At 40.3% G+C, this 288,358-nt stretch overlaps 10 protein-coding genes across 15 annotated transcripts; 4 read left to right on the forward strand and 6 right to left on the reverse strand.

Moving 5' to 3' along the window:
• Positions 1–10,193: 10,193 nt before the first annotated feature.
• On the reverse strand, positions 10,194–24,382 carry gata6 (GATA binding protein 6). Its single transcript, XM_088430500.1, has 9 exons — positions 24,287–24,382; positions 24,063–24,168; positions 16,654–16,748; positions 15,223–16,187; positions 13,817–13,989; positions 12,160–12,285; positions 11,985–12,072; positions 11,372–11,469; positions 10,194–10,730 (listed from the first exon to the last, which is right to left on the reverse strand). The coding sequence occupies exons 2-9, from the start codon at positions 24,120–24,122 to the stop codon at positions 10,581–10,583; spliced, it is 1,755 nt and encodes a 584-aa protein (XP_088286626.1). The 5' UTR covers positions 24,123–24,168; positions 24,287–24,382; the 3' UTR covers positions 10,194–10,580.
• A 12,504-nt stretch (positions 24,383–36,886) lies between these two features.
• On the reverse strand, positions 36,887–96,130 carry mib1 (MIB E3 ubiquitin protein ligase 1). Of its 5 annotated transcripts, none has more exons than XM_088430496.1 (28): positions 95,955–96,130; positions 89,284–89,493; positions 88,283–88,480; positions 88,041–88,205; positions 86,045–86,138; positions 82,357–82,439; positions 81,701–81,915; positions 79,864–80,035; positions 78,264–78,393; positions 76,724–76,828; positions 75,160–75,226; positions 74,512–74,716; positions 74,249–74,432; positions 72,854–72,998; positions 72,641–72,774; positions 70,737–70,844; positions 70,454–70,651; positions 70,195–70,346; positions 45,721–45,853; positions 44,399–44,485; positions 43,925–44,083; positions 42,215–42,396; positions 41,864–42,053; positions 41,333–41,411; positions 41,159–41,245; positions 40,154–40,222; positions 38,914–39,014; positions 36,887–38,654 (listed from the first exon to the last, which is right to left on the reverse strand). In XM_088430496.1, the coding sequence occupies exons 5-28, from the start codon at positions 86,066–86,068 to the stop codon at positions 38,514–38,516; spliced, it is 3,150 nt and encodes a 1,049-aa protein (XP_088286622.1). In that variant the 5' UTR covers positions 86,069–86,138; positions 88,041–88,205; positions 88,283–88,480; positions 89,284–89,493; positions 95,955–96,130; the 3' UTR covers positions 36,887–38,513. The 5 variants fall into 5 exon arrangements, with proteins under 5 accessions (XP_088286622.1, XP_088286621.1, XP_088286625.1 ...); XM_088430495.1 differs by having other exon boundaries at positions 40,154–40,225; positions 95,955–96,129; XM_088430499.1 differs by lacking the exons at positions 86,045–86,138; positions 88,041–88,205; positions 88,283–88,480; positions 89,284–89,493; positions 95,955–96,130 and having other exon boundaries at positions 40,154–40,225; positions 41,096–41,245; positions 82,357–82,601.
• abhd3 (abhydrolase domain containing 3, phospholipase) lies at positions 84,489–98,406 on the forward strand. Its single transcript, XM_088430501.1, has 9 exons — positions 84,489–84,779; positions 85,959–86,122; positions 89,296–89,478; positions 91,762–91,807; positions 94,028–94,140; positions 94,866–95,039; positions 95,724–95,772; positions 95,971–96,136; positions 96,386–98,406. The coding sequence occupies exons 1-9, from the start codon at positions 84,618–84,620 to the stop codon at positions 96,565–96,567; spliced, it is 1,239 nt and encodes a 412-aa protein (XP_088286627.1). The 5' UTR covers positions 84,489–84,617; the 3' UTR covers positions 96,568–98,406.
• A 2,562-nt stretch (positions 98,407–100,968) lies between these two features.
• Positions 100,969–151,923, reverse strand: greb1l (GREB1 like retinoic acid receptor coactivator). Its single transcript, XM_088428897.1, has 35 exons — positions 151,817–151,923; positions 149,918–150,045; positions 147,346–147,418; positions 125,863–125,967; positions 124,454–124,613; positions 124,200–124,379; positions 123,868–124,044; positions 122,220–122,396; positions 122,026–122,148; positions 121,083–121,205; positions 119,358–119,495; positions 119,167–119,292; positions 118,700–118,831; positions 117,615–117,800; positions 117,194–117,493; positions 116,037–116,165; positions 115,680–115,814; positions 114,633–114,830; positions 114,375–114,552; positions 113,814–114,003; positions 112,917–113,050; positions 112,198–112,540; positions 111,616–111,731; positions 109,989–110,754; positions 108,843–108,960; positions 108,627–108,773; positions 107,524–107,663; positions 106,541–106,702; positions 105,796–106,000; positions 105,505–105,667; positions 104,936–105,163; positions 104,708–104,849; positions 104,132–104,332; positions 103,651–103,789; positions 100,969–103,388 (listed from the first exon to the last, which is right to left on the reverse strand). Exons 5-35 carry the CDS (start codon positions 124,608–124,610, stop codon positions 103,225–103,227), a joined length of 5,817 nt encoding a protein of 1,938 aa, XP_088285023.1. The 5' UTR covers positions 124,611–124,613; positions 125,863–125,967; positions 147,346–147,418; positions 149,918–150,045; positions 151,817–151,923; the 3' UTR covers positions 100,969–103,224.
• Positions 151,896–182,935, forward strand: rock1 (Rho-associated, coiled-coil containing protein kinase 1). 2 transcript variants are annotated; one of them, XM_088428898.1, is made up of 34 exons: positions 151,896–151,912; positions 151,974–152,816; positions 166,217–166,298; positions 167,843–167,943; positions 168,171–168,308; positions 168,401–168,576; positions 168,757–168,841; positions 168,925–169,069; positions 169,165–169,303; positions 169,735–169,826; positions 170,572–170,731; positions 170,825–170,900; positions 170,980–171,068; positions 171,356–171,404; positions 171,515–171,650; positions 171,727–171,818; positions 171,997–172,243; positions 172,342–172,448; positions 172,978–173,128; positions 173,265–173,425; positions 173,512–173,696; positions 174,461–174,530; positions 174,628–174,731; positions 174,816–174,981; positions 175,057–175,150; positions 175,370–175,458; positions 175,624–175,815; positions 175,897–176,062; positions 178,246–178,316; positions 178,395–178,483; positions 178,559–178,637; positions 178,732–178,990; positions 179,066–179,273; positions 180,507–182,935. In XM_088428898.1, exons 2-34 carry the CDS (start codon positions 152,724–152,726, stop codon positions 180,556–180,558), a joined length of 4,143 nt encoding a protein of 1,380 aa, XP_088285024.1. In that variant the 5' UTR covers positions 151,896–151,912; positions 151,974–152,723; the 3' UTR covers positions 180,559–182,935. The 2 variants fall into 2 exon arrangements, with proteins under 2 accessions (XP_088285024.1, XP_088285025.1); XM_088428899.1 differs by lacking the exon at positions 151,896–151,912 and having other exon boundaries at positions 181,364–182,935.
• Positions 182,936–183,728: 793 nt separating this feature from the next.
• Positions 183,729–190,331, forward strand: usp14 (ubiquitin specific peptidase 14 (tRNA-guanine transglycosylase)). Its single transcript, XM_088430014.1, has 16 exons — positions 183,729–183,858; positions 184,632–184,777; positions 184,952–184,984; positions 185,071–185,175; positions 185,980–186,083; positions 186,165–186,223; positions 186,404–186,534; positions 186,614–186,694; positions 186,762–186,844; positions 186,938–187,052; positions 187,476–187,541; positions 187,722–187,814; positions 187,897–188,025; positions 188,093–188,162; positions 188,401–188,508; positions 188,931–190,331. The coding sequence occupies exons 1-16, from the start codon at positions 183,843–183,845 to the stop codon at positions 189,083–189,085; spliced, it is 1,494 nt and encodes a 497-aa protein (XP_088286140.1). The 5' UTR covers positions 183,729–183,842; the 3' UTR covers positions 189,086–190,331.
• A 1-nt stretch (position 190,332) lies between these two features.
• On the reverse strand, positions 190,333–195,660 carry thoc1 (THO complex 1). Its single transcript, XM_088430013.1, has 21 exons — positions 195,596–195,660; positions 195,316–195,389; positions 195,170–195,230; positions 195,037–195,106; positions 194,814–194,932; positions 194,698–194,746; positions 194,535–194,630; positions 193,780–193,862; positions 193,582–193,655; positions 193,398–193,506; positions 193,192–193,326; positions 192,525–192,625; positions 192,374–192,440; positions 192,194–192,244; positions 192,041–192,111; positions 191,877–191,972; positions 191,728–191,793; positions 191,345–191,428; positions 191,123–191,270; positions 190,955–191,042; positions 190,333–190,675 (listed from the first exon to the last, which is right to left on the reverse strand). Exons 1-21 carry the CDS (start codon positions 195,641–195,643, stop codon positions 190,398–190,400), a joined length of 1,968 nt encoding a protein of 655 aa, XP_088286139.1. The 5' UTR covers positions 195,644–195,660; the 3' UTR covers positions 190,333–190,397.
• Positions 195,661–203,309: 7,649 nt separating this feature from the next.
• On the reverse strand, positions 203,310–206,938 carry LOC148414434 (aquaporin-1-like). Its single transcript, XM_088429341.1, has 4 exons — positions 206,516–206,938; positions 205,131–205,292; positions 204,954–205,034; positions 203,310–203,845 (listed from the first exon to the last, which is right to left on the reverse strand). Exons 1-4 carry the CDS (start codon positions 206,870–206,872, stop codon positions 203,666–203,668), a joined length of 780 nt encoding a protein of 259 aa, XP_088285467.1. The 5' UTR covers positions 206,873–206,938; the 3' UTR covers positions 203,310–203,665.
• A 36,164-nt stretch (positions 206,939–243,102) lies between these two features.
• On the forward strand, positions 243,103–280,897 carry crhr2 (corticotropin releasing hormone receptor 2). Its single transcript, XM_088429771.1, has 12 exons — positions 243,103–243,342; positions 243,441–243,560; positions 268,662–268,747; positions 269,787–269,893; positions 270,806–270,923; positions 271,009–271,162; positions 273,327–273,387; positions 273,926–273,998; positions 275,238–275,323; positions 276,532–276,667; positions 278,730–278,771; positions 280,378–280,897. Exons 1-12 carry the CDS (start codon positions 243,222–243,224, stop codon positions 280,516–280,518), a joined length of 1,245 nt encoding a protein of 414 aa, XP_088285897.1. The 5' UTR covers positions 243,103–243,221; the 3' UTR covers positions 280,519–280,897.
• A 3,344-nt stretch (positions 280,898–284,241) lies between these two features.
• myl13 (myosin, light chain 13) lies at positions 284,242–288,278 on the reverse strand. Its single transcript, XM_088428891.1, has 5 exons — positions 288,117–288,278; positions 285,876–285,903; positions 285,382–285,531; positions 284,896–285,069; positions 284,242–284,521 (listed from the first exon to the last, which is right to left on the reverse strand). The coding sequence occupies exons 1-5, from the start codon at positions 288,219–288,221 to the stop codon at positions 284,415–284,417; spliced, it is 564 nt and encodes a 187-aa protein (XP_088285017.1). The 5' UTR covers positions 288,222–288,278; the 3' UTR covers positions 284,242–284,414.
• Positions 288,279–288,358: the final 80 nt, after the last annotated feature.

Consider the following 288,358-nt stretch of genomic DNA (forward strand, 5'->3'; position numbering starts at 1 on the left):
AAAAAATACTAGGAGGCTAAAATATCACATAGATTTTCAAAATATGAGGACTCTAAATATGCCACGATGCCGTCCTTACTATAAGCTTGCATGCGGGAGGTCAAGAGGTACAACCTCTAGGTGTTCAATTTAGCCCATGTCAGGCTCATTTACTGCCATTCGAAATTGGAAATATTGTCAAAACGTTTTATTATGCACTTCCCCCAGATTTTCGCATTAAAACTTTCAACGACACAATAGAAATCTTTGGGTTGACACCCCAAAACCACCGGGTGGCGCTAGAGGCCAAATTATGACATTTGCAAGGCTTTCAATGACTTCCATGATTGGCTTAGCCTGGACTCCTATAATGCAAAAGTCTTCAAATGTCATAATAATCTATCACATAAGAAATATCCCCACAATTTCATAGATATACCGCATAGTTACTTTTGCTATGATCGCATTTTCCAATTTCGTACGTTATTATATTTGTCGATGTTACGACCATTTCAAAATCAGTTAGGTGATAAGGCTAGTGAACAGAAAATTGGAAAAAAACGAAAGCGCTGCTGTTTTGGTTAGCAATAGCATACTAATCCAGAATCTACACGCGAGCGTAAATCACACAAGTGTGCGCGATGCAGACGGGGGTGACAGACGCTCAGCAGGGCCCAAAAGCGCTCCATCCTCCTCCAGGCTAAAAACAACAACAATCTTTTTTTTTTTTTTCCACCCTCCTCTGAGGAGCTATCGCACGCACTATGACACATTGTCTGATCCGAGAGAGAGAGCGCGGCGTATTTATTTTGGTCCGTGCTCCATTTTCTTTCCTTAAAGTCATGAAGAAAGAAAACACACACACGTACACACACAGGGGCCTGGCCCGGGGATGCGGAGATGTGTGGGAGAGAGCTGCGCGAACGGGAAAGGAATGGCGTCCTCCCTCTTACACTCGTCCCTTCTACTTTTCCATCCCTTCCTTTTTTTTTCCGAGAAACTAATTTATTGGGCTTCTTATTGGTCGGTCACGTGGGATTTTCAAACACGCTTGGTCACGTGGGGCGTTTGCACACCCCAATACGAATGCTAAAGTTGAAGGAAGTGCTTAGGGTTGAAAGAAACAAGCAGGCTGTGACGCAAATCTGTTGAAATGTGATATTTATTCTACACGTTTTTAAAACATCGGAAGAATGTTTGGGTCATGTTTGTAAAACATCTTAAAACAAAAAAAATACATATTTCCCGGCCTATCTTTGTCAATTTTCATACTTTTTGGAAAAAAGCTCCCGGGTGCCACTAGGGCGGCGCTAAAGAGCCAAATGTGGCTCCCAATAGCCAATTTTTTTTGGTTGGATTGCCAGTTAATATCATCTGTTCTTGAATATTTTCACTCCATTTTTTAAAATAATTTCAGTATCTTAGTGGTGTATTCAAAAAATAGAGTAAAGCAGATAACCCAATAAAGAGGTGCAATTGATTATTTACTTGTATTCTTGAAAAAAAATCCTATTCCACATTGCGTGTGTGTGTGTGTGTGCGCGCGTGTGTGTGAGCGGGACAGCAGCGGGTCGGCTGAATAGATTTGGCTCCCTCCCCTCCAACAGAACACCTTCAGCAGAGGGGTTAAATAAATGTTAGTGATGCGATAACCAGTCTGTTTATTGAGGGGCCGCTATGGCGGGCCCACTCGGGTTTCCTCTTTGATGATGGCGATGACGACGGTGATGTCATCGTGCCAGCCCGACCGATCTGTGGCATCTGAGGGCTCCCCTCATTTAAAAGTGCTTTCCACTTCGATTTGAGAGCGCTTCTAGGCATTTATTGCTTTGGGTGGCGGCCAAGAAGATGCTACATGAGCTAATGCTAGCAAGTCTGCGACTGAAAAAAAAAATACCGTATTCCACTCGCTATAAGACGCACCTTCAATGAATGGCCCATTTCAAAATGTTTTTCACATATAAGGCGCACCGCATTATAAGGCGCACAGAATAGAAGCTGCAGTAGTGGCTGGGGATGCTTTAAGCATCCGCTAGATGGAGCTACGCTAAAGGGAATGTCAACAAAACAATCAGGAAAGTCAAAGAAACTACGATCAAGACAATCAGCAATTAAGAATAAAGAAGATTTGTGGAAAGTTCTATCTGAAAAATGAGGAAAAATACCTTGATTACATTAAAGGACTGTTTAGATCAATGCCAAGATAAAAACGTTAAATATATTAATATGAAAATTATGATTCAATTAAATGTGAAACTGAAAATATTTCAGTCAAATTTCAACCATAAATGGTAAAATTTTGTTGGTTTCAAAACAGTTTCTGGATTTTTGGGTTGATAAAATCATGCTTTCTTTTCTTTTTTGCGCCTCGTCCCCATATGAATTGCTTCTAAATTGGAGCATATATAACATATCAAAATTTTTAACAGAGTGTTATAAAAATTTAAACTGCACAAATTACATTTATAACTGAAATACATGGAAGAAATTGAAGAAATTACATGTTTATTTATTTGTTTTTCATCCCCCAAAAATGAAAACTTGAGGTTTTTGCGCTACATAAGGCGCACTGGAATATAAGGCGCGCTGTCAGCTTGTGAAGGCTTTTAAGTGCAGAAAATGCAGCATATTAAAAATGTTAAATTACCGTCGTATATTACATTGAACCGTGAAAACGTTTATGTTTGCATTTAATTCAAACTGTCAATTACATCAAGCTTAAAAAGCCATTTTAAAACTGGAAAACTCCCCCCAAAAAATAACATTCCTTTACCGCTCGTTTCTAACAAAATACCCATTCAAAACACACACAAAAAAAATCAAAATCAGAGTGATGCTCATTTTAACTGCACACAGATAGCCTAGTGTTAAAAAAAAAAAGTTCTGTGGAAAAGTAAAATGTTGTAAAATATTGTTCTACCAGGAATTTCATAGAGATCATAAAGTATCTGACCCACATAATGAATGATTGACTGATGGGAACAATAAGAGATTTCTTACCTGGAAGGCTCCCCCTTTATGAAAGAAAAGAAAAAATACAACTTTTCAAATACTATTACACTTTGTAATGATTATGTATTTTTATGGCGTGCAATAAAGATGATCACCTTTTTTGAAAGTTTTTGCGTGCGTGGGTCCTCCCTCTTCCTGTTTCCTGATGAAAAACACAGTGGAGGGTGAGGCTTGGAGGTGAGTTTCAGTTCAAAGTTGAAAAGGGCACACCGGCAAGTGAGCGGGTACTCAAGTTTTTTTTTTTTCTTTTAAACACAAAAAACATTACAGTATGCTTCACTGTAGCGCATTCCCATCATTCAAAAAAAACCAAAACTCATTCAATGCCGGGGACGTATTTTCACGTTTAAGAGTCCGTATGTTCAACCCCAGACACTTAAGTATTAAATCGAAATTTACATTTCTGCTTATTTCTCACGAGTGTTTTGCCTCCCTCTTCAGGCGTTTGTGAGTAATTGCTTTTATTCTCTGCTCGCGTCAAACTGCCTGCACTGGAACGCGTCACCAAGATGCTGGTCTACAATTGGTCGGCGTCACGGTGGCACTAAGATGCCGACATGCTAAAGACTTGATCTCGTGTGAGAGCATGCAATATCATATTTATTGTGCGTTTTAGTGCTAAATTCCGACTTTAACTGGTGAGCCATGGATGCCAAGATTGCTTGTGATGTCAAAGGGAGAAGTAAGAAGATGATTAGTATGGAAATGAAGCTGGAGACAATCAAGAAATACCGTACAAAGAAGGTTAGTCTAGGCTAGGCTAGGCTAAGCTAGGCTAGGCTACACTCGCAAGGCATTATGGCCATAAGTAGCTCAAATATTTTTTTTATGACGTTATTTAGTTGTATACATGGATATTTTATAAAAGTAGTACTTACTATACTATTTTAATACCAATTTTTAATATTATTTACAATTTTGATGTTTTTAAATGCATTAGCTCATTAGCATAGGTTTCTTTTGCCCGCCATATGACGATTTCTTCTTACGATCCCGACCCCGGAACGGATCAATTTCCTATGACGAGGGTCCGCTGTAGCTTGATTGAACTGAAAAGCTGGATCAAAGACAAATGTCCTCTACCATGGACACAAATGAATAGACTGCGTCTTAGGAGCATATTCAAAGCAAAACAACACGCAGTTAAACTAAATGTACATACTTGGGATACTGACTGGAAACGAGCAAATATTTCGCAGTCCCTCTCGAATGTTTTGAATCGCGCAGTGCGAATGAAAGTTTGACCTCATAAGTGCTCAGCGCTAATAGTGCTGCAGGAATTCCACGGAATCTTGTTTTCATAAATGAGGACAGGAAAGGCCAACAGTGGACGCATAAATCAACTGTTTTCTTTTCCTTTTTTTTTTGTATAAAGAGACTACGAGAGTGTAATAATAATAAACACATGAGGCAGAGATGGATGTCAGATGGGCCTGACTGAGGGCACGTAGCTGCGACGTGCCCACCATTCCGCGACCTCTCCATTCCCACATTATTGGGAGCGAAGCAGGAAGAAATGACAGACATAATTTCCCCCCGCGATCAAACGTTGTTACATTAACGCGGGCGATGCAATCTACGCGGCGGAATAATTGAGCCGGCCTCAAATTGGGCTCTATTTGGAGGTATTTCCTCTCTTTAGCGCAGCGGCGCAGATTGGCTTAATTAAAGCGGGGAAAAACAGGAAGTTTTAAAGTCAAGTCCATAATGAATCGGTTGGCTCGGCCAAAGGGTCTGCTCGGCCGGGGGGGGGCGAGGAAGCGCCGCTCTCGCTCGCCGGGTTCAGCTTGTGTGCAGAAATAACACGTTTGGGACTTACTGGATGGACAGGTCTGGAAATTCTATATTGTGTATAGACCATGTTTACGGTGGACCGGGTGAGGGTAAAAAAAATGTCCGAGAATGTACGCAAATTAAAGCAATCGTATACCTGAATTACCGATGTTATGGTAATTATATGCAAATGAGTACTTATCAATGCAAAACCTTTGCATATGCTAATATAAACTAAAAGGAAAAACAAACAATAACACTAAATAACATGCCAAAGATAAGAACTAGCATTAGCTAGCGTGTTTTCCACAATCACAAGTTATTGGATCAAGCAAACTAATTTTGGGCATGTTATCATAAATGACAACATACTTATAAAGAAAATACAACTTACAGACATTCCTGGGCCAGATTTCACGCAGACAGAACAACGTGCGCGTCAAAGACAGCGACGCCGTCCTTCCTCACAGCAAAATGTAGTACGAAGAGCGGCCAGAGGCGGCGCCAAAAAACAAAGCTTAAGCTAAACAAAGCACAAATAAATGAACTGTCAAAGATGAATTAAATCATTATTTCGGGGGCGGCCCGGTACCAGTTGATCCACGGACCGGTCCCGGTCAGATTCACGTCGTGGTTCGGTCCTAACTACATGGCGATACAAAAAAAATTCTTCGTGCCATTACAATTCGGCTCTAATATTAGCAATAATTTCCAAACCAATGATTTTTGTTTGAGAGGTCAACCAACACGATGGCACCGTGATTAGATTTATTTGGTTAGCGCCGTACTACGACGCGTCATCGGAACAAATTGCGTCCCAAGAGCTGAAAGTCCAAAGTTAGATCCCTGATCCGTCTCGGTTAGTCTTCCCCAGAACCTGCCATAGCTACAAAGGGAGGAATGACTTCACCGTTAATGTCTGCGGGTCACGCCGACCCGGCGAAAAAAATACATGCAAAAAGGGGCTTTGTACAACACGAGGCCATTGGAAGCGTCGGCAGCATTAGCGCTTGACGGCGAAGCGTCTTGCCTTTCAAACGGCGCCGCTAAATCATGTGACTGATGCAAGTATTCCCCGCCGTCACCGTCCAAGAAGCCCGCTCGGAATGTCGGGGGTTCAGAGTGAGGTTAGCGCCGTCTCTCCTCTCCCCGTCCTGGTGTGTCCAAAGCCTTTTCAATGAACTTCATGTATGGGAACCCGAGCTGGCCGCCAAGTGCAATACATCCTGCTGTAATTCTGTCACTAGAGCGGCTTTTAACAACAAAGCTGGGGCCTGTTTTAATCAATGAAACGTATCGCAACAAGCACTGTGCTTTTCATGAATAATATATATATATATATATATATATATATATATATATATATATATATATATATATATATATATATATATTATACTGGATTTTCTGCACTGTAAGGCGCACCTAAAAGCCTTATTTTTTTTTTTTTAAAAGCTGATGGTGCGCCTTATAATCAGGTGCGCCTTATATAAGGATCAATATTGAGATTGGGATTAGTAGATGGGGAACGAAGTGATAAAGTAAGCTTTACCTGTTTCTTTTGTGTGTTTACAGTTGAACAAGGTCGCTCATATTGACATTGAGTTATTATGATATTGAGAGTTTACAGTTATTATTTGAAATATTATTGTTATTAATTTGAGTATTACTATGTTGTGATTGAAAAAGTTTGAAAATATGTCATTAATTGAGGGTGCGCCTTATAATCCGGGTGCGCCTTATATGTGGAAAAGGTTTGAAAATGTCATTAATTGAGGGTGCGCCTTATAATCCGGTGCACCTTATAGTGCGGAAAATACGATATAATATATATATTTTTTTTCTTTTTTTTTTTTTTTAAATGAAAACACGTTACATAAACGTTCACACACACTAAATGGATTTTCTGTTTTTGACCATATGCTCTTCTCTGATCAGCAATGGCAGTTTTGCAGTTGGAAAGTTGTCTACCATCTAGTGGGGAACATTGTTATTGCAACTCAATATTCCTCAGCTATTGTAACCCCCCCCTCCCCCATCAAAACAAATTGAGAAAGCCAGCCTCTCTGCCCTTATCTTTTCTCTCGACTTTCAGCCGTGTCACACCCACCGCGGCGCCCTCTTAAACGCTCACGTACAAGCGGCGTATACACACTCCTACACAAACTTCCACACTTCTCCACTCATTCTCTGTCAACCTTTTCCTTGAAAACACTCCCATTGTTTCAAAGCAGTGATGATGTCATCACCATACAGCGCGTCGGTCCGGCGAACACTCCGCGCTAGCGATACGGCTCAAAGGTTTCCCTTACTGCATCAGCCGGAGGCGGTTGTTATTTTCAACGATATGTCAAGGAAAGTTGCGTGGATCGAACTTCCTGTGACGAAGACGCCTGCGCGACGGCGTTGGGAGAGGCGCCGTCGTCCTGTTACTCATTTGCCAAAGCGCCGCTCGGCTTTAAAAGTGGCCTCAAATTACCCTGGAGAGGATTTTGTGCAATCAAAGCCATCAAGAGGCCAGAAGCAGAAAGAGCTAACAAATGAATCAAGTCAATTGGCTAATTAGCGCAATAAACTGGCAGATCAGGCTCCAAAATCACTCAATCCCACACACATTTTTAAAAGAGCCCTGACGCTCAACCCCAGGTAATTTAATTTTTACTTATTTTTGTGTACTTTTATATGAAATGGCTGATGGGAAAAAATAAAAATCCCAGGACCTAATCAATGGAAGTGGCAATATTTTTTAACGATTTTTTTTTCAAGTATGCTAGATTTATGAACAAGTAATATATGACATCGGGTTTATTTTATTCCAGAAAAAAATCAGTGGTGAATGGGTTAATTGGCATCTTAATTCACCATTGAATGTCTGTTCCTAAAAAAAACAAAAAAAAAATCGTAAAATTACGTCTTTGGGATTGAATGAGTTGAGTAACAAAATTGCATTAATGGATACATTGTTTATCAGGGGGATTTCGTTCGGAAAAATACCCTTTTTTTTTCAATGAAAAAAAAAGCTCACTCTTGATTTATAAGGAAGAAAAATTGCAATGTAAATAATGCATAATGCATTCCAAATATTACAAAAGCTCACATATACAGATCACGGCAACGGGATGGTATAATGATTTGACACTTGCAAAATATGCATTATTGGCATTTTTTTTTTTTTTACAAGGGTGTCATGTCTGCAGTGAACGAGTGGGCGACTGCAATGTTATTGCACTAAAGTGGCCATGAGGCTGTTTTGAAGCGCTGATTTTTTTCTTTTTCCCATGTCTGTTGAGGAAGCCCAAAAGGGCTGAGTCAGAGATGGCATCTCTTCCGGGAGGCGGGGGGGTGGGGGTGGGGGTGGGGGGGTTCTTTGAAAGTCGTCAACGTAGGGAAAGATCAGCGTTCACCTCCGGAGGGACCCGCCGGGCCTTACTGCTTCCCTCATGGCCGTGTTTACTTTTGGGAGGACTTTCAACCCCCTTTCTAAGCGTATGTTTACACCACCAGCACCAAATAAAACTGTTGCTTCACAAAATTGCTACTACAATCATCCCTGTGGAAAAAAAACGGCTTGCTAGCTATATATATATATATATATATATATATATATATATATATATGTGTGATGGTATCTGTTGTTTTTTAGCTTTTTAGCTTGTTGGTTAAACAAGACTTTCCATTCTAATTAAAAAAGCCATTCGGATTTCGTCAAGCTGCCGCACGACGTGAGGAAGCCAGACACTGCTTCAAATTAAAACGCGGGATGTCAAGAAATATATGACAGGAACGGCATTGGGACGCTTTTATTTCGGAGCAAAGTTGTGACAACGATCATGTTTACCTCGCGGTATTCAATGTTTTTATTTTATTAACGTTCTTTTTTTCGGTTCGGGTTAGGGATGCTAACAAAGGATGCAGACGATGGACGTGCGTTGATTTGAAAGTCAGTGTTTCTTTAAAAAATTACGTGTGTAGGACGCAGGGACACGGGCAAACAAGAACACTGCATATACATGTTTTGATAAAACCAGGGGCTATTAGTTTTGTTACAGAGAAAAAAGCAAATGGACAGAAATGTCCATTTTTTTAATTTCCACAATTATGTTCTTCAAGGTTTCCACTTTCATTTCTCAGCAGGCAAAAAGTTAAAACCGTAATTGAAGTGTATGAAAATAGTCAATTATTACCACTCTTGTGCGGTATTTTCACCACTTTACATCAAACACATTTCACATCAAAAGGAGGACAAAAAAAACACTAGGGAGCTGAAATTCCACCTAGACGATGACATCTTCTTCTTGCTCGGCTTTTATCTTCATAGGTTGCTAAAGGACCCAAAAATAGTCCAAATACTGCACAAGAGTTAACACCTGCCAGCTAGCGCATCCCTGCGCTTGCCTCAAATGAATGGAAGTTTCTCGCCATTTTACGTCATTTCATTTCGGAACGAATCAAACGCGCTGTTCCTCACCTCACGGCAGTGCAGATCATCATGTCATCAGAACATCTGCCAATAATCCAAATGTGAATCATCATGTAATCCGGGGTGTCTTTAAGAAAGTTTTGTTTACAATAGTGAGCGCGCCCCTCCCACCACAAAGAAAAGTTGCAAAAAAAAAAAGTAACGTGATATATCGTAATAATGAAATGTAACATTTTGACCCCTCCTCAATGTTGTTATTTGCACGTTTTATTACTGCCGAAAAATCACGTACGTGACGACTCACGTCTGCAACGTGTGAAAGCTACCATTTACACAGTTCCACTTTTTTTTGCATGTTTATTCGGGATGAAATATAAATCAAATATGCGGAATTATAAATATAAGTGGGGACCACTTGGTGAAAAACGCTGAAAATCAAGGCGTAAAGACAATTCATTTTTACGCATTTTTTCGACGTAATTCTTTGTTTTGAAGCATAAAGTAAAGAAACAGACAGAATATTACGCAGCAAAAGTTTGTTTTCTGTGTTTTACTTAAAACAGGGGTGCCTGGAGCAGTGTCGTTGAAAAATTTGTGGAAAAAAACTAAACGACATTTCGGATTCTTGTCACATTGTTTCCATACGTATGACAAACAAAAAAAGTACGATTTTTTTTTTTCCTTTTTCAATAATTTAATATATATATATATATATATATATATATATATATATATATATATATATATATATATATATATATATGTATTTTTTTTTTTAGCCTCACTAGATTTGTGCACGGAAAGGTAAGGTCAAAATAAGCCGGCTGAGCTTGTGTGCGTTTGTTTTTAATGATGTCAAGAGTACCTTGGCGGCATTATTCGCATTGCTTTTTGGACATCAATTACATCGTTTCGGATATTTTTTTATACACGTAAAGGATACCCTGTTTGAACCAAAGACGGTAAGAGCTCTCAGGTGGGAAAAAGACGACATGGGAAAGGCTGGAGCGTCTATTCTACATCCATAACTTTATTACAATCATCTTCTCAACAATGGGAGATTTATAAATATTCTTTTCTTTTGATTCTTTAGGCGCGGTGATTCCAGTTGTGAAAAAGAAGAAAAAGAACACAGGTCTTTGAGTATCCAAACGCTCAGGGAGGAAATCCGTCCTGCGCGCCCAGCGGGTAACCACCGCACCGGTGAGGATTGTCGGAAGGACGGCGCGTAGGTCCGTAAAAGCGTCCCGCGCCGCGCCGTCCCGAAAGCCTCGATGGGAACCCCAAAATCCATCCGTCGGCCGTTTGCCGGGAAACCTCTGGAAGTGGCCCTCAAAAAAAAAAATCTAAAGCGGCACGGTACTTCCACGGGAGGATCCGGGCGGGGGCTCGTCTCTCAAGCCAAAGCCATGGGACACCAGGGCTCCCCCCTCACCGAGCCCACGTCGGTGGTCTGCGCCAGACCCACCGCGCCGTACAGACCGTCCGGGCCGGGGTACTTGAGAACCGAGCCCTCCCCTGACGAAGGCAGCAAGGACGAGCTCACCTGTCGCGGCAAATTTACCGTCAAACAACAACTCAGGGAGAGTGATGTAATGCCTGAGTTTTAGACACACAAATATATATGTGTGTGTGTGTGTGTGTGTATAGAAACACAGTCTTGTATGTACATACATATATGTATGAATATTATATATATGTATTTTAAGTATTTTCAGATATAATGTGTGTGTGTGTGTATATATATATATGTGTGTGTGTGTGTGTGTGTGTGTGTGTGTGTGTATAAACACAGTCTTGTATGTACATACATATATGTATGAATATTATATATATATGTACTTTAAGTATTTTCAGATATAAGGTGTGTGTGTGTGTATATATATATATATATATATATATATATATATATATATATATATATATATATATATATATACACATATTTATCTACACATATATATATATACACACATATATATATACACACATATATATATATATACATATATATACACATATATATATATATATATATATATATACATATATATATATATATATATATATGTGTGTGTGTGTGTACAAACAGTCTTGTATGTACATACACATATGTATGAATATTATATATATGTATTTTCAGATATATTATACATATTGAATGTATATATGAATAAAAATACGTACCCCAGAAACTTGAGTGGAAGGAGAACTGTTTTTTGAGCAGTCTTCAGAATTTGACGAAGATGTGGACGTGGGCGTCATGGCGACCGAGTTGCTACTTCCTACAAATCCAAAGATGACAACAAAGGTGACTTTTGGGTGTGTTTTTCAAAATTGAAATTTAATGGAAAAAATAATACCCCCCCCCCCCTTTTTTTTGGTACAATAGCATTTTTTGATCATAGCATCATGTCGATTTTATATATATTTTTTTTTAAATATCATTCGCCCATATTTTAAGAATAAAGTGAGCTTTATGAAGGGCAAAAATAAAACTTTTTTGAAAAGCCATATTGGAATATTACGAAAAAAAAATGTTTTTCATCTTTTGGTACAACTGATTGTTTTGTTCACTTTGATCACACATATTTCTTTTTTTTTAATATTATCACTCATTCAAGCCATTTGAGAGGAATAAAGTCATTTTTTGCCATTTTTATGAAGGGGAAAAGATGATCATTTTTACGAAGACTTTTTGAGTTTTTTTTTTTTGTGTTTTTTTTTTAACTTTTTGGTGCAATATGGCGTTTGGACACTTGTCCGGTATCAACACCAAAAAATCCCGAGTATCACTCACCCGAAGCCCCTTTGGTTTTATTCAGTGTTTTGGGTTTTCTTTTTCTGGTCTGGATCCCTTCTTTCTTCATGGCCAGCGGCCGAGGTACCTGCACACATAAACAAAGCGCATTGATTTTCCCCAATACGACAGCCATCATAATCGCAACGCTCATGCAATTTTAAAGGTCACTGACCCCGTGTAATTTAGTGTAGAGGCCACAGGCGTTGCACACGGGCTCCCCTTCGGCGTTCCTGCGCCACAACGTGGTGGTGCTGGTCTGACAGTTGGCGCACGACAGGCCCATCCTGCGGGACGTCGACTGCAACCAGGAAGGGGGAAGGGGGGGGCTTTTATTCCTTTTTTAACACCCTGATTGATCTACTGTTTGTCACGTGACCCTAAAGTGCACGACCCCCGCACCCCTCTAATTTAATCAAGCGTCTGACACGCACACACCGGGTTCCTGGCAATAATGAATGTGGCACTTAATCAAAATGGGACTTTCTTTTTGGGGGGGTAAAAGTTGTGCGTAATGGCGGCGGGAAGTCGAAAGAAGGCTAATTCAATCAGTCGTTTTTTGTAGTTTGAGTCATTCCCCGCTTGGAATTTGGAAAATGTTGTGATATAGCTTGGTGTGCGTGTGATCAGTTTAAACGGAAAAAAAGTTAACGTCGTTAAAAAAAAATAGGGCTGTCAAAGGTAATGTTGACTTTGGAGATGAATTGAAATGGATTAAAATGGTAAAAAAAATAACTCCGTTAACGCATTTCGACTTTCTGTGGCAGCTGAACTAGTTTGCGATAATACTAAAAGTTAGCGGAAGAGTATTGCGCACTTTGCAAAGCTAAATCGAGACAGCAAATAATTCTCCATGGCGCACTCCGCTCAATTAGGTTACAATTTCTATCAGAAGATTAAAAGCCTGTGAGGAGTTGTGAGATTTTGCTCGAATAAAAATCCTCAATTTGACATACACCAAAGACGTTTTTTTACGTGTTTTTAAGAGTCCAAACATTCAATCCCCGTCCTTGTTTTATTTTTCAAGTTTTTCAAGCTTTTGGCATTTTTACTAAAGTATTAAATTAATTAGTCATTTTAGTAATCAAGACTTTATTACTAATAATTACTTCATTTAAGTGATTACTTGGGTACCAAAGAAAAGACATTAAATTCATTAAATACGTAAGTACTTCATTCGTTTAGTTTCCGCCATTTTAGACCTACTAAATAATGAATGAAAAATAGTAGAAAAAAAGAAAACAGAACAATTAATAAGGACTAAATGTCTAAATGATGATTTGACGTTGAGTCGATATTGTATTCAAGTAAAGATCTATTAAAAGCTCCGTCCGAAATTGCGTTTTAATCGCGATTAATTGTGGGAAATTTCGCGATCAACTTGCTAAAAGTCGTAATCATTTGGCAGCACAATTTTTTTTCTAGCGCAAACACAATTTCAAAATGTGTCTCCTCAAACACACAAAAGATAGAAACACGTGAAGGCCACTTCCATCAAACTCCCATGAGATTACACACGCGCACGCGCGTACGTCATGTTCCCTTTGAATCCAAATGTGTCATTTCTTGGTGCGTAATCAATCCATTTTTAAATCCAATACAATAAACGACATTGTAATGTCAAATCGTGATATCAATAAGCACGATTTTCTTTTTAATGCGTTCGTTTGCCTTGTTTTAAGTATACCGTAACTTATTTAGCAACAGCGGACCGGCTGCTGTTTCCATGATTTCCAATTGCAGTTTTAACGAATACGAAGGGGTCAAAAAATTAGGAACAGCCCCCAGTCATGAAAGCTGGGCAAAATGTGTTCAGTTTTGGCCTCACCCACCGTTCGCTTTTGCGGCTTGATGAGCGGCCTGCTGAGGCCGTTCATTTTGCTGTAGAGGCCGCAGGCGTTGCACAGGAAGTGGCCGGTGCCGTCTCGCCTCCACAGCGGCGTGGAGATGGAACCGCAGTTGACGCACTCCCTGCTTTCCGACATGTCGTCCAGCAGATCCGAAACTGCGTCAGAAGCACGCGCATGCGCGTTAATACACAATGAGCTCTTATTTTAGTTCACGAAAAAAGATCAAAATTACGAGATAAATGTCAGTTTGGTATTTTTCGGCGTTTCGTGGTTGAGGCTTGGTAGGCCTGCTTTGTTTTTACGCAGAAAAGAAATCAATTAAAAATTGAATCATCGATTAATCGTCACAACTCATGCCAAGAATTTTGGATTACATTTTACGTTAATGTTGACAGATGCGTCATATTTAAGTGATAACCAATGATCATTTATTTAAGATTAAAGATGTCATAGAGCATTTTTTACATTTTATTTTTGAATAAGATTCAACAGCATTTGTAATGAGCGAAGCTTGTTTTTTATGCCAATTAAGAACGTAAACAGGCAAAAATCATTGCCTTGTTATGCATTTGGGTTCAATTATAGTATAATTTTATTATTTACAGTAAAATCAGTTACGAAACTCTACTGTTAATTTTCACACAAAAATATTAGAAATTGATTAACTTAATGAAAGGTGATGTGAATGTCACTGTGTTTCAATTAGTTGTATTTGGATTTTATTTGAATTTTACTATATAATTCTTTATTATCTCTGTGTTTTAACGCAAAAATGGCAGAATTAAGATCATATTTCATGTCTGAAAAATTTCGTTTTCGGTAAACATGAATGTCAGTTGAGTTCGTGTTTTTGGCAAAAAACAAAAAAACAAAACGTACAATTAGTCATACTTTTGGATGCAAAGTTCAACTTTTTAGGTCAGTCGTAACTCTTAACTCGATCACGAAGGATTAATATTGTTAAGAAGTTTTTACCACAGGAAAATGTGTGGCTTTTGAAATCATATGTAGTATTTTTTTAAACTTGCCATTTAACGTCAAGCTTGACAGGTGCATGTTAAGTTGTGACCAGCAAGGTTTTTTTGGGGGATGTTAGGATGTTTTTAGGCACACAATGACAAGTTAGCGCGCTATTATAGTTTTTTTCCCCCTCAATGGTACATTGTGAAATTAACTTGAGCAAATGTTGGCTGAAGAGGATTTTGAAGCGCGTTACAAAAAAGGCCAACGTTTTGTTTTTCATTCAACTTAACGTGAGAGCTAAATTAACGATGTGCAAGTAATGCTTGCGGTTTTACGAACACAACATACCAAAGCAGGTGCAGTAAAAGGCATAAAGGCGTTTTTTGCTTGTTTTTAAATCATCGAGCCGCACGTCGGGCGTTTACCTCCGTTGGGTCCCCGAATCAAGGGCGCGGCCCTGCTCTGCAAAGTGTGCAGCATGCCGTTGTCGAAGGGCCCGCCGGTCCACGGCGACGGCAGCTGCGAGAGCTGCGGGGCCACGTAGGGCGAGTAGGCCGCCGGGTAGGCGCCGCCGAGCGGCCGCGAGAGCCCGTACTGCTCGGCCCGGTTGGCCGCGTTCTGCAGCGCGCTCCCGTAGCCCAGGTCGCGGCCGGCGCCGTTGCTGACCGGCGGGCTGGGCGGGTAGTGGAAGCGGGCCGAGGCGGCGTGCGGGCTCCCGGCGCCGTAGGACGGGCTCTCCGGCGCCGGCTGCGTCCACACCGAGTGGCCCGAGACGGCGTGGGCGGGCTGGGCCGAGCCGCCGGCCTGCAGGTAGGACAGGCTGGGGATCATGGGGCCCACCCGGGAGCTGGGCACGTACACCGGCGAGTTGGGGTTGGAGTGCATGTAAGCGCCCGAGGAGGACTCGTATCCGCTCTGGCTCTGACTCTGGCTCTGGGCCGCGGCGAGGGCCAGGCTCTGGTACATGTCCGACGGGTCCACCAGCAGGCCCGCCGCGGCGACGGCGGCGGCGGCGGCGGCCTTGTGCGCCCCGCTGGACAGGACCAGCTTGCCGCCCTGGTCTAGATCCGTAAAGAGCGGGGCGTCCTCGCCGCCGGAGCTGTTCAGCGGGTTGCCGTGGTGTCCGAAGTGGGCGTACGGGTGGAGTGTTCTGGCGTCCAGGTCGCCCGGGGGAGTCCTCAGCTCGTCCGGGCTGTGGCCGCCGCCGCCGCCGCCGCTCCGCCGGCTGTCGCCGGGCTGCAGGTAGCTCGGCTCGGCCGGTGACCCTGGGCTGCTGGAGGCTTCTCGCTTGACCATGGACCAGCCGCTTTCGCCCAGGTCCATCCAGGAGCACTTGCCATACACCCTCGGGGGGTCGAAAGGAGGAAACGTCGCCAGGGAGTCGTCGGCCCTGCGGAAGGATGACGCGTTGGAATCACACGCATCGCCTTGCGCGCACTTTGCGCATCGATTCGATCGGATTCGTTCCTTCGAATTTTACGTGGTGCGTCATTCAAATTAACAGGCATCGAAAGTAAGGAAAAGAATCTTTCGGGCCAAACCCGCATTGAAATTCAACCATTTCTTTCTCCACCCGCCTTTTACGTCGGCATCTAAAATCGCGCATGCTTCATATTACCACCTCAAATTGACGCTTATTTGCTCAGTAAACCGGCTGTCATTTCATCTAAAAAAAAAAGCAAGACTAGAGCTCAGCTCGCACGCGCAAATGACGAAATACAGTACGTCTTCCTCACGGTAAACGCCCACATAAAAAGTTAGATAAAAGTCTGATAAGAAGCAGATAAGAGAACGAGGATCTTATTTAAAGGGAGTGGGGTGGAGAACGGGGTGGGGGGGGGGGGGGTTTCACGTACCTGCTCAGTGGTGTGCCATAGGTGTCACGCGCACGCACACTCACGCGCAGAGTTTCTCGGTGAGGAGCGAGCGTTGCGCTGCTTGCTTTCCTGGTCTGTGAGCAGCACAAATGGAGCGCAAAGTCAGCGAGCAAGGACCTGGTTCAGAAGGGGGCGTGGTTTGAAGCCACAGAGGGCGCAGTCTTGGGAGAAGAGGCGTGGCCGACTCCTCGGCAGCATCCAATCGCGCTGAACGCACGAAACCACTTTACATTTTTAACTGGATTTATTGCTTCGAAAATGAAAATTGCTTTGACATGGCAGTGAGAATAATGAACGTTTATGTATGTATGTATGTATGTGTATATATATATATATATATATATATATATATATATATATATATATATATATATATACACTACAACAGTATTATAATATAAATTAACAAACACTAATAACAACATTTGTATTATTTAAGTATTGATAATAAACGTATGTATTGTGTGTGCATATAATGTATATAAAGGTTATTATTAATAATTATAATAATAATAAAAAACTATACCGGAGCCTTTAATGGCCAAATGATCATTTTCTTATTTTTATCAGACGTATATTATTTTTAGTTATATTTCTTACGTTAAATTTGTGGTAACAAAATATATAGCCTGCTTTGTAACAGCGCTAATTATTTCAAATTAAATATAGGTCTAAATTTGATGATTTATTTATGATTTTACATTGACAATGGTAAAAACAATATAGCCACATTTGAAAAAGGATCGAAGACTAAGATCTCCCATTGTTAAATGCACGAATAATTTGCTTTATTATCAATGTTATGAAGCTGACATTTTAAAGCACATTCACGGCAAAAAAAAACGAGTAAAAAAGGGGAAATTAAAATAGTTTGTGACCTGATCAAGACGGCCCGATTTCTTAAAGAAAGCCTGCCCTAAACATTGTTTTTATCATTTCAATTAAACTTAAGAAATCGCATCATTCGTTGAATAGTTCTGCAATAAAACACGTTTTTAAGCATCTCCCTTTGCAAAAACAAAAAAAACAAAAGCATAAATAATTAGGTCATAGAAACGAGTGTACATTTCCGCCGTTCAAGATGCTGACTCGTGTCCCTTTTGTATTGCTGACTGCACGCAGGCTGATCAATAAATTCCAGTCCGCGCTAATTCGTTTATTTAACAAGGCGAACGAGAGGCTGCTTCACACATGCGCACAAGCACCAATCAACATCGAGATGATCAAACGACCCGCGCACGCATACAAGGTGTCAAAATGAACCAATCCACTCATTTAGCGGTGTGTGTGTGTGTGTGTATTTGATTCTACCTTGTAATCGCGTTAACGCTTTCCCACGTGACCGCTTCCATTATATTTTTCAATCCTAAAACGGAAGGGGCTTTCCATATTTTCAGTTTAAAGGTCCCTAATAAAATGGCCAAGGGATTTTGCGATCAAGGGATCAATGTGAGAGAAAATATCCGCGTTAACAGTAAAAATATGTATTTTTTTTTTATTTAATTCAAGTTACTTTGCTGAAAATAATTATGAGTATTACGTTCAGTGCAAACGTTATGAATTGCCTAACCTCTAATTCTTTCAAGTGTTTGTTCTATGACGTCACGTTTGACCTGGTATCATGTTGACCCAACATGCAACCGAGCTGTATTTATACATTTTCGTGTGTGTGTGTGTGTGTGTGTTAAATCAGCAGCAGACTTGATAAATGAGGTGTTGCCGTTGTTGTTTTTTTTTTTCTTCCAAGCTGCCGTGTGACACGTGGTGCTCGAGACGAGGGGCGCCGTGGGGTCTCCCTACGTCACTAAATCGATCAAACACACGCGCGCACACACACACACACACACACACACACACACACATATAGATATGTATATACATAAACACACACACTGTTACAGTGAGTATTGTCAATTTCAAATATATAATTCTTCTTACTTCTGTACCCTCCGTTTTTTATTATTTTTTTACTTTTTTATCGGAACTTTGTGTTTATTTATAATTCTGGTCTTTTTTTTTTCCCCTCTTGCCAATGGTCGAACCACTTCATGTAAGTGTATGGACACGATAATAATTATCTCCTCCGAGTGTGTGTGTGTGTTTGTGAGATCCTTAAAAAGGATGATTATGATTATCACACCTTTATCTTATTGTTATGGAGTTGACGAGTGTTTTGTCTCCTTCAATGAGAGATTGCATATTCGTAATCTGCTAAATATAAAGATTAATGAGTTAACACACACACACACACACACACACACACACACACACACACACACACACACACACACACACACACACACACACGTCTACTCCGTTGGATCTTCCATTTGTGTGTGCGTTGAGTTATTATCCGTTTTATTATTTATAATAAGTATTAATAAATACAATTTAAACTGCATTACACAAATATTTAATATATATATATATATATATATATATTATATATATATATATATATATGAAATATACATACATTTGTAAATCTAATCAAAATTACAATTAATATTAAAAGTACAATAAACGACGATTGGTGAATTATTTTTTATTAATATTTAATTAATAATTCGTAGTAAATGTTCATCACAGCATTTTTAGTCAACATATTGTCTGCTTTGCACTTATTACTTTGAGAATTCCTAATGTAATTACCCCCTAAAAAGGTTGTGGTGAAACTAGATGCAACTGAAATGTTGAATGTTTTCTAAAATATGTTCTTTTAATTTTAAACAAAGAACCGTTATTATAGAATACATTAATTTATATTACATACAGTATATTATATGCACATAAAATATGATCTTTAAGAGTAGAATATAAATATTATATATTATTGATATAATTTTTACTGTATTATGTTTATATGTATCATAAATTGACATCACAAAAGGATTATTTGAATTGACGTATGTTTGCATTATTTTCAACTAATATCCAAATTGCTTATTATGATTACATTTCCTTCTTTGAACATATTTTCTATATTATAAATACAATAAAAAATCCCAAAGAAATGGGACATCTCAAATGTACAGTATACACACATATATATGTATATGTACATAGAATATACAGTAGAGTTAAGTAATGTAAACCTTAGTGTATGCATAGTAATGAATCATATATCAAAGTGCAGCATAAGCTCAAATTTAGCAGTTGGCGGTTACAATTGTCCACCTGCGTCTTTCATTTCCTGTTTGTGTCCCCCTCTACCACCCTGTCTCTTCATGGCCCAGAGGACTATTTGTTTTGGATTTTTATGGAGAGCAGCAATGTTGAAAACCCTGACGGCGTACGTGTAGGTGCGGCGCAGGGCCGGCCGTCTCGGCCTTCGCGCAGCTAAGGATTGTGGGAGGCCCGCGGGCCGGCGTTCCCACTCTGGTAGATGATTAAAGGACAGGTGTAAACGCAACCTTTGGCATGTTGTTGACGGCCTTGCTCACCGGCGTCCAGCTCACCTGCTCGCTCAGAACGCGTGTACATACGGACGGTGAGCGTAAAGCGTGTGTTTTTTATCACATGGTGTCATGATGTCATATCGGCTTGACACCGACCGGTTTTGACCCTTTTGCTTAACTCTAAAGCGCCGTTGTTGTGTTAACGACGAGTCGGCATTATCGCATTTTTCATATCAGCCATGCGAAAGGAGGCCCAAACAAGATCCTTGGAAGCATCGCGTGAAGATTGGTGCCTCTCGACAACGGGCGGTCAAAACCCTGGAGAGTGTCTGACTAAGGCCACCATGCTCTGTATGCATCTTCACCCCTAGATGAAATTTTGACCCAACTCGGGCTTTTGGATGTTTTTGATGTGGGATATCAAAGGAAAAGCGTCTCAAAAAAAAACACCAGGAGGCTAAAAGATTGCAAAGATTGTCAAAACATGGCGACTTTCAATATGCCGTCCTGCTGTCCCTTCTAAATGCTTGCAAACAGGAGGTCGAAAAGTACGTCAAATTTAGCCCATGTTGGTCTCATTTACTGCTATTAAAAATTGGAAATAGTGTCAGTTTTGGACATATTAAAAACTGATGTTTTATCGTGCATTTCCCTCGATTTTTGCATTGATCCTTTCAACGGCAATTCGCGCAACGGGTGCAATAGAAATTTTTATGTTGGGACCCCAAAACCAGTGGGGGGGCGCTAGCAGATAACTTGACATTTTCAAGCCTTTCAATGACTTCATTGAGTGGCTTAGGATGACTCCCATTATACAAAGTTCTTGCTATGCATTGTGGGACTTGTAGTTGACAAAAGGCTTCGATCCAAGAACTAAATGTTGCAGGAAAGCTTTTATTTTTCTGCCCACAGCCGTTTTATTTCATGTAACGCAAAACATTGTATCTGCATATTACCGTCTGCAAATCCACATCCAATAGCAGTTAACGTAAATAAATGAAAATTCTTCAAAACGAAATAGGCTTGGAAAATATATACGTAAATATACATGTGTATGGATAGGGCTGATGCCACTGAACATTTTAAGGGATTGAAAGCAAAAATATATTAATATTTAATGATGTTATGAGACTGAGTTGGGTGGTAATAAGGGCAGGCTAGTGAAAAATCCCCGGACACTCAAGGGTTAAAGGTTACCAAAATAGTTAGTAGCAATTTCTGCTCAAACAGCACAATTTATTCAACAGTGATCAGTAGAGACTGTTACCATATCAGTTGAGTCATTAACATGTATCAAACTGCTCTCCCCAGCCTATATGGAGCAGTTGAGCGCTAATAGCCGCTAACAACGGACCCGCAGCTAATCTCTGCCAATAGGCGTCATATACAGTAGCAATGTCAGCATAATGAAGTCTTTTTTTTAAGCATTCATATTTAGCAGTTGGAGTAACGTGAGTAAAATTGTGGGTGAAGGCGTCATTAGAGCCGCAAAGTCATTTGAGAGCGTTTGTGTGTGTGTGAGTTATTGTTTCCAGTCCAGCGTCTCCATCCTGCATGGAGAGTGTCATGTTTTGTCTGAGAATAGAAGGTCACCGACGCCGTGTGACTTTCCCCTCAGTCGGCTGCCGGCACGCTGACACAAAGCAGCCTTGGACGCCACCGACGCATACACTCACACAAATAGCACAACACGCACATGCATTGGCCGGGGCGACAGAATGTGTGTGGGAGAGGTGTGCATTGAGGTACGTTTGGCTGTTGGAGTGTGTGCACTGGTGTGTGTGTGTGTGTGCAGCTGGTAGACCTTGCAGGACCTGCCAAGGTCAACGTGAGATGTGAGAGGAGGATGTGCAATCATGAAATAATTGCGCTAGCGCGATGTGAGGATGAAGTGCGGCGTCACGGCTCACTTTGTCAGACGTAGATAAGATTTAATTTTATCGGTAATACATCATAGCAGGCCTGGCAATAAATCTAATTATTCTATTTGTCTAATTATTTATTACTAATTTTTTGTCCAATATTTTGAGTTTTACACATTTCACTTCTGAGGAAAAGCATGAGTTTAATACATCAAATGTTTAAGTTTTGGGTTTTTGTTCAATGAAAATCGTAATCATTCAGGAAGATCTGAAAAAAAAGGGAAAGAAAAATCCAGATTTTAGTAAAACACGAAACAAAGGTCAACTTTGGTTTTCATCGCCATTGGTGGCCCTTATGCCAATCGTCTTTCTTTTCAGGTGTTCAAATGCAGGTGGAGGAACAAATAACATGTGTGATGTGATAAGATTTGCATGATGATGGTGGTCTAGGTACACACACACACACACACACACACACACACACACACACACACACATATACATACATACATATATATATATATATATATATATACATACATACATACATACATATATATATATATATATATATATATATACATATATATATATATATATATACATATACATATATATATATACATATATATATATATATATATACATATATATATATATATATATATACATATACATATATATATATATATATATACATATACATATATATATATATATATATATATATATATATATATATATATATATATATATATATATATATATATATATATATATATATATGCACACTCACTTGATACCATGTTTGCCCATGCTGGAATTATAATAGACTAGGGCAGGACTCAAAAATGTCCCAGTAGCAGCATGTCGTGTGTGTGTGCATGTGTGTGTGTACGTGTGTGTGTGCGTGTGTGTGTGTGTGTGCATGTGTGTGTGTGTGTGCGTGTTGACTTTGTTAACGCTATGAAACACACTTCAGGGAGACTGAAGCAGGCCTATCAGCAGCACGTAACACGACATTGACCTTTTTTTTTTTTTTCTTTTCTTTTTTTTTTTTTTGGGGTAGTACAAAAGATGCCATTTTTGTCCACTTCCGTCAGTTAGGCAAAGTCACGTCCACTGATTATCCGACAAGAAAGAAAATGTTGTGTAAGGGGATTAATGTGAGAATGCTGCGTTCAAAGGGATCGGGAAATGGCGGTTTTGACTTTTGGCCCATGTGTTTTTCATGTTATTTTTTTTATAAACAATATATGACATTCTTATCAGCATTTTATCTTATTCGAATTGATTGTAGATTATTTTCAAATTTTCCATCAGTTTCTTTAATTAAAAAATGTAATAATTAATGTCAATTATATTTGAAAGTTGGACCACCCAACTTTCAGTTGGCTACACCCCCTTTATGTACAAAATAGCTGTATATTTATACATTTATGAAATTGAAATAGGAATGTTGATTATGTCATAATTACAGTATTATGACTTTTGGATTATGGGAGTCCAGGCTAAGCCAATCATGGAAGTCATTGAAATCCTTGCAAATGTCATAGGTTTGCCGCTATGGCCACCCGGTGGTTTTGGGGTGTCAACACAAAAATTTCTATTGCGCCTATTGCGAGAAATGTATGATAAAACATCAGGTTTTCAATATGTCCAAAATGGACGATATTTCCAATTTTGAATGGCAGTAAATGAACCCGACATGGGCTAAATTTGACAAACTCTTTGATATCACACATCAATAACATCAAAAAGCCCAAATTGGGTCAAAATTTCCCCCAAGGGGTTAAATGATGTTTTCAAATGATGTTAGCAAAAAATGACACCAGTAACTCCAGTATTGATCAATCAAAATCAATTTGGGATACTTGAAATTGAACAGGAAGTCAGCCATTTGGTGCGTGGAGGGCACTTTAACCTGATTGGTTGGCACTTGTAGAGTCAACTATTTGCGGATTGTGTGTGCGAGTTGGGGAAGGGGGGGGGGGGGGGGGGCGCTCATTTTACCCCAGTTCAAGAATATCCTGGGTTTAAAAAAAAACAAAAACAACAACAAAACCCTCCCCGGGACTTTCGAGTTGGGCGAGCCTCCCCGCGAATAACATCGCATGCGTCTCCTCACCTTTGAGCTCGGCCGGACTGTAAGCAAATACGAGTGCGTGTGCGCCAGCATCCTCAGCATTTTACGGCCCGGAGGATGAAGGTCATCGCGAAGGATGTTGAACGGTCTGCATGGGAGAGAAGGAGGAGGGGGAGGAAGTTGTGATCTATGGAAGGCCGCGTTCCAACTCGCCTCATTAAAGGAGTGCCACACACACATATGCACACACCTGGCGGGATTCCTACCTGTGACTAAGGTCAGAGGGAGTCTCAAGAGCAGCAGGCGGTAATGAGTAACAGCGTTATATGGCGCCGTTAATGGTTAACGCGGCCCCGAGACGCTCCGCTCCCCCCCCGAGCACCTGCAAGCGCCCCCGCCACCACCCCCTTTTTTTCTGCACCGCAAACACTGGCGGTACTCGCCGGGCACGCCGCGATCACATGACCGAACCTCAGCTCGGCGTGCCAGCGGAGCGGAATGTCCGGAAATATGTACGACGTTTTTTATGAAAGGAAATTCGAAGGGAACAATGAAGTTAATGTTGATTTAGCGCAGTTCCGCTTATGACCTGCAGGGGTGGGATGGAGTGAAGGACAGTGATAAGTTGAATATTTTAAAGCAATATAAAGCAATATAGTACTTTTAGAAGGTGTGAGTATATACTAAAAGATTGCTTCGGAAATTGTGAAAAGTTACATTTTTGAAAAGTAAATTCTGTAAATTACTCCCACAAAGTGAGAGAACTTTTTGGATTTGATTACTTTTGTATTTATCTTTGAATAAACGCTCAGCTGCTAACTACAATTTCACATAAAAATTACAATTCAAACTTTTTTTCTAGCAATACATCAGAGGGAAAGCATTGAAAAAAGACGCAAAGGAGCTGAAATTTCACCCAGATGGTGACAACATGTCAAAACTCAATATGGCACACTACCAGGTGAGCGGATTTTCTTGGCGAAAATACAGAGAGAAAAATGTGGAAGAAAATGACGCAAAAATGGTCAAAATACTGCACAAGGGTTTAGACTTAACTGACATAGTAAAGTACTACACAATAATTGAACTTGAGTAACATTTTTTTTACCTTTCAGATAAGCAAATATATCAATCAAAAGAATCATCGGTTATAAAAAAAGATATTCGATAGTAATAGCCCTAATTCAGTATTCAACAATACACTGGCGAGGCGTTCACTGACCGCTCACAGTGTGGGAAATCAAGAACACTTAACAAATGCATAACTTACAGGTATGAAAATAAGAAGAGTTTAGGAAGATCAAATTTATTTTTGTTTTGATATAATTTTTACATTGTTTATGAAGTCTTGGCGATTCTTATACTCGGTAACATAGAAAAAATCAGAATTTGACGCTAAATTCAGATACAAATGTGCGTCCTATATTTGGGGATGAATAGCAACAAATAATTTTAACTTTTGTATTCAAGTACACTTCAGGTGGCTAAAACACACTCAATTGTCATGGCGTTTTGCACCAAAAGCAATTGTGACTGTCCAACCACATTTTTAATAATTATCTAAGCGCGGCATAGCGGTTGGATCTCGAATATTTCCAAAAAAAAAAGTCCAAAATCCTACAACAGCAGGTCAGGACAACCTTAATAACCCGGCCAGTAAAATGGGGGTTACCATGTTAGCTCAAAATCCTCCTTTGTGCTTTTTTTTTTTTTTGTTTTGCGGGAAGTACAAAAGTCCAACGGCACTTGAATGACACCAGGAAAGACATTTCCAGATGTGCGCCCGTGAATGATTTTGTGTGTCGAGCGCAAATAAATCCGCGCGGGTTGAGGGACGACAGCAATTGAAGGAGGTGAGCGGGAAAAAAAAAAAAGTGTGCTAATGTGTCTTTCTACACTTTAATAGTTTTTTGATAAGAGAATATGAGGAGATAAGTGTTGTCACTATCCTATCTGCTGAAACGGATGCCAGCTTGATAAATCCCCCGTCGGAGTAGGATGTGCGGTAGCCGGCGTGGAGGGGGGGGAAACACTCCAGCCGCACCGAGGCCAGTCATCTTGTAAAAATTGATAAGGTGCTTACATTAAACAAGCGGCTATCCTCTGCCGATTTGTTGACACATCCGAGTAATACTGATAGGCCGGCTCGCTCGGGCGCTCGGCGCGGCGCGGGCAAACGTATAACCCGCGGAAATTGGGAAGGCCGAAGAACACCCAAAAGTAAGCCGGATTTGTTTTTACCCCTTGTGCGGTATTTTGACCGTTTTTGGGACGTTTTCTTCGACTTATCACTTTTTTAGCAAGGGGATGGCACGTTCCTGGGTAGTGTGATAACTAAGTGGTCAGGCCATGTTGAACTTTGATATGTTGTCACCATCTGGGTGAAATTTCAGCTCCCTAGTCGCTTCGTTCGCTTCGTTTTTACCCCTTGTGCGGTATTTTGACCGTTTTTCGGACGTTTTCTTCGACTTATCACTTTTTTAGCAAGGGGATGGCACGTTCCTGGGTAGTGTGATAACTAAGTGGTCAGGTCATGTTGAACTTTGATATGTTGTCACCATATGGGTGAAATTTCAGCTCCCTAGTCGCTTCGTTCGCTTCGTTTTTACCCCTTGTGCGGTATTTTGACCGTTTTTGGGTCGTTTTCTTCTACTTAATTATCACTTTTTTAGCAAGGGGATGGCACGTTCCTGGGTAGTGTGATAACTAAGTGGTCAGGCCATGTTGAACTTTGATATGTTGTCATCATCTGGGTGGAATTTCAGCTCCCTAGTCGCTTCGTTCAATGCTTTGCTTTTGGTGTGGAAGGCGTTTGATGGAAAGAGCAAAGGATTGGACAAAAATAATGCACAAATGTTAACAGATTTTGAGTATTTTGCCCTAAATTAAACATTTAAAAAGACATTGGGGCAAATATTTGCAACGGGCAATTAACGACCTTTGATCCAAAATCGGGTCATTTTTAATGCTATTTTTTTTTTAATGCAGTTCACATTCTGTAGTTCATGAATTGGACATTGACATTAACATTTTGAGAATTTTCTTTAAAATAATTCAACAGAAGATACCATTTATAAAACAACATCAATATATTTTATAGGGGAAAAAAATCGTGAATAATTTCAATGTGTCAATTATTAAATGTTTGTCAAATTTGAGATTGAATACAAATGATTTTTGCTTTAAATGACAATGGAATTTTTTTTTTAATTTTTTGTTGTTCTCAAATATATTTCTACTTTAGATGTAATGCAAATATAATACACACAGTGATGATTATTAAATTTTGAAAATGTTTAAAAAGTAAAACATACAGTAACAGATTAAATATTCATATATATTAAAATTTAGAAACCAAGATTTATAAACTATGAAACATTTACCCAACTTTAAAAACCAGCTTTTAAATAAAAAAAAAAGCTTTCAGATACAAATACAAGAATATATAACAATAAACAAATTAATCAAATAAATTAAATAATAATTGTGTGAATTCTTACTGACATCATCCATCTTTTTTTGCAGAAATTTGAACGATGAGAAAAGCTGTGTTTTTGCAATGGAGACTTATTCAAGTCAAATAAAAGGGCGCAACGCTAATGAATCATTTACAATGCGAGGGGAAGCAAATAAATGAAAAGGTGAGTCGGAGTGAAAATAAAGTTCAAGCCGACAACAAAATCTATCGACGTATTCACGCACAATGGCGCTAACACAATACGTCTTGACCCTGGAGTCGATATTATATTTACAGGAAATGATACTTCATTTATATACCAATTTAAAAGCGGATAAATCGCCGTTGTCAAAAGAAATACTAATAGTCGAGCGTTGCCACCCCCGCGCGAGGGGCTCCCACGAGGTCGGCGTTAAGCAAACGTCGTCGGCCGTGCAATAATCTCCAGCGGAGAGGTGTCTCCATGCTCATCGGGAGACCTTTCCCACCTCCCTGACCTAACCCCCCCCTCGTGCCTCCCCGATTCCTGCTCCCTATCCCGACTCCGGAGTCAGCCTATCGCGAGCCTCACGTCATCCGTCTCCGGAACCCGACGGATGGGTCGACCTTGGGAGATTAGCGGCGACTATCTGATGACGGGGGCGAGGGTTGGGAGTGCGGGGTTGTCCTGCGCCTAAATGGATGCTCTTCTCTCCAAAAGTCAGCTGCGGCTTCTTTATCTTCGGAACAGTGGCTGTGTTGCTTGGCTGCAAGGTCTTGCGCTATCAGACAGATATCGAGCCAGTGTCTTGGATGCGCAGAGGAGGAATGAAAGCAAACGTCGGCCGATTTTTTTTTTTTTTTCCGCCGTCCGTTGCAAAGGGAGCAACAACACGCTACGCCCAAATGCTTCTTTCCCAGGATGAGGCCTTCAACTTGTGTGCCAAGATACACACTTTGACGGATAAGGGGAAAATATCGCAATTTGTATTTCGCGTTTGCCTCGACCTACTACTGTTTGCCTCTTTATTACTTTTTTTTATTTAATGATGGAGATAACACATAATTGCAGATATTTTTTATAAAATATTTTTTTAATTTATGTATAATTTTTATAATTTTTAAATACTATATTCTTAAAACTCTTTTTGAGCAAAACCATTGATTCACATCTCCCGTTCTACCAGCAGACTGTCTCCTAGCGGTTGGCAAAAAAGAAAACAAACAAACAAAAAAAAAAACCCTGCAGATAAACCTCACCATAAGCTCCATAAGCTGCAGGGCTCAAATCATGGGAAAAAAATTCAATTTACAGTCCGAAAAATATGATTAACACAAACACACACCATACACACAGTACATACAATGTGTATACAGTATGTCTATAACTTTTAAATAACTTTTAACCCAACAATATTCCCACTAACGATCCCAACTAAAAATTCCAATATTAAAATGTTAAATAATTTATTATTCAGACAGTTCCATTGCACAAACAAGCAATTTGAGTGGAAACCAAGAAATTTTAGACTGTGTTTAGTTAAGGAAATTCCCCTACCTGTATGCTAAAAGTAACAAGTGATTGGTGTACTCCCTTATTAGCATAAACACTGATAAGAGAGAAAAAAGTGATAAGGCGAATCTTCTGTAAATAACAAAACACGGCTTGCATAGTGTTTCTTTGTGGCGGCATTAAGTTAGTTGAGATACAAAGAATCATAAAAAAAAAGTCTTCACACCCCTGTTGAAATGAAGTTTTTGTGATCCAAAAAATTGAGCCCAATATAAATAATTTCTGGACTTTTTCCACCAGCTTGAATCACTACAGTTCAATTAAAAAAAAAAAAACGTTTTTCCCTGTCTAATAAAAAACAAATAATTCAATTGAAAATTATGGTATTTAGTTTGGGAGCGATATGACTTTTACAGGAATGCGCAATCACACTGAAACCTAATTAGCTAGCTTTGGTAGCTACTCGCTAGTGTAAACGTTTACATTTAGCGTCCTGTACTCATGTAACACCTCAACCTACGAGTACAATCGTAAAAGTATCCATTTTAAACTTTAAAATGTCAATTTCATTTTAGTTTTATGCCAAATCGGGGGTTAGCTATGCTAACAGAGAGCTAGCGGTAATGTTAATGTTTGCTATGGTGTAGTACAAAATTTATTTGGATAAAAATGGTGTTCAAATGTCCTAACCTGGAAGGCGAGAGTCTTGATGAAAAAAAAAGAAAAAAAAGAGACTTGACTTAGCCACACTAGCTTTTTTTTTTTTCCAGGTTGCGGCCTTGAAAATTGGGAGCAGGTGTTCTGAAAGAGGCTCGCTCTCAGGATCAGGAGAAAGAACGCTCGTGGGAGATTTGTGTATCGTGTATTGATTTGGAGGCACGGCATTTGGCTGTTAAAAAAAAAAAAAGAAAAAAGATAAAGTTAGTTATTAACTCCTTTTTTTTTTCAAGGGTCACTCCGAGCCTGTTGAGTTGCAAATAGAACGAAAAAAAAAAAAGCAAAGCACAAAATGCCTGAGCGTGTGATGGACTCTGGAGTATTGATCTGTCTCTCTCTCTCTCGGAACATAAAAAAAAAAAAAAAAAAGTAAACTCTCTAGTATTTCCCTGTGGGCCCAGATAGGGCGGCTAACATTCCCGTCTACTCCCTCCAAGGTTACTGCCAGCTCAGCGGTGGAGGCCAACACCTGCCAAATGAACGCTTGTTTTCGGATACACTGTGTCTATTACTTTCACTGGTGAGGTTTTGGGAGGAAAAAAAACAAACAAAAAAAAAAAAAACACCTAACACAATGTTGGGGGCCGCCTATGAAATTCTTCAAGGTGCGGCCTTCATGGCACACATTACGTTTGTACGGGAACTGACCTTGTGGAGCTGCGTCATTAGACTTCCCCGACACGCGATGACGAAAACGCAAATGTTCTCGTGTCGCCCATCTGTCTAGGAAATACAGCTTGAAATAGACCTGCGACCGGTTGAACTTATCCTAAAATGTTCGATTCAAGGGGTCGTCAACCTGTGGCTCCGGAGCCACATGTGGTTCTTTTATCGTTATGGTGTGGCTCGACGTGGTTTGGGAAAATAAATAATACTCGTGGACCGTGCGACGCATTTGAATTGCGGTCAATGGTGTTTGCACGATTGGGTGATAGGGCGACATCTACAGGGCGCGTTTGGTACGACGGGAGACGAAACGCGACGCAAGACAGACAGTCGGTTTCGGGAAGGTAAAAACAGGAAACGGAAATATGGCGCGGCCTTCCAGATTACAAGCACAAAAGTTAGCTGTACATGAAAATCGAGAGGGAGTGACATCTATTGTTATAATTTATCAAATACAGTGGACCCCATCAATACGAAATTAATCCGTTCCGAGTATGGATCGTGAGGCCAAATCGTCGTATGGCGGGCAATAGAAACCTATGCTAATTAGCTAATGCGTATAAAACCCCAGGTAAAAACATCAAAATTGTATATACACATTAAAAATCGGAAAAAAAATAGTGAGTGCTACTTATATATACTGTAATATACATATATACAATGAAACAATATCATAAATAAAAAATATTGATTTACCTTTGAGTGGCTTGACGAGCTTCTTATGGCCATATTCCATAGTGAGCGTAGCCTAGCCTAGCTTAGCCTCCTTCATATTTGATTATCTCCATCTTTGTTTCCATATAAAACATCTTTTTTATGTCTCTAACGTCACTAGCAATCTTGGGACCCATGGCTAACCAATTCAAGTTTGAATTAAGCACTAAAACGCACAATAAATATGAGTATTTACTACTGCATTGTTGTCCATTCTTTTTGTTTGGTACGCTTATTTTGAAGTTGGCTTTTGGAGCACGCATAATGTTGCTGCGCGTGTCCGACGTAGTTACACAGAGGTTCACAGGAAGCGTATTTAATTATTTTATTTTTTTTATTCATAAAATCAATTTTGCGACATTTCTCGTTGATTCTGAAGCGCATTCAAATGAGAATCTTGATCCTTTTGTGAGTCGATTTTTTTTTTTTGGGCACGAATAAACTGCATAAAAAATGAGTTGAGTTCTTGACAATGGGAAAACAACTCGGCGCCTTACTGTCCCTAAAAATGTCGACGATTTGAAATCGCTTCCACGTTGTCTTAAGAGTTCTACAAAGCCCCCGAAAACATTGGAAGCGGCAAATGCTCCGAGGCAGAAGGACGGCGTGTCATCGACTTGTTTGCTTAGCCGAGGCTTCAAACGTGACAAGAGTTTGCGCTTGTTGATTAAGTACGTCTACACCATTGTTCTGCTTGCTGGCGGCGCTGTGAAAATCATCACATCGGAACAGAGAAGAGACCCCCCCCAAGTTTGAGGCGCCAGTAGAATTGTTTATCGAGATATTTGGTGCGATGTACTGGAGGTTGTTAAGAAGATTGAAATCCAAAAGTCGCATAGCAAGGAAAATCATAACGGGATGGAAATAAGCTTATGAAACAGCATTTGGTCATGTTAAATGTAAATAAGCATTTAAAGCAGCGTAAAAAGCAATCTTTCCAAATCTCGGCATCAAACACACTTGACACTTTACTGCCCAGGCAAAGGTTGCACCTCGGCCTTTTCATAGAATTATTAAGTAAGCAATTATGATAACCCGCTGTTTTAAAGATAATAGCATGATAAGGTTCTGCCAAGCTCTCACTGAAGCGGGACCATTCTGTCGGGGAAAAATCAATATTTTTGTACTTAGGACACGGTTATTGAGAACTTTATACATTGTGAAAAATTGTATAAAAAATATACCAGAAATGAAAAAAAATGTGTTATAGACACATGTTATGACCCCTTGTGGCATTTTTTTTCTTTTATTTATCAAAGCTCATAAACCTTGAATGACTATATATTGATAAAGGTTGTTTAAAGTGTCATCGGAACGATAACATTTGCACTGTAAATGTGGCTTGCAAAGCGCCAGCCTTCCAATCGCACGCTGACGATAAGGACGGCACCCACTCGACGGGTCAAAAGCCACTCCAACATAAATATACCATGCGCTCGATTGATAAATAATATCATCCGGAACGCTCCGATCCCGGTGGCAGTTCTAGTGAATGAAATGGTGAAAAGGGTTTTATTATAATTTTGCAAAACAAATGGATCTAAAAGGTGGTGTCATATCTTTATAGTTTCTTCTGGTTTCACGTTCTTTGGGTGTCCCAATACTTTTGCGGGAGTGGGAAGGCAACCGAGGTAATTGTCTACGGCAGTGGTTCACCACCTTTTCCCATTGATGCAACTCCTTTGAAATACTTTTTTTTTTTTTTTTAATGCAAAATACTCCCTAGCCAAGTGCAAAAGATTTTTGGATCGAAAAAAACAAAAACAAACTATAAACAGAGTGCTGTGCCATCTGTATCTCTAAGTGTATTTTATTTCTCAACACCAGGAGATGTTCCAGGGTCAACATGCATCTGCATAAAACTTAAAGCAAACAAAGGTATAGTATATTTTGCAAGGGAGTCAGTCACTGAAACCATCATGTTCCAATTAATTTGCTCTTAATTTGGAAACGGTACTATCACATAATTGCATTAGCTTATATAACCCCAGGTTGACTCATACCCCCCATTTGAGAAATCTTTGTCAACTGTCCAATGAGAAGGGGTCCACGGAAACAAATGGAGTGGGCTTTTTGCTACTTGTCAACTAAAAATGACATCATAGCTGCTCAGGTAGCAACCAATCACGGTTATTGCACACTATTTGTTTCTTGTTTTAACCCATTTAAAAAAAAAAAAAAAAACCATAAGTGTGGTACTAACCTGGCACTTTCTAGTCATATAGTGGCTCGAGGTAAACCCTGTGAGGGAGCCCTCCTTTGATTTAATGCTTATCAGAGACTAAAAGTGTGCATTTCAGAAAATTCTTCATCAGGAAATATTTCCTTCACACACTGTTGATTTTCCACCCCTGCGATAGAGGAAGACACAAAAACAGTATGTGAGGCGACAAAAAAAAAAATGACTGTGAAAGTAGTTGCAGGGTTGCTGATAATAACGGCACTAATAGGAGGAGAACGGTTTTTAACACTTTGCCCTGATCAATACAATAAAGCAATCAGCAACGTCAGGGGGCCAGCATGTTTTGCGGTCTTTTTTTTTTTTTTTTTATTGCTTAACAGCCATAGGTGGGGTTTTGCTGCTTTCACAGCTCCAACTACCCACCATCCATCCACCCATAAATAACCTTTTCACACTAGGTGTCCTTTTTTAATGCAGTAAAAAAAAAAAAAAAAAAAAAAGACCAGAGGCTTGTTTTTCAGCAACTTAGACAAACAACTGGCAACAAAGTCCATAAAGTCCCCGTTTGGGGAGGCGCATATGAATCCAGAAGGCTCCTTAGAGAGAGCTTGAACTTTGCTCAGATCGACCATAAAAAAAAGAAAAGAAAAGCAGACAATAAATGTGAGCAGTTGCGAAGTGCATGACATGAGAGAGAAAGCAAAAGGGACCTTCAGACAGTCAACAATCAATTCTTCCAACATGGCACCCGGTGGACAAGAGGCGGGGGTGTAGAAAAACAACATATGAATGAAGAGAAGCATTGATTCATGGCTGAAGCATAACTTGATGATCCATTTTGCAGGGAAATTAAAAAATGAACTAATCCTTGAGCATAATTTCACCAGAATTGTAAAAAAAATCAGTGTTCAGAGCAAGTCAGATACATTTACTGCTTTTGAGCGGTAATACTGCCACCTTGTGAAGGAATCTCAAAGTGCAGGTAACTCAGTCAAACGTACCTTTCGTGTCTTTACAAGTGACAGCAAAGATTCTTTAGTCTCAGTGATCCTGCAAGATAATTAATAATACTAGTACAACAGCACCATTTTGAATTGCCAATGAATCAAACTGAGAAAAAAAAACCAACAAAAAAACAAAACATATGGAGGTCACATGTCTAAAGCCTTAACAGATATTATCTGAGACCTTACTGTGATATCATTTTTAGTGGCAAAACGGATGCCCCTCGAGGTAGATGGAAACCAGTGGATCAAATTCCATCAAAACATTCATATCTGAAAGCAGCGTTGTATTTGTAATTGTAAAGAAATTTACATGCTTTGTGAAAAATGGGAGATCAGTAAACATGGATACCAAGTAGCGCTATTGGACCAATAACGATACCTGATTTCAAGATATTAGCACTTGCAATGGCAGCTGATAAAGGTATCAACATAATCACAAACTAGAAATGACAAAATTGAAGAGTAGAAAATTGTCATTGTCATGAAACGTTAAGGAAAGTATTACATTAGAATAGATAAGTCTTTCTTTAAAACAATGTCATTTTCATGCATGTATCTAGTGTAATCGGTACTTGGTATGTTATTGGTGAAATCGCATATTAAAATACAATCATGCAATTTTATTATTTTTCATGAGCAGGTTGTTACTTAAAGGAATAATGTGTAAGATTTAGACTGTTTTCCATTAAAAATGAATCAAATGATTATAAATGTAAAAAACTTGCAAATTAATGTGTTCTTAATGACTAACAGTACGTTTTAAATATAATTGTAGGTCTATTTCTCATTAAATTATATTACATAGGGGTGGCACTCCTCTGTATGTCAGAGGTTGTGAAATTTAATTCATGTTCTTTTGCGTTGAATGCTATAACATTGCCACAAAAAACTGGCATTGACATCATTTAATTATGTGATTTTTGCTGTTTGAGATCTTGTACATGTAAATAGGTTCTGTGAAAATTGCAAAAAAAAAAAAAAAATGCAATGTTTGTTCACCGCCCCAAATCATACATTCCTGATGTAGCCACGCATGGAATTACCTGTTGGTTGCAATATTATTGTTTCTTCTGTTACGGCTCCAATGGGACAATCTTGCAGGGATCTCTGCGTGTGTGAGAAACTGATGTGACATTTCAAACTTGTCAGATGGAGCCAATGTTGCGTGTGAAAGCTTCACACTTCCTGCCTGTCTACATTACTGCCAAAAGAAGAGAATTTGCCAGGCTCATTTCCAGCTGGTCATACAACGGTATGACCCGGAGAAATGGCCAGTTATTTTCAAATAATTAAATAAATAAGAACCTTTTTGTTTCTTTTTCCGACGGCCTCCCACTCCTCAGGGGTTCAATTTGTCACATGCTCAGTGGGGCCATTCAATTGTCACTCACTCAGCCGCTTCAGGGTACACCACGCATTTGTTGACCCCCCCCCCCCCCCGCATGGGAGTAGCAACCCCTGTGGCCCGGTCAGTGAACACGCAGTGTCCGAGCAGTCTGGAGATCCTCCCCAGGATCAGACTACGTCCTGGGGAGGAGATAGCGGCGTCTCCGACACCCCGACAGCGTGAGGCGTCCCTGGCGGGTTGCCCCCCCCACACACAAACACGTCCCATCAGTCAGTGTGAGTGAGGGACTGTCAAAGCTTCCTGATGTTATTTTTGCTGTCAATAAAAGTCAAATTTTGATCATTTCAGTTTAAAATGAGCTTTGCAAATTTATTTGAGCTTTGGTGGCTGTAAAAAGACTAGCAGCGATTATTTCTATTTGCAAATGATTCACTGATACACTATGATTTTTACTCATTTAATATGGCTGCATTATATAGAGGTGCTTTTATGTTTGAATGTTTTTCTTTTATGAACGTTTATTTATGTGGCTATGGGGAACTGATTGTTTTATGTGGCTTAAATGTAGCGTCGTCATTATCATAACTGAAATTAAATCAATAATTCTCCATTTCAAAAAGAAAATGAAGTCACGTTTAGTTTTCGTCTTGAGGCATTGGCTACCTTTCTAAACTAAAACAAATTCTTAAAGAAATCCTGCAATTCTACACTTGAAATGAAAGAAAAAAGAAATAACAGAAAAAAAGAGAAGAATGAAGAATGAGAGACAGAATGAGAAAAAAGAATGTAAGAAAGAAAAAACACCTCATTTTGCACAGGAATTCAACATTCAAAAGACAATGCTTGTTCAAGTGCTTCCTCAACTCTGCGTATTAATGGAAAAGAACCAAAAATTATGCTGTGGCATAAATCTTACAATTGAGCTGATCTAATTAAATTACTAAGCAGTGCGCACTACTGTATGAGGCCTGGCGCATGTAATAAAAGTGATTTATTTACGAGAGGCGAGGCTTCTCACATCTCCCCTTCATTAGCATAGCTAAACCATGGCACTCTGGTGTGGAGTCATTATTGAAATGTTAGCATTTTCAATTAGCACACACCTCGTCATCTACGCCCCGCCGGCTCCTCTGTGAGGCAGACGCCGCACAGCGGGGGAAAAGCAACAACAGGCTCATTTGCCCCCGCTCCCCTCAACGCATCGGCGCTCACTTGGAAAAACAAAACAAAAACGGTGTTAAGAAACCCATGGAGGAAGGTGGGGGAAAAACCAAAAGTGTATCCACAGATCATTGGCGACTTTTATTTCATTTATGTGGTTTGATTTAAAAGCACTTGTTTGCGATAGGAGAACGATGATTTTTTTTTTTTTTTCATGGTGCACGCCATACTGCGTATGTCAAACATTCATGCCAAAGGAGATGCGATGAATACATTTCCGACATGGAATTGACTCAAAACAAAACATCGGCTTTTTAAACAACCAGACAAAACAGCGCCAGCTTGGCATCTTCAGTGAAAAACCATAAAACTGTAATAAAAAGTTTCAGTCTTGGAAAATAAACAACGTTTGTGGCCTTGTCGTTGAAGTAAGGCAAATTCCGTCCCAAAAATCTTTAGTTTATGACTAAAAATAAAACACTGATGTGAAGATACTTGAAACCGTTGAACAATGAAGAACGCAAGATGTCTGTATGCATAACAAAAAATATATACTGTATAAATGAAAGCAGATTTTTTTTAGGCTACATATTAAGAGAGGCAGTGACATCTAGAAATCCTATTTTCTGTTTTGGGCAGCAATACAAAATAATTTATCTACAGTCCCACTATGAGTTCTAATATTGTATTTTTTGGACGATAAGGCGCATTTTTTTTTGTCATAGATGGGCTGGTCCTGCAAATTATAATCATGTGACTTGTTTACATTAAAATAAGGGTTGCAAGCGCGCCCAGGAATAGGAAACATATATTTTAATTGCAAATGCAAGCTATACAGTTCTTTGTCTTGGATTTTGTAAAGGGATAAAAAAAAAAAAAAGTCCAGAGCTCTAAAAAAAGACAACCTGATATGATTTTTGATATTCGGGGTGTGAAATGACTCAAAGACTGGTTCATTTGAAAGTGCAACGATTCAATTTTGGTTTGATTCACTTGCATCTTTTGAATCAAAAACTGAATCTATAGGTCAAATTATCTTTTTTAATACCCTATTATATATTGTTTTTTCCTTCATGGCACTTTTTTGACTGGTGCGAAAAACTCCAGAGTGACTTATAGTCCGAAAAATACAGTATTGTACTCTATTTCAATAAATGCTGACTTGTGGAGCTGAAATACACTTAAATAAAAGTAAAACATTACAAAGAGCACCTTATCCCTCCCCGGACGAGTGGATTTTTGGAAGCAAATTGCAGCGAAGCTGAATTGCAAGTGTAAATGATTGAATGTTTGAATTAACAAGATGGTATTCTACCTGTCTGCTCACAGAACCGACGGCTGACCCGCTCGCTCATGTTGCCCTTTCGGAACCTGCCTCCTCTCTTCCTCTGCCTCCTAAAAAATACTCAGAAAACCATGAAATTTGCCATACTTTTACGAAGCCCAAAAAAAAAAAAAAACCTAAAATCCACACAGGACGCTTCCCACATGACAGCGGGGATCAAACTCAGCAGTTTGCAACACCAAACACGAGCGACCTTCCGCACTTGTATTTCATCACACACAGTCATTCCCATGGTGAAATTCAAGAGGTGTGCCCTTCAAGTTCCAGAGAGCTTCGTGAGGCAGGGTGTCCGCGCAATATTTTCTCCATGTTGTGGAAGAGAGTGAGACAGGCAGGGGGATGCGCTTTGGTGGCTGGTGGTGCGTTTGTTGGCGTGGGGGGAAAAAAGTCTGACATTAGAGAGTCTAATAGAGCAGGATGCGACGTTCAATGGCCTTGCGGCAGATCGGGCACTCGCTCATGCGGTCCCCGCACAGCTGGCAGGTACCGTGGCCGCACATGAAGATCATGTTCTTGAGTCGGTCCAGACATACGGGGCACATTGTCTGGAGGTGGAACAGAGAGCACACTTTTAACCACTTTTTACATCTGCACGGTTTACTGATGAACGTTTTGAGAAATAAATTAAAACTACGCCAAGCAATGGGCGCGAGTGACTTGCGGTCCCCGAAAAGCACGAACCGAAGCTTGTAAATAATAATCCAGCAAATGAAAAATAATTTGGGTCATTAACGCTACCCATTAGGAGAGAAAAAAAAAAAAAACCTCTACACGATTTTATCTCTAGTCAGAACATTGGTTTACCTGCTCCTTGATGTCCTGCAGCTGTTGCTGGAGCTTCTGAACATCAGCATTGACATTGGTGTTGTCCTTGTCCCGCTGCAGGGCGGGGATATTGCCGCTAGCTGTTTGGACACATCAAAAACCACACACGGAGGCGATGAGACCAGACGAAACCTCGAAGGCTGCCCTCCGCCTTTATTTTACGACTTGCTCTGTGAGCACCAGAATATTACAAGCATAAGGAGGAAGCATCGTGAGCACATTTGGCAGAGGAACCCTTTTGCCTCGTGTTGCTGCTTAAGAGGTATCACCTCGCATATCAAATACGTTTGATATGTTTAAGTCCGCGGCAACAGTAAAAAGACGAGTGGAACGCTGCCATAATGGCTCATCTGTGCTCTCATTGAAGAGATAATTAAGAGTTATACCTATATCCTCACCGGCGAGGTCATGAAATCGAATGCATGAGTTGCATTAAAAGTAATAACCGTCAGTGTTATAGGTATTCATTAAACAAGTTTATTAATGTGGTTGTAGTTTGCAATGCTGTACCTTAGTAGTAAAATGATATCCGATGCAATTAGGATCCAAATGGCTACTATCACTGTTCCAAATTTTAATTATTGGTAATACTAGGGATGGGCGAGTACCAATATCAAGTGGCTGGTCAATACCTGGCCTTATTTCAAGACATTTGTACTGGCAATTGCAGGCGATATTAGAGTTATTCTGTTGTTATTGGAATCCAGATGCAGTTCAGTCCTCCTTGTCCAGACAGCAAGTTGAGCCAGATTTTTTTTTTTAATTATTATTTTTTAAATGAAATAATCAACTAGTTTGCAATGTGAAGCGTTCATGCTTTTTTATTATTTTTTGAGGGGGTCTGTGTGTTACTGTTTATGGTACTTCTTTGAGTAATATCGTGATATATTGATAACCATAATATGACACTTATACTTTCATCTCAAGTGTATCACAGTCTGTCACACTGTGCTCTCTTAAAAAAGGTGTCAAGTGTATAAACCACAAAATAAATAGACATCACACACAAACAAACACTTTTTCAAAATATGATTATTGCAGCAGCAGCTCTCAGTATGAAAAACAAATCTAACAGCTCTTGCATTGGATTTGATTGTGCATGTGTCTAGTGTGGCGCGCGTTGCAAAGAAAAAAAAGTGGGGGGGCATAAGGGGGGCCAGGGCAGCAGTATGGTCAGACAACTGATAAGGGAGAGGGGGGATCGTGGAGGCATACTTACACCAACTTAGGGCCAGATTGTTGGGCTGGAGAAGATCCTGCGATCCCCCTGCCATAGAGTTTGAGCTCCCTGCTGGGAATAACCAGTCACATTGTTACAGCAGCTATATCTTAGAAGCTGGCCTGTAGGGCCAGCCGAACTACTCACTACAAGCCTCTAAAATGAGGTTGGAAAGAGAGATTTGAAGAAAAAGCCAGCAGGAAATAAGAGGGGGAAACAGAACCTTTTTCAAGTCGTTGTACGATTTGACTCGGTAGCATTTCATGCAGCTGATATTTAAGAGCTAGTATTGGTGGGATTAGAGAGGGGGGGGGGGGGGGGTCAAATTTTAATGCTGCCCCTTGCATGGGAGTGCCTCTGAACCCCCAAGCCAACCCCCCCATGCGGAGACATAATGAAATTATAAGACATAAAATACATAGTTTAAAAAATAAAAGAAGAATTCGGTGAACTTGCAACAGTTTCCCTTTTAACTCAACACAAAATAGAATATGTGAGATGTACAACCGAACCAGGGATGTGGAGCATAAAAATAATAAAAGGCTTTGTGGCTCAGAAACAAGATGGGAGTGTGATAGCAGCCCAATAAAAATATTTACACGGTTTGTTAAAACAAACCTCATATTCATATTCACTGTCGGGGAGATTTTATACGGAGCAGTAATCACATTCACGTTCGCTCGTATTATGGAAAATGCAGGCTTATTTCTGTAAAACCAAAATGACTTTTCCGATTAAGTAAAAGTGCATTCATTAATAATAAACACAGCAAATCATAATCATCGATTATTTAAAAGTAATGGAGATAGACGCAACAAAACTGATGCAAACAGAAAAGAGGGAGCATGCTTGAAATGGGGTGGCAGGCAGAAGGAGGGAAGAAAAAAAAGAAGAAGAAATGTTAAAGGGAATTAAAAGGGAACGTGTGGAAGATTCACTCACTAATGTCATCATCATCATCATCCACATCATCATCATCTGCGGCATCATCATCATCCTCCATACCTTTCCCCCCGCAACAAAGCACGAAGGGGGTGCGGCGCTCCACCACAGCCCGACACTGTACGCACTTCTTCATGAGGCTGGCACAGTCTGGAGGCAACAACGCTTCATCAATAACTCAGTTCTTAGCCTGCATTCTTGTCCGTCGTGGCAACGCTTTTGACATGCGCAACTTACTCTCACAAGCGCACATGTGGCCGCAGGGCTGGAACAGCACAGCCGCCTTTTTGTCCGAGCACACCACGCACTCCTCGATCTGTAAATGATGCGCAAAAAGGGAATCGCCAAAAAAAGGCCGATGACTAAATCAGGGGTGTCAAGCTCATTTTTAACATGGGCCACATTGTAGTTAGAGTGTATAATTTGTCGGAGGGCCGTTATGGCTTTGAAGTCAAATACATTTCGAGTATGATCCTCGCGCATGGACACAGAGGCTGCTAAAAACTGTTAAAATGGGCTGCTACATTTTTCTTAAAATAGTTGAAGATAACATGCATTGTTTGTGGCTACCTTTTAGGGAGTATTTGATCACAAGTTTAAAACATTTGTAAAAACTGCAAGATTGAATGTGCTTATGGATGATGTTCGATGGTTCCCTATTAAAAGCGGTCACTTAAATCTATACGGCTAAAAGTGAAGTGACACAAGGTATTTGTCCAGACAGGAAGTGAAAGAGCTCCATAAAACATGGAGATGTGCTTGAGGTACCTTGGTGCGTGACTGGACCTGATCTTTGCAGATGAGACATTTCTTTACACGGGGCGAACAGAGGGAGCATGTGGCGATGTGTCCACAAGGCCCGAAGAGTGTGTCTCTCTTCATGTCCGAGCACACCATGCACTCCTCTAAGGACTCCATGTTGCTGTTCAGAGATGGGCTGCGCGTGCCCACCTGACCGCTGTGAAAGTGAACGGGGATAATTAAAATGAAGAAATCACGAGCTGTAATAAAAATATTCCACTATAAATGTGGTAGTATGCTTGTCATTTCTTTTTGACACCTTTTGGTCTAGTAGTTAAGCACTTTTGATAAAGTGAGAGTCAAACTGTGGGCGTTTACCTGCTCTTTTCTTTATGGCATTTGGCCAGCGCCTTACAGAGGCTGGGGTCAGGACACAGGTCCAGAGGTGACTGGCCCTTCTTGTTACGAATGGTCAGGTCGGCTCCATTGGCGGCCAGGAAGCAGGCGATGGACGCCGCGCTCTTCTTCTCCGCCCCTTGGGTGCCTAAGCCCATGATTAACTGCGCAGAGCCAGACAAACAAACAAACGGACAGTGAGCCATTGTAGACAAAATCAGATCACGCCATCATCCAATCAGAAGCATGTTTTTATATGCCTCACCGCTCATTATCTCAGCACCTCCTCCTCAGTCAAAGTGTGACAGCCATCAGCATGTCACTAATGTAGCCCTTCTTCTCCGCCCCTTGGGTGCTAATTCAATTCTCATCTCGAGCAAGGGAGCGCCATGTGAGAGCGACGCGGGTGCGCATCTTCGGTTCGGAACCGAGATGCATGACGGAAGAGGAAAAGTAACAAGTAACAAAGAGATGACCAGAAGATGACTGTGCAGCCTGCTTGAAGACAGGCCGGACATAACTACTATGTTATGTCCCCATAGGTAAGACTTCAAGATGTCCGTGAAGGGAGAAATACAAACAATCAGGCGCAACACGGACACAGTGACCTGCCTGACTGGAAAAAAGTTGTTCAAGCAAATGTGCGAGGCGCTTGGCTGCCTCCCTACAAGTGTCAGGCTACAGTCTTGAGTGATGGGCTAAGTAGTGTGCAAGCAGTGGTGCAAGGCAAGGGGAGCACTCAGCTCTTGCTCTGAGCTTGCAGGGCAAACGGGAGCGTTTGCCATTTTTCACACGGCGGCTGATGCGTCTCCAACCGATCTTCATAAAAGCGGGAAAAGGCTCTCGGAAGATTGTTGACAAAACAAGTCTGAATATAGGCATTAAGAATCCTAACTCTAAGAGTCAACAGTGTCTATTCACGTCAATTGACGCCATTTATAAAGACCAGAACATAGCAGTTGACTTGCTACATGTGATTGAAAATTCTGAAAACTGTCCAGTTAGCAGCGCCCGAAAAACATTATGTACAACCGTGTTAAAACTTCAATTAACTCCATGCAATGTTTTCAGTAAAAATTTTAACATTCCCAAATATCAGTAGTACACAATTACAAGTTAATGGATTACACCTACCCCTAAATACAGTTAAAATAAAGTCAACTAATCATTCCATTATATCAAGGTATTGGTTTTGCAATACTGTCACCTAGTGGTACTTGCTGGAAATAAATGCTGGGTAGTCAAGTAATGAAATATGTGTAATAATGTGTTACTCTTTGCCTTTTAAGTTAGCATTAGCATGGCATTAGTTCTGTAGGGAACAGATACTCATGTAAGTCATTGTACTAATTATTCATAATTGATCACGTCAGAGCATCTCCTAGGTTCAAGTCTCCACTGGCATTTACAAACACCACAGACACATTAGTACAAAAGTGTAATTTATGTAAAAAATTCTAATACTGTACATTATTTTGTTTATTAATGGTTTTAAAAGATGATTGAAGAAATATTGTGAATTGTGTATTGTGAAAAGCCTTAATGCTAATAAAAGAAAACCAAAAAAATAACTGTATTTTGAATGAGTTTCTTTTTTCGTGTCAAAACTACTTGGAACAAAGGTGACATTGTTCACAAGCTTCTAATTTATTGAGGCGTGGCTGTCATGGGGAAAAAAATGTGACTGTATACCGTGTTCTTGGAGGGCTCCCAGGGCTCCACTTTGCTGACGTCCTGCATATCCTGAAGTTGCCGCAACTGGGACAGCGTGTGGTGTCGCAGTGCCTCGTGGAGCGGCGTGTCCCCGTCCTTGTCCTGAACATCCAGCTTGGCCTCAGCTCGCACAAGCAGCTGCATCGCAAACGCGGCGAAGAAGAAGAAGAAGAAGAAAAAAAAAAACTCTTTCAGCGGCTTTTCATTTTTCTTGTTTTTATGGTACATCGTAAATGCCATAAAGCGGGTTTACATGTCGCTCCAGGCACCGTTGAGTTTCACTATCGTGAGGACTGTACTTCAAAATGTTCCTTTTTATTGAGTCCACAAGATGGCAGCGTTGTAAACTCAATGTAAAGAAACAGATTTGTCCTGACACAGCATTACCGAGTGTGGCTGTCTGTATTAGACACAATAACTTTTAATGAAGGGAGAACAAGTGCGGAGTCTTACTCGGACAATCTGAGTGTGCTGACGCTCTACGGCCAGGTGTAGGGCTGTCTGCTGGTTGACGTTCTGGATGTCCAAACTGGCGTTACCCTGAGAACCACACAGGGAAAGACATATAAAATTAAGCACATGGATCGTGTAACAAAATCTGTTTGATTTCTGACTCGTCTGCTGAAAAACTGCATCATTAATGATAATGTGTATGCACATTCAACCAAAAATGAGGACAGACGTTTTGCAAAGGAGGCGCGCAGTAAAACAATTTAGCAATTGGTTCCAATTCATTTGCTTTTGATTTAAAAAGAAACAAGAAATGTTCCTGTCACAGCATTAAAATTATTTATATAAGGTTTGCTTATACCTGCAGAAACCTGCAAAAATCTCCCATTCTCCTTGAAGTGCCTTTATGTACCGCCAGTGGTATTCCTTATTCCATTTGTTATATATTTCTACCAGATAGCACTGGGAAGTCAAGACCTGAGTTCACTTTCATTACACTTATTGGGGGTAGTCTTATGTGTCTGAAGTCGTATGATTGGTGTGATGGTGTGATTATTGATTCATATCTTCCCGAATATGTTTGAAGGTTACACTATAAGATGCAAAAATAATTTGCTGAACAATGAAAAATGATCAGAACGCTCAAGCTTTATGTACCATAGCAGAACCTTCTGTTTCTTTAACCTTGTCTGTCAAAAGAAGGGCAAGATGGCTGGTTTAAAAAAAAAAAAAAGTATCCAACAACAACACAACGTGTGCTTATTACTCCCAAAATTGCAAACTCCTCAGCTGAGAAGATGTGCAGGGAAGCTAATGATTGTGATCAGTTTGCTAATTAATTCTGCAAGAAATAAGCCTGGCTGGGTGGCTGGCTGGGGGAATCTGCAGTGTGCTCCGCATGAGCGCTAAACAGAAGGCTGAAGCGTCGCTGCGAAACAGCCCGTTGCGGAGAATTATGGGGAGGGGGTGAGCTTTTCCAAGCGCATGTGTGGGGAACATTGCAGCTATATTTCTGCCGCGTACCTTATCCTAAATAACCTAGTTGGTGCTTAGTCAGGTGACTTGTGCGGCAAACTCATGTAAGTCTTGAGGGAATAAAAACAAGAGGGGGGGAAGGAGCCCGTGAAGCTATGATTGCACAAGAAGGAGGGTACGCGGCCTTAAAGAAGACCCCTGGAGGCCCCGCCAACCGTATGGATTCAATAAAGAAATTGCGGCACCTTTGAAAGGCCTAGTACAGCTTGGCTGGCTGCAGGGAGCGCAGTTGCCGCATCTGTCGCCAGGCATTTAAATGAGCAAGGGGCTCCTTGCTTGCTGGCTTGTACCTGATGAACTAACAGCTCCGCCACCTCCACGTGGTTGTTGAGGGCCGCCAGGTGCAGTGCGGTGTAGCCGTCGTCCTTCTTCTCGTCCACGATCCAGGGCCTGGGCAGTTTGGACAGCAACACGCGCATCGCACTGCAGAAGAGGGGGTAAAAAAAAAAATTTTTAAAAGCTGTGAGGGGATGAGGGAAACGAATAAAATCAATCAGGCAAAAGGTCTAAATTAGTGATATGAAATGTCAAATTTAATCCAGCTGTGTCTAAATATCACATGGAGGGGATCAAGTGAGGTGCTGTGAGCAAACAAAGTTTACAAGGTTAGCGCATCGGATTCACAGCATGATCCATTTACAGCAGAGCCCATTTTCATACATGGCTAAAAACGTATTTAATCAACTTAAAGGACGAGTGGCTCTCACGAAAGCGCCGTTATTTACAACTCGCGCGGCAATTAATCACGGCAGTGTCGCGACAAGTGTCACATTTCCATAATAAAAAACTGTTTTCCGGGCGAAGTATTTCATAAAAACGTGCCGCAAAATGTCAGATTTAACACGGGAAACATAAATCTACGTTTTCCCAGCCATCATAGAATGCTGTACGTGTATGTTTAATGTTTGAAAATGTTTCAGCAGATCTGTGTTCCGTGCTTCCAATGACGAACGCTTTTACGAGCCGCTTATGCTCCCCTCAGTTGGAAACGACAGCTCGCAATGTCATCAAAGCACCGCATTGATAGTTGACAATGGTATCACCATGAAGCACAATTTAATGGTTAGATTTTCATCGCGGAGCAGCGATGAAGTTACAGATGTGTTAAAAATATGTATAATCTGTCACCGGTGATGGTGATTTGGTTTATTGTTCAAACAAAAAGTGGAGGATGTGGTCTGAGTCCTGGTATCCATTGCGTACAAGTGTTTTACATATTAATATTGTAAAAATTATATTTTGAATTTAGAAGTGGGTCAAAAAACAAAAGCAAAAAAACAATATTTTTGCCATACTGACCAAAATTTTTATGTTTTTCAGTTGTCAATTTGGAAATAATGTCCAGTTTTTGAACAAGACGGCAATTAAAATTTGCTTATTTAATCCGTCATTGATTAACAACAAAATAATCAGATCAATTATTAACTTAATCATTAGTTGCAGCTCTAACAAAAATGTTTACTTTAATTATGGCTACTACTACTGCAGCACAACTACAATACATTCAATATTTACGTCCAACTTCAGGATAGTTTAACCTATAAATGGAACTTAACTGTGAAAAAGACACCCTGCACTTTTTAAAAAGATGACATCATAAAACTTGCATTTTTTTTAAAAAAAAAGAACATCCTGACAACATCCCCCTTTCGCTCCAGGATAAAATGGGAAAAGCCATTTGTCACTTTGTGACCCACCAAAGTGTTTCTCATCGGGAGGCAAAAACAATATTGTTTACATGCCGTTGTTTAACTTAAGTGCCCTGATGTGGTATAAAAGGAAGCCGGTTGTTTCTGCTCGACTGAAGGTCACTTAGAGGGTGCGTGCGCACTGCAAAACTGAGCAAAACCGGGGAAGAGTCTGAGGACGCTTCAATGTCGGACAGTGTTTTAAAGAAAAGCAATGACAGTGAAAATATAATCAGAAAAAATTCGTTGACGATTACTTCCCATTTGAAGTCATACCACCAGACTTTTTTTTTGCGTTTAAATGGGCAAACTAATCAATGACCACTCAGTTAAATGAAACATCCAAACGAGTGGAGGGCGTGTGTGTTTTTCTCGACCGCCGTATGAAATTTGAAATACTAAAAAATCCGTAAAAGATTGTTCTGACCGATCTCTTGTGGTTTGGGAGTGGGGACATGCTGTACCTTCAATAAACGTTAAAGCGGCCAAGGCAGGAGGAACGCTTGCGACCTTGATTATTACTCAAGATTCCTGCAAGGTTTATCTTTGAACTGTGACAAAAGCAAGCGTCTCTTTATTCTTTTCCTCGTCAATATGGCCAAGCAGCCCTTATGTGGAGCGTTCGTAATCGGGGATCCGTACGGAAGGGACGCGCGGGCGACAAGGGGGTGGCAGGCTCGGGATAATCAATAAAAAATGGAAGAAAGTCAAGGATGACATGTTTGCCGAGGTAATCGGGACGGTGGGCTTTTGCCTCATCAGCACGACCACTCGAGGGGGCCGGCACAAGGTATCTCCGTGCGGACATGGAGCTGCTGTACTGCTGCAGTGATGAAGAGTGCAGCATAGCTCTCTCTCTCTCTCTCTCTCTCTCTCTCTCACACTCTTATTGCACCTGCATTGCTTGCAGCCATCTTCTACTACTTAATGCAGAGGCGCGACGCTTAAAGGCGATGGCAACCGCGCCCCTCCCCACCTCATCACGCATTCACAACGCATCGCCTTTGTTACGGTGAACTATTTGCTCGCCTACTGTAGATTTAACCTCTCATGGGGGGGACGCGCGGAGGAGGGACACTTTCCACTAATTCAATCCGTCATGCTCCCGCCGGGAAGGAGCTTCTTACTCTGGGACTTAGACGAGCAAATTATGCAAGAAAAGACCATGTCACGTGAGAGTCTCCCCTGAAGCTCCGACATGAAAGGCATTCCTAGTGCTTGTACGTTACACTTCTTTAGTCAGCTTAGACTAAAAGACATCACGCCGTAAATCCAGTACGCTCAAGTTGTACAATAGCGAAAGTGAAGTTCGTGGCACTTAACCTGTATCAAACGGTGGACTTCTATCCTGAATTAATTTACCGGTAATTTTGAAAGACATGGAGACTGAGGCCTGCAACACACCACATGACAAAAGATATCGTACATCTTCCCATGAGTGGGTGTGTGTGTGTTACAATGAATAATTATTTTCATAATCTACTCATCTGTCGACTATGAATGATTAATGTGATTTATAAAAAGAAACAGTTCATTTTTACCCTTTTTTTCTTAAAAAAAAAAAGGATATTTCAAATATATAATGCAGGAAACTAATCATGACTGAGTGTAATGCGTTTGAAAATAGACAAGGGAAAAACAAATTATATTATTTTAACACAAAGATGAGCAGTTTGCTTTGGTAAAAGTTGACAGAGATTGAAGAATATTTACAGCTGACAAAATACAATTCTGAGGATTTGGAAGGTTTTAAACTACAAAAAGGTATCAAAACGATTAATTGATTGTACAAAATTGATTGGTTATTGCTTAACTGTTGCACCGCAATATGCATGCAGTGGACCGCCACTATTCATGGCTGATGGGATGTATAATGTATTTATAATCGTAATAAAAGCCATTATGAATTACATTTACGTTGCCCTGGAAAAAAATTCGACTCAAGTCTTTTTTGCAAAAAAAAAAGTGCTAGCTCACCTCAACTTGCTCCCAAATACTACGAATCTGCAAATAGATGAGACTGAATGCTGTTGTACAACAGAGGTTCCTTCATTTAAGATAGTTCACATCGTTTCAAGTTCACAATAAGCGTTTACCGTTTTTACGTGTACGTGTAAATGTTTACAAGGTTAATATAAAAATCAAATGTCATCAAATGTTTGGCCCAAAATGTTTTTAATGGAGTTGAGGTCAAGTTCTCGGACACCCAATTTACACAAACATGTCCAAGACACCTAAACGTCTTTCCTTTCGTGCTGATAAAGACAATGTAGCCAGACGACTCTCCATCCATTCAATCCTTTTCATACCCTCATTAGAGGTAGAAGGAAATATATCAAAAAATACAACTCAAACATGGATTAATGAAATGCATATTAATCCAAGAGTTCTCCATGCAGACCGAGATTACTGTGTGAAGGCGAAACCAAGACAATGCGAAAGTAAGTCTCTAAAAGTCCCTCAGTTGAGTGCCACGGAGGACCGCGTACTCAGGTCTGCAATTTGTCATTGAGCGCCCGCCCGACGAGTGAGGCGCCTTTGCTTGGCGGGGCCCTGTCCGCTGCCCAGGGCTGGGTCGACAGCCCATCTGTGTTCTGGTCAGTGCGCAGTATTAGAAGGGGAAGTGAAGACAGACAATGTGGCCAGGACGTCACAGTCAACATCCACGGCGGAGATGAATGGCAACGCGAAAACATATGGCTACACTAATGTAGGAGACGCATACTTTCGGTCATTAACTATGTCCTCATGCACGGGCGCAGCGTCGGAAAATGACTTGAGGAGCGCAGCCACGTGCTTCGGTAATGCAAAACGGGTGGGTGATAAAGTGTATAATTACATTTAAATAAATGCAATCTCGCGATTACTGGGGATCAGGTCTATCAAAATCTTAATCAAACGAAAATAAATGTAATGCCGGGCTTATAGATGACCTTGCGGGTAGTAAATAAACAATATCCGAGACTAATTTGCGATCCTTCACTGAGCTGTGAAGTGGACTTTGGGAGATTGTTATGTCAAAAATATTTACATTTGCTGAGCTTAATTGGGCTGGCCTTACTGTGCCAAGCTGGACTGTCAATATAATTCTTCCAGAGATCCTTTGAATGGAAATTGGCCAGGTTGTCTTTGTAAATGAGAAATGGAAAATAACATTTCAGAACAATGGCCATTCACACCAATCTTGTAATATGCATGCCAGGCCAATAGAGGGGGAAGGCAAAACTTTCTATTCCTTCAAAGTAACGACACTCCACTGAATTTTACGTAGAATAATCAGCTATTACTATTTTAACTGTGAGAATGTTATCTTTTTAGTCATTCAGCAGAAACTGTTACGTGATCGTTGGCTCAAAAAAAAGCTTTTATGATGAAAACATAGTCAGGAGTTTGCAGCCACTGTCAGTTAAAAAAACAAAAAAAATCAGTGGCACCTAACTGTCCAAAATGTTTGGTTAATACATGCATTTCTGAAAACAAATACATGTGCCGATATGGTTCTGTTACAACATAAACAAAATGCAGCCTGACCGTGATCCACATCCCATGAAGTCAATTAGCTATAGCGCCTCACTTCATCAGGGCCATCCCATATAGCAATTGTCTGCGCCGCTGTGTCCCGCGTAAATCAAGGCGGCTTGCATTTGAGTCACCGGTGCAGCACGGGAGCTGGAAGACAAGAACTTGACGAGCTCTGCTCTGTAAAAGACTTTTCATTACCATACTGTGAAGAGAATAATTTCCCCCTACAATGTGACCTTCCCCTGCCGCCTGTACCTCGGGCTCCCGGGTTGGTGTGCTTTTATTAAGGACTATTTGCATATAACGAAGAAAAGGGGGGGGGGGGGGGGGGGGGGGGGGGGGGGTGCGACGGGTGTGTTCCTGTGACGTCTTGGTTATCAGTCTATTGTCCGTACCTTGAAGGTTGTTTGCGAGCGGCCGAATAAAATGGCCTGACATACAAGTGGGTGGGGGTATGAAAAGGCTAAGCTTTAATTAGCCTTAAATCACTTGGTGCTATGGGACGTCCTGATTCATTTATGAAGGCGGAGGTGGGATGTCAGGGAGGCCCAATGGCGTGTTAATATCCCATTGGTTCAGGATGGCCCAATTACTTTGTCATGCTATGGTCTTAGCGCTCTTACCACTCCACAGCTTCAGTTTCATTACTGCACCAGCATTAATATATACGTGTGTGATTTACGATTGACGAATACGACTAAAATAAATAGGGCGTGATTGTGCAACCTCAGTTTTGGAGAGCAATCGTAGCAGAAAATTTCTAATTGTGGCATATCGGGGTTCCCTAAGTAAGTTTTAAATTATTTGATGTGAATTCCGAGATTTGTTTCTAAATATGAAAAAGAAAGGAAGATATTGCTGAAAATGTGCAAAGACTGATTCGCGGATTTGTAGCGATGAACTATTTTCCAGATTACGAATTTTGTTCAGGCCCGGTAACTTTCCAAGGTGTTAAATCTCCAAAATTTAGATAATGAGGACCTTTTAAGATAAGTCAAGGACGCTAACAATGTATTTTAAAACGGCGATGCCAGGAAGATGTATTTTGAAGGTGAGAAAGTCAGTCATATAGTAGAGATTGAATGTTTATCATTGGACAGCGATGCTCAATTCGATCAATCCAACACTCACAAAAAATATGTATTTGTTCCATATTTTATTCATATTCGTATTCATATTTTATATGGGGGTAAGAGCTAGCAAAATATATTTGAAAAGAGCTCAAACAATACCCTGATTTTATGATAGGAGCCCTCCATTACATACTACAACTAACAGCATGCTAACGCAAGCTGCTTTCAAGTACTCCTGCTGCAATGAAGAATTTGCATTCATGAAACTGAGTCTGGTCAATATGCACACATTGTACTCTCTGTTATGTTAGAGTATCTCTGATGCCCCTCAGATGGAGAGTGTGTCGAGAGAATAATATGCTATTGGTAGGTATTTTGCGTTGCTGGATTTTGCGGAGAAACCCGAGCTCATTACTGTACGGGAAAGAAATTGAAGAGTCGGATGTTAGGGCCTTGGCGAATATGAGCTTAAACATGCAAGCTTCTTGGGCAGCAGTGACAAATGCCGTGCATTTGCATTCCTTTGTCTTAATAATTAAGAGGTGAAAAACACCCTTTTGGTGAAAGCTGTACTTCCTTAGCCTTGGGAGGACTGATGGAAAATTTGGAAATTTCAACACTAATCCCCATTTTGGACAGCTAGCATCCAGCACTGGGGCTCGTCAGCATTCTTTGTGGTGTGCCAGCACGTAATTAGGTCCTGAGCATGTGGCGTGAAAGAAATCTCATTTTGAGGGCTTTTCCATACTCAAAAACTGGTCATCCCGGTGAAAATGTAATCATCTTTCCAAAACCAGACAGATATTGTTTTACGCTTAAAAATGTTCATGGGCGATTATCATGTGGTGTGTTACCGTGACTTCTTATCCTCATCCGCACAAATGTAAATGGACAGAAATCTAGATAAATTCACTGTTAGCTTAGCTTTCCTCCTCTTTTTTTTTCAGCATTAGCTGCGAACAAAAATAAAATGTCCATTTTCACCAGTCATTCTGGTGGATTAACATTAATAAACGCAAAAAAAACATTTGTTTGAGTTAAAGAATTACTTACAGATACAAAACATGGAAAATATTTTGACAACGATAATGTATACTGGTTTTAAATCAGTTTTAACGTAAACTTTACATTCATAGCTTGTGCATAACTTACTTAAATGTCACAATTAACTCATTCAATCCCAAAGACGCATATTTACGTTTCTGTGATGAGTGCAGGCATTCAATCGTATCTAAGCATTTATTTATTATTATGGTAACTCATTCATTCATTTTAACACACCAGATTCAAATGACTTTGCATAGTGTTGTATTCAGTCACCTCCAAGGTCCTTCCAGACAGCCAATCACGTCGTCATCGCATGGGCAGTTACTACCCTCAAAAGAACTACGTTTTCTTTAAAACGATACTTTGGCGCACGCTGCTTCATTCTCTTTGAGAGCGAAAAAGCCAGCTCAAAATTGTTGGTGGGAGGTAGCGTATTGCAAATGGATATGCAAAGTGACATGACAAGTTGCTGTATTTAAGTTAATGGGAAAATAAGGCTGTTTCTGTATATGCAGAGAAGGATGCTGTGTCAGAAGCAGCTCGGTAATTAAATTCTATTGTTCACAGTGGGAAATAATAGGGATCAAAGGGTCTTGTATCCGCAGCCCCCCCCCCACCCCCCCAAAAAAAAAAAACACTCAGGCAGCAGGCCTCACACAGAAAATGTCAAGCAGCTAACTTGTTAACTGCGAGAGGGAAATGGAAGCAGAATTAATGCACTGTGTAGATAAGCCGCCAAAGAAATTTAAACGCATTGCACAAAAATGCGTGACCTACAGAGGGCATGATGAAAGTTTTTCTCTACCAAATTCTACATTAATACCTGTCTGACTGGGACAAATCATGCAAATATTCTCTGCCTGTCTGACCTGTCAGACAGCATTTAGATGGGAGCCGCTTTGACTTTGGCGTCCATATGAGTTACCGAGCTAACATGGTCTGCATTATTCATCATCATAGCTTTTGTTTGGGATAGGAACACCAGAGTGTACGCGGCCCTCTGTGTACGTTCGGATTACTAAAACCCACATGGCTGACAAACACTGAAAATATCACCACATGTGATGTCCATTGAAAAACTGTTGCCTTCACGTCATACTACAATCCATCCATCTATCTTCTACAGACGCTTCTACTCCACCCTGAACTGGTTGCCAGCCAATTGCAGGGCACACCGGGATGAACAGTCATTCACGCAACCAATCACACCTAAGGAAAATTTAGTGTGTCCAAAACAACTGTTACGCATGTTTTGGGAGTGTGGGAGGAAGGCGGAGTGCCCGGAACGAACCCACATGGGGAGAACATGCAAACTCCACACAGGAAGGCCGGAGCCAGCTGGAATTGAACTTGGATCCCTTAACTGTGAGGGGAACGTGCTAACCTCTCACTCACCTAGCCGCCCTAACAAGACAATGTGCATTTTTAAGGCATTATTACAGTGTTCCTGCAATTCAAACACACAAATATTATAAGCTCTACTCATAATTTAAACATAAAAATATAGTCTGAGCAAAACCCTAACTACATTTTTCAGGTGCGAGAAAAAAAAATGTTATTTTAACATTGTACACTGAAGAAATTCGCTTGATGATTTAAAAAAAAAAAAATCAAAAAAGGATGTCAAATTATGACAGAAACATATGACATCTCCAAGCCAATCAGGAGAGAAGGATGATGAAAGTTCCCGTTTGAAAATTTTTAATTTCCAAGTATGTTCTTGCCATTATTGTTCTGTCAAAACTGCAATATAATGCACACTATCAAAGTAATACCCTTAAAGGTATACAAATAGAACAATTTATGCTTGCTTGTTGCACTCACCATATAACAGACATCCTGCTATGATTTTATGGATGTTTATCACCTCCTGATGGACTGCGGAACACATGGTTAAAAGGCAAAGCATATGCGCGAATAAATCCAATTACTTATTCCAGTGCATAAAATGAATATATGAAGTGCATTTGTTTTTTAACTAGGCAAAGAAGTATTAAAGATGTCTGACAGCTTTGCAGTCAGGAATATATCACATTGCTCTATAGTACGGTATTTATTAGCTGCATTGGCTAAGGCCCTTTAAATGGCATGAATAACTACCAACGCGCAATGGCAGCGCCTTTCCATACGCGTTCCCAATGGCCATCTTGAATATTCTGTGATGTTCAACAGGGACCACGCCCCCTTTGCCCACATATGCGACAGCAACGTCTGTGTCTTAATGCTTGAACAAGTCACAGGACCGACAGCACTAAAGCACTGCTGAGCTAATCTATTGGCACAGGGCCACTGTGGGCCCAGTCTTGGCCAGAAGTGTGGGTGTTCCAATTGGTCACACGAGGAATGGAGCGTGTAGCAGCCTGTCCTGCGGCCCGATATCTCTCCAGACGCTCTCGTGGTTAGATGGACACCGGCAGTACATTTAGCAATAGGGTGGGCGAAGGTTTGTAATTAAGTCATAATGCGTGCGTGCGGGGGGTAACCAGACTGAATGAGTCACCGCACTGTACTCTTTTTCTTTTTTTTTTTAATGAGATTTACCTGCATTAAGCGCAAAAAGGGTTTCTGAAACTGGTGGATGGATGGAGTTTGGTATAGGGAATAAAGCTTTTGCAGAATTTTACTGTAATCATGAAACGTCTGTTGTGTTCTTCACAAACAGCAGTATAGAAAAAAAGTTAATTGAAATACTAGACATCTTCAAAAACTTGTCATTTTTGTGGTCATTTCATAAAATACCAGAATAAATCAAAACCGACACAGGAAGCCATCGCTAACTACTGCCGTTCTTGCATTTTTTTGTATTTGATTGTCCAACAATTATGGTTTTTGATAGAATAATTGTATAAAGGTTATCCCATATTTGTTATATGCAATAAGTATCTTGGTATGGTAAATTAGTATGGATGAATGTAACCGTTGTTTGTGAAAAAAGAGAAATTGACACATCTCAAGCAGTTGCAAGAAAGAGAGTGCTTCGTGACCCGACGAAAGGGCAAAAGCAGAACAAAAAATTTCTTGCAAAAGATAAGTTTTCCTTTGCGGCAAACCGCTCTAAATGGTGGGATCGCGACTACACATTAATCCAAGAAATCATAAAACACACCCACAATAGTCTACTGCATTTAAATGAACAGACAGGATGCAGCTTTGCAAACATCAGCAGCCCGACACGGCGCACTGTGGGCATCGGTGCAGTCGCTTAAAGGCAACGTGACGGCCGTAAAGCACGATAAAAAGATCAGACGCAGGAGCGGAAGCGGAGGAGCTTCTCCTGCAGTGTGGCTGCGGGGAACAATGGCATGCTGGATCAGAGAGAGAGCGAGAGAGCGCTCTGCCGCCACTGGCGTTCCCAGGTAAAGAGTGGCCCATTCATAAATCACTTTTATTCCTCCCCGACGCTGAGCAGCCTTGCCTCTTCAAATGATGCACGGCAGAAAGGGATGAGGAGGGACGAGCGACAGAGTGGGGAGGAGGGGCGTGGGGGAGCTCGTAAGAAGAGGAAAGCCGATGAGGAGTGAATGAAGATGCACACATGAAGCGCAAACCAGACTCCGTAGAAGCACTTGGGTGTGATGTTGACAGGCGGGCAGGGGAAAAGAAGCAAAAAGACTTACAGTGACTAGGAAGAAGGCTACGCCCAAAAATGGCAATTTAACATTGAACAATGGGGGGGGGGGGGGGGGGGGGGGGGTCAGTATATTACAAAATGGGGATCTAAAATCTTGGGAATGACTCCAATTTAATTAACAACTGTTTTAAAGACCGAAAGCCTTTTTAAGCAATGTGTTGTGTTCTCACCTAATTTAAAATACTAATTACATCCATCCACGATGCTTTGTTGCACGGAGAAAATGAATCAGCTAATTAAACGTTGCTCCACAGAACCACTATTGCTATTTGTTTTCCATTTCAATGAGACGGGGCAGAACAACCTGGCCTAGCCCTTTATTCTGCCAAACAAAGCCCATCCATTAGATGACCCTTGTCTTATTCTTATTGATTTATTAACTGCTCAGTGCAACATTCGCGGAGCAAATTGATTAGAAAGGCATGACGTAAGGCGTGCAAAGAGAATGAACGTAAAATAGGCAGAACTGGTTAGAAGTCAAGTGCGTGCAAATATGGCTTTTTTTGCCGTCATAATTGGTGGCGCTACCTTTTAGGTAGACCATGTGGGTCACATAAGAGTACGTGACGTGTTCAAAAAAAAAAAGAAAATCACAAACTGTCCTCCCTGAAAATACACAACAAGCCTCCCACTGTTTAATCTCCCATATGATGATTCTTCACAGATAAACTTGCTCCATTAGGTAGACCAGTAAATTTGGTTTTGACTTGTCGGTTCAATCCCTACTGAGTGTCGACTAGACAACAAGTCAGTATGTGACGTGTGTCAAAATGGACCGACTAAAAAGAATTAGCCAAGAAATGAAAAGGAAAACCATATAAGTTGTTACCCTGACTGTCGTGCATTGCTCACGGCTGGCCTGCATTGAACTTCACTCTAAGGTCCATCATCCCAACACTCCTTCATTCTAAATATAGGGATGAGCGAAAGACAACCATAAGGAGAGCGTGGACTATTTTAAAAGGAGAATGGCGGCGACCGTGCAAGGGGGTCAAGAGAAGACAGAGAGAGAGGGGGGCGCTTATATCAGCGGAGGTGGTGGTGAAAGATATAAAACAGGGGAGGGGGTACAGATTCAAGAACACACAAGTGGAAGCATGAGAGACCACTTTATTTGGCGGCCGCTAAAAATAGAGCAGCAAATGGTAGCAGAGGCTAAACCGGTCCGACGCTCCTCTCTGCTTCCAGGCCGCTGGAATCGATAGGCAGGCAGCCGGGGCGACGCTTCCCCAAGTCTGCGGCCAACAGTTGCAGAAGAGGGGGAGGAAAGGATATGGAAAAGAGAGGGGTATGGGGGAGAAGGTGTGCGACGCGGAGCAAAGCGGGAACTATTTTTTGCACGCCGTGACTAAATATGGTCAGGGAGGTTGGCGGGACAAGACACAGGAGCAGCCCGGCAACACGCACTGAGGCATGCTTCCAATGCTTGGCTTCACACAATGTGCTAAACACTCAAGCTGCTATGCCGTGTCAGCCCCGTGGCCCTTATTAGCTGCCACTGTCTTCTACGTGTCCTCTCTGGGCCACTGCAGAGACTCTTCAGCTAAAGCAGCTTTCGTAAATCTCGGGTCGGGGGACCGAAACCGGCCTCGCCAATTGTCACAGTAAAACGCTCAAAGCTATTTTATCGTTCATCAAGCAGGTGCGTATTTTCTTGGCAGATTTACGTTGGTTGTAATTAGTTCATTAGTTTTTCTCGTGGGGATAAAATGGTCCAATTCTTAACTGTGACAAACACTACAGATTGTTTAAAATTTTAATTACAGACTTCGACATTAACGGTGGCCTGCGGCCAAAATGACAGAGTTTGGCCGCTCGCTACCTAGCTTGGGAAGCTGATTTGACCGAGCCCAAAGTGAAAGATGGCCCAAAGTGCATACTTTTTTTTTAAAATTACTTTTAGCGCAGAAAATATGGGCGAAAAAAATGCTCTCCCAACATGCACTGCCACACTGTACATTCAGAAACTCAGAGCACTGTTTGAATGTGCTAATTCACAAAAACTTAACAAAAGACATGGACTGTACATTTGTATTGTAGGAACAAGATTTATGATTTAGGTCTTGAACTTTGAAACGTTTGGTCAATTTAAAGTGGAAATGTGCAGGTAATTAAAATGTGGTATTTTTAGGGCTTGTGTTATGAATGAGCATCTCTAAAAGAAAGAACAAGTCAGAATATTTTTCGATTTGAAAGTGGATTGATTCAATTCACTTCAACAGTGAGATTACAATTCGATTTCATATGGTACGCATTGGTTAGAGGGGTAAAAACTTGATTAGGTTTTACACAAATTTGAATGAATTGTGTCAACATTGTAAATATGGCATTTCCTTTAATCTCTCTTCAAAAAAAAGACAGTTCAATATGTATCTTGATATATTTCAAAGTGTAACAATTCAATTAGCGTTACTTGGGTCTCTCGAATGTCAAACAGTCAAGAGAGAAATTAACCAAGTAAAGGTTTTATCTGTGCACTTCTGAAATGTCTGTGAGCAAGCTGCTCTAAATTTGACGCAATTCTACTGCTGCGCCCTCTGCATGCGCCACATGCAGGGATCAGCACAGTAATTTCACAGCTGGGTGATGAAGTGCCGACTCCACGAATGCGGTCCTGAACTCCACTCCCAGTCATCACAGCGACAAAAGCTGTACTGCGTGTTGGCAATACGGGGATGGTGTGAGAAGTGGCTAATTTGCATGAGACCAACGATTCAAAACAGGCTAATCTCAATGTTGAACAATACTGTATAAAAAGTGCAGGATATTATGATCATAAACGTGGAAAGTACGGGGACTGCAAAAAAACAATCTCAACAAATCTCCACCATGTCTGAACGACACTGAATTTGCAACAGCACTCAAGGATTTGATTCCTAAATCCACTGCAGATCAAATTCTAAGTAGTAATGATCTATTCTTCACAGTTACAAGAAAATAAAGAATGGTGATTAAAAGTATCTTTGAATGCAATCAAAAGGCAATCTCAAATCAAGCAAAGCATTGCAATAATCTTTTTCTAGTTTCCAATACTTATGATAACCAAACTGTCTCCATTGGCACCCTTTTTAAATATCGCTCTAAAAATTTGTTTGTCAAATATTCAGCAAACTCCTTCACATGAGTTGCCAAGTACGCGTGCCGTGAATGTATGAGTGTAGAATATGAAAAAGATAGCGCTAGGACGCTCTGTACACTTTTAAGCCCGTTCAATCGTCGAGGGCATCCTCCCCACTTTCTTTTTTTTAAGCGTGCATGTGATGGAGAGGAGAGTGCGGCAGATTTTTTTTTTCCCCCAACAACCCCTCAGTGAGTCTCAGAAAAAGGTGTACCACTTTTTTTTTGTGGGCGTGTGTGTGTGTGTGTGTGTGTGGGAATGTCCGCCACCCAACGCCCACCCCTCCCTTCACCGACTGGCACTCATCCGCCTCCCTCCCTGCCCGTCCTCCCCCCCAATCATAGAAGCTGATTCAGCGAGTCAGATACACAGACACGCGCGCGTACGCACACACGCAAACACACACACACACGCACACAAACCGTGGCTGCAGCAGCTGGAGCGCTCTCGAGGTCATTTCGGCTCTTTTCGTGAGAGGGATGAGAAACTGATCTGACAGGTCATATTGGATGGAGTTTAACACCGACGGGTTCGAAGCCACGGAGTCGAAAAAGAAGGTGCGTGCAGGGGCGGTGAGGGTGATTCTGCAGCAACTTGAACAGCACACATTTTCTACCTTGTTTCTCCCTTTCTTAGAAGCCACAGAGAGCAGAGAATGCAAGATGCGCTGGAACAGGGAGTTGCTCCAGTCCACATGGATTTAAGCCCTTTTCTGCACTGTCCACACTATCTCTCTCATCTTTCTCCTTCACTCCCTCCCTCCCTTACTCTCCTGCCTTGCTCGCCCCCCCCTCGTTCTGTCTGTTTCTGGCACTGACCGGACATGCTGCTGCTGCCGCCGCCGCAGCACGGCTCCTCTGGCTCATTAAGTATTGTTCTCAACCGCTATCTTAATGACGGACTTGTTAACTTGCACCTGTTTCAATTCGTCTGGGGTCCCATCTATGGATACTTCAAATCACCGGGACTTTGAATCTGCTTTTTTTCACCTTTTTTTTTTTCTCTCTTTTTAAATCAAAGCGAGAGGCGGGGGAGGTCACGGTAAGTTGGAGGACACGAGACGGAAGGTGGCGTGATGAGGCATCGGAATAATGACAAGCGCACTGGTCAGGAGTTATAAACGGGGCGGGGGGTAGGGAGAGAGGATTGACGGCGCACACAGCTGTGAGAAGTGTATTAACACACATGTGGTGGGGTGAGGAAGAATGACGGGATGGATGCGTGTCACCGGCTGAACCCGCCTCATGGCTAAAGACTGCTAACCCCGTTTATTCGCCATCCAAGTGAACAGGCTGCTGTTTTAAGGGCAAAGGCAGGGCAAGGCACCGTGCTGCAGTGCAACGGCCCGAACCGGAACAGACAGAGGTGAATGCAACGCTCCCCGCAACCATTGTCCGAGGACATGTCACGCCTTCTGGACCCGCCTTTGTCACCACGACCTCGCCGCTATTTCACTTGCTAACCGTGTTGCACTACTACCTACTGTTTATTTAAGGGTGGTAAAAAAAAAAAAAAAAACAATAGTTTCATTTTTGCTCGCCTGAGCGTTCAGGCCTGCCGGCGAGATTAGTGTCAACTTGTGGAATGTGTTGGTCAGGGGCAAATATTCATTAGAGGCCTACTGAACATTTCTCACTGTGGCGCAAATGGTTATTGATCTGCTGATCTGCACTACCCCCACCCATAGACAAACAGCTGCTTTGCCCATAAATCCACAAGTCCTTTTAACAATGCCTTTAAATAGATATTATTTGGTCCATTTCTGATTGCCTCGAGCTGGGATGACACCTATGCACCAGGACAGGAGTGTAAAGTTTACACTCCTGTTGCATTGAAAGAAACTGTCGAAAACTATTTCATACATCACAGACGACGCCGGCTGGCGCTAGTGTCATATTATGACCGAGCCCCTTTCACACAGAGTTTCTGCAGAATTGAAAGAGCATTGAACAGATGTCCATTCATGCGGCTGCCACATTCTACCACTTTCATTCAACCCTCAAAGTTTGTTTTGAAGCACAGGACAATAGCACTTCGGGCCGGGCCGTGTGTAAGGCTAAGGAAGAGCCATCCATACTTGACTGCGATGGCTCTGCTGCAGTATTTTTGCAGGATCTCTGTGTGAAGGAGATGTAAAGGTACCCAGTCATAGTTTCTAAGGAGAATTTCTATTGGTGAATTGACAAAATTCATCATCAATCTGTTTGGCGGCATCTGAGTCAAAGGGGCAGAACAGGTAGAGGTGGCTAAAGAACAACAGCGGAAAAAGGGGAGAGGAGGCCACCATCCACAAGTGCTGAGTGGGCATTAGCGCCTTCATGTGACCTATGGCCTGCCCCGGTGCGCCTAAAGCCCAAATCCGTCTCACAATAGCTTCCTGTTCCACTTGGATCACTCTTGTTTTCAAACATCAGCAAACGCGGCAAGCCACTGGGGGCGTCGCTGACACAAGAGAAGCGGGGGTACGAGAAAAGTGGGAGGGCAGAAGTGAAAACGTTAAGTATGGTCAATGAAACCCAGCACCGTGGATACAGCGGAGGCCGTCATATAAGACAAGGTGCGCACGGAGGACCCTTCCAGCAGAACAGAAGGAAACCTCCTTGCACCAATTCATCAAGAGGACTTTTTTTTTTTTTTTGGCGCACAAATGGGACGTACTCTTCTGGAGGACACTGAGGGGGTCGCCGGGATGGTCGACTATGGTATGGACTGCCAGTTACATTCAGGGGCGGCGGAGCGGAGGGAGGGGGCATCCCGTTCAGCCTTACATGGCAACCAGAGGAAAGCCTCAAGCATTGAAGTGAATTTACACTCAAAGTCACCTTACGGTGCAGACTACCATACTTGGGAGGGAAAGCGGCGGAGGAAATTGTTCCGCTCGTAACTTCTCCGTCTTGGCCCGAAAGGTGAGAGAAAGAGACAGAGAGAGTATGAATGTCATATCTCAACCTAACCTCCTCGGTGCACATACTTCTTTATGTACCCATATGAACATATGAAAGCTATGGAATGTAAAGAAGTATGTATTCTGGGTGAGGTGCGAGTCTTCGTTCTAGGAAGAAATGTGTTCTGTGTTTATGTGCCTGTGATAATTGTGTGAGCGCAGAGTACAGAAAGAGAGTGAGTGGGATGTAAGGCTCATGCATTAGCTATACTGTCTCTGGGCAGTCTCACTGCAGCACTCAGCGCTGTCGGGGAGCTCGCAGCTTCAGCAAACTGGCTGACTTAGCCAATAAAAATCTCCCATCCAAGATATGACGACAGTTCATTGGGCAATTACGGAGAATACTATTAAAAATATAGCCACAATGTTTTTTTCGCAATCTGCAACAATTCGCGGAGGATCCAATGAGGCTATGTGACAGCGCTAAGAGACGTTTTCGCTATAGTACAGCAGCGCATTAATACAGTAATTAAATGACTCAAGAGGAAAAAAGTGGGAAAGTGAACCAAAACGCCGCCATTGTGGAATAATAGTTGCTGAGGAGGCAGAACGCAACGCTTGTCATACAGCTTTCGTGTTCTTGTGTGCTTAACCGCGACCGGCCTCTCTTTATTCATAGGCCCCCAAACACACGCCGACCTGGCTAACCCCCCCAACTCTCTTCCACTCTCATTGTTCACGTTTGCAACGCTTGCCAAATGCATTCGCCAGGACGCGTGGCAGTCAGATTAGCGCATCAAAAAAAAAAAGTGACAATGCAGGATCAACTTTGGCCTGTCAGCTGTTTCAAACTGTGGACGGACATGGCCAAAACAATATAGATGCAGTGTTTGTTTAGCAAGCCATTCGCTAACACACTATCAGAACTTTGAAGGGAAAATCTGGAGTTCTGATTCATTTAAACAACAAATTGCCGCACTAACATCAGAACCTTTAAGAGAAAATGTGATTAAAAAAAAAAAAAAATCGCAAAATTGGCAAACTCATTAAACTTTCAAACGAAATGTAATGTTTTCAGAAGGTCGTTTCAAAATGTAATGTCACATTTCAGAGGCTTCGAAAGTGATTGCAAAGTAAACAATTGCTGTTATCCAGAACGTAACACATCATTTGAAAATGAACACGTAAATAACAGGCAATGGACAAGCTCTGCCTTTGACGTAATTCTAAAAAGCGGTACGACAAAAGTCCCTAAACAAACTAGTCCTCTATCTTCTCTATCGTAATAATACATTTTTCGATATCTCCATTCATTTTATATGGATACCGGAGTACCAAAAAAAAGCCGGATAGGAAAAACGTCGAATGATTTCATTATTTTTTTCCAAGCGCTGCGCTTTTGTCTGAGGCCTTCGACACTAATAGCCCGCTCTCTGAGTGACACGCGCACACACAGCAGATGCTGACATTATCAAATACCCTGTATGCCTGGAGGCCACCACCCGGCTTTTTTGCCCTGTTATGGGCCCTTCGCCGAGGTGGGCGGCCCGGCCATCCTACTCTTTGCCACACCGTCGGTGCGCATGTGTACGTTACAAATAGAATGGCGTGCGGTGTCAAGCCGACCTGACGCTGACCTCCATCTTGTCTCCGCGCAGGGTGCTGCGCACGCCTCAGCTGTCGCGCGTCCACTTTGAGACATTAGCTGGTGGCTTTGGCAGAGGGACCAAACGTCAATAATTATAAACAGCCAAATGTGTTCCTGACATTTACAGCCGACAAAATAATGACAAGGAAATATTTATTATGTTTAACACGGAGGAAGGAGACCTTAAAAACGACCGCTAAAGAGCACCTGCCAATATATGAATGCTTGACTCTGCGATAACTTTTTAGAGGTTAAACGCATTTTGATCATTCTTTTTGTTGGTACCAATTAAGATAAAGGATTTTTCCCCAAGGTAAAATAACATCAGGAAATGATAAATAATTAAAACTACTTACCAAAATATACAAATAGTAGATTAAAGCCCTGAAAGGACCTTTAAAAAGCGTCTGAAAAAGTGCCGGAAACAAAATAAAACTTAATTAGATTTAATGAAATAATAGATTGAAGTATGCATAACTTTTAAAAGTGAAGTTTACCGTCACATAAGTAACCAATTAAATATTAAAAAAATACACAAATAAAACACAAGTCAGCCCTACAGAATGTCAAAAAGAGATGATTGAACACAAAAAGGAATAAAACAAACTAATAGGTTGAAGTGTGGACACGACCCAAAAAGTTTTTTTCCTCCTTATAAAATTATGAATACACGATTGTGGTGCACCCCCTAAATTCAGTGTCTCATTTTCAAGACGTCCAAACATTAAGACAAAAAAAAAAAATCTCTCCTTTTGCTCGAGTGTGATTACTTTAAGCCGTTGCGGGATAATTAACTGGCAGGGGCACACAGAAAAATCAAGACGATGTTTTTGCGGGAGGCGTGACGTGAACATAATGTACAAGTGTAAAGCTTGAAAAACTGCAGCGTTCAAACCGTATATTCTGCACTACAAAACAGTCTGCGGGACATAGACGACCGACCGTCTTAATTTAATGCTGTGGCTTGACACCCAGAGGGTGGCTGGAAGAGTACAAGTGATTATATATGAATGTGTGTTTGTGCATGGATATGGACGTGTCCGTCTGAGTGACCAGAGCGAACGCACACTTTCAGCAGGGTCCATCTGTCACGGGTTGTAATTGCTTCATGACTGCAGGACATTTAACCGGAGTGCTACAGATTATTATTATCCTTTTTTTCACCCCCAGAAAGCCGCAACAATCTGTGCGTCAGGACAAGTATAGAAAGACATAGCGGTTGAATGACAAAGTCGCAGTTGCGCCGATGAACTATGTGTGTGTTACGAGTGTTTTAGGGGAGAAGGCTGATTTGAATAGGATATCACTTTGAAGGTCTGAAGAGAGAGGTATCCCACAATGCTTTGCTAAAGCTGGTAAAATGGAACCAAATCACCTCTTGAATGGATTTGGTCCCCTTCAACCAGCTGTAGCTATGCTTTGATGACTGCAGGAACGACTGAGGTGTTTCTCTTCTAACGACCCCCTCCCCTTGCAACTGCCATGTTCAATACAAATGTCTCATTTTAAAAGCGCAATAAAGTCACTGCATCAAACTTTCTGCCCTGGTCCCCCTTTTTGGTATTCCGAGCATGCCGTTGGTGGTCACTTTTCAAAAATAGCAGGGCCAGACGTGCGGCCTGAGCTATTTCAGGAGCCCTGCGCGGATGGACGCCTGAGACGCCTCCTTAAATGACTGTCGCTGGACGCTAACAGCCGATTACGCGCTGGGCGGGGAGCTGGCGGTTAATACGACTCAGCAGGGGTGTGACGGTAATGTAAAACAAGCTAAACGGCAATGCAAATGTGCCTGAAATGTAGAGATGCTCGAACCCGTGGTGAGCCAGAAAGCAAATTTACGTCATCTTCATTCTAAGTTTATTTTCAAAGACGAAAACACAAGCAGTACGGTTGCAAATTTGACCAAAATGTTAGTTCAAAGCATGTCCTGAGACTTCAACTTAGTGAGCATCTACAGCACAGGGTTCAAACTTTAGACCCACTGGGCATATTCAGCCCACCATTTAATTTTACATAGGCTGCAAAACCGGCCATTATAAAAACACACACACACGCAAATGCAGTGGCAATTACACAATGTGTTGGAGCAATTATCAGGGGTCCCCTACAAAGAACTCTAATAGAAAAAAAATTGTACCAAAGCACGATCTAGGTAAAAATCTTTATTTACTTAAATAAGATGTGTAAACCATGACTTTTTCATTTTCTTTTTTACTTCTATACATCCATGGCGCTTCAACTCTTAAGTGTGGATGGATCCTTAGCAGACAGAAAGAAACATCAGGACACCCGTGGCACCAAAAATGGAAAATATTACAGCACAGGATGTGACTAACCTTTTCTGATATTTGTTCACTTCTCTTTCTACTTGCACCGTGGTTTAAAAAATGACGAAATGATTCTTATAGAAATGTTTGATAACACCTATTTTCAGACTAACACCAGCATGAGGACTCAATGAGCAGTCACCGATACCATGTACAGATACCACTAAAGATTTTGTTGCACAAAATTTCCCCCCAAAAGAATGACAGTAAATTTCAAGAGAAAGAAAGACCTATCTATTCCAATATAAAATTTTATTTAAAATTTGATAAAACTACTTGTTAACATTCTTTTAACCCTAATCCTAAAACTGCTAATATTAGCTTCCATAGCATACCGACGCCTTCAAAAGGCTGACCTCGAGCACAGTTTGGTGAGCAACAACGCATGACTTCCCTTGTGATTTATTGTGGGTGCTTTTTTTTTGTAATTCTGGCCCACGTTTTAGATAATAATTTGCAGCAATAATTTGAGCATGAACAAGTTCATTACCTTAATATTATCTCCTATTCCCCCACAACCACCCTTGAATAAGCCTCGGTTACGTCTGACTGTGGAAGTTTTAGTGATTCTTCCACTGTGCATCACCATCATGGCCTATTGTAAAATGCCCAAGAGGGAATTTGACAAATCCAAACACCATCTATGAATAGTGTCACACCTGTTTCAGTTTGTGATCCTTGTTATTACACGACCATCATGGCGCTAACTTGACAGCCATTAGCTCCCACAAAGGGAGCGGAGTAATTACCATATGTGGTCGAGCTGACTGTATATGCGACACCGTATTAAAAGAAATGGCGAACATAACAGTTGAGAGCGCAAACATTACGGGGAGGTTCGGTGCTCGAATGCTACAGCGCGACCACTGCAGGGCTTGTTTGGAACCCCCCCCTCCCGTTACAACCTTTATGAGTCATGGGCTATTAATCTGTAAACTGTTTACAGTTTTCAAGCAGGTAGTGGCTTCCAGCAGCCCGAGGGAGAAGACACAAGAGATGAGCCAGACAGAGATGGCAGTAAACACACTAGGTGGAGCGAAAGCTCCGGTCCGAAAACACGTTGCTGCGACGTGTACAGTATATATTTCCCTTATGGTTACTGGCTACTGTAAAACATGTCAGCAATATGCATTAAAACAGAAAGAGGCGATGTGTCAGAACGGAACGGGGCAAAACTACATGTTCACTGTGTATTTCCTAAATCGAATAAAAGTAGGTGACCTGTGTGACTAGACAGGCAGAATATTCGGTCCAACAATTTGTAATTGAGCCAAAAAGCGCCTCACTTTCACACACACAAGAAAAAAAAAGCACAGCACACTTGACATCAATGAGCATCAAAGGATTGACCCAAAGATTGCGGCTTGCTTTTACCTCATTAAAGACTCTATTTGTTGTGGCGTTCATACTACATTTTGCCCAGTGACATCTATAAGTTGTTTTTTTTCCATCCAAATATAAACAATACAATTCATATTTTTTTTCCCCAAATCCGAGCCAGGCCTCTTTCATATACAGTTGTAAATTGGATATGTACCTGATCCAACAGAACTTAGTCGACTGTCACTTATGAATGTTAAAATATGAACTGGAATGCTGTCTGCACAGGAAAGAAAGGTTTTATGATTAACAGTGACTCTGGAACTAATTAACTTTCATTAACTCAATTTTCAAAGGAAAAAAATGGTGGGAATTCAATGAGGTATTAGCAAGTTGCTGTTCTGCATAAACAACACTCATGATGCCAGGGGCTGAATCAAATACAAATGTCAGTTTTCAACCAGCCACTAAATGTGTGCTCCCTGGTGATTCACTGGGCACTGTATAAAAAGGTCCTGGTGCAAATATTTTTATGTATTTCTGCAGAGGGTATAGATCACACTTGTGTAATCTGCACGCGCCGGGGCTCTCTTTCATATCCCTAATCTAAAGGGCCGCATATCACCGCCGAATCTCCAAGCACTTTTCCCACTCAAAACACATCAAGGGTACTTTTTAAAAAAAAAAAAAAATAAGCATTCAATTGAAACAACCGCTTTTACCACTAAAAAGCACACCAGGTGGGTAGTTTAGCCTCAGCCTGGGGGGAGAGATTTTAGAGGACTTTAGGACTTCTGGCCGGCCAGGCTCACTTGATATTGGAAGAGCTGAAGCGTGAAATAAAAGTAAATGGGCAAACTATAGAAGGGGACGTATATCTTCTTGTCTGTGAGGTGAGCGGGGTACAGAAAGTGTATTAAAGCAAGCGGACAACGCGCACGCACGCACGCACACATGCGCACATGCACTCACACAAACAAGGACCCTGACACAGTCATGATGCACTCTAGCATTTTTCATTTCCAAGTCCAGAGAGTACTCCACTGGACCCCCCCCCCCCCCCACACACACACACACCATCCCACCTCTCTCTCCCCCTTTACAATCAGAATCTTGCTGTACAAACATAAACCACAACAAACTGTTTACGCTTTATGCAAGCAAGCAATTTCAAGTGCACCTCTGCCAGCCTTAGACCTTCTTTAAATAAATACACTTTTTTAATGCTGCAAGGTATGTGCAATGAATTGCTTTCTAGTGAAGCAAGGGGGCAGAGTGAACAATTCATCAGCACCTCATCACTACACTTCGGGACAGGCTAGTTGAAAAGTACACAGAAGTTCAAAGTCGTAGGAATATAAATGCAGCCCGAAACCCTTCTAGTTCTGACAAACATCTCCCATCCAACTTATGCACCTATTCTTTTATTACAGTCATTTTCTTTTTAGGACGGAAAAACTTAAACTATCTATACTTTTCACTTTAATTTGCACTGTCTTTGCACTGCACTCAGTCGGCTGGAAGCACATGTTCTGCGGTTCCTCACGCCAATTCAAATGATTCCAATGAAGGAAGAGGGGAATGCTGTTCAGCATGGGACTACAAAACACATTCATACATGCGTACACAACTTTAACCTTCAACCTATACTGGCCATCGAGATTTATGTACTCATAGCGTTGAAAACAACAACAATAAGATAAAATGGCAATGAACAGGAAGCAGAAATAGACATGGCCAAGGACAACTGCAAATGCCTGGGATAGATGTATTAGGCCTGAAGCACCACTGAGTAAATAACAATAGAACAAATGCTCTTCACAGTCTGTTGGGAACATAGAACCAGCAAAAACAATATATTGCAACCTCCAAAGTCCTAGTAGCATAATTTGGAGTTCAACCAAACATTTTTGAGGAACTATGCTTTAAAAAGTCTTGTCTGCAAGGGTCTCTTGCAGTTGAGGGATATTTCACAGTGATTTACTTGTAAGACAGGTTGGAATTCAACATTTGACTTAAAACACAGCCTATGAAATAGGGATAGGCCAATTTGAGTTTGTACTTATTTTACTGGAAACTAAAATTGGGTCCAAATATCAGTTAGCGGCCTTGTTGACTGTAAATAATCGGAATTGGCACAAACAAAAATAAACATACTGCAAAAAAATTATTGGTCCATCTCTAGCCTTAATGTTATGGGTTATAGTTCCACTGTCAGACTGTGTTCCGAAATCCAACACACTCCAAAGCGAAATGCACACCTAGCGGTCGGCATTCAATTCCAATTAAAGGCTTTGTCAGCAATAGTGAATCAAATCAAAAAGGATCCCAGAGGTAATTACTTCTACCACTTCTGTTATTTATCCAAGCGTTTGCTTTGTGAACACAATAAATGTACAAGGCTTCACACTTTGTGGAATGCTTGTTTAAAAAAAAAATGAATCTGAGAATGTGACTTGAGAAGAGGTGCTCACAAACATACGGCAAGCAGACATGGATCTTGTACCTGGGGTTTCCTCGCAGAGCGGCATGGTGCAAGGCATTGAAGCCGTTGTTGTTAGTGATGGTGACGTCAGCGCCCGCTTCTAGCAGCACGGACAGCATGTCGTCACGTTTCTTGCTGATGGCATCGTGCAGGGGAGTGTCGCCCTCAGAATCCTGAACAAGAACCATTGTGTTAAAGAGGATGTGCCGAAAATTGCCTTTTTCATAGTCTGGATGCAAACAGTTGGCACTGTAGAGCTATTGATGGTGCCGACGGATACCTGGAGGCTAGGGTGGCATCCAAAGTCCAAAAGCGTTTTGACCACTTGCAGGTGTCCTTTGTTGACAGCTATGTGCAAAGGCGTCTGCCTACGCTTGTTCCTGGCATTTAAGTCAGCGCCGCCCCGCTGCAACACCTCAATGACCGAACCCTCGTCACCAAAAGCTGCGTGGTGCACCGCCCGATCCCCATCTTTGTCCTGAGAGGTCAAAAGCCAGTAGTATGAGAGCCGTCATGCTTGATGTAAGGAAGAATACATTATATATATGTAGAGTGATGCCAACCTCTGCTTCAAGATCGACATTATGTTTGAGCAGAAGCTTGAGAACGTCGACGTGACCGTTCTGACTGGCAGCCTGCATCGCAGTGTGTCCAGCACACTGCCCGTTCACCTGAAACAAACAACAACATCATTAGGACTGAACCAAACCCTCCAGTAGGTGTGGAAACTGTACTGTCACTACATGAGCGAAATGGCCGCCACGAGACAGATAAAAGCGGGTGGATTTTGCTGCTTTTTCATATTCAAATACAACATCAGTCAGAGCATCGTTTTTAGATGAATAAGTCTGCATCGAACTTGTTATTGCAGAGAAAATGTTGGACTTGACTTCACCTTTAAACAAGGATCCCCTCTAACTAGATATTAAACTTCACATCCGTTTACAAAATTCTCTTACACACATGTGTTGTCCCACCTGGCAGATAAGACTTAGCATGGCTTGAATTTTTATTCCGTGTAATTAACTTTAATACAAAAATGAAACATGCAGTATTTTACAAGCTGTGTGAGAGGGAGAGAGAGTACGCTCTTATGGCCATGCTTCATGAGCAGACAGTTAAAAACTGAACGAGTATAAATAAATATTCATGTGAACTAATTTAGGAGTCTCGGGGCACTCCTTGGTTGTCCTGGCAGGCAGATCACGGTCAGTCTTTGTGTGCTCATCTTTAAACAAATCATTTCAGTGAAAGTTAATAGGGCATATGACCAGCTTTTAACTAACACACACAGTTATGTCTTCCGCAGTTAAGTCAACAGTGAAAACTAAATGGAATCGGGAAGAATGTACGTAGGCTGCTTCTATGTGTCAAGCAGACGTTTCCTCTGGCTTGTGGGCTGAGTCGGGCTTGAAACAATACGCAGCCTTGCATGTGTCAATGAAAGCTGGTTTGTGCTGCAGTGCACACCAGTGTGCTTCATGCCTCCTAGGAGCCCTGCAGTAATGCTCCTCAAATTGAGGAGGACGCAGAAGTGGGAGTATCTCAGGCCTCTCTTAGGAGATGCTTGGCCGCAATATGCTGCGATAACGTGACGCAGTCGAGAGGATTGGCATGCCCATCGCAAGAATCTTCCGCAAAGCATCAGTGCAGTAACGGAAGAAAGGGCATTTGAACGCATTTGACTTTTATACAACAAGCTAACCGAGACATTGACTTGCTTAAACTAACGATAATAAGAATCTAAAAAATACACTGGTACTGTAATCGAATGTGAAAAACGTCCATGTTTAATTAAAAAACGCTTTATTGTTGACATGCATCGTGTGCACTAAAAACATAGATACTCTGAGAGCCTAGATTATAAAAGCACTTAGTATGACCAAGTTAGTGAGTTTTTGACCTCTAGATTTGTTTTTTTGTCAACATTTTAAATCTTAGCAAGACATGAGACATGAGCAGACTTAATTTAATATGACAATAGAAAAGGCAACCTCCAAAATCCAGCCGGCACCCTATCTTATTTGTTCCTTAACCTCCTGAATGCAAATAAAACAGAGTTCAGCCTTGAATTTGGAGATCATATAGTTTAGCTCTTTAACAGCCAATTGTGCCTCTAGCACACTGGCCAACCTCAGCCCAAAGGTCAAGGAGCAGAATGACTAATATTTCCAAAATACTGAAAGAATGGTATTTTTCCACAATGAAATCGTTATTTCAAGAGGAAATTATGGCGAAAGCCTGAGGCTGCGACTCAAATCTAGACACATTAAAATGCACAAGCCAGCTGTAGCAAAATGAAATGCCTCGTGGTTATTATTGAGAAATATAATATGAGCATGTACAGCTGGAGATGAGTTAAAAAAAAAAATCTCCCCAAGTGCTAAAGTTCAATTTCTCTATAGCAGCCCATTAAGGCTGGACCGATATGATATGCACCCTCAGGTGGTAGCAAAACGACACTTACGTCAACGTCGGGTCGCTTCAAAATGTCTTCCACCTTAGCCAGATCTCCATTGGCTGCTGCCTTAACCAGCTCCTCATTGATGTCGCCGGACTCTTGCGTCTCAAACAGTTTCTTCAGCAACTGGGAGAGACGTTCTGAACGAGCAGAAAAACGGGGACGTCACAAAGGGCGGTGGTGTTAAAGTCACGGTGCACAGGCAGCGTCGGTACGAACCTCCGGAGGCGTTACTAACGGCAGAGCCGGAGGGAGCGATTTTGGTGACAGCGGCGGGATTGTACGTCCACGATGTCCCACACACTTCCACCTTCAGGTCGCTGTCGGAGTAGATCTGCTGCACGCGGCCTACCTTCCCCAGGGTCTGTTGATGAATGTTGCGGCAAAACTCATTAAAATAGTTGTCTTAGGGCTATGTGATATATACATAGATATAGAGAGCACGAGGACAACAGAATGGTAAAATAATGTAAAAGTCGGAGGCCTGAAAATGAAACAAAGCTCAGAGCAAAAATAAAACCTGACAAATAACACAATAAAACTTCACTATATGTTATTAAGATGACAATATATATTAGGCAAGCATATAAACAAAAGAACGCATCTCAACCTTGGAAGCAATTCATCATTTGTATGGAAAAGCCTCGGCAGGGTAAAAACTATGTCTCAATCCAGATTAGATGAGACACTTAGAGTTTGGCAAGGTTTGTGTGTGCTAGGCATCAATAACGACTGCGCTGGGTCATTAGGTAAAGACAGGTGGCATCTTGGAGTAGATAAATAGCTATTAAGTCACACAGATTGTGAATAGCAATGTCACTTTGTGACAAAGAATGCTATTGATCATTAAAGAAAAAATACATCAGTCTAAAAAAATAAAACTGTAGGTTTTGAGGGCCGGCCGTTTAGTGGGGACTAGACTCCATTAGCAAAAGGCAAATGGTAAATTTACTCAAAAATTGTGACAAAAACAAAATAAATGAAAAATAAATTGCATATTAAACACAAATGAGTAATTTAAACAATGACAAACAAATACAAACGAATATATAGCACTTTATCTACACCATACATGTAAAATCTAATGTCAGACACTTTATTAATACATCAGTAAACTGCTTTCAATCATGGAGAACAAAAACGGCACTTCCTTAAATTTTCAGAAAAACCATAACAGTAATAAATGTTTTTTTACCCGAAAAACTTGATTATTCAGAACTGAAAGTGCACAATTACTTTTGTGAGCGTTTAAATCAGCCGTCAAATGAAAAATGTTGTCCAGAAAAATATGTTCTATGTGCCCACACTTGCCTAAAAATGGCAATTTGATTGAAATTGCATTGGTGGTACGCGAAACACGAAACAAAATCCATCCATTATTAATATTATTATCCCTCATGAGGAGTGGTCATTTTGCCACTTGAAGTAGACTTAAAACTGCATCAGAGGTTGCTCAGGTCTTCAATGATAAGTCCCAATGCACCTGTTTTCTGTGATTGCTCCAAAACACACCACACATGATTCTTTTAGCAGTCTATTTTTGGTGAAAATATTTTTTGAAAATGGTTTAAGATGCTACAAACTGGTATGTACTCCCCCCAACATAATACTTACAGGCAGCATGGCCTCGGCCCACTCCCCGTGGCCTTTTTGTAGGACTTTGATGCGGTCGATGTCGTAGCAAATCTGAACCAGGTCGCCCACCAAAAACTGGGAAGTACCTCCTTCCGCCCCAGCGGCCACTTCACCGCTGCGCACCACATTGGCTTTCGTTAGCACGGCTGGATTGAACGTCCACCTGTGGACAGGGAAACGTACTTGATTCAATGACACATATTGTTTGATTTCAATTGAACTAACAGAACCTGAACACTTACCTGTTCCCGCTGGGATATTGCACCACGATGTCATGATCTTCATCGATGCCGCACACCGTGCCGGTGGTAGTGAGCGTCTCGAACATGCCGTCGGTCCAGCCGCCGTGGCCGTGCTGCAATGACTGCACAATTTCTAGGTCCAAGTCGATGTTGACCAGGTCTCCGATCTGAAGACCGCCAGGGTTCCTGTTGCCATTCTGCTCGCCTAAGACACAAAATATACGAGTCATTTCTCAGAAAAATATATTTTCAAACATATTTTCAATAGCTATAATCACATCAGAATGACAATATAAACACAACTTGGGCGTGATATATTTATACACTATGGACTACATGGTGCCACCAACAATAAATGTCATTTTAAATTCATATGCAGAAACATTACACACATTAATGGAAACATTTAACTTTAAGGTCATATAATTTAGGCCAGTATGGCATGCGGGAGGGAGTGGAAAAGAGAAAGAGAGAAAAAAAAATCAATGCTTGGCAAACAACTGAAACCAAGCTGCAAAGTTATGCTACCACCTAGTGGTCATAAAGGCTGAACTACAACTCACTGTTACTCTTGGATTTGCTGCAGCACAGCAATAGATGAGAAGTGGGCCGATAATGCCAAAGAACAAGGCCAGCTGGCTTACTTACCCAATACAGGACAGTGGTCTCTGTAAAAGGAGCCTCCTTTGGCATCCTGAACACATTTCAGGTCCGACTGTAAGAGACAAGAGACAACAGCTCTGTAAGTCAGTGACCCTTGGAAGTTCTATCACCAGAAGGGAACAAGCATGAATAATAAAAAAAACACAGAATGCATACACTTAAGCTGCTGCTGTGAGAGTGCGTTTGCTCAGAGCAACAATATCGGCAACATGGCAAAGAGGTGAGACGGCATAGCACTACGTTGCGGCACAATGTGGATGTGTGGCAAAGTTCAAGGGAAGACTCCGCATTCCTGTCATGAGACATTCTGACTGTGTCAAGCCAGTGGGACACATTTTATCTTGCGATTGTGTGGAGAGAATTTATTTCAGATATGTTGTCACAAGCATCTTCAATTCAGAAGTTTACAAGCAAGGATTCATTGTGTTTTGCTTTTTCTTTGGATTTTTTTGGTCATTTACGTCATTCGGTTTCAAAAAAACGACATATAATTTGAGCATTTTGTGTCTTCCTGTAGACCAAGGATGGGCGAGTACCGATACAAAGTATCGGTGACGCCGGCCGATACCGGTCATTTTACAATCAAGAAACTACAACAATAGACAATTAACAATTTCTTTCAGTTTAAAAAAAATATTGCAATATTGGGATATATAGACCAGTTTTTAATAATGTGCATTTTTTTTCCTCTGGGAAATTTTATGTATCAAAATTCGTTCATCGCCGACCTCTCAAGAATTGACTGCCATACAGCTATCAATCTGAAAAAATTAAATAAAAATAGTGTTTTCAAACGTCACTAACATAGACAACACTTGTATTTTTACACATTATTAACAGTTGTAGAATTACACTTAATTTGTGTAGCCTGGAAGGTTGCGATCACATCAGGAGTTTTTTGCCGCTTCCTTAGGTGTTTTTGGAGACAGTGCCTTCAAATAAAATTCATCAGTGTTTTAAAGGGATAAGATGTAAGAATACACATAGGAAGTGCATATGAGATGCAACTGTGAGAAAAATTGTCATTGTTACATCAGAGAGAGGTTAAGGTTTTGTTCTTGATTTAATATTCATGTTGGCAATGTGAAATGTTAACTTCAACATAGTTGGGCCCTGGAGCAGATTACTTCTAACAGGAACGGATTGTGTTCAGCCTTAGAGATCCCGCTCATTAAAATCCCGAAAAGCCAAATCGGTTACGCAACCCCACTAAACAAAAGTCAAATTCCACCAATGGGAAGACACGTGCTTTTAATCAGAGACGCGTGTGTAGAAGCAGCCGCAATGCTGCACCCCACCCCTCAAGGTTGACCTCCATGTTCACTCTTCCCCCTCCTTAAAAAGCAGATTGCCTTTATCATGCAGATGGCTTCCATCTCCAGCTGCTTGTACATACAATGGCGGCCGAGCCTAGCGTGGCTCACACAAAGGCCTAAACGAGGGGGAAAAAAAAAAAAAGAGCCTCCTCCCTGTGGCCAAACACAAAAGCCACCTGACAGCTGATGTTATGAAGGACTCTGTGTGTGTCAGTGCATGTGTGTGTGCTTACCATTCCTTCAAAACCGACGCGGTACAGGTTCTTGGCCCCATTGTCCCATAAAACATAGGCGGCACTGTGAGGGCTGGCTGCGCTCCAGTCTTGAATCTCGGTCACCTGTTAAGGAAGAAGAGAAACTGTAACGGTTAAGACATACCTTTGTGTACATTTTTAATGTGCGCCACAATAGAATTTTCTGAAGCCAGCGGCAAATAATTGATTCTGAGTTTTTAACATTTTGCACGATGATGCTCAGTTTTGTTTTGTTTTTTTGGATGATGTTAAAAAAAATGATATACCTACTTATTATGTTGCGAGTACATTTTAAACGATACAAATCCAGAAAAACAGCTTTGAATGAGGCCAAAACTAATTTTGCCAGTTAGGTCATTTAGTGTTTTGTCGCTAACCTATTGGCCATTTGACAGAAATGTTCTATTTTTACAAATTATTCACCAATCTAATGTGTTCAAAATGGCTTGATCTCTTTGATGACATAACATTAAAGGCTGAACAATCGCGCATTTTTTTGTTTTTGTTTTAAAACTTCTGAAAATCAATCATTTTGGCAGTATGGCAATTCTACTTTACAGCTGTGAAAGGAAAAAAAAAGCAGAAATCTTTGGCCATATTTCTGTGATTTTGTTTTTTTTTGTATATTTGCATGAACGTTTTGGGGTAAAATCATTATATATTACGTTTTAACTTTATGCCTTACATTGGTTATTGATTTGGGTAGTAGTAGTTACTTTTACAACTAATATACTTAATAAGCCTCTGTCCTTATTCTTATATTTTCATCAATGTTATCATATTTGTAATGAATGCATTATAGTGTCTTGGTGAAGGTTTTCAAGTTCTGAAAGCTGTTATTCAAAACCTTGTTGATGCCTATGGAAAGTTGCGATTCTTGAAAGTTGACCAAAAACAAGGTCATGGATCAATTTGATGGATTGCGATACTAGACTAATAAGAAGGTAAAGAAAGTGCCACGAGACGAAGCGCACCACAGTAAATTAATATATTCATTAAAACATGTGCCCTAAGTAAATGCTGAAGCCTATTTATTTTCAGCCCCTCGCAGAGGTGATTGATGAATGGGCCGCGTTAATATTAGGGCTACACTAGAAGTACATCTAAGCATCAGTACATGCGATAATGATTTTCGCGTGGGGCGCGATAACGGCTGCCAGCATCATAAAATAGTGATGAGATATGCCATTAAATAACACGGCAAAATGAAGTCTTAAATTGCCAAGAGGGGCTCTTAAAATATGCTGGGGACCGAAGCCGAGTCAATGTCAGTGTGTTGTGCGGATACTGGACAACAAGTGCAAGCTCATCCGTCAACGGAATGACTTCATAATGACTTTTATGCGTAGCATTAGTCAGGATTAAGATCAATCAGCAAGATCAAAGACGTCGTTATCTAAGACCAATGCGTAACATAAAAAGATGGCTTCCATTCAGTGTGCTTTCGGGGGCCTTCCACATTTGAAAAATGCAAATATAAAATTGCACTGTAGGTCGAGTTTTATATCGAGCCCGTTACCTTCCCTCGCCGTCCGTTGCCTCCATCCTGGTCTTCCCACTGCCAGTCCACGCCTCGCACTACCCGGCCTCCGGTAAAGATGCCTCTGGCTGTGATTTTCTTTGATTTCCGCCTCGACTCCAGGAGCACTCTGTCCACACAGAAAAAAAAAAGACATATTTCCAAACTTTTTCTTAGAGATTTCACAAGGTATATGGATCTGGCCAGCTAGCGAAAAATGAATATTTGCTTATCATGGCTGCTGATTGAAATCCATTGTGGTTTGTTATCAAACCCCCCAAAACCTATTCAACAATGCGGATAAACATCTGTGTATTTCGCAAAAAAGGACTGGAAATAGCGAGGGATGAGAAAAAAAAAGCACAAAACATTGAAATGGAGAAAAAAAATGTGAGTATATGGTCAACGGTTACTTTTGTTTTCGTTTTGTAATTATTACAAAATAATAATTATTACAAAGTAATGATTGTTGACTGAATATATTACATATATTATGTTATTTCATACATTATCGATCAATCACATCCAGACAGACAAAAACAAACAAACAAACATATAGCAGTGCAACTGCAAACATCCTATGACAGCTGGTCAGTGTCCACCACCATGAACCACTACCTCCTCAGAATGGACTGAAAGAATCCAATATGGCGTAACAACCCCCAAGCCCCGCCACCCCCATCTCGTTGGCAGACTAGTGAGATCTGAGTGGGGCGGCCTCCACGGCCATTGTGCTGTTTGCGCCGTTTGTCTCGAGGGGGAAATGAAGTTGTACTCGCTTGAAAAGGCCACCGTCTGTTGGGCCATGTGTTCCTCTGTGTTGGGATGCTGGCTTAATATAAAAGAAGCATGGTGTGCAGAGAACATCGTTTTGGGCAAAAAAATAAATAAAATAATAATAAATATGAGAAACTCAAGCACGGAAAGTCGCGTATTGAGCGTGGAGAGAGCAAGCCATTTTGAACATTTTAAAGTTCTAACTAATAACATAATATTCGAGATTATTGAAAAATAGTACATTCACCAAAATGACTTATGAGGTTTCGGCCTAGTGCAAACGATATATGCATTTAGGCTCAGACATGATGGATGGAATTCAAAAGAAAAAATGTACCATCAGCCATGCATGTCATTTACTTCCTGGCAGTAGAACAACCAAATAAGAGCAAGAGTGACTGGTATCGGTGACTGGCTTTGGCAGACTATGCCAGCCCTCAGTACCTTGAAATAATGCAGATATCGGTTACTCATCTATTACAAAAAAAAAAAAAAAATCCATGAGACTCAATGAGCAACTTGGAAGTCAACCAGTGCCACAGTTTCCGCTATGGTGATTGCATATGAAAATCACTGCCTTCATAATACGTCCAAAAAGATTTAAGCGAGGAGAGTTTGTTGCCTGGCAACTAGGGGGGCTGGAAACACCTAGATAGATTGTGTCAGCCTGTGAGGAAGGGCGCACTTATGAGTGATTCTCAAGTAGCATTTAAACACACAAACATAAACCAAAGAGTAAAATGTGGGAATACGCTTAACACGAAATTGTAGCCCAATCCTGAGTGTGTGTGTGTGTGTGAGATGTTCAGTCATCTGAACTAACCTCTCACTGCCCGGGGTGGTAATCCTGTAGAAGCGGTGTCTCAGGTGATGTTTGTCGCCATGGTAACAGGTTGTGCAGAGGTCGTAATTGGTGCACTCAGCACATTTCCAGCGAATGCCAATGATGGGCTGCTGACGGCAGGTGTCACACATTGTTCCGTCATGCTTGATGCCTGCGGGCCAAGGAGGAGCGCTGGTGAGTAAAGTGGGTGCGAGTTGCTGCACATGAATACCACTTAGTGCAAATACCTTTCACACACGCAAAAAAAAAAAAGATGAGGGCAAAAATGCCAGGATGTCGACTTGTCAGGAGGTTATCTCGCTAGTCTGATGTTCAATCATCATTCAAAGATTAATTCATCCACTGCCATTGACGTCAAAGATCAATTTTTACTGGGCAGCTATTGTCAGCTATCAGTCAGAAATCCATTTGAACTGGGCTGGCAGTGAATGAGTTTAAAAAAAAAAAAAATGAAACATTGGCCTTTTTGTTTGATCGTGTGTAGTCCTTTAATGCTGACTTTGTGCATTTGCTTGCACTTGTTATTGTTGCCAGTCAGTTTGAATAGTTTTGTACTTATTGAAAAAAAAAAAGGAAAAATGACGTGTCTTTGATTGACAGGTTTTGCGACCGGTGTCTCTTTGTGGTAAAAAAAACAAAACAAAACACAAGATATAGACTGCTGTATTAGCCTGTTGTACTGGTTATCAGCTAGCTAGCTGCCATAAGCTTGTCCTTTGGTTGAACCTAAAATGCACTATAACATTTGCAGGTTAATTCAGATGAACTTTTTCATGCCAGTCTTCCCCATTCAAAAAGCTCAATTTATCCAGAATGTGTCATCCTAGTTTCCAAATTCTTTGTGTTGTACCTGGGGTAAAGCGGCACCTCCACACACACTATAAATTTTGTAAGATTTTTATTAAAATAAAAATCGTCACATTGCGAGTTTGAAACCGATGCACATTGTCATGAATGACAATTTTTCCTAGATGAGCCAGAAGACAAATGATGCTCAACGATCCATCTTCTAGAGTTGCTAAAAAAAAAAAAAAAAGGTGAGAAATACCACTACAACAGTTGTATGAATAAGACACAGATGGATGGAACAGCACTCTGTCTTAAGTCTTTTTGTTTTCATATTAAAAAATAGCTTCCGTGGTTAGGGAGAACTTACATACTTGAAAAAAGTTTGATCAATGAATCCACCAATCAACTTCCTATTTTAATTAGAATTGAGGATCATGATTTATGCCTACCAATCTCAGTATACACCTGGCCATCACCTAATCACTCCCATCATGCTGTTTAGATCATGAGACCATGATGCCACTAATAAAATGATCAACAGGACCCCAAAGCTTCAAAAATGATGTTCTCCAAGGGAAGCGGTGACTTTCAGTTTGCAACCAAGAAACTATAAGAATCACAGAAAGAAATCGGAGTGGACATTCTTGTAAATTGAGTTGGTCGACTGATTTTTACCGTTCAGCTCCTTATTTGTGAGTTATGCCTAATGAATCTCAGTAAGAAATTCGAAATAGTGACGCATCTCAGGGATTTTAATTGTAATCTACCAGGGATTGTCTTGTTTTATGAGTTATATTCATGATCTTAAAGAGGAAAGGAAATAGCATCTGAGTTTCATTACTGCGTGTTGAAAACAAAACAAAGTGTTCGACTACAAAACAATAGTGTAGACATTCCTTTTAAGTTGCGTGGCAGTCTGCATACATCTAGGCCAAGTAAACAAAACAACCGCTAGCATCATTCGTTATTATTACATCCAACTTCACGGAGGAGGTTGCAGTTTACTGCACTTCAAAGAATATCTTACCTGTGGGAGCACTGTCTAATATCCTCACGTCGTATGCTCCCGAGCAACGGTAGTTTGCAGCGGTGCCGTTATCCCAGACGACCACCACCTCCTCGGGACTTTCAAAACTCCTGACTGTGCCGACATGCCCCTCTCCGCCGTCCTGCTTGCCCCACTTCCAGTCGGGTCCCCGAACCACTCTCGCTCCGACTCCTTCCATCATGGCTCGATTGTTTCTGCCGGTGGTCATTTAAAAAAACGAAGTCGGGGAACCCCGACGAAGATTTATTTTTCTGAGTTAGCGAGCTAGCTATGCGAGCTGGCAGCAAGGCGGCGGGCAGTTGTTGAATGCAAGTCCGCAACAGAAGCTGCACAGCCCCGCCAAGCTAGCCGCCCTAGCTGCTTGTGGTCGGGTCTTCTTTGGCGAGCAAACGCTGCATTCGTCGAGCGCCTGGAAACTGGGGAAGTAATTACGCGGAAAGCTGGCGAAGCGGCGACATTGTTTGCTTAGCTGACCCTCGTCGCTTCAAGAATGCTAACCTGTTTAAACTTAGCGAGCTAAGCGAGCTTCGATGCTAAGCTAGCTAGCAGGACAAACCCCTCCTCGCTCAAGCGAAGACTTTGCGGTTGTTATCGCTCCTTTGAGGGATCCTAATTTGCGGGCGCAAATCATTCACCTATAGGTGTTCTCTTTGTCGGCCCGGAGATGATGGCTCTCTCTCCGTCTTCTCCTCTCCTCTCCTCTCCCTGCCCCCCCCTGCTGGAGTCAAGTCAGAATAAACCCGCCGCCATTATTGTCAATCATCATCGCTCCCTCCGAGTGGCCAGACAAGCAACAACAACCAGTTTGACGGAGATGCACGGAAAAGCACGAAGGAGACACGAGCGTTTGATGGCAGACCACAAGCCACGTACGGCCTTGCTCGCGCAGCCGCATTGTGGACATGCTCTCCGTCCAGTCGTTGCATCGTGACGTCACACGCACAGCGTGACGGTCTTTGTTATATTTTCAGTATTTTTTTTTTAAATTTATTTTACAAAACAATGAAATTAATTCATTGTAATAAATATAGTAATATTAAATTAAATGTACTTATTTAGTTTTAGCAATGGTCAAACACCCCCAAAAGTGGTTCCATATCGCACCTTAATTTTATGAATGATCCTCAAATACAAAAGAACCCCTCCGATGCCAAATGATTTATTAATCTGTTTTAACACTTACATTAAAGAGAAAAAACAGCTTATAATTTGTGTGATGTCGCTGACTCCACACTACTTTGTTTTGTATTTGAATCTTTATTTCATTAGATTGTTGACTGACAAAAATAATGAGTGGTGCAAAAAACTATATGTTCCCTAAAACAGTTATTCTCGTTCCTCCCAGGGTGTAAAACAGATCAAACAGATTTCTTAATTAGCACATCTGAGCCTTTCAATCATACATTTTATTCATAAACAGTACACTAGGTTTTAAAATACAAACAAGTGTACATTTCTATTCATCATGTGTACAATTTAATTAGTAATGTGTACCTGTTATTTTACCTTTTAAATATATCCATTTTATATTATTTTAAAGCATCTACAATACATGTGAATTATTCATTCATAACTGTGAGAAAAAATAGTTCTCAGATTTAAAACTTGAATTTATCATTTTAAAATGTATAACCTTTATATCGTGTTTTGTTATGCATTTTTTTAAGTCTTGGTTTTATGATACAAACATTTACTGAACAATATTTACCTTATACTTTTGTAAATTCTACTCACAGCATATATTCTATACAAAATGATCTGCAGTGCTGCAGGAGGATATCATATCACTGTTGTCACCCTGGTGCATGCATTATACGTGTTAATTTAATTAACAAAAACTAATTGCTACATGCATCGTTAAAGCCCTGAGGCAATGTGTTGTTGCAAAGCTCACCCCCCTTGAGGGTGTTTACACCTGACACACACGACTAATTCAGTTTTGGTATACACATACAGTGCATTTGTATGCAAGCATATCTTTAAGTAACATTTTAAAACTGTACAAGTATAAAGAGAATTCATGCTATGAAACGAAAATAAAACTACTCACTTTTGAATATGCCCCATTGGCAGATAATGCCCATTGTTAGCCATGTTTTCAAATATTTACTGAATTGTATTGCTCGTATTGTACTCAACTCAGTGAGACTTCGAAAGCTAATATTGTGACTTTATTGTTTATGGGGATTACTTGATATTACTGTTTTGTCAATGCAATTCAATGGGGCAATATAAATAAACATCTTAACATACATGATGTATTGGTCCATCTTCTGATTGAATCAGTGACTGCTTTCTTTACATCCGATCAATGATCGGTTCCAAAATCCTGATCATGGAAATGATTTACTCCTAAAAAGTTGAAACAGATATATTATTTCAAAAGTGTATCAATTTTGCAGTAAATAGGTGCCCCTGGAAAATGGCATTACAGTATTAATGGTTACTTGAGTACAACGTTTGGCCGCTATACTAATTTCTGCCAACTTCCTCTGAGAAACTTGTGATTGAAGTCTCTAAATTGTGCATGGGTGTGACTACGAGTTTCTGTTTTGAGAATGGTGACAGTCTCACGTGAAGCTATAGGACAAACGCTTAAAAAAAATGACCGGAAAACTGCAGTCCGCAGTTCCCTTTTACTGTGGCGAGGGGCATCAAGGGGTCAACGTTATCCAGCGAAACAGCGCCCTCGCCTGGTCATCTTTGCACTCGCACCCGGCACTCCATGCCCTCCCCTCCACCCACATCAGGTCCCCTTGACTGTCTCCTTCAGTGCATGCAGCACACACACAAACACACACTCCCGCACACACCTACACACACATAGAAGGTGTCTGACAGGCGAGCCGGCCGCTGTCCTCGCAGCCCAGCGTGACTTGAATCGAGGCACCTTGCAATGATCTCGCCGCACCTCAATTTGGACGTTTTGTCGCGGGACCTGTCTCATTATCTAGAAAACCAAGTGAAAGTTGGTCTGCTGGGCTCGGGCGTGGGATTGTCTCTTGTGCTCGGTTTCAGCGCGGCGTATACCTGCTACTACCTCATCTCGGTGGCCAAGGTAAAACAGCGCCGGCGTCATTATTCTTGCGAATTATTATGGATTATTTTTTTCCACACGTGAATGTGGTGTTAGTTGCACCGGCGTGCGGCAGCACTAGCAGCATCACCACCTCCGTGTGGTCGGAATGACGCTCGACGAGCTGGCCGCCGGTAAAACGAGCCTCTGCATTTTTACGCTATCGTTGCATACATTAATTTGATAATCCCATTCCTAAAATACATGACATATGCACTCACGTGTGCAACACGTATACACGCGCCTATATATACACACACGTTCATGTAATCAATGTGAAGGCAGTTACAGTTCACCGGATGTCTCAATACTGTAAGGCTAGAAGGGCTCGAGCGCGCCCCCTAGGCATTTTTAAATGGTATCTTTTATTACGCTAGCTATATATTTATTTATTTTTTTTTATAATATTTTAACTGTGGCGTCGGCGGGCTCAAAGTGCAAAACACAAACAAAAGCAAAGGAAAACGACGACAACAACATAAACTTTACCATCACTTTTGCATTGAAAAAAATCCCCCAAAATTTAACAAAAGCAAATGAATAAACGCAAACACAAAAATGAAATGAAACAGCAAATAATAATCCCGAAAAAATAGTCACAACAGCAAATAAAAAATACAAGACAATCACAACTGAATTAGAATATGCAAATACATATCAAACAAAACAACAAACACTGAATTTGAGGTTGAAAGGTTTTGTATTTTTGTGTTTTTTTTTTGTTTGCTGTTATGATTAGACCTTTGGTTTTCTGTCTTTTAATATGATTTTTGTGTTTCGATAGTTTTGTTTTCCCATATTTTTATTTTTGTTGTTTATTTCAAAACTAGTCTTTGTATTTTTCATGTACCATTGTTTACTTTTTGGTTTTTGATCTGCTGTTTTGTTTTTGTTGTTGTTGTGTTTTTCACTTTAGAGCCACTGTAACAAGTAAATACATGAAACCACTTAATGTTTTCTTTTAAAAGACCCCACATGAAATTTGGTTTAGGAATTAACACTACCTAATGTATAATGTTTGTGTTTATAGTGTACTTCACTTTTGGCTATAGTTTAATTACATCAATAGTTGTTTAGTTGTTGAACGTAGCAAAAAAAAAAAAGCGCTGCTGTATATTTAACATAACCTGCACGGTGACATTTGCTTGTGTCTTTTTGCAGAAGCCGCAGCTCATTTCTGGAGGCAAAAAGTTCTACCAGTTCCTGCGCGAGCAATGCCCCATTGTGTCAGAGACCTACTACCCCACCTTTTGGTGCTGGGAGAGCCGCATACAGACGCTGCTCAGACCTTTTGTCACGGCCAAGCCCGGAGTAGTTTACAGGAAGTAAGTGTTGACTTTGCTGTAACAGAAGAAATGGGAGTGCAATTGTGTTATACAGTCAGGCATTCTGCCTTCATTCTCTTTCACAACTACAGTATTGTAATCTGGGTGTTAAGTAACACTGCAAAGATCAGAAGACAAGGGAGGGTGATTATGCCTCTACTCTGGCATTGTGCAAAAAAGCTTATGCTTGTGGGAAGAAAACAAATGCCACCCTTCCTGCCTCAAACAGTAAAAACAAATGGCAATAAATGTGTGTGTATATATATATATATATATATATATATATATATATATATATATATATATATATATATATATATATATATATATATATATATATATATATATATATATATATATACATATTTAAGACTAACAGATTAATTGTGATCAATTAATTACATAGTTAATGCATCATTTTTGGTAATTGCATTAATCTAATTTTTAATCTCTAATTTTATGCTTTCTATATGCTGATTACATCCATTTTTATGCATCACATTTATGCTTGAGTTGTTGGCAGTTGGAAAACAAAGGTCACTAAACACCCTGAAGTGGATACTTATTGGCTGTAAAAAACACTCAGACGGTCGCTTTGATAAAGGTAGAGTGATATGCATTCTGTGTAAGCAGCTTGCTTAGCACAAACGCAACTTGAAGCTTAGCTTCCCACATCAATGTAAAGCAGTTAGCTGTGACTGCAGCCACAGCTAACCAAAGCAACAAAGATGCTAATGTAGGAAGCCATAACAAAGCCAAATTGAACTTAGGACGCTCAGCATTTCATTAAGTCTGAAGAGCACTTGAAATAAGTCCAAATACAGTAGAAGGCATATGGTTACAATTGTTTAAGTGTTAAAAAAATAAATGACTGAAGAAACTGTTTTTTGTTTTTCTTTGATCTGCCACAATGCATCAGATTTTTTTTTAGAATTATTAATTAGGTCAATTAACTACAGAACATGTTTTTTTTATTCTGATTGTGCTGTCAAGCCATCCATTTATTTTCTAGGGCCGCTTATCCTCACAACGGTCACAGGCTTGCTGGTGCCTATCCCTTCTGACTTTGGGCACTTAACTGGTTGCCAGCCAATTGCAGGGCATTCCCGCACCCAATCACACCTAAGGACAATTTAGTGTGTCTAATACACCTGCTACGCATGTGGGAGGAAGCCGGATGGGTTCGGGCCGGGGCTGGCACTGAAAGTCATAAATTCCCCATGTTTGAAATAAACGAACCCTGTCAAAAGACAACATAGGGAGAATATAGTGCTTGACTGAAAGGTTTAAATAATGATTCATGTACAGATTGTCCTCTTAATATCATCATTGGTAATCTCACAAGGACATTTCCAGTGCTAACGCACATTGTTTCCATCCTAGTGCTGTTATTAAAAGTGACAGCTACATTTGCTTGGAGTAATGTCTCAAACGGGATAGGACAGCTGCACCTTCAACTCCCCCTCCCCATAATGAAAACGTTAAGGGTTAACCCGAGGACAAAGAGGGCGACCAAAGTGTTTTGTCTTTGACAGCGCAGGTGAAACAACGCCGGGGATGAGCTCTCTGTTCGGCCCGGTGCGTATTTCACGGAGCTTCTGTAATTTCATGCTCCCTGTGCTAAAGGTGTAATGTACTCAGGCCAAGGTGGAGCAATTGATGGCGTATATAAGGATCGGCTAGCGCAGTGCTTTCCGTCCCGCTTTTATACTTTACAAAGCACACTAGTGACTGTATGATCGCTGGGGAAATGAGGCAGCTGTCAGCGAAGGTTCTGCTCCCTCATCCAATTCCTCCATTTGGCTGCGGCGCGATCAATACGCCCAAGTAATCACTTCCCCTACACCAGAAGTGCTTTTAAAGACCAAACCGAAAGACAGAAAACGTATTATGGGTTCGAAACACTTATCGAGTTTACCACTGACGTGTCTGCGGCATGACTTCGAAACCGGCAGGACACCGGGCTACTTTAGAACGCCTCGTTGTCGGCCGTGAGTGTGCGCACAGCATGCTGACAAAGGTGGAAGCGCATGGCCACTTCAGAGTGCCTCATTGTTGCATTGTGCAAAGCCATTACGTCGACCTGGTGGGAAAAATTGCAGTCACTCTTGATGGATAATCGAAAATAAGTATTCCTATAGCATTTTGTTGGTCACTTACCAAGTGGTTTTGTTTGAAGAAAAACTCTTTCACATACATGAGAACTTTGTGTAGATAGAACGAGATGCCCTTGACAGATAAGTGAGTTTATCATTTTGTATTTGACTTCCTTCTTGTAGTTCCGCCCTTCCATAGTCTTAAGGATTTTCTCTTTCAGTCGTCCCTGCACATTCTAACAGCCCACCACCGGACTTCTCCCTTCAAATAAAAGAAAATCCAAAAAAAGACAATTGGTTTTCCAGACTGTTTCAATGATCTCACCTGTTGTTTTCCCGAAGGTCACTGTGGTTTCTTAAATCAAAATAAAAGATGGGGAGATCATCATCCTTTTCCTTCTATCAAGTTATGACAGTTTTACCAAAAATGACGAAAGTTGTTTTTTTTTCCTGAATTTGCAAACTCCCGCTTTAAATGGGAAGCAAAATTGAAAAAAAAAAATCCTCACAATAGTCTCTTATCTGTGGCACCAATTGTCTAAGCCTCATAGTGTAATTAAATAAATGTAAACATCCATACGTTTTCCACGAACTCATTCAATGCCAGGGACACGTTTTCACGTTTTTTAAGCATCCACACATTCAATCCCAGATACTTAAGTATTGATTTAACACTTAGGTATCTGGAAATTAATGTCCTTAATGAACTTTAATATCAATTTAATACTTAAGTATCTGGAATTTCATGTCTGGACTCTTAAAAAAATATGAAAATACGTACCTGGCATTGAATGTTAAAAAAAAATGGCGGAGGCATACAGTGCTACTATGAAGGCTTTTCCATCCTGTACCATTATAAGACATGACCAAAAGAGCACAAAACTAGTCCTAGAGCTGTGGACATGTGTTTGCAATCATGGTTAAGAGAAAATAATGGAAATTTGTGAATAGAAAATTTCAAATAGGTGAGTGGTGACTATATTTCAATGTGTGTCCTACAATAGGCTAGCACAGGCCGCCGAAGGTAAAGGTCATAAAGATGCACAAGGATGACTGTATTCCCACCTTTCTCCGCAGTGAGCTTATTAAAGCGGCAGATGGAGGACAGATCTCCTTGGATTGGTTCGATAACGACGACAGCCTGGCTCATCCCGACTCCGCCTCCAGACCCACGGTGCTCCTCCTACCCGGGCTGACCGGCACCAGCCGAGAGTCATACATCCTTCACATGGTCGAGCAGAGCCGAGATCTGGGTTACAGGTGGGAGATCTGGGCCTAATTCGTAAGAGGGAAGTGCACTTAATGGCAAAAGCTTGGCATGCGAGGCCTCGTTTTATTTATTTAGGATGCAGATGTTCAGTCCAGAGTACACCCTAATTAATCTTTCAGTAGCACATTTCATATACCTGCTAAATTAGCGCATCGGCGCCATAACAGTTGCATACTGTGAAATGTCACAAAGTGACACAAAAAGTCCCAGTCAACTAAATTGATGTATTAGAGCTGTAAAAAAATGGAATAATCTGCCTTTAACTTTCATACAAACCCTACAATAGATATCCCCCAAAAATACAGACAGAGGACATGCCATTTAGCTACTTTTTCATTTTACACAAAATCCAGCAAAGCAGAATATTGGTGATTTTCACACAGCCTGCAAAACTGACTTGCATAATAGAATGTATTGCTGCAAATGAGCAACATGTTACATGGAAAACATAGACAAAACATTGAAAAAACCCTTCGTCCCTAATCTATATTATCCAGAACACCTGCAAAATCACCACGTTGAATTCTTAACAGAAGATCACCTTAGACCCAGCCTATTCGTTTGTTTTTACTGCCGTGTCTATTTTGTCTCATCGAGACAGCAACTCCATCAACCCAAACGTGTTAGACATCTTTAGAAATGACGTCCCCTACTGAGTACATTAGGACTAAGTAGGGTAGCTCAAATGAGTCAAAAGATACAGACCATGTCCACTAAATTGGACACATTTGAAGAGGCTTGTGTCTCTAGAGCATATTGCTCTGAAAGTAGAGTATGGGCAGCTTATTGAAATAGATTGTTTTCACACAGAGACCCTGCAAAATTTCTATCAGAAGACCCGCCATTCAACCAGCTTTGCCTTTTACACAGAATCCAGCATAGTGGGATAGTTGTTAGAAAAATAGATGTTATCTGATGAGTTGAGCGAGGTAAAAAAATGTCGTGCCTAGCTGTGAAAAAATACTGTGTCATACCTTGCTATGTTCTGCGTAAAAGACAAGGACAGCATATTGCAGAATCCTCGTTAAAGCTATTTTGCAGGTTCTCTGTATGAGAGCGAATCAGGATTCATGGTATTTTCAAAGAGGATTTGTTTCTAACTTTTTTGAGGCACAATCACAATAGCCTGCCTCTGTAGGCTCTACACACACACAAAAAAAAACTAGACTGTTACAGCTATTTTGCAGAGTCTCCATGTGAAACGGCTTGGGGGGTTATTTTTGGTGACGGGCACAAATCGCGCAGCGCTGTTAAAAGCTGATTTTGCCACATTTGGGAAGCTTGGTGAACTCAGCATCTTGCGCCCCTCACCCCCGTGTGTTCGCATTTGTGTGTGTTTCGCTTAATGACTTGCAGCTTATCCTTGCCACAAGCTTTGCAGCTAAGCCCAGAGCAGCTTCAGAGTGCATGCTGCAGTATGTTTTTTTAAAGCGACCCCCCCTCCCCCCACCTCTTTGCTCTTGCCTAAAAGCCCCACCCCTGCTGCTGAGTTACTTTTACGCAGGCCCTTCACATAATAGATGACTAGCCAAAGACGATGCTGATGCTGCATGTGCACCATACAAGCGGAGAAAAATCATTTCTATTTGAGCGTATATTTGTCATTGTTTATGCAAGCGACGCATTGGGAGAAAATTTTCATCAAATGTATTCAAGAGACACTTATGAAATTAAAAAAAAGTATAAAAAAAGGGATATATTATGCAAAATTAACGTTAGAATCATTTTATTTCCAATAGTTAGCTTAATGCGCTAACGCTAGTCTGAAGACATGAGTCTCATTAATTTTGCATCACTGAAATTTGAATTAAACAGAAAAATACACCTTTTTAGCCAGCTCAGCAAGCGGCCATTTTGTCATTGACTATTAATGCCCTGAGCAACTGTGATGTCATTTTCAGTTGAAAAGGATGAATTTTGCTGCTTATTTCATATTCCGCAATATTAATCAGTATTTTTACCTGTGAGGCTGCAAAGAATTTATTGTTTTAAAGACATTTTGGGGTTTTACGTCCCCTTTAATGAATGAATGAATGCAAAGTGTTGCCATGTTTGGCAATAAGGGTCGATGGGTACAAATGGAGTAATTACAGTAGTACAGTATGTGGCGTGTGGTGAGCGTTGGCTCATTTGCATGAGACAGGACTACATTAATCCAAACTATTAATGATAGGATGCAGATACTCATTACAGAGGGTACTGATCAGAAATGATTGCTTCTGGTAAAAACGGTGAATGAAAAATCGCCCGCGCGTGTGCTTTGTATGTTTCAGAGCCGTGGTTTTCAACAACAGGGGTGTGTCAGGTGAAACTCTGCTGGTAAGATTCCAACAAATCAATCAACCAAACAAATCTCAAATTTCAAACCGTCATCATCTGTGCAACAGTTACGAGACTTCCTCTTGGCAAGCATTTGAACTATCATTAGCATTAGCGCTAGTCACAGATTTTATAGTAACGTGGCAAACGGAGGTTTTTTGGAATATAGGCTCACATTTTATTTATTTAAATATTGCTAATATCAAGTTGAGTTTGGTAGCACTGTAACTCATATCTGGATTGGGGGTTTAATACCTTCATTTTACTGTTGTTAACCTCTGTCAGGAAATAACGTTGCTGCTAATGGAAAGGATAATGACAATTTTTTTTTTTTTTTTAACATATTCCACTAAGGATATGTCAGCCTAAAAAAGCTAGCCGTCCTGACACCATGTTTAATCTCCTCACGCTGTATATTTAGCCAACATAAGGGACTGGCAGGGGTGGTACGTTGCTGCGTCGGAACACTCTCACGAGCAATTACCGGAAATTACTGCTTGAAAAGTCAGGGTTCATGAAGTTGAGTCCATTTTATTGTGTGTAACCTTGGCACAGTGTCACCCGGCCAGAGTAGGGGTCTTTGTCCCTCATTTGAATTGGGAATTGTGCCACGTTCTGCGCACATGATTTAGCATTTATACGCTTTTGTGCTCGTTTTCTGTGCTAGTGTGAACGCCATTGTGCATTTTTTTTTAAATAGGCCAGGCTTTTAGAATGACCCCACTGTGTACCAACGGAGCTCATTTCAAGGCCTTGTAAGCCTCTGCATTACAATGAACTAGAGGCAAAAAAAACAAAAAAAAAACAATAACAGTTTCACTGCGCAACATGAAACTGGGGGTTCATGACAGGACGCACAAAAAAAGTCTCAAAGTTTCTCGGGTATTTGAGGAAAGGCAACAAATCCAAATATATTCCTGCAGGCTTGTGGAGGAAGCACACAAGGGGAGAAGTAAACAAGAATGTAATGGTTAGCCTGAGTTTCTGCTTGAATTTTAATGACGGGCCCTGAGAACCTGGCGAGTCAGCAGCATCAGGAGAAATAGGACGGACGGACGGGCGTCCTGCCCGCGGAAGGGAACGAATGAATGTTTTAAATTGTAACGTAACCTGCGCTGTCCGACAAAGCAAAAAACAAAGAACCCCTACATCCAGCGTGTCGACATTGCAATTGAACCAACTCTACATTAAAGATAAGATACTCGAGAAGCGCAGCGATTAATCGGCTGCTGATCAATAATCAAGTTAATCGACGATTCTTTTCAGTGCTGCCCCAATGAAGCTTTTTATATTCAGTTCAGAATTACTTAGAATATGCACCGTGAAGCCATTTAAAAGGAAAAAAAAAAAACACTCACCATAAGGAGGAGTAAAATCCACTGCATTATTCGCCACTTAAGCGAGCCTAACTTGAATACATTGATTTCTCCATGCGGTAAAAAAAACAGAAAGAAATTTAGATCCATCAAAGAGCCACACTTTTGGAACAAGGAGGAAAGCAATTACCATATTTTCCGAACTATAAGGCGCACCTACAAGCCTTAATTTTTTTGAAAAAGCTGATGGTGCGCCTTATAATTAGGTGTGCCTTATATACGGATAAATATTGAGATTGGGATTGGTAGATGGGGAATGAAGTGATGAAGTAAGCTTTACCTGTTTCTTTTGTGTGTTTACAGTTGAACAAGCTCGATCATATTGACATTGAGTTATTATGCTATTGAATGTTTAGAGTCATTATTTGAGTTATTATTTTTATTGAGTATTACAATATTGTGATTGAAAAAGTTTTAAAATATGTCATTAATTGAGGGTGCGCCTTATAATCCGGTGCGCCTTATATATGGAAAAAGTTTTAGAATGTCATTAATTGACGGTGCGCCTTATAGTGCGAAAAATACGGTACTTGGCTTCTGTAGCGTGTGACATAAATGTTTTATTGGCAGCAGAATGTAAGAAGCGGAATTGATGTCTATCATGACAATAACACAATTATAACACCCGCCCGGCAGAACTTCGGGTGAGACGATCCACTAGTTTTACTCCGTTCTCCTTGCAGTTCCATTCTACTTGCAAGTAAAACTATTTTGGCTTCTTCATCGAGTAGTGTTTTTCTACGGATGAACCTGACAGTCAAGTTTCCATAGATTGGCGCAGAAAAATGGATGCAAAATCTTTATTTTTCCGAATTAACGAAGATGTTGTACCGTCCTGTCGCAGACGCCTCGGACCTACTGTGCAGCAAACACGGAGGACTTGGAGACCGTCATCGAGCACATCCACACAAGCTACCATACGGCGCCTATCATGGCAGCGGGAGTGTCCATGGGCGGGTAATGAAGCCACTTGCTCCGTTCGCTGAAAAATGTTGACAAACGCGACTGACAGCGGTGAGCTCATTGGGCGGGGATTAGACGGAGATTAACATTAATACCTCCACACGACAAAAATCCAGCGTACACGGATCACTCACGTTTATTAATTTTGTCCAGCTCATCATCCGCTTTTGGCTGAGTCTGAGACATGAGGGAAATCAAGCTAGGCAAAAAAGCGTGTTACGTCAAATAGTGGCCTCAACTCCAGCGATTCCCAACCACTTGTGATTTTAGATATCAGATGTGCTGTGAGAAATGATTAGTAGTCACGGAAGAAGTATTATTTATTTCAAATAATCTACTGCATGTTTGTTCACCTATTTATGCCAGTGACATATACTTGTAGTAATAGGCATAACAATTTATAACAATTAAAGGGGAGAAACAGAATTCTGATTAATGCTGCGCTAGTGGATTATGAATTAAGAAGCAAAATCCACTTGCTATCTTCTAATTATGCGATTACAATGTTTTTCGATGTGTTTAAAACGTGTTTCTTTGATGTGAGTATATTTATACGCGCACAGTAAACGTGTTTTCTCCATATTGCAAAATGTCACCTATTGCTGCTGTGACTGGATGTAGATCCTTCAATTTACTATCAAGTCAATTCTCTTAATTCACTATGAATCAGTTACATCATTTTTTAATTGACCCCGCCCCCGTTTTTTTTGGCCCTCCAGAATGATGCTGGCTAATTACTTGGGGCGTAAGGGCCAGGAGACGTGCCTGAAAGGGGTGGTGGTGTTCTCGGCAGGCTGGGACGTGTTTGAGTGCACGGCTTCGCTGGAAAAGCCGCTGGACCGCTTCCTCTTCAACTCCTACCTCACCAGCTGCCTGCAAGCCTCGGTGCACAGGTCAGCCGCCGGGCCACAGCGGGATTAGCGCGCCCGCTAGCTCCCTGCTAATGCTATAACAAGAGCTTGTAGGGGCTTTAGCTGTCTGGAGATTAAATCGGAAATGCGCATCTTTTTTTTTTGCTTGGTTTTTGACATTTCTTTAAATTAGGGACTGCACATCCACAAAAGATTTCATATGTACATAATTTCTTATTTACTATTAGTGATGTAATAATGTGATTGTATTGTTTTATAATTTTATTAATAATGTAGGGCAAAATATTAATGTCTTACACTATTAATGACATATAATAATTTAATATATATATATATAATTTTTTAAACTATAAACATGATTACTATCTATAATTTAGCATTAAATTTATATATAATTTAAACATTCTTATACATGATTAGTATTATAATAAGTATGATCATAATATTGCCATGTTTAATTCTATAAATAATGTATGAATAATATACTACACTATATTACTATTGCCACGTTTTAATAATGCTTTTTTATATTAATGATTATTCCAGGACCGAACCAATATTTGGGTCAATTTGATTTATACTTATACAATCAATTTATATTCATACAAAGATTTATAATGGAAAGTCACACTAAAAATGTTATTCATTTAAAAATCAAGTTCTGCTTAAATGTGCATGTTTTTTTTTTCTCTATTTGCCCAACAGACACAGACCAGTGCTTGAAAAGTGTTATGACATCGACCACGTTATGAAGGTAGGTGATTTTAATCACCCCTCATTTTAATCACACCGCCTTCATAAAAACCTGGTTGTCTCTATGTCGGTGTTTTCAGATAAATGGGCGGGGTCTCCAGGATAGTTCAATAACCGGGTTTTGTTTTACCATTTCCCTTTCTGCAGGACGGCGATATTTTAGGGCAAAAGAAGCGCACTGACCCCATTTCTGTTACAGGCCAAGACCATCCGAGAGTTTGACGAGAGGTTCACGTCCATCATGTTCGGTTACGCCACCAACGACGACTACTACCACGACGCCAGTCCCGTCCACAGGCTGAAGTCCGTGCAGGTGCCCATGCTGTGCCTCAACGCTGCCGACGACGTCTTTTCCCCATCTCACGGTAAGAGACTTTAAAAGGAGTTCACGCGTCATCTTGTTTGTGTATGTATGCCTTTGAAAAACTACAACTGATCATTTGACATACAAGTTTTGAAATGTCCACCGGGTTTTCCCACTGTGTATTTTTATGTGATTACATTTTCAAATCCGTGCAAAAATGTAAACATTTGATTGAAATGATAGTTATTTGTGACACCAAAATGTGCAAACGTCAGCATATAAACGAATGCTTGCCTGTTGTGTTTGTCAGCCATCCCCGTGGAGGCGGTGAAGCAGAACCCTAACCTGGCCATGCTCATTACCTGCCACGGCGGCCATATTGGCTTCCTGGAGGGCCTGTGGCCGAGGCGGAGCACCTACATGGACCGCGTCTTCCGCCAGTTCGCCCGCGCCGTCATCGAGCAGGGCGGCCGACTCAAAGACCTCTCCTGAGAGCCCCCCCTCCCTCGCTGCATTCCGTCCGTCCTTCCATTCCATTTCCATTGACCTGCTTTTATCTTCTTCATTCATCCATCCATCCCTTTCTCCTGCCACAAGCAAAAACAAAACAAAAGTTCTGGTGTGAAGGGCACATCCTATTAGCTGCAGACGTTTTGATTTATTTATTCCTTCATACAATCATTGATTGTAATATTAAAAACAAGCCTAAGTGCTTAGAACAATGTTAAACATGACAGCACTTCCTTTTCACATTCATCAGTAGGATGTTAGCCCTCAGGGATTTTTTTTTCTTTGGACTGGATTATTTTCAAGTCACCACTTCCACTTCCTTTCTAGAGATTTTTTTTTCCCCAAAGTTAAAGCTAAAAACACATGATTGTTTTGTTTATTAATGACTACAAAACGCGTAATATCATTTCTGTGCACGTCAGCAACTTTGCACAAATTCAATGAATGTGTGCTTTGGTATACTTATGCAGATTTTTGTGCATTTTCTTATTGTACCACTGTCAAAAAAACTGTAGGCACTTTAAAAGAAATACTAAAATGACTATATATGTACATATATATAACATTTGTTTTGACGAAACCAGGCATATATCGGGAACACTAGTTATGAGTTCTTGACAAAGTATGAATTTTCCTCGAAATTGATTTCTAAAAAAACAACCTCTTTAAGGTTCAATTTTCATTTCCCAGCAGCCCAAAAAATTCAAAATGTAATTGAAGTGTGTGAAAATAAGAGATTAGTCAACGATGCACACCGTTGCTAGGGAATGTTTTAATCCAACAAACTAGCTAGCGCGTCATTCTGAAGTTGCTTCAGAATGACCTAAAACCACTCGTCCCCAATGTCATTTCACGAAGGAGTTACATAAATTTACAAAGCGACCTCTGAAAATCGAAATCATCATTATATGGCTCTCCAGCAAGACATCGAACAGAAACCAGGCGGATTTGCAGAAATGTCAACACCTTTCCAACACGTGGACAAGTCTACTTAACGAAACTGCTGTTCCTCACCTCGTTGCAGCTCATCTTGTCAATCGAATATCGGCAATTAATCCAAATCCCCAGTTCCACGATGTCTTTCTCTAACGAGACTATTTTTACCTTTAATTGAATGCGTTTCATTCGTGCATTCAAGCACCTTGCGTCAGGACGCCGGCCATGTTTTGTTTACAATGGTGCGCGCGCCCCTCCCACCTGCGGAGAAAAAAAACCAAACAAACAAAAAGAAAACGATATTAGTATTAAAATGCGTTTTGAATAATCATGTACGCCAATAATGTAATGTAATAATAATGTATTGATGAAACTTTTGACGTTTGCACACTATTGCGATGACACGTCACTGACGTGACGAATCAGTCTGGGATGTGCAAATTTCCATTTTTATGCTTGGTTATTTGGTGAGCGCTAACCCTTCCAACAGCGGAGAATAAAAGTTAAAAAGAAATCGGTGAAACTTTTAAAATGTCTTTTGAGCAATCGTGTATTCTAATGATGTAATGTAATAGTAAAATTAGTAATAATGTAATGTTAAAACTCTTGAGGTTTACACCGATCCAATGATGTGACGTGACGAATCTGTCTGGGACGTACAAATTTTCACTTTTATGCTTTGTTTATTTGGGAAGAAATGTAAAGAATATGATGAATGAAATGTGAACATTTAAGATGAAAAGATATTCACCTGTTTCGGTCTCCTTGTGCATTAATGCAAGCAGCATATTTTGGAGATGTGTAAATCCTGTAATACTGATGTCACTTATTGAGAAAAAGAACATGAACAAATCTTTGTTTGACCATTAAAATATCATGCAGTTATATTTTCTTTATCAAATACTCGCAGACGATATCTCAGAAATTAATTGAGGGTTGGGGCCAAAGAACAATTTTTGCCCAATTTCATGAGTTGAGATGATAAACCTCAGATTTTAAAGTGTTCAAATCTGATGATGTCAATACCTGCTATTGGAATTCACTCTCTAGTGGTCATTTAACATTTCCTAAAAGCATCAGGTCAAATATCTCTTAAGGTACTGGTTGCTATGAACATTTGAAAGATGAATGTGCCAAAACTTGTATCACTTTTTTTTTCTCTCCAAAACTAGGGATTTCAACTTGGCAACATTCAAAGTGATGTAATTTAACCATATTTTTTAGCTACTGCCATGTATTATATATTCTTTTTAAATGGATTTAAGTGTAAAATAATAATATGTAAATGTCTTAATTTTCATTTTCTGAGATATAAGCCTGGTTTCATGAAAACACACACACACACACACACACATATATATATATATATATATATATATATATATATATATATATATATATATATATATATATATATATATATATATATATATATATATATATATATATATATATATATATATATATATATATATATATATATATATATATATAATGTACATTGTATTATAACTTAATTAAGAATTTCATCTACATGTGTCTTGATGTTTTATTTGTTCAGCACCAAGTAAGCCGTAACATGCATAAAAGGAATGTGTGACAAAACTCCTCAAGTTGCCACCCGTGATATGTCGTGGTCTATATCCATGTGCTCTCCATTTTTAATCAGTTATATTCCCAGTTTTACCCTCTTCGTAGAGCAGGTATACTCAGTTCCATCTGTACTTCCGTAGAAGCACGTGTGACAAAACTCCTTAAGATGCCAGGCGCGGTATGTTGTTGTCATATGCAGTCATTCATCCTTTATTTTTTCTCAGTGAACCTGTAATTCACAGAATCACCCACTACATTTCTGCTTTCATCCACTTCCACAAAGGAATGCATGATAAAACTCCGTAACATGCCAGATGCGTTTGTAATTTCATTTTCCCTCCCATAAAAATGTGCAGCAATAAGAATCGAAAGCAAAAGTGTTTGAGTAGTATATGCACATAATCGACAATGAGTGTAACATGCGCTGTTTAATAAATGGTTTAGGAGTGTCGATCCATTTGTCTGTTCTATCTTCAGAAGAAGCTTTTTTTCTACAAGGGTTTAATAATCAGGCGCAAAAGTTGTAATCATGGTTATGTGGAGTAAAATTAAGTACCACATTGCCCGAGGGCCAAAAAAAATGTCAAGTTATTTCACTTAACCCTTTAGAGGGCGCTGTTTCCCAGTCTATGCTAACCTTTAGAAAATACAGCATCTCGTACTATTTGAATTCTCATATTCAAGCTTCAGAATTCTCCAGTGATTAAAAAGAGATGCAAAGCTTTGCCAGAAAGCCGAGGAGTTATTTTCACCAAGAGCAATAATGAGGAGTGAGCATGCCCTCTCCTCCTCCTCATGTGGACTGCAGCAGGAGTCTGAAAATAGCCCAGTGTTACATCACACAAGGGCTTTAGGTTGATGTGAGCTCAAATCATACTTTGTCATTGAAACGACGCAAATACCCTGGTCCAAATTAACACAATGCCTGCGGAGGGGCCCATCCATTTACCGCGTGCTCTCTAAGTGTATGTGTATGCCTCATATAATGTAATATTCATCATACTGTTGTGGGCCTGCATTAAGATTTCAGTAGCAGTATTATTATTAGTGGTTGTATTAGCAGTACGTCCTTTGACGGTACAATTACCATAACTGCGGTTAAAAAATATTCTCAACAGTTACAAGTCATCCTCAGGCAGTATTGTATAATAATCTGAGTAAATCATAATGTAAATTAGACTGAATTGGATTGTTACTGTAAGGTTATGACCAGGGACAATTGCAGTCATTTGGGGGCCCTCTAAAGTTGCCGGACAATTGCAGGGCAAACAGAGACTAACAATCATTCACGCACTCAATCATACCTGAGGGCAATTAAGCATGTTCAGGTTAGTCTAAAACTGAAAAAAAAGTACATCAAAGTGTTTGGAAAAAAAAAATGCTAATCCTTATTTTATTGCAATGACACTTTGAAAAAACAAAGCCTTTTCCCTTTCAATTGCATACTTTATCTTTAAATCAATCATGATGACAGTCAGTGCTTAGTTTTTGTGAAGCTCCACTAGGAAAGAAAAAAAAAAGTTCACTCATCATGCAAACTATAAATAAGATTATTGTCCATAACACACAAAACTGTATCCTTTTAACATTAGCAAAAAAGGCAATATAAATCAACTGTTGTCTATTTTTTACAGCGTTTATACAGGTTACAGGTTAGTCTAAAACTGAAAAAAATTGCATCCAAGTGGCTGAAATAAAAAGAAATGCCAATCCCTATTTTATTGCAATTACACTTGGCAAATTTAAGCCCCCTTAAGAAAGAGAAAATATTTTGCACCCAGGATTCCACCCTGTATATTTTTTCTGTTTCCTTTCAGCTTGGTAAACGTCAACATTAATGACAATGGAAGAAAGTAACATTTTCAAAGTCATTTTATTATTATTATTATTACATTCATCAATTTAGAAGAACAACAACAATAAACAAGGACGACATAGCGCGGCTCTGCTGTGACAACGTGAGGTAGATCCCGAGGCTACCGCCGTGCTGCTTCTCTCTGTGAAGATTGTGTGAGCAAGTTGCATATTATTCGACGTATATTCACGTGGACCTCTATTGGGGTAATAGATTTCTGATCGCCACAATCATATTTTTTTTTGGGGGGGGCTAATTTGATTGGTTTCCATTATTCGGTTTGGCAACTTGTTTAGTGCAAGTACACTCCATTTCCCTACGCGTCAATGACATACAGAACGTTTCTCTAGCGTGCATGCAATCAAAGGTTTTTTTTCCACATGATTATCAGTCCAACTAATGCTTGAAATAAATAACAACTCCCTGGCGAGCGCATACAGACAAGCGGCTAAGGACACATCTTAGGTAGATTCTTCTTGGTGACAGAAAAAGACATCAAAACTGGGTCAAAGTTACACGCACACAAACAAAAAACAACATCGGTAACCCTTAATGGGCGAAAGGGAAGGGCATGATCGAATATATTAATAATAATAACAATAATAATGTAAACTTTAAACAGTACAGTAGTCTATTCCTCTGGCTTGTTTCTTTTCTGGCTCAAGCGACAGTTCCTTTTTCGTCGAGTTCTCATTGGACCACGTAAAAGCTAGCATCGCTTCTCTTTAAGGCATATTCTTTGGAAAACTGTGCACAAACCCGAAGGAAAGACGTTCTCGCTTTCCCATGCGCAAGGCGGTCTTTAAAGGGGACATATTACATCAAATTGACTTGTTAATTACTTGTTTGCAAAGAGTTCCCATCTCTTCATGTGAAATTAAAACAGCCCAGTAAATCTTTTATTTGCCTATTTCTTCACCCATAGCAGCTAGGCTGGGTGAAGATCCAGAGCCACTTTTAAGTGAATTCATTTCCACAGGCCCTGCTATCATATCAGAGCCACATGGTAAGAAAAGCAGCACTGATTAGCATTAGCTAACTGCATTTGTTTCTGATTAGCGGCAGATATTTTATTGCTCCGTGAAATGAATCTATATTGTATAATATGTCTCCTTCAAATGGGATTTAGAACAAAAAAAAGCCTTTGTTACATGGAATGGTGCAGATACAGGCCTCGTCGTGTCTTATACCATGTGTGTACCACAGTGGTGTGCAAATAAAAGGGGGTCCCTGTGGCCCCCGGCATCCTGCTGAGATGGGGTGTCCACAAATTTACAGTAGGGCATTTCTGATGAAAAAGAGATCATCAAACTTAAAGGGACAGTGTGTAAGATTTCGACCTTTTTCATTAAAAAGGAATACAATAAATGATGGTAAATTTCAAAAAGTTGCAAATGAACCGGTATGTTTTAAATATAATCATAGGTCTTGTTATCATTAAATTATATTACATGGGGAGTGGCACTCCTCCGGAGGCGGCCATGTTTGTTATAGCTACGGACGATGGTAAATGCAGCACCTGCAGCACCTCCTGCTGGCCGTAATGAAAAACTGTCCAAATCTTATACACTATCCCTTTAAGTAAGCAAACTGAACATTTTGCACTGGAATTCATTTGGCAGCTGTCAGGCCAAAACCTCCTAAGACACATCCTATTTATTCCAAATGAAGGTGTTTTTTAATGATAAATTATCGACCAAACTATTATATCTATTTTTTACGATGTAACGCTAACACTTGAAACAAACTTGCCATTTTGGATGTGTGAGGATACTGCCTGACAAATTCTATTTGGCGCTATTCACGACTCGAACAACTGTTAAAATGTTCTTTCGGGCTGAAATATGGCCAACATACTGCAGATTTCCCCACCCAGCTTTTTTTTTTTTTTAAATAAGATGCCGAATAATGCACTTTGTATACAATATGTCCACTAGGCAGTGTTTGGTATGGAGTTGTTTGGCAGTGAAATGCCCGACGGGACAAGAAAAAGGTGCGGCTCGAGGATGTCTTTGGTGCCGAGAAGAAAGTAAACAGGGAGAAAACATCTTCCGCTCTTATTCCCGAAAGTCTGATTTTTCCCTTGTGAAAACCCTGAGATAAACTCCATGAATGGACGCACCGTGGTTAAAAAAAACAAAGAAGTCTGCGTACATACATAGAATAGTTTAGCGTCCATGGGGCGAGCGCATGGGCGTGTCCCTACGTACCGCGTTTGGATGGCAAGAACGGCTGGCGTTTGACTTTTTGGGGGTTCAAACATGGCGTCCGGTGAGAAAGTAGAGGGGTCGGTCCTCGCTGCAGTTGGCCGTCTGGAACTCGTCGCGCAGGCGGAACTGCCACTCGTCTTCCAGCTCCAGACGCACGATGGTCTGACGCAGGGAGCTGCGGTCCTGGCAGATGACGCACAGGGTGGCGCCTGTGGGACGCCATCCCAAAACACAGCGTTAGCGTTCCTAATATTTGGACTCTTTAGGCTAGCAAGCAAAAGGTGTGAAAGTGATTGGCTCGCCCAAAGTCAAGATTCAAGAGTTTTGTTATCATTTGCGTTGTAATACTACACAACGAAATTCTTATTCTGTTCCCTCCCCCCAGCGGACTACGTTCCATAATCGAGCGAATAATAAAGTAGGCAAGAAAACCAAAACGGTCCCTCGTTGGAGTATCGTGTGACGACTCGCCTTTGAGGAAGCGGAACTTCTTGAGGAGTCCGGAGACCACGAAGGAGTCGCAGAGGTATAGCAGGAGGCCGCTGAACACCAGGCCTTGGTGGTTGAGGTTGGTGGAGTGTGGACGGGAGTTGATGTAGCACACGGATATCTGATACACACAAGACCGCGCTTGTTAGGCCCGTCTAAGTGACACAGTGGTGGCTTTTTCATTCTTCCCCTGACCGTGCTCGTAACTCCAGTGAAAATGGATGGAGATACCATGAACCTATGTGGAATATTTTGACCATTCTGGGGCATTTTTCCACATAATTCTCTCTGTATTTTATCCAAGGGACAGCACACTGCGGATAGTCCCGGTAGTTGTCGCGACAACATAGCGGCTACTTAAACTGATCCAGATGTTGTGAACTTGACTGCTGCTATCTAGTGGCAGAGTGTTTGAAGTTCATATGCAACGACGATAATTGTTTTCACGAATTTGGCAAAGTACCTCCGGGCTGATGTTGAGGTAGCTGTCGATGGACAGGACTGGGTTGTTTGGGTTCTGGATGGCTTTGGGGAACAGTCGGTGGCTGCAGCTCTGCAGGAACCTTTCCAGCAAGAATTGGGCCGGCGCATCCAGCAGGGTTTGTTCGCTGTCCGGGGCGCACACGTATTGCGAGGGGCTGATGGGGGCGGGGTTTTCGATTTCCTGGCGCAAAACAAGAGAAAACACAATTATGGAAACAATCAGACGATGCTGGCTCGTAAAACGGACTTCAAGGGCTGCATTTCCCCCAAAATTATCCGTGAGACACATTTTTTGGGGCTCCACGTAACCCTAGTGGTACGTGAAGTAATTTCATAGAGTAAGTGAGATTGTAACAAGGTCTCTAGAGGTATTAAATCTTGATTAATGCTGTTACAGACACAGTACACTTTTCTTTTCAGATTAAGAGCAAATTAATTGGAACATGAAGTAACTCATTGAAAGAATATTTGATTTGTTCCTATGACTTTTTTTAGGGTCTAAACAGGGGCTGAACTTTTTGAATTTACCGCTGTGTGGACAAGTCAAGGTACACACCATGAGTTTGGGTTTAACCATGTAGTCTTGGTTGCCCCCAACTGGAATGTGCTTCTTCATCAAACTGAAGATGTTAAAGCGACACAGCAGGAGTCCGCTGCTGTTGACCCGAAGATTGAAGTCCACCTCCTCGCAACTGTACCTGCCGAGAAAAAAAAAAAAAAAAAAAAATCAGTAAATAAGTGTCAAAACAAACTAATCATCTGACTCCGCCCTTCCCGCACTCACCGGTTGAGGTCATACTGGACGTTCTGGGTCAGATCCACGTTGAGCAGGACAAAATCGTGCAGGTGGCCCCTGCTGAAGGGCCGGCCGGGGGCCTTGCGGGCCAGGCTGCTGCTCCATTTGCGGGCTCCGCACATGGCGTAGAGCGGGATCTTGGGCGTGGTCTCCATATGGTGCAGCACCGTTTTCAGGGACACGTTGGTAAGCGCCGAGCTGCCGTCGGACGTCTCGCTGCGAGAGGAGTTGACGCAAAAACTGATTATCAACAAAAACAAAAGATCTGAATTACTATCTGCTCCATAAAAATTAAAAAAAAAAACGGACGGTGCTATGTTAAATCTGGGGTCGATGAACAATTAGGTTATTTATAATATCAAACTAGATGGATTCACTTTCTTTTTTTAAACCTATCCTACTTTTGCCACGGCTTTGGCGCCATCTAGTGGAGAATTGTTGGCAACTGTTGAAACGAGGCAGGATGAAAAAAAGCAATTTGCCTCTATCTTGTGGCATTTAGAGGAAGTACGTTACTGTTAAAAAAATAAAAAATAAAATAAAAACAGTAGTAGCACCTGCTGTCAACATGCTGCTGGGCGTTCCACAGCACACACGAGTCATCCATCATGACGATGAAGGGCCACACTTCCTGCCGCTTGACGCCTTGCTCCTCCCAGCGGTTCCTCTCCAGCTCCAGGTTGTGATAGGACAGTTCCTTGATCATGAAGCGAGCGGCGCCTAGAATGGACACCATATCAATATAACATTGAAGCGTGTCAAGAAAAAAACAAAACAAAAAAAACAAACAAACAAACGACATCCTCATCGATATGATCAGAAGTTTTACAAACGATGACATCACTTGCCAACTCCGGAGTTGTTGAACATGGCAGGCAGGACGAGCAGGATGTGGTTGGGCCAGTACTTCCTGTAGTGGGGCATCTCAAAGTGCTTGACCACCAGGATGTGCAGGTGAGCGGCGCCCTCCATGGCGTGATAGATGTTTAGCAGGCCGTGCTCTTGGCGCCCCGTTGTTGGCGTGAAGATAGGGCTCTTCAACAAGTCTGGGTCCTGGGGACCAAGATGACAAAAAAAAAGGATGGATTTTTTTCACTTTTGAAAGACAAAAAAAGTAACTTAACCGCACTTAAATTCTTCCATTTTTATCTCTGCATTTCAGTCATAATTGTATTTTGTACACTTAAAATTTTTTTAACATCCAATCTGAAATTTTAAAATACTATATATGCTCATTTTTTTCGTAAAAGAAAGCGCAATTTTATAAAATAAATCCATGAACTGTTTTGAAATCAACAAAACAATATATTTTAAGGGTATTAAGGGTATTAAAAATTTAAGTTTAATTTTGACTCATAATAATATTCTTTTTAACAATCGATTTGTCTTGCAATTGATCTTAAACAGTCTTTTAATGCAACCGAGATCTATTTTTTCCCATTCTTCAGATAGTACTTTCCGCAAATCCTCTTTATTCTTCATTTCTGATTTATCTGATCGTTTCGTGGCCGTTCCCTTGAGTGCAGCACCATCTAGTGGACGCATAACATAACGCTTGAGCCTAAGCCAAGCATGATCTTTCGAAAAACCAACCTTGGTGGAGACCAGAGGCAGGCGCATGCTCTCCAGATGGCTCCCCTGTTGACTGAAGACAAAGTGCTGCTCCTTGTCCTTGGGAATGACAAACTGGAGCTGGACCTCCTCACCGAGCATGGACGAGCAGAAGGTGAAGGCGTGGAAGGTGCACTCAGACAGCTGTCACCCACACGCGCCGAAGAAGTCAGGCATACGAAGACGAGAAGTTGTTGCACAAGAATACCTAATCAGGCATGTTTTATGACTTATTTTTTGTATTTGATTATTTTATAGCTGTGACTGACCTTAAAGTGTTTTCGTTTAATATTTACTGAAATTATCACATCTGTGGTCACATGTCACAAAAAGGATCACTGAGCAGTACTTGGCTTTTTTTACAGGATTACTTCATATTTATGGACTCAAAGTACTTTTTATATAAATATTTTCTGCAATTATGATGGCACATTCTGACGTACCGTGCTTAGTGATTTTCCATGTAAAATGGGGTTTTTAGCCTTGGGAATTTCTAGTTGTTGAAATCAGAGATTCGTAACCCTAGGGCACAGGTGTCAAATTCCAGTCCTCGAGGGCCGGTATCCTGCAAGTTATCGAACCTTCTTTCTCAAACACACCTTATTCAAATGCTTAAGATCATCTTCAAGGTCCTCCAGAGTTTGTTGATAAGATAATCAGTTGTGTTACAGAGAGGAAAAACCGAAAAACATGCAGGATACCGGTCCTCGAGGACTGGAGTTTGACACCTGTGCCCGAGGCCCAGTCCATTGTCAAGGCACTTCAGGGGGTATGTAAGGTTTCTAAAAGTACCATTAGATCTACTATCCAGCTTTTTAATAACAGGAAGTGTACATTTTTCTTTTTAAATTAAGAGCAAATCAACTGGACCATGGAGCAACTTATTGCAAAACTGTGTTACGGTGTTTCCTTTGCTATGCTTTATTTTGTTGTCGTATGGAAGCGCATTGTCAGGGTGGACTCACCTGCGTTGCAGGGCTGGCTTCACAGTAATGGTGACACTGCTCACAGTGATGAAAAGCGTTGTGAGCGGCGAAACGAGTGAGCCGGATGGACTTGGTTTCCCGCTTGGCTTCTCTTGGGCTTCCATCTTTCTCCTTCAAAACTGACGGTGAAAAATCATATTTGTTGAACGAATCGCACCGAACATAAGCATCGAGCTATGTGAGGGATTAATACTAGGAAATACGCTTGAGCATGAATTTCAAACATACGGCCCGTGGGCTAAATCCGGTCCGCATGGAGGCTTACTTTGGCCTGCAAAATGGTTTTGTGAAGCATTAAAAAAAACAATAGGACCAAAATCTAGGTTTTTGCCAAATAGTGACAGAAAGCAGAACACAACATTAAAACTATAGTTAGCATTAGCATTTAATTTCATCGTGCTACTGCTCAGCGCAGGTGAAATCCTTCGATTGCTCCGAAGAGATTCAAAGTGGGCGGAGTCTGCCATCTGGGCCTTTACCATACATTCAGCTTTGGTCCATGTTGTCTTACAAACAATCAGTCTTGAATTTCTTTTTAAATGTACTTAAATTTTAAATTTACTTTATTAGCAGCTGAGCACACAGCACACCCATAAAGGTGACATCATGGCTTCTTTGTGAGTTTTCAACTTCTTCTGTGGATGTCATTACATGGGTGCCACCCAGTGTCCAAAATGAAACACTATAGCACCATTTTATTCTGTTTCATTTTTATGTTTTGTTTTGCACTTCAGTGTACTCCTTGAAAAGAAATTATACAACCACATATTTTGATGGAGGCATTTACATTCCACTGGATATTTGTGTTTCGTTACATTGATGTATTTATTTACATATTTATTCTGCTTTTTTCTCTTTATGTGTTCTATAGAGTTTCTGTATTTTATGTACAATTGATGTACTTTTATGAAGAAATAATCAAAAATTTCCATTCATTTGATGCAATTTAAAGATACATGTTATAATGGAATATATACAGGAACAAAATGAAAGTTTTTTTATAGTATTAATCTATTTTTTTGTACATAAGTATGTCTATTTTTTTTTTGTGAAAAAGTCAATTCAGTTAGTATTGTTCTCACCTCTAGAGCGCTTTGGTCTCCTGTCACAGTGGACAGGACTGGCCTTCCTGAACTTGGAGTCTCGAGGGTTGGGGTCAAAGGGAAGTTTGCGAACGTCCTCGATGTCGGGCCACTGGGCGTTTGCGGGCGGCGTGGCCTCTGAGGTCTCTGTAGCGTTCGACTCCCGATTAGCCGCCGCGACGCCCAAAGGTCAACCATCCGCGATCGTCCCTTTACCTTCCGTCGCCTCTTCCTCGTCGGACTCCTCCTCATCGAACACGTCCACTTCCAATAGTCGGATGAGCATCCGGAACAGGATACGAAGGAACTGGATGTAGGCACCTGTTTTCCCCACCTGGCAAAAAGCAAAACTCCGTAAATTTACCGTACACGATTTTTAATGCGCCTAAGAAATGTATGAAAAAAGTGGGTCTGGCTGCCGAGCGTTAATGTGAGCAATAATAATTTATTTAAGATGAATTTAGTATCCAAGGTAATTAATTTAGTATATTAGCATCTAAAGTAGCCGGTTACTTTATTACCTTATCTAATCAGTTTCTTTAATACCTTAAATAATAAATTACTTTAGTGCTTTCTTGTCATAAGTAATCAATTACTTTATGCCTTCTGTCTTTTATTATCTAAAAAATCAATTACTTTTGTACTGTAAGTCATCGATTACTTTAGTATCTAAAGTTATCGAGAACTTAAAAACATTAATACCTAATGCAATCAGTTATTTTGTTATTTAATTAACTAAAGTTATTAGTGTAGTACTTAATTACCTTAAGTTATGGATTATATTTGGTACTTTACTACCTAAGGTAATTGATTACTTTTGTAATTAATTCCCATTTCATTTAGTAGCAGCCAAATATTTTTCGAACAACAAAATATTTTGTGCAATGTCTATGTAAATATGTAAATTCTTCTGTTACACTTGCATGTAGGTAACAAGTGTGTAGTAAGTGTGGAAACACTGCCATCCAATGGTCACAGTTATCACTACAGTACTCATTTGGCTTATATTAGGCAAGCATTAGTCAAGGGTGTCAGTTCCTCTTCATAAAAAAACATATATGACCAGAATTTTATGATTTATTATTGTTATAAAGACAGAAATTCTCATCCATGGCACCGATTGAGTTAATTTTATGTTCATTTTGATTTAAAAATTGTTATTATATATTTGTTATTACCCTTGATTTAAGGATTTTTTTTAACTAAAAATAAAAAATTCTAATCCTGGAGAATACAGTAATTTTACGAGAATCAGAAAAGGTAAAGCAATATCCTTTCTCGGGCCAGGAAAAATTGTGTGACAGGTGCGTCTAATAGTGTCAGAATTCAAAGAATAAAAAATGTCTGCACGCAGCGGCCTACCTGCGGCGGTCCGCTCAGCAGGAGGCGCCGAGGGTGCGGCGCGGACGGCGCCTCGTAATCGGCGTGGTGCTGCTTGGCGACGGTCCACTGGCGGTAATAGGCGCTCAGCTCCTCGCCGCGCAGGCCTGAGGTGACGGGGGGTCTCAACGGGCTGCTCCAGGCCACGTCGGCGTGGGGCAGCAACGAGAAAGAGCTCAGCTGGTTGCCCGAGTCGGCCGACAGCAGGTTGTACGCCGGCCGCGACATGATGACGGTGCGCGGCGACACGCGGGACGGCCTGTGGTGACGGCCGCACTGCGTGGACTGACTGGGACGCTGCGTGGACGAGGACGAGGGGGACGGCGAGGACGAGGAGGAGCTGGAGTACAGCGACGGAGGGGCCTTGGCGCTTTTGGGAGGGTTAGCGCTGAGCTGGCTGCCCATAGAGTCGCATTCTTGCTTCAGGCCCGACGTGTCGGCGCCCTCGCAGGCGGCGGGCTTCTGGAGGGCGTCCGCGTTGTCGGATGAACTGACCCCGTTCTCCGCCAAGGATCCGGAGGTTCTGGTGGCCGCGCTGCCGTTACTTTGAGGTCGTTCCAGCTCCTCGCCGTCGTTGATGACGGCGACGACCTTCTCCCCGTCCGACTCCCGAGGGCCGGCCGCCTTCTTTGGTTCCTGGACCACGCCCACCGAGACGTAGGTGCAGGCCAGGCCCACCTCCTGCTCCAGGGCCGTACGTGTCAGGTAGCTGGAGTCTATCAAACGCAGGTCGCTGTATTTCAGAGACCTAAAGATGAAGAAGGAGAAGGGCTGCTACTTTTGTTGATTTGGTTCATACGACCTACGGGTGGGCTCCTCCCACCTGCGCTCCCTTCTGAAGGTTTCTTATTTTCCCCTGATGGGGTTTTTGAATTTTTCTTTCTACTTTTGTGAGCTTAGTATGCTGTGTATTTATGACGTTCTGTATGACTTCTTTTTCACCCGTGAAGCCCTTTGAGACTGCAATTATTCAGTCTCATTATTCAGTCCATTCTCTGCTAAAATGGATCCTTGACGTCTGTAGTCATCAGTGGGAGTGAATGAGTTTAAATCTTCTCAGGTATTTTGTCCAATCCTTTGATTTTTACAGGCATTTCAAAGAAAAGGGAATACATTAAAAGAAAACACTTTGGACAATTTCAGGTTTCTGAAAGATTCATTGATTATCAAAAAGGTGATGACGATCGGTTAGTTGTTGATTGTTGCGCCTCTACTTGTAACTCTACTTGTAAACTCCGATCCTCGTTGCCGATCGACAACGACCGGACCAGTCGGAATCCGTCGTATTCTGGAAGCCCTCCTGTCCACGAGGTCAGAAGATAGACACCACTCACCGGAGGAACGCAAACATCATCCAACGAAGCGAAGTAACTCGACCAGCGGAGCGATTGCAGGAACAAAAGGTCAGTCTGACAAATCTGACGGGATCGTAGGAATTGTGTATTGTGCGATAAACAATTTCGACAAACGGTCCATCAGACCTTAAAAAAATGGTTCATCGGACCTTAAACGCACGATCCATCGGTCCGTAAACGAACGATCCATCAGACCGTAAACAAACGGTTCATCGGACCATAAACGTATAATAACAAAAAAAAAGTATAATAACCTGGGGAAAGTCTCTCCAAGGGGGTCTTTCCCTGTAAGGATGACGATGCAGGGCAGACCCTCCAAATCCTCGTAGGTGAGTGGCACCCAGTCTTCATTTTCACATCCCCGCCAGGCCTGAAACCAACCACAATTAATAGCTATGATTTTGACTTTGCTTCTGTCATTAGAAGTGTAATAGCAATAAAATAAGAGTATTCATAATTTTTTTAGTTGGTTTTAGTTTCAGGCACTTTGATACACTTTTTTTTTCAGTTTTAGACTAAGCTGTAACCCATATAAATGCTGTATAAAATAGTTAATGGTTGTTAAAAGTTGGTTTATTTTGCTTTTTCCTTTTGTTAAAGTTAAAAAGGATAGAGCTTTAGGTATAATTGTACAATTTTTATAGATAATAATCTTATGGGAGGGGGGGGAATTTTCTCTCTTTGAGGGGTGGCTTTGCAAAATATATTTAAGAAGTCTAATAAAATCAAAACCAATGCCAGTTCTTATTTTATTGCATTTACACTTCACAACGGTCAACACAATTATTGGAAAACGCTGCGATATGGCGGCGAAAAAGATGCGAAGCGTATCTCACCCGCAGGCGACAAGTGAAGTTCCTGGGAAGGCTGATTTCAGAGGCGGGGCTCCCGAGCAGCACGGCGAAACACAGTTGGAGGCCCAGCTTGTCGCGCACGTCTTCCAGCCGCTCGCGGGCTAACATGGCAAGCTGCAGCGAAGGCACGCGCACCAGCAGCATGTGGCCGCGGCCGTGCGAGCCCTCCCGGCCCGGCGCGTTGATCAGGTCCTCCACCATGGCCAGGGTCTCAGGCGTGATGTGGTCTCTCAGCGACGGCGAGGAGGTGAGCGCCATCATGGCCTCTGTGTACTGCTGGATGAGCAGGTAGCTGCGGATAACCATGCTGTGCAGGTGGGGGTGCCTGTTGCCGCCAATCAAATTCATTGTAGTTGTGTGTTAGGGTTACCAGAGAGTCGTACGGGGAAGAAATTGAGACAAAAAAAATATAGAGCACCCTTGACACAAGGGAAACAACAATGGAGCTGAAATTTCACCCAGATGATGACAACAAGTCAAAGTTTAACATGGCATGACCACTTGCCGTAAATATCGGATCATATGCCGCAACTTTTTTCTCATGATTTGAAACCCTTCATTTTATATAGTCCAATGCAATTTATCTGCAGTTTATTACTTGCCACTAGGGGGCAAATGTGTACTACTAGGAGTGTGCTTCTAAAATACTCCAAAAAATGATCAAAACACTGCACAAAAGTTCAATTAGAAATGTATCAAACCTGTGCAGGAGTGTGTGGACCATTTTCTCAAACGCGTCGTCACAGCGAAGAATCGGGCTGGCCACGCCCCACTGCAGGGATCTGCTGTAGTCACTTAGGCCGAAGTAGGCCAACTCGCCTGGAGAGAGTGCCCCCTGTTGGAGAACGAGCATGCATCGTGACTCTTTTACACACCTGGCCTTTTAAAGAGGGAACACAAAATGCTAAGAATTTTGTGTAATTTAAGCCCCCCCCCCATCTACGATGAAATTCAGAAATAAATCCACGAGCTGTTTGCAATACGTCATTATGTCGTTTTAGAAAGTGTGTTGTAACTGATTAAGTTTATTTTTTAACAGTTACAGATTTGTGCCATGTTTGGCTTAGTCTTCGTGTTTTGGCGCCGCCTCTGGCCGCTTTAGATAGTGCATTGATATTGCACCGTCCGTCTATTGAAATAACTTCTACAACAAATAAACTTGCCGTCAAATTGAATATGTTGCTGAGTAAAAAGGGCTCTTGTGTTATTATTAAAGAACTATCATCATATTTAATCCAAAAATGAAAGGCATTTCCTCTTTTTTGTGTGGTATTACAGTCTGAAAAGTATTTTTGAAATTTACTTGTTAAAATGTAACTTTCTTGGTTAAACTTATGACATTATAGTCATGGCTAGCTTGTGTTTTTTTTAAATACTAATGATTATCTTGAAAAACTAAACTTTATTCTCATAACCGCAACATCTGGTCCATAGAAAAATACATTTCTTATTGTAACATTCCAACTTTTCTTGTAGTATTTAGTGTTAGGATTATGAGGGCATCCAGGGCTGGAGAAAAAGGACTTTCCTGTAACCCAAAAAGTTTACAGAACCCCGCAGAGGTTTTAATTTTTTTTTTTTTTAATGCAGATGCTCACCAGGCTTTCATTGGAGGGCCAGTGCACCTCATTGTGCATGCTGATGCGGGACTGGTGGGTCTGCAGCGTGTACGGGAAGCAGCTGACCTGCAGCACCAGCAGGTTGACCGCGTCCAGGACCTCCTGGCAGTTGACCACCCGGTCAGCTAGACCCTGCAGCTCTCCGTGACACACGGAGCCTGACAGAGCACTTGTTAGGTGGGAAGGAGAAAGTCAGATATATATATATATATATATATATATATATATATAAAAATGTGTGTTAGCATTAAGCTAGCAGACTTATCATCAAAGATTGTTTTTTTTGTCATTTGCTAACAAATACATAAATACAATATTACATTTTAACGAGCCAATTTTAGAAAAATAAATGGCAATAGATAACACAAAGCTGTTGATAATAAAAGGCTTGAACTGATTGCAGACGAGGCTCAAACTGAAATGACCCGCATGTACGCAAACGTCAAGGTTCTCCTTCCTCCTCGCTTTGTTTTGATCATAAAAGGCGCCCAAGGCCAGACAGGCAGTCAAAATATGAAAAAAACAAAATGTGTCTGGTACCTGGTGAGGTCGACATGAGAGTTGTCATGGATAAGGACGAACAGCGTGTACGGGTTCTGTTTGACTTTCCTCATAAAGGCCTCCATCTTGCCGTGTACGTCGGCATCCAGTCGCACCACGTATTTGTCGCACTTCTGCGGCGGGCACGAGTCTTCCATGCCCAAGTCTAGTAACACGCCTGTGGAGGGGAAAAAAAAAACATCTAAATATATATTTCTTCATTATGGTCGCTTTTTTTTTTTTTTTTTTTTAGCATACCTGATTGTCTGATGCGCTGTGCCGTCTGGTTGACTAGGATGTGAGAAGGCGGCACCAGAACCAGGAAGTCCACTTTGCAGAAGCGGCCCAGGTCCAAGTTCTGGCTGCCCGAGTCGGCGATGGAGCAGACCTGCGAGAGGAGGCGGCGCGCCACGCTCAACTGCGTCGGGAAAATCTGGAAGATTCTGCTGAGCAGTTCTGTCACAAATGAATAAGGAAAATATTCTTATTATGTGAAGATATTGGCTTTCGTCCATTTTAATTAAAAAAAAAAAGCTAGCGGAGAGTTAACTATAAATGCACTTGCCATGGACACTCGTCAGATGTCGAACTATAGTGCACATATTTACTTCAAGCTTAAATTATTAAACAGTAACTGTACTGTTATCCCTTCCCTTTCCTTAGGCTGTAGTGTCAAGGAGAGCCGCGGTTATGTTAGCTGCTGCCAGAGGTCTAATTAACAGTGACGCTACTTCGCAGGTTTTAACTAATGGGGGGTGGGGGGGGGGGGGTTCTCATTAACCGTGAAAAATGAAGGTAAACTGTATTATATTTCTTGCACCTTCACATGTTACCACATTACATTGACACAGGTGCAGCAATATTTTAACCATTTTAACCCAAAGAAAAAGGTATAAAACATTGTACTGATTTTAAGCAATTTAAAACATTTAGAATTTTGGCACTGACTTTGACAACAAGAGCGCCACTGCACCATCTGGTGCCCAGGATGCGCAATTACACTTCACAAGGCGAACGCAAAGATTGTTCCCCGGGGTTACAAACTGTCCGTTATTTGAGAAGGACCGCTCTAACAAGGGCTTAGCCACTCGGCAATATTGTGTGTTTATGTTATGTTTCTATTTCTGGGGATATTTTGCATTTATTTGTTCGTCTTAAAAAAAAAATCCATTCCACCGGTTTAAAAAAAGAAAAAAAAAACCCCACAACATTATTTGTAAAGCTTTTAGCCAGCTGAATTCCGCTCAACTCAAACAGGAACGCAAACACCGTTGTGTTTGTTGTGGTGCGCGGTTCGAGTCTCACCTCTGTCCGAAGGTGGTGACATGCTGGCGGCCTCCTGCGAGTGGATGTGGTCAGTGACATCGCCCTGGAAGGGCTGGATGACCTGGCCCTTCCGTCGGCGCTGATACCGCACCAGCTGCTTATCCAGATTGTCCCCTGCGAGCCCAAGCCGTCGCCATGGTAACACACAGACACAAACAAGCACGAGAACATGAACGCGGCATAGATTTGCGCCGCATCCATGCGTAGTGATGCCGAAGAAACCTTTTATTTTATTACTATTGCGTCCGCTGGTTACCTACTATAAACCGATACGCTTCTGAAAAACGTTAGCTAACGAGAAGCGTTAGCTTGTACTCTCCATGCATAGTCGCTTACCAAGAGAGGTGGTTTTGAAGTGAGACGCCAGCACGCTCACTTTGCCGGTGATGAGCTCGTAACTGATCTCCTTCAGAAACTCGTTGGTGGTCAGCATGCCCTCCGCCAAAGCCCGCGCTTGGTACTTCCCTGCGGCGGACGCATTTTGCTTTTAATATCATTTAATATGAGTTTGGTGCCACCGAGGACAGCGAGGTTTTCTCTGCCCTCCAAAATATCATCAGAAGCACTGACACACTTTAAATTCCAATATTTGTTCCAAAGAATTGTATCAATGTATTCCAAATAATGTGTGGTGTATTATTTTGTAACGTTTGACAGTACTTCTCCCATGTAGTCTTTTTTTTGTGCAATATATGAGTTACCATGTCAATCTTATCTGCCCACACTGCAAAAGGTCAATTTAACCCTTATGTAGTATTTTGACCATTTTTGGGTTATTTTCTTCCACATTTTCTGACAGGATTTTAGCCAAAGGAAACTAAGTGGTTGCGCAATGTTGAAATTTGACCTGTTGTCACCATGTGGGTGAAATTTCAGCTCCCTAGTGTCTTCTTGCAATGCTTTCCCTTTGATGTGAAATGCATTTGATGTAAAGATCAAAGGATTGTACAAAATATGCTTTAATTTTGAAGCAATCTAAAAAAAAAAAGCTGATATGGAAATATCTTCAGTTTAAGACGAGGCAATTTTTCTGAATTTCTAAAATAGTAGCAAAAATACAATCTTAAAAGAAGAGATTTTCTTTAATCTGACTATATTGATAATTATTTGCTTAAATCGAATTTGCAACTTGCTTAAATTAAGAACTTTTCATTTGTTTTGCATTGAGGTTTTTTTTGAAACCATGAAAATTGTTTTTCATGAGGTTTTCTAGACAAAAAAAAATTCTTACCCTATTGGTATTTTTTTTTGCCTAAAACAAGAAAATCTACCATTTTTTAATGTTTTTTTGCTGTTTGCATGCTGATAATGTCTTGCCCTACTATTTGCGGGAGATAGGAACCTTCCATGAAAAGCAAAAATAAGCAATTCACATCCAGCCGAAAAAGGCGCAAAACGGCAGCAAAGCATTTCCTGACTAAACGAAGCTCCACACGTCCCCAGGAATCTGAATAGGCCAACTGGGTTGCACTATTCCGTATACTAGATAGTACCTAGGACCATGACGCAGAACTCGTTGCCGCTCATCTTGGAGGAGTAAATGATGACCACGTAGGTGGGAAGCGACTGCTGCAAGTGGGGACCATCGCCGAGGGAGCGCAGTGACTCGCAGATGCCCTCGCCCAATGAATTGTGGGTCACCACCACTTGGACCGAGCCGCCGGAAACGCTGGCCTCCAACCGAGCCAGCCAAGGAAGCTGGGACGGAGAGATGACCGGACCGCCGGGACAGCAGAGCATGGCTTTCAGGACGATCTGTTCCAGTTCCTCCCGAAGGGGGATCTGCTCTGGACCTGCACCGCCGGCATGGACAAAAGACATTCAACTGGGGTCATGTTTCAGTTCAATTTCTTCTATATGAAATCAAAATCAGCATAATAAGCAAAGGTTACAAAAATACTTTGCTGCACTCACCTAGGCGTGCCAAGTACTGCAATGTGAGCAGGATCATGGTCTCCGCGCTGAGCTGCTGGCTGCCGCTCAGGCCCAGGGTCTCCAAAGTCTTCTCGCTCAGTGGGCTGTTCTTATAGCAGCCCACCAGCAGGGGGCTCACCACTACTTCCCCCACATTGCCGTAGAAATAAGGTAAGGTGCCATGCCCTGAATGGATAGCAATCGTGTTAACGATTGAAATGACACCGCACGGGTCTGTGAAATCATTTGGGTTATTAACGCTTTTAGTGCTAACTGGAAAAGAAACCTCTAGGGGGCCAGTATAGTCAGCATTTCCACGCATCTTTCAAGGCCGACAATATTGTGTAAAAATGGGTGGTATCATATGAAAGATTGATTTCCATTCCTTACTTTGAATTGCATGTAGTTAATAGCTGTGTTCTAAGTGTGGAAACACTGCCATCCAATGGTCACAGTTAGCACTACAGTAGTCAATTGGCTTACATGAGGTAAGCATTAGTCAAGGGTGTCAGCTACCCTCCCCAAAAATCGTATTTCACGAGAATTTTATGATTTATTATTGTTATTACAATTTTAAAAGATGAGAATTCTGGTCCACGGCAATGAAAGTCAATAAAAAAATATAAATTTGTGTTCATTTGATTTGATTTTATATTAAATTGTGAAGGTATTCATGTCTCTTCAAGAAAGCAATCAATTCAACCAGTTAAATATTTTTTAAATGTAGTATTTTTGATGTTTGTCACATAGACTCATGAAATCCACCTCATCATCACTTCATTTAGTCACGAAATATTCGCAGCAACCTGTTTGTAAAATTCAGTAAGTCTGAAAAGTAACATATATTTGTTTAAATATTTGTTGAAATTGACCTGGTTTATTATGAGTAGGCATGCAATTTGTAATTATTCCCCCAGTTTTGTTTATATTACCAGATACATTTACCTCTAAATAAATACGGACTATTTTTTGTCGGGGATGAGCCCCCCCCATCCCTCCTTCCTGTTTTGGATATCTGTTTGGTTTCCATTCATTTTGGAAGCCGTTTGTCGGCCTATAACGGAGGAATAAGAATAACGGGGTACCGATGAGGATGACGGGGCGAACCCCTGCACAGTTGAGCAGGTTATCCGGAATGATGACGGTGGCCCCTGCGTTGACAGGTTGGGGTTGGATGACGCCCGGGGTCTGAGGTGAAGCGCCCCCTAAAACAGATCCTGAACAGTAAACACAGAAATGACAACACTGAGGATTATCTAATATTCAATTTACATTTTATAACGGTAGATTTTTTTTTTTTCTTCTCCCGTTATTAATTCTCCGGTAGCTTCTATCTCCATGGTGATGAGTGCATGACTCATCCTTAAACCATCGCAGAATGTCAGCGATGTTGTTTTGTCGTCCGCGAAGCAGACTCGGAGAGATTATTAGAAAAAAAAAAAAAAAAAAAGCAGACGTAAACATGTCTGCGAATAAAGCAGACAGCATGCGGCTCAATGTTATGAGTCACGCTGAAGGACCCAGATCTCGTTGGGGGGGGGGGGGGGGTCACCTGGTGGGCAGACGACGGGTCGGATGGCTGGCACGGGGACGGCGGTGGGCGGGACCGGGACGATTGAAGCGGGATGCCAGCTCCGGTGACGCTTCTTGGGAGGGCCGGAATTCATGGCCGACGACGCTGAGCGAGAAAAAAAAAATCGTAGCGCATCGGACACAAGAAGCTGCGGGAGATGGTGGTCTTACCTGGACTGTCTCCTATGTCGGCGGCTCGATACGCTTGGCCCTGAGGTCCCAAGGTGACCTGGGAGGGGCTAAGTAAAGGGGGTCGCCCGTCCACACCCAAACCGTTCGTCGGCCCGTTTACCCTCAATGCCGTGGGAACTGGAAAATCACAATAAATATGTCCTTAATAACATCATCTGATAGCTTTAACGTCTTAGGACAAACCATAAGTGAGATCCAAAACACGGCAACACCAAAAAGTCTGCCCCATTGTATGCGTTGCAAAAAAGCAAAGTTTTTAATATGAATAGAACGTGTTTCAATGAATTGCAAATTCATTTAAAAGAATTTTGCCCAAAAGGCATTTCACATGAAAGGATAAGCATCAAAAGAAGACACGAGGGAGCTGAAATTTCACCCAGATGGTGACAAGATGTCAAAGTTCAACATGGCACGAACACTTAGTTATCGCACTATCAGGAGTGTGCCATCATTTGGCTGAAATATTGTGAGAATGATGTGGAAAAAAATGACCCAAAAATGAACAAAATACTGCATAAGGTTCAACATTTAGACAAGATTTGCCTTATGTTCATTTCATTGGAAAAATTGAGGTTTTTGTCCAGAAAGCATCTTTCATATTTTCTATATCATTAATTATATATCATACTATTCATAAAAGTATTCATATTATTACAAATAAATTTTTCTTTGTATTTTTTAATTTATTATTATTGACATTATTTTTTTTTCATTATTTAATTTATTTGTATTTGTTTTATTTACTGTGCAGACAGTCACACCCAGGTACTCAATGTAAATAAATAAATAGACAAATAAATAAATAAAGTACCCGGGATTTCCTTGAAAGATGTGTAAAAATATATCTTAAAAAATATGAGTTAAATATATGAGTATAATAATAATGAGTTAAATGTTCTATTTCTTTATCTCCAGAATTTTTTCCATTTAAATTCTAGGTTTCGTTTTTACAAAAGACATGCAATCCCAGATAGTTTATTTGTTTACGTGGAAACTGTTATGATGGTTAACTTGGTTCTGTAAATCTGTGAATTCTGTAAGAAAGTACCTGGGATCGATTATATGATCCGTAAAGACGTATAAACACGTCTTTGGGATTGAATGAGTTAAGTAGATTCACTATACATAGTTTTTTTTTAATATTTTGTCCTTGGCAGACGTCTTCTCTTTACCTAATGCTACTGTGGTGAAAAAAAAAAAAAAAAATTTGAAACAACGTATTAAACTTGCAGCTCAGTTTGCAAATAATGAGACACACGCAACAAGTTCAGTAATATGAAAACATTTCAGTTGAGTTCCAATTCTTGCCCATTGATTGCCAATAACCCAAGAGGACATTTTCCAATCTCATATTCACTGCACGCACAATACGCCAAAACATTGATGGCGTGCATTGCGTTTTGCCTGTCAATAACGCGCAACCTTGCAAGAGAGGATAATGGATAGCCAAACCTAACAAGTCATTACGGCAATTCTTCCTTTGCTATTGATTGTCGTGTGTGTGTGGTGTGTGTGTGTGTGTCCAACCAGAAGTTAATCTCCATGGTCAGCGCTGGCTCCATCTGCCTTATGCTTCAACCCCAAAAAAAAAAAAAAAAAACCTGTAGCTAGGCAACCTTTGACAATGCATACATCAGCAAAGAAATCCCCCACCGAGCCTCCTCGGAATGACGTGAGAGCCAAAGCACGATTGTCATTCTTCACCTATCGGGAGCGTCTTGTTTCCAGGCGTGGAGACCAGAGGCTTGATGAAAGCGCACTCTCTGCTCAGGTCCGGACTGTTGAAAAAGAGAGAGGAAGCCGCTGCCGTTCTGGTGGGTGGAGAATCTGGTGGAGAGGGGGGGGAAAAAAACAGAAAGAAGGGTGAAATAAGACATCAGATGGATCAGGGAAAAAAAACAAGTTTTACTTTCAAATGAGCTTTGTATAATCTTGAAATGAAGCCTCACGAAACGCTTAGAAAATGTTTCATTCCATCACAGGTGTCAAAGTTAAGGTCCGGGGGTCAGATCCGGCCCGCCACCTCACTTTTTGTGGCCCGTGAAATGCTGATTTGACTTCAAGTTTCTGACTAAAATACCAAAATTGCAAGTTGTCTTTAACTTTTTAAAAATTTGGCGGGAAGAAAAACAAAAATGTTCTTATTCCCCAAATCTCTTGAACAGTTTTTGTTGGCTTCTGATTTCAAATCTTGGTAAATGTGTGACCAACACACTTAATATTTTTTGGAATTCGCAGTCATTACGGCCCTCCTGCAGAAGCTATAACTACAATGCGGCCCAAAATAAACATGTTTGACACCACTGCTCTAGATCACAGGCATTGAACTCCAGTCCTAGAGGGCCGGTATCCCTCATGTTTTCAACCCTTCTCTCTCAAACACAGCTGATTCAAATTATTAGGATCATTTTCAAGCTCTTGTATATGTAATCATTCGAATCAGATATGTTGGGGACGGAAACCTGGAAAACATGCAGGATACCGGCCCTCCAGGACTGCAATGGAAACTGATGACTTTTTTGTTATTTTTAGTCAACGTTGCGGGCCGCTGAAAATTAGCAATGGGCCGCAAACGGCCCGCAAGCCGCAGTTTTTTTCTAGGTACGTTTGCGGTATGTCCGGTGTAGGCAATATTTTTTTGTCTCACCTGAAAGGGAGAATGGAGATGATCCGTTCCCGCTGGTTCCTCCATTTTCTTTGCTGCTGACCGAGGACGACGAGCCGGGTTTGGATGTGGACGCGCCACTGGACAGCTGACGGGTTTTACAATCTGAAGAGAAGACAAGAGACGAGCTTGAGATGTGGACGAAAGACGGCATGTCAAACGGGAGCGTTTGCTACCTTTCCAACAGATGAGAGGGCCTTTGCACAAAGCACCCTGAGAGTTCTTCACCAGGTAATACTTTAAGTGCTTCTGCTTTTTGGGCTGTGTGGACAGCTTCAAATTGATGTGGTTGGAGAACTCGGTGAAGTAGCGGAAGCCCTTTTCGCCGCAGCCCACGCAGTTTCCCGAAAAACCTGCGGGCGATCCACAGGAAATTGTTTTCACAAAGCAACGGCGAGCAACGATGCCAAGGCTTATTTTTTAAAATATTTTCAAGATGGCACCCTGATGGCAGCCGTCTTGAGGAGCTCTCCTGTTTTTTTATTTTTATTTTTTTTCGTATTTTGTTTCAGTCATATGGTTTTCGTCGTCGTTGGTGTGGATGGTTCTCTGCAATCCGGACACGACTCATCTGAGGAGAACGATCTGTGCTTGATGGTTCCGACTTCTCGCCGGCATGTGTGGACCAGTGCAGATTTTGATGGGAGGACTACTGGTACTGTTCGACTGTCCCGGCTTGCCGGCTATGGACCGCTTGTGTTTTTTTGCCCCTGTAATGGGCCCGGTTTTGTTTTGCGGAGATGTTGGCGCTGTGGGACAGGACGAAGAGGGGACGTGTATTTGAATCCCAAAGTCGGTACTTTGATTTAAATGGGACTGGTGAATCAAACTTATTTTTTGGTAACTAATACAGTGGGCCCCCGGTTTACGAACTCCCTGTTTTACGTGTTTTTCATCTTACGACGTGGATCGCGGCGTTTTTTTGTCCCCCTCTTACGCACAAACCTTTCGTCTTACGAACCATCCAACATGCCGGTCAGTGTGTCCGCACTATTTTTTTCGCTTTGCTGGATCACCAAACCAACTGTTCTCGCATGTCACGGAAATGCCGATATGCTATTGGTCGATTCAGGTCACAGTCACGGTCTCAGTCACGGAGATGCCGATAAACTACTGGCCGGCGTCACGTCAATCACAGAAATGCCGATATGCTATTGGCCGAACGCTTGATGGCAAGAGCAGGTCGGTGTGTTGTGAAGACTTTGCAAACTTTCTCTGTTAGACATGGCTTCTAAAATTGCGAGTGGCGGTAAAGAGGATGATGACGATAGAAACGAAAGATAATAATTTTTCTTACGTATGTCCCTCTTCAACAGACGCAACAGATGCTTGTGTGCGTGACGGCATACATACTGCGGCATTTTTACATCTCTGATCTCCTTATGAACGAAGACTTTGAATCTTAAAAGTTTTGAGGACCTAAAAATGCTCAGAAAAATAACATTTTGCACACTCATCTTGCACACTGGTGAAAAATGGTACGTTTTATAGTTGTTTTAAACGATGAACACAAAATGGCCCTGTAGCATCACCTCATGTGGAGAAATAGAGGAAATTCAATAAATACTAGAGATGCCGATTGGTATCTGTGAGTAATCGGGATTTGACTACTCATACTGGTATCGGTCTAAAAAAAATACGTATTTTTTTTTTTTCAAATTAAACAAGTTGAGAGGTGCGGCTTCAGTCAACGAGACGCTTCACTTCCTGATTATAAATGTCAGTACCTAAAAAGCCCTCATATTTCATGATCAAAATGAGACGGCAGGAAAAAGACACCAGTAAGACATGCAAAATGGCTGTCCAATCAGGGAACACGCTGACCTAAAAGTGCATTTTTGCCATTGTCGTCAGGCAAAAAGCGGCGGTCCACGGCGCACACCAGGATGTGATCGGCCACGCTGGGGGACTTGGCGCCGACCAGCTCGAAGCCCGTCGGGACCTCGATGGGCTCGGTCGCCATGGAAACCAAGCGCAGGTCCTTGCCGGCCTGGCAGAATCCTGAAAATTAAACGTTATTTTTGTAATTATTTCTATTGCAGTCAAGGGGAGAACTATGATGTCTTGACTTGAAGTTTTTCTTTTTAAATTTGCTACTTTGGGGAAAGATTTCATATGGAACCGCATCACGTTCCATGCGCCTTCCGAGGTATTACCTTCCATGGTGCAGCAGCCCTCCGGCACAGGGGTCTGCAAGTAAGGCAGCGGGGGGCTGTTGCTGTCCGAGTCGTCTTCCTCCTCCAGCTCCTCGGGATCGTTGGACGAGTGACTGGTGGTCAGGATCTCCTGGCCGGGCAGCTCTCCGCCCTGAAGCTCCGTTTTGGGTTTCACGTCCGCTAGAGGATTACCATCACCGTCATCATCAGCGCATCAGATCATGACTCTTCACGTGTTCGCGCCACCGACTGACCGTCTATGTTGGCGGGATAGGGTTCGGGCTTCAGGTAGAGCTGCGTGAAGATGGGCTGCGGATCTCCGCTGCTGGAGCGCAGCGACGCCTCGATGGAGTTGTGCAGGGCCTCTTCGAAGCGAGCGGACTTCAGCTGCCCGGCATAGGAATTCCCCATGATCTGGACAAAGGACCAAAGAAGGTGAGCTTCAGGGTAGATTTTTGGGGGAGATTGAGGTTCAACACTGACTCTGCTGAGAAGCTTTCTACTTTCCTCTCGAGAAATGATAAAACGTAGACAAAAATCTCCCGATAATTGTTCCGTCTACGACCGATTTGGTGGCTGAAACAGCACGTTTGAGTCAGCGTGGCTTGTTAAAATGTGATCAGTAGGAACAGGAACTGAGTAAGACATCGATCACGCCAGCCTATATGGAGCAAAGAAACGTGTGTCGTTTTTTTGCCCCCCTGAATTGGCGATTGAACGAGAATGTGAATACATCTGCTCTTCATTGTACAAGTTCAATTCTGGATAAACCAACCAAATACCACTGCGAAGTGAACGAAATGAAGTTCCAGATGCTGGACAATTTAGCAAGTCAAGACATATGCTTTGTTCATTTTATCTTATGAAATGTGGCCAAAAATTAAAAAAAAAAAAAAAAAAAATATATATATATATATATATATATATATATATACAGTATATATATATATATATATATATATATATATATATATATATATATATATATATATATATATATATATATATATATATATATATATATATATATATATATATATATATATTATATCACTGAACCATTTGAGTGGTTGAAGGAAAACAAATGTCATAAATTCATAAATAAATGTAATTATTACACCTTTAAAAGCAATGTAACGTGTATAGTTTGCAAAGTGTGTCCACAAGGGTTAAACTCCCTCTGCAAATGGCCACCGTGCTAACCAAGTCCCTTCTCTATAGGTGGTCCACGCCGGGACATCTGTCGACTGTCTTGTGTGGCATCCTCAACATGTGTTCCGGGAAAAAAATGATGGAAAAAAAGAGCCCACATGGGTGAAATTTCAAGCCATGTCACGCTTACAACAAATTAATGGAAAATGAATGGAGTGAGCTTCCATATGTTTGCAAAATTTGCATTTCATTAGTCGGGTTCTGCTCGGCTTGTGAAGTTAGCACATCCTCTCAACTTTGCAAAGTTCAGTGTGTTTTGAGACTTTTGACCTGATTTTAGGTACAGTTGCCTTTGTATTTGTATGCAAATATCTTTAACTGAGCCTCAGGCCCGGTTGCCGTTTTTTTGCTTTTGTTGCCCTTTTGTTTGAGCAAGGCGTGATTCTTCGGGCAGGCTTGCATTCATGGACAATGTAGAAAGAAGGAGAAGTAGTAGAAGAAGGCCACTCACGTAATCAGTTTCGGCAGGCGTGAAGGGACTTGTTCACCTCGGCTACATGCTGGGTCGCCGCCACTCAGCGCTTTAGTAAAGACATTTCACATAGAGCTCCGACACCTGAGGGAGGATGCACGCACGCACGCACAACGTTATCCAATGAACAGTTAACATCAGCGTGAGACGGATCAAAAACTAATAATATGTACTATTTGGAAATCAATATTTTCAATCAATATTTACAAACACTTTATGACCAATTTTAAACGTTTTTGGGCGTAGTGTCCTCATTTTAATGTAAAATGTTTTCAGGCGAGTACCCCTTAACCATTGCAAAGTATTCTTGGGTTACAAAAAAAACAAACAAAAAACAAACAACACCAAAAAAAAAAAAAGAAAAAAGAAAAGAAAAAAAAAACAGATCTCTTCAGAAAAATATTAAACATGAATCGTCCTTGTTTGGGGTTACTGAAGAGATCTGTTCACGAAAACAGATCATTAACCAAATTATTGATAAATATTTGTCCACAAAAAAAATAATCAATATAAAGTGCCAGACCTGTTCTCCCAAAGAAATAATTATAAATAAATATTTGTCCACAGAAAAATATTCAACTTTTGGAATCATAGTAGGAGACGTTTTCACACAAATAAATTGTTAACTCGACAGGTGACGAGAGGTGGAACGAGACAAATTGGGTCGAACCGTGCTAGTGTGTGGGGGAGGAGTCAGGTTTTTACACTAATGAAATTAAATAGCATACTGAACATAAAATCTGTTGTATGAACTGAAATTTTTAAATTTTAAAATATTTATTTTAAAGGAGAATATTTGCATTTTTGTCTTATTTAAAATGTCAAGTACCCTCTGAATTTCCTTCAAGTACCTCCAGGAGTACTAGTATCCCCGTTTGAGAACCACTGACCTAAACAGTCAACAGAGCTCAAAACGCCGCAGCAAATTGCTATGATCCAAGGAAATTGAAGAAAATATGAAAAATGACATGATGAAAAACTATCAGTCGTGGAGTCATTGCTACAGCTTTAGAACTCCAGGAATCACAGTGAGAGCCATTATCCACAAAAAAAGAGAAATCATGAACTGGCCTGGCAATGGCCAACCCACATAAATTACCTCAAGAGCACAACGACAATTCCTGAAGGAGGTCGTAAAGGAACCCGAAACGTTTCAAGAACTTCTGGCTTCACTTGCTTCAGCTGAGATCAGTGTCCATGTCTCAAAAATAAAGAATAAACTCTCATCTATTGTTGGAGTTCCAAGCTGAAAACCACAGCTGACCGAAAAGAACATTAAAACTCCTCTAACTTTTGGGGTAAAAACAAAACAAACGAATGATTCCCTAGACTGTGTGCCAAGACCAAGACCAAGAGTATATTCTAAGGTCAAGAAAAAAAAAAAAAAGTTGAACTTCTTTGAAGGAATGTGCCTTGTCACATCTAATGTAAATATAAAACGGATTTTCAGGAAAAAAAAGAAAACAATATAATCCTCAGAGTCATACATGTTGGTAGCAGTGTGATTGTTTGGGGATGCTTTGCTTCTTCAGGACCTGGGTTCAACAATTGATTATACAAAATAATTATTAGTTGGAGCCAACTAAAAACATATTTACTCTAATTTTGACCACTTCTGATAAAATATGGCCCGTAGAGGTTTACGTACAGATTCTGGCTACATTGACACATGAATGCAACACTTCAACAGATGACACTCATTATTTTTTAAAAACATGACATCGTGTTATATCACGTGCTTAGTGTTATGATTTACATTTTAAAAAACTCAGATTCGTCAACAAAATAATCAATTATTAAAGTTTTTAATACAACACCGACAGAATACTTCAATTAAATAGCAGATCAAATTCAAAATCAGTACTCCAATATTGTCCATTTTTGTATCCCTTTGTTAAATTGATTATTAGTAAACATATTAACACATTGCATGCACACACACACACACACACACACACACACACATATATATATATATATATATATATATATATATATATGTCAAATTTACATGTCGCAAACCTTTATACAAGATCTTATTCAATTTATACATAATTTTTAACATTATGTTTTTAAAAGTCCTTTTGAGCAAAGCCATTTTCAAATTTTTTTCAGTTATATTTCATAGTGGTTCCAAAAATAAAATAAAATAAAAAAAACTCCTGCACACAAGCCACATATAGTACCAACTTTTTTCTCATGATTTGAGCCCTGTAGCCTATAGTAGCTGGACTCCAAATCATAAGAAAAAAGTTGGTGCTCTTATAATCTGGCAAAATACGATTTATATATATATATATATATATATATATATATATATATATATATATATATATATATATATATATATATATATATATATATATATATATATATATATATATATATATATATATATATATGTGTGTGTATGTGTGTGTTTTTTTAATTGCAATTGCAAAAAAAAGATCCCAATTAAGATATTTTTCAGAATCGCTCAGCCCTGCCGCGAAGCCTTTGGGCATCATTTTCTATGCACGTTTTAATCATCGTTTTTTCTTTTCACGGCGGTCCGACGAGAACAACCAAGGAGCCGGAGAGCACCCCGACCGTGACTGGAGAATCTGGAGGAGCTGCTATGCGATACTTCGCCTTTGCCTCAGGGCTATTTCCACAGTACGGGGATGTTTTGGTTTGCATTGGCCCTCGCGCAATTGAGCCATACTGCTACTTTGACCCCTTAACGCGGTATTGTTTAACCACTCAGCCCGTGACATAACATAAAGCAAAGTCCCCCCCCCCCCGCTACCCCGACACTGTCCCGATTGACCCCGTCATCACCAAAGTGGGGTCCAAGTCCTGCAAGTGTACACACTTTATGCACGGGAGCTCGTCTTTGTCAATGATTAGCCGGCTTGGTTTCAGCCAATCAAGTCAATGTGTCAGCCAGGAAGCTCCTCCGTGGTCAATGGGCGACACACGGAGAGCGCGTTTTTCTCTTTCTTCTTCTTGTGTCCTCACTTGATCCCGTAGCCAATAAAGAGGTGCAAGTTCAAGCTGCGCCTACGCGACGTACGTACGGACGGAACAGTTCAGATCGTTATCTAACGAGCCAGTCGGAGATGGCTCCACGAGATGAGAGGGCCATAAAATCCAAACGAAAAAAAAAAACCCACTAAAATCTCGCCGGGGGCTCTTGAAGACGTCCAGTTTTTCCAGTCATGACACCAGGACGAACCGTATTAAGGACCACAGCAGGAATGCTGAGTAAATGGGCCCACTAACCAAATTGTGTTCATTCCAGTTCAAGTCAGGACCACACTCCATCATGGACTTTTTCCATGTTCTTATACTGAGCATTTTTTTTTCACTATGAAACTTTTCAGGATCAAAACTGCTCACTTTAATATCAAATTATTGCTTCATCAAGAAAAACAAAAAACCCTTGACATTTTGCACCCCTATATTGAATGCAATGCGAGGAGTATGTTCGAGCTCCATTTAAAAATATTTATAAAATACATACTTGCAGTATATAATTCATTTGCATTCGGCCAAATATTTGATTGCATGCTTCTTATGCAATTTATTTACATATTAATAAAAGTTAGCATGTATTTTACCAATACCTTGTAAAGATACATTTGCGCTGTCTCTAAAACCAATACATAAATATTTTAAAATATATACATAATAAATTGTAAAGCATATAACATTATTAGAAGTCATTTTTGTTGCTTTGTATAATCATAAGAATTCTGATTTCAAAACATATTTAGATGATAAGCCTGGTTTTGAATTGTCAGTCATTACTATAATAATAATAATAATAATAATAATAATAATAACAATAATAATAATAATAATAATTATAGCAATAATAAAGAAAATCAAAAGATGAGTGACTGGAAATCAAAATCGTTACAATACGTAAAAAGATATATAATTATGTTAAACCTGGTTTTAAAGTCATTTAAATATTCATATTAAACAAATACATAGATGGGAAATGATGATAAATGTTACTAATTGTTAATTAAAAAAAATAAGAATCTTTACTGATTTGGGCCCAGTTTCAAACTAATGCATGTAATAATAGGATATAATATGTTTCACAGCCTGGTTTAAAAAAAAAAAAAAATATACAGACAAAAAAAATATTGTGATAACACTTCTCATAGGAGAATAAATTATAATAAAACACATCGTCTTCAACATATTTGCACAAATCGTTTTTAAAATAGTTATTTCTCAAAAGAAAATAACCAAATGTTGAGAAGGGTTGGACTAAATGCTGTTGATATTTCAATACAAAACTTTTAATCCTCAATATCGAGCTTTTCTTTTTGGATTTGGCCCTCTTTTGTTAGACCTTTCTAATTCCATTAGAAGATGAGCAGGGAGGCTGCCTAATTCAATGAAATTGCAGCCTGCTTTCCCATTCAAACGGCACACTTCTATATTAAATGAACAAGACAGTGAGAAATTAAAAAAAAAAAAAGTGGGGGGGGGGGTCTTCACAACACCGTTAGACTTGCGCTCACCCCGTCGCAACACCAACCCTGGATAAGACGTCACACACATATTAAATAAAGCCAGATAAGCTACAGGAGAACTCATTGTCATGCAGGAAAGAGGCTGCTGTTAACATCAGAAAAGCAAAAAAGGGGGGATGGGGGGGGGGAGAAAAAGGACTAACATCTCACCACACGTCCTCTAGATGAGGCGCTAAAAGCCTCTCTCATTAGAGCTGTTAATGATACTTTTCTGTACCTTGCATGACTTTTGGAGGCTTTCGAAATTCCAAATTGTGTGGGAAGAGTCCTCCCAAAAACTGCTCCTTGGAGGTGTTAGTCCATTGGGAGTAAATCCTTGTGGAAAGTCCAGGCAGGCATGTGGAGCTGTGTGTCCTCTCATGACACACAGTCAGTCAGTCAGTCGGGCTGCAATGGGAATCTTCCTCCCTAGCTCTCTCCCTCCCTCTCGCTCTCTCTCTCTCTCTCTCTCTCTCTCTCTCTCTTGCATGCAAACAAACACACAGAGACCCCTCCCCCGCACCCCCCCTACTCCCCCGAGGTGCCCTCCTCTGTCCTGCCTGTGCCATTTGCCAAGGAGGAGGAGGAGAATGCATTCATCTGAGCCCCTGTGGTGACAGATGCTAAGGGGGGGATTTTTTTTTTTTTTGGGGGGGGGGTCTTCACGGAAAGAAAGATGGTTAAACGAAGGGAGGGATGAGGAAGGGGTCTTGATCTTCCCGGGGTGTGCCACGCGTGACCCCCCAGCACGCTAGCATAGGCCACTGTGTCAAGTTTGGTGAATTAAGAAGGGCAGGGGGGTTTGACTTTGGATCGATCCGCCCGAAGGTTTTATTTAGAGGGGGGTGCAATTGAATCTGTCAGCAGCCGGAATGTCAGGCGGCATTTTGTCACCGCGGCCGGGATTGACCCCCCACCTCAAGCATATTGGAGAGGGGGGCTTTCACTCTGCTGCTATAAATACCAGTGAGTCATCCCCTGCAAAATAAATAAACGGAAATGAGCGACAGGCGGATGTTGATGGCCGACTGAGGGATTTGGTGGCGTTATCTCGCCGTGTCCGGGAAATAGACTGCACAATGCCAGTTCCACTTGCGAATGCAGCTCAATTACAAGATTATGCAATTCGGTGAGAGTCAGTAGCCAAAAAGTAATCATCTTCTTATTTCGCCCTTTAACATCACTAGCAATCTTGGCTAAACAATTCAAGTTTGATTTAAGCACTAAAATGCACTATAAATATGTTTTTGTAAGTACTCAGAGGCGAACAAAGTTCCGCCCTTTTGCAAACCGTGACGCTGACCAATAGCAGACCAGCATCTTAGTGATTCTATGATGCCGACCAATTGCAGACCAGCATTCTAGTGACGTAAGCGGTGATGAGTCTATAGACGTATGGGCGGATCGACTCGCCAGGGACGTCGTAGACCGGGGTTCCACTATATGCATTGCTATCCATCTATGCAGTCCTTGTTCATCTTGCCCCAGTCCTTGAAGCTCTTGACGTAGGAACGTGTGAACTGAAACTTTGGCCCAGCTGTTGGCGGTGCTGACTCTTTTTTTTGTGATCTCTTGTATTGTCTAATTCTTTGCTGAATGAATAAAAAGCACGGCTGGGCTCCGATGGCGCTGAGGCGAACACGAGAAGTTGAAGCCGAGTCCTCCCTTACCGGCAAGAAAAATCAATCTTGGTTGCTCTGAGTTACTATTTTTCAGCCTGCACTGGGCTTGTCTTAGTCTTCTTTCATAGATTTCTCTGACGTTCTAAACTTTGTCCTTCAAGCCGTATGGCCAGACGGCGACTGAACCAATCGGTGCACCGTCGGAATCCGTTGTATTCTGGAAGCCCTCCTTTCCACGAGGCCAGAAGTGGGACACCGCTCACCCGAGAAACGCAAACACCATCCAACGAACCGAAGTAACTCGACCAGCGGAGAGATTGCAGAAACTAAAGGTCAATCTGATGAGTCTGACGGGACAGTAGGAATTGTACATTGTGTGATAGACAATTTTAACAAACGGTCCATCGGACCTTAAGCGTACTGTCCATCGGAGCTTGAACGTGCGGTTCATTGGACCTCAAACGAACGGTCCATTGGACTTTAAACGCACGGTCCATTGGACCGTAAACAAATGGTCCATTGGACCTTAAACGTACGTCACGTACGGTCCGACGGACCTTAAACGAACGGTCCAACGTACCTAAAAAGATAGTGGGAAATAAATATAAATATAATAAATTGGGCTAATAAAAGGCATTGTTAGATCATGCTTTATCTAATCTGCATGGTTAAAAGTCAAATTTTTTTTTAGATGGTGTCAAACCTGAGGTTTGTGTGCAGAAACTGGTCCATTCTTAGGGGTAATTCTCAGCAAACAGGTGAAATAATGAAAGTAAAAACGGAAACATGTATTTTGGGATTAGGTGAGACTAAACTATGAATAAGGAGATTGCAAATGCTAGACTGACTGGCAATAATTAAATAGTGGTGGAAACATAAATAAAATACACTAAGTTTTTGTGTTATATACTTCCACCCCCTGTTGATGGGCCAAGCGACGCCGGACCCCCGAAGTCAGGATCATTCCCCAAGTGCACGGACAAAAACAACTCCCAAATTTTTCTTCAGCTACATATTTGTGATGACCTAGTTATCGAGATCACCAATTGCACTTCATAGTAATAATGACCCTGTGGATAAATCCTTTTGCCAAGTTCCCATTGTGCAGAATTTTCGGGCACTTTTGAACACCGAGGCCTCTTTGTGTGCGCTTTTCCTGTCCGCTAATGAGCCGAGCCAAGAATTTGTCGGGTAAACAGAAATTCCGAATGGCCGGGAAGCACAGTTTATAGCTCCATGCCAATATTTACCCGCGCACATCAGTCAATGACAAGAATGCTATCTGGATTTGAACGCATCCCTGATTGTGTACAGTAAATGCCATTAGCCCCGTGTTCCAGTTCATTACCACAGACGCGCTCAAACAGTTGTTTTAATCAAGTCGTGCGCGGCTCTTCGCACCTCCCCTCCAATGGTTATACGAGGGGCAAAGTCAGTGCGAGGAGGAACAGCTGTAAATGCCATACCGGCCAATGGCTGCCTTCATTAAGGAGAGGCTTTCACACGTTTTTTTTTGTTTTTTTTTACCCACCACAGTTGTCCCAACGGCGAGCTTGAGTTTGACTGTGAAAGAGTATCTGACTGTGGCGTTTTTGTGCTAATAATAATTGGACATGTCACGGAGGAAAAGCGAGCGCAAGTTCAAACGATGGGAAAAGAGCTGTCAGCGTGATTTACGCCCGAGCCGGACTTTGACAAGCCCCCCTACCACCGCCCCGTCCTCCTGGCGCAGCATCCTAAAGAGACCATTTAAAACGCAGATAATGAGTAAGCCTTAAAAAACAACAACAAAAGAGTGCGGATTGAATGGCTTCCCGCCCCCAAAGCCGTCCCTCAGCACCGGTCACATTGAGCCCCCCCCCCTTCCCGGCTTAAGGCCCGTACAAAGAGGGAAGGATCTCCACTGCCACCTGAGGAATGATGAGTCACATGACGCCACCGAGGAGGAGGGGCATGGGGAGAAAGATTTCTTCCTCTACGGGATTCCCAGGGGAGTGTTTTTGTTTTTTAGCTGACTCAGCAGCCGCCTGATGAATGATAGAGTAATTTAGTCTCCCATTAGCTACCAAAAAAAAAGAAAAAACATTCACCTATTCCCTTTATTTATAAAGTATTAGGGCACCAAAAAAAAATCAGTCAAATTGCAAAGCGTCTTTGGAAAGGACACTTTAACTTGAGTACAACCCAGACAGAATTTGGAAAATTAGATAAACCTGGAGAAATTGAGCTTGCTGTTCATCCATTTTCTAGGGCCGCTTATTCCCGCAGTCTTGCTGGCGCCTATCTCAGCTGGCTTCGGGGAGTAGGCGGGGGACACCCTGAACTAGTTGCAAGCCAATCGCAGGCCACACAGAGACGAACAACCACTCACGCACCCAATCACACCAAGGACAATTTAGTATGTCCAATTCACCTGCCATGCATGTTTTTACAGTTTAGGAGAAAGCCAGAGTGCCTGGAGAGAACCCACACAGGCTCGGGGAGAACATGCAAACTCCACACAGGAAGACCGGAGCAAAGTGGATTTGAACCACGACCTTTGAACTGTGAGGCAGACGTGCACCACGAGCCCCCTTGAGCTTGTTATGAGGGGACAAATTGGCAATATTGGAGAATGTTTTTGCTTTATATTTCCCACTGAAAATACAGTCCAAAAATACCCTTCACATTAGAGTAAAGCGAGTGACTGTAGCCCTACTTATAAGCTGTGCAGCGGTGGCGCTGGTGGGGGAAATCTGGGTCCAACAGCTGTGGCAACACACGGCGGCTCTGACACTGCAACATGAGGAGCACGAGGTTCAACTGACAAATCCACAGATGAGCAATGAGCATCAGGTGGAGAGAGGAAGCGCCGCGAGCGAGCAAGGTGCCAAGTAACACGTCTCCCCTCACGTAACCGTCACCAAAAACCAAACGGCAATAACAGCAAGCAAAACAAAAACGGACAAAATTCCCGCGATGGTACGTGTGAGGAATGGCGCCGCGATCGGCAGATCTCATTTCCTTATAAAAAGGCTGGCGGATGGCCCCCTCTTACATCCCTGACCCGACACCGCCTGCTGGGTTCTGAAGTGCAAATGTGCGCTAGTGAGGATGGCGGATGAGCGAAGGGAATGCCAAACAAAGGCAAACATTCCCGGTGAATGCCATTGCTGAAGTCGACAGCGACACAGAGTGGAGATAATAGCCCCGGGACTTCTTTCTCTCTCTCTGTATCTAGTGGGGTGAAGCGGGGTTTAGGGCCTGCTGTGGTCAGAAGCAGCGGGGGCAGGGATGGTGGGCAGCGGCGGGGGTTGGTACGGGTTTTAAGCCCGGACAAAAGGAGCATTTGGACACATGAAGAAGTCATCATCATTAAGCCACTGGAAGTTTACTGTCCAGTTATAAAGCTCATTTCAGAACCAGGGGGTGTGCTAAGGGGAGGCTGGGAGGGGTCCGTGGGAGCAAAGGGGGGCTAATTCAGCGCCTTTGTGGTCGGATTGGAAGAGGTGACCTTGCCACGCATTCTGGCCCCCGAATCCTAATTATTATACCAAAGCCGATTTTTGTTTTGCTTGCATTTTTTGATCAGAAAATATCTTATTTTTGTATACATTTATTGGTAGATTTCAGTCTAAGTTTGAAGTCTGATCTGCTGTGATTTTCATCTTTGCATAGCCTGGACCTAAATCTTGTCTGATGTGGAAGACCATAATTAGTGCATCCATGCTTTCTTCCAGCCAGTTCTTGTCTGTAGTGCATGCCATCCACAGGGACTTGACATTCCACGGCGGTCCATCTGGCTCCTTCTCCTCACTCGGCTTCTGTTGCCTGAGGAAGCCAATGAGCTAATCTTTTCATTTTTCATCAACAAAATTCATTTTCATTTGAATGTTTTCATATACACAGAATTTTGAGTGAATTTGGAGTCAATTTATTGCAGATTTATTTGATTTTTTTTATTTCAATCATGCCTAAATACCTGGAAGTTTAGCGTCTAGTTGTAAAGCTTCTTTCGAAACGAGGACATGAGCTGAGCTGAGGTGAGTCTCCTGGGTGCGTGGGAGTGAGGAGGGGCAAATTCACTGCCTTTGATTGGAAGAGGTGACCTTGCCACACACTCTGGCCCTCACATGAGTTGAAGGGCACAGCTTTTAACCTTAAACTGAATGTGAACCACACAAAGCATGCGGCGCCACATAATGGGGGATGACCACTAATGTAACCTCAAGAAAATACCATGCACATACATTTGATACACATTCAAATCCTAATAGGTTTGTTTTCTGTGCTAATATTAATATTTTACTCCTAAGTATACAAAACATGTCTATTTTAATACAGTAACAAAACGAGGCCGACAGTATATTTTAATTCATAATTAATACAGGCCTCGGTAGAAAATCAATGAAATTACATGTATGTGTCGCTATATTTTATGTACAGTAACATTTAACAGACAAATATTTTCCGAACGTGTATGCGCTACGTTTATTCGCGCATGGCAGTGATGCTGCTTTACAACGGTCTTCATGACTGTGCAATAAAAATCAAGAAGGCCTGTCAGTGAACCCAATCTGCATTTTACAACACTGATGGGTTGAACGCCAGTTCAGGCAAGGCCAGGACAACAGACACATACACACACACGCACACACACAGAGGACGCTAATGCCTTTATGGACTTATTCAGGGCTGCCATATTGAATTGTGTTCTATTTCATACAGTAAACCTGTCAGTCCCCGTGGTCAAAGAGCGGTCAATGGTAAAGGGCAAATTGGGTTGAGCAGAAAATCTCATTCGGGGGAAGGGAGAGCAAAAATATTTTCGCTTTGCTTTTTTTTCTTTCGAAACAATGTGTTTTTAGGAGATATTTTACTCTAACGGCGCATCTTTGTTGACACTTGACCAGACCTTGTCCTCCCCGGGGCCGTAAAGTGTCGCTGGTATTTGTTAGAGGGTGTAAAAGGAGAGCCGTGCATCACATTGAGCATGCCGAGACTATCAAAACATCGTCTCTTATCAGATGACAGAAGGGCTCACGCAGGGGTCAGGTTCCAGTTTGCCGCTGCCATTACGAGATGAACTCGCTTGCGAACTATTCATACGTCAGTCGGGCGTTGAACCGCAACTCCGAATTTGAATCATTCGGCGGGAGATTTTGAAACGCTGAACTGACGTTAGGGGTGGGGGATCAGTAGTCGCGGCTGGCTTCTTTTCCTCACAGTCAGTCACAGTCAGGAGGTTCTGGGTTTGAATCTTGACAATGGACCTTCCTGTTTGGAGTTTGTATGTTTTCCCTGTGGTTGCGCGGGGTTTCTAAATGCACTCTAGCTTCCTCCATGATCCGAAAACTTGCTGATTGGGTCCAAAATCGCCTAATTTGCATATCATTCAAGGGTTCCTTAACATTGCATTTACCGGTAGATTAAAAAAAAACATTTTTTTTACCTCTTTACAGACCCTAGTAAAATTTTTACAGTTCGTCTGCATTTTCTTGTTCATTTTCTTAACACATATTTGAGAGCCACTAAATAATATTCTTATTTAACAGCAAATTATGATTTTTCCTTCCATTTTACATTAAAAAAGCTCCATATTGTACATATTTTAACTACACATTTTGAAATAAAATTGCGAAACTGGAAAGTTGTATCTTCCCAATGTCTTTCTCTTCTAATTTGGGTAGGAATGTTCGATACCACTTTTTTTTCAGACTGATACTAGTACGAGTACTCAACTCTTGAGTAGTCACCGATACTAATACAAAACACTGGTAAAACTAGTAGTTTAGACACACATAATTGCCCTCTAAAAAATGACAGAATTGAAAGAAATACAGATTGTAATGTAGCATATTCCTTCAACCTTCCAATCCTTTGATCTTTACATCCAAAGCATTTCACATGAAAAAGAAAGTGTTGAAAGAAACCACCAGGGAGCTGAAATTTCACCCAGATAGTGAATACATATCAAAGTTCAACATGGTATGTCCACTTAGTTATCACACTCCCAGGAGTGTGCCATCCCTTTGCTAAAATACTGTGAGAATTACGTGGAAGAAAATGAGCCAAAAATGGTCAAAATACTGCACAAGCGTTAAAGTGTCATGAAATTAATGGGGATTTTCTTCTAATTTGTAATTTCTATTTTATAATAAAAAAACTGCCACTAGAACGGCCCGGTATTGGCCCGGTACTGCTTCCTCGGTGTCGGTAGTCGCCTACCCCTGATTCTAAGTAACTAACTTTACCAAAATATGTCAATTAATCGGCGTGAAGGGTCTAAAAAAACCTCAGCGGTGATTAGTTGGTCCAAAATTGGGATTGCAAAAGGTGGTTTCTTCTCAGTGAAGTGACTTCAATGCAATTGTATGGTTTGGCTTATTAAGCCTTCCATCTGTCTGCCGGATGAAGAAGTCTACAGGCCCTTCATTCAGGTTTACTGTCACTTCGTTTTAAGTTGGGGGGGGGGGTCAAGCCCACCAACAAAAGCCTCGGATCCACACTCTCATTGTCCTATTAAGACAAAAAGATTCCTGCTGCTGCATGACGGGAATTAAGCACATCACCGGGGGCAACCTGCTCCTTATTAATCAGGCCGGTGTGTATGTGTGAGTTGGGTGAGTTGGGTGGGCGGGGGGGATAATGAAAGGGATGTAACGGGGGTGGGTCGTCGCCGACGCGGCACTGCCGCACGCCCGGGGTCAGGAAGAGGGACGGGATTGATCCGACTGACCACACCGCTGAAGGAAGTCGACGGGGAAGGGGGAGGTGGGCCCGCGCGTCGAGACGCTGAGAGGCCTCTTTGTCCACGCGTCACTCGCAAGCGATTCAAGGTGGCCCGGGGAGGGACAAGAAAGGAGAGGCACCATTGTGGAAATCGCCCGAGACACACAACAGACTTCTTTCTTCCCTCCATCACAAACACTTTGAGTGTGGACCGCAACAAATGGAGCTACTTCAGATATAAACTATTTCGACACCTACTAAGTGTGAAAATGGAGGAAAAGAGGGAGGTTGATGGGCTTCTTTAAAATCATATCACACATGGGGCAAAAAAGCTACAGAGGTCTGTAAAATTTTCAATGCTGGGGGCAATGCCATATGAAGTGTCATTGCAATAAATTAAGAATTGGCATTTTTTTTCAGGCACTTTGATGCACATGGTTATTTTTTTCAGATTTAGACTAACCTGTAAACACTGTAAAAAGTAGTTACAATTTTTAGTTATAAGTTGATTTAGGTTTATAGTCGGCACAGTGAGTGGGTAGGGCGCAAAATGTTTTTACTTTTCGATAGAAGGGCTTGCAAAATATAATTGAGACGCGCTGGACTTTATTAACACATTCCTTCTTTGATTTTCAAAAATGAAAATAAATACAAAACGTGTATTTATACTTTTAAAAAATCCACATTTTGTAGAAAACTAAAGGTAACAAACAAAACATCCACTTGAGTCTGTAGTATTAAAAATAATCAAAATCAATACACATTTTGGAGAAAAAATCTGTTGGGTTGCAAAATTAAAATGAGCAAATAAATTTTCCTTTAGTCCAAAAAATATAAACATGTAAACATTAAAAAATGTAACATGACTTCAAAGCGTTGTATCTGTTTCCTACCCTGGTAAATCATTCACATGATCTGTGTCTTCACATTGATGGATAACTTACTTATAACCTATTAATATTAACATAAATAAAGGCAATTTGAGCAAATTTCCTTTAGAAGTATGAACGAAACTGGTTGTCCTTCACATTTATCATCACCCACGAAGTACTTCTTATTTTCAAATTCGGTAACCCCTGCGATAGAAAATCCACTTTTGACCACAACAAAATATGCCGACCAAATAAAACAAAAATACAATCTGGTGACAATTGCTTTTCATCGGACGGCATCGATTCTCTTTGGCCCTGCTACTGTATTTCCTTCCCTGCGCGCTTCCTCGCTTATTTCCGTGCGTGACAGCCGTCGCTTCGGTTCCATTGGATTAGTCTTCTGAAAAAGCTTGCGCGTGGGTTCGAAGCGTACTGACCCTATCCATCCAGTCGATGTACCGATCCGCACCTAGATCAATACGGAATTATTTTCCATGTTTTCCTTTGGCTGTGCTTGACCTGCAAGCGTTCACCCGGGAGGAGAATGCAAGCAAAAGAGAGAGCCAAAAAGAGATAATGACCCCCCCCCCCCCCCACCCCGGCTCAGCGGAACGTTGAGTCCTTGCAGCGCGGGCTTGGGTCTTGGTCACCGTAGCCTTGGACGATATGTGAGTGCTGGCGGGGAGGAAAAAAAAATAAAGCGCGCAGGCGGACAAACCTCTCCCACGCAAACGCTGGCAGCATCAACACGCGCTGACCTTGTATTCCATTAAGAGGGAAAGTAACTGTCCTGTTTGAGGACGCCGTTCTGGATGCATGATTCTGTGCGATAGCGTGTGAGAACAATGGGCTGTGGTGACAATGCTGCTGAAGCGAGAGCGTATGCAGCTGCGGTTAGCTCGAATCATTTCCAGAACTTCAGCCTACACAAGGTCTGATCAAGATTTTACCTTGTGGAACTGAGTCATTTGAGCGTAGGAGCCAAAATGAATGGGGTGAGACATTAGATGCCAAAAAAAACAAACAAATAAAAAAACCTCCACAGAATTATATGTTAATTGATTGATCAACTTTCATCACATACTTCAAAGCCAAAAAATTACAAAGTCATCTTCCAGCTTTTCAACTGGTAAAATGAAGCCTCATGAAGCACTATTAATATTTTTTTGCTCCTCTAAATGGCATTCTGGAAATATATACGGTTCTATTGCACTAAACAAGAAGTAAACTACAAAAAAATATTGGAAGAGCCATATTAAAACAAAAACAAAAAACATCTGGCTGGATCCAACCCCTGCACTAGCATTGATCTTTAACCCTTTGACAAACTAAGCACCCCCCCCTTTCTGTTTTTTGAAGTCTTTTTTTTTTTTTTTGAGGCACTCCAGTGGATGAATATTCGAATTTTCCCAGTTTGTCTCAGCAAGTTTTCTGAGGAACCCTGCACACTAAATTCACTTTAACGTATAAGCACATAATACTGTATGTCCATGAACATTTTTACAACTCCTTTCACTTAAAATTTCCTGCAACTTACATAACTCTCAATCTACCAAGCTTGTTTAGGAAAACTGTCAAAAAAATGCGTAATTTCCGTCAAATCGTAATTTCAAATTGATCGTGTTTTCTCCCAGTCTAGTGGTTTTGACACCAAAATTGCTCTTTTTAGACAGCAAGTGCCAATCCATCTAACGGAGAGGTAGCGATTCAAAGATTGTTTATCTTCGAGGAGGAAATCTCGCCGCGGTAGCCAAAACAATGAGCATCCACCTGACAGACTTTCCGACACAGCTGGTGGCACAGCACACAGTGTGCTCGCTGCCTGGCCGTCGCTCGTGGGGTTGGCATCTGTGCAAAGAGCGAGGAAGAAGGAGGAGGAGGAGGAGTGGGGGGAAGTCGCGGATAAACGGCGGATGGAACAGTCTGTGAGAACACACTGTTCTATAACAGAACATTGCGAGAGGCCGATCCGCCGCCGGATGCTTTCCGGGTCTGGACGGCAAAAAGTGAGGATAACATTACTAAGTGCTCTTCATGAGCTCACATCAGAAGCCTGGAGAAATGCAAGGGCATCTGCTGCAATCCTCCACAGCGATTCCATCTCAGTGGTGGACTAGTTTCACATAGGGAAAGACAACTTCAAATGTGTACGCAGGCACGATGCAGTGATTTTCAAAATAAAACTTCCAGACTTCAATCAGTCCAATATTTTTTTTGTCTCCTTCCCCGGTGCCAAATGGCTCACGGCCCGGCGCAGTGATTCCGTAAACTGTTTGGGTAATTAGCCCGCCGGGCCCTCCTTTGTGTGTGTTACGTGTGCGAGGCCTGGCTATGCCATCACACGCTCGACCCATTGACTTTTGTTGCGGAGACGCTCCCTGAAAAACGAGGCAGGGGGTCGCTGTGGTAAAAGCTCGGCTCGGTTTTTTTTGTTTTTTTTTCACTTATGTCACCTTTGAACCCTGCGGTGGTGGGGGGGTGTACTGAACAGCTGGACAATGTACAGTTGAACCTATAAAACGGACATTTTTGAGATTGAATTACTGTCATTTAGGCACACTTATCCTTGTGTTTTCTCTAATTCTTTATCGTATAGTCGGGTGCACCTTAGTCAGGAAATGTTTTTCAGGTTTACATAACGTGCACATAATGCATACGATGTATAGCAATACGCACAAAAAAAAAAAAAAAAAAAAAATATATATATATATATATATATATATATATATATATATATATATATATATATATACTGTATATATATATATACTGTATATATATATATATATATATACATACACACATACACACACACACACACACACACACACACTGTGGGGACTCCTAAAAAACTGAGTTATTGTAAAATGGGCCTGCATTGCCGGTAAAGATGCACAAAGACCCCCCCCCCCCCCCCCCCCCCCCCCCACTCCCACTCCACCCTCCCTTTGACATCATAAAAGTCTCATTGACCACATTTCCCAAATGACAAACTGCTGCTTGAAATGGATGAATTGGCTAATAATCGTGGCGCTAAACAATGGGCGGCTGATGGAATCAAATAAAGCCGCTTCCTGCAGGTGAAACTAAGATATAACAGCTGATGGTGGTGGTGGGCTTTGGGGAGGATAGCCCCCGCCACCCCTCAAGGGATCAATGCACATAAATGGAAAGGGTCACAGACCTTTGACATCTCCTTTCAGCCGGGGGAGGGGCTCGGGCCTTTGTGGGTCTGCCCTTAAATGATCCAATTGTCGCCTGTGTCATGCGTCCTCTACTGTATGAGGACGCTTTTTGGCTCAAAAAGCGCCGGCTAAAGCTGGATGCTAGCCCGCATCCAGCTGCCCGCCTTCATCACTCCCGCACGCGTTTTAACCTCCAGCCCATTGTAGTCACTCCTCATCCTCCCCTTCCGAGCTTATCGGCGCCTCGCCTCCGCTTTCACGCTTCAAGGGACGACCTTGGACACTCGGCGTGGCGTATTGGCCAGTATTACTGGAAACCAACCCTTGCAGGAGCCGTCATGAGCATCCCGTTAAATTCCTGGCCCGGCGTGAGGGAAAACGTTAACGTCGAATGCTTCTATCAACAAGGTCTGTCTGTCGTATTACCGCGGCGGCGGGACACGGGGAACGCGGTGTTCCTTGCATTCTTGACCTCTGGTTAAAAGTTTACAAGCGTGTTGATCCAGGTGGAAAACATCTCACACATCAGCAGTGACATGCTCTACTAAACCATAAAGCAAACGTCAGTGCTCGACAACACTACATGGCAAGACTGATCGCCTCGCTTCGTACCTTGATAACAATACCCACCGAATATGCTTTCCCGCCCAAAAAAATATCTGCATGTTGATGAATGTATATGAAAGGGGGTTCGTTTCATTTTAAAATATATTTATTTAAAAAAAAAATTATATATATATATATATATATATATATATATAAATATAAATATATATATATGTATATATATAAATATATATATATATTTTTTTTTAATAAAAATATTTTAAATATATATTTTATTGATAAATATATTTTAAAATGAAACGAACCCCCTTTCATATACATTCATCAACATGCAGATATTTTTTGGGCGGGTAAGTATATATATATATATATATATATATATATATATATATATATATATATATATATATATATATATATATATATATATATATATACTTACCCGCCCAAAAAAATATCTGCATGTTGATGAATGTATATGAAAGGGGGTTCGTTTCATTTTAAAATATATTTATTAAAAAAAAACAATAATATATATATATATATATATATATATATATATATATATATATATATATATATATATATATATATATATATATATATATATATATATATATATATATATATATATTTTTTTTTTTTTTTTTTTTCATTTTTTTTTTTTTTACAAATATACTTGAAAAATTGAATATGTTACAATATAAAAACACTTATTAATGTTTGGCTTATTTTTTTGTTTGTTTGTTCCATGCCCGCAAACATTTGCAATGGGGTACTTGGAAAATTTGCTTTCTAAAAGGGGTCCCTGACTCCAAAATGTTTGAGAACCTCTGGCCTAGCCAATAGAACCATCATTCATTTGTACTTTATTAATGAGAAGCAATACTAGGACCAATGTCCAAAGCTCAATTTGACTGAGGAATGAGGACATGAAGGACTACCTGTATTGTTCATTCTGTCAAAAAAAAAAAAAAAACACGTGAAACAATAGCGCTAATCCCTCCGGCTGGCCCTTGTACCATCTGCAGTGAGGGTCGGTGCTGCACTAAGTGCTTCTGAAAGGATCAAGAGGAGCATCTGCCCGCCTCCCTCGTGCTTGTTTTGCCATCTAATGATCAGCGAGGGTGTTGGGAGTAATAGATTTGCCCTATATGGATCAATATGCAAAAATGTCTCCAGCGAAGAAACCAAATCCCTTAGCGATGCAGTCGCCAGGTTCCCTTGCTGCTGACGGCAGTGGTAATCCATCCTTACTCCTGGCTTTTGTTATGATACCAAATACACGTCCTAGTGATCCCTTGCATGCAGACGTGTCACAACAGACAATATATCGTGGAGGACGCCGACGTCTTCTCCTAAATGCGAGTCCGAAAATAATGTGGGGAAAATAAACAAAGCCGTTCCCTTGGAGACAATTAATGAGGGCATGAGCGGATGTCACATAATCATTTGGAGCTTTTCGTAGAATCGTCAAAGCGGTGTGAATGAGGCGCGCTGAGACTAACGACGAGACTCATAAGTCATAGAAAAAAAAAGCACCACCACTTGGGCTGAAATTAGTATTTTGGCAATTTGAGTATCTCGGGTAAAAAAAAAAAAAAAAAATGCTTAGTGTGTAAGCTTTAGACCATTTTTCATTATTGACAGCCGGAGGGGCTTCAGGCGCTGCATTTTCCATTGTCCGTAGCTATAACAAACATGGCCGCCTCCGGGGAAGTGCCACCCCCACGTAATATAATTTAAAGATAACTAGACCTATGATTATATTTGAAACATACCGGTTCATTTGCAAGTCATTGAAATGTAAAATCATTTAATTTATTCCTTTTTACTTAAAAAATTGTCTAAATCTTACACACTGTCCCTTTAAGGTGAAGTTTTCTTGCATGCTAGTGAAACTATGAATGGCTAACTTCAAAATAAACTTGACTTCACCAAATACATGAAAACAAATGCCTTGGTGCGCTTTTAATATAATTTGACTAGTCTTTCTACTGCAACTGTTGCTCCCAACTCCAGAAAAAAAGAACATAAAAGTCTTCTGCAAATCACTTTCAATAACCAATTCAAGGCACTAACAAACGACTTAATTACACTGAATTGAAAATGACGAACAGCACCTGTTGCCAATATTCACTCAGGCTACCTAGCATAAATTAGCCGCTTAGCTAGCAACGCTCGAGTGCTCCATATAGGCTGGCGTGACGGATGTAAATGACTCTGCACACTTTGATGATGACACAATTTTCTTTCCTACTGGTCACATTTGACCTAATCTCGTAGACTCAAATGTGTGTTTTCAGCCGGCTTGTCCGACCTGATCAAATTTTATGGGGAGCACAGTTTAAATATACGTTAAAAAACAATGTTGATCATCAAACATTTATAAAAATTGGTCATTCATAATTAAGTGAAAATATATACAGTACATACATTTACAGTATATCTACACATATGTAGTATATACAGTGTATATGTTTATCCAAATACTTGATAATTTATTAGAATTTTTCATAGAATATCCGAATAGCAAAACTGCTTGATAGCTGCAGCCCTAATTTCCAACATTTTAAGCAATACAGCAAAAGTGTATGCTACTCACAGTTGAAAACAACGACAACAAAAAAAAGCACTTTCCTATGGAAGGTCAAGTGCTAACCTTGTGTTCTTAGTGGTGACCTTATCAACAATGTCTCGTGTCATTTTATGACATGAGGAAATGTCCAGAATGTGATTTGTGCTCTTTCTGTGGAAGACTACGGTTAAAAAAAAAAAAAAAAAAAAACAACCTTGAAAAGAAGGACATTGAGAGAAAAAAAACAGTCTTTAACCAGTAATTATTATGGTTAAAGCTTTACAAATGTGTCATCAATATTTTTTTTGCCTAATTCCAAGACACGGCCGTTTTTCAACCGTTGGTGATTAAATGGCAAATCAATTGTACAGAAATAAGAAACAAGCCTTCTTTCATTGCAGCCTTGCAACTGAAGCATATGACAGTTCATCTTGCGACTCATGTTTTAAAAATGAACACTTAAGACGGTGGGTCGAGATACACCTGAAGACCCCGCCTTCCCCAGCGACGCAGCTAAAAGAGATGTCTCCTTCAAGGCTAAAGAGACAAAAGCTGCCACGGTGAGCGATTTCGCGGGGACCCTTACTTATCTCTGCCCAGATTAAGTCCCGATTGTTTGCCGGGAACAAAGACGACCAGTGAGGCAGTGAGGAAACTCCCCCACCAACGGGCCAGATGGTCAGCGTTCAGAGCCCCTGACCCCTCCGGCCCTTGTCCTTTACGACAGCATGCTCTTGGTGTAGATAGGCCACCCTACAAGCGCGTGCTCGCATGATGAATCGCTTAACCCCATATCTCCCCCTGGTTTTGCTTTTACAGTCATTTGGTGACCTTCAAGGAAAATTCCAAAGTGTAATCAATTGAGTTCAGGTCAATTTAGGGGTTGAAGGATCCAACCTTTTCATCCTCCTGCCGTGAAAACTAGGGAATTCCACTCAATTTCCTGGCTCATTTATTGTGACATCTCCCAATTGATTGTTTTGTATTATTTATGTCATTGATCAAACGACGCTGCCAGGAGGTAATCAGAGATTTAGCACAATGGAAAAATGTGTCTTCTTCTCGGCTGAAAAACCCGTTGTGACTCGACAGCGCCTCTGCTGGTTAATTTCACACCGTCAATGAATTCTTAACTAATAATCTGGAAATGATTTGGACCAATGCAGATCCAGTAGGGAGGCGCTGAATTTTTAGCCACAATCTTCAGGCGAAAAACAATTCAAACCCAAATAACACGCTCCAAAAAGGACGTTATAACGCAAAAAAACAATAACTCAAAATAAAGAATAAATGCTTTGTTGCAAACAAATATTATAAATGTTACCACAAAATCTGTAATACATTAGTCCGAACAAGGAAAATATTCAGAGCCATTGAATGCCATTTTTGTTTTTTCACCAATCGTTTACAGACCTGTGCAGGACGCAGATTCCAGTCCGAGTGACGTTCCAGTCCGTTGCCGAAGTCGATTGGCTGCTCCCAGGCGCTGTGCGAAAAAGGTTTAGAGGTACAGTGATTACGTAACCAACAACTAATCGATTACCAATATCGTCAATTGGCATATTTGATTACTAGTTCATTATTTTGAGGCCAAAAATTGTTCAAATGCTCAGAATTTTCACATTTCTGAGGTAACTAAACTACATTAAATGATCTTTCATTATGTAAACAATCTTCCCACATGGAAGATTTGGGGTAAGAGAGAGGAAATATAACGCCTAGTTCATAAACAAATCATCGTAAACAAATGCAGTGCAGCTCAAACTCTGCCGTGATTTTGCAATAGGCAATTACTCAAATGTTTTGCATTTTATTCTTTGAGAATTCCCGATGCGAACCAAACGGTGACCTTAACACCAAAGTATGAACCGACCCGTGATTTTTGGCATATCGTTACCACTGCCATAAGGCCAGTACCATACCATTGAGGGATGCGTAAAAGTGGTAAGGATCCGTCATTTTTTTTTTTTTTTTGGCTTAACAACTTCAGCAATTGAAATGCAAAAGATTGCATATCAGTGGGCCACACTGCAGTACAGATTAAGACCAAAATAATGACCGTTCTGAATGGTATACATTATCTGCAGTGATTTACCACAATCTCGCTACACTTTCAAGCTCCAGAGGTATTTACAAAGTACAGAAAAGGGGGAGGAGGACAAGTGGGGGAGGCCGGGGAGAAACGAGGAATGCAACCTTTAGGACACCAGCCACGAGGAAAGGCAGATTAGACTCGGTGAAGACGGACTGGTTTGCCTGTAATTGCAGTGACAGACCATCTCCCTTGCTCGCTCTTATCTGATATGATTTTATCAGAGTTGGCAAAGCCTGTTTCAACACCAAAGCCTGCGGGGCGGCCGCAGGAACGCTCGCCGTGTTGATCGAGACATTTCAGAGCGTGGTGTCAAACTCAAGGCCTTCGGGCCACGTACTGCCCCTCTAAGTCAAGTTTTATACTTGAAGATGTGCTCCTCTATAAGATTGGTGACGATTTCTTAAAACAGGCAGGTCAAACTCATTTTTACCAGGGGCCACAATGTAGTCATGTGAGGGATGATGTGACAGTGACGTCAAACATTTTTTAAGTGTGGTCGTCACACGCTTACCTCGTTTTGAAATCAGAGGCCAGCAAAAACTGTTCAAAAGACAAATTGGCAATCAAAAAGGTTTTTTTCTTTCGACAAAATTTTAAAAAGCTGAAGACTACTAGCAAGTTTGATATTTTAGCCAAAAAGATGAAGTCAAATCAATATTTTGCGGGCAACATTAAATGATGAGCCGGGCCAGATTTGGACCCTTGGCCTTGAGTTTGACACCGGTGGGAAGGACTTAAAAAGAGCTTGGTATAAGCCAGTATTTCTCTATCCCTACTTTAAATACATATTAAAACACACTTTTTCAACATTGTTAAACACACAAAATTTTTTTTACCACAAATTGCTACAATTGTTGATATCTTTGCAGCATTGTATTTTTTTTTACATCTTTTTAAAAGTAGTAAGTTGTTCACTTTTTACTGAAACACACATTTGCTTTATGTTTGGTTTTGTGTGTGTGTTAAATATATATAAATATATATGTATATATAACACCTTCGCCTCCTAGCGCATAACAACTCTGTCTAATTTTGAACTACTTTTGGACACCATGGCAAGAATGATTGTTGTATACTACAGACATAATCGGTAATTGAGCTTTTTTATGTCAAAGGTGTAAAAAAGAAAGGGGGGGGGGGGGGGTAGTGAATTCTGTGGCAATGATGTATTACAGACAATTTTCCGGAGTAATTTTAGGTGGTTTTCCTTTATCAAGGAGAGATTCGTCTTGCACTCTGCTCAAAATATTTTGTGCAACACACAGCATATACCCAACAAAATCACTCAGTAAGAAGAGCTATCACCTCAACTGTGACCTCCTAAAGGGCATCCTGACAGTCACCAAGAATCAAACTAGCATTTCTTCAATTTGACCCTCCGGTTCCAAAGCTCATCTCCAACCAGATGACAGCTGAGCAATGAATCTATAAACTCAACACAGGAAGGTTGAGATTCGAACCTCAAACCTCAGGTCTGTGAGGAAGCCCACTGTCGACACCAATGCATTGTATTTGTATGACAAATTTGGCAGTGCTCCGCCATGACACTGGTGTGACACCAGTAATAACGTCTTGCTTAATAGGGGGAAGGGAAGGGTGGGAGCCGCTTCACCTTTTGCACAGAAAACGAGGCAAATACATCAACCTGCGTTTAAAAAACAACACAAAAAAACGTTTAACTCAGGCTTCAAAGCATGCCGGTTTAAAGTATGCATATGCAAGTTTGGAGTCAAACTTTGCAAGCATATGTTCTGAGTTGTGGTCAGCGCGCACGACAGGCATTCGCGCGACCACCCGGAAGCGCTTAAACAAGACGAGTTGTTAAGGGAACGGTGTAATCATTACACATTGTGCGTGTGCAGGTGTGCGTGTCTTTGCACGCCTACCTACCTTGCTCCACGCGGCGACGACGTGCGGTCCAATTTCGGTGTCGTTTCGGCGGTGGGCGAGTTGAGTTCGTGCCGCCAGTTGTCCCAGCTGATCAGGAGAGTACGTGACGTCATCAAGACTCTTTACGACTTTAACAGTGCGGAGATCGAACAATGAGTTCTACTCGGGGAACATTGTGTGTGTGCAGCGCAAAAGAACAGACTTTAAGTGCAGGAAAGCGCGTTTAATAATCGCGCACGCTCACGTAATTGCATATGCAGAGAAAGTAATTATAATGCACGAGCCTCTATATTAGCATTCTACGTTGCACACGTGACGCACAACGTGACGTCTTGCAAGTGTGCGGGTTCATTCATTTCAACCATCGCAAGCGCATGGGTGCAAATGGCTTGAAAGAAATAGCACGACATCGTCCTCTGGTGGTTAAAATATTCAATTTACAGGCGAACCAATGATTCAAGAAAAAGAGAATAGCCTCACCTTTTCACGACAATAATGTCATAATGTTACCGGAGAAAACTCTTAATAAGATGCGTAATACTGTAGTTATAGAACATCGTGATTTTGATGAGGATAAAGCTATAATCTTTAAAGAAAAATGTCATGGCCATTGTTGGCTATAATGTTAAGAGGTGACGTTTTAGAATAATGTGATAATGTTATTATATTTTGAAATGTTTTTTTAAGTGCAGCAGAAAGCTAGAACTGGATAATGAGCCGGAATGAGATTTGCTACGTGTGTTTTTTTTTTAATAGTAATGTAATTATAATTATTAGCAACATCACCATCATCATTGTATTATTATTGTAATTGTTGGCATTGTCATGAAAAAAGTACTTATTTATAAAAGTATGTGTAAAGTATAAGTATACTAAGTATAAGTACATTCCTTTATACTCATACTCGTACATTCCTTATTACTCGTAATCATACTAATTTTTTAAATGATTAGGAATGATATCAGTGTAGATAAGTATATTAGCTGTTTTGGAATTAAATCATATAGTATTATTGTCTATTGGTATAATACACAACTACATGTCTATATGTATGGTAATTAAATTGGTAAATGTATATATAGCATTTGATTTTATACTAAATATTTTTTGCACTGCAAATATTCTAGAGTATAGAAATGGTGTGTGAAAATGACAAATATGTGATATAATGATCATGTAAGGGAGATTAAAAGGTTAGGAACCAAAAAGTTAAAGCTTCGTTCAACTCCTTTTTGAAAATGTATATGCATGTTTGTATTTCTTTCCGATTACTGTTGACTACTGTGTAACTTTCTCTTGTGTTACTTATCGATGATTGTTTTTGTCGTATGTTTATTTTGTTTTGTTTTTTGTCCTCATAAATTTAAATACTCCTATTGACTGTATGTTAACTTTCTTTTTATATTTTACATGTTCGAAATACGGTATGAAAGGTCATCGTTTATCATTGATTAATTTGATAACTTATTGTTTTATAATGTACAGTTAATACCTTCTTATAAAACTAATTTTCACGCATGAACTTGACTGCAAATCTCAGTTGCTTCGTGCTTAGGCAACGACCAATCACAGCTCAGTTTGCGAATGTCACATGACCAAACCTAGAAAATAGGTGAGCGGTTATTGGTCGTCACCTCGGGCATTGGCGCATGCGATGCGATTTTCAGTTGGCAAAATGCGTTTTGAAAGTAATTGTACGTTAAAAAATATTCAAGTTATCAAATGGAATCCAGCCAAAATGTTTATTGCTGAAAATATAGACATAATTAACTAGTTGCAATCCGTTCAATGTATTGAGAACAAATGATATGTGTGATTGAGAATATTCAAAAGCAGTATTGACAGTTATTGTAAATGTCACATAATTAAAACGAAAAAAAACGTATTTGATGAACGTACCTGCATGCTGTTCTCCAACAAACAACAGCAGGGAGGCAGCAACACGTCGCCTATTGACGGCAGCAACCGCATGGGGACTCCATTGCGCCTGCTTGGGTAAGGCGCATGCGCACTGCTTGACATTTTGAAGTGGCTCCTCTCCGGGGTGTTTGAACAGGAAGGCGGACATGTTGGCCAGCCTGTGGGACAAAATCGGGGCATCGTCTGCTGTTTCCCCCCCATCGGCGACTAAAAACACATCGGAATCCAGCGCGTGCACAAACCCGATCGGAGGGATCCACTTTCTGGGACCGGGACACGGTTAACAGTCGGTGACAGCGGCGGCGGAAGGATATTTTTTTAATCGTTAAGACTTGTTCGAAATTTGGAAAGAAGAAGTTTTTTTTTCCTCCTCTTCCCCACTACTTCTTCTTTTGAGCTGTCACGTTAGTTTTTGTCGCCCTCTCTTGCGAGGACCTGGCACGGACATGGGAACGGGCCCGTTTTTAACTCCGCTGATGTTTTAAATGCAACTTTTGGTATTGTTGTTCGGATGCAGCGACTTTTGAAGCCATTCTCCGCTGCGGGCATCCTGCGGAGGCTGTCTAATCTTCGACCGTTGCGTTGCCCCTGAAAGTTGTTTGTCAGACACATTTGGAGGGGGACTATACTTTGCTGTATTTTTTAAAATGTGGCTTTTGTACATCCAGCGGAACCTTAAACGTTTTATCTCGTGTACGAGCTCGAGGAGAACGATGTATTGTCTTTAAAAGTTCCGACGAAGAACGGAAAAAAACAACAAACGAACATTCGGCTAGCTAGCTAGCGAGCTACCGCTGGCGGCTAACGCTAGCTAGCCATTCAGTTTGCCTCCTTTTTTGTTGGCTTTGAAAACAAGACACGGGGGGAGACGTAATTCCAAGATAAAATGTCTTCCGGGGAAAGTATGGAGGCTCGGTTTGGAAAAATCGACGCCATGTTGAAGGACCCCAAGTCGGAGATCAACACAGATTGTCTTCTGGTAAGTTTGTAGCCTCTGCTAGCTGGCTCGGTAGCAACGCGAGGCAGCCATTCGGGCTTCAGCACAAAATTCTTTTCTAACAAATCACGTCGGCTCGCCTTGACAGAAAGCCGTGAAATTGTTATTTAATTGCGCACTTTCTCACCAAATTCTGTCTTTGCGAATACTTTTTATTCAATTCAGTTGATATCAGACGTCGGTTTGACGAATTTGGTTGGGGTTAACAAGCAAACAAGTTACAATTTGAGGGAAAACAAATTGCAATTTAACCTTTGTAGACATTGTATTTCAAAATAATATGGGAAATACAATCAAGACTCTTGCAGACGTGTGTTACTTTTCGAGATGTTTAGGATGTAGACGGCTTTGAACTGCAAATCACTAACTCGTGTGATGTCATGATTCGCACGCCTAAGTACCTTTGACATGTGGGTAGCAAGGCTTGTTTGCAACAAAGTCTCTAGAAAACTTGACGACATACGTTTGCAGCCGTTTTATTATTAAGTTCATGTGCAAAATCAAAAGAGATCCACTGCAAATGCAAAATAAGTCCACCTTTTATTCATACATAGTTGTAGATTGTTGTGTATGTTGGGGATTTTATGTATCATACATAATTGCCCCTATGTGTGGTTGTTGTATTTTAGACAGTTATATGACATTAATCAAATCAAAATTTCTATTAGACTGTTGAACACACTGTTCACATTTTCGTGATTCTTCTTGTGTTTGAGTCTGCAGTTGGGAGTTTTTTTCTTTATGATGTTTGAGCCACATTTCCATTTCGAGGTTGAGACTCAGCCTATTAATTTGTGTCAACTGTAGTGGACATTTTTTTTTAAAAACAACATTTTTTTTCCCCTTTGGGCTATCCTATCAAGTATGTTCCAAATGTGCTCATTAGAGGACATCTTGGCCTTTCCAATGATATCACGTGTTCGTGGGATACAGTTAACTTTTCTGTCTTGTTGAAAAAAAAAATGTAGAATGCAACAAAACACATGTGCCAAGGCTAATTCACAGTAGAATATATTTGGCTTTGATAGATGATCCACATTCTGGAGTTCAAAATTGTGTCCTTGAAACAGCCTACTGCAGCACAAAGGTGGTTTTGCTCCAGGTGGGGCTTTGGTATTCGGGAATGACTGTGAGCTGATTTGATTTTACACTTTCTTCCCGTCTGCTGCCCCAGGCTTCAAAGAGATGGAAGAGCCATGAGGGATTTAATTGTGGCCTTTTGGATCAAATTAGTTGAAAAATCAATGTGCACATACAGTAGGATCCCAGCACAAATTCAGTGTTGTTGCTGTTGTAAATATTGCATAATTTTTTTTCGTAAAAGTAACATATGGACTGCAGTTTATGCATTGTTAAAATATATGTGTTATGATAAATAAGGAGCTTCCTAGGTTTACAACCTTGTTTACGCTTCAAGGTTACAAATGGCGCCTAATGAAGTAGTTTGCACTACAGCGTTAGAAACTTGATCACACAGCACAAGAAGACTCCTTTTATTGCCACTTTTGCTTGATCTTTGTTTTTTTTTCTCCCCCCCCACATTGATAGATTCAGTTATTTTGACTGTACTAGTACATTAGCGTATGTAAAAGTTGTATTAGATGGTTTAATCAAACTGAAATTGGTTTGTGTTCACACTTGAGCTTAATGCTGCTTGATCGGTGCGCTTCGAAGTCCACGACATCACAGCTTTGCATTTTATCAAATGGGGCAAAAAGTCTGAACGCAGCCTTTAACTTGTAGCTGACCACAAAAATGCCTTGTGGTTATGTAACTTCCTAAGTATTATAGTGCCAATGACTCATTCAGCCACATAAGCTATTTGATTAATGGGCTTATTTAGGTCAGTAGTGCTTGGTAGGTAGGTTGTCCGGCAATTTCAAGGAACATCAAGAGGCACTTTAACACACGACTAACCACTTTCAACTGCATTCCCGGTAAATTGAAATGGCAGTTGAGCTGTGATTTTTACTCCTGTTCCTTTCAGGCAGGACTTGCCAAAGCAGGGCACTGGCACTTTTACACCGCAGACCTTTCTTTATCCCACCATTTGAAAGAGCACACATGTCTCCAGGCTTTAATGTTTGTATTGTTAAAAAACAACAACATATATTTGGCTCTGGCAGTGAGTAATGCATGGAAATGGTTATCCAATCAATAGGTGGAATACTGAACTAAATAAGCGAGTCCAAAAGAACTCAATACCTCCAGTCCTAATCCCAAGATCTAAATGTGTTGTCGAAGTACAGGAAACAAAAGTAACTGACACTAACCTCTGTAAAGGGCTTTGTTAAAGCTGCAGATTTGTGAAAGTGTGAAATCAAGAAAGATGCATGGTATTGGATGCTAAAGAAGTCATAATAATCACACGTACCTGCACGTTAATGTATGAAAACACGTCAGATCACAATTCAGATCACATAGCTATCATAATAATGGACCCCCTGCATGGCTTACTGTATATTGCAGCCTCTTGCAAATAAAAGCTACTTGGTCTGTGTGACCTCCCATCCTGTTGCAGACATAGCCAATTAAAGTTACCTAAAAGTGCGCACGCTCTGCATTTTTAATGGGCCAAAGCTGCAGGGACTGCTCACGCTTGCAGCTTTGCACACAAGCTTGTTGTTGCCCCCCCCCCCCCCCCCCTTTTTTTTTTCACTCCCTCGCCGCAATCTGCCTTGATCAATGAATGGAGGCCTTTTGCCAGCCGTGGCCCGACTCCACCCACCGTTTAATAAAATTCCATCCTAATCAAATAAGCTCTTGTCTTCGGATCGGCCCCCCGAGTTTCCCCAGTATGTCCCAAAGCCATTCTGCTGCACGCCTGGCGATGGTTGAGACAAGGCAGGCTGCTCTGAGGTAGCAGGGTGTGGGCTCCAGCGCTCTTTGCCATAAACCAAAATTATGTGCGCCGAAGACTCATGTTTCTGAAGGCAGCAGCGAAACAGGACATTAAGCTCATAAAGCGGCCAATCGTGTTTGGTTATGAGTAATAGTTTCCATCAGAATGCTCAATGGCAGACTGTGAGCACGCACTTTCTGTACCTTGACTGTCTTTTTTTGGTAGCATAGCTCTGTTGTGGTTTTTCTTCTCACAAAGGCCCCAGACTGTCATTTGTCTTATGCCTTAGAGCACGCCTCTGCTTCTATCGAGGCCTGTGTTCCAACATTGTCAGCCTTTATCTTCTAACCCCCTAAATAAATCCCGCGTGGATGGAAGAGGGCCTTATCTGGTTCAGCGGCCCCCACCCTCCTCAATCATGTTCCAGGCAGGCTCCAAAAAGAGGGATCGCAATAGACAGAATTCCTGACATTGTGATGTGAAAGCTCCCTGACATTGGGGGGGGTCTGATCATTGTCCACTTGTTGCTTTTGTGAACAGCTGATAGCTCTCAAACTGAACATCAGGCCAGTGCATAGGTTTTTTAAGTGTGTGTTTGTTTTTTTTTTTTTACATAGATATTTAGAGGTGCAACTAATCCATTACAGTTGTAATCATTTTCGTATTTTCGATAATTAATCGTTTTGAGACGAAATTGTCCAAATGCTCAGAATTACAGCCGCTTGACTGGAAAGATTCAGAGATTTCTTTTGATCTGTATAAACGCGTACTGATTATCATTAGGAATCAAAATAAGATGTGTGCATGAATGTGCTTTTACTTTGGAAAACAAACCGTATTTTGGTGATTTTTCCTTTTTAAAAATCGGATTAAATGACACCGCTGGGATAGCCTCCAGCACGCTCACGGTTATCGTGTTAGATGGATGCATGAGTAATCGATAATAATATTAAACAGACTAGTCGGTTATTAAAATAATTCTTTGTAGCGGCCCTCAAGATATTTACTATAATTCTGATGTTTGTTAGTGATATGCAATGGCCCATTTTTGCTTATAGAAATGCTGTTTGCATTGGTCACCGGTTAATGCGCTTGTCCTCCATAAACAAAAGTGTCTTCTGATTACACATTTGAAAGGTGGATTTGTGAATGAGCATGTCCACCATTTTTACAGACTGCTGTTTTCAGCCTTTCGACATAAATCGTAATACAAGCCTCTATTAGCGGGAGCAGTTTTCTTTAAAAATGACAGGTTCAAGGGGGATAGTGTTACTGTTTACGTAGATTTTTATGCCTATGGCGATCGTACAGGAGCCGTAATGGAAGCAGACGACGCCTTTATGAATGGAGATTCTGCAATGTTAGTTGGTGTCATGGCTTATTGGGAATATGTTGAAAGCAATTGTCCACCAAACACTGCCGCAGATGTCAGTAAAAAGTTTGGTGACTTTGAACTAATGCTCATGAAAATATTGGCGCATCAGAAGTTGTAAGAGAAGAGCTAGCGTCTTTTTTTTTTTTTTTTCCCGCCCCTTATCAAACGGGACTCACGGGAATGGGATACAGCACAGCTGTTGCAACTTTGTGCATTTGGATAAGTACATGTGTGGTGTCAGTGTGTTCCTTCCAACACAAAGGGGTGTGAGCAGTGGGTTTCAGGTTTTCCTCTTTACGCTGTCATCACAAACGGGCAGTGTTGCACCTGTGATACTAAGGCAGCTAATCGTCTCACCCAGCAGTCTGCGCAATAATTATTTTAACCCATTTTAATCAAAGTAGTGAACACAAGCATCATTTATCAAAATGTTTAGTCTATTAAAAAATAGTTTTTGAATTGTGTGCAAAGGGTTCAGGCGACAATACTGCATACTGTTTTAAAACCAGTTTTCATGTAATCTTATAGCGTGTGCAAGAAATGGCTATTCAAAGGCTAGTGAGTAATGTGCTTAAATGCAGCAATTAAGTAGTTAAGTATTGTAAAGTATTTTAATTTGTGATACTACACTTGAAGATACACTATTTAAAAATGGTGGCAATTGTCAGAATACAAAAATTAAGATGACAAATCCATGTTAAAACAATGTAGTGGGTTTGTCTTCTTAAACATTAGAAAATCATTTCTGTTTTCATTGCACTTTTGATCATTGAGCAGATTATGTAACTAAAAAAAAAAAAAACATGGGGAAATTTTGCTCTACATTAACAAATTGCTATCAATTCAGGCTTATGCCCATGTCTTTGGTATTCAGGTGGCCCATATTCTATTAGAACTGGTTCTGTGTGTACTTAATTTGAGAAACTTGGCTCTTTGACTCCACAAAGATCACATTTACATGTCAAGGCTCGGCATTCTTGTTTTTCAAGCCAGGCATAAAAATGGAGTTAAACTCCACATCTGACAGACGGCACTTCAACGTGGCGTGTCACTGCAATAGAAAGCATCGCATAAGTAACCTCTACCACATCCTTTGTAGGTTTATGTTTAAAAAAAATGAAAAAAAAGGAACCTCCGAACTGCAAAGCTGTGCAGTCCGCTAACACATCCACCTTCTAATAGGTGTCAATTTGGTTGAGTTCACAGAGTGCACATCTCCCTGTAGTTTTCATATGGAATGTAACAGTGCTGTGAGCCACTGAACAAATGACGTTCCACTCGCTTTTTTGAATGACTGGCATGACTTGTGTGTGTGCATTACCTTCAGTTGGCCTAATAAAGTCGGTGCCTATTACTTTTGCATGCAGTCATAATTAACATGACGGTGTAAAAAGGTATGACATGTTAAATTGACAGTATCAAAATATGACTCCTCATACTCAAATTTTTCTAAACCTGTCCAATGGCACGCATACACAAAGGCCATGCAACTCCCTTTCAAACGCTAGCGTCGCTAATCTTTTCGCAAACTACTATTTTCAGCGTGTCCGGTGAAATGTTTGAATAAATGTAGTTGTTTTTTTTCGATAACCTGAAAAAAACAAAGTTTGAAGTTAAACACTGTTCTTTTTAAATGCCCTCCCCTCCCAAATCCTATTTAGATGCCGAAACGGTCCGACTACTGTTTTCTGCATGTATATGGAAAAGGCTCCCACTTACTGTGAATATCATTTCAATTTCGATCGTTTCTGCACAATTTTTAACTCATTTTCAGCTAAAATAAAAATTAAAGGTTCACTGCACATGGTTCCTAATTCTGGCTAGATGCTAAAATTGTATTTTTCAGCCTTGTGGTTTTTCCTAAGCAACCTTTTTCATTCATGAATGACTTTACGTGAATAACTCTACTGATAATATAGCTAAGAACTAACCAGCTTGACACAAGGATATATATTATGTCACAGATTTCAGATTATGGAAATGTTTGATTACATTATTTTATTTTTTTAACAAGTGAAACATGATTACTATGTTAATGTTGATTTCTTGCTTTCAACCTGTTGTTTTCCGAGTGTACTTCATGTCACTGTGTTCATACAAGCAGCAGTCTGACCCAATTGCAGTCTAAATTTAGCGAGTATAGAATTTGTTGGATAACAATTCATCTAATTTCCTCTCCCAAGTGGAAAGACCTGCTAAATGTATAGTCGATCCGCCCCATTTTCACTTAGGGTTCAGCTCTTTCTGTTGTAAACCGCACCCCTCAGCTGTTCGGGCCTGGGAAAAAACAATCGGCTGAGCTATTTGTAGCTTTGCATTCCCTTAACTGACTGATGATGTGCAGGAATGCATACTGAAATGACTGAGGCTCTTAATAAAGGAGCAATTCTTCCCAATTTACCCACCGAACCCAGATGGGGCAAAATCCTCAGTGACCTCCACTTTATCACTTATTAGTTTGCAGGAATATGCAAACATTACCTTGCTGCTTTTTTCACCACTAAACATTTTTTTGTCCCATTGCTGTTAGCCACAGACGATCTGAAATTATTTTCATAGGGCTTGTTCTGTGAGGGATCTAGATTACATTAAAACAAGTTGACGTTGTAGTTTTTAAAAATACTATCCCTCTAAATTTGTTTTCATTACTAATTTTGTCAACAGGATTCATCAGCCCTTGACTTTTATGACAAAGAAAAAAAAGAGGACACATTTTCCGCAAGTTTATTTCATCGTTGTCTTAAATCGTCCATCCATTGTCTATAGCTGCTTATCCTCACTAGGTTCGCTGGCTTGCTGGTGCCTATCCCAGCTGTCAATGGGAAGTAGGCGGGGGACACCCTGGTGCCAGCCAATTGCAGGGCACACAGAGACAAACAAGCATTCACACTCACAACCACACTTGAAGGCAATTTGGAGTGTCCATCATGCATGTTTTTGGAATGTGGGAAGAAGCGATTTTTGTTCTTTTTTTTTTTTTTTTTTAATGAACATTTTTTGATCTTTGAGCAAGTTTACATAAAACTGTATTTCCAAACATGTTTTGTTGTTTAGTTACTATGATTATGTAACTTAAAGCTGTTAATACCACTTTTTTCAGACCGATACCATTAGGAGCACTAAACTCTTGTTAGTCAGTGATACCGATACCAAGTACCGATACCACTGGTACATTCGATAAACAAAGTTTCCCTAAACAAACAATGACTGATAATTTTATAGAAAGACCTACGTTCCGAATATAAGTTTCCTTAAAATGAATTGGGGGTATAATAAAAAAAACAACAACCTTAAAGTATGTCTATCTGAGGTCAAGAACAGTTCGAGACGGCTACTTTTTGCTCGAATGCTGAGCTCAGTCAGTGAAAACACGTGAGCGCTCTTCACTGTTGGAGTAGCACAATTATATTTTGACGTGCAAACGTTTGTGACAGTGATTCTCTTTGCCTGGGAACTCGTAAGGAAGCGGAGTGCCCCCTTTTTTGCCACCTCTAGGTTGGACTGTCACTACCGTTTATCCGCTGGACTTTTAATCTGCAGTCTTTCTAGGCAAGTAGGATTTCCTGTCACTTGTTGTTATGTACAATATGAGCGTGTTAACCAACTTTGGTAATTTTACCATTTTTTTTTTTTTTAACCTGAAGCATTGTTTGATTTCTTACATGTTGGACTGGCTTCACTTGTTTACTTGATCACGTGTTTCCACGAGACAGACAGACAGTCTGTGCAATGGCCCACATGTGGAAAGCATATTGTGTTGAAGAGGTGGCAGAAAAGGAAGTGACAAGCCGGGTCCGCATGCCTCGTGCTGGCATGCACAACGGGGATGATGTGGCTCAATCTCCATGGAAAACTTACGCTCGCACTTAAATGTCTGGAAAAGAGATTGCGTTGCGTGCAAATTCCTCTCTCCAAAAGCTTAAAAGAAATAATTACCATATGTAATGTCAGCCGCTTAATGCTGCGTTGTGCACTGATACTCACATTTTTTCGAGTTCGCTTTATTGCCGCATCTCATTTATGGCATATCTCTTAACATCTTCACACACTCAACCACCCTAAAGGTGTCGCAAGGACAGAACACGCTTCTGTTGCTCGGTCTTGGTATGTTTCCCAGTGACTTTTTGTTCCCCCCGCCCCTAAAAATCTATGGCCCACTGCTCAATGTCCGTAGTGCCAAAATAAGCTTTTGGCGATCGATGAGTTGAATTCACACTAATGTGCCACAGTTGCTCAGTCTTCTAAATCAACATACGAGGGTCCCAAAAGATGACGTTTCGTGGAATGGAATGGAATGGAATTCGGTAAACTATTGTGTTAAGCAGCTTGGGAAAGTGTTTGACTGTCGGGTTCGCAAACTAATCGTTTATTCCATTGATTACTCGAGCAATCGCCTGTGATAAATTGAGTAGGATGCATCAGCAAGGGCCTTCCTGTAAAACTATACCAAACATTACTAAGGCAACCACATAATGAGACGTGCCCCTAATTTGGACAATTTTACTGACAACAGTGTCATTTTTCCACCAAGAGAGGTGTTAACAGACTGAAAAGGTAATACGATTGTTTAATGCCCTGGAAATGACAGCAGTGGATACTGTACAAAGGTCCTGATAACGTAAAATATTTTGCCTCAACAATTTTTTTCTGCTTGCTTTGCTTGACTTTTTCCCCCTAGCTTTAATTGACCGTTTTTCATTTGATTGTTTCTTATCAAATAGAACTTTTTATATGCAAATGTTGGTGTCCTTTAAATTTTACTACTGCGTGAGCTAAGGCTCAGCAATAAATTCAATAAACCGGATTGGTTGGATCTCGCCATTTTTAAAAACGAAGATGTGCAAATTATCTAAATTGTGGAATTGATGTTTTGCAAGTCCTGGAAGTCTGGTTTACAATATTACAATACTAACAACTTAATTCATTCAGTGCCAGCTATTTTGTGATCAACCTCTACCCTAACACTTCAACGCCTAGACACAAAAATATATTTTTGGAAATGAATGAAAAAATTGTCACATTTAAGCAAGTTAGGCACCAGCTATGAATATAAAATTTGTGTTAAAACTGATAAAATCAGTATACATTATCAGCGTGAAAATATTTTCCACAGGATTAACATTTAAAATAAATGTTAGTTATTACATCAATCAAAATGGATTAAAAACGTCGTTCAGAATGACTGGTGAAAATCAAGATTTTATTTTTTGGCCGTACTCGCATAGTACGCCGGTGTACAAATTCGGTTTGCTTTTCAGATCGGACTCGGGCACAAAACTAGGACACCCTCTATGTAGTCCTCTTAACATTATTCAGCTACAGAACATTTTGAACCTTAGAATGCTTTTAGCGTTTATTTTGTCCCACCCGTTTCATGCCCTGCCAATAAATAACTCCTTATCAGGTTCCTATAGACCTTAATGACCGCCCATTATTCATTGTGAAGGTGTGCATGTTGACGTACAGTACAATACAGAGTCACAGTCAATATTTGCACAGAGCTTTCACGCAGGGATTGTGCAAAATTGGCTCATCAGGTAAGCATTAGAGGAGAACTCTGTTCTAAGATTACGATCACTACAACAGTCTGTAAGTAATGCCTGTCAGGCCTTGACCTTTATACTTCTGCTCAGTGATTTCTGATTATCGCTTTCACGCAGCCAGTGTCCCACCACACGTACTCTGGGGGCAGTATAACAAGTAATTTGTTTTTGGTAGACATTTGGTAACAATTTGTACTGTGTCTTCTCTGATAAAGCTACCAAAAATTGCTTAAATGGCCGGTGCAAAATCTATTTAGCAGATACCTGAAACAAATCTTAAGATTGTTTTTGATTGAGTGACATCGGAGTTTGAAAGAAGGGCCCTGCTGTAGTTTGCATAGTAGTTTACATAGCTATTAACATCATTTCAGATTATTATTATTTTTTTAATACAGACCTGAGTTTTCCCCTCATTGTAATCCCTTGAATCCTTGGCAGCGGTGCAGATTGCACCATGGTGGGTTACTTGTTTACTGACTGTAGATTGGTGCGTAGCCCGGAGCTAAATGAACTGACAGGATTGTACTGCAAGCCACTAAAGTTTTTTTTTCCCCCAACCACCACCAGAACTCTTTATTTAGCCACTATTGTCATACATGCTACCTTTTTGAGAATCTTTTCCGGGATTTATTTAAGACACAAGATACACAATACCATGCAGAAAATCACCTTTTAAGTGTTCAATTTAGTTTAGCTTCTTGGTGAGTTTTCTCAGGATACTCTTCATAGAAAGCGGGTCCAGGACCCTGACCAAGCGTGATTAAATTTCTGCAACATGTTTGCTTTAGGCAAGACTGCGGTAGGTCAAATGGAGCTAGTGGATATGTTCGAGCCGACATAATAAATCTTGTCCTTAAATGACTTTCAATCTTTAACTCAAATGCTGAGTTCACTAAAACACAAGGCTTTCTAGATAATAATTCATTCTTGTTACACAGGCTTCACTTGCAGACTCAGAATTGAAACTTTGAACCATCACTGCTAGCTAACCCACTCTCAATTGAGGCTGCTTTAGATTTTATGTTTTTTTTTTTTTTATTTTTGAAAAGGTCCCAAATTCGCCGTTCACTGCCCTGCAATACCTGCTTCTTTAGTCACGCTGGGGTTTCAGTGGCCTGCTTGTGATTTTCTTTTGTTTTTTCCTTCATTTGTTCTCCCACTGGACCACATGCACAGCCCTCTGCTCCCTCCTCTTTTCCGTCACAGCATTTAAGTGCTGGCGCGGAGAGAAAACAAACGTCGCTATATGCAACTCCACTCAACAGGGATGGACCCCCCTCCTTTTTTTCTTCTTCTTCTTCTTCTTTTCCTCCTTCTCCCCTTCCTTCACTTATTTTGCCGAGAACTTGTTTGGCCACATACCTAAAATAGCTTCTCTGACGTGTACGGTCCTGTTATGGAATGTTACTGTGGCTGTCCAGCGTTCTCTGCGGCAGGAAGTTATGCAAACATAACTCTGCTGAGCACAGAGCCTTGTGATTAGGGTCCTGAAGGACTTGGTACTCCACTTTTCTTTTGGCCCCTTCTGTGTAGACTGGCGGGATACTGTACGGCCCATAACAAGGGACTCTTTTATCCTTTGGTTCGCAGAGTGTATGTCATGGTCTTCCAGCACAACCTATACACGGTTAGGACAATGACAGTTATGTTTTTGCTGTTGTACAGTAACCACAGTGTATTTTCAACATCACTCAAATCATGCAGAATGAAAGGAACAACACATGATCCAATGCATAACATGTCATGTGACGACTTTAGTGGAAGTCATCTTAATGAATGAATAGTATATGAAATGCCTTCATAGTTCCTAAAAGTGGCAGTCAAGACCTTCTGAAGATTTGGTCGTTTAAGACAAAACTAATAATGCAGGTACTGTACTTTTTCACTCAAAATGGTAAATGACATTTCTTGAGTTTCTTGAATTAAATGTTAATATCTACAGTACAACTTCATCGTTTAACTCAACAAATATTGTCGGTTGTATGGATCACCGAAACCATTGTCAGAATTAACTGCACGTTCCTTGGTTTCCTTCCGATGACAAAAAGCTTTGCCTCACATTTTCCACCTTTTCCCTACATCCCTCCAAACCTGACTGCCCTCCCACCCCCTTAGCTTTCAGCCATCCCGGAGAGGCTTTGCTTGTTTTGTCTCCTGGTGTGGGGGGTATGGCCCTGATCTCCTGTGTGGAGCTTCAAGTAGCAGCAGCACTATATAAGTGGCTTCCTTGTTTTGTCTGAGCCCCTGACGTGCCATCGCTAAAGCTACTTCAGTTGAATAAAAATACAGAAATGACTAGATGGCAAAATGCTTTCAGAAATATGCGCATTATTTTATGGAAACATTAGTTCTCACGTTGATGGGAATACTGAGCAGTGTTTCAGGCATCTTGTTTCAGGCATTCTGGATTATGACAGATTAGACTAAATCCCACCGCTGACATTTATGGTCGTGCCTCGTCTGGGACAGGATAATGCGGCTGTCATAGAATAAAAAAAAAAAATAGAAGAAAATTTCCTTCGTGACACAATCAACCCAATTTTTGCAACCTAATGACGGTCAGGAAACTGTTAGGCGGGAGTAGCCGCTGTACTTTTGGTCCACGTCACAGCCCTTGCATTGTATAGTTGGAGCTGCAATGAGAGGCACCACCCTTCTCCCTCAGTCATCAAAAGGTACTTAGTTGCTTCACATGCTTGAATTAGAAACTCGGTGACTATGGTGGGAAGTGAAACCCTCTTTTTGATGCAAATCTTTGAATGCCTTTGCAACTGCAAAACACTTTTTTTTTTCGTTTTTTCAGGAATCCTCACACTCTGGCAGCCGAACATAAAGTACTTGAGGCACAGTACTGTTTAAATAGTAATGTTTGAAAAGTAAATCGGTGATTCTCAGGATCCGAAATTGGGATGCTGAGACGTTTTGTCTCAACATCGCAGGCAGGCTGCAAATATTTGCAGGGTTTTCTCGGGTTACAACACAACAAATATGTGACATTTCATTGTTACAGATGTCAATATTATGAATACATTTTGTATAAGCAGTTGACATTTCGTCATTGCCTTTTATTAACTTATTCATTGCTTTCCCAATTAAAATTGAAATTTTGTTTTTACATACCTGTCATTGACAGTGAACTGGCCGCTTAGTTTAAATTAATTTTTGACATCTATTGCTGTCATATAGTCGTGAAAGGGTTCAGATGCCACGCCCTTTGAACATAGTGTATTAGTACAGTAGTTGTGCAATTTTAAAGGTTTTTTGTTGTCTTAATATTTTACATCTTTTAAAACGTGTCACAAATTGTAGGAAAATGTGGGTCCTGGTGTGACAACAGCTCAGGACCAATTTTGTAAATGCTATCAAAATAATTTAAATACAGACATTGAGAATGCGGAGACTGAGCAGAATGAAAGTCGTGCTGCATAAGTACAGTTTTGTGAGTTGCACTAATTGTTGGTAGCATTGTATAGTGCAAAAAAAAAAAAAAAAGACCATTACATATAACCAACCAGTGCTGTCTAGTATCTTTTATCACATTTAAGCCATCTTATTTTTTTGCCTTTGACCTGTTGTCCATGATGTCACTCTGCATGCTAACCCCCTGCCTTCTCCCTTGCAGGACGGCCTGGATGCGCTGGTGTACGACCTGGACTTTCCTGCCCTTAGGAAAAACAAGAGCATTGACAACTTCTTGAATAGATGTGAGTGGTCTTCCATCGCAAGTCCATTGCTTGCTTTGCAGGCCCCGCCTTTACATGTATGGCACGTTTTAGTACTAGATAAAGAAGGTTGTTTTGGGGTCACCGCCTCTTTGCAAGCTCGGACACAATAGGTGTCTGCTGCTTAGTGTCCCTAACAAAGGCGCATTCATAAATGGCTGGTGACCCACATGATGCATATCTGTTTTGTTTTTTTTCACCCCCATCATACAGCAAACCCCAGTAACGACTAGTTGCATATCATATTACCAATCACAATATCTGGCTTAGTCGTGGAATGGTAATTGTTCCTGATAATAGCAATTGAAACTTGATAATGCCAATTGTCTAGCATATGTGAAGAAAATTGTGTAAAAATTGTTTTAAAAAAAACACACAAAAAAAACCCCACTGTTACTGACCTTTATTGAACCTTTTCTGAACATGGAATAAATTTCACTGAAATAAAACAAATCAGCCACACGCCTGTGGCCCTACGGTTAGGACTGTAAAATCTAATTATAGTAAACACATAAGTAGTAATCTATCATAAAATCCGGTTTTGCCATGTACTGTAGGCTTAAAAAGTACAGAAAATATTCACGGTTGCCTTGTGCAAGCCATTTGAGGCCCTTAAACATTTGATCAGGCTGTGAGCAATTGGATGTTTCCTATTTGAATTTCAAACCAAGTTTCTCTGAACCCTTAGGCGAGAACTGTCATTAGTCATCACTTCAAATCTTTTTTGCACCAGCTCTGTTGTATGCATCCAAGTGTAATGTAGTATAGCCACATCCCTGACAGATATGGAGTAATGGACTGGTGCGTCTTGTGTTGCCCAAGGGGCTGCCTTCTATTAATCCTCTTCCCGTTCTTTACGCACTGACCACATTAGCTTGATTGCTCCGTTCTGTACAGTTAAATGTATTTCCTGTAACACATTCCGGAACATAGTTCCTGCAACACCTGCTGGGATTTCACCAATAATGGGAAATGAGTCACTCAAAAATATTTTTGCGTAATAGCCTAGACATTAATATGTGTTTAATTTGGATGCCTTGCCATGCCGGCTCCCGTCATTACCAGACCTCAAACTGCGATTCTTCAGCCAACTTGGCAATATTTCCTTTTAAGGGGGTGCATACCGCCAACAATTTGGCCAAATTCGAGCATTTCCTCCTCTTACGATCAAAGTCAACAAAGGCCGTCTCTTTGGGGGAGGAAAAAAATAAATAAAAGATGTGTGTACACACACGTATGTATGTATGTGATGTTGCTTCGGCTCGGGGTCGATATTCAATAAATACAATGCCAAATTCTTTAGTGTGGTCCATGCGGAGTTGGGCCAAGCCACATATTTCCTAATTTTGACCCAAAACGGAATCAAAGTCAGTTGCTAAGCTCACACTGTCGTTGGACACAAATCTCCCCAAGTCATTCACCACAATTAATTGACAGTAAGATATTACAACCGCAATGTAGTTTTCCAGATAAGCAAACATTTGGCTGAGCATCTTTTTTTATTTGATTTTTTTTTACCCCCACAGATAAGGATACCATTAGTAAAATCCGGGACCTGCGGATGAAAGCAGAAGACTATGAGGTGGTTAAAGTCATTGGGAGAGGTGCCTTCGGGGAAGTGCAGCTGGTAAATTTATGCTTTTGTTAATCCCTGGCTATACAGTGGAACCTCAAAAGTTGGCAAGATACAGTTTGGCCTTCCATTGTTATGAAACCAAAAATTTGACTCGAAAGGCAAGAGAAATGAAAGTTTCATTTCTGACAAGTTCAACTTTGGAGTTTCCAAAGAAACATGATTTTCTATGGTTCTGCTATTTTAGTGATTCTAAACTTTGCCCCCGCTATTTAATCCAGGTGAGGCACAAAGCCACATGCAAAGTATATGCCATGAAGTTGCTGAGTAAATTTGAGATGATCAAAAGGTCAGACTCCGCTTTTTTTTGGGAGGAGAGAGACATCATGGCTTTTGCCAACAGCTCCTGGGTGGTGCAGGTAGGTCCCCGCCCACTGCCATAGGTTTATACCCATTTTCTGGCAAAAATATGTATTCTCCCGTGTAAACTCACCTGTCTTCCATCTGGCAGCTTTTTTTTGCATTCCAAGACGACCGCTACCTCTACATGGTGATGGAATACATGCCCGGTGGGGATTTGGTTAACCTAATGAGCAATTACGACGTCCCAGAGAAGTGGGCTCGCTTTTATACAGCCGAGGTGGTGCTGGCGCTGGATGGTATCCACGCTATGGGCTTCATTCATAGGTATAAACAGCTCTTCGACTTCATTTTCCGTCAACATTTTCAGAGTTAGAAACATCAGTACTCACATCAGTCTTGGAAAATGCAAGCAATCCAGAGACCCAACATATATGTGCATGAAGCAAATATTTCATATCATGTCCCTTTATATATATCATTTCAAATTTAACGTTTGCTTTGCAGAGATGTTAAGCCTGACAACATGTTGCTGGACAAAGCAGGCCACTTAAAACTGGCAGATTTTGGCACCTGTATGAAAATGAACAAGGTATTAAATTTATGTCCCTTTGAACAAATAACTGGGTCGTATTTGCAAAGAAACCTGTTAATATGTGCCACTTGCTCTTTTAGGATGGTATGGTACGATGCGACACGGCGGTGGGAACACCGGACTACATTTCTCCGGAGGTACTGAAATCCCAAGGAGGAGATGGCTACTATGGCAGGGAGTGCGACTGGTGGTCGGTGGGAGTGTTTCTTTATGAAATGCTAGTAGGTGAGTCGCTGTGATTGCTACAACGCAGCCATGGTGCTTCTTAGCACGGTGTACATTCCATTTGTTTATTGCAATTTACCTATGTGCTCTTCTAGGCGACACCCCGTTTTACGCAGACTCCCTGGTCGGCACCTACAGCAAAATAATGAACCACAAAAATGCTCTGACCTTCCCTGATGATAGCAACATTTCCAATGATGCCAAGAACCTCATCTGTGCCTTCCTGACGGACAGGTAACATCAATGAATTCCCAGGACAGGCACGCCCGCTCGTGAGTGCTACAGTCTGGACTTACTTTGCACGTCCAAGTGACTAGCTTTGAGGCAATTATATATCAAATGACACACATCCCTCCGTGTTTACTTTCATGGAATACACAAAACAATACACAGATAGATTGCTGACTTCAAGCATAAACAACATGAAGAACGCAATAATATACACTAAAAATATGGTGTGGATGGCCTGCGATGTCTCTTTCCCGCATTGATTTTCAGTGTTGGACACGCTTCAAATATTAAGGCGCTTGCACAAGGCCCGATATCCGATGACATGCATTACTTTGTTATTCATGCTTCCATCACTCATATCCATCACCCGTCATCATATCACTTGATCCAGAATGTGTAAATTTACCCTCTGGTCTAATTGGGACTGCCAACAGGGAGGTCCGCCTGGGCCGGAATGGTGTGGATGAGATCAAGAGGCACCCTTTCTTCAAGAATGATCAGTGGACATGGGACAACATCAGAGACAGTAAGCAGCACGATGATTGCCATCTAGCATAGGTCATGAGACTGATCATTGAGTACAAAGAGGCAAATAAAGGGCAGACATGACTTTAACGCTCGGGGCAATGACACCAGAGCAGGCAGAGATTAGAACCGTGGCAAATCCTGCAGCTATATTCTACTCTTAACCGGGTTTATATTTAATTCTTGACTCCGCTCAAGTCAGCATTTTGGTGTGGCATTTCCAAAAGGCTATCCGGCTCCCCTTGCTGCCAGCTTAGACTCGTTTCAAAGAGGATTTTTTTTTTTAGATTTAAATATTGTTTCTGACCTCTTGAGGTGAACCCAAAAATAGTTACATTCCTCAGATTCTATTACATAGAAGTGTTGTAAAACAAAGATATTTTCAAAGAATTTAAACAAAAAAAAACGTAAAAATATATAACTTTGAATCTTTCCGTTTTGTAAACGGCCCAAAAATATTTGGCTTTTGCAGACAAGTTGCAACAATAATAGTTGAAGTTATTATGCTGTAACAATTGTAATGACATTCTTTTTTACTGCTTTGGCTAAATCACAAGTTCTTAGAAGAGGCTGTTTAATTTCTGATGGAAGATGCCAAGATTACCTCTTAGCCAGAGGCTAACCCACACTGTAATTGAATTAGGCATACATTCTTTGTATGCCGCTGTACCATACCAAATGTACTTTGTAACGGTAGTCATCGTACTTTAGAGAAAAAGCTAGAAAAAAATCTTCTTTCTCTTTAGCGGCTGCCCCGGTGGTGCCCGAGCTGAGCAGTGATGTCGACACCAGTAACTTTGATGACATAGAAGAGGACCGTGGCGAAGAAGAGACTTTTCCGATACCAAAGGCCTTTGTGGGCAACCAGCTACCCTTTGTGGGCTTCACTTACTACAGCAATCAGCAGTAAGTCTCCCACAGGCTTTCTTCTTTACATAAAATCAAAAACTAGCATCACCTTGTATTGATGAATTATTTACTTTTTTTTTTGCTTTCCAGTCCTTTGCGCAGCTCCACTTCTTCCTCAAAGACAAGTGAAAAACGTAGCAGCTCCACAAAGGAGGATAAAAGTCATGTGAGTTGCAGATCTACATTTGTGACTTCATATGTACTCCAAATAAAAACATAAGTAAAACATTTATTCATCTGTTTAGTTGGAGAACATGCAGAAAAGAGTTTACCAGTTGGAGGAGCAGCTCCACAGTGAGATGCAGCTAAAGGATGAGTTGGAGCAGAAATGCAGGTATAAATGGTTTTCACCTAGATTACACAACCACAGTGGTAACTTGATACAAAACAATGCTATTTCTATTAAAATGTTCCAAGGGTTGCTAATGTCATATTTTTCATATTCAAAATAAAGTTTTTGTAATGTTTTTGTATAGATTTTTCTTGATTACATTTCTGTAATGCTGTGCTAACCAATAACCATGATCATTTTGATCATGGTAAATGTAATATGACATTTTCGTTCATCAATGTTTTTTTTTTTTTGTTTTTTTTTATAAAATACCATCTTTTTTACTTCAGGACCTCAAACACGAAGATTGAAAAGATCATGAAAGAACTGGATGAGGAGGTAAAATTCAGCTTTTTTTTGTTCATATTTCATTAGCATACATAAGTAAATAAATACATCAATAAAAGTTTTGCCGTTCCCACCATAATTGTGCTTTTTGTTTTCGGCAGGCTAACTTGAGGAAAAGCGTAGAGGCAAGCATGTCCCTGCTGGAGAAGGATAAGATCATGCTGCAGCACAAGTTTACAGAATACCAAAGAAAAGCCGACCAGGAGGCTGAGAAGCGACGCAATTTGGAAAACGAGGGTGAGGACCACAAAAATAAGTTCGATTGTGAAGTTGAGATGTCCTCATTTCACATGATGTATCATATTCCTTGTAGTGTCGACTCTTAAGGAGCAACTTGAAGACATGAGGAAGATCAGCCAGAACTCGCAGGCCTCCAATGACAAGATCGCCCAGCTTCAAAGTCAGGTAATGACGATTACTTTTTTGGTAGACTTCAAACATTTTATGTGTATCATAGCCTCCTCCCATTTGCAGTTGTGTGATTAAATGCAATTCCTGTTCTTTGCGGATATAAATTAGCGTGCGCTCCAAGGAAAAAAAAACAAAAAACACCATTACATTTTGTTGTTCCCTCTGTCCCTAGCTGGAGGAGGCCAATGACCTCCTGCGCGCCGAGTCGGACACGGCTGCGAGGCTGCGGAAGAATCACACAGAGGTGGCCAAGTCCATGAGCCAGCTGGAAAGCTTGAACCGTGAGCTGCAGGAGCGGAGTCGCGCCGCCGACAGCGAGAAGGCCCAGCTGGAGAAGGAACTCCTGCTACTCCAGAGCACCTTGGACTCGGAGAGGAGGAACTACAGCCAAGACTCGGAGGAGATCCGTGAGCTGCAGGGTAACCCAATCAAGCGGCCAATTCTGATTGCAAACACGCTTCCTCAATGTTACTTTTCTAAATATATGTATTCATGTCTTATTTTGTTACCCTTTTAGCAAGAATTTTGGGGCTGCAGGAGGACAACAAAAACTTGAAGCTCAGCGTCTCCAAAGTGGAGGCAGAACGGAAACATGCCCAGGAGAGAAGCAATAACTTGGAGAAGGTACACTCGCACAATATACTGCGGTCTTTTTTTAAGCAAATTAAAACCGGCTATTAAGGATTCATTTGGGCCCACAACATTGTAGAGCGACCACATGTGGAAGTCACTGGAAAGCTAATTGCGGTCAAAGACGGTGTCTTCACATAACGTTTTTAACACTACATAAAGAACCTGTTTTACCATATCCTTAGATTCCACACTTTAATTAATTCAAGAGATTGTTTACGTAACTTGGGAGGTGGTGCTCCTTTGGTTAGCAATAAGTGAAATGGACTCAGCTGTTGAATCTTTATCTAAACGTGTTCTTGGCAAATAGTAGTGCCTTGAACAGAGATGACTTAGTACTCTTTGTTTTTGTTTTTCTTTCTCTTTACATTTGTTTAATGGAGGGTTTTTTTGTCTGAAATGAGCAGAATATCACGTCTTAGTCATGACTGCAGTTGTTAAAACTGGGGTGAAATTATGGCATTTTCTCATTCTGTCCTGAAATTCTTTTGAGTTGATTTTCATGTCTCCGCAACACTCGCAGGATAAAAACAACCTGGAAATAGACCTGAATTACAAACTGAAGACCCTGCAGCAACGCTTGGAGCAAGAGCAGACTGAACACAGAGTGACACGAGCGCAACTGACCGACAAATACGAGTCAATTGAGGAGGCCAAATCAGCCGCTATGAACGGTATGTCGCAGCACCTTGTTGTCGCAATTGTGTACCACGCATGCTGATATTTAATGCGTGTGCATTATGTGCTTACCGTGGTGTACTGCTATCATTTTATTTGTAATCGAGTAAATGCTGTTCCATTCCATTCCAGCCGTTCAGGTGAAGATGTCGGAGGAGAATGGGGCAAGGATGCGAGCAGAGAGCCGGGTTGTGGAGGTAGAAAAGCAGTGCTCCATGCTGGAGTTTGATCTCAAGCAGTCGGTGCAGAAGATGGAGCAGCTGATGAAGCAGAAGGAAAGGCTGGAAGATGATGTGAGTTAATGCTTTCCAGACTGACAACAATTTATTTGAGTTATTATACCTTTTTTTAAAATGCACCCACTTCCTTGGTGGTTCAGGTGAAGAATCTAAGGATACAGGTGGAACAGGAGTCCAGTAAGCGTGTGCTGGCTCAGAATGAGCTGAAGAGCAGGTTGCAGGAGGTGGATCGGCTCCGGTGTTCTGAAAAGCAACTCAAGCAGGAGATCAACACGGCGCTGGAGAGTAAACGCTCTCTAGAGTTTCAACTTGCGCAATTGACAAAGTAAGTCCTTCTGAAAACACACACAGGAGAATAAAATTAATGGTGGCAATTGAATCGTTGTCATTAGAATTAGCTGGAGCCTGATTTATCTAATTTAGTGCAAGAGGCGGGGCACACACACTAGCCAATCGCCTGGCTCGTGTAGACAAGCGTTCACACTCACATTCACTTTTATGGGCAATTTAGAACAATGGTTCTTAAACTGGATTTGATTGAACCCTAAGTGTTCCCTGAGTCTGTCTTGTGTTCGATGGAGCCTCCGCTGTGGATGTCAAGATGCACCCAACTGATCTTTTGAATTCATTGAACCACTAATTTAGAATAATTAATGGACCCGACGTGCGTATCTTTGGAATGTAGGAGCAAGCTGAAAAAAAAAATCATGGCAAGCACAGGGAGAACTGAACACATAGGGGCCACAGATGAGATTCGAACCCCAGGACTGAAAGGCAGATGTGCTATCCACCATCCTGCCAGAATAGTGTTGTATTTTATTCGCTATTTTCTCTGCCCTTGCCGTAATGCTCTTTGCAAGTCAAGCTGCTATTTCCAAATAAGTGCTATTATTTCAGCTTATAGTGCAACTGCGCCAAAGCTGATCTGCGACAGTGTGCACGGGGATTAGACTTTAATCTGTGTGCCGTTACTTCATTGCTAATCCCTGAGCTGCTTGTGATGACAGCCATATTTCACTAATGGAGCTCACAAAGTGGCCTCCATGCAGGACAAGTGGTTAAAATTGCTTTGGTTTCTTTGTTTATCAGGCAATACCGAGGCAATGAAGGACAGATGAGGGAACTTCAGGACCAGCTCGAGGCTGAACAGTATTTTTCTGTGAGTTTGATCCCTCTCTGACCTCCCGGTACATAAATTGGGTGCGGGTGAAAAAAAACAAACAAAAAAAAAACACTCGCCTGCCTTTTCCTTCCAGACGCTTTACAAAACTCAGGTCAAAGAGCTCAAAGAGGAAATAGAAGAAAGGAACCGGCAGGTACAAGAAGCTCATAAAAAGGTGCAGGAGCTGTGCAGTGAAAGGTAGGCGTGCGTCATGTGTCGTCACGGCTCATTATCATGTGAAAACCTTTTGATAATCTTTAATTGATTCTTTCCCACACAAAGGGAGTCCCTGTCCGCTCAGCTGGATCTGACGGTGACAAAGGCGGAGTCGGAGCAGCTGGCGCGGGCGCTGCAGGAGGAGCAATACTTTGAGCTCAGCCAAGAAAGCAAAAAGACTGTCAGCAGGCACAAGCAGGAGCTCATCGATAAGGAGGCCACTATTGCACGAGTAAGAAAAAGCCAACTTTTTTTTTTTTTTTTACGTTTTAGAAAATATGTTAGGTAAAATTTTGTTTCTCTTCAGCTCGAGGAGTCCTATAAAACTCTGACCAAAGATGTGGAGAGTCTCACCAAAGAGAAAGCAGAGTTGAACGAGAAGCTTAGCTCTCAGGAGGAAGGTACTTGGATTTCATTTTCATATCGCATACAGGGTGCTGTTTAATCTTTAAAATGTCTTAAAGAGACATGATATGCATTTCTTTCCAAATTTAAATCCTATGTGTATTGTTGTGGAATTTTTTAGAACTTAGTCGCAATTGATAAAAAGTCGAAATAAACCTCTGGCATTCCTCGGTCAGAATACACAACACTTAGCCTCTGGCTTCTTTTAATGTCAGAGTATGCTGCTCAGAAGGAGGAGATCACAAATTCAATCAAGGCCAACTATGAGAAGGTCCTCAACACAGAGCGTACTCTCAAGACCCAGGTAAGCATCTACTGTGTTGTTTGTTTTAGGCGAGGTACACTACGCCTATAGCAATTTTTAACATTAACAGTGTATTTTTATTCCCAGGTCTTTGAGCGTGCACACATGACGCTTCATTTAGACGCGTCATACAAACACTTCATAACCCTAACCCTTATCAATCAGGCGGTGAACAAGCTGGCAGAGATCATGAACCGCAAAGACATGAAACTGGACCAGAAGAAGAAGGGCAGCACAGCCGACCTGCGTAAGAAGGAGAAAGAGAACCGCAAGCTGCAACTGGAGCTCAACCAGGAGAAGGAGAAGTTTAACCACATGGCCATCAAGTATCAGAAGGAGCTGAGTGAGATGCAGGCAGTGAGTTCATCATTTTTCTGTATTATTTTCCTGAAGAGAGGAAATGATATTATTAAAGCGCACCATTCCTCTGGCCCGCAGCAACTGGCTGAGGAGTGCACGTACCGCAATGAGCTCCAGATGCAACTGGACAGCAAGGAGAGCGACATCGAGCAGCTACGCGAGAAGCTTAACGACCTGCAGCAGCGCATGGACAACTCCAGTATTACCAGTTTGCTGACAGACGAGACAGACAGCAACATAGCGGGTAACTACGCACGCGGATAAACCGGCTTGAGGGCAAGTCCAAAATCGAATTGAGAATCCTCAAAAACAACAATGCAAGAAGGGCCTCAATGAGTATTTTGCTTTTTCCTTGGATTTTGGATTACATCAGACATAGTATTGGTGTATCCATCATGGTGAATCAGAAAAGCGGAAAGAACTTGATTTGAACAAACAAAAACTTCAATGCAGAAAGCAGTTCTCTTCAAAGGTTAAGCTCACTTTATTGGTTTTTCTATTGCATTCATATTTTCTTGTCTCTTAAATAAGATCAAACAATACTTCTTAAAGATTAGTTCAGTAGTTCCAATTTTACGATGAACAAAATCATTTCAAAATCGGTATTTAAAAAAAAACAAAAACTGCAGTAGGACGTGAAACATTATTCACCCTCTTTTCGCTCAGTGCGATCAAACGACTCCAGAGGTTTCCTAGTGACTTCCGAATCATTCCACGTTGACTTTATTGAATGATGATGATAAAATCTACTTGTGTGATATCTAGTACAAAGGCATCCACTCAAAAGCCAAAGAAAAAGCAAAAGTTATTATATAATGCTGAAGATGCTCACTGAGTTCAAGTGTTAACATTTTGCGAAATCACGTGTGAAGTTCCTAATTATCAGACGGCGTATTAGTCATTTTGTTTATAAAGATATCTCTGTATTGAGCAGTGGGCTTATATTGGATAATAAGGAATGACAGTTTATGTGCTACTTTTCCAGTCTGGTGTTCTTTCCACCAGCCTTACGAGCGACGACAGATTCCATATCAGTTTTCCTTGAAATGATGCCTGTGGTTAAATCCCTCTCTCTCCATTTCCCCTTCACGTCTAGTCCTCGCTCTTCCTCTCTTTGTAACTTCTATTCCTTTCCCCCTGTGAGTAACCGAGCGGACGAGCTCCCCCTTTTTGCCTGGCCTGTACGTGCTGCAGCTGCTCTTCTCTTGTGGTGCTCTTGGTTTCCTTTTTAGTGCTCTTTAGACACCCTTGAATTGAATCCTAATAGGAAGAAATTTATTTTGTGTAGGCTAATTTAAGTGGGATGCTTCTTGTAAGTGATGGTCACCCTGATTTTTAAATCCAGTGCCCCGGATCATGAGCCTTAATGATTTAATTGATCTATTTTTAATCGGAAGCACTGTGTTTTTCAACCACATAACTTTATGGCTTTTGTTGGCATGCTCAAACAGAAATGCTGCTTGGACTGGAAGAACTCCCTCACACACAATACAACTCACATTTTGGCTGGAATTACAATGCAGGGCCATCCGCACTAATGCCAACAGTATCCAGTTGTTTGTTTTTAGTTTTTTTTGTTTGTTTTACTGTTTACGCATAAAATAAAATTTAAAAAAAACACATACCTAGACAAGTATACTAATCCACGTGCGCACAACTACACATGTAAAATTCCACAAGCTGCGATGGCATGAAAGCAAACAATACTACATTAATATTATTCCAAATGTTAAGTTTTGACTCTCTTCCTCTCCGTTGATTTAAATGAGCAACAGCTGCATTACTCCAATCACCACTGGCTGCAATTACTCAGCACACCTCTGATGTTGCATAATTCTATTTGTACTGTCACTGATAAATTTATTGCAATATCATTGACGTGATAGATCCGATCTGTGCATTTACTCTGTATTTGCGTGAACAGAGGCATGATTCTAAACTTAGATATCAGATTTTTACTTTTTTTTTTTTTTTGTTTAATCCACGATGCCAAATATCCCAGTTGGTATCACCGGGGAGCAAAATATCTGAATTGTGTCCCTTTAAACCATGCAGTGTGAATCCAGCCTTAGCCCGGATGGTTTCCTCTTCCGCTTTAGTTTGTTCCCTTTCAGCTGCATGCACTTACATTCATTTGTTTTCAATTCACAGCCTGAGCAATCAAGCCAGTCAAGGGAAGTTGTGTACTAATGATAACAAAATTAGCCACAGCAGCTTTTATGATGTGACATGCTGTATTTCATAATCTATTTTCTTCTCTTGCATGGAGTCCCTCAACTTCTCTCTTGTTACTTTCTGAAGATGTGTAATGATGGCACTTAACCTTTTTTTTTCTCCCACCCAAATTCAGTTTTGCATGGCTCGCTTTAACGTAGTCTCTTAATCCACTCGTTTTGCTTTTAACTCCCATCTGCGCTCCTTTTACAGAATCCAGACTGGAAGGCTGGCTGTCCATACCTAACCGCACAAATATCAAGCGATACGGATGGAAAAAGCAGGTATTTTTACACGTGCGGCCTCCAGTGAGTTGCTCCCGTCTCGGTCTGTCTCATTGCCTTGTCAATGCTGTCTTCCAGTATGTTGTGGTGAGCAGCAAGAAGATATTGTTCTACAACGACGAGCAAGATAAAGAGCAGTCCAACCCTTCCATGGTACTAGATATCGAGTGAGTAACTGTCAAGAAATCTACGTAAAATGTTAATAGTCGTCAGGAGTTCTGATTGTTCGCGGTTTCCTGCAGCAAACTGTTTCACGTGAGACCAGTGACACAAGGAGACGTGTACCGAGCCGAGACTGAAGAGATTCCAAGAATATTCCAGGTAAGATGGGCCCTAAATAGAATATTCGAATGTTATGTTTGTGATGTTTCGTCATCTTGAGGATTTCCTAAACGTGAGTATAATCCACTTTCAGATCCTATACGCCAATGAGGGCGAGTGTAGGAAAGAGGCCGACATGGAGACGGTCCCTCAGGGAGACAAGAACTGCCTGCCTCACAAAGGCCACGAGTTCATCCCCACCCTCTACCACTTTCCCTCCAACTGCGAGGCGTGCTCCAAGCCGCTGTGGCACGTCTTCAAACCGCCGCCGGCGCTCGAGTGCCGCCGATGCCACGTCAAGTGCCACAAGGACCACCTGGACAAGAAGGAGGACGTCATCGCCCCTTGCAAAGGTAAAGTTGCGAGTGTCCAGCAAACATTTGCAAGGTGCTTCTGCGGTAGGCTGAATTTTTCGGGGGGTTTCGCAGTTAACTACGACGTGACCTCAGCCCGGGACATGCTCCTGCTGGCTCTGACCCAAGATGAGCAAAAGAAGTGGATCGGCCATCTGGGAAAGAAGATCCCCAAAACCCCACCGACCACGTTTTCGAGAGCCTCGCCTCGCTCCATGTCCACTCGACCCGGACCCAACCAGTCCTTCCGCAAAAACACGAAAAGCAATACGGCGAAACTGAGGTATTAATCATCTAAATCCCAAACATTGTTGATGTCCATCAATGCCCTAACAAATGATGTCAACTTGATGTTTTTTATTTTTTATTTTTCTTAACTTGCCCATATTTTAGCTGGGTAAGTTAATGACACATTCTAGCTTTTGATAAATTATTTCAAACCTGCCACAAATGGTTTTAATGTTTCAATAATAGCACCACTATTGAGGAGTCGACATGGCTCAGCAGTGGAGTACTTGTTCCCCAACCAAAAGGTTGAGGCTTCGAACATAAAAGTTTTCCTGATCAAGATACTGAACCCCCAGTAGGGGAATGAGTAGTCAACTACTGTATAAAGCGCTTTTAGGGCTTTGTAAGATTGAAAAGTGCAAGTTACTAGTATATACATGAAGTAACATTTACCCTATTGATCAAAATGAACATTGACTCAAACTAAAATACTTTGCATTGGATCACCTTTTGGCCAATAGGCCAGTTTATTGCCTCAACCTGAGCATTTATGAAGGTATTTGTTGCTTTATCGTTAGAGTTTATGATATATTACATTTATGTGGTTTTTTTTTTTTAAGCATTAGCCACGACAATCTTTTCTCTTTCATGTTCTCCTTAAACTCTTCAAATTACACTTCAGCTTTACAGATGCCATATAATATGCTACTGCATAAGTCGTGTTGGTCAAAGTAAAGGTTACTACAGCCCCCTGGTGGCACCAAGGGGTCTTGTTTTTTTTATTTCCTTTTTTCCAATCAACCAAAGGCGGCACCTGTTTAAGGAGATACTTTAATTATGTATTACAAGTTTGCTATACATTATTATCCATCCATCTATTTTCTATAGCCGCGTATTATTATTACTATCAACATCGTGTATTTCTCTTTGGTTTCAATCAGTCACAATTAGTATACTCTTTTATTCTGGGTCATTTAAATTGAGAATATAAGTCTTGGCTGTAATTATTATTATAACATAAAAACTAAACAATGTAGCAGGAGTTTTCAGTCTAAAAGTGGACATTCTGAAATCTGCTATACAGCATTTTTAGGTCCAAAATTACAAAATATTGTAAGTACCATTGTTTGGTTTATTAGAGACCTGCAGCAGAATTGTATAAATCCATTGAATGTGTGATGGTGAGCATGTGCAATCGCCGTGACTTTCCCTCCATGTTGGGCTGTGATGAAGTGCTGGAGTCAAGTCACGTGACCTGCTTGCTGTCTGTCTCCTCCCTGTGTTGTAGCCGAGCGCAGTCCAGCCTCTACGCGGCAGACACAACATCCAGCACTTGTTGACAGGAGATGCTTCGCTAAAGTGTGGATGTGTTTTTTAAGGCTATTTATTATTATTGTTTTTTATGACTATTAACTGGGTGTTTTCCAACACGAGACACTTGGTGCTCGCTTTGTTGGTCGACATTTTTTTTTTTTTGGCCCCCTTCAGCTCACATATGGGATTCTTCTGTTGTTTACACCGAGGCTGGATTTACACTGGACATCTACGTGTCCCATCCTGATTTAATACCCGTGTCATATTTTTTCCCACATACTTTGTGATACATATGTATCTACATTGATAAAATATACAGCTGCCCAAATTACTTCCACAAGTGTCAAGCAGCCATGTTAAGTACGAATAAATGTTGAGAGAGGACAAAAAAAAGTTAATGCGAGGCAAAAACTTACTTCAAAGAGGCGCCCTGTTTACTCGCGCCAAATCTATATCATATCCATTGTATTTATCATAATATAAATCGATATGGTCATGATCATGACAGCTTATTTGTATGCACATTCGCAGGAGTTCAGTTTGCCTTTTGCATGCGGCTTCTTTATTACACTGTCACGACCATGGTCTGAAAGTGTCACTTGGAGCAAAAAAATAGGAAAAAGGGAATTGGGTAACTTGCATCATGCAGTGTAAATCCAGCTATGTGTTGCGTGAAACTAACTGGTGCACACAATGTTTTTTAATTCACCTTTTACAGCGAATGGGAAAAAAAAAAGGTGTTTACTCTTGTGTGGGCTACTAACCGGGCTCGTATTTTTTTTTTTTTTGGTCTCCATTACTAGACACCCGTCTCTCTGCTCTTTCTTTCAGCTAACTGTGTCAACCGTCGGACTTGTTTTTCCCTGGACTATTCTGTACTTTCTCCTCCTTGTTCATCCTCAAACATGGACAAAATGTTGACCGTGATACATAGCAAGTAAGACGGGATGGACCCTCCCCCACACACACACCTACCCTGCAGATGCCAGTCACCACTTTTCTTCAAAAAAATGGCGTCCTCGGCCTGACAGCGGGAGGTGACGTGTGAGGATTTCCATCTGACATTTGGGTGTTCTGCCAGGGCCGCGTTCAGTTTTAAGGTACTGTCGTCCAAGTGTTCCAGATGTGCCGCGAGTGCTTGTATCTCAGGGCTGGAAAAATAGAAGTAAAAAAAAAAAAAAAAAAAAATGCCTGACAAGATCCTTAATTGCAAGCAGACTTCCGTTTCCGTTGGATAAATATGACTGATGCCTTCATGTAATCCTCTCTGGCCTTTTTCTCTCTCTTTTTTTTTTTTTTTTTTTTTTTAATTCGTTTTACTCTCCAAGTCAGTTTATCAGGTTTGGAAACAAGAGTATTGGGACACGACGAGTATTAGATGTATTGAGTAAGATCATTTAAATCTATGCATTATTTTATTATTATTCTAATTATTTTTATTGCTCCCAAGCCATAAGGAAACTTCCATTGTAATGGCGTATAGGAGTCCCTAAAACTTCCATCACTTTTTTTTGTTTTTCTGTTTATTTGGTACATTGTCTCTTGTGATATATATTTTTTTTCTTGCTTGTATTATTTTTTTAATGTATTGCCTTACATTGATTCCTAGTTAAATGGTTCAAAAAGGAAAAACATTAAGTTAACAAATGTAAAACTGCACTGTTTGAACTGTAAATTATTTGAAGAAGACTAAACAGGTGTAGCAATTGGCCCACCTAGTGCCTTAATAACATTTGAATATTGATTTTACTGCCATATCTTGGTTTTGTTCCTTCCTCCTCCTTTTTCCAAAACCAGACAAATCATAATGCTTCCATCTTTTTTTTTTCTTTTTAAATTAAATTGCCATACGCGTGTGGTTTTATTGCGACTTAACTTGGTTTGAGTATGTAGAACAGGGATGGGGAACATACACGCATTTGATCCAGCCCCGAAACATTTAAACACGCAAATGCTTGTAATATATAATATTAATAGACATTTGTTTGATCGTCTTCAGAAGTCTGTGTTGAAAGGGTTCCCCACCTCTTGTATTAAGTTTATATTAGATGACCTCTTTTTGGATGTATTGCAATGGAATTAGCATGTAAAAACAAATCTCCCATACTCAAGATCATATGACAAATTTCGGGATAGCGTACTTAAATGTTCATCAACTAAGTGGCCAAGGTCCCGTTAATGCAAACACCAATGTAAATAATGAGACATATGGATTATGGAATTACCTCCGCTATCATTTTTTCCTTTTTTTTTTTTTTATTTTATTTGTTTTTCAGTTAAAGGAGAAAAAAAGCACTGGAACTCTGATATACTCTGGTCTTGGATAATAAGTTGCATGGTTTATTTGCATTGGAGTCCGCACTGATGGATATGTCAATAAACATATCTTTATCATTCATGAAAGAGTCTCTTTTCAATGAAGATGACACTCAGATTGATTCATATACTGTGGTTAAAAAAATAAAATAAAATAAGGCCTTCCTGTCTGACACCCGGCATATAGATCAGCAAAAAGGGGATGCACTTTTAAGGAGACACTGTCAGATTTAAACCGTTTTTCATTAAAAAGGAATAATTTGATTTTCAAAAACTTTTAAATGTGTTCTTAACGACCTACAGAATGTTTTAAATATAATTGTAGGTTATTAAATGATATTACATGGTGGGTGGCACTTCTCCGGAGGCTGTCATGTTTGTTATAGCTACGGACAATGGTAAATGCAGCACCTCCTGCTGTCGAAATGAAAAACTGTCTAAATTTTACACAGTGTCTCTTTAAAGGGAAAATAGAGACGTATTAATGCAAGGAAAGGGTGTCTTAGAGTAAAAAAAAAATGTTTTTGAGGTTAAAGTGGGATATATGTGCTAATTATTAATATTTTTTTTAACTATGCACAGGTTATTTTTTGTATTTAATTCCGAAGTTGTTTTTTTTTTTTTTTTCCAACTAGTGGAGGTTTTGTTTCGGTACTACAGTTTTTTAAAATAACATGTTTGTGTTTGAATTGTTTAAAAAAAAACATACTTTGTGATTAAAAAAGGAAATTATTTCCAGCAAAATCCGAAAAAATGATTTAATAGGGTTTTGGTTCGTTAGTGTTTATTTTTTATTATTATTTGCGATGTAAAAGTGACGCCCCAGGCATGGCGAGTCGATGCAAGAGTTAATCGATAAGTTCCCAGCATGTTGTTGCAGCGTCATTTGAATGAAGTTCAGACTGCACTGAACTAGCAGCCAAGACAACTCATTCGCACCCCGGAGGACTGAAAACAGGAATAAAACAATTCGGAACCTAGCAGCTTGCCAAGTATGCCGGTGTTTTCAGGTATGTACTTGTTTTTAACACGGAAGTTAAAATAAAAACAAACATGAAACAAGTTCTCTTTTTTTAGCGCACGATTGTAATTTAGCCTGCTAGCTCGGCTAGCTTCATGTGCGGTTAGCATGCTAATGGCTACAGAGTATCTTCTACGCTTAGAGGGGGTAGTGTTTGGCTGATTTTTCTCACAAAACAAGAAGTGACACGCATAACTAACAAAAATCACGCATTGTGTTGCATTTGAGCTAACGTATGTTCTCGAGCCGGCTACTTAGTAAATGGTCTTGGTACTACTAGTATCTCGTTCTAGCTAACTGCTAAGGAGGTGATACTTTATCGTCATTTTTTACATTTGCTTATCTCACACAGCGATAAAAAAAAACATTTTCGATTTCGTACGATCCTAGATAAATTGTACAGAATTTTGCTGACTTGTTGGAACACTAGCACGATTAGCCATGCTAACAGCGCTAGTTCGAACCTTAAGTTCACACACTGACCTTTTGGGCTAAGACCCCAACGATTGCAACGCGTATAAAATTCATAAATATCGGTAATTTTTCGTTTATGTGTCGAGGTAAGACACGGCAACCCTGCTACTACCTGTCGCTCACTAGCTTAGCATGTCGAGCGAACGAACCCCTCCTTCTATCCTCCCGGACAGGTGCTGTTGCTAACTTTTTTTTTCTGCTGTGTCATACACCGGAGGAGCACCACTCATACTCGTTTTGAGTTCCGTTATCATTCACTCATGTTGGATTTCTTATGTTTCTCATCAGTCAATGTGAAATGGGGCAAAGAGAAGTTTGACGCTGTGGAGCTGAACACCGAGGAGCCTCCCATGGTGTTCAAGGCTCAGCTTTTTGCCCTGACAGGAGTGCAGCCAGACAGACAGAAGGTGATGGTGAAGGGAGGCACCCTCAAGGTAAAAAGCGCATGGATATTTTGATATTGACGCTTTGTTTATGGGATGATTAAGCTAGATCTTATTTATGCTTCATATGCATACAGTGAGCTTGGAACACTTGTTGCGGTTAATGATCAATGTACAGAATTCATCATCTTGTGTGGGTATTAATTCACGTTTTCTCTGTTTTAGGATGATGAGTGGGGTAACATAAAACTGAAAAATGTGAGTCGTCAAGCGCTTCCAATTAGAATGCGATAAGCTGAGTGAGGAACAGGGATGATTCTTAAATGTAATATGTGTGTGTTTAGGGCATGACTCTGTTGATGATGGGATCAGCGGAAGCGCTTCCCGAGGAGCCTGCTGTCAGACCAATGTTTGTAGAAGACATGACTGATGAGCAGCTGGCTTCAGCAGTGAGTATACAGTCGAGTGTGGCGGGCAAAGTATCCCGTGCGGGTCAAATATGACTCTTAAAGTTGTCAATTTAGACGTTTTCCCTCCTAAAGATTTTACTCAAAATGCATTTATTAATTGTATTTATTTTGTATTTTTTCCTCTCGTTGAATAATTACATTATATTCATTTAAATAACGTAATAAACATTTTTTTTTACATTTATTCCAATATTCAAATATGTTAGGGTGATTGAGTGAATATGTTCTAATCACAACATTTATCAGTAACAAATAAAATAAAATATGTAAATTTGTATCTTTTAAGAGTTAAGTCATTCATTCCCTGGTGCTTATGTTTTCAAGAGTTCATGCAAAAGGGGGTCTGAATGGCAAACACTGAACAACTTCAAACTATTCGCTGTAATAATTGAACAGGTTTTCCTCAACTATAAATACAAATATGATTAGCATTTTTCTTGGAATTTATGTTATTTTATGTGACAACTTGATTTAATTATTTGTATTATTTTACACTTACAACATTTTTGAGTGAGTATCAAAAACCTTTTTTTGTCAGTAAAAATGACTAAGAATAATTTCAATATTAAAACAAACAATTGTATTTGTTTGATTATCTGATTTTTCTTTCCCAAAAAACGTTTTTATTCTCTTAAAACCCAGTCAAAATTTGTATGGAAAACATTTTCAGACTGAATATAAAGCCATCAAATGAAAAGCTTTACATACTGAGGATCTGCACCCTGGTGAAAGTCGTAAATAAACTTTTTTTTTTTTAAACTTGAGTGTATGATTGATCTTCAGATGGACGTTCCCTGTGGGCTGACCAATCTAGGCAACACCTGCTACATGAATGCCACCGTGCAGTGTCTGCGCTCTGTGCCAGAGCTCAAAACTGCGCTACGAAGGTTAGTTAGCCACCAAGCTTCGCCATTGGGCTACTTGCTGCCACCATTCAGCTAATGCCAAGTGTCTCCCCCCCTCTCCAGGTATACCGGTGCGCTGCGTTCTTCAGGACCCAACGCATCATCACAGTACATCACAGCAGGTAGGAGGGAAGCTTATTTGCTTGACCTCCCCCAAACACAAACGCACACACCTTGAGTAAATCGACTTTTTGCCGGTTTCCACCGCGTTTGAGATTTGTTGCCTCGGATTGATTTGGCACAATGGACAAAATTCCAAGATGCAGTATAAGACCAGTTTGGACTCTGGTGTGTTTCGTCAGCTCTGCGTGACTTATACGAGACCATGGACAAGACCTCATCCAGTCTTCCTCCCATCATCCTTCTGCAGTTCCTCCACATGGCCTTCCCACAGTTTGCTGAGAAGGGAGAACAAGGACAGTACCTCCAGCAGGTCTGGAAAATTCTCAAGAGTCAAACATCATCTTCACATCTTGGTCGCCTCTTGTTAATTCCCTCCTTTGTTTTTTCAGGATGCTAACGAATGCTGGCTGCAGATGATGAGGGTTCTTCAGCAGAAGCTGGAGCCACTAGAGCCAGAGACTCCCATGGAGGTGACGCACACACACATACACACACATTTTTGAAACATTACTTGATTAACAGCCCGTTTCATCTTAGACTGATGCTGAAAGCGGAGCTGCTTCTGCCTCTTCAAAGAAGAATTTTATTGACCAGTATTTTGGTGTCGAGTTTGAGACGACGTATCCTTTCTCACCTTATGAGTTGTTTCTTTTTTTCTTCTTGCTTATAATACTGTCAAGTATTGTTTGTTTTTCTCCTTAAGTCTTGTTCAGCATGAAATGCACAGAGTCGGACGAGGAGGAACCAATCAAGGGCAAAGAAAGTCAGCTCCAGCTCAGCTGTTTCATCAATCAAGAAGTCAAATATCTGGCAACGGGACTGAGGCTGGTATGTGTGTCATGTGGCCAAACATGGCATCTCCTCACTGTTTGCTACAGTTTTGTTAAAACTGCAATGGAAAATGTCATGCCAAATCACTAGATTTTAAGGGGAGTGACTCAACAAAACTCATCCGTGAAGATTGAACCAGTAGTTCCTAAAATTGTTGTTAGTGTTGCGCCATCATCATCAATAAGTTTAAATCAATAAGTTCATCAAGTTTAGTGGAAATCAAAATATATGTGGTTAATATTTCATTTATTGATTTTCTGTATGGTTTGTCATGGAATGACCCCTTTTTTTTAGGGGGATATGTGGAACATTTTGACACTGGATTGTTTGTTTGCTTTGTACTTGTTTAGCGTTGACTCAATAAATTACTGTATGGCTTTGGTGCGTCCCATAGTAATAAAATGTTGCTCATGTCAACAGAGACTTCAGGAAGAAATTACCAAAATGTCAACAACCTTGGACAGAAATGCTCTCTACATCAAATCTGTAAGTAATAAGAACCTTGACAGTGACATGAACTTCAGTTTCAGCTTCTTCCTTTTGACCAGTTCTTTTTAATTGCATTCCGACTTACCATAATTCTTTATTAATTCCCCCCCAATTCCCATTTACATCAAATGTACGTCTTCTTTTTCTCTCACTTGGTCCTTTTATTTCTGTCCACAGTCAAAGCTGAGTCGCCTCCCCGCTTACCTGACGGTGCAGATGGTGCGATTCTACTACAAGGAGAAAGAGTCGGTGAACGCCAAAGTGCTGAAGGTGCGTCACGACCGCGAGCGACTTTCTCCTTTAGCGTGCGTCCATTTTTTTCTTTTTTGACCTCGGCCTTGGCCGTTTTCAGGACGTGAAGTTCCCCCTGATGCTGGACGTGTATGAGCTTTGCACGGCCGAGCTGCAGGAGAGCATGCTGGCCACCAGGTCAAAATTCAAGGAGGTGGAGGACAAGAAGCTGGAGAGGCAGCAGAAGAAGGTGAAGTCCAGACAGCCCGCTTGCAGGTCTGCCCTTGACCATATGATATAATCTTTGTAATTTGTAGCCAAAACAGGAGACAAAGAAAGAAGGCACGGAAAAGGAGGTGAAATATGAACCCTTCTCCTTTCCTCATGGTGAGTAGTGACATCACCGATCATGTGACTTTGCTCAAATGCCAAACATGCTTTCAGTTTAGTATGCCGCTCATAAATATTTGCTGTGTTCAGATAAACTTATGCAAATTCTTCTTTTTGTTTGCGCCTCCACAGTACAATTCTATGTCCTCTGATGTTTCTGACTTTGCGTCAAATGTAATGAATATCCTGGACAATAATTGAAGGAATTTCAAGTAATCTGATGTCTGGTTTGTAGACGTGGGCTCCAACAACAGCGGCTACTATGACCTGCAGGCGGTGCTCACGCATCAAGGCCGCTCCAGCTCATCGGGCCATTATGTGGGCTGGGTCAAGAGGAAAGAAGGTACCCAAGTCACATTTTTATAAAACTAGCAAAAATGTCCTTGGCTTTTGTCTTCGTCGGGTAATTTCATACACAAGCTTTTGAGCCATGTTTTCAATGCATTAGTTACAGCGTTAACTAATATGGGTGCTGCCGTATGAAAGATTGACTTCCATTCTTCAGTTAGAATTGATGTAGGTAATAGCTGTGTTTCTAAGTGTGGAAACACTGTCATCCAATGGTCACAGTTAGCATTACACTGCTCAATTGTTTTATATTAAGGTAAGCATTAGTCAAGGGTGTCAGCTCTTCTTCGTTAAAAAATGTATTTGACCGGAATTTCATTATTTTTTTTCTTATTACTATTTTAAAAGAAGAGAATTCTGGAAGTGAATGAGGCGACAATCAATTTGAATCTAATGCGTCCACACGTCTCTCCGCAGACGAGTGGGTGAAGTTCGACGACGACAAGGTGAGCGTGGTGTCACCGGAGGACATCCTGCGATTGTCGGGTGGCGGTGACTGGCACATTGCCTACGTTCTACTTTACGGCCCGCGGAGGCTGGAGATATTAGAGGAGGAAAAAGAGGAACAATAGCCCCCTCCCTTATGCGGAGGAAGCCTTCCTCTAAATTTGCCATTTCCAAAACAAAACAAAAAAAAAGACAAAAAAAAAAAAGCAACGCACTGTCTGCATAAGCCGTGCAATAAAACTGGTGTCTTTACTTAATGGATCACCTCAAATATTTTTTTTTTTTCCCTGTACGGTGTTTAAATTTGAACCATAGTGAGCTTAAGGGGAGAAAAAAGGACTGGAACTGAATGCGAGGCTGCTGATGTTTTATACGCGTTTTTTTTTTTTTCCTTCTTTTAAAGGTGCTCATAAGCAACTGTTTTCACTTGCGTGGCTCGCATTCCTTTTCTGTTCCGCGGCAGTGGTGGGCAAACTAAATGCACAGTGGACCCTTGCATGTTCAGATTCCATTTTTTGCTCAGACGTCAGCAAGCTGTTGCTTTGGTGCCATTTTCATGTTAAGGAATTGTTGGAATGGGAAGAGTATCATGTAGTTGAACCGTAGCCTTGTGTCGATAAATAAGTGACCTTTTTTGTTTATGTGGGTAGAGGCCAATAGGATGGGACCACTTGGTGAATTTTTTTCATTTTATTTTGCCTGGTTTTTTTTTCCCCCAACACCATAACCCCACTTGAGAAAACGCAAAACAAACTATCTCCATGTAATATTCAGTGTAATTATTTTCACGCTTCAAAACGTGAAATTTGGACATTGCTCCATTGTCTTTTGCAGCGCTTTTTGGTGGGTCCTCGAGACCCCCACAAAAATTTGCAAGTGGTACCCCATCCTATTGGCTCGAGTATTTGTGGATTTTTGCTTTTTATGGCAAGGTGTGCACACTACGGGGGAGGAGGGAGGTGTTCCTGTTTACTTACAAAAAAACAAAACATGGGTAACTGGTTAAAATGCTCATTGGTTTTCCAAAGCACTTAATTATGAGCCAATCACAGCTTGACACGTTTGAGTTAAGGTCAGATTTGAACCGGTCATCAGTTTTAATAAAAATATTTGGTGCAGATTTTTTCCCTAGGAGCGCTTGTTGTAAAATGGTCCCTCTTCCGATCGCAAAAAGGTTGCCCCCCGCTGTTGCGGAGCACATCTGCCAAATGTTCACCCTACCTTTGTCAAGACCAGTTCAGCCGTTGAATTTAAGTCTTAGTGTGTGCTAAAGACTGAGCGCAGTTGTTTTATTCATCCCCACACATGTTCTAAGTTATTGACTGATGGCTTTTCATAAGTGCTGCAAATAATAAAAAAAAGTGTATGCCACTAGGTATCAAAAGATGTCTTTAATGTGAGGTTTAAAAAGAAAAAAAAAATCTTAATAGGGCTGGTTCAACCCTCGCTTAGTTCGTCTGCCAGTTTGGCGAATCCGGCTGCGTTGAGGGCCGCCACCAGGCTCTCCACAGTGGCCTGCGTCCCTTCCCGGTCCTGCCAGGTGACCAGTAGCAACTTTGCCCGCATGTCGGGGTCCTCGCTCTCGGCCTCGATCTCGCGTAGCTCGGCCGCCCGCATCTCCAAATGCGAGGCCAGCGACTTCCAGCGGCTGCCCAGCTTGGCCGCCACGTCGTCCATCTGCTGGTTGTTCACCATCTTGCTTGGCATGCTTGGGCCTGGACAAGCAAAAGAACATTTAAGAGAAAAGTCACTATGCTATAGAATAGTGATCTGCATTTGTATCCAAAAATGTCTTTCTAATAGGCGGATGTGTTTGTCTTAATCCCTTCACCAGATTGGTGATATGGTATCATTACCGCTTGCAGAGTTGACTCAATAAGGTGCCTTTAAAATCACGGAAATCACTTTTTTTTCGTAATCGTTTTCGCCATCTCAGCCATTGCCTATTTTATAGTTGAATCCAATGATAACTGAATGATAAAATGGCATCTCACTGTCATTGCTGTCTTTAAGCAGGTTGTCCCCATTTTCGTCGTCGTCCTCGTCCTCGCCCGTCTTGATCTCTTCCGAGGGGATGTCCTTCTGTACGGTCACGTGACACAGTTGGCGGTGGCTTTATTTTCATCTCTGAAATGCCGTTGACGCTTAGAACGCTTCCTTACGGGCAACTCCTTGGCCAGTTTGCTGACCATGCTGTCCAAGTAGTCGGCCAAGCTGTTGAACTTCTGGTTGGTGGGCTGAAAAAAGTGCGGACTCCTTCTGGAGAGCAGCCGTAACGCCCGCCAGCCGTAGTTTGGATTCCGAACGACCCTTTGCGAAGGAACACCCTTGTTGGAAATCAAAACTTGCTCTGAAACTGCCTGAATGAGTTAGAGGGGACTTACTTGTACTCTTCCTCCACCATGTTGACGGGGTCGGCCTGCTCAATGGCTTCAGCGAAGAATTCATCCAAAGAAGGCATGAATTCCCTGAATACGAGAATATACCATAACGACAGTGGCCCTTAAGTGTAAATCACTAAAACAAATGTGCCAACAAAGAATCTCACATGCAATTTGAAAGACAAAGGCAAAAAAAAAAAAAATCGAAGAAAATTGCAAACAAAATTTCTGTCTTTTTTTATTGTGTGTGTGTCAGATTTTTTTTTCTTTTGTTAGCTAGGTCGTTTGTTTTTGTGCATTGCACTTGCGGGTCACTGTACAAAATGGCTAAAATCGGTGCCTTCAAATCTACATTTCCACCAGAGGAAATCGTGTAACGTTTTTACCTGCTGTCTGATTTGCAGGCTTCCATGTTGTCCAAATTCAAGTTCCACAGGCGAGTAAGCTCGTCACTTGATTTGAAAAAAAATCATAATTGAAAACGATTTTCTTGTAGCAAGTAATAATAACAAAAAATACCAACAACAATCCTTACTTTCCCATGAAGATCTTTCTGTCGGGCCCTTTTCCTAGAAAGTCTTCTGGAGCCGCTCGTTTCCTGGTGGGCCGCTTGGGTTTGTCGTCGACCGGCCTGACGACATAGAAAATGTTGCGGACCGAAATCTGGAAAAAGTGCAGACATCCTTGCGCTTGAAGTACCGTTCTTTCACAAAGCTGGGACAGCCTTCGTTTTTCCAAGCGATCCAATTTTCCTCTGTGTTGAGGATACGCTGTGGCAAACAAGCCGCGGATCGTTATTCAGGCGTCACAACATGTTAGCTTTAGCAATAGCAATAGTGGGTCATGACTTACTTCCACCATGGCGGCAAACTTATCCCCGTCTGGAGGAATCTCCTTGAGAAGCTACGAGGGCCAAATAAGAAAGATGACAAAAAGTATAGGGGGACAGTCGCCATTTTTTTACATATATTACAATATCTCAACTGTTTTTTTATGTATATTTATAAATAATACTTTAATAGCTGCAGTTACCTGGTAAACTAGCTTGGTTGTTTCCTCGATCCATGCGGCTTGGTCGTCATTTAGCAAACAGCTGGAGCTTTGAAAAGAGCAATTACATTAGTTTTTTTTTTTTTTTTATACATAGTTATTCAACCCCCCCGCCAGCTTTATTAATCATTACCTTTTGAATTTGACTTGTCCTTTGAGGTACTGGAAGAGGATCAAGTACTGCAGCAGAATGTGGCGGCGGAAGTTGCTGTCGCTCAGCTGCAAGTCCATCAGCTGCACAGGTTCACAATAACACATTATATAAACACTGTAATGTATATATACTCAAGCCGTCACCGCTATCAAAAAAAATTCGCCCGCCCCCCAAAAAAAAGATTTATCATTTTAAAGAAAGACCTACAAAATTGCAGTATAACATTTTGCTTAAAATTAGATGCAATTAAAAACATTTTCTTTTATTCTAGGTTGTAATGTCTATTGGTCGTAAAACTGCTTGAGTACTGATACCTTGAAAAAAGGTATAACGACTATATCTTACGCGTGCACACACAAATTAGGAAACAGACAAAACCTGCACACTTTACTGCTGACATTGACACGGTTGCCGTTGCTACTGATCACTTTTGCCTTTAGCAAAAGTGCCTCTTATCTCCTCTACATTTGCAAGCAAGCTAGTACATTTGAAAACTTGAAAATTTAGCGAGCGTCGTTTTATATTACTCTTGTTCAATCTTGTGAAACGTCTCGTGGAATTTGTCTCGCACCATCCCTACTATGAATATGTAAACCACTATATTGTAAAATAACTAATAAACAGCGAAACAATCAAACCCCGTCACCTTTTCGCTGGTGAGGAACTTAGCAAAGTAGACATGCTCGCCGCCTGAGGCCCGCAGCTCCTCCAGCTTCCTCTTGGACGCCTGCATGTCGTCCAGCTTGAAGCTCTTGAACACGGCCAGCGTCTCGTCCGAGTACTGCGGCGAAGCACGACCGCGCTAGTCACCTTCAAGCGCCCATGCCAGGTCTATAGAGTACACCATCGTACCTTGATGAAGGTCATCCAGGAGACTTTGTCGTAGCACTGCACCGGGTTCCGGAAGTAGTCCTGCAGCGTCCAGAACTTTCTGTACAGGTTGTAGTCGATGGGGATGGAGCTTCAAAAAAAAAAAAAAAAAGCCAACGTGAATGCCTGTCATCAATTTGTTAGCATTCTTTTGTGCGCTACGTACCACGACACGGGTGCTTCTTCCTCGCCCATCTCTCCTTCCTCCACCTCCATGCCATCCTCCTTGTCGTCCGTGTGCTGCCGTGGCAACGTTTTAAACGCAGCCCAAATATTAAGATTTTCCAGAAAAACACATTTGTACTACGAGTTTTAACAAGCTAAAAACCGCATGAAGCTAAACACATTTAGCTACAATGCTAACCTTCAGCCCAAAAGTGCTTTCATCTTCATTTTTGTTGAACACAGTGATGTTGTCCAGGTTGAACTGACTCTGGAGGTTCAGACCTGCCAACCGCACAACATAAACTCCTTACTAAAATGCATTATATTCCGACTTCATTATTTATTAGGGATGGGACGAGACACAAATCCACTAAAACGAGATTGAGTACCAAGAACGAGAGTAGATTTTTAATAAAATTCTACAATTCTAAACCTAGAAGACCAAATCATATATTTCCACTTACTAACGAAAGACTATTGAGACAAAACAACACCAGATTCGCAGAAAAAAAACATTTGACTTAGCCTGTTATGTTAAAAAATTATCAGTAGCGACCGCAACTATGTCAGCATCAAAATGTGCAGTTACTCTCGTCAATTAACTCGCCCATTAAAAACAATCTCACTGCTCTGGGGAAAACAAGCACTAGTAGCTAGCGGCTAGATTAAGCCAGTTGCTGCGCTAAATGCTGGCAACAATAAAATGTTAGCGTCATCACGTCGATTTGACGGTGATTTGAGAAAAAGGCGGTGCTGTCAGGAATCACGACCAGCAACTCACTCCAAGAGGGTGGAACAGTATGTGCATAGCGTCAAGTTTCCGGGAAGAACTTCAAAATAATAGCATACCAAAAGATATTTGTTCATATTCGCAGCGTCTTTTGTGTTTTTATTGTAACCCGACAAGCCTAAATCTTATGCTATGTCCCATCCCTATTATTTAATGGATTTTACCAGATTTCTCCGACAGTGGGAATAGGCGAGCCAAAAAGAGTTGTATCCGCCCGCAGAAGACGGTGTTCTGAGACTTGGACAGGCGCCGCAGAAGATCTAGAAATTCGAATAAGAATATCTTTGAGTCTGGCAATTATCGAAAAATACAAAAATAAGGACTTACCATTACACATCCTCAGCAGGTAGTTCTTGCCAGCTGTGTAGAATGAGTTCTAGGAGAGGGACAGGTCATAGTTAGAAAACGAATAATTAAACAAAAAAGTGTTTTTCTATATTTACCGATTTCCACGTAGCGACGTTTCTCTCCACAAAGGAGAAAATGTTGTCGCACTGGTCCAAGGGAAGACTGTCCAGCACGTCCCCCAGCAGCACAAAAGGCGTCGTTGCAGAGCAGATACCTGCATGCGTGCAAGTTGTGATTTAACTGCTTGCCACCTTGTGAGACTTTAAATCAATATTTCGTTCACCAGTAGCAAGGAATAAACCACATCAGCCATCATACCTTCGGTGACGGCATCTATGCTCATGTCGATAAGAGACAAGTAGTCCTCACAGCTTGACGCCTGATCCATCTGTGCACAAACAGAAACATTAACTGCAACGAACAAAATATTCTTAGAAACGATACGACTTACAATCTGCTCCCCGAGCACGCCCCTGACAGCCTGGTCCAGCGTGGTTTTCTTTTCAGTCTCACTGCAAAGCACGGAGAACACAAAAGTTAGCATTCGTGCTAAGTTGCGATATTGTTGAGGTTATTTAGCTCACGGCCATCGCTTACTTTCCGTGGATGTGATTGAATGCGTGAACAATCACTTTGCTGCTTTTGTCGCTCAGCGCTTGCTTGGTGGATTCCTACGAGTTGACGATAGGGATATTCATTGAACGTGAGACAACAGCAAATTGTTAGCATTGGCTACGTGCTAAACTAGCAAAGAGGCAGAGGGAAAAAAGAAGCGCATCGAGTCACAAACTTTCGGAATGACGTAATTTAGGATGCCACAACACAGCACTAAATAATGCACGTTTGTAAAAATAAACACGACTGGACGATTTCCCACCGTAAGCTTGTCTTTAGCCTCGACAAAATCGAACAAGGGAGGCGACATTTTTACACAAACCGGAAGTCAATCGAACTGCTTCCGGGTTGTCAGTCATAAGGTGGTAATGGATAATGTTGAACCAATACCTTGATATTCATAACATGTTTTCAAAGCTATTTATAATTTTTCTATTCTTTAGGTCATCGTTTGTTGAGTGTTCAGTGACGGCGCATTTGATTACGTTTTAACACTTGATCTTGGGTATTTTTTTCTAGACACTATCGGGAATTCCAAAAATAATAACCATGAAACATAACGTGAATAAGTATAAAATTTATAAAACACTACGAATTAGGAATACGACTCTCAAAAACAGGTTTGGCATGCATTCTGTGCAGTGCCACTTTTGGCCTGCTGGGAGCGCTGTTGCACATTATATTTAAAGGAAATCATGCGTTATGCAATCGAGCTGGACAATACAAATTAGTTAGACTTTATACAGAAAATACAGTATTTGACATCTCTGAGTGCAATATTTATAACTTAGGAACTTAGCTATGCAATGACGTTATTGTAAGGGTGAACAATGTCACAAAGTCCATTAAAATTAATCAGCCATTACAGTGCACTGCCAGTTATTAAGTTTCATATGTTATTACTAATATAATTAAAAATTGATATATTCATGCGGCAGCCCGCAGCATATTGTATTATTATGTGTAAAATATATAATTTTTGCTCGAAAATGCTCGGAGTCGACTCCAAGTTTGTCTTTACATCCATCAAAGTAGCCTAAAAAAATTGTATTCTGATTACAATTGTGTTTGTGGAATATGAATTATTAAGCAGCTAAATCCACCTTTTTGATCCATGTCAGGTGTGACCATTTTGCACTTGCTGTCGACTAAAAATAACATCACGTGCCAAATGTGGTCATCGGTGTGATGTTTGGCATCTTTCAAAGTTGCTAGTTTAAAAGGATTAGCCAAAGTTTGAGTTTTGTGTCAACAACGTTCAAAATCTGTGGGTTTTTTTCTGAAAATATCATATTTTCGGTTTCATTCACCGCCGGTCAGGATCCGATTGAACTTTGCCGACTCAAAGCAGGATAGACCCCACCCCCCTCTCCATTTTCTCACCGCTTTGTTATTTCTAGATTCATATAATGAGAGCATCTCCCAACACTCTCCCATGTTTCCTTAGGCCTGGAAATAATCAAGGTCCGCGGTCCCGGAGGCCAAATCATTTGCGGAACGACACTCCGGGACAAAACGAGCGCGGGGCAACAAAAAGAGCATTGTGCACTTGGCGGAGGACAAACTGCAAAACAACTTTTGTATACACAATGCACAATGACTGGGCATATTGAAGAATTAGACGTCGGTCACACGGCGCCCATAAAACATCACGTGAAGATGTCTTGTGTCATATCAGGCTCATAATGGGCTTAAGTGTTATGGTGGATATTATATTTCTAAAGTCCATGGTAGTTTATTTTGCTTTATGAGGATGCAGAATCAGGAAGCGTTCCCGTATAGCGATCCTCGGGACATTTTTAGCTTCGGGTTAGCTCCACAAGGGAGTTTTGTGTTTTTGGTTGGATTTGAGGGGCGTCCAAAGGTTTTCGTTGGAGGGCCGCGTACAGAAAAACAGAAAGATGCAAGGGCCACCTTAAAATCATATGATTTTAATTTATTACAAGTGCTACAATCAATCAAGCAATCAAATATATATTCTTTATATTTCCCAGTTAATGTAATCAGCTTCCACATAACTTCTTTCTGTTAAATACGTTGAGAAAATTAGTTGAACGACACGGGCTCATTATTTTTGTTGCGGTCGTTTATTTGTGTTGTTAGGTATTTCCAAAAGCTTTGCAGCGTTCCCTCATTTATCGCTGGGGTTGCGTTTTTTTTTGTTTGTTTTCTTGCCTACCTTATTATTTGCTCAATTATGGAATGTAGTCTACTCGGGGAAGTGAACAGAATAAGAATTTCATTGTGTGGTTTTACTATGCATATGACAATGATAAAAAAAAAAAAAATCGAACTCTTGAAGGTAAATGAAGATAATTTCTCTTATTGTGTATTATGTACTTTGAATCCTATGATTATTAAGCAGTAATATAATTCTAATATGTATCTGTAACAGTTTTAATTGATTCATATTATTACTTCAACGTGTTCAGTGGTAGTTTGTATTTTTTTTTTTTGCTTGCAACGGCTTATGCTTTTTAAAATGCGCCTCTACTTACAAAAAAATCACAAAATGACTTCCGGAATGAATTAATTTCATAAGTAGAGGTTTCACTCTATATGCCACGCCCACTGAAACATGAATGGTGGGCCGCGAATGGCCCCCTGGGCCGTAGTTTGCACACCATTGCCGTACACGGTTCCCAAACAAAATGTTGACATTTCAATTGAATTATATTACTAAATTTGTATAATCTGACTGTTATTCAACACATAATAATTTGACGCCTTCCAGCATGTGAGTAATTTTCCACGTTGGGAAGCACTAAGCGGAACTTGGACTCGTACATCAAACACTTTTAGCGACACGTCGTAAAATGATTGGGGACACTGACGGCGACAAGTTAATGATCAGTCGGCGCATCGCGCAGCCACGACGATGTGCGGATGTGCACCCGAGCGCATCATAAACAATCTCTCGCTTCGATTTCAACGACCTTGTCCGGATTAACATCAGAGCATAAAGTGTTGAGGATTGCACACAAAGTTAATGGAAAGTTATTTAATGATTAGCTTAGCGTGTGAGCACACATCAAACACTTATAAGTCGTAAAGGACAAAAAAAAAAGATGGCTGGCAAGGACGTTTGTGCACATTGATGGAGAAAAAAAAAAACACCTTGGGAAAGGTTAGCTTCTTTTGCTGTGTGTTTATGCTCATCATTAATACTATCTTTATGGTATTTTCTATTAATTTAGTTCTTAATTTAATTTCAATTAAAAAAACTGCACGTTGTGAATATATTAAGGATATATTTAATAATATAATATATATAATATCATAAAAAATTGACAATCCCCATTCAAAAGCTGAGCTTTAAAAAAAAAAAAACTCTCCAAAACATGACTAATAAGTAGCTTACAGTCACATGACATAACTAGTAACGAGTTGACTGCTTACACATTTTTGACTTTGACTGAACATTGACAAAAGATGGAAAAGGACTTTGTGAAGGTTAAAATGTTCCATGTACTGGAGTGTCCTCTGAGCAGCGTGTTAATATTCTGCACCATTAAGCAGGACAACCATCAGGAGTAAAGTCTTGTCGTCGTGGCAACAGAAGCAACTTAAAGTACAGCATGAATGAATGGATGAAAGCCTTCCTCGGGCTTTTGTTTTTTTTCTTTTTCAGCTTTTACAAGCCAGCTGTCGCCCCTCAATTGTAGTCAAAACTGTAGCAACCGCAGATTTACAGGATTGTTTTGTTTATTACATTTCTCTTTAAAGGCAAAACGTGAGTCACAAAAACTCTTTTTGGGCACACAAAGAAGCAGCTGTTCAGGAGCACTCGGCTCTTTTTTTTTTGAGGGGGGCGAGACAAATTAACTTTACTTCCTCCAAATTTTTCAAATGGATTGAAAAAAAAACGTTTTTTTTTTTCTTGGAGCTGGTGTTCCACTTGCTATTAGATGATTAACAACTTCCTACAGTGTACTTGATTAATTCTCAGAACAGGCAGAAATATGGCTAATTGGTTTGATTATTGATGGTGCCCATCTGCCACGTTTTCATCTCTCAAACTGAGAGTTGGAGGGATTAAATATATATTATAACCTCTACGAGAGTGTCTTTCTATTATAATATTCCATAAACAACCATAAAATACAATTACGTACAATATTTATAAATTATCTATTTAACTTAGGATTATCTTGCATTCTAACTACTTAAGTCTTGTGCAGCATTTTGATAATTTTTTGATCATTTTCTTCCACATCTATATTATTTTTTTTTAGTTATTTTAATTATTTTGTTAGTATTACTATTTAGTGTTATTTATTCTTTTAGTCAAGGGATGGCACACTCCTGGTAATGTGATAACCAAGTGGTTATGCCTTATTTCTTTCAAAGTTTTCTCTGATGTGAATAATTAATAAAACAAATAATATAAAATATTTGTATTGCCATACAATCATTCAACTCAAACAATCCATTTTCAAAACTGAGAGAAAAACGTGGCTCTAAAAAATTGCAAAAACTCAAAAATTATAAATCAGAAAATGGGCTCTTTTATTCTCCCGAGTGGTGGTGTGTTGTGGCGCGTCGTGATGACGTCATCGAAGGGGCGCTGCAGTCTCCTGTGAGAGGCGGGGATTCTAGTTCCGGGTTTGAAACAGTGCCGTCAAAATAACGTAAATTTGATAATAATAATGATAATAAAGAAAATCACTATTGTGATACCTAATCATTTACATTTACTGTATATGTTAAGACTTTTTTCCAGAACACCCAAAGACCTCTGATTTTGTAAATAGAATTGATTGGGCAAGTCGGTCTAGCTGGTAAAAGGAGAATGATAATTGGTCCAATCAGCTTGACACCTGTCAGTCACGATGAGCTTCAATTATGTAACCAAAGTTGTTTCTCATTGTGTTTAAAAAACCAAAAACAAAACTAGAGGCAAGATGAGGTTCAAGCGAAAATGTTTTTTTTTTTTTTTTTTTTTTTAATCAAAGCCAGCAGCTGTGCCCACCTGTAGACATGTGCAGGGACTATTGTATCCACAAATTGAGGATCCTACCATTTTACTACCTTTCCCCAAAGATGAAAAAAAAACAAGGAAGCAGCTGTTTTAGATAATTCACCAACACTATGAACTTCTAATGGGTGAGTACGCCTTCTTTTTCTTATGAGTGGGATTTGAGTATGGACCTTAAGTGCAAATTTACAAAAACAACTAAGCAAACAAAAAATATAAACAAAAGAGTTTGTGTACCCCCCCAAAGAACAAGAACCACCCCCAAAGTAGTACTTTTTTGTAAATAAAAAACAACTTGTGAATACTACACACCCAAAATATATATTATGAACTTAGTTGCAAAATTACTCTTTATGGAGTTCAAACAAAACACTGCAAAACACACAAGAATTCAGCTGATAAAAAAATACGTTGTCAACATTTTTGTGAAAATAAGTTTGAAAACTTATTGTTGGACAATTTTCAACAAGTTCAACTAATACTTTCATGAAAAAAGCACCAAAATTGATTAGTGTTCAAAATGGAAAAACAAAGCACATCAGAAATGGAAGCTGGATGGATGCCAGTGGCTTCTGAGAACTGCATCACCCCCCCGTGCGTGATGCATTCAGGACAGTGCAAAACCGAGCGTCAGATTCTTGTGCGTGACTTTACCATTATTTTGAAAAGAAATAAAATCACCATGGTGTCAAACGGTCATCAGCGACTGAGTGGCAATTAGAGGGCCTTCCCTGGGGTACGGAGCTTTGAAGGTCGGCCAGCGGAACCGACGCCGGCTCCGCGGGACACCCCCCCCCCCCCCCCCACTGCGGCATGGCTGATATAAGATCGGACACATCGGGGCGGGACATCGGTCGCTCGGTCCGAATCCCCCCAATGGCTGTTCCGGAGCCAGCGTTCCAATAGGCTTTGTTGTTAAGCGCTCATCTGCTTTTTGGGAGGTTCAAAGCATTGTATTCACTTCGAATGTGTTTGAATGGAATGCGTCCATGCTCCAGAAAACATCCTATGATGTCATCTGGATGCCTCAGCATATGCAGTTGCAGTAGTGTTTCAAATTGAATTCAACGGTTTAGCCGTTATAAGCATATTGCTTCGGGTTTGAAGGGATCTTAATTAAGATGCATGTTACAAACCTAATAGATACTGTAATTGATCCCTGGGGGAAATTAACCCAACTCTGGATTTTGGATGTTTTTGATGTGTGATACCAGAGGAAAAGCATAAAAAAACACTAGGTGGCTAAAATATTGCATAGTTTGTCAAAATATGCCGACTTTCAATATGCCGCCCTTCTATATGCTTGCAAATGGAAGCTGGAGAACTATACCCTATAGGTGTCGAATTTAGCCCATGTCAGGCTCATTTACTGCCATTCAAAATTGGAAATAATGTCAATTTTGGACACGTTGTTTTCTAATATTCTGAAATATCCTAAATATAACAACTTGGTCAATGACCTCCAGACCATATTCTGAGTTCAAGTGATTTATCTAAGTTTGGTCGGGAGGATTTGCAGTTTATTAACCCGTTTGAGTGTCCTACAATTATGGACTATGGATTATCACTCAAGTACAAGAGCTGGGACATTTTATCAGTGGGAGAAGAGATGACACGTCACAGGTGGATCAAATCTTTCTATTATATTTACAATATTATATATTATATTTATAATATATTTATATTACAAATTAAGCAGTTGTTGTTTTCTTCAATCTTTTTTTTTAATTAACTCACATTAATATGGGAAAGAAAAGCCAAGATTATCAATGTCATGTAAAAGTATATCACTATAAAAAAAACAATATACATATATTTTTAAATGATCATCCCTCTATTTCAGAGATTTTTAAAGATATTTGCGTCATTTGAGGCTTCACTTTTTGGCACGCTATCAACCTTTTATGGCTTTAATTATCTCCACATTAAATATAAACTGCGATCATAAAACCGCGACTGAAAAAGAAACCGCAAAGTGTGCTTTCAGTTGGGCCGAGAAGAAGAAGAGGATCCAACTGAAAGTTCCCCCAAGGGGCCCCCGCTGAAAAGGGTTAATCTGGCCATTGATGAATTTGTCTTGCCAACTGGAAATATTCCAGGAAGCCCCCGGCCCCTTCCACCACCATCCCACAACCGCAATAACAACTCATGCAGTTGAAAAAGTTGCTAGCATAACATAATAATAATAAACTGTTACCCAAACAACGCGAGCAACTTTGGTTGATTTATGATCCAAGCATTTAAAACGTGACACGTGTAACAAAGTAAGAATAATTAAAGCTCCACTTGAATGTGACTTTACTGTCTTGTGTACCCTGTTAACTTGCGCTAGATCAACTTGCTTTGATTCTGATGCAGGATTTAAAACACATATGATATTTAAAGCTTAATCTTAGATGTGCATGGAAGTATAACAAAACAGTATTAATTAAAGCTTGGCTCGCATGTTATTTTATGTCACCTTCCCTATACCTTTGACTTCTCTTGCAGAAGTTAAAAAAAGCAAACGTAACAAAAATAATGCTAATAGTGAAAAAAGCAAAATAATAATAATTAAAGGTAGACTTGTATGGGACCAAACCAGTGGACTTAATTCTTATCCAGAGGTTCAAAAAGTTGCAAGCAAAAGAATGTTGATAAGATTGACTGGTGGTGCGCCTGAAACTACAACAAAAAAATAATAATTAAAGCATAAACTGCATGCTAGTTTACCCACATACCCAACAAACCTGACATGGATTATTTGTGGTAAAATATGATGTAGTCTAAAAAAAGAAAAAAACTATTGAAAATTGACACTTCAAAAAAGCAAAGGCTGCAAAAATAATAATTAAATCTTCACTTGCTTACTGTTTTATGTACCAAGTAAACTTGCATTGAGTTGATTATCAACAGTTAGCATAACATACTACTGTAATATTTAAAGCACGAGATTTTACTACCAACATTTACAATCACAATAATAACTTTAGTTGCTACAAGAACAACCCCAAAGGAGTTTGAGACAAACAATTGTTTTATTTCTTTAAAAAAGTGACAATTCAATACCATAGAGGCAAAAGTGATACAGTAAAAGCACATACATGTTTACAAAAATAATGGTACAACATACAGAATACTGATAATAGGAGAACATTTCAACACATGCTGATACGCTTGCGGCAACCTTGAAGTTGTGGTGTGTGTGTGTGTGTGTGTGTGTGTGTATGTGTGTGTCAGTTGGTGCGTGCGTGTGCGTGAGCTAGAAAAAGGCCCTCACAGCTTCCAGATAAAATTACATTTAAACAAACAGATTTCGATATTTCTTTTTACAAGAGCGTATAGACATGCCCGGCGAGCTTTGCGCTCGGCCGACTATTTGGTGGCCATTTCCACGTTGGAGGCGTCGTTGGCGCCGTTGACGTCATAGTCGCCCACGGGGCCGCTCACCAGCACCCTGATGCGTTCGGGGAAGTCGTCAAACTTGGGCGACAAGAGGAAGTCGTAAACAAGGGCTGCCGCCACGCCGCCGCACATGGGACCAACCCAGTAGACCTGTGAAGGATTCGTCGGGTTCAGTTCTCATGCAAACATTGCAAAGATAAAGTCTTGATAGTAATAATTCAAGCTTGATTTGTGTGTGCCACTTTTTAACTTGCTGACTTAAATATCCAGAATTCCTGCCCATGTTGGCGTTAAAAATATTGCGATATATTTAACGTCTGCATCGACAGGAATTCAGTAGTTTTCAGCAGTATGACACAGCTAGCTAGCCAGCTTGCAAGCACACCATAACAGTAAGAAGTAAAGCTGGCATACACATGGGATTTTCCTATCCCATGTAACCGCTAGACCTTTGGTGGGTTAACTTGGTTAAATTCAGATCCAGAAGTTTATAAGTTTGCAAACGTGAGGAAATAGTAATAAGAATTAAAGCTTATGTAAATGTATCATTGCATATCATGGGCATATGTGGAATGGGGACCTGCAGTGGATTAAGTCTGGGTCACTTCTATTTCAGTTTAAAACTAATTGCAGACGTGACTTAATCATAATAAGAATTCAAGCATGATATGTGAGCTGGACAACTTGTGGTTTTTGCTCTCGTGTACGCAGTACATCTGCAGTCAATGAATGAAGTTGATGCAGATGCATGAGAGTAAAATGTTCCAAGGATAAAACAATAGTAAGAATTAATGCTTGACTAATGATGCATATATGTGGAACCTGTGAATTTATATATATATACCCAATAAGACTGCAGTGGATTAAGTGGAGTCACAGTAGCCACAGTGGATTCTCATGCAGATGTTCAAATCGGTGAAATGGTAGTTAGAATTAAAGCTTGACTACTATTGTTACATCACAATTACACCCAATTTACTGCAGTTGCTCGAATGGCCTTGATTATGATCCAGGATTTCAAAAACTCATATAAGAGTTCAAGTTTGCCTTGTGATGAGCACACAAGCGTGACAAACTAATAATAATTAAAGCTTGACGTCTGCACAACGGTGAAAGTTTGACTTGCAATGCAAGCAAGCATAGCAACAATAATAATTAAAGCTCTATTTGTGACGTGCATGTGATTTGCAAAATAAGTCTCAAGATGAACTGTGGTCAATTCGAATAGTCATAATTAAAGTTTCAATGATTCAATCACCCAATGGTTGCTGAAGTCATTCAGGATCAAAGCCGGACCAAACGTGCGCGCAGGATTGATGCCGCATCCCGTGAAGCTGATCTGGAAGCCCCCATGGAAAAACACAAAAAGAAAAAACGCAAACGTTCAACTTTTCGTCCCGGAAAGAGCAATGCGTTTCGGCCGACGTAAACTCACCGCCGCCAAATGTCCGAGGCACACGGAGAGGCCTATGGCCAGGGGGGCCGAGCCGGTGACGTCCCGCCTCCGTTTATCAGTTACGGCGATGACACACAGCACCAGCTGGAAGGTTGCCAGTAGCTCGATGCCCACGCCCTGACTGGGAGTGATGTCGCTCAGCTGAAAAAAAAAAAAAAGTGCCAGTTAGTGTGTTTCTGGTGCTGTTACTCATGCACGCAGTGGGGAAGCTATCTCGCCGCGCCAGATGCTGATACTAGCAAACGCACGAGGCGCAGGGACTTTAACTCGGTAGTTTAATGAATAACAGCAGTCGGGGAACGTGGGCCTCACTCAATGTTATTTATGCCAAGTTTGACTTGTTTTTGAATTGCGTGGTGGGCCGCATCATTTACTCTGGGGGGCCACAATTGGCCCAAGTGCTACAGGTTGCACACCACTCATTCTTGTCAAGTTAAAACAAAATTGTCAGAATGGCTTTATTCTCTCGTTTTGTGACTTTACATCAAGAAATGACGCAGGTTTGTCATGTCAAAGTTCTTGGAAAATGATCTATTTTTCCAGTTAAATTTTAATCTGAAGTTCAACATATATATCTAAAAGTTTTGTTCTTTAAATTTCATTTTTTTTCCCAAATAATATTGCGACTTCTTGTAAAGTTGAAAGTGTCAGAATGCCTTAATGCTCATATAATTGGGACTTTTTTGTTTTTTTTAATGTCAAAATTCTTGGAAAATTTTGCGTTTTGGGTATAAATAACTATCAAGGTTTATATAAAATGGCTGTTAAATCATTGTAAAAATAACACAAAAAATAATGTATGGTTGTATAGTCAAAAGTTTTTATATTTTGTCTTGTAAAATAAATAAATATATATGAGCAGTTTTCTTCAAGTAAAACAGCGACTAGTAAAATAAAAACCCACATAAAAATGTAACTTTTCCTGTTACTTTTTAAAAAATATTTTTTTCTTCTAAATTCCACCGTTTTACTCATAAAATATTAACTTTGCTCCCAAACTTTTTTGCCATATTACAGCTTTTTTTGTCTAACATTTTCTGTTTTGTTTTTTTTCCATCTCATGAAATTACTGATTTTTCCTGTAAGGTTAATTTTGTCCTCATAAAATCAAAAACGTGTTTTTTGTTTTGTTTTTGTTTTTTACATACTTAATTGGACTCATTTGACATAGTTTTGTTCCCAGCTACGAATTTCAGTTTTTGCGATAAGGAATTTGACTTAACAAGCATTGATCCACAATGCGTAAAATTAACGATTTATTCTGAGATTTTTTTTTTTAAGTATACAACAGTGGGAGCCTCCCTACATATATATATATATATATATATATATATATATATATGTAAAAGTCTTTTGGCGCTTACCGAATTGAGCCCCAGGGCGTTTGTTTTGGCGGGACGCACTCCGTAGAGAATGCCGCTGGCGAGGGTGGACCCCAACAACTGGGCCAGGATGTACATGAGGGCCCGGAAGACGCTGATCTGGCAGCTGGCGAGCATGCCCAGCGTGACGGCCGGGTTGAGGTGGGCGCCGCTGATGTGGCCCAGGCTCTGCGCCAGCGTGGCGATGGCCAGCCCGAAGGCCAGCGAGACCTTGACCTCCTGACCCGGGTCGCCGGGCTTGCCGATGGCGGCGGCGACGCTGAGGAAGATGAACAGGGTCATGCCCACCAGCTCGGCCAGGACGGCCCTCCAGAACGCTTTGCTCTTGAACTCCCTCATCTTTCTGCTGCGCGGCTGCGAAGTGTCGGCGAACGCCCGTCTCGGTGCGTCAGGCAAAAAGCTCGGGCGTATTTAAGGCCCCCGGGCTGATAATGCTCAGTGGGCGGGCTTGAAAAAACTGAAAGGGCCACACTGAATTAATGAGAAATTGAAAGAGACCTCCTCCTCCTCCTCTTCCGGCCCCTCGGCCGGCACCTCCCAGAGAAAAAAAACTCCCCGGCAAAAGAGAAGCTTGCTTTTGTTGCATTGGTGAGCCGCGCGCTCAAAAGCATTTCGGTGACATGTTTGAAGCCCGAAAAAAATCAATCGGAATGAAAAGTATAACAAAGGTGGTTACTGATTAACCGCAAAGAATTGTTACGTGTCGTGTCGGCGGGGGAGCCAAATGAAACATGGACGCTTGAGAGAGGAGCAGTCGCCTGCACCTGGAAAGCTAGGGGGGAGATTTCCGAATCCGGTGCCGCCTCATGTCACGGAATTGATCGACACGTGATTATTTGTGTGCTCGCGCTTCAAGGAGAACGTGTCTCTATGACTCGCGCTTTGATGCGAGTTATACACGCAAACATCAGATTGGGTTGAAATCTTCTTTCTCTTAGCACTTTGAAATGCAAATCAAATGTAGCATTGAATGCATTGATGGAGATTTTTTCCTGTGGGTTTGAAATGTCCCACTGCGTTTGAATGCACCACCTAGTTAGCAGCTAGCGCTAATGCTGGAGATTTGTATCGTAAAATGACAGCATTATTGATTTGTGGTTTCTTCATGTCCTCAAGCCATTCTATCCCAAAGACATATTTTAATGTTTTGTTTTCTTTCCCAAGAATTCGGACATTTAAACCCAGATATACTTTTTGGACGAATCTTTGACCTTTAGCTAAATGATTAAAAATGAGACCTTCCTTTCGAGCTGTGCTTCTCAGTTATATTTTGCAAAGCGCCCCCCCAAGGAAAGAGAACCCGCCCCCCCTTAGCTCTCAGCTTTCAACTACGTTTTATAGCGTTTATACAGGTTACACGTTAGTCTAAAACTGAAAAAAAAGCCAGTCCATTCTATTGCAGTTTCACATGGCAAAACAGCTTTTTTCATGGGGCATCTGCGTCCCACCCGTCCCACTATTTGAGAAGTCCTCGTGTTACAAAATTACTTCATTCAATCCCAAAGACGTAATTTGACATTTGAAGACTCCAGACGTTCAGTCATTATCGGAATTAGGAGTGAAAAAAGCCTGTTTTAGATGTCATTATTACAGTTATTTTTTAAAGTGCAACGAAGCAACAAAATAATCTGGAGGTACACAGGGACTGCCAAAGGTATATCTCAACCAATCAGAAGCTTCGTGGAGCTGAACCAATGAGAGGACGTTAGGATTAGAGAGGGTGGCGAGAGATGTGTCTCAAATCTGACTGGCTAAAAGAAGACTGATTTTCGCTGATGTGTGTACACCGCAAGTGGTCGGATCCGAAAAAATGCCAACCTGAGGAACGCAATGTGTCGTTTTGCACATTTTTCCTTCCCGCGCGACTACGGGGGAGCGAACGGAACGAATGCTTAAAAGCGGAGGAGCGCCGACCACTCTGAAATGCAGCGACCCGCAAAACCGCCTGTGACAGGCGGGGACCCATTGCACTAATTGCTCTAAAGGGTCCTCCCGCCGAAAACCTCATCAACAACAAATACCCAACAATATGTCTTCGTCTCTTGGCAGAAATATGAAAGAAAAATAAGAAAGGACAGCACAAAATAGATGAGAAAAAAAAATAACCCGACTCAACTTTCAAATCGCTGGCTTTGGCGTCTCCTTGTGGCATTTTGGTGCAATGGAACTATATTGTAGTGAGCTGAGTCGCTCCCCTGGGAGAAAAAGTAGGGCTTTGTCGCCATCTTGTGGTATCTCTGTCCCGAGGAACCAGTAGTGCAAATCCACCATCTAGTGGCACGCTTAGGCCATTATGAACATTTGTTTTTTCTCATTGTGTCAGCGCCTGCGATATGGTACTTGGTAGATTTTTAGTCGTATATCCTTCCGAGAGCTACCTTATTCATTTGTGTCCACTTTTGGGTCCATTCTGTCTCAGCAAGACAGTAAAATTAATTGCATCCTACCCAAGCACACGATATCACCATAAAAATCAGGATGGCCTCTACTGAGGACACTGGGACTTGGTAGGGTTGCTAAAATTAGTCAAAAAAAACAAATACCTATGAGAGTGGACACAAATGTATGATATTTTGTTAGCAAGTGTCGACTCTTTCGCCATCGCCATGAGCCTGTCGCTGTAATCATTGCTGCTGTTTTGGCTAGCAACAGAGTTGAAACGGGTTCACAAGCTGTACCGCATGCTGTCGCTCCATCGCAGGCCCGTCTGGCGCCCTTTATTGCTTCCTCGCTCCCTGCGGTCACGTGGAGCCCGTTGATGGTCCTTCCTTCTGTTGTTGTTTCCTGGTCATCCACTCACGTCCACAGGCAAAAGGTGAGCTCGCATCCTTCCGCAGGCCATGGAGGTGCTTCCCATGCTCCCCACCCGATTTGATGCGTAACGTGCACCCCTTCGCGCCGGACTATCCTTGCACGACCTTCGTTTGAGTCGCAAAACCGAACTGCGTAAAAATAGAACATGGTTCTCTAAAGTGAACTTATCCCAGTGCTTCTCAAATAGTGGGGCGGGCCCCCCTGGGGGGGCGCGGATGATCCCAGGAAAAAGGCTTTGTTTTTGTCTTGTGAAATGTAATTGCAATAAAGTCATAATTTTCATCATTTTCTTTTAGCTTGAGGCACTTTGGTGCACTTGCTTCTTTTTTTCCGCTTTAGACTAAGCTATAACCTGTATAAACGCGATAAAAATAACTTAACAGTTGTTGAAAGTTGATTTATATTGCGTATTTTTGTTGTTAATGTTAAAAAGGATGCATGCGTAGGTATACTTAAACAATTTTCATCGATAATAATCTTATTTATATTCAGTGCATCGACTGGGGGGGGGGGACGCAAAACGTTTTCTCTTTTCTAGGGGGGGGCTGGCAAAATATAGTTGAGAAACGCTGACTTATCCTAACGGTATGTGCAATATGCCGATTTTCGTTTTATCCACCTTGTAGTTTCTAGCTTGTGATCATAATCGTCATCGTGTTAATTTTATTTTCACTAAATCCCTCATCATTTTGTGACTTTATGTTATCATTACCCATTTCTTTCCTTCTAGATATAACTTTTTTTCTTATAGACGCAACTGTTTTCCATTTAAAAGGATGCTTTTGGTTTTCCCTTGACCTTCAGTGCCTCTTCATAAATATCCAAATAACATCGAAGAAAACATGACAAATCCGTTACATCCTCCGCTTGTTACTATTCCTCCCTCTAACTTCTCTCTTGCGAATACAGAAAAGCCCATTTTTCAGTGAAGGTACCCTCCATCAAGCCCCCCCCCCTTTTCGTATGAGTTACACTCCCGGGATGCATAAACTTAACCCCCCAAGGTTTACACTAAACCTAGTTGGAAAGATTAGAGATGTCAAGTAAAATGTGATTGAAAACGGGAGGAAAAAACAAGTCATGGACCTACCTGATAGCCATCATTTTCTTCCCCCCTCCAAAATGTGCCCAATTGTATAGAAAACTTCATCTCGCTTTGTAGGATTTACGTTTGAGTATAAAAAGCGTAATTCACATTTACAGAAAATAACAAAATAACAAACGGATGATTCAATAGCAATAAATCAGTGGGGATCGGCAAGAACTTTGGAAGACTTTTCTCTCTTATCTTAAGCACCTCAGAGGTGTCGAGTTGTTAAGGATTTCAAATGTATTTAAGATTGATGGTGTTTTGAATTTGCTGCCTGACTAACATGACCTTGTAGCATATTTGAACTCTAACCAAAACCAAGGAAAAACTATATTATTTTTTAGATAATATCTTTATATTATTTTAAATATATAATAATTATACGAATATTTAAAATGTTATAAATAACTTTTTTCTAAACATATCATCCATTCCAGTGTCACATGAAAACTCACCTATTCGCTGTTATTCTTCAGGCCACAATAAACTATCAACTCAAAATTGTGCTACCAAAAAGCATTTTTTTGTTTGTTTGAGTCACATCTACGAAAAGTAAAAATTTGAGCTGATTCAAACCACTATTCCACCGTTTTGACTCTATATTGACTCTGTTAGTACAAAAGTCTTCATCCCTCCCTGTAAATCTGGCTTTTTTCATCATGGTGACGAAATGCTGGTTATAAACTAGCACTGCCCTGCACGGGGCAGGAAGATGAAGACGCTTGAGAGGTTTGCGAGCAAACCCCCTGGAATGACAAGATCTCATGTTTTACACCAGCCCACCGCCCACGCACAAACGTTTTTCATTTTCAAAGGTCCCATTCAGATGGTCGGAGAATCCCGATGTGGGGCAGTAACATGTGGAGTACATTTTTTGCTCAAATATTTAGGCAGTTTACTGAAAATGTACTCGATGGATGAATTTCACACAAAATAGTTTGACGGTCCCCGCAAAGCAGTCGTTCTAAAATAGTGGGGCGGGTGTAATTGCGGTTAAAAAAAAAAAAGTATTTCAGCCACTTTGATGCACTTTTTTCCATTTTAGACTAAGCTGTGACCTGTATAAAGGCTGTAAAAAGTAGTTATTGAAAGTTAATTCATGTTGCTTTTTTTTTCTTTTTAATGTTGAAAGATACACTTTTAGCTTTACTTAAAAAAAATTATAGCGTAGATAATAATCATATTCAGAGTTTGAGTGGGGGTTTCTCCGTTTTTTGCAAAATATAATTGACTGCTCCACAGTCACGATTGTGGTTGTATTTGGGTACAGGACAAACGAAGAGGACGAAATATTGCAAAATTTACAGGGGAGCAAGAAAAAAATGAAAAACCATGAATATCGAAGGCAGTGAAGCTGTGTCAAATTTTCACACGATTTTCTATAAAATTCTTCTTTTTTTTTTTTTGAAACATGAAATACAGAATAAAACTCAAAATTAGGCTTCCCGGAGCGATAAAAATTTTTCCCCACATTGTCTCTGTACAACGCACAAAAAATCAAAACTTGAAAATGTCCTTTGTTGGGTCCTATTCCGTACCCTTTTTGTAAACAAACGTTAAAAAAAAAAATTCCCTCATCCAATAGCGTTAGCTTAAAATTGCGAGCGTTTAAAATGAAAGCTGCTGATGCGTCAATACATTCCCCCGCTTATGAACTTTTATGAACTTTTCCCTTGAGGCATCTCAATGAAATGCTCCGAAATTCAAACCAAGGCCTTCATGCACCATACGAGCATTTATGACCCTGTAAACAAGTGAACGCATCATCACCTGCATGATCACGCATCGCTTCCCAAACAGAAGAACGCTGCGTTCTCAGCGACCGGCGCGCCGCGGCTTTTTTTTATTCGTTTATCAAATACTTTTCATTCCAAAGAGGTTAATGTTATCCCAATTCCTCCGGGGGGACGGCGGAGCGGCCATAAAACCCTAATCGAGTCTGCTTATCTTGAAACAATTGGCTCCTTTTATTATCTCCCTGCGGGGACGCGGCGATACTACGCGGGGCGCTGGGATTTTATGATGTGTGAAAACATAATAAAAGCTCTGGCGGCGTGCTTGCGTGTCACGCAAACAAGGGGGATTGCCGGCGAGATCCACAGAGGAAACGCTGTCAAACAGACAGGGAAACCGACACGGCCGTTCGGGGGCCGGGGGGGTCTTTCAGCGTGACCCAAATTTGGCCGTCTCTCGTCATAGCGCCGAGACCCCTAACCGGGGTTTTCGTTTTGTTACTTCGTTTTTGCAGAAGGGGCAAATGCAAGCAAAGGGTTTTAGAATGTTAGCTGGTCTTTAGATGCGGGAATAGATGTTCAACCTTTAGTGGCAATTCTTCGCATTAGTTAATGTTTAAAATAGATATACTGTCGTAAAACTGTCCCATTTGAGAGGGGGGGAAGGGTGCTTTCACACCTTCGATAGATATGGTACCGATTGGTTGATAGTTTAGAAAAGTGGTTCTCAACCTTTTTTTTTTTTTCATTGATGAACCCCCTGTGAAATTCGTTTTTGGCCAAGTACCCCTTAACCCATAGGTGTGGAACTCCAGTCCTGGAGGGCCGGCATCCTGCACGTTTTCCGGTTTTCTTTCCCCAACACACCTGATTCAAATGATTAGCTCATTAGCAAGCTCTGCGGGAGCTTCAAAATCATCCCAATCATTTGAATCAGGTGTTTTTGAGGGAAAAGATTTGAAAACATGTAGGATATCGGCCCTCGAGGACCGGAGTTCCACACCTTTGCCTTAACCAGTGCAAAGCATTTCTGGGTTAAACAAACAAAACAAAAAAACACGCCATTAGTATCTGATTTCTTAAACTTGAGAACCTTTCCAACTTCCTTTGTATTGTTCCACCAAAATTCTACATAATGTATACTCTTTTGGAGTATAGAAGATATCTGTTGTCAACAGGAATAAGTTAATTATTCATGAGTATTTATCCACAAAAATCAACATCAAGTGTCAGACCTGTTCTCAAAAAGAAATAATTGTAAATAATTGTCTCCAGAAAAATATTAAAAATGAAGCGTTCTCTTTCAAAAATTAATCATAAACTTACTCATTAATAGGTATTTGTCCACAAAAATTCATCAACATAGTTTCAGCCCTTTGCTCAAAAAGAAATTATAAATAAAAATGTATCCTCAGAAATATTATTTTCAACTTAGTTTCCTCTTTTGGGATCTAATATATATATATATATATATGAATTCCAAAATGCGTCTGTGACCCGACTGCGTATATTCTCCAGCGCACTGATTTAGTCGTAAAGGCCACCCAAACCCATTGAGAACGATGCGGAGAGGTAAAGAAATATGCCCTTCCTCCGCCATGTCACGTTGCAGAATACGAGGATGTTGCCAAACTAAACAAGCTTTTTCCCTGATAAGGCGACAGGCATTTGTTAACTCGTCTTCAGAGAATTGCCGACACTTCCTACGCTGAGACCATCCGCAACAAAACACCGCGGCTTGGAGTTTTTCCAAATGAGCCTCAAGTGACGCAAACCTTGTCGGAAATTTCAAGGTTGCCGTAAATCGACACGTTTAACAACATGCGGATCAAACGGCGAGGTCGGCGGGAAATTGATTTATCGCGGTTGAAAAAAAAGCCGCAAACGCTTGGGAAAAGTGTTTACGCTCGAGTACGTTTGTTGTTTGAAAAGCTGTCCGATGAAGAATACGTGCGCGGCGTGGTGCGAATTGACCAAAATGTTGAAAAGATGTCAACAAAACCAGGAAACGGAATACACTCCGATCAAAGAAATCGCAAGACAATTCAGATTTAATTCACTAAAATTGAACAGAACAGACTAAAAAAAAATCAAAGCAAACAATACCTTTGAACCAGTGACAGCTGATTAATAAACTACTTTCTAGTACTACTACTTTGAGGTCATGAACTTCCTCTTCTTCTTCTTCATCTACTTGTTGAGCAGCCTGGATGCATTTCATGCATGACTGCCCCCTGTTGGTTAAGATTTGAACAACTGAAAGCAATCCACTAGATTGTAGTGACAGGTTATAATCTCAGATAATATTGTCCTAGTATTTTTTTTGGAAAGTTCTTTGTCCTAATCGCTGTACTAATATTGTCTCTAATGAAATTCCGCTTACTACTACTTAATCAGTATTTTTAAGCACGGAAATAGCACCAGCCATTCGACCACTAGGTGGTGCACCAGAACGAGCAATGCATCCGTATGTCAAGATGGTCTTTGCGTGTGTTTTTTTTTCCTGAAATATGCCTTTTCCACTATTTTTTGTCTCTTTCTTTTTTAAAATTGGAAATGATTTAAACCTTGCGATGTTCCCTGTTTCTTGGGAGTCTTTCTCTCTCTCAGAATAAGTCTGCAAGAAAGGTCCGTTTAGAAAACGGTGGTGCAAACATTTTTCGATGAGAATATATTTCGTCAAACTTGATTTCAATTTGATTTACCCAACTTGGTCAACTTTGTCCCTCCTCAGCCAAGCTGGAAAGCATCTGGGTGTTCAGAAAAGTGCTAAAAATGTTTAATATTGTCGTTAAAGCAAAAACATCCCAAAAGCGTCATCTTTCGAGATCTGTTCTTAAAAAGAAATAATTAACTTGACAGGTAACGAGAGGTGGCTCGTGACAAGTTTGGTCAAACCATTCTTGTATGGGGGGGGAGTCTGGCTTTTGAAAACGATGAAATTGAATAACTGACTGAACATAAATTTGTTTTACGAACGCAAATTTTCCCAAAATATTAAATTAACTCTATAATGATTTTTCAAGGGTTTTTGCACATTTGTTGGTTTGTTTTTATTTTAAAATGGAGTTCCTTCGAGCGTATGAGAATACCGGTTTAGTGGAAGGAGGCAGTGAATCTTTCCTACCATCTTAATGAGTTTGCGGCAGGGGAAAAAAACAATGCGAGGAAGATGTGAATGATGTGACACGAGATCCATTTGCACAATGGCCAATGACGTCAGCGAATCATCCCATTCATTTTCATTCATTTCCTAAAAAAAAATTGTATATATTTACTCGGAAAATAGAGTACATTTGCCAAAGAAAATAACAACGCTTTTATAGATGCGGTTTTGACTACTTTGTGATGTAGCGTATCCCCGAATTGCAACGGCTAGGAAAGGCTTCCTGAACAAATAGTCAAAAAGAATGACGGCTAGGATGAAGCACTTGTTTGTTTTGGCCCCTTCCCAGTGGCCGCCCTTGACAGGCTGCGGCGTCGCCTTTGGCCTTCCCGCTGTGATATTGTGCGCCTCATGAACTGCGCTCCTCCGCTACATGACGCGGGGTCATGCAATCACTCTTTTTCACTTCAGGTGGGTCCGCGCGCTACAAAAAGAACACACTGACAAGCTTAAATACGTCACTGACTGATGCATCCTCGCGCTTCGCTCACAAATCCTTCCTATGGAGGAGATGAGAACGCGATTCGCTTTGCTTTCCCGACAACGGCCTCGAACGGAGATTCCTGCGCGCGTGTCACGTTTGCGGGCTTTGATGTTCTCCGAGTTGACGAACGGGGGGTTCAAAAACACTTGTTAGGAGAGCCCCTTCAGCCTGCGCGGTTGTTGTCCATGGAGCGCCGCGTCACATGGCGGGATTGGCCTCTGCCCCGTGGCTCGCCAATTTACTTGACGTTGGCGGTGTGAATGGCGTTGGGAAACTTCTACTAAGACTTAGTAGGGAAGCTCGGATGACACACACCACTTCTTAAAGGGATAGCTTCGTTTTTAGCCATTTTTCGACAGTAAGAAGCGAATATTTTGTCTAAGAACAATTCAAATGTGTGGAATTCAGCAGTGATATAAAAATTCATTAAAAAAACAATATCAATTTCAATAATATGCCCAAAAGTACGTTCTATCACCTCGTACACTCTTTTTTATAATATTATTATTAATTAATATTATTATTAATATTATACTAATTTTATTTTTTCCCTTTTCTAAATTAGACCAGATCCCCCCAAAAAAGATTTTTATTTCTTTTTTAATAAAAGAAACAGTAAAAATTCAATCTATACTTGGTGAATTTTGGTTATTGTGGGTATTTTTGGAAACATAACCGCCACGATAAACGAGGGAACACTGTAATTCCTAAATATAATATTCATACGGGTCGTGTGTGACACATTTTGCCAACATCTTTCTATAAGGAGACAAACTTGCGCATGCTTTCCAATCGTTGCCTTCTCTTGGGCCACCACTAGATGGCACTAAATTTTACGCACTGTGACATCAGTATTTTTCATGTACAATTATTACCTTTTAAAAATGCATTATGCCAGTTCCCGTCAACCAGCCAATCACGAAAAATTACCGCTCATTCCTGGGTTTGGTCATGTGACTTTCACAATCCGAGCCGTGATTGGTTGTTACTTGAGGTCTGTGCGTGTAAATAAGTGCTTAAATGAAATTACTCATATTTTGTTGATATTTGACCTTGGGTTTAATTTGGATATTGGTTCAAAATCAATAGGGATTTCAAATGAGTGCTAGACTCATGCTTGCAAATCTCATTCAAAACAATTTGCCTTCTCGATGAGTGATAGACACTCACAAGACATTTTTTTGTTTTTTTGGGGGGGGATGTTTGACATTCCATCGGAATTGCCTTTACTGAATTTGGATCTGACTCAAAATCGATGGCGTTCCTGCTCTGCATACAGGCCAGTAAATTGTTCTGTGGTGGGAAATGAATCCTTGATACTGACGATAATATTTGACCACTACGGTCATAACCAAAAAATTAATCAAATATTTGGTAGAGAAGATGCTAGACACCAATAGTGTGTTAACATCTCACGTTCTGTCGGATTAAAATGTCAACGGGATTATTATTACCGAGCGGAGGAGAACCGTGCCCTTATTGACACCAATAGGAAACCGCAATCTGGAAAAGCGCGCCGGGTGGCGGTGAAACTGTTATGTCCAATGACATAAGAGGCATAATTGTATTTGTTTTGTTCATTGTCAACACGCCGGTTGCGTCAAATGATGCCAGCCGCGTCCCAAACACAAGCAGACAGACAATCGGGCCTATTTCCTCCAGACGCCGGCGTCGGCGTTCAATCTTGAAACACAAAGCGGCGTCGGACCATAATCAGCGAGGGGTCCCCCCCACGCGGGAAGTGGCGAGGGTCGCGGGTCCTCGTGGGCAGGTGGCGGCAGGATCTTCTCACAGAGGGCCGGTCCCCGAGGCGCGATGGGACTCTCCCGTCTCCTGTTCCCTCCTAGCCGCCGGCTTCGTTACGGGAAGGAAACAATCGGGCGACCGCTTCCCGGCATTGTGTGGGCGAGTGGGCGCTTATCGGCCGGCCGGGCCTGTTTTTTGGCGCTCTCGAGGAATACCCTCGCAAATTGGCATTCGCCTGCCACAAAATATGTCCTGTGATTCCCCAACTATGACGTACGCTTTTTTTTTTTCCCCAAAAATGAAGGCCAAAAGTACAGGTGCGTCCTATAAAATTTGATTTTTTTTTTTTTTATTCCAAACCATACAGTCCATCCATGCACTAGATCATAGGTGTCAAAGTCCAGTCCTGGAGGGCCGGCATCCTGCATGTTTTCCGGCTTTCTTTCCCCAACACACCTGATTCAAATGATTAGCTCATTAGCAAGCTCTGCAGGAGCTTCCAAACGATCCCAATCATTTGAATCAGGTGTTTTGGAGGGAAAAGGTTTGAAAACGTGTAGGATACCGGCCCTCCAGGACTGGAGTTCCACACCTGTGCACTCGATGTTAGTAGTGGCAAATATCTAAATAGTGTAGACTTTCTATCAATTTATAAAAGCTGAGATATATCAAGAAGAGTGACGGGTTGAACTTACATTATTTTACTTATTTAAAATAAACGTTTTTTTATGATTATGTAAACTTAATAAAATCACAAGGTTTTCGTTTTACACACTGGTGGTTTGCATGTCAGAGAATGAAAATAAAGAATAACGTCAGGTCATAACGTCAGATATTTACGCAGAAATATTGTCACTTTTTTTTTTTTATCGAACGTTTTTTAACTACCTTCCTACAGCAACATCCTATCTTCAACAAAACATGCCTGCATGTTTGCCGCCAACATATTTTCATATTCCTCCCCAACACAACAGTTAAAATAGCAGTTCAAATTCAAAATCAATACTTTTAACAGTGTCTTCTCCCTATGCTTAATTAATCGTGTTATTCAACATACAACCATTAACACCACTTCATTCCTATATCATTTTATCTGTTTATTTATTTCCCTCTCGTATCCATCCGGAGCAAATCCAGGCAAGCAAAGTTAGGGAAGTTAAAAGCTAAGTAACTTCCTAAAGTGCACGGCATCCCTTGATAGGTACAAGACTGTTGCCGCCCATTCGTTTAATGAGGTTAGAGCAACGCAAGCCATTCATTTGATACGGCTCCGTTCCCGCTGATCACACGGAGAGGCAATTGCCTTCCAGTTCATCTTTACCTCATTTAATGAGAGCGGGTCAAAATGTGAATATCACAAAGTCTAATTATAACGTCGCCTGATATTTGAAAAGGTCAGCTCGCCTCCTTCTTTTTTGATGAGTCACCCACTCGTTGTCTTTAGGGCTGCAAAGACCTGCGGCCGTTTTGCCTCCCCCGGAGTGAGGAATTAAAAAAAACAAACATATGATTGAGGCTTGTTGGGTTTCCGATCGAAAAGGGGAGGACAATGAATGACTGCGCAGGACGGAAATGCAAATTGGGAGGGTGTTTTTGATACATGGCGCTCGGGCCGCACAATTAATCGAATTTTAATCGCGATCACGATATTGGCTGCCACGATCAATTAAGCTGAAAAAGCCGACGCTTTTTCATCCTACCACCAGGGGGCAATGTTTCCCACGTGTTTGCGTGATCGAAGCCTCTGATTTTCTCACCCTAATATTATTTACCGGTGTGAAATGGCGTTAAGTTTCTCACCCGATTCCTAATCTATAGAGTGTCACTGTCAAATGAGACCCAATTTGAAAAACCCCAATGGCAAAAAATTGGAATCAAATGACCGAAAATGACATTTTGACTGCTAGATTAAAATGATCTTAAAAGTAAATAATATGCTTGGTTCAAAGTAGGCTTATTTTTTTCATTGGTTTGCACTCGGCAAAAAAGTTAGCTGTGTTGCCATGTGTGCCAACTTTTTGCCATGTCCTGGGTGAAAGTTTTATTTATTATTTGTAAGTATCAAGCCTTGGAGCCTTGTTTATATACTGCTTGTTTAAAAAAAAGGGCAATTAACAGACACGTTTACCAAACATGATGAATAATCGTGATTTCAATATTGACCAAAATAATTGTGATTATTATTTTGGCCGTAATCGTGCAGCCCCATATGACATCAAGCAACATCATTACCGCAATCTTTGCATTTGATTAGCATGTTTTCCTTAAAATCTTACAGAATTAACAACAATTTTCTATTCTTCGGTTTTAATACCTGTATATAATACCCCCCCCCCCCCCCCTTTTTTTTGTCTTTTTTTTAACAATGTCAGTCTCCAGGCAAGGAGGTTTAAACAGACAACCTAATATACACACCTCGTTTCCTCCTCAGGCCAAAAATGTGCACGTTGGAGCACTTTATATATTATCTTTTCAAACGGTCATTTGTTCTCAGAGGTAAACAAACAGGACGTCGGGTTTGTGTCGCCCTTTTCATTTTTGTCTGTCCTTTTGAACCAGTTGCTCTCAAAACTTTATTCAGCTACGTATCCCCTGTAAAATATTTTGATGGAGGTGAAATGACTTTGATATTTGACTTTAATTACAATAAATGTTCCATCCAGTCACTTAATTTGACAATATTTGATCAAATATTAAGGCCGTAGTCTTTCATTCCATTGTAAATCAAATATTTTTGAATAAAAAAAATGATTCAGAATCAAATTGTAAATCCAAAATTCTGAATCAAATTATATACTAAGAAAAGATTTGTTGATTTACTTTGTGTTCTTTTGTTCATTCTAAAAGGGATACAGTTTTACGTATACACATGGATGCACTTGTTTTTTTGTTTTTTTTCTGTTTTAGAGTAACATGTAACCTGTATAAACACTGTAAAATGTAGTTAACAGTTGTGGCAAGTTGATTTATAGTCTTTTTTTTTCAATTTTTTGCACAAAAATTGGACAATTTTGGACAATTTTTACATAGACACATGTACACTTTGATGCACTTGTTTTTTTTCAGTTTTAGATTAACCTGTATAAACGCTGTAAAAAGTAGTTAACAGTAGTGACAAGTTGATCTATAGTCTTTGTTTTTTTTTTTTTTCAATTTTTTGCACAAAAAATTGGACAATTTTGAACAATTTTTACATAGACACATGTACACTTTGATGCACTTGTTTTTTTTTTCAGTTTTAGATTAACCTGTATAAACGCTGTAAAATGTAGTTAACAGTTGTGGCAAGTTGATTTATAGTCTTTGTTTTTTTTTTTCAATTTTTTGCACAAAAAAATGGACAATTTTGAACAATTTTTACAGACACATTTACACTTTGATACACTTGTTTTTTTTTTTCAGTTTTAGATTAACCTGTATAAACGCTGTAAAATGTAGTTAACAGTTGTGGCAAGTTGATTTATAGTCTTTTTTTTTTTTCAATTTTTTGCACAAAAAATTGGACCATTTTGAAAAATTTTTACATAGACACATGTACACTTTGATGCACTTGTTTTTTTTTCAGTTTTAGATTAACCTGTATAAACGCTGTAAAATGTAGTTAACAGTTGTGGCAAGCTGATTTATATTCTTTGTTTTTGTTCATTTTAAAAAGAATTTTCATAGAATATCTTATTTGCTGTCGGTGCAGCAGATGGGAGGGGGGGGGTGCGCAGTTCAAAGCTGAAATCCACCTGATAGGTAAACATCAATTAGAATTTGGAAGACATATTTGGGCAAGTTCTGACGCAACCTGGACCTCCTCCATTCCGCTCGTCGGCTCACTCATACGCGGCCAGATGGGGAGTATCGGCCTACCGACCCTGAAAAAATGACTCAACGGCTCCGGAGGAGTTCGCGTGGGGTCAAATATGACATTTGTTTATCTGGAAACATCTAATCGTTTTGGTCAGGGCGACCTTCCAAAACGGTGTTGACACAAAGACCTTTGCAAAAGCTTTTAGCGGGCATCTTTATCAGCTGTGGGAAAAACGCTCGGACGAGACCTTCAAGCGTATTTAAACGCCGTTCCGTGGGAGTCGATTCTCTTCCGACTCGTAATCACGCTCCGCCCGCATCTCCCGCGGCGTCCTGATTGCTTATTTGGAAGCCGGGAGAAAAGGTACAGTGCGCGGCGTTGACATAATGGCACGCTCGAGAGTAAGCGGGAGGGAATCGCTCGGCCTTCCGCCAGATGGCGGAGCCATCTGGAGGCTCCTTATAGCGGCAGGGCGGGGTCCGGTGTACCACCCGGGCGGGACGCCGTGGCGTTACGCTACACGTGAGCGGTCGCCTTGGCCGCCGACATCAACATCCAACAGGCATTTTCCCAAAATAGATGGCATTGTTGACTTATTATAGACCTCAAGCTTCCTTTGCATTATGGTTTTTTTTTGTTTTGTTTTTTTTTTTGGAATGAAATGGACTCCAAAACATGGAGGCAAAATATCTCCAACCCTTTCACTGCTGATTATTTATTTATTTAGTTAGTTTAGTTAGTAACAACATATGGCTAGGCATGCGATAATAACCGTAATGGCAATATTGTGATTTTGAAAGTCACGGCTTAGTTGTTTAAAACCGTCCAAAATCTGACAAAACTGGTGTTAATTTGTAATGATTAATGTTATTCATTATTAATTATAAATATGTACCTTCATTGTGTTCTTACCCCTTTAATGTGACTTCTGTTTCTGTCCTGTTTCCCTTTTTTCCTTTGGGGTCCATGGGTTCATACATTTTCCAGCCACTAGGGCGGCGCTAAAGAGCCAAGAATCGCCAAAACCTGTCCTTCCCATGTGGGCAATCAAAAGATAACTTGATTGCATCAAAGTTCCTTGCGTTCCTGATGCAATCTGCTCTTAGCTATGTTTTTCTGCGCTATGTCAGTCATGAGCCCGACTCCCAAACACGCTTGACTGCCCCGAGCGGCGTTATCGGCGCGATCTCGCTACTGACCTCCGGAGAGCGCTTTGCTGAAAACTTTGGTTCAGCTGGCAGCTGCTTAAACAAAATACACTCAGGACAAAGTGAAACGTGATTCTTTCTGTCAAGCCAGTGGCCCCCCTAAATTTTTGGGGCGCAAAATGAAGGAGTTTATGATGTAGCTTCAAGTTCACCTTAGCTTGATGGAAAGCTTTAAACGATGTTGCTGGAGTAGTCCTGCCAGTACCAGGCACCTTTTTTTTTTTTTTTTTTTTTTTTAACAGAAGAATCACATTCGCGACCCTGAGCTTGTGTTTTATAGTTTTACATTAACTGCATGCTCAGGATTCTTCTTCTTCTTTTCTTTTTTTTTTTTTACTTTATAGAAAACATTAAGCCTTTACCTTAGTCCTGTGTTGGAGACCTTGTTCAAAGTTAATGGGAATCCTACACAACGTCTATAAAATCCCAAATATTTGGGCGATTTTTCTAATATTTTTGAAATATAAAGGTGACATGGGTTTATAGTATATATATAATATATATATGTACATCTAATATATTATTTTTTCTAAACATAATTTGTTTCTTGAAGGAACAACATTACTTCTCAGCCTGTTATGGGTGCTATCTAAATTATGACAATATTTACCAGCAAAACAAAAAAGGAAATACTGCCATATTACTGCATGTGTTGTGTCATTTAAATATATTATATATTTTTTTTATGTTTACGCATACTACCAAATCAAATAAATTTCCCGTGGTTTGCCATTCTGAAATGAATTTTGGTTCAGAAAAGGGAACACACTGCCCTCTATTGGTTCGGAGTAAATTTCGAAGCACAAAGTGTAAAAAAAAAATCACGTTTGTTTTTGTTTTCTGTTTTACATTCATCTCATGTTTAAGTGAGTTTGTCTATTTTTTTATTGTAGATTTTAAGCAAGGTCCTATCTTTTGCAGATAGATGTATAAAATATTGAAAAAATCAAACGATTTATTGGGCAATTACACTGCAAAACTGCCCCAACATAAACTATAAAATGAATGAATGAAACAAAACAGTCACGCTGAAGGACACTCTGTGTTGGGGACTGGGACAATAATGTCCAGCAGAGGGCAATAATGCATCATATAAATAATCCATACGTTGGAAACGTCAGTGTTGCTGCTAATTAATGTTCTCACTCCACTGCATACATCAGCAAATACATTTGGATTTCATGTACTTGTGGAGGTAATCCTGATGCTCACCGATCTGAAATATTGTGTGTTTTATTTATTTATTTATTTATTTTTCCTAGAGCAGGGGTTCTCAAACTTTTTGGGAGTCAGGGAAACCTTTTAGAAATCAAATTTTCAAACAAACAAGCAAAAAATCATGTTCTTGACTAATTAATCAATTTCTTTGTAATCTCATTGTGGGGTACGTGAGTCTTTTTGACAAACTTCAAAACGATTACGTTCTTAAATATATTAAACTGTCTGAATTGATTGCTTTACTGCAGAGGTCGTGTGCTTTACTGCAGAGGTCGTGAATACATTCAAAATTAATACGAAATAAAATGAGATAAAGACAAGTATATATTATTTCTCATAACTCAAATGATTTCACGGACTCCCTGCAGTCAGGCCACGCCCCCTTTTGAAAACTACTGTTCAGAGGCACCTTAAAAATGTTGATGAGGCTCATCTTTGCCGGCTCCACTGGATATTATCGTAATAAAAAGGAAATCAATTTTCCTTCTGATGCTCACTGAGCAACAGTGACTTTAATGCTCCCAAGGTATTTTTTTTTTTTTTCACGCAAATATGCCTGAAGTGTGTTGACAGCATATATTTCTGGCACAGACAATTCGTCGCCTCTCCCCAAGGAATTATGCCACGCAGTAGAAAGAGATTAATTTTCTGCAGGCTTAGCAGAATACCATTATTATTAAGACAACATTCATATTGCAGAAAAGGGGAAAGCAACATTCACAATTGCCCTGATGTGTAGAATGCGGGATCATTCCAGCTGCCATTTACGGTAGTTTATGATTGACAGTTTTTCAAAAACATATATAATTGTACATAATTGTCCTATCAAATGTGTCCCATATTGTAAAGAAAAAAAAAGGGGGGGGAAATTGATGTAAAATGAAACAATACATTAAAACAATAAACACAATAATGTACTTTATATGTTTTTATTTTGCAAAAATAATTATAATGAAAATTCAGTGTTTGAAATAGTGGGGCTGCATAGAACATATTATCATATTATTTGGGTTCTCCTTGGGCAAAATAGTTCAAAGCTATATTTGGATCCTCGAAAGCAGTTAGTGTCACTCCCTTCATAAAATGTTATGAAGCACAAAGTTATTGAATGTCCTTTTAGGTATAAAACAAGGTTTTCATATCTCTTGCTAAATTGATCTGATACAGGCAATTGGGCAGTAGTCACAAAAAATTTACTGGTAAGAACTCCAGAGGATTTGAAGTTATGTGGCGTGTTGGCTAAAATGAGATTCAATAAATAACGGTGACATCTTTTGTTTGAAATGTGAGCCCCAGTTTTTTATTTTAATCTCTTTAAAAATGGTTTCGTCGTGTGTTTTCTAGGTCACGTTAATGGCGAAAAATGCTATTGTCTTTTTTTTTTTAATGTAACAGGCATCTTTTTTTTCCCCCATTTTTTTATGATGTACTCCCCAGTGAAATATTTCTTATTCAAGTATCCCCTTACCAGTACCAGGCATGTTTATATTTTTATTAAAAAAAAAAAAAAGATCATTTCTTTGCCAACTGTGTGTCTGATTTAATAAACTTTGCAACTATGATTTTCGTGGTATCTCTAGATGTATTTTATGACAAAACTCATCATGCAACATCTTTTTTTAATATTTTTTTTTATATTCTGGCTCATCTACCAGAAATTGCGTCACTAGTGATGCAGGGGGTACATCACAAAAAAAAAAAAGTTGAGAACCACTGCTATAATCTATTATCAACTATCGTTTTTCTCATTTGAAAACGTTAAGAACCAAAATTAATGCTGAAGAAAAATGAAGTGCCACTTATTTGATTATTTGATCACCTTTGTCAGTGCACACTTTTTGTCCTGATAGCCTTTAAAGAGCCACTTGGACCAAGAAAAAAAACAAACAAACTCACGTTGGTCCTAGCATTAAAAATCTCAAGTAGAATATTCATGATATGCGAGTGAACAATGGCCGCCACTGTCATGTAAATATTTTTCTATTTAACGGGATTTTATATGTCATCTCCTAAGTGGGCCGAGTGGTTCTTGAGCCAAATGGTGTGGTGACGCAGCTTTCCGATTCTAATTAAAATGCGTTATAATCCCGAATATTTCCGTCCAATCACGATGAAGGATGTAGCCCGGGTTACCTAAAAGGGACTGAAACTCTGTTCCAATTTGAGAATATTGATCCGGCTAACAATAGAAGGTCGCGCGGCGGAATGTTTATAGTACCATTACGGTGCTAGATGATGATAAAGCTGGCGGAATAGATTACATTACAAAGGAAGTCCTAATTGTGCGCGCAACCTTTTTTGTTGTGGCTTTGTCCTTTTGTGTGCCGTGTGTTTTATGACTTCTTTAGCTCACGTGTCCTTCACGCAGTTCCTATCACCTCTAAAAAGTTCGGCGGGTGCCCGTTAAGGTGGCGGAACTTGTTTGCCGGTGAAAACGGGTCTTTGACGTCTTTTGCCGTCGATGGCAGTGAATGAGTTAACGTTACTGAGGAAACGATGAACTGTGGATGAAATGTAGGGATGACAATTTGGAGTAAACATTTTGAACTGAATTTATACTTGTAAGTACTTTCAAATGTATTTACAGGTACTCATGAATGTATTTTCAAAAACACAGCATTTGCTACGAGGTGTTGATGGGCATACGCAATAGAATTATTGAAAAATATTTTTAGCATATAGTTTACAAGTATTTTTCGGATTATAAACCGCGGCATTGACCGAAAGAACCATTTTTGTCACCGATAAAACGGCAGGTCGTAACTTCAGACATTTACGCAACATCAGATATTTACGCGAAAAGATTATATAAGGAAGCTAAGCAGGGTGTGCACAAGGATTAATCTTAAGGATTAAGCATTAAAAGAAGACATTAGGGAGCTGAAATTTCACCCAGATTGTGAGGGGAAAAATGGTCAAATACTGCACGAGGGTTAAATTTGCTTTAAATACGTTCACACATACTTGTAAATAAATTCAAACCAGTTGGCCAATCAAGATTGTTTACTCCACATGGTTTCCTACAGCACGCATATTATATATGATATTATATATATTTGGGTTGCTTCTCGGCAAGAGAGAGAAAAGAGCGACTGCAGTACGGGAATATTTTGCCGCTTGAAGAAATGAGAATATGCGGCGACGAGCACAGGTGCGATGAAAGCGGCGCGCTTCCGGGCAAACGGCTGACGGCGGCCCACTGACAATTTGTCACCGCGTCTGTTACGGCGTGAGTTATGATTAGCGCAAAACGGAAGCATATACGCAGATTGAAGTCAGTCAGAGGCGAGCGGCCCATGCTCATCTCATTTGGAAGTGGGATAATAAAAGGCATCTTTGCAAACATCTCATTAAAGATGCTTTCTCTCTGGCGATCACAGCGGTAATGAATTGGTAATTACTTGACCATAAATCCCAGAGTGCTTTTGCCAGCAGGTTTTAAAGGCAATTAAATCCTCGAAAAATACCCCCCCCCATCTTGTTGACCGGTTCCCGACATCCGCCAGTGAGATAATGAAGTGCTTACAATGTGCGATTGCAACGCGAGGTTAGCTAACTAGACTGCAATTGAAAAATGATTTTTAAGAAATAGACTTATTTCAATTAGTGCGACAATGCGTCCCATAGCCTCTCAAAAATCAAAGTTGGTGTATACATATATATATATATATATAATATATAGAATATATAGAATATATGGAATATATAGAATATATGAATGTTTTTTTTGATTGCCTACTTTATTATTTGCTCTATTATGTATCAGTCAGGAGAGCTGTGCTGGGCTTTGTGTAAAGGGTTCTTCCTAGTTGCAGTGCCGTTGCTAATCAAACTTGCTGATTAGCTTCCTGTGCTAAAACCTTGTAAAGCCCTTCTCGATTATCTAATTAAATGAACAATTGGATTCACATTCAATCTCCACCCTTGAAGGCCGGAGGAGAATTCGGAAGTCAGAGCTTTGAGGCGGATATGCAAATTTAAGAAACACTAAGCTAGACATTTCGGGGAAAAAAAAAAAAAACAGCTGTCATGAAAACCATTCACTGCCCTGTAATTTGAATCAAATTTGCATATTATGTTAGAGCACTGTGTTTATTGCGTCACCTGCAAAATATCTTAGACACATTTAAAAAAAAACTCGATTGAACTAAAGAAAAAACATGTTTGTGAGTCTTGGGAAAATACTTTTCTCTGGTGTTTATCTTTTTGCCGATTTCAGTCCTTTTAGGAGTGAGGGAATGCCACCTGCTAAGTGGTGCATTCAAATGCAGTTGAAAATTCCATCCTCAGGCAGATATGCATTCAATGTTATGACGGCAAATATCTCGACCATGTGGGATTTCTATCACTCTATAAAAGCGGCATGACTTTCGCATTACTCTTACCAACATACTTGGAAATATGGATTTGGTATTCTAAATGTTTCCCATCCAGTAGAATGACCTGAAACTAAACATAAGTAAACTTCCATGCTCAAAATGATCCCAAAATGAATATGATTGCTTCCTTGGACTTGTAAATGATGCTTCGATTGCTCAAAATGTAAAATAAAAGCGTACAAATAAAACAACCTAAAAAAGTTCTCTGCATAGCAACAATACACCCGGACACATTTTTAAGTATTTATTTTTCATCCAAAAATGCTTGAATTAAAGCAGGGGTGTCATTCATTTCATCATGGGCCATATTGCTGCTTTAGTTTCTGTCAGCGGGCCATTGTGACCGGGAAGTCTGATATATTTTACACATTTTGAAATCAGAGGCCGCTAAAAACTCTTCAAAAGGTAACAAAAAAAATGTATAAAAGTTGAAAATATCCACACTTGGTATTTTAGCCAGAAATTTGTGGTCATAATCAGCATTTCGTGGACCACATAAAATAATGTGGCGGGCCTGCTCTGGCCCCCGGGCTTTGAGTTCGTTAGCGGGTAATTGGGAGGAAAAATACAAGAAAAAATATATCACAGGTACTTTTTATGTATAAAAACATAACCTCCGGGTAAATGTGTGCATGATATGCTGCGTTAAGCCTGCAGCAATACCTTCTAATTGAATTGTAGGGAAAATATGATTGACGCGTTGTCCCCGCAAGGCATAAAAGCTGATTAGTAAGTCAGCGGCGAGCGTCGCAATTAGGAGTTTTGCATATACGCAAGAGCACGGCCCGAAATTAAAATGCTTATCCCTACAAAATGCTTGTCTTGAGATTTCAAGGGCAATAAATGCAAAGGTCCAACGCAAATAATCCGCTTATGTATGTGAGTAAACAGCTGATAAAAACGCTATTGTACACGTCAGCTGATCCCTAAATGCGTTTTAACGGGTTGATTACTATGCCGGGATGCGCTTAGAAAATTCTCCGCGGGCAAAATGTTCGTCCGGCGCCATGGCGCGCAATTTGTCAGCCTTTTGTGATCCAAGATAAAGGTGATGGTTAGAACATGTTCGCGAGGCCGCTCGCACTCATTACTTGGCAGATATGTCGAAAGGAACACGAGCGGCCATTACTCGGGGCCCGTGGCCAAACTGTCGGGCGATAAAGAAGGGAGAACTCAAGGGAAGAAAAAGTGCGGCCTGAGAATAATTGCATTAAAGCGATGTACTATTGATCCGCTTTCAGATTAGTGACGTGTTCCTGTTGATGGGATTTATTGTTATTTATTTATTATTGTGTATTTATTTATATGCAGATGACCCGTTTGTCTTTCAGACAATGACATTTCCGGCTGTTGTTTATCGTGGCTTTGTGTAAAGGGGTCTCGCTTTAATACGCATCAAAATATCAGCCGGAAAACGGACACGTCACAAAAATGAAAACTTGGACTGCCGTTGAAAAATCCCAAAATGTTCAAATATATCCTCGCTCAAAAAAAGAAGAAAAAAAAATCCCCATTTTGAATTGTTTAAAAAAGTGGTGTCCAAACTACGGCCCGAGGGCCTTTTGTACACACGCATTTTAGTAAATAAATAATTAGAATAAAATAAATTGCTCAAATAAATTTTTGCATGCTGTTTAGAAAAATTAATAAAGATGTTTGATTTAGTTGCAGGGAAAAAAAATCCCAATTTGCCTCATCATTTTGAACAGAAATACTTGGCATGGCTCTTTATACATATATATATATATATATATATATATATATATATATATATATATATATATATATATATATATATATATATATATATATATATATATATATATAAATAAATAAATAAATAAAATTGAATATTTTAGGATATAATTACCTAAAGTATTATATTACTTGAGTACCTAATTAATTTAGTACCAGGCATTTTTAACCCTCTTATAGCCAAACGCTTCTAAAGAAATGTAAATAAGTACCTAGGAAAAGAGATTTAATGGCTTGATCAATAATATAGGAAATACATTTTTTTTTGTATATGTTTTTGGAGATGTGATGTGATGTCAATGAATCCATAATCATAGGGAGGAGTTAGCTAATGATAGCTACTTGCCTAGCTATAGGCAAAGTAACAATATATATATATATATATATATATATATATTTTTTTTTTTTTTTTTTTTTTTCTCCATTTAATGCTACCAGCACATCACATTCCGCATGCGCCGGCATTCCCGGATACAAGCCCTCATTTCCAAGGGTGTTGTACGGTTCCGTGCCCCCTTTCATTTCATTGCAATTATACATTGACATCACATGCTCATTGGATCCGTCACTTGAATTATAGCATGCGGCCTTCACTCCCATCAGTACCTTAAACACTCCATCAATCTCGCCTCCCCACAGGAGACATTAAAAATGCAATGCAGTAATTCCATTTGTCCATCTGATCAAACGTACGTTCAATTTACGATCCCGCCGACTTTGCCGTCATGTCTTCTGCGACGATGGATGTCGTTGTTTCAAATAAATACATTAAACTGGGGGGGTGCGGAAGACCCCAGGAAAAAGGCTTTGTTTGCAATACAATAAGATTTTATCTTTTTTTTTTCCCCAGGCACTTTAATGCACTTGGTTATTTTTTTTTCAGCTTTAGACTAAGCCGTAACCCATATAAACGCTGTAAAAAATTATGAGCAGTTGTTGAAAGTTGGTTTATATTGCTTTTTCTTTTGATAATGTTAAAAAGGGTGCAGGTTTAGGTCTACCATTTTTATAGATAGTAATCCAATCTATAGTGGTTTAAACTAAACATTACATTCATTTAATGAATTTAACAGTGTATAAAATAATGTGTATGAAAGATCCGTGTTGGATCTCGATCTGGATCAAGCATAAACAAGAATAAGCGGTCACAGAAAGCATCTTTAAGCTTCGGCGGATAAACTAGCATGTAAAAAGAAATGTAGCGTTCCGCCTGGCTGTTGGGCAAGAATTCAAATTATTCGTCATTTTAAAAAAACAAACATCTGAAATTGAGCTCAGTCGTGAAACTAAGCGTCAGAATGCTAAAGATTTTACGAGGATTGTTTATAATAGTTACTAGCCAATGATGCTACCACTAGCCAATGCCTCTTCACCAGTCACTTTACCACATGCACCTTACAAATCCTGCACAGTGCAGGAAAGCTGCTAAATACAGTACATACAATTTTACACTACGTGATATTTTGCACTATCGTCCTCATATGTGTACGCTTTCTTCCACTCCATTTACTCCTTAATATTATTATAATGTAAGTCTATTCATTTATCAGTTTTTGATTATCGCTGCCATTATTGCTTTATAAGTTTTTTTGTTTTTTTTTTGTTTTATTGCCTACTTTATTATTTGCTCGATTGTGCAATGTAGTCTGCTCGGGGAAGTGAACCCAATAAGAATTTCAGTGTGTGGTATTACTAGACATATGACAATAAAACTCTTGAATCTTGAATGAATGGATTCAGTGCCATATTCTGACCTTCCTTTCCCCTAGCACTTCAAAATAAATAAATAAATGAATACTTAGGATGGATAGCCAAGACTCATGAAAGATAAGTAAAAATGTGTCACAAGCAGGGAATGTATAGTGTATTTTTTTTTTTTTTGCCTGGCTCTTTTGCTATGCATATGTGGATTCAGGTAAAAGCTAGCAAAAAAAACAAACTATAATTGTTATGGTAAATGAATCTTTCATATGAAGGGCTTTAAAGCTTAATAAAAATGTTAATTTTGCACCTGAGAAGCACTTTCTGTATTTGGAGCACAGGTTTTGTTTTCGACACCATACATCCGATATCTTTTGTTTTTGATGTTTTGTTTTTTTTTTGTCAGCACCTTATCATCTGAGTGTTATTTTGACAAAACAATGAGCACGATCAGACAATATCCAACAGAGACAGCGGCACTCACTGTCCATCAAACACCTTACCTGCTTTGTTTGTGATAGAGCAGATGGAATCATCGACCCCCCCCCCCCCCCCTCGCCCCCGCCCCCCCGCACTCCATCTGCTGATGTATCGCGGCATATTGACGTTCCTATGACTGCATGATTTGCAAAAGGAGTAAACAAGAACAAAGTTATTGAACGAGCCAGGCCATTGTTCTCAAATGGGGGGTGGGTGTAACCCCGGAGATATATTAAGGTCGCTTCGGGGGCTATTTGAGATCTGAATGGGGTTTCTACAGGTGTCAGTAAATTTAATTTAACACGGCTGTTGCTGACGGGAACTTTGCATTTTCCTTTCAAATTAAGAGCAAATTAATTGGAGCAAGAAATACCTTTTTGCTCAATCGTGTTCGAGTGACTTTCTTTGCAAAACTGCCTGTTGTTGTTTTGGATGAACCAACCCAGATAGTTTGGTCAAATTGAGCTAAATGTTGGGTCGCTCCTGTTTTGACCCATGACTGAGTAATTTTTTTAACCCAACTGTTTTTAGAGTGTACAAAACTTATCACAATAAAAGGAATCACTCCAGCACCATTTCTCATTAAGATGTTTCAAGTTCCAATTGATTTGCTTTTAATTTGAAAATAAGACTATACTTGTGCTGTCGCAGCATTAAAAAGCATTGATTAGAAAATGGGTTTGACACCCCTGAGCTACAATAATTGCTTCAGAAAACAAACAGAAGTAATATAATGATTAAAAAAAAATTGGCATTAAACATCAAAATCTATTGAAAACATGGCGTCTGAAAGACAGCACAATGCCACAGCTCGCTCATCCTGATTGGTGGAAAACACAAAGGAAAAATATGAAGACGTTACAATCAGTGGTTCCTAGTGGCGAGGTAAAAAAAAAAAAAAGAAGAAGAAAAATCGCACGCCAAGGTTACATTCGCACTTAATTTGTAAATAGCAAGCCGAGATTTTGTTATCCATTCACGCAAGGAAGACATTATAAATCGTTGCGTGAAAAGAGATTGAAAAAAAAAAACTACAATGACTAAAATGACTCGCAAATACAAAAACGTATTACTGAAGCGTGTTTTATTTATTTATTTCTTCCTTTGCATTGATGAATAGTTTTTGTCCCTTTTTTACTAAGCCATGAAAGGATTCTCGGCTGTTTTGTTTATAATGAGTAGCGGGTGGCAAAAGATGTTAAGGCCAAAGATGAATACTAATGTTTGTGGCTTTTTGAATGGGGAAATACACTTGGAATGTTTGACTTTTCCTGATGTGCTGCCTACTTCCTATGACTGATAGTCCAGGATACACCTTAACAATCCGCTTACCGTATTTTCCGCACTATAAGGCGCACCTAAAAGCCTTCATTTTTTTAAAAAAGCTGATGGTGGGCCTTATAATCAGGTGCGCCTTATATATGGATCAATATTGGGATTGGTGGATGGGGAATGAAGTGAAAAAGTAAGCTTCACCTGTTCTTTTGTGTGTTTACAGTTGAACAATTTTGCTCATATTGACATTGAGCTATTATGCTATTGAGAGGTTAGAGTTATTATTTGAGTTATTATTGTTATTACTTTGAATTTACTATCAAAAAGGTTTTAAAATATGTCATTAATTGAGGGTGTGCCTTATAATCCGGTGCGCCTTATATATGGAAAAGGTTTTAAAATATGTCATTAATTGAGGGTGCGCTTTATAGTGCGGAAAATGCGGTAATTTGAGAGTATCGCAACAGTGAGGATATCTTCCTTACTAGCATCGTCACAGCTATTTTTTTATGTATGTTTTGTTGTCTTTTTACATATTGGAACAGATGAAATTGAGTTATAGGGTTCACAATAAGTTATTGTTATTTGAATGAGCACAGACAGACAAACAAAACAAAATATATGACATATGTGACATGGTCTCTCACCATATCCCCAACTGAAGGTAAACACTGCCGATTTAAAATTTGAATTTACAGCTGAGGAATAGTAATTCAAGCACCCCTCCCCCGTACTTTTAAAAAAAAAACTACAAACACTACAGTTATTCATTTAATAATACAATGTAATACAAATAATTAATACAAACAGCCACAACACAAAGTAAGTAGTAAATATTATAATAACTAAAATAATTCTGTGGCTGACGTTGACCTTTTGGTTTCCTGGCCACTAGAGGGCAGTGTACTACACCCATACATAATACAGTGAACTGCTATATAAAATTAATCGGTTCTGGGGTTGGGATCGTGAGGCGAAATCCTCGTATAGAATGCTATGCTAATTAGCTAATGCACGCAAAATCCCAGGTAAACACATCAAAATCGTATATACATATTCAACATTAACAAAATAGTATAGTAAATGTTACTTGTATAGAATATATATGTATACAATTAAATATTAATACAGAATATATACAGGAAAAATGACATTTTATTTACCTTTGAGTGACGCTGACGTGAGCTATTTACGGCCATAATCCCTAGCGAGAGTAGCTTAGTTTAGCCATTTTAAATTCTTAAATAAACTAGTTTAAAATGGTTGTCGTCGTATGTCTTTTTTTGCTATAATCTACATAGATTCTCGGTCTGTTTACTGTTATGAGTCTATGGACTTGTGCTCAGAATCATAACTACAATTGTATATGGACAACGTGGCTGCAAACGGCTTAAAAAAAAAACAAAAAACAGTTTATTTGCATTTTTCACCCTAATAAATCACTGTCTGAAGTGCCAAGGCTGGAACAGCCCACAGTTGTGATAGATTATTCACTTAAGCTGTTTTGGTGTGTAAACCTTAATGTAATTGTCAGCAGAGGAAAATACCAAATGCATCAACGTGGATAAACTGCGCTCTGGTGTCATTTCCGAGCTTCCTTTTTCCTCTCCAATTTTCAAATAGTCCACAAAAGGAGGAGGCCCACAATCAAAAAAGAACTTAGGTCTCTTCTCTGCTTGTGTTTATTTATATTGCGAGGAAGCACCGTATACAGTCAGCACGACTCAGGAATTTAACACAATTTTTTCAATGGCAGAGACGTGGAAAATCCAGAGATTAAACAAGCAAAATATGATTATGATGATAATACTGCTAATTTGCATCCGCACAATAAAAAGCAGCGAACAAGTCAAATACAGCTGCAAACACCCTTGTTTTCATAGTGAACGCTCAAAATAATCAGTCATCGAAAATAGCTTTGCAATTTTGCATGCGTTTCATTCGTTCCAAGCAGGGTAATTATTCATTATAACGTGATTCCTCCCAATACTCGTTTTGGCGCCTCCTGGAGTTCAAGGCGCCTTGAAAAAAACTAAACAAAACTAATGCGCTGCTTATAAATAAGATTATCGTCTATAAAAAAGTATGGCTAATTTGTATCCTTTTTTTTAAGATGAAAAACGACAAAAAGTTACATAAACCAAATTTCAACTGTTTTTTATTCTTTTTTACAGTGTTTATACAGGTTACAGCTTAGTCTAAAACTGAAAAAAACAATACATGAAAAAAAAATACATGAATAAAAAATGAAAGGAAACAAAACCTTTTGCCTAGGGTCATCCATGCACGGTTAACCCTTAACCCTAACCCTAACCCTAACCTCCCCATACAGCAATCCTGAAAATGGGTCATTTTGCTAGACAACCAAAAAAATTGTTTTGATTTGTACAAAAATAATAAGTTGTGTAAAATTTCCCCAAATATTGAGTGAGTCTTTATTTGAGTGAATTTAGTTCTAACGTTTTCTTACAGTCATAGCGCTGAAATGATATTTCTATCGGCGAATATCTCACACGTGCTGCTCTGGTGTTTTGGGTCACAATGCCCGAGAGGGCGGCCTCAAATCCCGTATCTCAACGCCGACGCCGAACTGGACCCGAGGTCCCGATCTTGGTCCAAATGATTGTGCGAGTCTGGCTTATCGTAGATGCCACCTGAACAGCGATCAGTCCATTGAGCGCCGCCTCAATAAATTTGTAGTGAGAGCCACGCCGCCGCAGGCGCTAAGTAGCTCTCGCTAAGCCGACATGCTGTCACGCAAAGCTGCTCGGGCTGAAACACGACAGCCCGACCCCGGAAAATCCATTTCTCCGCCAGGGCATCATCTTGGCTTGTGGCTCGTCATTTTTGCGTTTAAAAGGCGCGTGTAAATTCTTAGCGCTGCGGGTTATGTGTGGTGTTGCGTGTATTGAAAAAAAAAAACAATTGCGTTAAAAAATAAATATAATGGGTCAAAAATAAACTGGAAAAAAATACTTGGGTCAATTTGACGCAAGGTCATTTTGCAATGTACAAACCAAACAATTGAGTTAATTTACACAAAACATCTCAAAATATTGGTTCATATTATAGTTAACCCCCCCCCCCCCCCCCCCCCCCCCCTAAAAAAAAAAAAAGAAAAAAAAAAAAGAAATTTTGGATCAAATCAAGCCAAATAGTGGATCAGTCCATTTTGACCCAATTTGGGTTCTTGTGATCTCAGTGTGTGTTTTTTTTTTTTATGTGACTCGAGTGTATTAATTTACCACTTTCAGGTTGGGGCAATTTGACCCAACTTTCTTGGTTATTATGTACACAAACGTGTTACTTAAAAATGTAGTTCTACATGAATATTCTTTGTGTATATTATGCTTAAAATGACATTTTTTGGTGTGTTTGTTTCACCCGAAATAACCCAGGAAGTAGGGGCAAATTGGTCCGATTTGTAGAATATGAAATGTACTTAAAGAGACAGTGTGTAAGACTTTTTCAGCATTTTCCATTACGAAAAGAGGGATGTGCTGCAGGTACTGCAGGTGCTGCATTTGCCATTGTATGTAGCTATAACAAACATGGCCGCCTCCATAGAAGCGCCTCCCCCCGTGTAATATTATCTAATGATAATTAGACCTATGATTATATTTAAAATATACTGGTGGCCTATAAGAACACATTCATTTGCAACTTTTTGAAATTTACAATCATGTAGTTTATTCCTTTTTATTGAAAAACAGTCTAAATCTTACACACTGTCCCTTTAAAGTGGAAGTCAACTCAAAGGTTTTGTTGACAATAATATGTCCCATTCCGCAAATGCAACACCAATCAGGATGCAGTGTTTAGATTAGTAAGAGTTGAACATAATATTGTAAAGAAAAAAAAAAGGTTTATTTCCTTGCGAAAATGAATTTGTACCATTACTTAAATAAAATTCTCATTTCGCTAATGAAGTCAACTCTTTTTGGCGCTGCATCAAGAATATATTTTGCGCTTAAATGAGGTTGCAACAAACTTCTGGGATTTGGACGTGCCGACGGCAGCGACGCTACTAAAGAGAAAAAAAAAACCCCATGGATGTTTTTGTTTTAAACCACAACAACATCCTGTCCAACTAAACCCAAAGCAGCATAAGCTAATCCTCAGGCCGCCTTGCGGTGATTGCCCACTCCTTATCTTCCGCCTTTTCTTACATGACATGAGCAAAATGAGGCATCCCTGAGCAACCCTCAGGAAGAGCTTCATTAGAGAAATCCCATACCTATCATGGCCGCCGCGTAAAGTGCGCGGCTACCGACTTAATGGAATTGGGCCGGACAGGCTTCGTGTGTCAAAGTTACGCACTTTGCCAGTTGCGCCGCCAATCGTTGAAGTCGTTTGCCGAAGCGGAACGCGTCCGATTCCGATGCGCTTCAAGCAGATTCTCATTAGCGTGCCTCCCGAGCGTCGTACCTACGTAATTAATCGGTAGCCCGGTCGAAGAAATGCGGTGCTTTTCGGGCGACGGCTTTGCGGTCGGAAGCAAAGAAACCGCGGAGCGCGATCGTATGTCCAAACTCGTCCGCCTCGACTAATTGCCGGTTCCCAGCAAGGTAGTAAATTGAAACACCCCGGGAAATTGGCGCAAATCAGAAATATCCGAGATTGAAATAGACCGACCGGGGGCTAGTTAATACTTCATAGCGTGGTGACTTTTTTTTTTTTCACTCTTCCCTAAAAATGAAATGGAAATCCATCAGAACATTATGTTCAAATCACGTCTTTGTCTTTAGACGGAGAATGGATGTCATTATCCCAGGTTATTTTGAACATGGTGTTCTGAGTAAGCGTAACCATTTGTGTGATTGGATCACTTGAGTCCCCAAATTGGCGCACAACAATCCAGAGGTCAAACCAGTGGCAGACTCAGTAGCTAAAGGAGAAATCCTCAACTGGTTTTAGTTTAGTCCTCCACCAGTGGGTCGCTATGAAAACCATGTCAAGGTACTTAGAAACTGAAGGGTTTCATATTCTTAACCCTTGCACACATTGCGATTTTTGTCCTAATTCCGTAAATGCTTTCGGCGTAGTGATTAAAGTTTTTTATGAATATTTTTTTTTTCCCTTCAACCACTCAAATTGTTCAGTGGCATTAGTTCTTTCCATACATATGCAGGTTAAATTTTATTAACACCCAGTAAAAATGGAAAAATGACACTTTAAGACACAGCCCTTAACCGGTCTCTACCGCCACCTACTGTCTTGAGATGAAACACAAGTCAACTAAAAAAATTTCTGTTTGCTGACATAGTTTGACCGCCGCTCAACGGGATGTTGCAAAAATATCTGGAAAATCAATATCATAAATCCTATTAGAATGCATCTCAAAAAATTGTAATTATAATGATTTTGTATGATTATTTTTATACATAAAATTATTTTTATACATAAAACCTGGCGCGTCCAGCTGCAATCACATAGAAATGTAAGAATCGTTGCATTTTTAAATTTTACATCTTTTAATCATCTGCTGGAAATTTCCGCTCCCTCATGTTGTTTTCCAATTGATTCTTTTATGATATCATAAGAGGAATTTCCATAATTTGTAACATCATGCCACAAGGGTTTTTAAAAAAGAAATGTTATAATTGTTCATTTCAACTTACTATGTGGGCTGTTAATTGATAGCTTGGGGACCCCGAGGGGTCCACAATCACCACCGTGAGGTCGGATTTACTCACCTGAACATAACCGATTGTTTTTCTAAAGAATCTTTATGATTGTCACGTACGATCAGCCGGCTGCTTGATTGAAAAAAAAAAAACCTTCGACTTCTTTTTTGTTGTATGTATTCAACATCTAATTAAAATAAGCAGTGTGTGTCCATTTTCAATTAGAGTTGAATGGATGAGTGGCTTCTAAAGTAAAGGATATTTCACCATCGCAGACACCTCATGCTGAGAGCAGTTTTAAATTGTCACCCTATCTTTTCCCCAGCACAAGCACAGAATTAATTCATTCCAGTTAACTTGACCCAGCAAAAAATGTTTCTTACCAATCACAGTATATTTGTGTGACTGTTTCTAACGTGCTGCACAGATATTAGGTGTCAGACAGGAGTGTGTTGTGTCTCATTATCATACGCGATGTTTTTCCGAAGAGGTGTTTCGTAGCAAAAGACGTTCGTAAGTAGAGGTAGAATTGTACAAAACTCGACAACGTATGAATTGTTGTGATACAAATTGCTGTATAATCATCCCGTATTTACTGTTGCTACTAGTTTGGTCAAATGCCGAGTCAAGCACTCAAGCTGTCTTCCTAGTTTCTTTCTGAGTCTAGTTTCCGAGTCAGTTTTCTGTCTCTAGTGACCAGTCCGTTTTTTGAGTCTAGTTTCCGAGTCCAGTTTCCACGTTGGACTTTTGTGGATAAAGACTACGTTTCTCCATTTCCCGTCCGGGTTCACTCACATGACGTTCCAGCTATTTGTGATGTTGCTAAAATATGCTAAAGCAAAAGCGGTCTCTTGATATTTAAAGAATGCTCATCTGAATTGGAAATCGGCATCCGGTTCTACGCTCCTGACACTTAACATTCTCCGAAGTACTGGGGGCTTGTAGAAGGTTGAGTGGTGCTCCTTTGCCATCACCTGCTGCAAGAACACACCTCACCCCTTCACAGTAAAATAACATACAACACAATACATAGCAGACCAAATGGGGACATAAACACTGTTGGAGTTTTGTGTGAATATTTTGACATTAGAAATTTGACCTTTTTCAGGTCTCCCGGGACTTTTTCAGTGAGATATGAGTGCGTGGTCAAAAATGCAAAAAACGTTTCAATATGGAGTGTTACAACAGGACGCCGCTACGAATTCCTTGTTTTTTACTTGCTTGCCATGATACGTGACCTTTTCACATATATATATATATATATATATATATATATATATATATATATATATATATATATATATATATATATATATGAAAAAAGTCTGGGACCACTTTGTTGGCTCCACTGTAAGCACAAAGTGCATACTTGTCAGTCATTGCTTTCTGAAAGGAGCCTGACATTTGTGTGATTGTAGGGCAATCATTCACGCTTTTGTATGCGATTTCTTTTTTTTTATGTATTATCACAGTGAAACCTTGAAGTCAAGGTGGAACATCATCCATTCCATGACATCTTTTATTGTCAAATCTTGGATTCAATATTTAGTGTATAGAAAATGAAAAACTGATCTAAATGCTAAAGGAGCTATTATTGAGGGAAAATTTATGGATTTTCTCTAAGGGCTGTTGGGGGTGGGGCCAGGCTGGCCGCACACTACCCCTCAAGTCCATCTCCAAAAGTCCCAGGCTGAATTTTCAGGCTACCATCCCTTTTAAAAGTGGATAGCTACTTTATATGTATAGCAGGGTACTGATAAAATAAGCATAAAATATGAAGTACCCCTAGGGGGGCATCACATCAGGATTTTATGAAAGAAAATCATAAAAACGTTTAATTATATACATTTAACTCATGCACCATCAACCTGTGAGTTAAATATGGCCCGAAAATAAATAACCAACAGGTATCGCGCATTGAAAGAACTACATGCATGTAAAAATGGCAGAAAAAAGGCCACCCCTTGAGACCATGTCTTCTCAATTGTGATTCCTGCATGAATATTTATTTTCCAACAATACAGTACAACAATATACGATAAAACGAAAGCTTAATTCCCCTCTCAGAAATATGAAAAGAGATGCTGATGGAAGATAATAAATTGTAGTTTTGTTCGGTATGGGTATATTACAAATGACTTCTCATATAATTGTGATTCCCCCATGCTAAAAAAAAAAAAGACTCCAATTTATACCTAAAAAAAACAATAATTCGAAAACATGGGGAGACCGACGACGTACACGTACTGTGATGATCATACGACCCCAAGTTGAAATGTCATCAGGATTATAAGGGATTTTCTTTGAAAAATCTGAAAGATCCCGTTCTGACAAAGGCTGAATAAATCAAAAGAGCCACAAGAAAAAATATTCCAACCCTTCACCTCAGCGTTTAAGTAGTTTTCAGCTTACCCGCGCGAGCCTTCACCTGTTGTATTCTCTGGAAACGAGTAGAAGTACTCAAGAGGCGACGAGCGGAACGAAGCAAGTTTCAAGGGCGCAAACAAACAAGATCCAACAACAATTGAATGGAAATGGGCACTCAGTCAAATTACATCGGCGGACACAGCTGTGCCAAACACAAGTGCAGGGAGAAGGCGGTGATTGTTTGTCCCGTGAGAGTATGACTGATGGGACCGAATCAAACTAATCAGACAACAGGGCACACAAAATGGACGCGGGGGTGCATGGCAAGTCCGTATTTGGAACCTCCTCAGCCCTCGGTCCTCATCGCTGTGTTTGTGCAGGCTTATGAATATGTAAACAACGTTTAGATCAGCACGCGATAAATGTGCTTTTTTCAGGATACTGATGCAGATTATCTGGGGTCAGGAAGGCCGATAACCGATATTATAAGTGATATTTATTTAACGATACACATTGCATTTATTCCACTCATTTTGTAAATGTATTAAAAGGTTTGATAATTGGTTATTTATGAATATCTTTTTTTCCTTTTGTTCAGTGTCATCAGTTCTCTTCATACATGGTACTGTATGGTCTTTCTTTACTTTTTTGTTGTCAAATGGATACAATTTTGGGTAAACTAAGACATGGATAATGATTTTCAGCGCAGTAAGTTGGAGGGCGAGGGGAAAAAAAAGAAGCATTGCTTTAATTGTGAGTTTTGTCAATTTATTTTTCAAAAGACTGGCCACAGAGTAAAGATTAAAGGGAAAAGTATTATGTAATTTATACACAAAGGCTTAGAAATCTGCATGTTTTTTTTTTTTTTGCTGGAAAAGCTTCATTCACTGAGACATTTTTAAATTTTACTCCGTTTTAAGAATTTTTTTTAAATTGATTTTGGTTGTTACATTGGGTCTCAGATTTGTAAACAAGAAAGATAAAACGATTTTTTTTCACATTAATTGTCATTTACGTGATGTCTGCCACTGAAGTATTTTAAATTCATTTTTTTTTAATTATTAATTTATTTAAACGCTACAATATGTTACTTTTGTGTAATATTGATGTAATACTGATATGGAATGTCTAATTTGTTCGTATATATTTTTTTATTGTTAATTAAAGATTCAAGATGCACTTTCGTCATTACAGGGCGACCAAATTGACTTAACTGGCTCAAGCCGTCCAAAAAAAAAAAAAGACTTTTTAACTGGTTTAGTGATAAATTTCCATGACAACTGTGTGATTATCATAAGATTGGCCCAGATGATTGGCTTGCTGGAGGAGGGAAAAAAACGCGATTTACGCAAAATTAAGTTTAAAATCTGTTTGGGTTAAAATCTTAAAAGAACCCCTTTTTGGGACGCAATAAAAACACGATACGGAGTTGAGGATCGAGTTGACTTTTTTTTTTTTTTTCAACGTTTGTCTTCCTCATCCCCAAAAATAGTCAACACTTCAAAGGCGTGCGGCGTTAATCGCATCCGTGCAATATTTGCATTAATAACCGCGCAAAGCCGCTTGCTTATGTCAACTATTAAAACATAAAGACTTTTCGTGCCACCGGTAAACGCGGTAACAATTCCGAAGCGATCCCCGTTGACGTCGTCGCCGATTGACGCGAAGCATCTTTTTATGACGACGGTTATAACGGAAACGATGGCAGGCAGGCGGCTGTGATTGGCCAGCGCGCGTGCGCCCGAGAAGGAGCGCGATTCCTGGCCGTTCTTGAGCGGACGCTCACTCGCTGGCGCACCGGCTCGGCGGCGCTCAGTGCGCGAGCGCGCATCAACTATCCGCGAGCATGGACGCCAGTCTTTATCATATCATATTCGGGGAGCTGGCGGACTTAAATTGCACTTTGCTGGACGACTTGCAAGACACCGTATGGGAAAATGCTTCACTTACATTATTGAGCACTGATGGTAAGAAGAAATTCCTTTTTTTTTTTTTATTTCCCCCTGCGTTGCACAATGGTGAGGAAATGGCAACACTTTTTTTTTTTTTTTTTTACCCTCCCAAGGTTTCTACTGTAACGCCACCACTGATGAGATTGGTACCTGCTGGCCACGGAGCAGCACCGGGAGGATTGTGGAGAGACCCTGCCCCGAGTACATTAATGGAGTCAAGTACAACACCAACAGTAAGATGTTTCACTCGGGATCCCACTTTTGCCTGGTTAAGAGCTGTTCACAAGAGAGCCTTTCAAAAACTGTCTTTCATGTTTTGTTTTGTGTGTTTTAAAGCCTCGGTGTTTTAAAGACTGGGATGAGTCATGCTATGGAATCCATGTCAAACTGTTTAGGTCTGTGGTGTTCAAACTATGGCACGGGGGCCATTTGTGGCCTGTTGTTTGGAGAGAAAAATAAAACAACTTTGGCATTTCCTCTTAATCGGCTCGCACAATTGTCCAAGGAAGTCTGCAGGCATTTAATGCAAATACGCACAACCGAACCGTACGATAATCAAAGTGTTGACATATAATGTGAAATGCCATAGATGGGCTAATGGATTGTAGCGTTTGTGTTGGGATATTTCGGAACCGTGGCGGCTATTGTAGTTTTCACTGGGGGCAGGGGGGGTGTATATAATTACATAATGTTTATTTAGATTCTATAAATGATACAGCGTATACTAACAATAACAATTGCTCCTCATAAACGTGTTGCCTATTTTGGAGGACTTTTCTAGATATGCAAACATGACAAAAAACAATTTACATCTAAATAAGCAGTAAGGTTTCACTTCACAGTTAATGGGACCCGAGTTCGAATCCAGCTGGCTCCGGCCTTCCTCCATGGTGTTTGCATGTTCTCCCCGAGCCTGCGTGGGTTCTCTCTCACACTCCCTAACACATGCATGGCAGATGTATTGGACATACTAAATTGTCCTTAGGTGTGATTGGGCGCGCGAATGGTTGTTTGTCTCTGTGTGCCATGCAATTGGCTGGGATAGGCACCAGCAAGCCTCTTGTGGGGATAAGCGGCAATGGATGGATTTTTCAAGCAAAAATGGTTTCCTCCTTTGCGCTCCGCCTGTGACTTTCATGGCTTATTAAGCTTGCTCCTGAGGTAGAGCCCCACTTGCAACGGTATGACGCTAATATGCTAAGATGATGCCCCCTCCAGAAGCGAGGGGGCGGGGGGAGGGATTGGGAACATCTCTTTGTAAAGATATGATTCCCATTGTACACCGTGAAGAGTAAAAGCAATACAACTCATTTCATTAATAAACGTCACATAACCATGTTTTACCCATAGGGAGAGAAAAAAGTTCCACATTTTTGTTGGAGGCTCATGCATTGTGGTGGTGTTGGGATGGGGGGGGATTGTGAGAGTCTCTTTGTTAAGACTCAATTCCCATGATTCACAGTGAGGAGACATTCAGAGCACCCAGTTCGTTAGTGAGTGTCATATCACTGTTTTACCCTAATGGGGAATTTAAAAAAAAAAAAAAAAAAAAAACAGGTCCACATTTTTGTTTGAAGCTCATACATGGGGGGGAGGGTGGGGTGTGAATGCCTCTTTGTAAAGACTCTTCTCATCATAAAAGACTGTTCATTTGTGAACATCACATCATTTATGTTTTACCCTCATGGGAGGGGTAAAAAAGTTGCATGTTTTTGTTTTGTCATGCATTGAATAGAGCAGTGGTTCTCAACATAAAATAATTCATTTAAAGTGTTAAATCCGTTCTAAATATATATATATATATATATATATATATATATATATATATATATATATATATATATATATATATGAATATATATATATGAATATATATATATATATATATATATATATATGAATATATATATATGAATATATATATATGAATATATATATATATATATATATATATATGAATATATATATATATATATATATATATATATATATATATATATATATATATATATATATATATATATATATATTCATATATATATATATATATATATATATGAATATATATATATATATATATATATATATTCATATATATATATATATATATATATATGAATATATATATATATATATATATATATATATTCATATATATATATATATTTGCCCACAGAAAAATATCAAACATAAATGATCCTGTTTCGAGGTTACTGAAACAAAAATAAAAACAAAAATAAATCATTAACTTAATAAATAAATAAATAAATAAATATAATCAGTGTCAGACCTGTTCTCAAAAAGAAATAATTATAAATAAATCTTTGTCCACAGAAAAATATTCCACTTACCTTAAAGAGTGTCCTGTTTTGGGATCATAGTGGAGATATGTTTGCAAAAAGAAATCATTAAATTGACAGGTAACGAGAGGTAGCACATCACAAGTTTGGTTAAACCATTCTAGTATGGGGGAGAATTTTTACAATAATTAAATCGAATAACCTACTGAACATACTTTGTTTTTGAACTTATATTCTCCTGAATTAATTAAGGCAATAATTATTTTTAAAGGATTTTTGCATGTTTGGTAATTTGTTTTATTTAAATTCTCAAGCACCCCCTGAAATTCCTTCAAGTACCCCCAGGGGTACTAGTACATTGTGAGGAGCCGTTTAACAGATTCGATTCATTCGTGAATGTCACATTACTTGATTTTTGCCCTCGAGGAATAATAAATCAAAAAAAGTACAGCATTTTTGTTTGAGACTCGTGCATAGGTTAGGCCGGGTATATGAATTTCTCTTCGTAAAGACTCGTCTCAGACTCGCCAGTAAAGAGCCATTCAAAACACTGTTCATTTGTGAACATCGCATCACTGTTTTACCCTCATAGGGGGAAAAAAAAAATCATTTGAAAAATATGTTTGAGGCTCATGCATGCTTCCTAGCTATTTATGACAGGCGATGACAATCGTTAGCTCATCTCCTGTCCCTGCAACAGACGCTCCACACTGAGCATGTGTAATGCTACAAGACAAGCCACTTAAAGCAGGACGGCAACTCTTGGTTTGCGAGAGGCAGCTTGAGTTGTGACTCATGCGTCAATGAAGGTGCTGCATCCCGGATTTAAAACAACAAGCAAAAAAGCCACTGCGAATAATATCATGCTCTGTTTGCAGCTGTGTGAGAAGCTCTGATCAGAAGAATCAATGCGTTTGATTGTAAAATTCATTGCCGGGTGTGGGACAAATAAGTGGAAGCCATAAAAATGGTTTTATTTATTGTTTTTGTTTATTTTTTTGGGTGGGTGGCCTTGTAGTTTTTCTTTTTTTTTCAGTTTTAGACTAAGCTGTAAGCAGTATAAAGGCTGTAAAAAACAGTTAGTTTCTGTTATTTTTTCTTTTAATGTTAAAAAAGAAGGTTTAGTCATATATTTTTTATCGATAATGATCTTATTTATAGTCAGCGCGTTGCCAAGGATTTGAAAACACAAATTCAAACGGTCTCAAACATGTTTAGAGGTCAATAAATTCAAACTAATAGTTCACCTCATGAAAATGCACGTATGAACCGAAAGCTATTCCAGATCTAAAAGCATGACCACATTATAAAGCCGATTTAAAAATATACCAACATGTGCGAATACCATCAAGGACAAAACATTCCTCCTTTGAAGAATTTGAATAGGATTTTGTTTTGTTTGTTAATCAAACAATTCAATCGATCAAAACAGCGGTACTGTAAAAACAGTCATAATGTAAATATGTGTTTCAATTAACATCGTAGCTTTTGGCAAAACTCTCACCTCAAACAACTCATGATGCATTAGAAGCAAGGTCCCAGGACCGTAATGCAAATCCTTCCCCAAGTGCCTATTTCCTATCGCGCAGCTGTTATCTCCTTAATAAGCTCAGGTGCAATGACACTATCCTTGCCAAACACTTCCACTGTCTGCTTATCTCACCGCTGATACGCCCCCGGCTTTTCTGGTGTATCTAGTTGATGGACATACCTGGTATGTTGACCCTGCTTCCTGCGCAAAAAGTGCCGCCATGTAAACACATATTTTGTTCTTATGGATTTCTACGGTGCCTGACAGTCAGGTATTGAAGTATGCTACAGGGGGTCCAGCCAATATCAGTAAAAAATGGCCGAATTGTCTTCAAATTGTGCTATTTTCTAAATTACAGTGTAAAGCAGTGGTCCCCAACCACCGGTCCGGGGACCGTTACCGATGTGGATCAACTGGTACCGGGCCGCGTGGGCTGCACCCGAAATAATGTTTTGGTGATGATTTAGTTAATGCTACGTGCACACCGATCGCGAACGAGGCGAAAAAGCGGTCACGAGAAGCGAAATTTCGCCTTTTCCGCAATGTTAAAATTTTTTAACTCGTTTCGCGACAGCCAATCAACTTCGGGAACATTCAGCGGCTCACGCGGGGGGCAGGAATGAATCATGGCGGCCGCTTTGCGGTCACCGGAAGCGATCCAACACGGCCAGCTGAGCTTTCGATACAAAACGGAGCCAAGCAAGAGCACTCACTTGGCTTGTAGAAAGGCGGAAGTGAGAACTTGGGACAACCGGTATGTGCAGCGTTTTCTTCACTTAACGGCTGTTGAACCGTAGTTACTGTGCTAAGCTAACGATAGCGCAGCATTGTCAGCACGATATTTAGCAAAGTCTCGGCCACTTGATTATGACATTGAAACTTTTGGCGCTGCCTCTGGCCGCTGTTGATATTACATACATAGTGAGAAGGATGATGTGGTTTTTAGAGCGGCCAGGTCCCCCCCCCGTCCACAATATAAATGTAAAGGTGATCAAAAGGTTGGGGACCACTGGTGTAATGGACGCACCAACAGTTTGGTAATAATGTAAAAATGACCGCAAAACACAACAAATCTCATCTTCCTATAGCCTTCATATTTTCTTGTGTTCATATCCGTAAATGATTTATTTGTTGCGTTTCAGAGAAAACCTGCCAGAACCGCTCCAAATTATTTGTTGAAAGCACTTTAAATGGTGGCAGGTGTGCTTTGTTTGAATGCGATTAATTCCGAACGGCTTTGAATGGCGCATACGTTTTTTTGGCTATCCGCTGTACATTATGTTCTGATGCATTCATCCATTTGTCAGCCATCCAGCAATGCCGTCCGCTCGCCTGGTGCGATTTTTCATTTCAAACACCCGTGGGCGTGTTTCCGCATGAAACCTCTCCAATCAACGTTGGAGAGGTGCTGTTTAATACTTCTTTTACATACCGAGCCGCTGCATTGATTGTATGTCACTTCTGATGCCGGCGGAGAGGAAATTGCCAGTCTCCTTCACGGTACGCGTTGAGACGCCATTGCGTTTGAAATGGTCACTTTTAAAGGTAAACAAGAGACTTTGTTGACAAAGTGTTGAACATGTTTTCGTGTTCATTGATACCAGTAGATGACTCCCCACATATTGACGTTTGGGACTGTTTTTTTCCACGTTTATATGTATGGGCCGTTAAATTGTGGATGTCGGGCCGCAAATGGCCCCCGGGCCACAGTTTGGACATTTGGCTTGATCTGATCGACTTTGTTCACAATTTCTTTTGTCGTTGTGTTGATTGAAATTTTGGGTTTTTTATTAGAACATGGGTGTCCAAACTAGGGCCCACGGGCCACTTACGGCCCAAATTCTATTTTTCGGCAGACCGCAGTAGAAACTATAAATGATATTTGACACGGCCTGCAAGGCTACTTAAAAATAAAAACAAAAACGTTGTGGGGGAAATAAGAAAAAAGGATGCCCATAAAATGTACAAACACTACAAATAAATGTGTTTTCTGCTGTATATCGTAGTAAAAAAACTGTCTCTAATCAAGATACAATTTACAAACGTCAACGATCTTCAAACACGTGTTTTAAATAGTTTGCTTACAACTAAGGGTGGTATCGGCACTGATATTGACAGCTGGTATTGGCACCTGCCCACGCCTAATTTTAAATTTGAGTGAGGCATTTCTTGATGATTTTTTCTTCTATTTGAATGGCTTGATCAAGTTTCTTTTAACATTTTACAGGAAAACATTGTTTCATTCCTGCTGATATCGTATTGGTATCAATATTGATGAAGGACTTTGTAATCCACATCGTATGGGAAGTCAATAAAAGTTGTATATTGATTACAAAATTTTCCATGGATATCGGCCCATCTTGATCGTTACGATCGATCCAAGCACCGCTACGCTTAACCCATCGCACACCAGGATATTCGCTTCAGATCATCTTTTAGAGTCCGATAATCTGGTTTTTGCTGCGTATGATAGGAAAACAGCAAAAAAAATAGCCTTATTTTTGGTACACTCTTATCACGCTAAACTCTTGCTATTTATAACGGGGGCAAAATTACGAAACCAAATGAAAAGACTCACAGATTGAACATGCCCTCTCAGGTAAGGGAATGTCAATTCCCTTCCACGTCTTGCAGCCGACATAAATATTAATGCGCGTGCAGAGTGGTGTAAGAGCTTGATGCATTTTTAAAGCTTCCTGTGTCCCTCTTTGTGTATTTATAGTTCTTTAAGTCGGCGTAAAATAGGCAGGGCCCGGGCCGTGCAGTTTTTTTAGATGTTTGAAAACATCCATTTTTGCCGCCGTGTGATCTTCCGTCTGCCGGGCCTCGGGCGAGACAAAGTGCCGTTTGTCAGCTTTGCGAAGTCGAGCCGTATCTCGGTCAACCGGGCAATTTTTTTTTTTTTTCATTGTCCCCGCTCGACGGCAGAGACAGCCTGTAGCTAATTATTCACGGAATTAGCCCGGCTCCCCTGGAAGAACATGGCCACGCCGTCGTAGTTTTCTATTCATTGTCATGCCGGGGACCTCCGTGGTCAGCGCTGCCAAGACTCGGCCGGCTATTGATTCCCTTATCTGGATTAATAAAGTCTGAGGCGTATCAGCGTATGAAGGGCCGCGGCATGTAGCTTTACGCTATATGTCTGAAATGAGCGATGACAATCGTGAGGTTTGTTATGAAAGTGAAATAGAGCGATGACTGCGACTGACCTTGATTCGCCTTTTTCGGCGGTGCGCTGCTTGCTACTCCATACCGCATATGCTAAAAAGAGCTGAATCATGGTTAGGGGCTATGATGAAGGCAGTGCTTTTCAATTATTTTTTTTTGCAAAGCCTCTCCCAGGAAAGGGAAAACTTTTCGCGCCACCCCCACTCAACCGAGCTGATTATCAATAAGATTATATGTCTATAAATAAGATTATATGTCTGTAAAAATTGTGTAAGTAGACCAAAAACTGTATTTTTTTCAACATTAACAAAAGAAAAAGGCAATATCAATCAACTTTTTTGACTAATAGCATTTATACAGGTTACAGCTTAGTCTAAAACTGAATGAAATAACCAAGTGATAATTGATGCCAATCCTTATTTTATTGCAAATACACTTCACATGGCAAAAACTAAACCTTTTCATTGGTGCAGTCCCTGCCTTTGCCTCCCCAAAAGAAAACTTGAAAATATTAACGTGATGTCTTTCAATTTGCCCATATATATATATATATATATATATATATATATATATATATATATATATAGGGGCAAATTGAAAGACATCACGTTATATTTTCAAGTTTATATATATATATATATATATATATATATATATATATATATATATATATATATATATATATATATATATATATATATATATATATATATATGATGAAATAGTCATACCTGACCTGCATTTTCTTAAAAAGCTGACAATCCATACAGGTTGCCAGTACGCTGACATTTAGGCTTGGATCAATTTTCTACATTTCAATACACAAAACCTTTTAGTCCGCCGGCTGATTCTCTTGTGTAAAGTCATTCTCCCGCAGTGTAGGAGACTGGGTCACTGGGTTTGCTCAGTGTGTATTGCAAACATTTCACTCACCATTGCACAACAACATCCCCATGTGATTTAATCATCTTTAATCTTCCCCGCACCCTCCACCAATCTTCTACCACCCGCAAAACCCAGCGACTATGTGGACAGTACTGAATTGCGGACATCCTATTTGATACATATTTTATTTTCATTAAAGTATGAAACGGAGCTTTCCTCAAACGTCTTAATGCCTGGAGAATTTAAAGTTGAACTTTTAGGACGGAGAAATACGATATTATATCCGCAGATCACTCCAGTCATCAGCGCGCCTCACTCGACCTCCTTTAGAGAGCGTCGATTGATTTGAAGTGTTTCGGTTCCATTTTCCAGTTTGTTGATATCGGTTAGTGTCGCGTGGAAAGAAAATGCCAGATTTAAAATGCTTCATTAGCTTCTTACGCATGCTAGCATGGGTCGACTAGTTAGCTGCCCCGTTGCTTGTCATTTACCATCACATTCTGTTTTGCTTATGTGAAGTGATGTTTAGCATTGTTCCTGTTTTCATTTTTCTTTGATTTTTATCCCCCTTGTCTGATCTTGAGTCCGTTTGACGGAAAGAACTCTGAGTAAAGATGTTGACTGCCGCATTAGCTTCTCATGCTTGCTAGCTATGTATCTGCTGGTTAGCTGCTGTATGTTTGGCTTTTTAAAGTAAAATATCATTACCAGTGTGTTCTGTTCACTGAGCTTTAGCTAATTAGCGCTGACTCTTTAGTTTGGTGGTTTTCGACTTCCTGCGTTAATTTCCGATTCTCGTTGACGCTATTGGACTATCAGATGGAACTTTTGCCTACTTACTAATAATGAAACTGGCGTCATGCCCTTGATTCCATTTGCTTCTGCGGTTTGACAATAACAAGCCTCAAGCGAAGATGTCGACGGCCGCATTAGCTCGTCACGCTACCTAGCTAGCCGTGGACTGAGTAGATATCATTTTTGTCATTTTTAGTGTCGTTAAATGTTGAAATGTGAATCTGTTTTTTTGTCTTTACCCTTTCATATGCCAGAAATGTTTACGTCTGCTCAATTTTGTATGAAATTCTAAAAAAATCTAACATTTTACCGTCAGATTGTGTTCAACTTTAAAGGTTCTGAAATACAGAGTAAGACATTCATCGTGGTAGATTTATTATAAACTGGGTACAAAAAAGGTACATGTCCTTGCTGATAATAAAACTAGACTATTTCTCTTTCATTTTAGATAGCCTGAAAATGTTGATGGAAATGTTTCCGTGGGATTGTAAATGATTTTCTTTTTTATTCCCTTTCCACTCAAAAGTTAGAAAATCTGAAACAGCTGGTGTCTTGCCTTTAAAGCTCCTCTACGGAGCTTTTGCCTGCAGGTAAGCCCGTTCCCGCAGTCCTCCATCTTTAATATGATTCTTTGAAGCAACACCCTAGCACCTTTCTACATTTGGCAGTGGGAAATGAGTAGTGATCTCCAGATGCAACGGCAATGTGGTAAAAAAGTAAAGTTGAATACTGGAGAGGTCATACAAATCAGAATTGGATCAACCCCAGAATATTAGAAAAGATGTTGCATTTAAATGTTCTGTTTTCCACTGGATGCAGCACATGCAGTGTAATGCATCTTTTTAAGAAATTTTACCTACTCGTAAACTCACTTATTGCTAATTTAATGCCATGTCTAAATTGAATCTGTCATATTTATCACTTTAAACAATTTAGGACAGAGACTAGAACTCAAGGAAATTATGTAATTTGGTTGGTAAATTCAGGGTTACTTTTTTGTGGGACAAATGAGTTCTCTAATGCAGAGGGAATACCTTTCTGGGAAATGATCTGGCTTTTGTTCAATTTCAGAAATATTTGGTTACATGGTTACATCAGTTACATGGTGCATGGACTGACTCTTGGCGGCTATCAAAAAAAAAAAAGCACATTAGCTGCACTGGATTATAGACCGCAGGGCTCAAATGGTGAGAAAAAAGTTTCGGCTTATAAAATACAGAAAAATATGGAACATTTCAAGGGGATACTAACGCTTCGTTCCAAAATATCATATAGCAATTGCAACATTTTTATCAGGCAAAAGAGCAGCAAGCGCCGGACATTTATAGAAAATGACGCCATGTGCATGCTTCTTGCTCATGCAATATTTTCTCATTATCCCGACACGCGATTCCATGTTTGGCTTATTGGCTTCCCCTCGGGGCCTCTTGACTCTCGCTCATGTCTCTCACCAACTGATTGCGGTAAAAAGCGACTGATGCGCGGCCGACATACATACGCCGCGCGGGAGCGAAGATTGTATTAAATTCCCGATAACGAGAAGCCATGAAGAGAACGGGGAAAGTTAAAGAGTAGCAGATGAGTCATTGGCCCGTCCCTTCCATTGACCGTTAACACACTTGTAATATGCAATCCTGCGAAATATGTGATAAAAGTGCTCGATAAAACGCATAAATGGGAACAGAATGGCTGCCGCGTTTTTAATGGCGCTCGACAAAAAATTAAATATGCATCTTATGGCGCCACAATGGTCGGATGCGCTTTCCATTGTCCTCTGCTTCCTTGCGTGCACTTCCAGGCGACTGACTCTTGACTCTTAAATTTGTCCTGCAGGAACTTTTCTCAAACCTTAAACATCAACTGTAAGCGAGAGTTCCTCACGTACTGACTAATTCATTTCGGACTTATCTGCGTGTGTTCTATGTGGTCCTACTAGTTTAACCCTTGTGGCACGTTGTTACAAATGATGGAAATTTCTTTGATTTTTGTATGATATCATAAGAGAATCAATAGAAAAAAAATGATAGGGAGCTAAAATTTCCAGCAGATGATTAAAACATGTACAATTTTAAAATGCAACGATTCTGACGTTTTTATGTGAATGCTGCTGGACGTGCGAGATTTTGTGTGCAAAAATAATCATTGTCCAAATTTTGGACCATATAAACCCATTAGAATTACATTTTTTTGGGATGAGTCTTAATGGGACTTATTACATTGATTTTCTGCCGATTTTTGCAACATTCCGTTGAGGGGCAGTCAAAATATGTCAGCAAACAGAAACTTCTTTGACTTGTGTTTCAGCTCAAGACAATAGGCCTGAAAAAGCATTTACAGAATTAGGAAAAATAATGCAATATGTACAAGGGTTAAATGCGATATTCTGATTAATATCGCAAATGTCGACTGTGAACCAAGATTCAAAATCGCATTCAATCCCAAAGATGTATTTATAAATGTTACATTATGACATTTTTATTGCGTGGATGAACTTCAGGTAACTTCCTGATTAGCTATCATCTCACACCATGATAATTGAGTGAGACGGCTCTATTGACAGGACACGGGGATTTGCCTTTGTAAGCATTGACTAGGTTTAGCAGTTGAGATTGTCAGACCAAAGATTTTCTGAGCAGATCGGGATTGGAATAATTACTTAACACACCCAACAACACAAGATAACCCTCAGCATAATCTTTTAAAGATTGCCGATAATTGGGTTTATGCTGACTTTGGTCCGAAAGGAGGGCTAATGCTCTAATGTGGTCTGATTGTGTGTGTGTGTGTAAGTGTGTGTGTGTGTGTGAATGTGTATGTGTACACAGATTTCCACAATACAGCGGTACCACAAAATTTTCAACCATAACACACACATACTAGATTTTTTGTCTTTTTATTTCAAGCATGTCAGCTAACATCTGCTAGCTAGCAAAAAACTCAAACAGGCTGTCCTCCACAACACTAGTTGCTAATCTCTGATTTTACTTTAAAATGTATGGCAGCTAAGCATCTAGCGAATAGCTAGCAATAAATTTACATGGGCAGTGCGTCACAACCGATGTTCGCTCTAATTTTCGATGCGTCTGAGCATTCGCACAAATCTTCCGAGCAGGCCTTGGACCACAGTGGGCAACATCAGACATGCACATGGTGAGTCACCGTGTACATGTCTGATGTTGCTCACAAAGTGACCGATATCACATAAGTCACATTTTGTAAAAAAAAAAAAAAAAAAATAACGAGCAAAGGAGGGAGGCATGGGGCTCTGAGAATCACCGCGCGCATGTCTGATGTTGCTCACAAAGTGACCTATATCACTTAAGTCATATTTAGTAAAAATAACAAGGATAGGAGAAGGAGGGCTTTTATTTTGGTGAATTTTATTACTAACAACTTACAAATTCAGCTAACAAACAGGCGCCTGCAACGTAACTCGTTTGTATGCAGAGGAACATCATTTTTTGGGGGAAGCAATGTGCCGTTGTCAGCCGTGAGAGCAGTTTGTTGCAGAACAATCACGTAAATGCAATAAATACTCTTTACCAGTAGGTGGAAGCAAAGTACTTTGAGACATAAGCGTCTGTTTGCTAGCTAGTAAGAAGCTAACGTAAACAATGCTTCACAAGACCAGTCACTAGCATCTACCGTTTTGTTAAAAACATTTGGAAGCTAACCATATGGTTGCTAGCTAGCGGGAAGCTAACATAGGTAGTGCTGCATGGCGCCAGTCACTAGCTTTTGTCTTTTTGTTAAAAAAAAAAAAAAGATGGCAGCTAAGCATCTGGCAGCTAGCTACCAGGAAGCTAACGTAAACACTTGCATCTACCGTTTTGTTAAAAGCATTTGGCAGCTAACCATATGGTTGCTAGCGAGCGGGAAGCTAATGTAGGTAGTGCTGCATGGCGCCAGTCACTAGCTTTTGTCTTTTTGTTAAAAAAAAAAGATGGCAGCTAAGCATTTGGTAGCTAGCTACCAGGAAGCTAACTTAGGCAGTGCTTAACACTACTACTCACAATTTTTTTTTAAATCAAGTCATTATTCATACAAGGATGTGCAATCAAAGGTCATTTTTTTCCAAACTTCCAGTTTTTTATTTATTTGGTCTAATTCAAAATTGTATTTAACTATAAATTTTTTAACTTGCTTAAAATTCTGCAACCCATCTCGTTGCCGATCGTAGCTCTTGGCTTCCCTCTCATTGCTTTTTTTTTGTATCCTCCCTAACCCGTGCCAAATTGCAACGCAGAATGCACTTGGCATTCAATTAGGCTGTGGACGACCTTTTGTCACTTCCTCTTGAAATTGGGCCCGCATAGAAACAGCTAATCCCTGGCACGGGCGCTAGGATTTCCACAACATTGCCCTGCGTGTATCCCGTTTCTGCAAAAGCTTGACTGATTTGCTGCAAGGCCTTCAGGGGGAATAGCGCACTACTTGCATTATCACGAGGGGGAAATAGATTTTGGAAGACAGTCGGTTTCATGCAGCGCCGTTCTCGGCTTACGACGTGGAATATTCGGTCGACTGAAAGTGACGTGAACTTTTATTAAGTCCTTCTAAAGAAAAAAAAAGTGGTTTGTTTTGTTCTCCGGAACTTCAAACTGGATGCAGACAATTTTAGATATTCCATGAAAAGTGAACGCCGTTTGAAAAACTTGACCATGAGAGCGTTGATTACAAGAAAAAAGTTCTGATTTGACATGTGACCCACAACCTTGATTGGACATTGTGCATAGGCACAAAGGATAACAGTTTGAAGTAAAAAAAAAAAGTATGCTTATCACTTTCATTGTACGCTGTCACATGAGATGAACAGCAAATCATACCACCCAACATAATAATGATTGCAAGTACATCCCTTACTAAGGTTCTATGATTGTAAATATAGCAACATTTACAATGGTCTGCTCCGACCGTTTCCCAAAGAGAATAGCCACACTTAAAGGGAAGTTAGTATCCTGATTAATTTATGAGTTTGGGGAATATTAATTAAGCATTAAAATCCACCTGTTTGGATTCCATCTCACGGGCCAATCATTTCGCCGCATGCTGTTGGCTGAAAATGACTTTGATTGGCCTGTTTTGACCCTAACCCTGTTTTCACTCCCACAACGGCGCAAACGCCCAACGCTAACTGCGAATATAGGGCCATGGTGTGTAATAGCCATGTGCATAATAATCACTTAACAGGTTGTTAGGATTTGATCAAATGGATTTTGAATACTAAAATAGGCAAATAAACATCAAAATGACTTTTTTTTAAGCAACTAACAATCAAATTTGGCCTAAAACTAAAATGAGATATTACTGTGATTCATACTGCTACTCTAGATGTATTGTGTGTATTATGGTGCGTTTGCTGTCACTATCACTGAACCAAGAGCAAAACTGAAATTTAAACACAACACATGCACGTAAATATCAACTTCAAAACGAATGTAAATTTTGCAAAGCTGACATTCTTAGGCTGAGTTTAAGCCTGAGTTTTTGAATACAGTGAATACACCGTAGAAGAACATAAAAGCCAAGGGGAAAAAGAAAAAAAAGAACAGTGCCTCACATGGCTCAGGAGGAGGTTGTTTTAATGACATGGCAGCCTTGATTTACTCTGGTTTTGTTCCTATGGCGATGACGTAACCCAAAGTAGTTTTAGTTCATTACTAGCCAGCACTAATGCAGTACTAAACTACAGTAATAATTACAGTAAATATTTGTATGAGAACCTGAGAACCTGGGGATGCGTTCAATGACCACTCACTGAGTAGGACATATCAAACATCAATAGAAATTCTAATTAAAATCACCAAACAGCAATTGCTACTCTGTGAGCACATTCCTGGGAGTATATGGAAACATTTTACGAAAATCAGGAGCACCGCATGTCAATCAAGTTGCACCGGGACCGAGAAAAAACGTCGGATCGTGGTCAACGCGTGGACCAATTTAAACTGTCATCCAAGATAGCCTTTTAGCATTAGTTAAAGTAATAACGCAAGCACCGGTGACCAACTCGAATAGCGATTAAATCAGCTAGCAAAAGTTCCTCCTAAGAATTAATTGCATACTTCAGATTCCGCAAACTTGTCGCGTCCCGGTTTTAATTTCTAAATGATGGTCACTCCATTTTCAGAGCGAGCTGGCCAAGAACATAGAGAATCTCATTACCATGAAATGAGCCTAAAAATTATCTGAAATATGCCAATTGTACATACTCTCTCACTCGCAATAACAAATCCAACTCATAAGACTGCCGAGGCTGAGCAATCGTAATTTTGGAAAGGCGCCGAATTGTCCGCCTTCATAAATACACACCCCCTGATTATGCATGGATCTCTTCATTAAGATTCATGTTTAATTCAGTGGAAAATTCAAGAAAATGTGAGCAAAATGTCCTATCACTCAAGAAGAATGTAAACACGGTTTGGTCTCGAACGGAATGAGATTGTATTCCTTGGCCCTTTCACAGATGTCCTTGCAAAGTGTTATTAGCGGTACCCGACTAACAAACAAACAAATGGAACACAGATCGGGCCAATGGAAGCATCATCTGCGCGCACGTGTGCGAGAAATCAAACGTGACTCAGACGTGGCAGCCGTGGTTTTTATGGCCGGCGCTTCGGCTGCCTTCTTGGTTCATCTCAAAAGCCCGGCCTCCAACGCAGGCCTGTGACCTTCGACTTATCGTGGCCTAATAGATCAATCCGTTCCGCGGTTGGAATCGTAACGCGAATTCGCCGTACGGCGGGCAATCCGAACCTATGTTGATATCCGCATTTACCGCTCTATAAGGCGCACCGGATTATAAAGCACACCCTCAATTAATGACATATTTTAAAACTTCTCCCATATATAAGGCGCACCGGTTTATAAGGCGCACCCTCAATTAATGACATATTTTAAAAGCCTTTCCATATAGAAGGCGCACCGGACTATAAGGCGCACCCTCAATTAATGAGATATTTCAAAACTTTTTCCATATATAAAGTGCACCGGATTATAAGGCGCACCCTCAATTAATTACATATCTTCAAAACCATCTCCATATATAAGGCGCACCGGATTATAAGGCGCACCCTCCAATTAATGACATATTTTAAAAGCTTTTCCATATAGAAGGCGCACCGGATTATAAGACGCACCCTCAATTAATGAGATTTCAAAACCTTTTCCATATATAAAGCGCACCTGATTATAAGGCGCCCCCTCAACTAATGACATATTTTGAAACTTTTTCCACATATAAGGCGCACCGGATTATAAGGCGCACCCTCAATTAATGACATATTTTAAAACCTTTTCAATCACATTATAGTAATACTCAATAACAATAACTCAAATAATAACTCTAAACTCTCAATAGCATGATAACTCAGTCAATATGAGCAACCTTGTTCAACCGTAAACACACAAAAGAAACAGGTAAAGCTTACTTTATCACTTCGTTCCCCATCTACCAATCCCAATCTCAATATTGATCCATTTATAAGGCGCACCTGATTATAAGGCGAACCATCAGCTTTTAAAAAAAATTAAGGCTTTTAGGTGCGCCTTATAGTGCGGAAAATACGGTAGCTAATGCGTGTAAAACACAAAATGCTCGAAACGCTCTAACACAATCATTTCTTCGTCAGACGCACCCTTTCAGTTCCTGTTTGACTTAGCGTAGCATGGTGATTTTACACAAGACCAAGAGTTTTTTTAAAACCGTAATGTACAGAATACCCGTGGAAACTTTCAGCATGCATAAATTCCTGTAAGGGCCTTTTATTAAGTTCTGCAAATAATAGGATGCAATGTTGTTTTTGATCATGGCCTTCCTTCCTTTGAGCTTTTATTAGCACTTGAAATACATGCAACAGAGGCCTTTCCTCTCTTGTCATTATTTTGAATGCCTATCAAAAACGTTCTTTCTTGCCTTTTGCCCCAAATCAACCGGAAAGGAAGCTTCCAACTGCAACTATAATGAGGACGACAGTTCGAGAAAATCATGCCGGTTTCCAGGTGTTCCCCAGAAGTAAAATTGTCTTACGTCAAGTTTCCAATCGCTAGCAAATCCGAATCTCGTATCATCGATAGCAACCATACCACGCGGGCGGTAGTTGTCTCTCCCGCCATTAAGGGTAATTCATTTTATAAATAACATAAAAATCAATACAGTGACGTCAGCCATGGCCTCAAGCTCACCTCCTCTCAGCAGTCTCAACATAAGCTTCAATTTTTATTAACTATCGATTCATCATGTCATAGTTGACGACAAACCCGGTTTATTCATTTATTATTAACTATTAAAATGTAAATAACAAAACGAAGGTTCACTCTAAATGAGTGTCAACATTGAACCACAATCGACAAAGGGCAAAATGTTGGGGAAAATAAAATCCAAATGAACGATGGAGATGTAATGATCCCTGCGTGCGTGTGTGTGTGTGTGTGTGTGTGTGTGTGTGTGTGTGTGTGTGTGTGTGTGTGTGTGTGTGTGTCTTCACCTGGTCTCTGACGTGTGAAACACTCTGGCCTTGCTCCAGTTCCCGCTGCCTAAGTGGATCACTTTATCAAGCATTGTGGCCTAGTTCACTCTGTGCCCGCCGCACAAAATTAGATTTCAGCAAACTTTGCTTTCCTCATATGAGCCGTTTTAGTTATGCTGCTTTAATATGGCGAAGCCTGTTCATCACACCTGTGATTTGAACACTCGCATGGGGGCCGGGGACAATTTACACCCAAGTAGCGAGCCTCATCTGGCCGTACCCGGGGGGGGGGGGGCATGTTTTTTGGACAGCGCTGTGCGAAGATGTGTTGATGCCCGTGTGTGTCAGCGGGTAGACTTTTCACAGTTTGAGACCAATTATAATCAGTCGGGTTACCGAGTTTTCAGTAACTGAACATTTTCAGCCGAAAGTCAAGTCAAAGTCAAATTCGATGCGTTTACTGTCATGCGCGCGGAGTAAAAACAAGTTTATCCGAACGATGAAATTCCTAATTTGCCGTCAATTGGCCTACCAAGTTAGAACAAAAAAAAACATAAGAGAAAAAACAAAACGCAAATAACAGCACATTATGAACAATAGTGGGTAGGCTATGTACATTTACTTTCAATAATTTGCAGAATACCGACAATAAATGGCCGAAAAATTCATTGGTGGTTTTCAGTCTAAACACAAATAAAAACTGAAACAATATCTCAGAAAAAGGAAGTTGTGATAACACAAAAACTACTCGGTAGGCAACAATTTCAAGCATTTGAGCAAGCTGCGCAAACGGAACACTGCCCAGCGTCCATTTCTTTCCTGGAACCAAAAAAAAAAGACCTAGCTAGCAAGACGGATCACCTCACAGCACGTCACAAAGGCTAACTTCAAAATAAACACGCGAAATATTACACGGATGACAATGCAATAGTTGGCTTTTATTTTGAAATTGGCCTCCATAGTTGTGTTAGCAAAATGGCTAGCTTGCGGTTTTGAGTTCACGATCATTATCAATAACACCGCTATTTAAAAAAACCTCAGTGGTTTTTTAAGTCATTCAATCCCAAAGACGTTTTTTTCCAGACATTCAACCGTAGGTACTTATTGTACTTATTTATATCTTTTTTGTTTTTGTTTAGTGTTTGAAAATGACTGGTACTAAATAAACTAAGTAAAATATTTTCTTTTTTAAAAGAAGATCTAAAATTAGCTTGTGAATGATGTAATTAATGAACAAGTTACTAAAGTTATTGATTACATTTTTAAGTACTAAAGTAATCGATTACTCCAAGTACTGAAAAGGAGTAAAGTATTTGCTAACTTTCTACATTGTTTTTTTTTTATTTCATATAGTAGGTACCCAACTACTAAATTAACTGATTACTTCAGGTACTGAAGTATCTGAGTGATTACACGAGTTATTTTTGTACCTAATTCATTACTTTAGAACAAAAGGACAAAAAGTAGTCAGTTACTCTAGTAATACCAGACAACGAATGCCGTAGACGTAGAAACACGTCTCTGGGATTGAAGGAGCTAAAGACGCTAAGAAACCGCTAGTCCATTACGCTGTCAATGTATGATACCGCACAAGTCTCTAGCATTAGCGCTAAATGCTAATTACGTATGTGATGCATTCAAGCGCCATTGAACATTTCAGGGAAAAAAAATCTTGACAATGAAGTTACCATTAATAATGGCGAACGTCAGATGTTAAAACATTGAACAAGATGAATAATCTGAGCGATACGATGTAGTTTTATTAATTTTTTGACAGAATTTAGGCTGCTTCTTGTTAAGGAGCTAGATCGCCGATAAAAGATTAAAAAGCACTGCTGAAAAACATTTTTTCGTGTTTAATCAATGTCAATTTGCATTAGACACAAACAAAAAAAAGGAAAAAACTTGCGTTTGACTGATTTCAGGTTTGTGAGCCGCATTCTGATGTTGGCGTTCACAACGGGGGGCTGCAGCTCGTCATGTTTTAATTATCTTTGGTCCGCCCAAATTTGGTCCAACTAATAGAAGCCCCCCCCCCATCCCCCTCCAGCTGTTGTTGAGTAAATAAACAGCCCCTGCAGCATAAAACCAAGCATCGTTTTCATTATTTTATACGAACTGAATTATTGATAGTTTTTTTTCATTAAATCTTTTTAGACAGCGCAGCTGCACTTATTTATTATTTTTAACTCAGCTAACAGTTTTGTCATTGAAAGGATAGCTTTATCACGTATTGAAAACTAATCCATCAATCAAATCATGATCTGTAAATACTTTTTAAAAAAGTTCTTCTTTGCGATTGAATGGGTCGTACAGCATCCCCTTAGTCACCTCCTGTGACTGTCAGTTGAGATGGCGCTTGGCTGTCAAATTGCTGCAGCGACCAGCATGAGGAGACACATTCTGACACGGGCCACACAACCTCACGTGTCAACATCACACGTGGAATAGTGTGAGTGTTTCCCATTTTTTTTCCCCCCGCCATTAAATCCATGCTACTCTGCCGTTATACGTGGGATTTATTTATTTGCGGATCAGGCTGATATCGGGCCTTATTTCAAGGTATCGGTACTTGCGGCGAGAATCGATACTAGCATGGACCGCTATCTCCCAGCACTTTTACAATCTCAATGAAGAAATGCTGTACTATATAGCACGGGTGGCAAACTCAAGGCCCGGGGGCTAGATCGGGCCCGACTCATCAGTTTTCGTGGCCCGCAAAATGCTGAGTTGACTTGAAGTTTCTGGCTAAAATACCAAATTTGCAAGTTGTCTTTACTTTTAAAAAATATTGGGAAGGAAAAAAAAAAACAAGCATTTTTACTGGCCATTCTCTCTTTTGAACAGATTTTACTGGCATCTGATTTAAAAACTGTAAATGTGTGACAAACCACGCCCCTCTGAAACTAACTACAATGTGGCCCACATTAAAAATGAATTTATTTATATGTATATTATATAATCTTAGAATATATGACAAACATACTTGCTGATACGTTGAGCAAATTCTGTTGCTACTGTGAAAAAAATGACATCGCATTCCGTTACCTGATATGACAAAATCGACAAAACATGATTCATCCATGTGCTCGCAAATACATTTGCAAGTACTTTCAAACGAGCGTATTTGCAGGCTAAATTGTAAACACATCATAAGCATTGGTTATTCGCATTTTTTATGTTTTTGATGGTTATTTGTGCAAGTGCATACCCTGTGGCATTATGGGAAAAAAAATGCTTTGCTTTTAGCATTAACCTACAAGTAGGTCCAAACAAATTTGTAAATGCATTTGTTGTATGTTTGTTCCAAATACGTGTATAACTCTTGTTTTGGTGTAATTTCAGATCAATTTGCTGGTCTTTTCTAAATATGTTTTCACACTAGAAACAGAATTTGCTTCCTGTCCCCTCTCGATAAATAATTTCGAAGATAACGAGTCGCCTTAGCATGAGCGTGCATCCTGCAGAGGTGCGAAAGGATGAGCGGCGGAGGAGGTGCGAGAAGTTGGCAGCCAGTGAAAGAAGTTGACGTGGACGCCGGCGTAGGACACCCAAGCATTCCTGTGCCACACGAGGAATGACTCGTGAAAAGCGCCGCCAAAAAGAATAATAGCCGGAGTACTGATTTTTCATGCGTGCCGTGCAGATGGTTGGAAATGCATTTCCCTTGCACCAGTGGCGGGGAATTAGCCGTGCGTCAGTGGAAGAGCTCGCATGACCCCCTCCGCTTCTGTTTCCACACCATCTCTGCTTGCTTTCGCAAACGCCGTGTGATTTTCGCCCGCAACTCCAGGAAGCGCGGGCCCGAGTCTAAAATTAGCTCTCCACAACTTCAAGGCTCGCTTTTGCGGTAGTTTTTCCATGTCGGGTTAGATACGCCTAGCTTGTAAGTAGAGTGTGTGCCGTTTAACGCTGACTGGTTGCTTGTTGAATCTGACAGGCCAATTCTGAAGCTTTAAGTGTTGTTTCCAGCTGGGACCATGGCACTGACTGAGCTGTAGTTGTGACAGCGGGGAATGTCTTTGTTGTTATGCGTCAGCGGGTTACACCGATCGTAGTGATGCAGAAAGTCAGAAATGTCTGACAAGTGTGGAATGGAAGTCAAGTGTGTGTTTGTATTAATAGCGGTGTAGATTATGCATTACAAAATACTGTGTTAAATCATATGAATTAGATTATGTAGCATTGTCATGTTTTCATGGATATATACTGTATGTAACTACTATAGTTTTATTATTGTAGTATATGCTTATATTGATATTTATGAAGTGTAAATATGTTTTATATAAACGTTTCAGCAAATATAAATATATATATATATATATATATATATATATATATATATATATATATATATATATATATATATATATGTATGTATATATATATATATATATGTATGTATATATATATATATATATATATATATATATGTATGTATAATTTTGCATGTTATATAAATATATATATAAATATATATATATATGTATAATTTTGCATGTTATATAAATATAAATATATATATATATATATATATATATATATATATATATATATATATATATATATAAATATATATAGATATTTATATAACATGCAAAATTATACATAATATATATATATATATATATTTATATAACATGCAAAATTATACATATATATATATATATATATATATATATATATATATATATATATTTTTTTTTTTTTTTTTTTTTTTTTTAAAGCTATATTGCGGACGGCGAACTATTGCAATACACATCTTACTTAAATCTTAATTTATTAAAACTTATGCAATACAGTAACTGTACTGTTGTCCCTTCCCATTCCCATCCATTTGGCTGTAGTCTCACAGAGAGCCGTGGTTATATTAGCGGCGCCCAGAAGTCTGATTAGAGTGAAACTTGTAGCTGATCAAACATGATAACAATCAGATTTTACACTTGAAGTTCCAATTTATCACAAAATAAATCTAGATAAGAGATTTACAACGCACCGGTGAAGCCTCCTTGCTCCTCTCCCTCGCATCTATTTAACAGCGTGTGTGATTTATGATTGAGACCAGCACTCCTCTCCTGGTCTACCTAACCAGCGGGAGTTGGGGGGAGTAGATTACAACTCCTGCCCTCATTGGTCGATGGTCACACCAGGAGACAATCACGTGTAATCTCTCATGAAACACGCACGCTGTTGGATAGACGCAAGGGGGTGGTCAAGACGCAAGTGTAATGGAATACAGAAGAGAATGACGGTAAAATATGCTGTCAAACGTTTTAGTAGGCCAGCCAATGAAAAATAAACCCTACCATACCAAATAATATATGGACACAAACATCTTGGTATATTTTTGTTGTTGTTGAATTTTTCTACAGCACATTGCACAAATGCAATGCGGATTGAATTGAAAGCTGTGACTCCCAAGATTGCTCTGAAATCATGTTCAATCCCCAACTAGAGCCATAAAAAAACAAAAAAAAAACTTAATTATGCTGGCATTTTATTGTGCAGCGCCCGTTGCCGGCATTTAGTAAGGTCGCTAGCATCAATTAGGGAGCAGTCGGATTACTTTTCAGAGACGGTTTGATAGATGTAAATTAAAATTGCACACTTTGATGGTAACATCCTGACACAATTAATTTGTTACTGATCACTTTAGTGATGTCATCTGTTTTATTTATTATTTTATTTGCCAGTCAGTGAAAAAAAATCTCACTGACGTCAACAACCAATCGACTTTGACTCGACTTCCATCAAGAGTCACTCAAAAAAAATCGTTTATCGTTTGCTGTTTTGACCTTTAGCTTGTGATGAAAACGACATTGATTCACTGCAACGATAGAAGACAAACGCAAAAGATTAATCAGCTTATCTTTTGTGTAAACAGGAGCGATTTTATTGAAACATTAAAATGGCAAACCGCTAGCTGCAAATCCTCCCGATAAATCAATGCTGCCCAAATGCTACATCAGTAGCTGTAATCGTGTTTTGTGTCTTTTGGAATAACCGAGGCAGCAAGATTGCAACGCTTACAGTTGTGAATGATTGCGCAATAAAAACATCAATGGCGTTTATTGGGTTGGCTCGGGCTCAGGCAGTTGCATTTGGACCAGTCCGGAATTTCTGTGTTACACAAGGTAAAAAAAAGAGGAACACACACGTTCCAACCCGCAACGCAACTACGCGGTCCTGGAATCCGCCGTGTGTTTGAATGTGTATTTTCTTATCGTCTGAAGGCCACGGGAGGCACATTCTACTCCTCAGTGGTCCCGCTTGTAATTTATGTCCGTGTTCTGTGCTTAAGAAGTACGCACCAATGACTTTTAACCGCCGTCTTCCTCTGTCCCGCTGCGCAAAGCACCATTCATTCTTGTGTTTGCAAAAATATGTATTTTCGCAGTTAGATTTTCGCCCGCAGCCTTTCCCAAAAATCTCTTCTTATCCTCAGAGGAAATTAGGAAGTGGATAATTTCCCATCTTTGTGGGTTCTGAATGTAAACGACCAAAAGATACTTATTTTTTTCTTAATTTTTTTCTGCTATTTTCAAATAATTTTAGATTTTTGCAGTCAGTTTTTTTCACCCATTATCCGTATATTGAATTTTGAATGAAGGTGTATTTTTACGTTCTTTTTTTTTCTTCTTAAAGAGTCCAGACATTTTTTGCAGGGGCGGGAGCTAAATAGGGCTGGTACTAAATAAATAAAGTTCAACTTCACGCACTAAATTTAGTAATCACCTAAAGTTATTGATAATTTACTACCAGCTGTTTTTAGATGCACTTATAGCCAAAAAACAGGAAAAAATGATTGAAAAAATAATAAAGTATTGATTTCCATTCCTTACCTAGAATGACACGGATGTAATATGTGTTGTATGGATGGAAACACTGCCATCCAGTGGTCACAGTTAGCACTACAGTGCTCAAATCACATATTAGATAAGCACTAGTCAAGGGTGTCAGCTACTCCGCATAAAAATTGCCATGAATTTTGTTATTAATTATTTTTATTACTATTTTAAAAGATGAGAATTCTCGTCCATGGCACTAGAAGGGTTAAGGAGAATTTTCAGGGTTTGATATTTTTCCTAGTGCTTTTTAACGGCAATCAACAATTATATGCAAATTTTGGCTCTTTGTGAGATGAGGCAAGGCTTAGTGAGATTAATGCCTACAGTACCTTTCAGTCAGATCGCAAGATCACTTCCAGGATCTTAAAAGGTAGAAAAATATGATTAGTTTTCACCTACTTCTGCCTCAAAAAAATTCTTTGGATGTCCTTCCCTGATTAACAAAACAAAACGAAATAAGCTCAAAATTGTCAGCACATTAATGAGGTCACTTAACAAATGCTTTTGAATTCTATACTGTAGATAAATTGCATTGAAACGATTTTCTTTTAAACTCCCGAGCCAAATGGACAGGGACATCCATAAAAATGGAAAATAAAAAAACTAATTAAATGATGACTATCTTGACTCAGGAGTGTAAAAGCACTTTTTTTACCAATCCATTATAAAGCCCATTAGACAGGAATTTCACACACACACACACACACACGCATATATATATATATATATATATATATATATATATATATATATATATATATATATAGGTTGTAAAAAGAAAATGTGGAAAAAGTGAAGTGCTGTGAATAATTTGCATATGCATTGTGCATTTAATATGAAGTGTGGTGTCAAACTTTGACCGCCATTTTGAAGATTTGCCATGAAAAACCAATGCAAAACCCCAATTATGCCTTTCATTTTTTTTGAGGTTTGCATGGCTTTGCACATCTAATGTCCCCACCCGTTTTATGAAATAAAATGCCAACTGCCTGCGAAGCCTCGCACGCTGCAAAAAGACTTCCACTGGGAGTTTATTATGGAACGTAAGGTTTAAAAGATACGCAGTGACTCAGGGAGAGGATTTGCATGACTTGCCGGCAAACGGGGAATACGAAAACATTGCCGAATTGATATTCCGCGTACAAGTCGGGCAACTTGTCATGCTCAACTTTGACCATGGCGCTGAGCTTTCATGCCACTTACGGCGTCACCTTGTCGCAAGTGATGGAGTGAGTCATCCCACAAAAGTTTGGCCAGCCGGATGCAAATAGCAGCTAAATGAAGCGCACATCATAGTTGTGTTTATTTGCAATAATTAATTTGTTATCTCTCTTTTTAGGGAGCGCATACAGGGAATGCATGGAGAACGGCACATGGGCGCTAAAGAGCAATTATTCCAACTGCGTTCCCATTTTAGAGGAAAAGGTAAGTGTTGTATTTTGGAAACGCCATCCAAAGGAGCCGCATTTCTCTTCGGCGTCGCACAATTAAACACTTGAGATGTTGTCGTTTCCGGACGCCCGCGTACGTTTCCGAGTGCGTATTGAGCTGAAGCCTGCAGGCAAAGCGTAAGAAGCGACTGCAACGTGCCGCCCGATTGATTGTGGCGTCTCCCTGCTCGAGCGTATTTCTGGCTCTTGCTCCATTTTTCCTCAGACAAATTTAGACATTCTAAGACATCTGAAGTGTGTCAATGGTGTTTACACCTTGTACTAAAAGCACCAGGATAACAAGGAGTAGGCCGGTGACGTATTTTTAGGAGTGTGGCAAAGAAATAAAACTGGAATAGTAGCACAAGGGGTGACGGGCTTGTTGTTAGCGGATCCATCCATCCGATTTCTCGGGTCGCCGTCTTCAGGCAGCGGGACACCCAAGACTGGTTGCCAGCCAATCACAGGGCATACGGAGACATTCACACAGGGCGATTTGGAGTGTCTGATATACCTATCATGCATGTTTTGGGGATTGTGGGAGGAAACTGGAGTACCCGGCGAAAAAAAAACATGCAGGCATGGGGAGAGCATGCAAACTCCACACTGGGTGATCTCGGTCGGAAGCAAACTGGTGACCACAGAACTGCCAGGCGGACATGATAATCACTCCTTCACCTTGTTGTTAGATTTATACCATTAATTGTCACTTTCCAACTTACTGTCACGATATCAGTAAAAAAAACACAAATAATTGCTAAAACTTCACTTTGTTTTTGTTCATCTCGGTTATCAAGAATAACTTTTGGTTTTCAATAATTACTTTGGCAATTATTTATGACAATTTGGCAATGGCTGGCCGAATTTAGTGATGGGATAATGAACCACTACTTTTAAGCTCCTTTAGGTGGCACTATTGCTTGCTCATAAATTTCCATTAATTTGAACCTTTAAACCACGGCTGCTCAATTATATTTTGCAAAGCCAGAGACAGAGAAAAATGTGTATGTAAATGTAAGTATGTTTTCTTGCAGAGAATGTATCCCGTGCATTATAAGATAGCACTGATCATCAACTACCTGGGCCACTGCATTTCTGTGGGGGCGCTACTAGTGGCCTTCATCCTCTTCCTGTGCTTAAGGCAAGTACAGAAATAAGCCGCAAACATCTCTATGTGCGACGCCTGCCATGTCGGTGCAGCAGACACTCGGAACCTTCCTCTCATCTGTCCTCCTAGGTCACTTATGTCACATGAATACACACACACACACACACACACACATATATATATATATATATATATATATATATACACACACACACACACACACACCTACACACCTGCACACCTACAACTGGTTGGTTGGCAGCAAGCAACTGACTGCGATTAAAGAGTGAAATAATCGATATCAGTCGGGAATATCAAAAGATGACAGCTTGTATTGTATTCTTGTGATGTCCGCTTGGATGTGGGCCCAAAACGCACAAAGTAAACATCCCGCCTCGAGCACCTTTGATCGCCTTTTCTCGAACTATATTGGATATAAAGAACAAAATTCTGGTAACCCGAAACCTTGAAGAAAAAAAAAAAGTAATTGATAAGAATAAGGACATAATAGATATTGCGCAACACCCTCACTTTAGTTAAAATCACATCTGACAGCGGTAAACCATGTTTCGGTCATTTATTGTCGTGTGTGTGCATCTGTATATAATATATATATATATATATATATATATATATATATATATATATATATGAGAGAGAGAGAGGATGATGATGATGATGGACGCTAGCTAGCTAGCTAGCTATATTCTGTGGCTAGCTAGGCATATGATATGAATGCTAGCTAGCTACAGTAGATATTAATAGAGATTGCTAGCTAACTGGCGATTGATTGATCGGTTAGCCCGACCTTTTGGAAAAGTAACTCCAGACTCATTCACTGCCAGATGTTTTGGTTCTTATCACAATCTCCGGGTTTCTCCCCTCGTAAGCGTCCCAATATTTTTCTGTCCTACATTAAACCCATGCAACATCTTTCCTTGCCAGGAGCATACGATGCTTGCGCAACATCATCCACTGGAATTTAATCACCACCTTCATCCTGAGAAACGTCATGTGGTTCCTGCTCCAGCTCATCGACCACAACATCCACGAGAGCAACGAGGTAAGTCCTCGCCCGGCGGCTGCGGCGGGCTGTGATCGTTTGGCGGCCGGCTCGTGACGCTCGTGATGTCGTTCCCGCGGGCCAGCCGTGGTGCCGCCTGATGACCACTATATACAACTACTTTGTGGTCACCAACTTCTTCTGGATGTTCGTGGAGGGTTGCTACCTGCACACGGCCATCGTGATGACCTACTCCACGGATAAGCTGCGCAAGTGGGTCTTTCTCTGCATCGGCTGGTGTAAGTGCATATCACGTGAATCCCATTCTGCTTTTTGTTGCCTCGTTCCCACCCAAAAATAAATAGATGACGTCATTCGTGACCTTTTGCTGTTCCTAAGAGGACACGCCGTTGCGCATTTGCACATGGTATTGTTACTAAAAAAAAATTTAAAAAAGCTTCTAGATGAGCCTCAAAGAACAAACGCAAAATTAGTTCCGTGGTCTGGGATTGATGTTAATGTTCAGTTTTTTTCCAGTCCATGGTGAAAAATGCTGAATTTGCATTAGAGCCATCAAAATTACCATATTTTCCGCACTATAAGGCACACTGGATTATAAGGCGCACCCTTAACTAATGACACATAAAAAAAAATCCATATATAAGGCGCACCGCATTATAAGCCGCAACAGTAGAAGCAGTCTTGATTAGTAGATTAGAAACCATCTTTCTGACAACTCTGTTCACTCCCAAAATGAATAAACAACTGTCTTATGTATTTATTTTATTATATATATATTATTAATTCCGTGACAGTTTATCATTTAGCGGCAAGGTATAACATGTAGTGCAACATTTATATCACGGAACTTTTCCTCCAGTGCAATCACAATATAGTAATACTCAAAGTAATAACAATAATAACTCAAATAATAACTCTAGATTCTCAATATTATAATAACTCAATGTCAATATGGTCAACCGTAAACACACACAAAAAACAGGTAAAGTTACTTTATCACTTCATTCCCCATCTACGAATCTCAATATTGATCCATATATAAGGCGCACCTGATTATAAGGCGCACCACCAGCTTTTTAAAAAATTAAGGCTTTCGGGTGCGCCTTATAGTGTGGAAAATACGGTAAATAGGATTAAATTTAGCGGTGCTAAAACTGTGCTGCAAACGCCCACTTAACATATGCAAATTTTTGCCTTACCGGGAATGAACCCCTGCATATATTCTCGCTTCCATTTCCTGTTCGATACTCACCCTCACACTTTTTTGCAGGCGTTGCGGGGCTTTCGCTCTTTTTGAGCACTTGAATTAGTTCAACCTCCGGGACTTTCCTCCGTACGAGAACCGCGCGGAAAACGTCACCGCCGTTTGCGCTCCGGTCGCGTCGTGGTTTCGAAACACCAGCGTCTCACCGCGGTTTGCCTCCCGGCGAAGGAAATTCACCCGTAAACATTGTTGGACACGTCCCTGAGAGGAAGACTGACATTCTTCCTCTTTATGTCACGGTCAATACGCGTGTTCTATCTGGGTATAAGTAGAATGGAGGAAGTGGGAGGGGCAACTTGAGGAGATTGTTACCCGAGAAATAAATGGCCGAGATCAATGGCCACGCGACCTACATTTTTGTTCTGAAGGATTTTTTTTAAATCCCAACGTAAATTCTTTTGTCATAGTCGCAGCACTGACTTTAATCTTTTAATCGTCACCTCCCTCAACGCAGTTTTTGAAAAAAAAACGGGTCAAGCTCTAATTGTGCATACGGGTCTTCGCTTTAGAAATGATCTTACTTTCGGATCTACAAATTTTAATGGCCGAGATGATTGGGAAAACGTAACACCCTTTTATGGAAGCTCATTGTGAGAAAAAGTATTATTGCGGTTTCTGTCACTCAGTCTTATCTGGCTTTTAAATTATTCATGATGGATAGACACAAAATGAATTTAAAAGGAAGAAAATAATACCTTATTTCCTCAAGGTGGCTTAGCCATTTAGCCATCCGCAAAGACTACTAGCTGCATAATGAGAGCGCCTGCAATTATTTTCCTATTGTAATTAATTTTCCTTTCTCGTCATGGATTTGAATTGAAGAGACAGTTTTACCCTATACTGTATGCTATAATACATGTATTGTATATTGTTTAGATTTGTAGTTTTGTAGCGCGGATCATTTGTTTCTGTAGTTCAATTGAAAAAGTGATTTTTGCAGCAGTTTTCCACCATTGTGCTTCAATGCCAAATGAAATGGATTTGTAGCTCTTGAATCTTTGAACAAGTTCAAATAAGTGCTGCTGAAGGGTCATTAATAGTACCAGGCAAGGGCTTGCATAAGAGCGACACTTGTATGGCAGTTAAGAATGTTACCGAAAATATTTCTTTAAACAACAGTAAAATGGAAAAAAAAATTGTACATCTTTAATTCACTGACTTGAAATCTTCTTTTTCAGGTATTCCGTGTCCAATAATCATAGCCTGGAGCATCGGGAAGCTCTATTATGAAAATGAAAAGTAGGAGCACACACTTTGCCAATTATAAACATTGCATCTTTTTTTTGCATTGCACCCACAAAAAATTGAAAAATGGTATGGTCTGTCTGTAGACCATAATTGGGCTCTACCGCCACCTACTGTCTTGAGGTGAAACACAAGTCAACAAAGAATTTTCTGTTTGCTGACATAGTGTGACCGCCACTCAACGAAATGTTGCAAAAATGCAGGAAAATTAATGTCATAAATTCTATTACAATGCATCTCAAAAATTGCTGGTTGGTTTTATATGGTCCAAAATTTGGACAATGATTATTTTAGTACACAAAATCTGGCTCGTGCAGCTGCAATCACATAGAAATGTCAGAATCGTTGCATTTTAAAATGTTACATGTTTTAATCATCTGCTGGAAATTTCAGCTCCTTAGTGTTTTTTTTTTTCCATTGATTCTTTAATGATATAAAAAACAAATCACAGGAATTTCCATAATTTGTAACATAATGCCACAAGGGGTGTTAGTTGCTTATATAAAAGTTATTGTGTGCGTCCCCTCAACAGGTGCTGGTTCGGGAAGGACCCCGGCAAATACATCGACTACATCTACCAAGGGCCTGTCATTCTCGTGCTCTTGGTCAGCATCACAGTGGGAATCTTTTTCTGTCCATTCCTTGTGTTTGATTATTTGCTAGTAATCCCGTAAAGTGAAAAAAAAATTGCTCTCTGCCAGTTCCATTAGTCGAAGTGAAATTCGATCGACATCAGCCATCAGAGGGCACATGAAAAAAAATCTTCTGAATCCATGCTGGAAATTGAACGGGAAGTCATCCATTTTGTGTTGAAGCAGTTCTACGCGGGCAATTCCAGGACTTGCACTTTTGAAGCTACTCCTGTTTGAGTGGCAATTTAGTGGCAGAAAGTCGGTCTTATTACGAGGCTGCTCAGAAGACATCCAAAGGTGGGAAGATGGATTTCCTTCATGAAGGTGAACAGCGGGCGGCAAATCTCCTGAATCAATGATGTTATATTTTTGAACTCCACTCACTGGGCAGCATAGTTCTGGGATGGCATATCAACAATGGGGGCAGTCTCCGAGTGTCCACTTCAAGGCACAAATTTGCTGAAGTCATGTTCAGGCTTTAGCGCATTACTAACGCATCACATTTAAAAGAGAAAAGAGGTAGCCGCCGTGACTGAAGTATGAAAAATTAAACCCCAAGAAATTCGTCAAAGAAACTGAAGAATAATCAATGTTTTCCATGAAAACTGAATGTTTATTTATGGCCTGTGTGTGCGTGTGTGTGTGTGTGGGAGGGGGGTAACATTTGCCCCCCCCAAAAGAAGAACCAAATATTGAAAAACTAATATGCAGACACGTTTAATTCAAATAGTCAACAACAACAAAAACAACAAATAAAAACATTATGCATTTCTTTTTTTTGCCTCACCCTTCTAATATGGGTGGAGCTTAGTCTCAATCAAATCTCAGATTCGCTTTGGAAAGGATAAGCTTTTAATCTTCCATCTTTTTAAAAATTGGGCGTTCTGGAAAAATATTCCAACCAAAAATTCGCAAGGCTCCATCGGTTGTCTGTGATTTTGCCACTAGGGGGCGGTATAAAGGTCATGTAGATAAAAGCTTTAAAAGTTTAGTTTTGCAACTAGACATGTAAATGATTGTTCATTTGTTTTTTGTTGTTTTTTTTTAATGTGGGCTGAACGTAGCCCCCAATCGTCGTCAATGACGTTTTGATTTGGAGTCTTTTTGTAAAGCGGTAGCATTTATGCATTTTTTGTGGGCGGAGCTTGGCCCACCAAAGACATTTCTCACGTTCTCCATAAAAAGCTTTGATTTGTTTTCTGTCCTTCCTAGATAAACTTTGTTTTCCTCTTCAACATCGTCAGAATACTGATGACCAAATTGAGGGCGTCCACCACCTCGGAAACCATTCAGTACAGGTAACACTTGCGTTTTCTTTGGCTTTTTTTGAACCGCTCCTTCTGAAAAGCTCCAAAATTCTTCGCTCGCTTTGATAAATCGCTTCTCGTCGCCGCTTTCAGGTTTAAGAGCTTCCTCTCGCTGCAGTCAATGGGATCCAATTCAAAACATTTCATTAACGACGTAATTATGTTATTTCAAGATTTTTTTTTTTTTTTACTCGAAAGACCTTTTTAGTATCCGCGAACGACTTTAATGCTCACATTAGACGGCACATTTATTTAGCTGGGATCTCGTGTTGCAAGTAGCTCCGGGATGCATTATTGATATTAATCGTGCTTCATTAGCCGAGCTCGTCTCGCGAGGGGGAGTTGAGCTGCTCGCCATCTGGAAGCGCATTATTTTCATTTAAAGACATGTTGGCGCTGTACTATTTTTAGAGAAGAAAATATCACACTTTACTTTGCATTTGTGCCGGGTGCATAAATATGATAATGTGTCAATTTGTCCGAGCGCATTTTTAGAGGGTCACTGATTTTGGCGTTGACCACAATTGGCTGCGCGGATCTTGTGCTTCATGATGACATTTGTCACAATTTGACAACAGATGCCGCACTTTAAAGCAGTCAAAATTTTTTATAAACAAATACCCTCAAACAAAATCCTTTAGTCAGACACCGTATTTTGAAACACAAACCTTGTATAAAAACCCCAATTTCAAACTCCAGCACAAGTTTAAAACTTCAGTTTCCTACCATACTAGTTTAAAACCCAACCTAACCCAATTTGAAACCCTACTACAAAATTATAACACGAACCCTACTTTTAAACCCTAATTTCTAATTCTTATTCCTAGTTTTCTGATCCTCATTCGAAAACCCTATTCTTACTAATGGAAATATGCATTTTTATAAATGCAATGTAGCAGTAAAATATTGTGTTCATGAAACGGTATTCTTCTAATAAAAATGAACATGACGTGATGTCGGCTTGAAAAGCAGGAATGTAATATTACTTCTACAGAAGAAACAAAAGACTTCCTCCAACAGAGAATTAGCATCCAACTATGAATACAAATCCAGAAGAAGCTGTCAATCAGAATTATGGCTCTTTGACACCTGCATTCCTAAGTGAGACCACATCCCCCAAAAAGTGTATAAGAGGCGAAACGTTCCTATTTTGAAACTTTGAAATGTTATTACATTTGATTTGAATTTGGCCTCCACAGAAAAGCCGTGAAGGCCACTCTGGTGCTCCTCCCTCTGTTGGGCATCACCTACATGCTCTTCTTCGTCAACCCGGGCGGGGACGACATCTCGCAGATCGTCTTTGTTTATTTCAACTCCTTCCTGCAGTCGTTCCAGGTAAAGCGGTCCACGCGGTGACTCATGCCGACTCCCTTTGGTTGAAACTTTTTTTTTTTTCTCCGGGCGTGTGTGAGCGCGGGGTCTTTGCGGCGGGGGAGGAAGACGCGACTAAGGACGACATCCCAACACTGTTCTGCGCTCTCGGCTGTCACAAACAAGTCGGCCGTGTGGGCATGATTGTGCTCCTGTGGCTATTTTTTCCCCGCTATCTTCAAATCGTGAGCTGTCTGAGTAATACAAAGATTGGAATTCAAACACGCTGTTCTAGGAGGCTGTTCCGCCCATTTCTTGTGTGTTGTACCCAGTACAGTACGAATAAACTACACTGTATAATTTACATTAGCGACAATCAAGCAAAACTAAGGTCAAATAGCTGTTCAATTTCAATCAGGTATACACACACCCACACATTTGAAAAATACATAATACTAAAAAATGCACGCAAAAATTGCCTACACAAATTAGATCTCAGCAATTCAAGAACGGGCACACACACGCAGTCAAATGCTTTACACCTAATTTAAAAGGTATACACATATGCAGGTATGAATTTAACACAGCCACACAGTAAACATTCAAGTGTGAACACACATCAAAATGATATACACACTGTTATAAGATACACAGACAAGACAAAAGGGCTTTAAACACACACCTAAATATGGTACATACACAGTTCATACACAGTAATACTGTATATGGTACTTACACAGTTTTTTGTATACACATATAGTAAGTGTAATCACTCACATAAAATGGTATGCACACATGTACAAGGTACACAGGCATGACTTTATCGTGTACACACAGTTGTGATTAAAGGCACACTAGCAATGCTTTAAGGTACACAGACATGTCAAAAAGGTATAGAAACCGTTGTGAATTAAACATACAGCTAAAATGGTGGGTACTTACACACCCGATGATATACAGTAGATATGAAGTATACACACTAACACAAAATTACATGGTACACATATGGTATACACACAGTTGTGAGGTGAGTGCACATAAAATAAATGTGTACTCATGCTTGCAAAGTAAATACTGTATGTATACCAAAATGGTATACAAACAGTTCTAAGGTATACTAAACAGTATACAGCGTTATCTAGTATGTATACTAGCAAAACTAACGGTATACCCAAGTGTGAGGAGTAAACACACACTAATAATGCCACATAATGGTATACACACAGTTGTGAGTGCACGTAAAATAAATGTGTACTCATGCTTGCAAAGTAAATACTGTATGTATACCAAAATGGTATACAAACCGTTCTAAGGTATACACATTCTAAACGGTATACAGCGTTATCTAGTATGTATACTAGCAAAACTAACGGTATACCCAAGCGTGAGGGGTAAACACACACTAATAATGCCACATATGGTATACACACAGTTGTGAGTGCACGTAAAATAAATGTGTACTCATGCTTGCAAAGTAAATATTGAATGTATACCAAAATGGTATTCAAACAGTTCTAAGGTATACACATACACTCTAAACGGTATACAGCGTTATCTAGTATGTACTGTATACTAGCAAAACTAACGGTATACCCAAGTGTGAGGAGTAAACACACTAATAATGCTAATATTACAAATAGTTGTACACACAGGTGTACACACACACGCAGTAGTATAGTGTACACATGCCGAACTAAAAGTATACCAATCGTTCTGGATTAAACACATAATGTAAACAGCCACACATCAAAATAGATGGTAACAATTACACAAAGTACACACAAGGTACACACACACAGGGCAAAAATGTTATGCACCTAAGTGGGCATAAAACTTGAAATGTTAGCTAGCCGCGCCCACTTTAAAAGGTACGTATACACAGGCATTCAAAATGGTATATACGCAGGTGCGAAGTGATTTATTGGATGCGAAGCGCGGCGAGCACATAAGTGTCACAGCGGGGTTCACGCCATTTGCTCGGTGTAAATGCGGTTGATTCTTTTGAGAGTAATAATGTGTCATTACTTTGTGTGATCTAATTGCGTTGCGATTACGCCGCACGGCGCTGATGTGTGTTGTTCCGCAGGGCTTCTTTGTGTCCGTCTTCTACTGCTTCCTTAACGGCGAGGTACGTATAATGCGTTTACTTCCACTAACGAAAATCCGGCGGGAATCGAACGTTTGACCAAGCCCTGCTGGATTTTTTTTGTTTTTGTTTATCTGATTCAGTCATGTGTGGCGTGGCTTTCATTAAGAGAAACACAAGAGGAGCCAACGTGGCTCCATGCATTTTCATGAGGTTGTTTAAAGCGATCAAACCCTAATTGGGTTGAGTCTCTCTTGTCTCTCGCGCCATCCTGAGTGCATTTACAAGCTTGCCGCCGTTAATCAAATACTCTTTGACAGCTGGCTAATCAGTGGAAAGTCGGCAGTGCGGCGAGCTGAACCATCTGCTGGCGTATGTCTGTTTACAAATAGATTCAAAATTGCGTGCCCTTGTTATGTGCTAACCAAGCAAAAATGCACATCTAGTGATTTAACTCTTTCTGCAATTACAATAATAAACACGCGCAACCATTATCCTTCAGGAATTTTAGCCTCTACTTTGAAGCGTTACGGCCAGTTTCAAAGTTGTTCTTTTTTAAAACCCTAACGCTCGCTGGAAACATGACTTTGATACCTTAAAACACAAGTTGAACCTACCACATTTTCCGCACTATAAGGCGCACCTAAAAGCCTTCTTTTTTTTTTTAAAAGCTGATGGCGCGCCTTATAATCAGGTGCGCCTTATATATGGATCAATATTGAGATTGGTAGATGGGGAATGAAGTGATAAAGTAAGCTTTACCTGTTTCTTTAGTGTGTTTACAGTTGAACAAGGTCGCTCATATTGACATTGAGTTTTTATGCTATTGAGAGTTATTGTTTGAGTTATTGTTATTGAGTTTTACTATAATGTGATTGAAAAGGTTTTAAAATATGTCATTAATTGAGGGTGCGCCTAATAATCCGGTGCGCCTTATATATGGAAAAGGTTTTAAAATGTCATTAATTGAGGGTGCGCTTTATAATCCGGTGCGCCTTATAGTGCGGAAAATACGGTACTTTGAAAGCCTAATCCTACTTTGACAATTTAAGTCTAGTTTTAAAACCAAACGTCTTGTTTCAAACCCTTGTAGTTATCTTAAAGCCTATTTTGAAACGCTAACCCAATTTTGAAACCCTATTTTGAAACCCTAACTCAAGCTGCAAGCTATGCTTTGAACCTCTGAAACTTTAAAACCAAAACAATACTTTGAAACCCTAAAGACAGTTTAAATGCCTAATCTGAAAATGTACACCGAAGTTCAAACCCTGCTTTGAAACTCCATCACGAATTTCAAACCCTACTTTGAAACCCTAACGCTTGTTTGAAACCCAATTTGGAACCCTAAGTCTTATGTAAAACCCAAATTTCAAACCCTGCTGTGAAACTTGAGTCTGAAACCCTGTTTTGAAACTCTTTTCCTCGTTGAAAATCCTACTTTGGAACCCTAAGGCCAGCTGGAAACCTGACTTAGAACCTCTACAGTATTTTGGAACCTTAAAGCCCAAGTTAAAACCATAATATGAAACTGCAGTTTGAAACTACAGTTTTTATGCTTGACACACACCGCATTTGACGCCTCCCTTGGACCATCTGCAGTTAAGTAGACAAAAACGTTTTTTTTTTTTTTCCCTTCTTCTCGCCGCAGGTTCGCTCGGCGGTGAGGAAACGCTGGCACCGCTGGCAGGACAATCACGCGCTGCGGGTACGAGTGGCACGGGCCATGTCCATTCCTACGTCCCCGACCCGGGTTAGCTTTCACAGCATCAAGCAAACCACCGCTGTGTGAATATGATGGCTAAAGCGCGTGGCGGGGATTCGCTCTCGCGCAAAGACGCGTCGGTGTGGCTGTAACGGCAAACAGCTGTCAGGCGGCCATTTTGTCCAGAACCGGGCCTGTCGATGGAGTTTCTTACTTGGCCAAAGTGTGTCATTGGTGCCTGTGCTCATCAACTCACTCACTAGCAGTCAGTCATTGGCAAAAGTTCAAAGTCCCCCCAAATTTGGAGTGTGTGACTGTTGTATCCTCCCACAAAATATGTGACGTCCGGACCAAAAGAAAAAAACGTTTTTGTCTAGCTGTTCCCATTCTTTAATCAGCAGTAGAACATGGCTTGGTTTCCCCAAAGTCAAAAACCAAAAAACGTTAAGAGGAACATTTACATATATATATATATATATATATATATATATATATATATATATATATATATATATATATATATATATATATATATATATATATATATATATATATATATATTAGGACCAGACTAAAAAATTTAGGAAATTAATTTAAATTTTGCAAAGCGTTGAAAATTATAAGCGCTAAAAATACTCTTTTTTTATATATATATATATATATATATATATATATATATATATATATATATATATATATATATATATATATACACATACATACATATATACACACAATGTAAGCATCCAGTCCAAAATCTAATAAAAATAAATTTCTAAAGTTGTCAAGTCTGCGGCGCACTAAAGTGCCAAAAAATTCTAATGAATTTAAAGAAGAATGTTTAAATAGAATTGTTTGACTGTAAATGCACTTTGTGAACATTTTTTTTTGTCACCATCTAATGTGACTGCTTCGCTTCCATTTACTGTTAGTAAGTAAATAAAAACATATTGATAAGATTGCCTAAAAATGTTGTTGCATCATCAAAAATACATTTTCAGTAAGTGCAGCTAAAATTTTGGACGTGAACCTTTAAAGATGATATTTTGTATTGAAAAGCATGTGAAACTGGCCGTTAGCTATGACCCTTTGGTTAGCCAATGTGCTAACGTTAGCTAGCATCATTAGCTCTCGTCACAACAATGTTGTGACAGTTTGAAGTAAAGGCAGCTAAAACGTTGACGTCAACTTTCAAAGACAACATTTACATTTATGTACTTGTTTGTCAAATTAATACTCTTGGCCAATAACTTGGCGCACATGCTAGCGTCATTTAGTTTTCTCGAACGGATTCCAATCATTTTTTCCATTTTTTGTATTTCTCTACCTTTCAAACTTCTATAATTCTTAACTTTTTTTTTAAAAAGATTTTATGATTTCGTCGTTAATGCGAAGCTAAATTTCTCATGTTTACATTATTGTTGCTATTTTATTGATTTTTCTCCAGATTTGAACTGTAAATGAATGCTATATATCATGAGGTGGTTCAAACATTTGTGTGTGTTTACATTTCCACAGTTCCTGATACGCATAACTGAAAAGTGTACATCTGATCATAATATTTTGTAAAAGTTTTATACATTTCCCAGGGTATTACGCTGTACACCGTTATTGATTGGGAACTATTGTAGATTATGTATATAGAACGTGGTACATTGACTTAGGAGTTATTTTGTTTGTATACGCCAAATTGCTGCTTGTTGTGAACTGCTGCTTGTTGTTGCGTTTGTATCCCAATTGTGCTCGCCAAATCCAAGCAAAAAAATAGGCACGCTTGAAAGTCGGGGTACCCGGATGTATATACTGTTTGTGTGTGTGTATGTGTGCGCATGCGTGTGTGTCCATGTATGCGTGCTTCTACATACGCGTATATTTGTAATTATGTGTGTGTGGTGACTTTGTGTGTGTGTATGTATGTGTGTATATATATATATATATATATATATATATATATATATATATATATATATATATATATATACACACACACACGTATCACCTAATAGCACAATAACCGTTGTGCTTTTGTGTCATAGTATATTTGTTGAAAGTCATTTGTTCCAAACTCGCCAAAGAAAACGTGTGATTTCAGCACATCATCCACAAAGTCCAGAAAGACGTGCTCGGTTTGTTTGGTTGATGGTTTTGGAACTTTGTTTATGTCTAACATTGGTTGTTCATACTGAAATTTGAAATCATATTTAATGTGAGTGTACTATATATAATCGGTTTATTTGACTTGATGGAAAAGCAGTTTGCTATTCACCTGTTTTGCCTTACAAATAATTTGTACGTGTGTCTACGCGCGCGCGTGAAAAAAAATAACGACATTTGTGTGTTACTAATACCCATTTATACATTTACTAATCAAGTACTGTATAGTATTGCAAATAAAACAAATGAACTTGTCATACCTATGTGTTCTATGCTGAATTGTATGTTAGCATATCAACTGTTAGCATGCTAGCATTTGAGGACAAGACCTGAAATCTTGCTGACGTTTGAAGTGCTAATTGTTAGCATGTAAACATTCTACCTGTTTTAATAGACTTTAGTGGGCGCTGAGTGTAAAAAAAAAAAAACGCAGCTCGTCGTACGGTTCCGTGGGAAGACAACTTACATAATTCCAACATTTCCTGGTGAAGTGGAGCAGAAACTAAGCGCCCACCATCATAGAAGCAGCCCCAGGAGCCAGCGCGCTCACTGCTGCAGCCCCTTCCCCAAACAATTAGCTGAAACACTACCGACGCACTATAATAAGTGTTTGTTGTGACAAATCCTGTTTCCCATGCTTTGACAAAAAGTAGGTGAAAAGTGGCGCAACGGCAGCGTCCACTCGCAGTAAAGAGTACAGTAGATTTCATTGTGCCCACGGCGTCTTTGTGTCCTTTTTAAAATGCGTGGTTAGCAATTATCTCCGATGCAAATAGACAGAGGTGGTGTGTGCAAATTATCATCCATGTGATAAGCGGTGCTTCCTCGCCACCGGTCAGGGGTGATTCCAGGATTAGAGGTTCAGGGGTACTGACAGTTCCGGAGCACATCCGATTGGGGGGGCATTCGCTCGGGTTGGGAGTGCCTGGTTAGATCAAACTCGTTTTTTGAGGCGGGAGGGGAGTGTTACTTCATTTTTGTCGTTGAAATATTACATTTCAACAAAGTACTGAGTAGTATTAACATTTTGAAACGGCACAGTAAAAAAAAAAAATGGATAGGATTTGGGGTTTGCTTGGATTCACTTGAAGGGTGCTTGAGCACCCTCAAACATGATCTGGGCATGCTTATATGAATTAGTTGTTTTTTTTATTTAGTTTAGATTAGCATATTGTTTTTTCCCCCTCATTTTAACTGTTCTGCAAGGCGTATAATTAACTACTAAACGTATGCATGTCAACCCTTTGCAAAGGAGCGAATGAAATAGAACAACAGCACCCTCATGTGGTCAAAGATGAGTTACGATTACTTACAAGCTTAAACCAAAGACATTTTCAGTGTTGCAGTTTCTAAGATGAAATCTCTCTCTCTCTCTCTCTCTCTCTCTCTCTCTCTCTCTCTCTCTCTCTCTCTCTCTCTCTCAAGAAAAAAAAAATGAATAGGCTAAATCTCAGTATGATATCTGGGAAACTTTGTTGGCTGTGTGTGGGCCTACCATGCTAAACTGAAAGGGATTGGGTGGAGCCATTTTCCAAGTAAGGCAATTATGTTCACGACCACAACGGCGCAAACTCCCGTTGCCACCCATGTTCCCAGTGTGACTGTGATTTTCACTAGATTCGTAGCGTCTCATTTACCAAACAAATACACAATCATTTATTTGTTCTATATATTTTTTTTATCTTAACTTGCTTTACATTATGAACAATCAAATATCACTGATCCACTTTCGACACATGGTACTATACAGAATGATATTCACGCTTAAGATGTTCTGATTTTGAACTGAAAGACGAAGCACCGCCGTGGATTCGGAAATCACGTTTTGTTCAAGAGGCCATGAGGTATTTGACGAAAGCTTCGTAATTGATACATCCGTTGGCATCCTCTTGGTTCTGCATTAGCTGCTCCACCTCATCCTCGCGCATCTTCTCTCCTAAAACGAAACAAAACTCATTCGATTCACATGACTCACTATCGGATTTCGAGTAAATTCTGTTCCAGAATTAATTTCGTGGGATGGAAAAACTCCTTAGGAATGATTTTAAAGCATTTACCTCAGTTTTTGCACTTTTTTTGTACGTTATAAAATGAACACACAGCACTTTGTCGGTGTACAAAACAGGACTGAAGAGGACTTCACGTTCAATTTCCAGCAAAAATCTCGAAATACGTTAAATGCAAATTTAGCGTCAAACTGGTTGTTCATAGTGTGGCCATCTAGTGGCCCATAGAGGAATTACACTACATTAAGATGGAGGGAGAGCAAAAAAAAGCTACAAAGCAGAACTCAAAAATGGTCAAGTTTACCCAGGGTGGCCAGGACGTGTCTCAACTCGGCGCCCATGACCGTGCCGTTGCCCTCCTTGTCGAACACCCGCAGACCCTCCACAAAGTCCTCGAAGGTGCCCCGGTCTTTGGCCTTGCAGATGTGCTGGTGCATTGGCAGGAACTCCTCAAAGCCCAGCATCTTGGGCTGCATGTCTACGACAGACGTGTGACGTGTTTTGACAAAACCAGACATATTAGTTTGGAGATTTGGACAAAAATAACACATTATTATTTATTCTAGGTTATTATTATTATTTGTAAGTATCAAGCAAGAGCAATAAATTGACCAAACATGATGAATAATTGTGATTAATATTCGTAGTAATCATGAATATTGACCAAAATAATCATGATTTTGGTCAAAATGATTGTGCAGCCCTAATATATATATATATATATATATATATATATATATATATATATATATATATATATATATATATATATATAGCAAAGTTTACATACCTTCAGCTTTCGGTTTCCCAAGCACGTACATAATCTCAGCGTTGGTGGGATTCTGTCCCAGAGCTCGGATGAGATCACCACACTGGCCATAGGTAATTTTCATCTCGCTGTTGGGAGTTCTGTCAAACAGCTGGAAGGCATCTTTGAAGTCTTTTGGAGCAAAAAAATAAAATACATTCCGTCAGGTGGGCTGCAACGATGAGGCACTCTAAAGCTACCACAAACAAACAAAATCCTCCCACGCTCATGGATTTTTTTTCCATTTTTTTCCATGGTGTGCATGCAGACTCACTCAAAGAAAATCCTGCCGGTAAATCTTTAAGTTTTTTTCCCATTCCCTCCAATGGATTTTTGAATTCCAGTACTTAGCAGTAAAGCCTTCATGATCAGCTGCTGTCTCAATGTGTGTCAACACATTAGCAACGGGATTTGTCAACGCATTTCCTCACCCTTCTCCAAAAATAGCATGCGCAAGGGAAGCCTTAAAAGCATACCTTCGATTTGCTCAGGGGTGAATTCCAGCTGGAGGGCCAAGAAAAAAAAAAAAGGCCACATGCATCAGATTAAAAAGGTCGAAAGAAACCAAACAACAACAGTGCTGCCATCAGATCGAGTTGCGGCCCTGCTGTCATCGCAGTGCATTGTCGCTGACCTTGGCTCCTCTGTCAGCTACTGTCTATTTAATTTTAGGCTGCTCTGTGTGTTACCGCCGCAGGGTCGGGGGAAGGCTGGGGGAGGGATTCACAAGGTCGGGGGTTCACATAAGGACCAGGAGCTAAAGTGTGCTACAATGATATTTAATGCAAATCAATCAGTCAGCGAAATTTGCATCTTGTCTTTTGTTATTATGTTATACTGCTTTAGAATTTACTTTAGAATACTGCATCGTATTGCTATCAACTTGTCAATAAAGCTGAATAATGACAGAAAAAATACAAGAAAATATATTAAAAAGTAGATAAATAATATATTTTTAAATATTTCAGTTTAGAACGGCTGACTTATTGTAATACCACGTTTTACCACAGAGTGGCAGACGTTGCTCACCAGCGCCCCTACGCGCCATACGGGAATCGCGATGAAGAGAGAATGCGTCATGGCCGCCATAAAATCAAACAATTATAAAGTACCGTGTAAGCAGCAGTGATTTCTTTTTTTTCCCCCCACTACTGCGTTGAATGCTTGTTTAGGATTTAAAATGTATGCTATCCAAAAACGTTTATTTATTCAATGCTTAATAGAGTTCTAAACACATCAGGTGGCCTAATTGAATGCTTCCGGATCCGTTTACACAGGTGAGTGAGCATGTTATTTATTTGTAGAGTTGGATGACCTGTAAGAGAAAACATGGTAGCACTTTGTTGAAATTTTGGACGAATTCGATTTTGTGAACACATGCACAGAATAATTTCTTACACTTCATGTTTTCTGGCAATCATTTTAGTTCCATAGTTGAATAGGAATAAGAAAAAACACATTCAGCATCAGTTTTGTTTCTGGGTCGTCTGCCGGAAATTGCATATGTGAACTTAACAAAATAAAGGAAAATGGGTCACTAATTACACAATCTAGAAATAGGTTGAGATCTTGTTTTTACTTCATCTTCCACTTAATATTAATTCATGTTCCGTATAATGTGAACTTAGTTTGAAAATGAATGAACTGTTCCTCCACTGCATTTATAAACATGAATTAGATTTTAAAATTTCACATACCCCCCAGGGGTACATGCACCCCCATTTGAAAGTCACTAAAAATACATTATAATCATGAACGTGGATACAACACAAATACGTTAAAAATACAGATACATTAAAGTACTTGCAGTACCGCATCTTCAACACAAGATGTCTCTGTTGCTCTTTCCAAATTTGGTTGTTGTATGGCTTCTGTAGGAAAAATGATTTTGTGTCTGGTTTCCCAAACGTACCTGGCGATCAATTCAATAGCAAGTAAAAATCAAGTTGGGCAATGATGATGTCTGAGTAAGAAGTCTTAGCATGCCCTCGAAATAATTTCTTCTTTCAATCGCAGCTACATTGTCATCTCTAAGAGGTGCCAAATCTTTGCTGAAAAAAAGAAAAAAATGGTTGGATCGATAATAACCCAGTTATTGGTTTAAAAAATAAATAAATAAAAAAGACAAAAAATGGAACAACCCAAAATGTAGGTCAGCTCGAACCAAGTTTCTGCTTTGTTTTGCACACAACAAAAATTGGGATACAATCCTAAACCAGAGCCGAATTTGCATTTATCCTAAAGTGTAAAAAAAACTCCTTTTTTGATTAGAAAGTCATTCACAAAGTAACTAAGGCAATCATATTTTATATGTGTGTTCATTTCTCTGGGATAGTAACACCATCCTGCTTCAACTTGACTTGTGGCTTGTATAATTAACAAAAGGTTTAATGCAGCTTAATTAACCGTGGCAGCAAATATCGTGATCGCAATTAAGATTCGATTAATTGTGCAGCCCCGATTCAACATTTACTTGAACTTTCGAATTGGTCAGTTTGAACCAAAACATCACGGGAAGGCAATCCGCAATTCAAGATTCATTATATATTTTTTTAAAAACAATTAAAAAAACATTGAATAAGAGGGTGTTTTCAAACTTTTGATTGCCATTTTTGGTCCGGTGAGATCATTGCATTTGCATTCTTTTTGTAATTTCTCAATTAGATGCATTTCTGTGATTTTTTTTTTTTTAATTTAATTATTATTATTGTTTTTACCGTGATAGATGATGGGTTAAATACAGGAGTCTTGGGGCGCTCAGGTTCTGGCGGTGGTTTGGGCGCAGCCGCAGGTGCAGGCTCGTCCTTCTTCTTTGGGGCCATGGCGGGAAGCTGTCAAAAGATGACGAGGCGGCTCGCTCCGGCGAGAAGTGACTGGCGCTGGCCTATTAGGCCTCTTTATCCGGTGGTCCCAGGTGCCATCTCCACCCCCTTCCGTGCCATGCCAACAATGGTGGCAG

Source organism: Hippichthys cyanospilos, chromosome 12 (assembly GCF_059441005.1).
Source record: "Hippichthys cyanospilos isolate Australia breed blue-spotted pipefish chromosome 12, RoL_Hcya_1.0, whole genome shotgun sequence".
Taxonomy (NCBI): domain Eukaryota; kingdom Metazoa; phylum Chordata; class Actinopteri; order Syngnathiformes; family Syngnathidae; genus Hippichthys; species Hippichthys cyanospilos.

Bases quoted from the DNA above. Each gene is read 5' to 3' on its own strand.
- gata6 (XM_088430500.1), bottom strand. From the start codon at position 24,122: ATGCTGAGGATGCTGGCGCACACGCACTCGTATTTGCTTACAGTCCGG. The intron at 16,188-16,653 runs GTACGTGAAACC...ATCCTTCCGCAG, and splicing joins TATGGCACACCACTGAGCAG to GGCCGACGACTCCCTGGCGA. The intron at 10,731-11,371 runs GTACGTATTTTT...TTGCCGCGACAG, and splicing joins CTTCCACTCAAGTTTCTGGG to GTGAGCTCGTCCTTGCTGCC.
- abhd3 (XM_088430501.1), top strand. From the start codon at position 84,618: ATGATCTCGCCGCACCTCAATTTGGACGTTTTGTCGCGGGACCTGTCT. The intron at 86,123-89,295 runs GTAAGTGTTGAC...CTTTCTCCGCAG, and splicing joins CCCGGAGTAGTTTACAGGAA to TGAGCTTATTAAAGCGGCAG. The intron at 95,040-95,723 runs GTCAGCCGCCGG...TTTGCCCAACAG, and splicing joins CTGCAAGCCTCGGTGCACAG to ACACAGACCAGTGCTTGAAA.
- mib1 (XM_088430495.1), bottom strand. From the start codon at position 86,068: ATGCGGCTCTCCCAGCACCAAAAG. The intron at 80,036-81,700 runs GTAAGATATTCT...CTTGGCCCGCAG, and splicing joins ATTAGACAGTGCTCCCACAG to GCATCAAGCATGACGGAACA. The intron at 72,775-72,853 runs GTTCGTACCGAC...CTGCTCGTTCAG, and splicing joins CGTTAGTAACGCCTCCGGAG to AACGTCTCTCCCAGTTGCTG.
- greb1l (XM_088428897.1), bottom strand. From the start codon at position 124,610: ATGGGGAATTCCTATGCCGGGCAGCTGAAGTCCGCTCGCTTCGAAGAG. The intron at 116,166-117,193 runs GTACTATCTAGT...CGTCCGCCGCAG, and splicing joins GTTCTGCGTCATGGTCCTAG to GGAAGTACCAAGCGCGGGCT. The intron at 114,831-115,679 runs GTGAGACTCGAA...CATTTGTGACAG, and splicing joins GTCACCACCTTCGGACAGAG to AACTGCTCAGCAGAATCTTC.
- rock1 (XM_088428898.1), top strand. From the start codon at position 152,724: ATGTCTTCCGGGGAAAGTATGGAGGCTCGGTTTGGAAAAATCGACGCC. The intron at 171,405-171,514 runs GTAAAATTCAGC...TGTTTTCGGCAG, and splicing joins TGAAAGAACTGGATGAGGAG to GCTAACTTGAGGAAAAGCGT. The intron at 174,982-175,056 runs GTAAGAAAAAGC...GTTTCTCTTCAG, and splicing joins AGGAGGCCACTATTGCACGA to CTCGAGGAGTCCTATAAAAC.
- usp14 (XM_088430014.1), top strand. The intron at 184,778-184,951 runs GTAAAAAGCGCA...TCTCTGTTTTAG, and splicing joins TGAAGGGAGGCACCCTCAAG to GATGATGAGTGGGGTAACAT. The intron at 186,084-186,164 runs GTTAGTTAGCCA...CCCCCTCTCCAG, and splicing joins CTCAAAACTGCGCTACGAAG to GTATACCGGTGCGCTGCGTT.
- thoc1 (XM_088430013.1), bottom strand. From the start codon at position 195,643: ATGTCGCCTCCCTTGTTCGATTTTGTCGAGGCTAAAGACAAGCTTACG. The intron at 195,107-195,169 runs GTAAGTCGTATC...GTTTGTGCACAG, and splicing joins GCGTGCTCGGGGAGCAGATT to ATGGATCAGGCGTCAAGCTG. The intron at 192,626-193,191 runs GTGACGGGGTTT...GAACCTGTGCAG, and splicing joins AGTTCCTCACCAGCGAAAAG to CTGATGGACTTGCAGCTGAG.
- LOC148414434 (XM_088429341.1), bottom strand. From the start codon at position 206,872: ATGAGGGAGTTCAAGAGCAAAGCGTTCTGGAGGGCCGTCCTGGCCGAG. The intron at 205,293-206,515 runs GTAAGCGCCAAA...TTTTTTTTTCAG, and splicing joins ACGCCCTGGGGCTCAATTCG to CTGAGCGACATCACTCCCAG. The intron at 203,846-204,953 runs GTGATTGAATCA...AATCCTTCACAG, and splicing joins ATGACTTCAGCAACCATTGG to GTCTACTGGGTTGGTCCCAT.
- crhr2 (XM_088429771.1), top strand. From the start codon at position 243,222: ATGGACGCCAGTCTTTATCATATCATATTCGGGGAGCTGGCGGACTTA. The intron at 268,748-269,786 runs GTAAGTGTTGTA...GTTTTCTTGCAG, and splicing joins TTCCCATTTTAGAGGAAAAG to AGAATGTATCCCGTGCATTA. The intron at 273,388-273,925 runs GTAGGAGCACAC...TCCCCTCAACAG, and splicing joins CTCTATTATGAAAATGAAAA to GTGCTGGTTCGGGAAGGACC.
- myl13 (XM_088428891.1), bottom strand. From the start codon at position 288,221: ATGGCCCCAAAGAAGAAGGACGAGCCTGCACCTGCGGCTGCGCCCAAA. The intron at 285,904-288,116 runs GTAAAAACAATA...TTGGCCCTCCAG, and splicing joins TTAACCCATCATCTATCACG to CTGGAATTCACCCCTGAGCA. The intron at 284,522-284,895 runs GTAAACTTGACC...GTTTCGTTTTAG, and splicing joins ACACGTCCTGGCCACCCTGG to GAGAGAAGATGCGCGAGGAT.